At 42.2% G+C, this 272,993-nt stretch overlaps 17 protein-coding genes across 23 annotated transcripts in view; 7 read left to right on the forward strand and 10 right to left on the reverse strand.

Moving 5' to 3' along the window:
- Nucleotides 1-7,026: 7,026 nt before the first annotated feature.
- cldn26 (claudin 26) lies at nucleotides 7,027-7,724 on the reverse strand. The gene has a single exon (XM_030060748.1). The coding sequence runs from the start codon at nucleotides 7,681-7,683 to the stop codon at nucleotides 7,027-7,029; it is 657 nt and encodes a 218-aa protein (XP_029916608.1). The 5' UTR covers nucleotides 7,684-7,724.
- A 1,482-nt stretch (nucleotides 7,725-9,206) lies between these two features.
- Nucleotides 9,207-20,038, reverse strand: lztr1 (leucine zipper like post translational regulator 1). The gene is made up of 19 exons (XM_030060601.1): nucleotides 19,426-20,038; nucleotides 18,956-19,018; nucleotides 18,813-18,869; nucleotides 18,628-18,707; nucleotides 18,417-18,525; nucleotides 18,214-18,297; nucleotides 18,066-18,123; nucleotides 17,836-17,975; nucleotides 17,299-17,500; nucleotides 16,169-16,279; nucleotides 15,878-15,970; nucleotides 15,665-15,760; nucleotides 13,852-14,041; nucleotides 13,578-13,747; nucleotides 13,170-13,453; nucleotides 12,376-12,525; nucleotides 10,798-10,903; nucleotides 10,582-10,662; nucleotides 9,207-10,128 (listed from the first exon to the last, which is right to left on the reverse strand). The coding sequence occupies exons 1-19, from the start codon at nucleotides 19,575-19,577 to the stop codon at nucleotides 10,012-10,014; spliced, it is 2,343 nt and encodes a 780-aa protein (XP_029916461.1). The 5' UTR covers nucleotides 19,578-20,038; the 3' UTR covers nucleotides 9,207-10,011.
- Nucleotides 20,039-22,058: 2,020 nt separating this feature from the next.
- gal3st1a (galactose-3-O-sulfotransferase 1a) lies at nucleotides 22,059-28,137 on the reverse strand. The gene is made up of 3 exons (XM_030060432.1): nucleotides 28,069-28,137; nucleotides 24,027-24,177; nucleotides 22,059-23,529 (listed from the first exon to the last, which is right to left on the reverse strand). The coding sequence occupies exons 2-3, from the start codon at nucleotides 24,152-24,154 to the stop codon at nucleotides 22,374-22,376; spliced, it is 1,284 nt and encodes a 427-aa protein (XP_029916292.1). The 5' UTR covers nucleotides 24,155-24,177; nucleotides 28,069-28,137; the 3' UTR covers nucleotides 22,059-22,373.
- A 2,438-nt stretch (nucleotides 28,138-30,575) lies between these two features.
- Nucleotides 30,576-39,377, reverse strand: pes (pescadillo). Its single transcript, XM_030061016.1, has 15 exons — nucleotides 39,192-39,377; nucleotides 38,900-38,979; nucleotides 38,613-38,766; nucleotides 37,652-37,761; nucleotides 37,200-37,371; nucleotides 36,970-37,059; nucleotides 36,223-36,339; nucleotides 35,958-36,035; nucleotides 35,743-35,832; nucleotides 33,730-33,860; nucleotides 33,475-33,600; nucleotides 31,813-31,997; nucleotides 31,557-31,720; nucleotides 31,260-31,427; nucleotides 30,576-30,971 (listed from the first exon to the last, which is right to left on the reverse strand). The coding sequence occupies exons 1-15, from the start codon at nucleotides 39,213-39,215 to the stop codon at nucleotides 30,891-30,893; spliced, it is 1,770 nt and encodes a 589-aa protein (XP_029916876.1). The 5' UTR covers nucleotides 39,216-39,377; the 3' UTR covers nucleotides 30,576-30,890.
- Nucleotides 39,378-40,080: 703 nt separating this feature from the next.
- p2rx2 (purinergic receptor P2X, ligand-gated ion channel, 2) lies at nucleotides 40,081-44,151 on the forward strand. The gene is made up of 12 exons (XM_030060404.1): nucleotides 40,081-40,264; nucleotides 40,928-41,063; nucleotides 41,274-41,345; nucleotides 41,530-41,605; nucleotides 41,695-41,791; nucleotides 41,895-41,975; nucleotides 42,061-42,214; nucleotides 42,346-42,476; nucleotides 42,576-42,666; nucleotides 42,812-42,877; nucleotides 43,007-43,084; nucleotides 43,683-44,151. The coding sequence occupies exons 1-12, from the start codon at nucleotides 40,125-40,127 to the stop codon at nucleotides 43,779-43,781; spliced, it is 1,221 nt and encodes a 406-aa protein (XP_029916264.1). The 5' UTR covers nucleotides 40,081-40,124; the 3' UTR covers nucleotides 43,782-44,151.
- A 1,947-nt stretch (nucleotides 44,152-46,098) lies between these two features.
- On the reverse strand, nucleotides 46,099-65,265 carry pole (polymerase (DNA directed), epsilon). The gene is made up of 48 exons (XM_030061003.1): nucleotides 65,052-65,265; nucleotides 64,708-64,843; nucleotides 64,506-64,586; nucleotides 64,285-64,329; nucleotides 64,108-64,200; nucleotides 63,545-63,699; nucleotides 63,185-63,329; nucleotides 63,013-63,093; nucleotides 62,796-62,903; nucleotides 62,588-62,698; nucleotides 61,909-61,994; nucleotides 61,674-61,793; nucleotides 61,154-61,286; nucleotides 60,913-61,026; nucleotides 60,578-60,790; nucleotides 60,365-60,472; nucleotides 60,127-60,255; nucleotides 59,940-60,042; nucleotides 59,271-59,417; nucleotides 58,767-58,912; nucleotides 58,162-58,310; nucleotides 57,876-57,968; nucleotides 56,503-56,805; nucleotides 56,148-56,343; nucleotides 55,740-55,954; nucleotides 55,358-55,460; nucleotides 55,157-55,237; nucleotides 54,902-55,024; nucleotides 54,340-54,549; nucleotides 53,850-54,062; nucleotides 53,578-53,721; nucleotides 53,330-53,470; nucleotides 53,052-53,205; nucleotides 52,595-52,701; nucleotides 52,055-52,231; nucleotides 51,683-51,906; nucleotides 51,072-51,292; nucleotides 50,755-50,959; nucleotides 50,440-50,613; nucleotides 49,918-50,043; nucleotides 49,383-49,515; nucleotides 49,075-49,276; nucleotides 48,607-48,738; nucleotides 48,237-48,430; nucleotides 47,475-47,675; nucleotides 47,132-47,257; nucleotides 46,600-46,689; nucleotides 46,099-46,491 (listed from the first exon to the last, which is right to left on the reverse strand). The coding sequence occupies exons 1-48, from the start codon at nucleotides 65,114-65,116 to the stop codon at nucleotides 46,372-46,374; spliced, it is 6,876 nt and encodes a 2,291-aa protein (XP_029916863.1). The 5' UTR covers nucleotides 65,117-65,265; the 3' UTR covers nucleotides 46,099-46,371.
- A 1,091-nt stretch (nucleotides 65,266-66,356) lies between these two features.
- On the forward strand, nucleotides 66,357-93,476 carry acacb (acetyl-CoA carboxylase beta). Of its 3 annotated transcripts, XM_030059854.1 has the most exons (54): nucleotides 66,357-66,393; nucleotides 68,066-68,666; nucleotides 72,504-72,636; nucleotides 72,759-72,897; nucleotides 73,092-73,201; nucleotides 73,912-73,993; nucleotides 74,105-74,203; nucleotides 74,702-74,811; nucleotides 74,931-75,041; nucleotides 75,149-75,358; nucleotides 75,452-75,622; nucleotides 75,771-75,932; nucleotides 76,021-76,184; nucleotides 76,705-76,855; nucleotides 77,003-77,106; nucleotides 77,219-77,300; nucleotides 77,394-77,539; nucleotides 77,877-78,027; nucleotides 78,139-78,273; nucleotides 78,854-79,000; nucleotides 79,085-79,273; nucleotides 79,544-79,644; nucleotides 79,745-79,833; nucleotides 79,945-80,069; nucleotides 80,201-80,314; nucleotides 80,578-80,691; nucleotides 80,790-80,879; nucleotides 80,963-81,081; nucleotides 82,977-83,000; nucleotides 83,631-83,771; nucleotides 84,041-84,140; nucleotides 84,225-84,332; nucleotides 84,424-84,480; nucleotides 85,233-85,274; nucleotides 85,407-85,622; nucleotides 85,726-85,881; nucleotides 86,255-86,458; nucleotides 86,788-86,943; nucleotides 87,027-87,149; nucleotides 87,284-87,553; nucleotides 87,674-87,771; nucleotides 87,909-88,029; nucleotides 88,128-88,238; nucleotides 88,375-88,518; nucleotides 88,619-88,739; nucleotides 88,834-88,930; nucleotides 89,044-89,140; nucleotides 89,246-89,381; nucleotides 89,479-89,656; nucleotides 89,793-89,905; nucleotides 90,650-90,804; nucleotides 90,913-91,083; nucleotides 91,462-91,598; nucleotides 92,070-93,476. In XM_030059854.1, exons 2-54 carry the CDS (start codon nucleotides 68,086-68,088, stop codon nucleotides 92,194-92,196), a joined length of 7,332 nt encoding a protein of 2,443 aa, XP_029915714.1. In that variant the 5' UTR covers nucleotides 66,357-66,393; nucleotides 68,066-68,085; the 3' UTR covers nucleotides 92,197-93,476. The 3 variants fall into 3 exon arrangements, with proteins under 3 accessions (XP_029915714.1, XP_029915715.1, XP_029915716.1); XM_030059855.1 differs by lacking the exon at nucleotides 82,977-83,000; XM_030059856.1 differs by lacking the exons at nucleotides 66,357-66,393; nucleotides 68,066-68,666 and adding an exon at nucleotides 70,464-70,547.
- Nucleotides 93,477-94,404: 928 nt separating this feature from the next.
- Nucleotides 94,405-99,360, reverse strand: foxn4 (forkhead box N4). Its single transcript, XM_030060680.1, has 9 exons — nucleotides 99,266-99,360; nucleotides 96,617-96,783; nucleotides 96,266-96,378; nucleotides 96,062-96,172; nucleotides 95,817-95,944; nucleotides 95,601-95,697; nucleotides 95,303-95,510; nucleotides 94,791-95,183; nucleotides 94,405-94,655 (listed from the first exon to the last, which is right to left on the reverse strand). The coding sequence occupies exons 1-9, from the start codon at nucleotides 99,343-99,345 to the stop codon at nucleotides 94,405-94,407; spliced, it is 1,548 nt and encodes a 515-aa protein (XP_029916540.1). The 5' UTR covers nucleotides 99,346-99,360.
- Nucleotides 99,361-106,825: 7,465 nt separating this feature from the next.
- myo1ha (myosin IHa) lies at nucleotides 106,826-118,097 on the forward strand. The gene is made up of 32 exons (XM_030060103.1): nucleotides 106,826-106,851; nucleotides 109,343-109,496; nucleotides 109,590-109,705; nucleotides 109,892-110,090; nucleotides 110,187-110,267; nucleotides 110,952-111,131; nucleotides 111,217-111,315; nucleotides 111,416-111,529; nucleotides 111,615-111,686; nucleotides 111,815-111,934; nucleotides 112,030-112,097; nucleotides 112,377-112,482; nucleotides 112,637-112,717; nucleotides 112,838-112,929; nucleotides 113,848-113,942; nucleotides 114,060-114,106; nucleotides 114,330-114,410; nucleotides 114,698-114,803; nucleotides 114,905-115,022; nucleotides 115,138-115,251; nucleotides 115,341-115,417; nucleotides 115,499-115,567; nucleotides 115,671-115,755; nucleotides 115,859-116,021; nucleotides 116,113-116,196; nucleotides 116,306-116,399; nucleotides 116,477-116,532; nucleotides 116,611-116,746; nucleotides 116,841-116,911; nucleotides 117,552-117,649; nucleotides 117,749-117,848; nucleotides 117,968-118,097. The coding sequence occupies exons 1-32, from the start codon at nucleotides 106,826-106,828 to the stop codon at nucleotides 117,992-117,994; spliced, it is 3,129 nt and encodes a 1,042-aa protein (XP_029915963.1). The 3' UTR covers nucleotides 117,995-118,097.
- Nucleotides 118,098-118,513: 416 nt separating this feature from the next.
- On the reverse strand, nucleotides 118,514-122,876 carry kctd10 (potassium channel tetramerization domain containing 10). 2 transcript variants are annotated; one of them, XM_030060770.1, is made up of 7 exons: nucleotides 122,651-122,876; nucleotides 121,853-122,066; nucleotides 120,851-121,020; nucleotides 120,465-120,551; nucleotides 120,299-120,351; nucleotides 119,999-120,194; nucleotides 118,514-119,897 (listed from the first exon to the last, which is right to left on the reverse strand). In XM_030060770.1, exons 1-7 carry the CDS (start codon nucleotides 122,651-122,653, stop codon nucleotides 119,679-119,681), a joined length of 942 nt encoding a protein of 313 aa, XP_029916630.1. In that variant the 5' UTR covers nucleotides 122,654-122,876; the 3' UTR covers nucleotides 118,514-119,678. The 2 variants fall into 2 exon arrangements, with proteins under 2 accessions (XP_029916630.1, XP_029916631.1); XM_030060771.1 differs by lacking the exon at nucleotides 122,651-122,876 and adding an exon at nucleotides 122,194-122,212.
- Nucleotides 122,877-123,111: 235 nt separating this feature from the next.
- Nucleotides 123,112-133,021, forward strand: ube3b (ubiquitin protein ligase E3B). The gene is made up of 28 exons (XM_030060130.1): nucleotides 123,112-123,249; nucleotides 123,437-123,572; nucleotides 123,726-123,894; nucleotides 124,106-124,223; nucleotides 124,443-124,502; nucleotides 124,600-124,704; nucleotides 124,803-124,899; nucleotides 124,984-125,069; nucleotides 125,191-125,273; nucleotides 125,446-125,551; nucleotides 125,664-125,784; nucleotides 126,077-126,254; nucleotides 126,362-126,528; nucleotides 126,631-126,798; nucleotides 126,876-127,047; nucleotides 127,145-127,263; nucleotides 127,512-127,626; nucleotides 127,769-127,868; nucleotides 127,950-128,069; nucleotides 128,170-128,346; nucleotides 128,451-128,561; nucleotides 128,675-128,812; nucleotides 128,939-129,004; nucleotides 129,100-129,158; nucleotides 129,309-129,491; nucleotides 129,822-129,933; nucleotides 130,088-130,180; nucleotides 130,342-133,021. Exons 3-28 carry the CDS (start codon nucleotides 123,734-123,736, stop codon nucleotides 130,531-130,533), a joined length of 3,207 nt encoding a protein of 1,068 aa, XP_029915990.1. The 5' UTR covers nucleotides 123,112-123,249; nucleotides 123,437-123,572; nucleotides 123,726-123,733; the 3' UTR covers nucleotides 130,534-133,021.
- Nucleotides 133,022-133,855: 834 nt separating this feature from the next.
- Nucleotides 133,856-139,401, forward strand: aldh3b4 (aldehyde dehydrogenase 3 family, member B4). Of its 3 annotated transcripts, none has more exons than XM_030061198.1 (10): nucleotides 133,856-133,967; nucleotides 134,403-134,598; nucleotides 134,756-134,866; nucleotides 135,182-135,302; nucleotides 135,405-135,490; nucleotides 136,934-137,015; nucleotides 137,109-137,498; nucleotides 137,596-137,762; nucleotides 137,864-137,963; nucleotides 138,869-139,401. In XM_030061198.1, exons 1-10 carry the CDS (start codon nucleotides 133,915-133,917, stop codon nucleotides 139,066-139,068), a joined length of 1,506 nt encoding a protein of 501 aa, XP_029917058.1. In that variant the 5' UTR covers nucleotides 133,856-133,914; the 3' UTR covers nucleotides 139,069-139,401. The 3 variants fall into 3 exon arrangements, with proteins under 3 accessions (XP_029917058.1, XP_029917057.1, XP_029917059.1); XM_030061197.1 differs by lacking the exon at nucleotides 133,856-133,967 and adding an exon at nucleotides 134,235-134,316; XM_030061199.1 differs by lacking the exon at nucleotides 133,856-133,967 and having other exon boundaries at nucleotides 134,452-134,605.
- Nucleotides 139,402-139,417: 16 nt separating this feature from the next.
- mmab (metabolism of cobalamin associated B) lies at nucleotides 139,418-141,260 on the reverse strand. Its single transcript, XM_030061200.1, has 9 exons — nucleotides 141,101-141,260; nucleotides 140,799-140,857; nucleotides 140,608-140,701; nucleotides 140,469-140,526; nucleotides 140,304-140,376; nucleotides 140,120-140,217; nucleotides 139,964-140,028; nucleotides 139,806-139,865; nucleotides 139,418-139,719 (listed from the first exon to the last, which is right to left on the reverse strand). Exons 1-9 carry the CDS (start codon nucleotides 141,202-141,204, stop codon nucleotides 139,635-139,637), a joined length of 696 nt encoding a protein of 231 aa, XP_029917060.1. The 5' UTR covers nucleotides 141,205-141,260; the 3' UTR covers nucleotides 139,418-139,634.
- Nucleotides 141,261-141,382: 122 nt separating this feature from the next.
- mvk (mevalonate kinase) lies at nucleotides 141,383-153,205 on the forward strand. The gene is made up of 10 exons (XM_030060626.1): nucleotides 141,383-141,809; nucleotides 141,941-142,088; nucleotides 143,023-143,167; nucleotides 144,556-144,711; nucleotides 146,531-146,634; nucleotides 146,801-146,846; nucleotides 147,622-147,712; nucleotides 148,164-148,283; nucleotides 150,140-150,293; nucleotides 151,539-153,205. Exons 1-10 carry the CDS (start codon nucleotides 141,732-141,734, stop codon nucleotides 151,688-151,690), a joined length of 1,194 nt encoding a protein of 397 aa, XP_029916486.1. The 5' UTR covers nucleotides 141,383-141,731; the 3' UTR covers nucleotides 151,691-153,205.
- A 44,561-nt stretch (nucleotides 153,206-197,766) lies between these two features.
- fam222aa (family with sequence similarity 222 member Aa) lies at nucleotides 197,767-246,187 on the forward strand. Of its 2 annotated transcripts, none has more exons than XM_030060492.1 (3): nucleotides 197,767-198,701; nucleotides 223,071-223,213; nucleotides 244,089-246,187. In XM_030060492.1, the coding sequence occupies exons 2-3, from the start codon at nucleotides 223,117-223,119 to the stop codon at nucleotides 245,576-245,578; spliced, it is 1,587 nt and encodes a 528-aa protein (XP_029916352.1). In that variant the 5' UTR covers nucleotides 197,767-198,701; nucleotides 223,071-223,116; the 3' UTR covers nucleotides 245,579-246,187. The 2 variants fall into 2 exon arrangements, with proteins under 2 accessions (XP_029916352.1, XP_029916353.1); XM_030060493.1 differs by having other exon boundaries at nucleotides 197,767-198,080.
- Nucleotides 246,188-254,803: 8,616 nt separating this feature from the next.
- trpv4 (transient receptor potential cation channel, subfamily V, member 4) lies at nucleotides 254,804-269,911 on the reverse strand. The gene is made up of 17 exons (XM_030060136.1): nucleotides 269,884-269,911; nucleotides 267,968-268,049; nucleotides 266,409-266,857; nucleotides 265,177-265,352; nucleotides 263,828-263,980; nucleotides 262,278-262,418; nucleotides 260,444-260,742; nucleotides 260,111-260,290; nucleotides 259,860-260,018; nucleotides 259,262-259,354; nucleotides 259,058-259,131; nucleotides 258,512-258,677; nucleotides 258,346-258,412; nucleotides 257,950-258,254; nucleotides 256,691-256,818; nucleotides 256,484-256,605; nucleotides 254,804-256,365 (listed from the first exon to the last, which is right to left on the reverse strand). The coding sequence occupies exons 2-17, from the start codon at nucleotides 267,974-267,976 to the stop codon at nucleotides 256,265-256,267; spliced, it is 2,622 nt and encodes an 873-aa protein (XP_029915996.1). The 5' UTR covers nucleotides 267,977-268,049; nucleotides 269,884-269,911; the 3' UTR covers nucleotides 254,804-256,264.
- Nucleotides 269,912-271,013: 1,102 nt separating this feature from the next.
- Nucleotides 271,014-272,993, reverse strand: part of gltpa (glycolipid transfer protein a) — a 4,045-nt gene continuing 2,065 nt past the window's right edge. The window contains exons 3-6 of the mRNA XM_030060149.1: nucleotides 272,376-272,434; nucleotides 272,159-272,292; nucleotides 271,920-272,070; nucleotides 271,014-271,829 (exon numbers count right to left, since the gene is read on the reverse strand). Coding sequence (XP_029916009.1) covers nucleotides 271,647-271,829; nucleotides 271,920-272,070; nucleotides 272,159-272,292; nucleotides 272,376-272,434 — 527 coding nt within the window. The 3' untranslated portion in view covers nucleotides 271,014-271,646. The remainder of the gene's footprint in view (nucleotides 271,830-271,919; nucleotides 272,071-272,158; nucleotides 272,293-272,375; nucleotides 272,435-272,993) is intronic.

The raw sequence follows: 272,993 nt of genomic DNA on the forward strand, positions 1-272,993 counted from the left end.
ACATTGTTACCTTTGTTCATGCATATTGCATGGGAAACCGTTAAATATTAACAGCACTCAGACACCTATTAACTTTCTCGTCACACTGTGGTTTAAAGGGAAGCAGGGGCCCCTTGAGTTTCAAAATCCCCTTTGCTTTGTTGCCATGTTGCCCACACATTTCTGCCAGCACTCCTGGTATTTCACCCACACGTTGTTACTCACCACGCTGTGGTTGGTATGAATTTGAACAGACACAAGATGGCAGGTGTATCACTCAACGCAGCGCAATTCATCACCAAATTATCCATTGGAGGTACAACCAAAAAGGACTACTTGATATTCTGAGCACATCTTAATGTCCTTGAAGTTCAGAAAAAAGCGTGCACTGTTGAATGGAGCACTGCTTAGCAAAGTTCCAGAGAACAAATGAGAAATGGAAAGATCTCCTCCGACTGCCTACAGATCTTGTTTGGAGAGTCTGAAGCCAATATTGACTTGTTTTATCACCACTATGCATCAGTTTGATTTTATCCAAGCAGTTAGATATATTTAATTGGAAATGATGTAAAACCATTAAAAAAAATCAAAGCAAATGTTTTAGCGCTAATATCTTGTCAAACTTTAACAAGAGGCAAAGGCACTTTCTTGCTGAATATGGGTGTGTGTAATCCTACACTATTTGTCCTTATCTCCATGGAAACCATGTGTCTTCTCTAACACTCATTTTCCATCTATACCATCCAAGCATGGTCTTTGATGTAGTAATACAAAGCAACCATGTTTCACTGAGGATAGAAGGACACTAATCATTCTGTGATTTCTCTGTCTCACATATTGCCATTTTAATAATTTGGTACAAATGAAAATTTGATGAACAACACATTGGATCGTAAAAGGCTGCCATCCTACGGTTCTAGCAAGCCCAAGATATTTTGTGCAAAACTAAAGTAGGTTAAGCAGATTTGGTCCTCACAACATATGACGCAGATCCCAGTCGCTCACTGTTGGGCTTGTCCCCAAGCAGTGCTAATAATCCTTCCTGCAAACAAGCTGTCAGTTTCACTCACTTGTCCACAAATGTAATACCTGTTACTGGAATGTAGAGGGAATTAGCAAATTGCAGCTGGTAGTTGGTGGTGAGAGAGCCGATCTATAAGGCTGAAAAGCTGGAATGTCAAACACAGAGTGCCTGCAGTCTGACGGCCACATCCATCACTCAAAAGTGGACTCCTTTCACCAAACTGGTGCTCTCATTCCACAGCAGCAAATAGTGCTGTTATTGATCTACACAGATGGATACACCACACGAGGGCACTCGATCACTCATCAGAGAGGGCTGTCAGTCTTTATTTCCAAAGAGAACCCCTCCCGTTGCAGCAGGAGACCTTCGCTCCATATAGCAGGAGGACAGATAGTGGAATACAACAAAGCAAATGTCCCATGCTCTTTACAGCCAGCAGCGAACCTGCTCCTCACCAATAAACTTGTAATCACAACAAATCAGTGACATCAGCGACACGTGGCCAGAGGTACCGAGACACAGATGCTACAACATCACCACCATGTTGTGAAACAGTAGTCACCCAAATACATGCTGTTTACTACGTAGTAGCGTACAAGCTTACTAGGCTTCCTTATGAGCATGAGGGACTGGCGGCAGAGTCTAAATAAAAGATATGCTTCTTGTTTGGTGACAAGCTCCTTTACTGCTCAAGAAAATTTAATGGTGGTTTTGACTCTTATTGTAACACCTGCTTAGCAGGTATGTTAGCCTGTAGTTAACGATTAGGACTCTCTGTGATCCTCAGCTGATAAAGAGTACAAGCTCATGACAATCCACCTGCACTCTTACTATTTGACCGCACCTCCGTCTTGCACTCACAACTTGCAGGTGCTGCAGGTTTGTGAAATTCAAAGATAAGCCCAAGGCATCTTCCCCTGATTGCGTAAAAGTGAGCCACAGTGTTCTCTTACCAGGCAATTACCAGTTATTTATTATGTTTACTATCAGCTTAATGAAGTCCTTTAAAGTAAAATGTAGCTATAAAGTTTTATGTCAAAACTGCTGCGCCTGTCTGAACAATGACAGAGCACACAAGGAGCAAGTTCAGAGAGGCAGATTAAACAGAAGCTCTAATTCTTTGATGATACAAAGAAGCTTTTTTTAGATAATCTTTTTGGCATTTCTGCCTTTTTTATTTTCATAGTTCACAGTGGTGGGCTTGGCAGAGAAAATAGGGGATGACCGCTGACAAGTGTCCCGCAGGGCATTTTAACTGAGGACATATGAGTTACATGGTATGCATCTTTGCCAGCTGAGCCACCAGGATGCCCAAAAGTTGTAAAGAAGCTTTTGACTGACTTTTGTTTATTCCTGAGGCTACCAGTCTTACACGATAAAAGACTAAATACTGGATTATAGCTAATCAGATTCCCCATTAAGAAGCTCTAGTATGTGAGACAATCAGACATTGTGACCAAGCTCATTCACCTCTTGACCAAGCTTGCATGCACATATGTATATGTTTATATTTGTTTGCTTTGAGGTAGATGATGGCCATTCCTGTGTTAAAGGCAAGATCAAGAACAGAACTGACAACATGGTGAGCATATTTCAATTACTAAACAACTCTTACTGAAAACTGTAAAAGCTGGAGCGTGATGTCTGATGTCTGAAATATGTTTTCGCCATGATCAGGTTACAGAGGTCATGTAGTTTAGCTCGTTATGGAATTCAAAAGCTAACCATTAGTGGCTGGGTAATACATGAATGCCACGTGGCTCAAGAAAAAAAACATCATTATACCCTCATACAGCAGTGTTTACCATGTCACTCAAACTGGTTCATTAGGTACAAAAAACAGTTGTGTCTATAAAATCCTTCAAATTGAGACAAACTAATATGTCTTCTGTACAGGTAAAAAAAAAAAAAAAAAAATGGTTAGTGGCACCGTGGAGGCACTACAGACTCGAATCAGGTCATTTTGGAGCTGCTTTCAGCGATAACCTCTCCATGATGTCATGGAAAACCAGAATTGTGTTTTACAGAGGGGTGTACACTCCTACAGGGGAGCAGTGCTTCCATAGGCAAAAACAACTCTTGTATTGACCAGTTTCTCAGCATGCACACACACACACACACACACACACACACACACACACACAAGTTGGTGTCACAGCCAGTGGAAAAGAATAGAATGAGAGATATGCCGATATGCCAGATGACATTTTAGCTGTTTATTTTAGAGTATTGGTGATCCATTTGACAATCAATCCACACAATCAATCCTGTGAATGGGAGTTCTTTCTTTTCACTTGTGTATAGTTTAATGTCCATGATCTCCTATTCGCTGTATAGCAATGTTTTTTTTTTTTTTTTTTTTTTTTTTTTTTTGCTTTACTGTGTTTACAAATGAGGAAGGTAAGTAAGGGCTACACTGCACTACAGTACATTGTTCACTGGGGAACAGTGCTGAGATCTGCTCCAAGTAACTTCAATAGAACTACTGAATGGTGACCATAGTGCACCAATGCAGGCAAAAATCCACATAAAGAAAAAAAAAAAGTCTGCTTGTACACAGGGCATCACATATGGCCACCACATTAGTAGCTGATAAAACAGAGTCATAAATGCATAGCGCCTTGACTGTAAAAGGACTTAAAGAGCTTACCACAGCCAGTGTGCATGGAGCAGGTGCACTGAGTTCCTGTCAAACTCCCCGGTGCTCAGCTTACCCTGCGGAGCCCGGTAGCATACTAGCGCATGAATCCCCCAAGAATCCCGTCCCTCTGCGGGATTGGCTCTCTCTCCTCTGGAGTATTCCCAGTCTGTGTCTCCCGCTGCACCCTCCTCCACTCTCCTCCTCTCCCCTCTTGATGCAGCAGAGGCTCTGATGTGTGCGCTGCCCCTCGGAGAGCCCCCTCCAGCAGACAGAGCGGACTGGTCGTGGGAGTTGCTCCCTTTCACTGGACGAGCCTGCAAATGCAGCACCAGGGACCCTTGCCAGTTTCTCAGCTGTATGCAGTATTGATGGAGTTGCTGAGGGGATGCTAACACAGCATGAATTCTCACCGCTCTCTGCTCCCTTCCTCCCACCCCTCCTCTCTGTCTCTCCTTGTCTCTCTCCCACTCACAGACACCATCCACACACACTCTCCCTGCTCGAGGCTGCTTTCTGTTCAGATCCTTTCAGCCTCGCCTTCAGATGCCAAAGACCTGACTTGCCAGTTAAGCCTGATCAAAGACTTGCCACCCCCCCCACCCCCTACTGCACTGCCTGGACTGACTGCCCACTTATCAGACTGGCTGGTTATTGTACATACATTGTGCTGCGTGCACTACTGCAGGATTATATATCCTAAAAGCACATGAATATCCATGTACATGACACACGACATGCACTGGATCTGTACTGACCACCTGGGCCCCGAGAGACAGTCCACTGAAATGACAAACATTTAATCTCTTTCAGTGCACAGTTTGTCATGCTGCTTGTCATCTGTCAAAGTGAACACACACTGTACAAAACCTCACAGCTACACTTGTCAGTGTGCTGCAATTCTTTAATGAGGCATTGTACAGCACAGAAATACAGTAAAAAAAAAAAAAAAAAAAGAGGGCAGTTGTTGCAGCATAGCCAAATTTTCAGTCAGGGGGTGGGCTGTAGTAGGATACGCTCTTAAAAAGATACACTGCATTTTATTGAATTCAGCTCCCAACATATTGCTTTTGCTTATGTTGTCCTTATGATAGGAGGAGGAACTATGCACCATGCCTCCCATTTAACTGCTGTGACAAGGTCATTTACCTCCCAGTCTCCTTTCACAGTGATTGCTTTAATGGAAATGCTGACTGCATATGTCAATGTGTGTTTCATATGAATCAGAAACATTCATCACTCAGTGACACAAGACAATGATGTTGATGATGATGATGGTGGTGGTGGTGGTGGTGGTAGTGATGGTAATAATGAAGAGACCCATGGAAAATAAGTAGATGAATTTGATTGACGCACATTTTCCTATTCTTATCACAAATGCATTTATTTATTTATTAGTTCTGTAAAGTCTGAGGATCCTTAAAAAGCTGTCACTGACAGCTTTTACTTTTCTGAGGAAAACTAAAGACAAAAACAAACATTTTGAAATTTGGACTGGACTGTTTCATTTCTATTGAAATCAATCTGAAGTCTTTTTCAACATGATCCTCTGCTCTCTCTACCCTCTGCTGGCCACAAACAGGCATCTCTCTCTCTCTCTCTCTCTCTCCCTTTCTCTCTCTCTCTCTCTCTCTCCCCCTCCCTCTCTCTCTCTCTCTCTCCCCCTCCCTCTCTCTCTCTCTCTGTCTCTCTCTTTCTCTCTCTCTCTCTCTCTGTCTCTCTCTCTGTCTCTCTCTCTCTCACACACACACACACACACACACACACACCTGTGTGTGTGAGTGTGTGCAACTAATTGTGAGTAAGTGTGCTGACAGCTGACACGTGCACATGTGTCTGAGTGTGTCTGTGAATGTTTGTGTTCCTCTCTGTGTGTGTTAGGGCACATGTAAATATGCATGAGGGAGTGAGGCTGGGGGGTAACAGGGTGCACGCACATGCACGCTGTCGACACAACAGGATGACCGATCAGCGCTCTCCTCGGGCGTGGGGAGGGCCACCTTACATCACCGGCACATCACTCAGTTTAATTGAATTACACCAGTACTGTAATCTGCATGGGCCAGGGAGAGCTGCACCATCCAAAAACCCAGATTAACAGAGAGCAGTAAAGTGAATGAATCACTCATGGGCAGAAATATAAAATCATAACTTGCCAAAATATTAGTGTCAGCAGTGAGTGCGGTAGATTTAACCTCACTTATTCTGTAAATGGATGAAATCAAATGAAAGGTTGCATAACAGGAAAATAATGTATCTGAGGAACCTACATGCAGCTTGGTTTAATACAAAGTGATTTCATTAATGCTGGCAATTTACTTTTGCAAAACACATATCCAAATTAGTCTCGTCATTAGAAACAGCAGCAGTGTACCAAAGCCAAATTGTGCATTAAGGACTCTAGCAACTTAATGGTGCCAAGTCCCTCCCCAAAACGAAATTCAACACAGAAGACCTGCAGCATTGGAATGCAACTCTTATTAAACTGAGCTATTCACCTCAGTCCCGGCAGCGGGCTGAGAGACTCCAGGCAGAGCTGGCCTGGACACTATTTATCTTCTCAGTGCAGTTAATTTTGCACATTATCATTCAGGTTGGTCAAGGCTCCTCTAAGAGAGCTACATTATTGGGGCTGGAAAGTAGTTTTTCCCCCTCTCTTTTTTCTTTTCTTGAGTATTTTAATTTTGAGGAGTGGCTATATCATCAAGCAAATTTGCTTTTTTTTTTTTTTTTTTTTTTTTTTACACCACTTCCTAATTGCTGTGATGGAAAAAGTTTAGCATACACAACCCAGAACGATTTCTGAAAGTTTTCCATTTCAGTCCATCTAACTTCATGTGAAATGCATCTGAACAAGCATAACTAGACCACTGGCTTCTTTACATTAATGCATACCAAATAAAATACTTCTTGGTTCAGAAACATTAAAAATTAACCTCTACACTGCAGTACATACAAAAGATTTTTTAACAGTCTTACCAAATGAGTGGAGGACTTTTTTTTTTTTTTTTTTTTAAACTTATTCACCTGGTATTTTAACATTGAAGTAAAAGATCTATGTATTGGTAATTAGTTAAATAGCCTTCATATAATGATCTATTTATCCAGGACAATTAAGAATTTAAGTGACTTTTTGACATGTTTCTATTCTTGTGTACAGTTTGATAGATAGTGATGTCTTTCTTCCAACCAAAAATTACAGAAATGTGTTTCATAAAAAAAATCACTGAGAGATCAACAAAAGTCAACAAAAATAGCTTCTAAAATAACTAAAATCACTTCACAAGGTCATGCATTTAATTTTCTTTTGCCATTTTCATGTCATTCAAGTCAAGTACATAAAGGAGTAGAAAATTACTACTGACAGTACGAAACAGTAAGAAAGCTATAAAACCTCTGTCTTCAGATAATGCTTTGTCCTTTGCTTCAGCTGGGGGGTGTTTGGGAGGCTCGGTGGCCGCTGGTCATAGTCACCCATACACACAGCTATAAAGAAGAGGGTACCTCCAATGGCCAGGGCGAGACCTGCAAACCATCCGGAGAACATTGCCTCTCCAAACTCCCAGCGTGGCATCACATCGGGCACATTCTCGTCCCAGAACTCCACCACAGTTGTATAAGCTACAATAGAGACAGGAGCCAGAGTAGTGAGTGCAGACACCCAGGACAGCACCCCGCTGAGGATGAGGAGCCCTCTCTTCAGGCCCTGCTGCCCAGAGCACACCTCAACGCCCTCCAGCCCTGGGAAGGCAACCAGCACGGCCAGAGCACCGGTGCCTATAGACACCAACATGAGCACCCTGGAGATCTGCAAGTCCAGAGGCAGCGCCAGGATGGACTCGTAGGCCTTACACTGCACCCCGACCTCTTCAGTGAAAATACAGGTGTGCCACAGCCCAGAGTACCAGTTCTCCACTTCATTCAGTTCGGAGTTCATCGTCTTCCACAGTGGAAGGAAAGTGGTGATAAGAGAAGTGACCAGGCCGCCAAATGTCACAAAGAGAGCAGTTCTTTGCATCATTTTGGTTGTCAGAAAAACCATCTTCAGCGTCTCTTGTTGCCACTGACATACACTCCTCCTGTTTCTGCTGCTCTGCTCAGGTGTGCGAACAGTCTGAGAGAATGAGAGCAGCACTTTGCCCATCCCACCCACTGGACCGACCCAGTCAGCCCACCTGATCACGCTCCTTAATAAAATGCACCTGATAAGTGGGAGATAATCCAGGGCTGTGGCATTACAACAGACATACTGTTTTGTCTCAGTGATAAATATCATTGCAGTGAACAATGAACACTGTTTTTAGATGAAACCAGATATGTCCAGTGGGATTCTGGGCTGAGTGTGTGCACAAGTAGACTTAAATGAATGAAACATGAGCAAGCCGGGCATCTGGGAACACACAAAAAAGAAGAGGAGCAAGGAACAATCCCTAGGGTGGCCATAATGGACCATTAGTATGTGTCTCTTGAAGTCTGTTGCTATCTTTTGAAGTTCTAATTATTTCAACTGAAACATTTTACTGATGTCCGATGAGACTGGGGAGTTATTGTTGTCAAGGCGATCCAACTCTAAAGCAAGGGAAACACTTTGGACTTGCCAAGTGTCTCAAGTATCTAGGCTATGAATAGTACCTTGTGCTCATAGCAACACTAGTTACAAGGGACTCCTAAAGAGTCCAACACTCGGTGAACTCTGCTGAGTCTTTGGTGTAAATCTGGCAAGGGACAGGAAATCTAATCTTGCACCTCAGCAGTTAGTTCAGTTTCTTTCACTGAATCTCATGCGGTGGAATCAAACAATATTTCCATCTCATTCTCCCCATTTCCTTAAGTCACAATGACTGCAAACCAAGTTATTAGAGCTGGCATTACTTTTTGGTTACAGTTTCCAACAAAGTGTCCTATTAAATAAAATGGAATTAATCAGTTAAACTTGCCCAACGTAGCCTCTTTACTCCAAATCTAAAATTACACATTTAACATCTAGAATCACTACCTTGCAGGAGTTTACCCACTCATACCAAGGGGCATTGTCCGAGCTTATCAACCATAGATCTGTGGAAGCTGAAACCCCTGAAGGACACTGCTAATTTGATAAGGTAAAGGTCAAGGATTAACCTCCAATTTTCCTGGTGTATGGGTTACATAGGCTTCAGTCTATGCAATGCATTGATTTGTGCTGGTATCCAAAAGTCACAGTGAATATACTTTCACATTTAAAGATAAACTAAAAGAATATGACAGCTCTGCGCTCATCAGTTTTCATATATTAAAACAAATATCCTACAAGTCTCTTGCAGCTATGAAGCATCTGATCTTGTTTCCCAGCCAACAGAAACTGTGTGGCTGTGCATAAACTTGAATTACAACAGAAGTCAGAGCACCACAGTTGTACAGTTTAAGTCAGTGTCAGAGGCATATTCTGGCAGAAAGTGTTGGAGACTTTGACACAGAGAATGAGACCCATTGTGTTGATATCAAGTTAGTTCAGCCTCCACTGCTCCTACATTTCAGCTGAAGCACTACAGTGCACACCGGAGGAAGCGGCAGACACCCAGCTCATGAGTCATTTCATGAGGATATTTATTAAGGCCTTAAATACATGGAACCCATGTGGATAAACATTAAATAACAGCATATTGGTATCACGTACTACACACTGCTATATTGTACAGGTAAAGACAGCTCTTGTCTTTGTCAATTATTGTAGCTGGGGTTATTACCACAAATATAAAAGGTCTGTGTGCTAAAGTCAAACACATTAAAACAAAAATAACTTTGAGACAGATGCAACATACTATACATATCATATGCAGCTAATACAAATTCTTTTGCCTGCTGCTATGTTAACTGCTTTCAAACATTTTCAAAGGGGGGAGCATTAGTGAATACAGATGAGGATTTTAAAAAAAATCCATATAATGGTATGTTTCATGTTGTTACATTTAGATGACTATTTGCTCATGACAATTCTGAAAAAATGCTTGCAGAATAAAACCTAAATAATTCAAGTTTTGCTCTGATGATACAAAATGAATGGATGCTAATAAGTACATACCAAGGGTACTTTAATCACTGCTACAGTTGAACTGATGGGTTCAATAATCCCCAATTTGACTCCTAGTCAAGATGTGTAGCGTAATAGCACATCTGATTGCCTGAAGGTAGTTTATCATTTCACATCATACAAACAAGTACAATTTCATACTGTGTGGATAAGGGAAACTATTGGGAGCCAAGACATGCAAGGTCCAACATAAATAAAAGTACTGCATGTGGGGAGGAGGGAATGACTAGAAGTAGGGCGGAGGTGGAGAAAATATTCAGGGCTTCTCTGAGAGGAGAAAAGAGTGCAGCTCTCCGGGTCATCCTAAATGTCGGAGCCCATCTCAGCACACTGTTTGTCTGATATGTGTGTGGCTAGGGACTCGATGATGTCCAACAGCAGCAGCTGGCTGAGAGACCGCAGGTTGGGAAGCTTGGATACCTTTGGAAGGGGAGGAGAGCAAAAATGCAAAAAATGAACTGTAAAGAAAGACTCTGAATATGAAAGCAATGAGTGCTCAGGCAGAATAAAATGAGGGAATTGCTCATGCAGAATTAAATTATTGCAGGTTAACAGAAAGAAGCACAACTGAAACATTAATAACTGTACATCAACTCTAAAAATCAGGTGAAGTAGAGGCGAGACCGAAGTGTTTTCACTAGTTGTTTCAAAATAAAACAATACTCAAGTGGCACTATGACCCACAACATTGAGGGATAAGGTGCTTGTACAGCCGGTTTGGCTGTAAACAGTCTCTTCTCTACGTAGAAGCTGGAGGGTAGTCCACAAGGCCAATGGGGTCAGTCTCCCATAAAGAGGACAGGGCTAGGGGGTTAGCTCAGCTGCAGTGAGTGGGCAGCAAACCCCCAGGGCTCCGGATACTAGCCCACCCACCTTGATGAACTGGTGGACGATAATATGGAGGCAGTGCTTCTTCATGTCCAGCGCCTGGGTCTTGTCTGCCGCCTCCAGAATCTGCAGGGGGCAAAAAATGTTGAAGTACAACAAAGTGGAAAAATGACTGTGCATAAAAATTTTGTTGATGTATTTAAAAGGGACAGGAGAGCCAAATAGGTCACCGCTTTCCTGAGAATATAAAAGGCGAAGTACCTGCAAGACATTCTCCACAGTAACGTTCATCTCCAGATTCTGCTTGCAGTAGGCCTGCAGTCTGTTATTTGAAAAGCCATAGTAATATGGTGCAGCAAACAGATAACTGTTTATCAAGAGTCAAGGATATGACACAAGGTGCTTTGCTTGTTCACACTGCTAAAAAAAAAAATCTTCCTGATGTTCATCTGGGTGAAATGTATGATCACTGGACCATTGTCTTTTAAGCATTTGTGTGCATTTTAACTTTGGACTTATACTATATGTGACTTTGATTGTAATTATCTAACTTCAAATCTCATTTGCCTGTAACATTTATGCTCAACAGATACGTACTTGGTGATAAGTACTTCTGTGGTGTTACAGCTTGAATTCTAAATTGATTAAATTAGTATCTCCATCCTGATCTATGCAAACAAGAATATACACACACATACATCTACTTCCAGCTGCTGAGTCCAGGAAAGGATGATATGTAAGGTTGAGCAGAGCAACTCACACCACTGTATGCACTCCTGATGTATTCAACAGATTTAGATATAGAATATAAAAGTATGTTTAGAGCCATGACAGGTTCTTTGTCAAGCAATTTTGGGGAGAAACCCGACCTATTTCAACATAACCCTACCACTGATGTATGCACCCATGCAAGTGGATTTTTTTTTCTTTTATTAACAAGCTTTTACAAATAAAACAGTTTAGTGTTTTGAGTCAAGTATTCAGGGAACAGTCCAAGCTGTGTTAAGGTGCATCCAAACTACATTTCCAGTAGATGTTGCCAAAACTTGTTTGGACCCAAGCTGAGGCCAGTTCGACTGACTGGACATGATTTAGAAGAAAACCCACCGTACGCATGTCTATCTACATGAGGTCTTACAGTTGACAGTGCGTGTCAAAAGGCAGGCCAAAGCCCAGACATGAATCCCACTTGAAAATCTGTGGAATGACTTGTAGATGTCACAGACACGCTGACTGAGCCTGAGCAAATTTCAAATATAAATGTGCCATGCAGATAAAGATATCAAAGTACACTGAGGCTATAACTGCTACTAAAGATGTTTCTACTTAATATTCACACTGAACTGAACATGTCTTCAAATAAGGTAGTTCTGCATTTCATTTTCAATGATTTGCACAAGGTACTAACATCAGGTTTTCACTGTCATTATGGAGTATTTTATGTAGATTGCCAAAAAACAAAACAAAACATCTAATTTTATCCCTTTTGAATTCAGGCAACCCTAACCGTAATCTAAAGGTGTTTTTTTTTCTCCAAAGGAAATATTTGCATATCCAACTAACTGCGGTGCAGGTGGAGTGGAAAGTATCACTTCAGTCTTCAGAGAGTAAGATCCCGCACACTTCTCTTGCACATCAATTTACTGATCATACTGACTTTTTGGGCCCACTGGACCTTCGTCAAACATATTTATAAATATTATAAATAAATGCTCAGTGTGATCAATAAGTTGTGATGCTGTGCAAGAGAAGAGTGCAGGATCTTCCTTTCTCAAGACTGATCTGAAGACGGCAAAGTGGTTAAATGAAATGCAAATGTTTGGAGTCTGAGAAGGATACAGGGAGTCCTCTGGAGGCATGTTGACATCCCCGTAGTAGATGTAACGCAGCATGGACTCAAAGGCTTGCTTACTTGGAACCATCTCACCGATGGAGATGTTCACCTGACCGTCCTCAGGCATGAAGGAGCGGAACATCGCCTCAAAGTAACTGAGGAGCCAAAACATCACACATAACCAAACTGAAACAGACCAGTGAGTCTGAAAGTACAATGACTATTAAAAGATATTCACCCCACTTGACTTTTGCATATTTTTATGTGATATAGAGCACCCTCATTGGAAATTACCAGTCTAAAAATCTATGCAAAGTACTCTTTCTCCCCAAAATTAAGTGGAAATTCAAGAAATTTATGCGAAAGACAAAAAATAATCCAGTAATGGAACAATCAAATTGGTAAAAAAAAAAAAAAAAACTATTCATCTTGGATTAAAATGCCTTACTGACAGATAACAGCAAAGTAGTCAAATTTAATTCATTCCAAATGTCTCATTATCATCTAAAGATGAAGCGTGACTGATAGGTTATGAATCACAGCCAACGAGAATTTACCCCAACTGAGTCATTTTTCATAACAATATGTAATTGCTCCATGCACAGTGGTGCGTATGTACAAAGCTATTTTTCATTTTTGACAGAGAACAAAACTGCAGCACAAAATGTATTTTGAGCAGATTTTTCCATCATATAAAGTGTGGAAAAACTCAGGGGTTTGAACATTTTATACCAACTGCATGTCAATTAAGTGCACAAACCAAGACATAAACTTTGAAACTGCACTGCTGGGTCCCTACCTGGAGCGGGCTGCCAGTATGGCTTTATGCGCCGGCCGTGGGTGTCCATCCAACAGCAGGATGATGTCACAGAACTCCAAGCCGCCTCCCTCCAGGTAAGCCTTCATGTCCTGCACTAGTGAAGTTCCTATGTCCACAGGCTGGTCTGAGTACAGCCTGGGGGGAGGCTGCTGCTTACGCCGCACTATCTCCACAATCAGAGGGGTGGAAAGATGCTCAAACTCCTTGGTCATAATCACCTGGTTGAAATGTGACTCCTTCACGACAAAATTAAGGCAGTGCTCCTGAAGGAAGAGGAAAGTGTGTTGGCATGAGTGTCAGACCAAATGAAAGAGCTACATTCTCATGATTTCTCTCTCTCTCTCTCCCTCCTCAGCATCTTTGCTCTGAACCGTTACGTTGACATACCTTGAGCTGATCCAGTTGCAGCTTGTTGGCGTTTTCACACACACTCAGAACGTTTTGCAGGTCAACAGACGCCTCTATGTACTGCACACATAGCTGCTCCAGCCGTGAAAGCTTAAAACTAAGTGCGAGTTTGTATACGTCCATAATTAGAAGAACATCCTGGACGTGACCTGCGTGGATGGACAAGGAGAGGACATTAGTGATACACTTTCTCTCTCTCTCTCTCCCTCTCTTGGGGATTGATAAACAGGGTGAGCATGTGGAGAGAGCTGACCTCTGCGTGGGTACTGGATCTTGTCTGTGTAGAGGAACTGCATTAGCACTTCAAAGGGCTGAGCCTCTGCTTCCCTGATGGATACCTCTAGCAGAGGCTGTGTCCCCGATGGCCTGCTGCCTCCTGGGATATCCCTCGGGCCTCCAGTTACCCCCTCATCACTCTCCTCGCTGCTCTCCTGTTTACTCTTCTGCACACAGAGATGGGACACAGAGAGCACATTACCTAACACTTTCTGTATGAAGTTCCTCTGCAGCAGAGACTGCCCACTGCTACAACTGTTTTTATTATTTTCTGTATTGTTTTAATAGTAGTTAATGTTTCCTCACTTCAAAAGGATGTTGATTTTGCACCCTATCTATAAGCATGCTGCGATTCATAACAGTGTTCTTTGATTTTAATAAAAATATGCACCAAATATGCATAGAGGAGGCCACAACAGTTCCTCCAAGATTGCATTTTTCCTATGGTGCTTGATGCTTGGTTTGCTGCAGCTTTTTTGTAAAACAATTTGCTGTTTTTAGTGTTTTTTAAGAGTAGCAACTGACAAAAATGGAAAGCCTAAATAAAAAACTGAGTGAGTGATAAGTGCTTTTACCGGGTTTACTATTTCTTTTAATTTTGCTAGGACATGAATTTCCTGACTGGATTTGATTTTTTTCCACTGGAGTGTGCTAGCTGTAGCTACACAATATGATCATCAACGAGACCATATGACTGTAAGATTATTATGTTGTGCAAAATGATGTGATAGAACTTTTTTTGAAAAACACTGTTTTCTGTCACACACATACCACAACACATGTTTGTCAATTAGGTTTAAGGTTAAAATTTTGACCAGTGATTGTTTTTCCATCTGGCTTGACACTGGAAGACACTACAGGACAATTATGTTTTTTTGTCATTTGTGACAAGAACAATGCTGCTAATTTTTTTTTAAATTATATTTTCATCATTTATTTTTATTCACCTGAGGATTGTAACAGTTGTTCGTTTATATTTTGATCAAATGAAGAACTTGTTCCTGTAATTGTTTTGTAACAGGTAAATAATGAATGGCACAAATTAATACATTAGTTCATTATTACTTGAATAAGCACTAATACCAACCAATTTACTTAATTATATGCATGGCACTCATCAGGTCTGAAAAATTGTATTGTAACATGAGGTGAACTTCTTAAAAAGGATGTTAATAAAGATTTTTACTGCTTTAAAAAAACAATAATATATCTGTTGGTGTTGGATGGTGTTGTTAATCAATATCAGTGACTCGACAATTACTTTGCCAGGCTCTTACATTTCTTTGATATGAGTTGCTAAAACTGAGCAACTGGCATCACAAGGAGTTTCAGCACTTGAGGACAGGCACTTGAGGACTAGTGTTAGTACTAGTGCAGGCTTATCGTTCTTTGGATATTGCTGCAATTACTATTGATTACCACTAGAGGTCGCTATAGATCCTAGAAAGGTCGCTGTATTGGGGATTTATGTATGAACTGAGTGTCAAGTGTGGGTAAATTAACTTTTTTAAGAGGGGTTGCATCTATGCTGAGAAACTTCATTTTAATGGCATGAGTGTGTGTTAACTTTGCATTAAGGGAAATTAGTAACCTATTATATTTTGGTCCCACTTAAACTCTTTGATTTAGACATATTTAAAATCAATGGAAGGTGTCTGATATGTAATCTAATTATAGTTAGTTAACTAGCGCTGGGTGCAGAAAACTCACCCAGCGCCTGCTTGTTCTGCTTTAATCTTGTTGCATGTTGTCTCAAAGGAAATTAAAAGTGATTGCTGTGAGGCTCTGACCTGTCTCTGCCTATCCCGTGCCTGCAGGATTTTCTTCCGCAGCCACTGGCATCTTGCAGTCACTATGGCAATATGCCCCAAGACTCTCTCCTCCCTCTGTAAACAGCACGAGTCAGAGAGAAAGCAAAAATAACTTCAGGTGGATGGAATAACTATGTCACTTTGTCATTTTTCTCAGCAATGTAGAGCTTTGTCTCAGCCACGAGAACCAACCTCGCCCAGAATAAACTCCACATCACAGAACTGGCGGTTCTCCCACAGTTTGCCGTAGTCCTCATGGAGGGTACATTTTGGATAGCATGAGAACTGCAAGAAAAAGAAGTAAATATTTTAAACAATGCAATGCAGTTAGTATAACAACACTCCAGGGAAGTCTGATGGTTTGACTTTACTCAATCCACTATTTTTTTGTAGCAACACAAGTCTTAGCCATGATGTCGAGGTGGTGCAAAATATTTAAACCCAGTTCATGTATATTTCAACCCAAGACTGAAAGACGCTGACCTGGAATCTGTACATTTCCCCACTGCGCACATTGTTGTCCACTGTCCCTCCAAAGATGTACATGGCATCTTGAATCACAGCCGCCGCGTGGAAGAGTCTCCCACTGGGCATCTAAGGAGGCAAAAAACAAAGAGAAATCTAACAGGTCCTGGATACGTCTGAATCTGAATCTCAGATTTTAGGGGCGAGAACAGACACCTCCACCTTCAGAAGAGGACTGTGAAAACATCTCTCCAATGACAAACTTTCCACAGATACAAATTCATATAGCCAAGGTCAGATATTTTAGGGGATCGAACACGTGTGTGAAAGGAGGGAGAGTTTAACAACCTGTACTGATACATCCAGGATGGTGCAAGAGGTGCAGCTGTCAAGTACATGGATGAAGCTGTATCAGTATTAGTACTATAATGGCATATGCTTTAGCACAAGATAAAACCTGGAAAAATGTCTCCTGATGTGAGAATGCAAAATAAATACAAAATAAAAACAAAAATAAACTTTCTCTTCTAGCTTAGCCTATCAGCTGTTTAATTACTGTCAATTAATACTATTATTTTAATAATATAAAATGGTAATATTTATTAATATTAAGAAATCAATCAATAAGAACAATTGAACAATTGCTTCAAGTGCTGTTTTATAGTAGGCCAATACTAATGACTGCAAATCAAGTACAACTCAAAGTGTTTCTGAATAATTGATACAAAGTCACTTCCAGACAATTAGAGTGTTTCATCATTTGGCTGTTCGCGCTAACACTGAGTGTGACACCCCAGTTCCTTAGGCTCACAGTTATTCAACGAAGTCCATATGTTAATCACTACTTGTGTATATAAATTCTGACAAAACATGCCCAATATACAAGGACACTATAAAACACATTTTTGCTTTGTTTAAATCTTGATAGGAGTAGAGAGTAGTAATACTTCAAAATGCATAACTTGGACAATCTCAAACATCCTGCACACATGACTCCTGCCTGTAATTACAAAATACAAGTGACAATATAGAATATACAACTACCAGCTTCCAATTTAATAATCAAGACTGAACAGAACATATCTGTGATTTCATTCGACAGCTATCATCTACTGGCACTGTACTTTGTAAATCCATATAGAAAATACCTCACTGTCCAGGCTGGGCTGAATCACCTCCCACGTCTGAGAGTCAACATCATAGCAGTGCAGCTCATTGGGGAGCGTGTTGTCGGCAGCACCACCAAATACATACAGGTGGCGGTCGAAAGCGACCATGGTGTGGCCGTAGCGTCTTTGGGGAGGTGGTGGGGAGCCACGCAGCAAGTGTTCAGTGGGGATGCGTGTCCACCTGAGAGGATGCATAACCAGAAATGACTGCTGAGGTATAAAATTTGGCATTATCAGATGAGTGACAGGGGAAAGTATACGCCTGCTCTTGTATTATTCACATGTGAATGATACAATACAAGGGGTGTGTGTGAAATGCTACTTGATGAAGGTCCACCTTGGACCGATTGGACTATGAAACGTTGTTTTGTGTCATTTAATAATTGGGAGTGATAAACATGAGTTGTGAGCCTTTCCTTTATGACTGAAGTTCCTGTACCTTACAGTTTGACTTAACACCAAAAAAGGGTGGGGATGTGTGTGAAATCTATTTCATATTTTGAAACCATTACTCACATATGGCCCTTGAATTCAAACTGGAAAAGGTTGTTGGTGATCTTGGCTCCACTCTGACCAGAGAACACAAACATCTTGTCCCGGCATACAGCCACAGGGAAGTTGCAGCAAGATGGGGGAATCTCACCACTCTGATCAATCTGATGGACATGATAACAGACATGGAGGCATTAACATGACCTGGGTGGTGCTGTCAGTATCTATGTCTGTGCTCAGTATTTTATGCTGACCTCCTCCCAGCAGGCGTGCTCTCGGTCCTGCAGACTGATGGTCCACATGTCATTTAACCTGCATGTAAGAAAAACAACAAAACATCCATCAAAAACTATCATGTACACAAAACAACATATATTCTGCTTAACGTGGCATCACACTTACCTGGCATTCCCATCGTAGCCAGCAAATATCCATAGTTTATCATTGTAGACTGTGGCCCCATGTGCTGACCGGGCCACTGGCAAGCTGAAACAGAGGCAAAGCACTGACTAACAGTGGCTTAGCAGGGCAAAAAGATGACAAGCTACTGATTTTTAAAAATATAAAGAAACTATTCCGCAAAACATATGTGGTTCAAGCATTACCTGCCCTCTACCTTCCATTCTGTCCACTGTCCTGTCGCAAACTTGTACTCAAAAAGGTCATTTTTATTTTTCAGGTTAGAGTTGGAGTAGATATCTCCAGTGTAGCCCCCTGAAACATAAGTCCAATTTTATAACATCAGCATTAACTGAGACTGACAATGGATGGCATGTCATTATATAAGATAAGGATATATAATCTCAGAAAAGTCACCAAAAACAAACATGCTGCTGCCATAGACAACAGCTGAGTGATGATATCTGGGAGCAGGTGGGGTTCCAGTGGTGAAAGCTCTGCAAAACATAGCGTAAACCAACATCAAATCACTTTGCACATGATACTCTATTTATTTATATAGTCTCTATTTGTAAATGCACGGTGCAATGATGTAGTCTTACCGACACCATGAGCAGTCCTTGACATCGAAACGTAGCAGATCGTTCAGCATGTTCTTCCTGCACAGAGAGGATGGGTGACACAGAATATGAAAATTGTTTGTGGGCCATAATTACAAAAGAAATTACCGTCTAATATGACTTACCCATTGTCCCCCCCAAATACGTATATGGCATCTCTGTACGCCACAACAGTGTGCTTACTGCGCCTGCACAAAGCAAAAAGAGTTTGAGGGTGAATACTGAGCAGTGAACATTAATGCTGCACGACATGGACAAAATTTCACACCTCCATATTTATGATACATATCTCGATGGTGATACGATATACGATATAACTATGGGTTCACACTAACCCTAATCCTAACATCCTTTAAAAAGCAGGATAATAACACCAACTGGATTTAGTAAATGTAGTTATTTTATAGATCAGAACAGACAAATCACCGTCTTATGCTCCATATCGTTGCCTAGTGAGATACTTATATCATTATATTCATACCTAGATAACGATATGATAACGATATATCGTTCAGCCCTAGTGAAGGTATATAACCTTGCAGCAGTGTAAATCCATTGTGGTGAATTTGAGTGTATTTGGCTAGCAACAAGTTACCTTGCTCCAACAAACTCGTCACATGGAGGAAGCCTTCTCCAGCGATGGACTGTCTCAAATGGACCGAAATTGAGCGTCAAATACTCGACGCTGTCAGAGCAACTATGGTCAAAGTCGACACTCGGGGCCACTTTTGTAGATTTGCAGGACATCGTTGCTACCCAGGTTGATGACTCTCACGGCCAGTTCTCTGCAGGCACGTCCCCAGTAAACGCCATCGTCAGTGCCAGCCGTCCTCGGTGAAAGCTTCACTGGTCCGCTGCTGCTAGCTGTGCGGCTTGGGCATCACTACAGCCATCAAAACAAACTTATCTGCTTGCGAGGACTGAGGTAGCGATGCTAAAAACTAGCCGGCTAGCTAACACCAGCTAGCTCGGTGCTAACTACTGCTAAGCCTAAAAAAATCAATACAGGCACTAAAGAGGCAACGAATATACGACTAAATACACCTGCTCTCTCCTTTATGGTGCGTCAACAGCTTTCTATTTGATAGTTCAATAAAATAGCGGCCAAACGTTAGCTAAACACAAACATTACTGTGACTAAACATTACAAGCAAAACGACCTGTCATCTAGAGTACTGCAGTTGTCCACGCCCCTGCTGCATGCTAAACCCAGATTGGTGATTTAATTTGACTTCCTGTGCTGTAACTTTAAAAAGCCCGCAGTGTTGTCTTACAGGCGATAGGCGGCGCCGTGGGTGACTTTCTAAACAAACAGAGCCTGATTACCTGTTGAGTGTTATGATAAGGTAATTTCTCCCCACGGAGCTCCACCGACTACCACTACCGACTGCTACAATGCCAGCAGGTTATAATATAAATGTGTATATATTACATGACCTGGTGTGTGTGTCTGCCCTGCACAGGCTGCATGCCGTCTGTCAGACAGCGTTGAGGGCTACACATGCTGGACACTAATCTGCACCCCAAAGCCTACTGTTTCAAAATTAAATGCTTTGCATTTGCTGGTGGTAACACTGCTTTACTTAGTGCAATATTGGTGATTTAACTTTGGATAGTATTTCAATAGGAGCTATCTTGTCTGTTTAATTAAAGGTGTTTGGATTGTTATTCATCTACAGTAAACTATGAGCAATCCTCCTGCTTATTGTCCATCAACACAAAACAGGAGGGACAGACAGGAAGACAGGAAATTAAAAGAGGACACAGACAACTTAGAGTCAGAAAAAACACTTAATCAACAACATACAACATGACGTGTCATTTTCACTTTATTTTTAGGATGAAGATAAAATGATGATCATATATTGCTAAAAGGTCAAGAGGATGGTTATGGAGGACTGCATTGGCCATAATAAATGAATGAATAAAGAAGTCTATTGATAAACAGACAGTAAAAAAATAGTGAAGATAATGAATAAATCACAGCCATCCATTAAAGTTCTGTGGAATATCAATACAGTCAATGCAGTTACTTTCCGTCATCTTTTATTTTCTCATCTATTCGTTACCCAGTTTATGTCTCTGCAGGTCATTTCTCTGTCGTACAATGAGGCCTTGCGACAACAAAACATCTTTGGCTCACTGTGCAGCAGATTTCTGGCATCACTCAACTGCCAAGCAGATTGGCCAGACTGGTTGCTGGGATGATCAACGCTGTGATATCCAGAGAATTGAGAAATTTGTCTTCCACTGAAGAGGACAACACTTCCCCCAGTTAGGTCTGTGTAGAGCCAGTGAGCTTCTAGTGTGATTGTTCTACCAAAGTGTAACATAACATGTTACTATCATATTGTGCAGCAGCCAGAAATAAATAGTAAACAAGGACAATTTTTCTTTATTCACAGAGCTGTGATTTAAATCCAAATCATTCTTGCTTTTATTTTTTTTTTTTGACAGATTTCTGAGCATATCTCTAGATTTATTCAAGTATTCATTCATTCATTAATTCATTCATTCATTTTCCATTAACACTGTCAGAGTCACAGGAGGCTGGAGCCTATTCCAGCATGCACTGGACTGAGGGCAGCGAGTGAAACACCCTGAACGCATCACCAGTCCATTACCAGCCTGACATACACACAGGCACACTCACACTTGTGTTTACATTTACATATATGGACAAATTCTTTGAGTGACAGATCCACATGATTTGCATGTCTATGGACCGTGGGGTGAAACTGGAGCACCAAGAAAAAGAGAAGAGGATGTCAAACATGCAAACTCCACACAGAAAGGACCAGAAACAAGAGCCTTCTTGCTGTGAGGCAACTGTGGCAGCTGCAGACTGTGTCACCTTTTTGTACAGGACATGTTAATTGATTTTTTTTTTTAATCATTTTTTTAGAATTATAACCAATTCCGTCCCCCATAAATGGGAAAAGGGGTTACATTCACAATGTTCACATCCATTTTTAGTTCTAAAAGATTATCTTTTTGATAGTTTCTGGTCCCACAAAATGAAACTAACATTGGTAGATGAAGACTGCAAGATTTTTACAGGATTTAGCTCAAGATTTAGAAAATGCAACCTTTAAGGTGACTTTTGTGCTTAACTCCTATAAAAGAGCTATAAATACATCTTGCACTTAGTCATGCACCAAATAAAACAATTAAACTAACAACACATACAAGGATAAGAATATTTTAATGTTTGAAAATTGACTCACAAACATGCAGAACAACAGTAGGCCTAGCCTATGAACTGGTTCAGTATTTGTAGATTGTGAGGTGAACAGTATTTTTCTCAAGCACCCATCAGATACATTACAGCGCACAAGCATGTAAAATGCAAACAGGTCAATACTGATGAATTTAAACAAAATAAGACAGGTCACAGGATTGGAGATAAGACACAAACTAAAATACAAACAGACAACAAAAACCTTGCAAAACCCTCCAACTCTATTAAAGACACAGTCAAATGTTTCCACGGGTTACCCTCTCTATCAAAGCTGAATTGGCCCCTCTGTCTCTAGTGCCAGGTCACCAGTTAATGATATCTCTGATGTGGCCCCACAGCCTGGTGATCCACAGGTTGACCCCCAGCTCCGTCAGGTACTGAAGCTCTGGCATCAACATCTTACGGCACAATTTGCGGTGCGCCTTGTCTACATTCTTCTTCAGGTTATAGCCCATGATGGACTTCTCTCCGATGGGCTGCCAGGGCTGCATGGCTGTCTCCTGAATGTTGCCAGCCTCTACAGCATGTCCACCCTCAATGCAGATGGCTGCCATCTCTGCATTCCTCCGCTTGAGTTCTGCCACATCCTCCTCCATCTGCTTTCGACCATATGCATCCACTTTCTTCCAGAAGGTGTTGTTGAAATGTTGGTATAATTTCCAGTCAATTGCGTTCCACTCAAGGGCCTTGGCCCTTAGTTCAGGGGTCAGTTTAGATACAGTGGACCCCTTCCTGGCGTTGAGCTTAAAGAAGAGCAGGTCATCCATCTCCCAGCAGAGGGCATCCTTGAGCAGGATGAGTGATTCCTCAAAGTATTCCACCAACATGACCAGCTGAAAGCGGTCAGTGATGGATCTGATTCCCTCCTCTACCCGTGGGTCATCCAGCTCCAGAGTGTTGTCCTGTCCAAAGTCAAAGAACAGCAAATTCTTGAGGTAGAAACTGTTAAAGCCCTCTGGGTCAAAGTAGTAATGGGGATCACGGAGAAACTCAGTCAGCTTGTCCTCCCCCGGTATCTTCCAGGTAAGAGGTACGACACGGCCAAAGTAGTGGAAGGATGACTCAAAAAGCTCTGCAGGGTCTCGCAGAATAGTGATGTAGGAAGTGTCCATGGGAAGCAGCTTGGCCACCTCAGGTGGATTGAAGCGCATGTGATTACAAATGATATTGAAGCACATTCCAGGCTTGTAGTCTTTAACCTGGGAGCGCTGGAAAGGCGAGGGGTAGAAGAAGTCATTTCTACTGTCAGGGAAGGCAAATTTGAGGCGGTGTTTCTCTCCAAAACGGAAAAGGATGTTGATGAGTGTGCTGCTGGCTGTCTTGTGAGTCTTCATGAACATAACATCGACTTTAGGAGTGCAGACGCTCTTCTGGCCTCTGGTTTTCTGTGAGTTGTTTATGGCTGGTATGCTGTGGAACTGGGCTGGACGGTGGGCACAGGAGTAAGGCACTGGAACCCTAGAGAAAGAAAACATGGTCAAATTATAAAAGTCACCATAATGTAACCTCATCTATACATAAGATTTAACCAAGCAATCTGCTCACAGACACACTTCAACTGTGCTGACAATCCTGACAATGAACTGCTTCCTGCAATGCTGTTTGTTATTTGCTAGGTGTACCTTGTACCAACTGCTTTGCAACAGCACCTAAAATAAACTTCTATAACAATTTTTGTAATCCAGTGAAATCCCTTAATTGCAATGCCAGTCAAAATATTATCCACCAATTAATAAGCATATTTTGGAGTAATAATTGAAGACTTACTAGCTATGTTTGATTGTTTCTTTTGAAGTGAATAGTTTTAAGACCCCTGTTTATGTCAAATGTAAATTTTGTAAACTTCTCTGTCTTCCTTCCATGTTTAAGCACTGTTATTTATGCAATAAATAAACTAAAAATCAAGTTGTATTTAGTGTGAGATCAAATAAATTTCCAGGTGTGATGAATCTTACTCTGGCAGACTGAGGTGGACCTGTGGAGCTGAAAGGCAGTAAAGCAGGATCATACAGCTGGTGAGGAGGGTACCCAGGACCAAGCCTTTGCACATGGACCTCCATTGCCTCCCTTGCTTGACAATCATGGTCCAGGGGATTCAAGGATTACCTTAAAAAAACAAAAAACAAAAAAAAAAAACAGATCATCATCATGTAAATATTTTCATGTTGCCATCTGCCCTCAGGGGCGCCGCCAGTAAATCAGGAATCAGGAAACAAACTCCTGTTACTTGCATTTCTCCTAAGATCTTGGACAGTTTGGTCTAGATTGTGCACACAGTCTTGATGATATTGGATCAATAAACACTTTCTAAAACTACTTTGCAAAGTTTCAAACCCTGATGTGCTGGTAATGCACATTTTCTGCATCAAACTACAATTTTATAGCAGTACTGTGTACTACTATAAAATACAATTAATTTTGGTGCAAAATCTTGCATAAACATCTTACGATTCTGTTAAAGTCTGACTTATTTGTCTGAAAGACTTGGCTCTCTTGTTTCTTGATTTTGAAGATAAAAAAAAAAAAACTAAATTAAATATAAATTAAGATAAACTGACCAATATAATTGGAGTAACACAGGATTGAATTTTGTAGTACAGTGGGTTCCCTCTGTGATATTGCTCAATGATAATCCACTCTGGCAAATAGGGATAGAGCTTGAGATTTTTTTCAAGTGATGCTACTGTAGTGTCTCATGTGTCCAATTATTTTGGGAATGCAAACTAAAACTTTTCTCAAATGGTATCTCCAAAAACAGAAATTCTTGTCATGCTTCTAAAAATTGAAAAAATACTTCAATGCCTACACACCGTTGTCCTCAAATGGACTATAATTCAAGTCCAGAAGAATATTCAGTGATACAGAGTATAATCCCTACACATTTGATCATTTATGGTTCTGAGTAGCCAACCTACTGACAGAAGTTAAACTCATTTCATTTTGCCCACCTTGCCACTTCATAAACATTTTAAACACATGGTTTAGTTAAAATTGCATAGTGAGCTACAAAATAACATGCCTGCCACCTGAAATGGCCTACTCTGTGTCTCTCACCTGTGCCTTATATTAATTATGCATGCCTGTGGAAGGTGATCCTGTCCACTGCCTGCTTTCCCCCTGCAGCCTGTAATAAGATGACCCAGAGGCTGACTCAGCAAGATAAAGTAACAAAGTCACACTCACCACCTGTAGGCCGAAGCATGATCTGACTCAGAGTAGCCAAAATATAGCAGTAGTGACTTTGTGATACAATTTACTCAGTGCAAGACTGACCCTAGTGCAAGCTAGGCAGATTGACAGTGAAGTGAGTTGTCAGGTATGTGCAGACCACACAAATGCAAATGAATATGGTTGGGTGGACTTGACTACAGTCTAAAAGCTGAAAATGTGGCTCCAGGATGATCTCAATCTCATTCCCACCATCTCACCACTTCTCCTGAGTACAATAAATCCACTTACCACCAGGTTCATCACAAGAACAGTAATTATAATATGCTCATTTTTGCCAAGTACCCAGCCAGGACATTTGGATTTTAAGACAAAGGAGGGGAACTGAGCTTGTGGACCATTTTCACGCCAAAGAGAGAATACAGGCATTCATATAATCACGGTTATCACGGTTTAACAGTTTTTTTTTTTTTGCTAGCCAGGTTTGTTGTACATATTAATTTAAGGAAAAACACAGACCTGAAAGCAAAGCATGACGTTATTTGGCATCAGTAACCAACAAACACAGTAATGTAACACATAAAACATATATTATAAAACGTCATCCTTCGTTTTTTCTACCTTAGTTCAGATTACAAATAACTAGCTAGCGGCACTTTTCCCCGTCTCCTTGTTGCCTTGACAACACGCGTCCAGCGGTGTGCGCGTGTGTGAGTGTGAGTGCATGGAGGTGGTTTCTCCCCTGTCCCTTAAAGGCTAATTTGAGTATTTTACCTCTTTTTTCTGTTAGTAAAATTAACGTTACTTCAGAGCCAAGAGGACACAGGTCTCCAAGTGTAATTCCAACATATTTGACGGGGGGTCACTCCTCTAAGCCACTTTGACACAGAATTTAATAAATTCACAATGGAAGCCAATGAATGTATATTTTTATATAACGAAAAGATCCTGACCTTTTCAATGGACTGTCTATGGTAGCCTTATCTTTAACTGTAGAGTAATTTATTTTTAATGGTGTTTACAAATTCAATTAAATGACGCTCAGGGCATATACCTCGGCCAACACAATGCCATTATCAAGGATTATCAACTAAGTTCAACTGGTTGGACTTTTACCAAATGTCAACAGTGACTTCTGTGCCCTATTGGCAGCTTGTTTCACCATTCCTGGAATGGGACATGATATGAGCCTGTTCAAATTCGAGCCACTTTTTATGCATTTATCCAATTATCGTAACCACGTGGTCAGGCCTACTTGCTTGGTGGCCATATTGTACCAACTTTTGGAGGGGTATGTCTTCTGAACCAGTGCCCCTATGGTGTTTGATTGGGCAAGTAATGCTTTTCCTTTTTTGTGAGAAGGCACAAGATTACTGAGGCCACGCCCGTCGATATGCCCCCTTTGAAAATGTGGACAGATAGGCTTATTACACAATCTAAATTGGAGCCTAGGTTAATGTCATCTTTGTCATTGTATGAGCCCACCAGCTGAGCCAATATTCAACCCACTCACACACTCAACATAGCAAAATCACACCTCCATTAAATTACACACACACACACACACACACACACACACACACACAAAATGGACCTGTACAAATAACTGATATCTGACTGTGGACATTCCCAGTTTAACTTGATGTAGGTGATTTAAAGGTGAGCTATGTGACTTATCGGCAGGGAATTGCATAGCGTACTAGACCAACAGGATGCAGAAGCATGATAGGCACACACCATCTGCATAGCAACTGCGTGAACGCGGCGTGCAGTGTCCACAGAACCATAAATCGACCTTTAGGCCTAATGGGTGAGTGCAGCAGCCAATAGCAGGCTGTCATTCTGCACTAGACTGGGAATCTAGTCCACTCATAATAATGCCCAGTTGTACACACACCAGTAATCTATCTTCAGGAAATTTTCAAAATGATGTACTTGTGTTGAAATTTCTAGAATCTCCCAAATATATACTTTTAATAACTTTTAGGATAAGCTTGGCTCCTTCTAACTCCCTTCTATTATGAGCCTTGCTGTTGAAGTTCAGTCTTATCATCAGAGCATAACACAAACATCTCTCTCCAAACAGAGCTAAAAGAGCCATTTCTTTTCTTTGTCTGGGCACCATGAAGGGCTATTATGGAGGCATGTGAGGGAGCTTTTTCTCAGCCAGCAGAAGCCACTGTGCTGGGACACATTTCAGGACTAGCCTGGGGGGCAGGACGCTTTAGGGGAATGGTTTTGCCTGCAAATGCTCATCAGTGTGAATTCCCAGTGGCATTTATTTCTCCTTTGCCTCAGGGACCCAAGGGACAAATGATAGGGAATGAAGTTTATAAGGCTGTTTGCTTATCTGGAAACCTTACAATAAATTATAAAGTGTACTGTATACTGGTATAACTCTTAGATATAAAATAAACTCAGTGAATACTTCTGTATGCTGCAGTCTCAACACAATTACACTTAACTTGTAACTTATCACATTCTTGCAGAATGCTCTCATCCACTCTGGTCATGTACTCAAACAGTCATATGGTGTCATAACCTTTAATCATAAGATTAAAAATGTTGACCCAGAGCATTATATGGCTGCATACACCAAAGACACCAAAATGCACACTGTTTTCGGTGTTTTCCCTAAAGCTGCATTTGACCATATACCTGTGTTGGTAAGTAGAAGTAATAATAAACAAGACAACCAATATATTTTTTTAAAACAATTCTATGTTTCTTTTATGCATAGATCATCAATAATACTGTGGACAAACATTTTAAGATGTAAATTCAACTGATGCCAGTCAGAACATGTTTAAGAATTCAGTGATTCCTTACCCTCATGCATAAATCCAAGTGGAAACTATGGTAGGTGTTTCTCTACCAAGTGCATCGCTGTGAGTAAGCTGCAGTCCTCAGCCTTTCTGTGTGGTTCCAGATGTCTGACAGAAATTGCGCTCCCTCCTGAAGTTGCCCTTATGTCTGATCCTGACATACACATGCTGCTGTTAACACTGTACAGTCCAGCACTCTCCTTATCACATGTCCAGTGCCACAAAGCTAATGCATCTGGTGGCTGCTCTCCTCTTTCCCTCTCCCCCTCTATATGCACACCTGATGCCCCTGGCCTCCACCTCCTCCTCTTTCAATTTCAATTCCAAAACTGATCTTGCTGAATAAAGCACTACAGGGAGGCTCATCTAGCCATGTGTGACGTCAGGCTGACTGTCAGGGGAAATGCACTTGTCAGTTTGTGTAAAAGAAGGGAGGGAGGAAGGGAGGGAGGGGAGGGGAGGGAGAGGGGGAGGGAGAAGGGAGGCTGTAACGGCCCTATTCTGTGACTACATACAGAGGGCTATTGAGTGCAGACACTGGAGTCGGAGCTGCAAGCTGATAGGAGGGGTGGCAAATAGCATAAAAAGAACAAATGCAGAAAGCCCCAGAACAAAGGCCTCAATTGTACCACTTGATCAAGACTGCTCTTTCTCTGTATTGTTTAAAATGCTTATTTACCAAGCTGTGCCACTGTCTATGCATGGTTTTGGAGGAAGGTACAAAGGATAGCATATTAAATTTTGGACAACAGATAAAACAATTATCTAAACAAACTGAGCAACCCACATAACGTGGACAGCCCTGAGGCCATATAGCCTGTATGACTGAATGTTTTTTTCAGACAATTAGAGAAACAACCTTTTTCCTCATTAGCAATATTCATTCAGTTATTTGCAATAACTGAGATCTAGAACACGAAATTCTAACAGCTAGATTGTAAATATAATATAAAGTTTGTGAAATTGCACTAACATTTTTAATCTGTCTCTTGTGCCACGGGCAGTGATGTGGAATCAATAGAGAATGAAATAGACATTCAGTCAGGGAGTGATGAGTCCATTTGGCTCTGTGTGCCGGGATGTAGCAATATGTGTCCATAAAGCCTCACCCATTACAGTATGTGGGAGCCTTCTCTCGCGCTCCCTCCACACTGTGTCCCTTCAGCAGACAGGGCAGCATAGGGATCATGCTGCTCATCCCACCACTGTCGTGTCCAGCTACAACACTGACGCTTTTGTTGAGCAGGGTGTGCCCTTGCATGCATGCACCCAGAGTGCCAGGCTGAGACCCGGACTGGGCGGGCATGCGTGGAATGCAGATCAGCCGTAGGGGTGAGCGGGGAGAGGTAGAAGGGCAGGGGGGTCACTTAGTGAATGAAGAGATTCAAGAGCACAGGGCATGACTTGCCTGGCTCATGGCCCACTAATATCACAGCACCATCGCAGGGGCCAGAGGCTTATGCTCCTTCGTCATCAACACCCACTGGTAATGCATGGACCAATCACACCGACCCCCACCCGCTGACACCACAGTGACCTCAGCCTCTGTCCACTATAAGGATGCAGACTCCCAAGTCTTTTGGAGCATAATTGCACCCTTTGATTATTTTCTTTGATCCCACCACAGCTATAGGATGACACCCAAAGAGCTGCTCGTCTTCTCTTCAGAGAATCATATAGCTTCAGCCAAAAATTATTCAGACTTATGAAATCTTCCCGAATATGGCACCCAGTAGTAGTGTGGATACAGCAATTAATCAACACTTAATAGCTTCCAGAAACAGAAAGTAAACAAGCACATTTACTTAAATATTTAAGCTCAGTTTTGAAGTACTGGCAACTGAATATTTCCCTTTTCTGAGACTAACTGTATTACATTTCTGAGCAAAATATTGTCTTTTATTCCACTACATTTATCTGATAGCTTTAGTTACAAGTTACTTTGCAAGATTACGGTTTTACATATAGAAACTGCAATTATGGTGCACTGTTAACATTCACTTCTGCCAGTTTCATTGGTGGGTTCATTATTGCTGCGTGGTCAAGCTTTGTTCAGTAGGTTGTATTATTTGATGTAAGGCAGACACAAAACAAAGGTGTCTTAGGTTTAAATATTTCACTCAATGGAAGTGTGATGTAGCTTCCGAGAAGCACTGCAACCAGCAGATGCAGAATATGTATGCAACATTATACAGTATGAGAAAAGCTTGTTCTAACCTAACTAGGTTAAGCATTTAAGAGCTTAAAAGTATACAACTAGCAGTAAATAGAGCAGTTATTCCTACATTAAAATATCTCTTGCAGGTTAATGCATCAATAACGTAATATTCTGAAAGGGACCATTTTCACATTGACTTCTTTTACTTTTTAAATACATTTTACTGTTAACACTGCTGTACTCATACACAGGACTTTGGAGACTTGCTGCTTTTACCTAAAAGGTAAATGATTTGAACACTTTTCCCGTTACTGGAAACGGATGTTACAAAATCACCAATAATAAGACACACCTTGTGTTAAGCAAATGTTTTACTGTAAAACACAGATCATGGTTTAATGTACAGACTTAAAAGAGGAAATTTCTTGTGTTAGTGAACAATCGTAGAGTACATACACAGAACAGCAGACCATTTCTGAAACTACTGTCACATTTATATTACACATTTAATTTTCACTGTTCCATGCATGACCAAATACACCCATATCGTGCTGCACGGAGCTCAGCCAGAGCCCTATGATACAAGTTTCGTGACATATTAATCAGTCACGTATTCAGCCTCATCAAGTTACATACAAAAGGTCAGTCCATTACAAACAGCAGTATGATTATTGCTTCTTTGCCTTTTTCTTCTTCGCTACCTTCTCTGCATCATCATGAGCCTTTCTCTTGGCGGCGAGCTTGTTTGCCTGTGGGCGAGAAGAATGACCCGAGTTAATCAACAGTCAGGAGGGCAAAGACCTTGGCGGTGTTTAACGCCTGTCAGAGTGAGATCACCTCTCTTCTAAAAGGGGCAAGAAGGTCATCATTTGGCTGCAAGCTGTCTATACACCAGCTGTTCGATACTGTTAACCATTAAAGCCAAAGTGAGACTGCACATGCAGAAAACTGATAATGGTTCTGTATTTGCTTTCACTGTAAGATCCATATTCCTGAATCCTGTATTTATATTGTCTACATAACAAATTAGAACAAACCTCTCGAATTTTTCTCTTCTTCCCAAACATGATCTTGTCGTAAAGGTACTTTTCCTTCTTCTTCATCATCATGATGGCCAGACGTTTCTCCTCTGCTTTCTCCTCCTGCTCCAATCGTGCTGGGTTTTCTGCCTTCACTTTTCCAGGAGTGACTTTAACTGAAAGAGACTGTAAGCAAGAGACATTAACACAAAGGCTCAAGCACAGGGTTCACTTTATGTAAAACAGGTAATGACATGACGATGATGATGATGATGATGATGAAGAGGAAGAGGAATGGAATTCGATTCCCCTTACCTTGCCCTGGGATCGCTGCTTTTCCATCTTCTTCAAATTCATCTCCTCTGCCACATCCTCCTCCTCCTCATCTTCATCCTCCTCTGCATCTTCATCCTCATCCTCCTCCTCCTCCTCTCCTTCTCCTTCTTCTTCTTCCTCCTCCTCTTCTTCTTCCTCTTGTGCTATGATGCAAGTACACAAAATACATTAGCGTTATGTTCAAGGGTCTCTGGAGATATGAATACTGAGATGCTAAAGGTGGCTAGCTCTGTACCGGATTTTTCTCCGCGTTTCAAGGCCATGATCTTCAGTTTCTCTGGGGGAATGTAGTCTCCTTCCTTCTCCTCCACGAACGGAGACAGGTGGGGGGGCAGGGTCACTCCAAGGAAGTAGTCCTGCACAGGCAGGAGTATTTTGGCATTGACACAATCGTACACCCACTGGGGCTGGATGTAGTACCTGAAACAATAAAATAAGCTTAACACAGAATAAGGGTGAAAATAAACAGTTACGATAATTCCTAGGTCCTATTTTTAGACCTTGAAGCAGCTAAATTGATTGAATATGTAATTACTAGACTACCTAACACAGAGTTCAGGATCTTTTTCAACTGCAGGCATGAATATCTGAGGGGGTTAACAGGTCATGACTGAAGTACCATGACCACTGGAAAAGAGGGAGGGGGAGGAACAAAGAAAGAGGACAGGGTCTGTGAAACACCACGAGGAACAGGGATCCTTTGAGGCAAAAGAACAGGAAAAGGACTGTGAAAGGGAGCATTGTGGTGAATACGTAATGTAAAAGAAAAAAGTGGCATAATGAGTGGAAACTTCCGACACTGAGAATTCAGAAATACAAATCTCACTTAGGGCCCTATCTTGCGCCAGACTCGGATTTAGGATTTAGGAAGAGGCGTTCCCCCGTAAAAGTTGCTATCTTGTGCACCTCCCGCTATCCGCAAAACACCTCCGCTACCCGCTATATTATGCATAGGCGTGTTTTGGGTGTTACGCCAGTTAAACCAATCAGTGTGCCAGGTGCCATTGCCTTTAAGGGCAGGATGCGCTATCCTAAATCCTAAATCCTAAACCCGCGATGGAGAGAGGGAGGTACATTTTCTCAGGGCTTCTACTGAGGCTAAAGCAAGTTGGCTTTATATACATATTATATATTATATTATAGGCGAGTTAATTCGGGAGGTGGAGCCACATGTGTCCAAGTGGACGTGTCACAAGGTTGTACTGATTGAGTAAAATCCCCGGGCCACACCACACACACACAAGAGGCAGAGGTGGAACTATGTGTAAACTAATTTATTGACAAGGTAGATTGGGCAAATAAAATATTAAAAATAAAAATATAGCACAGCTGCTGGCTTATGATAAAACAATAAAACGTGCTGGCGTAAGTGTCCAATTAAAACAGTCTTTCCTCTAAACAGTCTATATGAGTAATATACTCAGTCCATTCCGGCGGCGTCCCGGTATCAGTCCGACCGTGTGCGTGGCGAGGCTCCGTCGGGGCGCGCACTGAAGCCGCCTGGGCGCGCTCTCCTAACAGCCCAAACTTTAGGGATAGCGGATAGCGGGTGGTCAGGACCACCTGCTATCCGCTATCCCTAAAGTGTGTGCGCAAGATAGCAACTTTAGGCATTGCGCATGAAACACGCCCACGGACACACCTCCAGGCGCAAATGACGGAGTCGGCATACCGGATAGCGGGTAGCGGGTGGCGCAAGATACCGTTTAGGGATAGCGGAAGTTCCTAAATCCGCAATTTGCGGGTAGCGGGTAGTGGCAGCGGGTAGCGGGTGGCACAAGATAGGGCCCTTAGTCTATAAACAGCTAAAGGCTTTAGATAGTTGAAAAGCAGAAAAAATGCCCAAAGCGGAAGAAAAACAAAGTACTACTTGAGCTCAATATGTTATTCCCCTTACCTGTTGATGTACTGCTTTTCAGCGTTGGGTCTGTCCACAATCTGATGAGTGATTGTCTCATCGGTCACATCAAATGTGCTACCAATGCAAACAGACTTGTCCCATGACACCTCAGCACCAAAACACCTGAAAGGCAGCACCAGTTACAGAATGGACTGTACAACGGTTGAACATCAGTTGAAGTTTGAGGTTTAAGAGGATGGTGTGTCTGCTGCTAATAATGATGGCAGGTTTGAGCTCTATTGTCCTGCATACCTGAGGATAAAAGCCAGTGACTCTCTGGGTACTTCTCTGTTGAGGAAGACCTTGAGCCCTTCAAAAAGCCTTTTCTGGGCCTCCAGCTCTTTCTGCTCCTTTTCTCTAGCCTCCATCTTCTCCATGTCCTCCTGAAGGAAAACATAAAAAGACCCAATGTGAAAGATACCACTTTAAGAAACACGAAACTGTGACTTTTGCTAAGCATTTCACTACTAATATATGTTAAAACTGGCTAATGTACAAGAGATTATTACGAAACACTACACAAAAACAAAAGCCTCTTTCCTGTAAGGCACACACCCAAAATCCTCCAGTAAAAAACACAACTAAATCATTGGCCAGATATCTAACAATTCTCAGGGAGTGTTGCGTGTACAGATCTCTAATAAAGGTCAGGTCAAAGGAATAATGAGTCTTTATAGCCTAAAAGATCACCAAATTACCGAAATATAATAATACAAATATATTAGCAATATTACGTTGAAACGTGTTGGTTTGATGCAGAAATAGTTTGGTCCCTCTTACCCTTACTGTTGCTTGATTCTTTATGCTCACCTGTTTTTTTTTTTTTTTTTTTTTTTTTTTTTAAATTTTATGCTCCAGGAGTAATCAGAGTTCCCTTGCAAAAGCCTCGTTACTCATTACCAATTCTAGCCTGCCTGCTTGGATCACTGTGTGGTAACTTGATGCACGAATGCATTGATGGTTAGTATCCAGTGGTAAGTTACTGGTAATCAATTTTTCAGGGAAAGCAGTAGTTATAATTCAGCCTGATTATATTTTAATCATTACTATAATTGGTAGTGATGGTACTAGCTGTATTAGTTGCCTGTAAAGGAAATATTTCTAGACCATAGGCCTAAAATAGTACATACTTCAGCAGCGTAGTCACTTTTTCGGTATATTAGGTGACCATATCAGAGACCCTGTCTCTGATATTTTTCTGTCACTGTTTTTTTTTCTTCTTTTTTTGAGGTAAGAAGGTCCCAACTAGGACTGAATGACACGGCAAAAAAAAAAAAAAAAAAAAAATCATCAGATATTAGAATTGCAATGTGACTCACAATTTAGTAGGAATGAGAATTTTTGGATCCTAATGTTAATTTGTACTGAAAAACCACTTCAAACAGCGATAGTGTGATTTTTGCTGGGGTCTGTATTAAACAAAGCATGTTTTCTTACATTTGGAGAGTATGATTTGTAGGGCATCTCTGCAGCACCACAATACTTCATTTCACATTTATCATTGTAGCTCTTGCAATTTGGATATTGCACTTAGCCATATTGCTATTTTCATAATATTTTGATTAATAGTTCACCCCTAGCCTCAGCGATTAGCTCAAGTGTTATGGTGGTCCTTGTTCAAAATGAAGTTGGGTTTCTGCACATCTTTTTTTTTTTTTTTTTTCACTAGTATTCTCCAGTGTTTGTAGTGACTTGCCTTAGTCAGCAATTAGAAATCAAGTGACTGTGAAATTTGCACTTTAGACACTTACCATATTCCTTCAATGTACCAACATCTACAATTTAAAATTATATTATTTTTTCCTTAATGGTCAAGTAATTATGGACAAAAACATTAAACATCAACAACTTTCTGAATATTTATTATTCTTTTTGTATTTAATCCTTATTGTCCCATAACTACAAGCAGCTGCAAGGAACTAGAATAAACAGGAAGGATTTTTTTATGAATAATAAAACAAAAATGAAATATTTATGACACAATCTGAACAATTCGCCGTAAACTTAATACAACCAGGGCACAACAAGCTTTCCAGGGTGACAAACACCTCAGCCTTAGCAACCAAACATGTAATCCCCAGTCTCACACCTCTAATGGCTCAAGCCCTCTGACAGAGATGTTTGACCTCTCAGCTCTGTCCTCTGAGACCAATTAGTTTATCAACCATTTTTTGATTGGTATTTGTTTTACCAAGATAGGTGGCGCTCATCATTTACTGTGACGTGGTCCTGAAAGACCGATGCAGTTACAAAATAGATGCTTACCCCTTCAACAGGGAACTGGTCCACCTCTGCCTCCTCCTCCTCTCCTGCAGAAACCACCCGGGCCAGACTGCCGCCAAGGGCCGACAGTTTCTGCACAACAACCCCAAGAGAGAGATCAGAAAAGAGAATCAGAGTTCATGTCCTCAGCATGAAGGCAGGCAGCCCTCAGACAGACATCTCATCCTGTGCTTTTGACTGGAAACATAGAGTCTCACCTCTGAGTAGCTTTCAGAGTTCATGGCATAGCCCTCCTCATCCTCTTCCTTCAGCTCTGCCTCAGCCTTGCCATCGAGCTGGAAATCAGAGGGGGATTAACTCAGCACAGAAACAACAGGAAACCAAATGGACAGACAGCTCTACAGCAGGCAGACTTGATGCTCATGTCAGATAAATACGGTGTGTAAACAATATGTAATTTAGATAATACAGTGAGCTAAGGAGGGCCCTGTAATATTTTCAGTGTCCCAGAGTTTAAGGTACCTTTGGGGGGTAAACCAGATTGAGGGAATGGTAGAGACGGAAGTTGACAAAGCCCAGGAGGGTGGTGTACAACTCTGTGAATGTCGCCATTACTCTGTAGTCCACATCTGTAGGGTGCTGGAAGAGCAAAACTTGAGTGAGTGATTTAGTCTTTCCAAAAGATAAAATAAAGAAAACACACATGCAGACATTTTTAGTCATTTGAAATCAACTGGGAATTGTAACCACTTAGCACAGTCAGTGAAACTGTCAGAACAACAATAACGGCTGGACTCTCCCTTCAGAAAACCTTGACATTACTAGTTCTGCAAACAGACCCGACTGATTGTCTCCAAAGTCATGGTACCACTGATAAAAAAACAAACAAACTGGTAACTCCAATAGAGTGAAAGCTTTGTAATCAATACTGAGTCTAAAATATATACTGTGCTACTGTATCCATGCTTTTACTGATAATCCCACTGAAAGAGATCATGGCAGCCGCTGTAACAGTGAATATGTTTTATTTGGAGGAGAAAATGCACAGCTCTAAAAGATGTGCACCAGAGTTAGCAAGAAGTTAATCTTCCTCTGGGACAATCAACCAGCACTGACTGGTTTGAAGTTTTCTTCATATGAAAACCAGCATAACATGTTACCTCTGCAATGGAACAAAATGCTGACAAATCTGTGTCAACTTTAAATCGTTAATGACAGCTTACATTTAGCACTGTTACCATCAACTGCACTGCATCATTCTGCACTTACATCATGGGCGAACTGGTAGGGCACCAGCCATGTGATGAGCTGTCCCATGACCTCAACTTGGTAATAGATTCCCTTGATGGAGAGGAAAACCTATGAGGGACAGAGAAGTATTAAGTGTATTTAACAACATCAGTGAACTGAAGACAGCCAAAATATCCTCACATGCCGTCTCCCTTCTCATTTCTGGGTCATATTTAGAAGTCAGCATCATGCTAACTGGCGCCTCGTACCTTTCTGAGCGCACGAGATGTGATTATATAGTTCATCCACTCTACAGTGAGGCGTCTGCAGAGCTGGATAGTCTGGACGTGGCACTTTCCTGTGCGGGCGAAGGTGGAGAAGAGGAAGCACATGCACAGAGCATCATCGATGTCACGGAGAGCGTCAATAAAGGTCGGGTACCTGCCACACAGAGGAGCACCAGTAAGACAATACAAGTGAAGTAGTTCACAGGAGTCTGACTCTCATCCAGAACGTGTTATGATAAACAGTGATTTAGTTTGAAGCTGCAACATGCAACTTCTCTGCCTCAGTCTTTGTTATTTTACAAAGGATTATTCATTTCCACAGTTTGATCTCCTGCTCATCTTTACCACTGCAGCTGGCTCAGGATGAGAACAAAGGAAATCAGCAAGGCTCAACAACGCCCTCCCTTGTTGACTAGTAAGCATAACAGTCTCACCTCTCTTTGATGATGTGATCCAATTTATAGGTCGGCTTGTTCTCCCTCAACCTCTCCACCGAGGTCCATTCAGATTTTCCATAGGCCTTCCTGAGCTTTCGTACAAATACCTGTTGAGATAAAACATTACAACAACAGAACAGTGTTACAAGCTGATTGACACCCCTATATATATTCACACAAGAAAATGCCACAAGAGTAACATTTTTTGTCAAGAATAATTGCTCTCTTTCTTTCGGTACCACTCTCTCTCCCTTCCCTGAGTGTTTTGAGTGACCTGTATGAGTGAGAGGGAGTGACTGTGTCCACCCGTCCCAGGCAGGTCCCTCTGCTCTCTGGTCTTTTGGTCACTGCACCTCTGTGTCTGATCATCATCTCTATGTCTTCTGCTGCTACTACTGCCTGCTCTTAATCTATATCTTCTCTGCGTATTTGTTGTTTATCTTTTATAATGCTTAATTATCTGGCTTACTTGATTAGAGTTAATCATTTGATATTAACTGATTACAGCTAATAATTGCCCACTTGGCTCCCACTACACTCCTGGTTTGTCTGGAAAGAGGCTTCCTTCTCTCTGTGGTCCTTCCATTTTCTTCTCTGACTGGCCTTTGGGGTTTTGTTGAAGTTTTTTCTTGCCCGCAATGACAGTTCAGGTCAGAGGGGGTGGTTTTGTTTTCTATAAACTGTAGGTTTATACAGCCCATCTGAGACTGTAACAGTGATTAATCTAAATAATCGAAATAAACTTTAACAGAAATCTTGATTAAAATAAAAATAAGTAATGTAAGACAAGAAAAATGATCACGATGTACTCTGATAAATTGAGAGATGGATTAAAAAAAAAACAAAAAAAAACACCACCACCAAATCAGAGTCAGCTGGGGCTACAACCACTGACCTGGTATGTGTCGATCACAACACATACTTTCCTGCACAACAGACCAAAACATGTGTCTAGTACCTTGTAGTCTCTGAACTTGCCAACGATGGGCTCGTGCAGCAGGAAGCGGATGTCCTTGAGCAGGTAGAAGGTCCTGGGCGCCGTGGAGCCCTTGTTCACCTTCTTCTTGTGCTTGGGCTCATGGGGGTAGATGCCTTTGAGGATGCACAGGCGTCTGAGGGTCACAAGAAACACAACAGACGGCTGTCAGTGCTGTATGCTGGCGGATATCGGAGCTGTGCCGTTCACTAGTGCAGGACCCAGACACTTGTGTGACAGGGGGTCGTGCTCTGGGTCGAGGGCCATACCTGAAATCCGGCAGACTCAGCTGTAACTTCTTCCGAGCCTTGTTTCTGGTGATGTAGTTGGTGGCGGAGCCCCTCTCGAACTGCAAAAACACAACAGTGGCTGCTAGTAAACACAAACAAAGATTTCTTCTTTATCTACATCGACCCAATACGCTCCCTTCAGCTCCCAACACCGCTGGTTAACAAAGACTCTTCTAATTCTGTAAAAGTCAGCTGAAGTTAGCTGCTCATGCTAGCTAACCGGCTAACGGAGCTCGCGAGCCGCTGACATCACGCGCAGGCGGACGCTTACCTTTTTCTTTTGAAGGCCTCCCATTTACAAAAAATATATGTTTATAAACCAGGTCGGAAATATCTCAGTTGCCTAGAAAGTAAGTGATGAAAGTGTAAACATGGAGCTCGCCACCATAACCCGCAGCCGATGCACGTGTAATTTGTCATGCGCAGATAGAACGTGCAGGCAACAGCCAGGACCCAGCAGTAGTCCCTTATTGCGCCTGAATACAATTCACTAAAGGGGGTTTATTGGAAAAAATGTGAAATAAAAACAACAAAAAAGTGTACATTAAACAGGAATTTCTGTTAGAATTATACAGATACAGATATATATATAGAGAGGTTAATAAAATAACCAATAGGGGGGAAAAAACGAAAAAATTAGACTTGCAATTTAAAAAATGTACATAAATACAAATAAATGGGAACTATTGAAAAAGTGAGTTATCAGTGCAAATTGTATATTCCTCTCTCTCTCTCTCTCTCTCTCTCTCTCTCTCTCTCTCTCTCTCTCTCTCAATCATTTTGACCTGTTATGTGTAGTCAGTGTGTACCACATCACATTTAGGTTGCAGATAATGTCTTTACAAATGCCACCAAAACAATGTTCCTGTGCAGTTGCTGTATTTTGAGAAAAAAAGTGTTTTGTCTATAGAGCCATATCATAATCAGACAATAGACAATATAGACAATATGGACAAACTATGAAATTAACAGGGTGATTTGACTCATCCAGCATGTGAGCCCCACCCCTTTCTCTGTCCCTTCAGACTCACATTCTTCATCACCAGGACGGGATGAGAGAGAGAGAGAGAGAGAGAGAGAGAGAGAGAGAGGGAAACTGAAAGCCAGATACAGAGTGATGTGGAGAGAGACTGGACGGGTCTCCGGGGCACAGATCATCTCAGGACAGGACACATGTAGAGCACAGGCACTTCTTAAATTCATAATGGGACTGCGTGAGTTCATAAAGGAATATTTTCTTGGTTTCTGGGATTATGAGACCCCAAAGGTAATGGTGGTTAAAAACAGAACTCTTGGAGTAATATATAGGGGGGTACAGTTTCTTGTGATCACCTATTTTATCTGGTAAGCTTTAGGTTTTTTTATATTCACATACATATTTACTAAAAACAAGCAATATAAGGCTTTGGGAACTTAACCTGTGCTATTAGAGGTGAAAATGAATGTAGTAAAAAATGTACATGTAAAAATCTAGTTTTCATACTTCTTTTATGGATTACAGTAAATTATTCAATATTTTGGTATGCAATTAAAATATTTTATTTATGATATGCCTTTGTGAGTTAAAAAAAAAAAAAAAAAAAGATCTTAATTCAACCATTCTGGGTACAAAAATGCACTGTGACTTCAAATCGTGAAATCCTGGAAATTGTGTGGTGAGGAAATGCCTCTTACTTGCAATTAACTCCCGGAAACAAATTAACAGCACGACTGATGGCAGCGTAGATGAGGCAGTGATGTAATAAGGCTGGTTTAGTCTCTCTGCCCTTTACTGGCTACGCATTTTCATCTAAACAGGACCATTTTCACTTTGTATTTTGTGAAGACTTTTGTATTTTTTATACTGAAATTGAATGTTTTGACATTTATGCTCGGAGTAGCTCATGTGGGCTTCTCCAACTTCAGTTTTCTTTGTTTCAGGTTGAACAAATCCGAGGAAATCTGCCCTCTCTAAAATAATGACACCAATCATGTGATGCCGTTAGTGTGTGTTTTATCTTCCTGAAGGTATGTGTTCATCAGTCAGAAAGCATACCAAGACAGTGAAACCCGTCCAGAGAGCTCAGTTTACACCAGGATGAAAGGCACAGCAGTTCTGGAGGACCATATCCTGGACACGGTGGAGTACGCTCGACCCCCAGAGGTGAATCAGCCAGGCCGGCATCACACTGTCTGCAGCACACACACACACACACACCTTGTCTGCAAAGGTAATGCCACAGTGGGACCAAACGCTTCCCTGATCTGCTGAGGAGAGGTTATCACATCTCTCTTGTTCCCTGCAAACACATTATTTTTGCACGCCAGAGTGAGGCCTAATACACAATATTCTTCTCTGACATTTCCTTTGCAGGGCGGTGATGTGATTAGCACAATACTGAGACGCGAAGTCACGTATGATCAGAGGCAAGGGACCTGTGCTGAGGTGAGAGCCCACAAGATTACAACAAACAGGACGATACCCCATGACTTAATCCTTCGTCCTTCTCACAACTGCAACATAACTGCTAATATACGGGAAAAGAAAATGCAATAACAACATATCAGTTACTTAGACAGTCAGCGCTCTCAGGAAATCAGATTCCCACTCCTGCCTTATTTTGTTTCAGCATTTCTCTGTCACCAACGCCAACTGCACGACCGACTCTGACTGCGTTGAAGGAGAGGTCAACTTTGAAAGCCATGGTACTGCTTTCATCCCTTACAAACACTGTCTTTATGTTTAGTTTTTTTCTTGTCACTCAGTGTTTCTGTGTTCAATGTGCTTTCTGCAGGCAGGAGGACTGGGCGCTGTGTGCCATACTACAACCACACCTTCAAAACCTGTGAGATCCAGACTTGGTGTCCCATTGAGGAGTATGCTGCAGTGCGGTGAGGCGGGTTATGAGTGTTTCTCATCAAAGCTGCTTGGTGTGTGTGATACTACGTTGTGCTTGAATGACTCTAAGGCACAACTGTGTGATATCTTCAACAGGGAGCCAGCATTAGCCGAGGCCATCAATTTCACAGTTTTCATCAGGAACTCGATCCACTTCCCCAAATTCAAAGTGCTCAGGTACAGTTGAGTATGTTGTACGTTGCAGCCATTCCCACCAGCCATTAGAGCTGCAGATGCAACTCCTGTTCTTTACGTCTTTCAGAGGAAATATCAAGGAAAGCCCAAACAGACGCAACAGGCAGAGGTATCTTAGTAAGTGTCATTATGATGAGGAGAAGGAGCCCTACTGCCCCATCTTCCGGCTGGGCTACATCGCAAACAAAGCGAGGGAGAAGTTCAGCGAGCTCTGCAGGACTGTGAGTACGCTGCCTGTGCCTGTTGTGCTCATGCTCGAGCGCAGAGGAACGCAGTGAGGTTTTGTTTTTGGGAGAGTTCAGATTTCAAAACCGTGTTGTATTGTTTGAGGTATCATTATTGTTTTTGTCAGGGAGGAGTGATTGGGGTCTTCATCAACTGGAAGTGTGATCTGGACTTGGATCCATCACACTGTAAGCCCACTTATTCCTTCCGACGTCTTGACCTTCGCAAGGATCTGCCCAGCTCTGGTTACTACTACAGGTGAGCTCCAACATCCAACCCAACGTCAAGCTTTTGTTCAGCATTTTAGGTTAAAGTTCTTTCTTTTTTCTTTGTTGTCCTTCTCTCTACAATGCACAGATTTGCAAAGTACTACAGCAAGGACGGAGTAGAGTCTCGGACGCTCATCAAGGCCTACGGCATCCGGCTGGACGTCATCGTTCATGGACATGTGAGTGGACAGGCCATCATCACTCAGTTTATTCAGCTGCTCAGATACTGAAAGTTCAGCTTAGTTTCAGACGCAGGAACTGTATCCCCTCTCTACATTCCATATATGTCTTCTGCATTCTCACTTGCACTTTATTTCTTTGCAGGCTGGTAAATTCAGTCCCATCCCAACCATCATCAGTACAGTTACTGCCATGACATCGGTTGGAATTGTGAGTTTATTGAGATTTTTTTTTAACCCCTTACCTGTCGTGTGACTTTCAAGTGACCAGACCATTATCATGCTTTGCACCACACATTTTGTCATTCTCTGCTTGTTTACTCTTTGTTTTGTGCTCTAGTGCTCCATCATCTGTGACTGGATCATGTTGACATTCATCGACAAGAATGAAGTCTACAGTGAGAGAAAGTTTGACGACGTGAGTAATAAGTATTATATCGCTTACATGTGTATCATTTGAATAAATATGGGCCCTCATGACTGTTTCAGTGTAACTACTGAAATGTTAGTAATTTCTAACAACAACATTACCATATTTTCAAAGGATAGCCCACTCACTTGTAGTGCTTTGCTCCTTTAGGCTTTGCATAAGAAGAGTAATTTAAAACAAACAATGGCGAGGTGACACAGGAGAGAAGTCTCCTTGGGATTTCAGCTTTAGTCCAGACATGTGGTTTCACAGGTTATAGACACATGATCTGCTAATTTTTGAGCCAAAGGTCAGGTGAAGACTTATAATTCCAATGTCACACAGAAATAAATGTTAAATCAAGATGGTATTTTGCAGCATTTTGCATCCACATGCCTCAAATCACTTCATAGGAACCAGTCTGCTGATTCGTTCCACAATCTGTTCTATTCTGCATTTTAATTCACTGCATCTGCATGACCTCTGTTTTTTTAAAAGGTAATGTTTTCATAAGTCGTTCAATCTAAGCTTATTCGGGGCATATTCTTAGAGAGAGATTTGTCATACTGTCTGCAAGTGATATTTGTTGACTGCACTGCCTCCACAGGTTAGTAAAGAGTCAACAGAGCCCATCTCCACGGAGTTCTGCATCATCGGCAGCTACGGCTCAAACCACTCGGACCTGTCGGAGGGTGTGCCACTGTGACGCACTCAAGCCCAGTTCCCACAATCCTCTCTGGCCAAGTGTGTGGACACTTCTCTAACAAATGAACTTGACAACAGCAACTCTGAGCAGTTCCTCGGGTGTCTGCAAAGACTCATTAACAGGCTGACCACTATACAGTTTGTGACCTGAAAGAGAGTCATCCAAACTTGGACGTCCCGCTGAACGACAGGTGGATCTCTAAAAGTCTTCGTCTTTGGACCAGTCAGTTTATAAACCAATTCAAACCGTGTCAATATCAGGACCTAAACTGTACTCCAGTGGATTAATTTATTTCTCTGTCAGTTGACATGATTTGAGAAGCCATTACTACCAACTCCTCTGAATGAATTGAAAAAAAAAAAAAAAAAAAGCAAAATACAATGTTCTCAAGTATAAAAATGATCTTGGACAAACAGATCCTCTGCACACTGATGCAGACTTTACTAAATCACTTTATAAAAATGATCTATTTCATACGATATCATGTCTGAGTGCATTGTTCTGACAAGAATCTCTGCCAAACACACAAGCTAGCCTGTGTCTACCTATGTATCAATGCCATTCATGCACAACATTAAAGTCCATTATCAACTTGAGCTCTAGTGTTTTTAATAGTCAAATAAATAATCAATTATAAGTTGACAAAATGTACAAAAAGTACTGTTTATCCACATGAAAAGACAGTGGAAAGAATAATTGCAGGTGTGTATAGACACACATTGACTTCTGTTGTTTTAATGGCATAATTACAGTTATATTATTATAACTGTATTCTATGTCGGAGTAATAAAAATATTTGACCGACCGCATTGTTATTCAGATGGTTCATCCTTCAACCTCAAGTGTTCAGTACTGTAATGATAATGTACAGGAAGCAAAAAGACAAAACAAAAAAAGGAAGAGGTCCATGAGGAGAGCAACACTTGGAGCAGTAATCAAATAACACTTATATTTCCCACAAAATGCTCTCTCTAACTAGATTGTGGGGAAGTGTGAATCCATATGGACTCCTGAGAATAATATAAATGTCAGTCTGAGGTCTAATGGATCATTATCCTCCCCAAAGATGGAGAAGCACATTGGACGGACATTTCACTGCAGACAACTGTTTAGATTTGTGAGGAAATGACAAGTATGATCACAATGAAATACAGTGTAGTTGCTTCTTGTTATTTGAATGCTATTGCATATCACTATGATGGAAAAGCCAAATTTTATCACCTTTGAGTAAAAATGTATAAAAGGGAAAATATAAGAACTTGTAGTCAGAGGTGCAGGGCACACTAAGTGCTTTTATTCCTTCATTTAAGACAGCCCATCTGTCAGCAAGGAGCTCTGAAGAGCCAATCTAATTGTGTCTGAGCTCAGAATGTGAAATACAATTACTTGTCTGGGAGATACCCATCAGCAGGCAAAACGAGCCATCTGTGGGACAATGAAGTTACCGTAATGGAGGCCCGTGGGTTGAGATATGCTTGATCCGGACTTACATGAACATGCGATCATCACTGACCACCTTCTTCACATTTGTGCCCAATAAAATAATTTACAACCAGTCAAAAACTCATTGATCCTTGATTCCTTTCTCACCTCTGAAGCCAAAGCTCAGACTACAGTTTCTAATGACTTGAAAGAGCAAGATGCTCAGCATTTGAAGACTTGAAGCGTCAGAGGTTTCACACACTGCCCCTGTCACATCCTTGCTATTTAATAGCAATTCTATTTAAGCTATTTTAAATTTAGTTTAATAATATGTTTATTCTATTTATATATGCATTATTTTAATGAATTTTATTGTGTGGCTCTAAGTATGGTTGTTTTTTTATGAGCTGCTGGACATTTAAATTTCCCTTTGGGGATGAATAAAGTTCCATCAATCTATGAATATTTCTTTTGCTCATCATGTCCTCACCAATACCAACAAAAGTGAATGTTTTAAAATATCAAAAAATGTCCCTTCAACTACTTTAAAAAATAAATACATAAATAAATAAATAATGAGACTATGTAACACAAGAATTCACAACTAAGTATTTGGGCAGCATCATTCATGCTTGGTCATGACGCTAACAGCACTTTGAGATAATAAATGGGGGTGTAGTCAGTGTAATGTAACTCACATGCTGTGAATAAGCGATGGTGACTCTTACCGATACATTAGCAGCCAGTTGAGGAGGAAACAATGTCAGTGTGCGACTGATGGTCTCATGTCTCGATGACACTCAGCAGTGAACTTCTGACATCATGCATGAATGAGTCTTAAGTACAGCACTGAGCGGATCTCACAGCAGAAAAAGAACATGAAAATCAGTTTATACGTTTAGAAAAATGTTTATTGACACAGTCAACAAAAACATGAAATTCATTCACATAATTATGACAAAACACAATCATGACTGGAAATGCATGTACAAACCCTCCATCTCTATTCTAACCCACAAAGCAATTTGTGCAATGGCTCAAAAATGTCCTAATCACACACCACCAGGCCTGATAATTTCAGAAGTGCTTCCTGTATTAAAAAAGAATTAGCAGTTGGCTCCAGCACAGCAGTTCAGGGAAATAATGATGTCTGTGGTGGATGTTACACTTAGTGAGAGTTTGAGCTGTGTGGACTCATAACCAGCAGCCAGTTGATCGTCTCCTCCAGGAAGCTCATGTTGTAGTGCGATGCGATGTTCCGAAACACTTGAATTTGATCGAAGAAGTTCTTCAAATGGGAGAAATAATGAAAAATACAGTGTCAAACAGTGTTTGAAAGATCATATAGGCTTATCAATTATGATAAATATGTAATATTGGACTTAAGAGTAGAAACCTTGGCTGGGAATGTGAGGTCAAAGTCTCCGGCACACTCGCAGTAGAGGGGCATGTTTGCCTCCTTCACCCCTTTACACTTAACACACACCTGAAAGGAGACATTTTTTGCACAGCTTTAGCTTAATACTGATCTCTGAAAACAACAGGCTCAATCTGATGGCTCATATTAAATTTCCATAAAGCCACTGCTATGCCTGTACACCTGAAAAAACAAAACAAAACAAAACAAAACAAAACAAAACAAAACAAAACAAAACAAAACAAAATAAAACAAAAAAACAACCTCTCTCAGAAAGTAAACATTCAGTGGTAACTTGTGTAAAAGCCATTAACACCATTAAGGATGTTTATCATCAGTGTAATAATGGCCATTTCACTGATGCAGATGATATTCAGCTGTGAGGGAGATGACATATCATTTATTGTAGTAAACAACTGGCTATTGGGTAACACTGCTATATTCAAGATTGTTATTTTTGTTGACATATATTATCTATTGCAGATCCATATGGGCATTTTTTTCCTCTCACCACGTCCTGCAGAGTGTAGCTCATCAGTTTCTTCTGCAGGGCTTCCACCAGAGCCATCTCAATAAAGTCCGTCTCATACTGGGCCTGGCAGTTGGAGCAAAACCACTGGGGCAGGACAGACCCATCCTGAAGGTAGGAAAACACTTTAAATACTGTGGAAACACACTTATCTGATTTAATCTAATTAATCTAATTTACAAATCACAGATTGCTGATGATGAAATAAACGAGATGAGTGGATAACAAAAGTATATAATTTAAATATAATTTCAAGTTAATTCCTTAGCTTCCAAAAACAGGACTGGGACATTATCACTATGCTTTGCGGGTGCTCAGCCCTTGCCTGTGCCATAGAGGGGTCCTTGCAGAGGTCAAGGTCGCGGCAGAAATTGCAGTGGTGGCAGATGACCTCTGGCAGGATGTAGGAGTTACAGGGGTCCCGGAACTGGGCCTCCTCTGAGAACTCCCCAACGTCCACAAGACGCAGCAGGTCCCGCTTCAGCTTGGTCACCTGGTTCACGATGTTGGCGTCCAGTGAGAGGACCTACAGAGCAAAAGTACAACTGTTGCAAATATACAAAAAAAACTTCCTTCATTTACCTTCATGACATCAGTTACCTATACAGTAATATTTTTAGATTATAAACCTAAAAAGGCACTTATATAAATACGACCAGCATAGTAAATTCTAGCACCATACTGTGTTATTGTGGCTCTGCCAAAAGAAACTATAGTCTTTCTGTAATAAAAGGCTTGATGTTCTCTTTTTTTGAGCTAATAAAGCCCTGACCATTATGGAAAGTTTTCTGAAATTTTCTAACCACCAATACTTGCTCAGATTAAGGCCTTAATGGCTGAAAAGTAAATTCATTTTTGTCTTTAGTGCCTCAAATTTCTTCTACAATTCTAAACTAAGCAGGATCCCCAAACTGTAGAGCACCAGAAGGACATTTTCTTACAAATGAGCAACACTCTGAGAATAACACACGTCTGATGATGACAGATTGGTTTCATTGAGTGAGCTGATCCACATTAAGACATACAATGTGGACTACAATTTGTAGTCTCAACATTATACCAACAACATTGTAGTCTTTTGATATACCTGGCAGACGTATTTGATGAACTCCAGAGCCGGGTTGTTGAGCGGCAGATGGGAACCAGGCAGGACAGGGAACATTTCTGAGGGCTGCGTCACACTCCTCGTACCGGTCACCTTCTTCTGGATTTTTTGAGTGATGGTGAAAAAGTTCTGCGTCAGCTCACTGGACACGTACTCCTGGGAGAAGGAGATCATCCCTGTGGGGCAAAGATTTAAAACATTACAATAACATCATGCCTGAGAGGAAAATCAACCAATCACAGGTCTGAATGTGATGGACACCAGCTGGAGTTGAATCTGAGAGTATCTTCAGTTTCTTACAAACACACCAATGTCTTTATTATTTGAACCAATCTCCCAAAAATGATCTTACCAGGAAGAGCACTCAAGTCCCCCACTGCCTGCTGGGATGCCTGGCTGCCTCCCCGCCTCTTGATAGGTGTTGCTCCAGGGGCATTACGTCTCAGCTCCTCCTTCATGCTGTGGTAGACTGCTGCAATGTAAGCTGAGGTTGAGGGAGAATGTGAGTGAGTTTAGCCAAGAGGAAAATATATTAAGGACTGAGGTGGCTGACGACACCAGACAAAGAAAAAAAAAAAAAAAAAAAAAAAAAAAAATCTGTTGTATTTGGATGATTTGACCCTAAATTATGAAAATGTGGTGTCAGAGAACTGAAAATCTTATGTCCAAAACCAAAGCCTATTACAGATGCAACAAATATTATTATAACAGTTTATTATAACAATTGCTATTATTATTATTGTTGTTATTGACAAAAGTAGCACATTTACATATGATATGTGCTTTACATGTACATGTAAAGCACAGTATTGTTATTTACCTGAGACAATCATGAGGAAATATTTCTGACAGGACGCCGTTTGAGGCAGATATTGCATAATGTTCCAGTTGCTCTCAATCAGCTCCTCCACCTCATCTGTCTTTCCGTCTTCATCATCTTCCTCACCGTCAACTTCCTCCTCATCCTCACTGCCATCTTCATCCCCCTCCTCTCCTCTGTTTTTCTTCCGTGTGTCTCTGTCCTAAAAAAAAACCCACAACCCACAGTGAAGGAAATGAGCTTCTATATTTCAGCTTCATATTAACTGATTAAAACGACTGGAAGGCAGGAAGGACAGTGTGACGCACTTCTCCATACAAGATGCTTGATGGCAGTTTGCCTTTTACACCCCCATAGTTGGCCGGGTCCATCCACAGCAGGAACTCCCAGCACCGGGAGAAGGAGATGGAGAGGGAATGGAAGATTTCTCGGGAGTGTATGCTGGAGGGAGACAGAGGAAAGATCACGTTACAGCGGAGGAGGTGCATTTCAGGTTTTGAGGACATTCAACTGCACCAACTCCTTTTTCCTCTCTTAAGGTAGAATGAGTTTGAATTTCCCTCAATTTTATTTATATTATTTGATTGTATTAGAGCTGTTTGCTAATGTGGCACAAGGGATAGTTAGAAACACAAGTAAATTGCCACTGAGATCAAAAACAAAAACACAGAGAGGGAGACAGCACATTTGGTTCCACAGTGGGGATCTTAAGTACAACATCTAACATCTAACCACATCTAACAAGAAATAACTTCTCCCTGGTTTTGGTAGGACTGATTACATCTCTTTAAAAGTTCTGAGATTCTGCACAGAGACATCAACTGCGATGGATAAATGTCCAACCTGTTAGTGATGTAATCGACGTAGCCGATGGCATCGTCTATCCTCCGTTTTTTGGTGCAAAGGATGATCCTGTTGAAGTTCCCGTACACCACAGTGGAGCCAAGACGTTTGAACTCTGCGACCAACCTGACACCAGGATCAGAGAATGAGTAATGGAAAAATCTGATGCTGTATGCAGTTTTAAATCAAACAAAACCTGGTTAGTAAGGAAAAAGAGGTCAGAATATCAAGATGAGTATCAGGATAACTTTCCCACCCTCCTGCCAAAATTTCCTGCAAGGACCAGGAAAGGATTACATTTTTCCATCTTATTATTGGAAATAATGTGTAACTGATATTTACCATAACATGGCAAGGGAAAGTGTTTATCAGAGCCCAAGAGGGCAGCAGATTACAGCTTTGAGGAATATCACTTATGCTGAAAAACATGCCCTGCCACTTCTGAGATGCAACAACCATTTCTTCCCTATTGAAAGATTTTATCTCTTATTAAACAACAACAACAACAAGGTTGATACTTACTGCAGGAAGACCTTCTTCATCATGTTGTGCAGGGTCCGGTGCAGTGCAGGGTCATAGAGCAGAGAGCTGGGGGAGCGGAGCCAGCGGTAGAAGTGCATCACCTGGTTGTCTGCGTACACATTATGGTACTGTGTGATCTCCCGGACCCAGCCCACAACCATGCTCTTCAAGATCCTGTGTGTACAACACAGAGTTAAACACCAAAGATAAAAACTCAGGCATCTAACATGTTGCATGTATGATGTTCAGGCAAAAAGCCAACAGAGGCTGTCACTCAGATGGACTTTATGTAGCCAGAGTACAAAACTAACACACCTGAAGGTGTTGGAGCAGAGGGCAGTCTCATCATAGCTGGCAAGTGCACTGGCTCCCTGGTTTCCTGACATCATGTCCTCCAACGAGACCTGCTGGATGACATCAAAGCTGACTCCCAGGCTGGCTCCTCCCTCCATGTCATTTACATGCTGCGACTGGAGGATGGTGTTCACTGCCAGACTCTGCAGGTCCAGCTCCACACACACTGAAAGAAACAGCACGATCCATAAAAACAGAGACACAGACGGAAACGTATATCTGTTAGATATCTATTTGTACACCGTAAGTCCTTGGTGTGTGTGTGTGTGTGTGTGTACCTGTGGAGTAGCACCCTTGGGCATTGATCTCCACGGACACCCTGTCATCACTTTCCATGACTAGACGGCTGTCATCAGCTTCCTTCCCCCCCAGGTCGGGCCTGGCTGTGGGGGAAAGCCACAGCAGGTGGTTGTGCTTCCGTAGGTGTCTTGCCAGGAATAAATCTGAGCCAAAGATCGACACGTCCTGAGGCAGATTCCCCACGGGCAAGTGGTAATATCTGAAAGCAAGGAGAGACTGAGCGGTGAGATGTTGGAGATAACAAGTTTGCAAAGTCATTTCAACACTGATAATAACAATTGCTACCTGAAAATAAACTTTCTTAAAAACTACAGCTACAAAGAGAGCATGTAAGTGTCTCTAGAGATTAATCACTTTAACAGTTGAGGAGCAACACAAGTCCGGATATAAACTGTGGAATAAAATCTGGTGTATGGCCTGAAAGTATACATCTAGCTGGCAAGTCCACTGTGCTCATGAATACACAACCTACTTTCAGAGGTTAAAGTAAAACAAACATATGGTGGGCCATCTTCCCTGTCTTCTATGCTTGAGCTCCCCTTGTACTGGGAATAGGGGATCCACAGAGCTAGCAGTATGCAGTTCCTACCTGGCCATGTCGAAAGCCTGTGACAGGCAGCTGTCCAGGTTGAGGTAGTGGCGGATCATGCGCCGGGCACCATGACGTTGCCAGTCAAGCACATTGTAACTGATCTCGTCCACCACGTGCACTGGAACGACTGGGAACTCCTCGAGCAATGGCATCCCGGCCGCCAGCCGCCGCAGCTCCCAGTTGGACTGAACAGCGATGAGGGTCGGCCCACGCCGCTCCTCCTACAGAAAAGTAAAGAACAGATGAAACATTAGAGTTCATCAAACAGCAATTTATTCATGTGAACACGGTTAACAACGCACACATACCATATTCGTTTCATGATAACAGACTGAAAGGTTGAGTTTAACGAGTACTGATGTAAGTTACCTTGTATGTCAGCAGTATGCGCTGCAGTGCACGGTGGATTGCCTTGATGTCATTTTCAGCCCTGACCTCAAAGTTGTGTTTCTCTGGAGGCAGGAGCTCTTCGGTAGTCTTCTCCAGGAGAGCTGTACGTTCTGCTGAATAGAGGCTACTGAGGTTGGGCATCTGGTTGCTTCGAACCTGAATTGATAAAGTAAAAACAGACATTATTTTCACATTATTAACCTGTCTGTCCTTCTAATGGGAGGCCTGGGTTCAAGCTCCAACACTGGCAAGCAAGCACCCTCATTTAGTGTGCAGAACAGGGTCTATTGTGACCATCACTGTGAAGGGGGCAAGTAAAAAAAACAAACAAACAAAAAAACTTCCTGTGGAGGATCAATAGTGTATCATAAAAAGTTCTTTAAATTGTATTCTGCAGACACTGGAGTATATTACTGCTAACATCTCAGTCCAAACACCTCAAGAGTCTCAGTTGACAAGATAAAAAAGTGAAAACCCCGACAAGATGGCAGTGGAAGAAATATAATTCACTGTTCTTACTGTGTCTAAGACAAAGACGCTAGCTTTGCGCTGTGAAGGGATGAACAGGCCAAACAGAGCTTTGTGCCCCTGGCTGTGGTGGTACAGGTAGATGTGGCGAACACTCCCTGAGGGACAAAGAAATAATAATATAGTGATGCAAAACCTTTACAGGATTATTTGTATGATATTTCTGCTTCAATAATACACAGGAGAGAGACAGAACAGGTGGGAGAGAAGGTACAAGATCTGAAAAAGCTCATGAGCAGTATTGGAACTCATGACAACACAACACTTTATATGTGCCTCAGCCTAATGAGCTACCAATATATTCCCTCAGTACATTCCACAATATAGACTAGAGGATCTGATCTACTGAGCAACTGAGCTGTTTGAGCAAATAGTTCTGTCAAAACATAGCTTGCATGTTATCAGCATGATCAATGTGAGAGCTATCGGTGCGAGAGACAGGATGTACCAGGTTCCAGGTAGCTGAACTGGGCCAGTGACCTCATCTCCAAATGCTCCAGGTCAAAGGTGTCTGCCTCCCTGCCGGCCAGGTCCCTCACGACGTGCTTGTTGACCATGCACATACAGCCGAGCTGCACCAGCGCCCGAAACAACAGGGGCACCTGCAAAAAACACATGAAGACTTCAGTATAATGCCACTGTAGAAAGGTTTTGCCAGTTTACAGCTGATTCACAGACACACAAAGAAAACACTGAGAATGAAGACACAAGGTCTACATGTCGTACCTGTGTTTCATAGACGCCCTCAATGTCCGGGGCAGACAGGTCAGCGTTGATCTCATTGATGTGCTCCTGGTACATGTCCTCTGGTACAGAGTACTCATACAGGTAGTACACCATGTTGGAGCGAGGCAGCAATCGGTTCACCTGAGACCAAAAGATTTGTTAAAATTTACTTGTTGCAATAACAATACATAATTATCAAGTAAGTTTAGTAAATGCAGATTTTTTAAAACTGCACCAGCTTTGTTTACCTTTTTGTATGCAACTCCCTCCTCCTGCTTGGGGACTTTCTGATTGACATAGAAAATGCGAGGGATGTTGAGCTTCATGCAGTGCAGATCATTTCCAATCACAGCCCACAACTTGTACAAACCAGGGTGACTGGTTTCGGCAATCTGGGGGAGCAGGAGCCAGAACATCCCGTTAGGTGAGACGAGTCATTATGGCATTAACAACACTGGTCAATTTACTTTGGATTTGGTCCAGTTTCAGGCGTGTGAGGGTTGGGAGGAGTTTGGTCCACCTGTACAATCTGCCAAGGCATGTCCAGGATGCTGCGTGCTGTTCTGCGGAGGAAGCTTCCCAGGCCGGTGGTGGGTCCATCTCTGATCACCCCTCCGCCCACAGGCTGGGCATCCCCATCCAGAAGTCTCCTCCTCTTCTTCCTCTCCTTCCTCTGCCTCAGCTGCAGCTCCCACTTCTTCTTATGGTAGCGCAGCCACACGAGACGCTCTTCCTGTGAGGAGATAACATGTGAGACCACAGCCGTTGAAATTTGGGACAATACAAATTATAAATTTTTTCATACTGTCAAAAACATTTATTCTAAGCATCCATGAAAATATCTACTTAATTGTAACCTCAGTTTTTTTTCTAATATTCATAATGTACATTATTAAACATTCTGAACTTGAGTGAAAAGACTACACATCTTCAGTACATTTCTGATGAAACACATCCTACGTTTACACAGAATGGCAGGTATTTATATTTATATAGATTGTAGCTCCTACCCGTGTTTTTCCCATGGGTGGTGGGGGTCCCAGGATCTCCCTCCAGGATTGGGTGAGCTCCAAGTCCTGAGACTCCACCTGGCTGTCCTCTCCATGGGACACCCGCTTACGCTTGGTGCTGATTGGGATGACCGGCTGCAGAGGTCTTGCTGGCATGCCAAAGTCCTCGATGTCCCTGGTTTGGCCTGCCTCAAGAGGCTGATGAGCCACCTGAGACACAAAAGAGCCTTTTTGAGCAGAGGTGGACAGCAGTTTGGGGTGGCAGGTTGCACAGACTGTTTGCCAACAAAGAGAAACTCGGTGTAAGCTCCTATGTTGGCAAGCATCTGTTGTGCATGTCTTTGAGCAGGGCAGATGCTTGTGCTATTCACATGTTAACCATATGCCTGGAAATCCAGCTCCCCACCCCTGCTATGCTTCAAATTTCAGATGATGTACAACTTTGTTGACAAGTGAAATGCACTCAATTGATCTGGCCACAATGATATCATCTGGACCGCACACACTCCATTTGGGTCTTTCCACATAAAAGATAAACCAGCCATTACTACAGCCAGCCTACCTGTCTCTTTCCCTCACTAGTGAACAGCTCACTGATTTTCTTCTGCTTGTAGATGTCATTTTTCTCCAGGAGTTTCTTGTGAAGCCAGTCAGGGTGCCTCACTCTGGGCACTGGGTTCTTCACCTGATGATCAACACAACAATCAAAATATTACATTTCCTTGCAAATAAACCAGCCTGTGCAAGAGAAATTAATGTTGTTGTTGTTTTTTTTTTTTTTTTTTTTGGGGGGGGGGGGGGGGGGGGGGGTTCTTACTTGTTGCAGAGCTGCAGGGATGGTGATGATTTTCTGAATGGCACTACCCAGCCTCTCGATGTAGTAGCTCCAGTCAAGGATCTGGCAAAACAATACCACAACTTTTAAAGTTACAATGAACACACTTTCAACAAAAAGCAACAAGTCTGCTACTCCTTAACTCTTGCATACACAGCGTCCATAAAAAGTCTCAAGACTTACAGTGCGAATGTCCAGGTCATTCAGGCTCGGCATCTTCAGCCACTTTCGAAGGAAATGCTTCTTCACACTGGATTCGGCTTGGAAGATGGCCAGGGGAATAGCCCTGACAGAGAGAAGCACAAGTCAATCATTGTCAGCCACCTTAACTATATGCATACAATAATACTGTGTAACCCAGTGCCTGCTTTCAGGTGCTGGATCATTCAGGCGCTAATCATTTGTTTCTTTCCATTCTCACTTTGTCTCCCTCCTCAAACCAATCACATTTAAAGCCTCAAGCCTGATTGCAGATGTTTTAACCTGTTGAGCTGGTACACAACTTGAAAAGCCCCTCTGACTGTCCCACAGTGCTCAATGTTTCTCCCTAAAACTGTTGCCCCACCTCTCTGTAACAGGAGAACCCTCAGGTTTGCGGGAGATGACATAGCGACAGCTCAGGCCGGCATCTTTCACCATTTGGTCTCCCAGGAACTCAGCCAGTCTTTTGGCTGTGCTGATGGAGGTGGACTTCTGCTCCCCGTAGTCCTCCAGCCTCCTGGACATTGAGCGGTTCTCTGAAATCAGCTCAAACAGCTCTGCATCTGGCATGTTGGCAGCCTGGACAACCACAAGTGAATTAATCATCTTTTTTTTTTGACATGGATACGGTCTGGAAGCAAAGCTCTGCCATAACTTGATTGACAAGAGAAAAATAGCTGATATATCCAAAATTTACTCCAAACTGCTGAATTAACAACCATTAACTATTATATAACTAACTTCTAACAGACTGCTGTTCTATTATTATTACCTTGCTGTAGAGCACATCCAGCCAGTAATCAGCCACTTTGGCCACAGAGGCGTAGACCTCCTCCAGAGTGGTACCTTTGAGGAAAGCTTCAAACACTGAGGACTGGAAGATCTTAATGAGCTGCAGCTCTCCTCTCCTCTTCACCTCAAAACCCTTCAGCTCAGCCAGCGAGCCGTCCTCATTAAACACAGCGTACCTAAACATAAGAGAGAAATCTAAAACTTTCACAAATTTCATTTCCTTCTTGCTAGACAGCCTATAAATCCTTCCAATGAAGAGTCAGGAGTCTGACATAACTTTTAATCACAGGGAAAACAAAAACAAAGTAACCACTATATTTTTACTACTGTCATACCTTTTCTTCAGCTTTTTCCCCTCCTCTTTGGAGGCAGGCAGGATCATTGCCAGGTAGGGCCCGTCCACCTCAAAGAAGATGCTGTTCTCTGACCTGGTCTGGTAAGTGAGGGAACTGGGGTCGACTAGCTCCTGATACTGGTCGTTGGTGAACCCCTCCTTCACCAGGATGTTCAGAATGGCCCCTGGGTACGAGATGGTCACCTTGGGCTTCTTCTCGTTGCTGGTCTTCACTACAAAGTTCTCAGGAAAGGTGTTGGGGAGGACACACCAGATACCGTCAGTGTCCAGCTCAAGGGGCCTCCTAAGGTGCAAAGAAGTGGAAGTGAATAAAGTATAACAGGTGCCAAAGCATGACAATATATTTCAATTTACACAGAACAGAATAGAACTTGCTCAGTAGGTGAAACCTCACTTGGCAATGTTGCGCAATACAGATTATGAATGTGGATTACTGATTATGATTACACCACATAATGGACAAAATGGATATAGAGGAGCTTTTAAAGACACCATAAGCAATAAGTGTTTATCTCAAGTTGAGGAAGCTGTTTGTAACTGAATTTAAAAAAATTCTTAATGATCTTCCTGATTGCTAATGGCTTATTATGTTTGCCAAAAGTCAAACTGAGACAACAACGGATGTGTTGCATTATCTATCATCCGCAGGGCTTTATGTTGTGGTCTGAGAGCATGTAGGTCTCCCAGCTGCCTTTGGGGTTCCTGCACAACTTACACAGTTTTACATCCTTAGCTAATACTCTTATGCAGAGCTATGTACACTGGGTAACCAAATATTTAGTATTCTGTATCCTGACAAATATCAACCAATATCATTCATTTTCCAAGCCACTTATTCTCATAAGGGTCGTATCAAAATGGGCAATATCATATTGAAAATTGCTGTAAATGTGTGAGATATTTTGTTTATGCTGTGGAAGTAACAGGCAGTTCTTTTGCCTGTTGTTAGATGAATGGCAATGGGTGTGTCCAACTTAAGGCTTGAGTGAACCAGCTGCAAAATGGGTGGTTCTCTTGATCACCTCTCCTTCTCACTGGCTGGTTTGCAATACCTTGTAGCACCTATATCCTTTGGACCAGAACCAAAGCTTTATGGCACTTGATGTCGTTGTTCTCTTCTAAATTGATTTTTGCTTGTGGTGTAGAAATATCTCATATGTGCGTTGCTATGGATCAAAGCATCTGCCAAACGTGAACTGTGACTGGATTCTAAATGAGCCTACCCTATCATAGGATGGGTGTCCTCAGAGACCATCTGCCCAACTGGATAAGCAGGGTTCAAGCCTTCAAGTGTTATTAAGTAATACAGGTCATTTCCCCAATTAATTATCCCATTATCATTGTAACACTCACCCTATTTGTTCAATGAGCTCTCTGGCTTGGGTGATAATGTTGGCCCCTGTGTGACACACAATGCCAGCCATCTCCATGGAGTACCAGCGCGCCCTGATGGAGATTCAAACAGACGAATGCACCACAAACCAGCACCAGCATTAGATTATGTTTGTCCCTCAGCAGAAACTGATTTCCCCTGTGGCAAAGGCTACGAGTATATACAGTGCAGGAGTGCAAGTTAGAGGATATTGGACAACAAGATGTAACGACCAAGGCTGAGACATAAACTGAGGTTGACTCCTACCCTTTTCTCATGACATAGCCATAGAAAGAGTTGAGAATACACTTGTGAGCCAGCTGAAGAGACTCGTAGAGGATCTCCATGTTCTTACAGCGCTTCACCTCAGCAGCATCTCCACTGTCCTGAGCTGCTGACAGCTTTTTCTTCCATACCTGGAACAAGGCAGCGTGAAAAACAATTAGTTTACAACAAATGACAAAGCCAAGAAAGGGGAGAATAGCTTCATAAGGCATCAGATCAGGAAAACAAAAAATCTGAGAAAAAGGTAAAAAAAAAAAAAGGTGCTATGTCCCATGATAAATGAATGGAATGGAACTTCTGTGTTCAAAAGACTGACAAAAAAACTCATATTTAACACTCCTATTTGACATCATGTAAAGGAGTGTAAGTAATTCTGTTATTTTTGTATTGGGGCTGCATTACTATGACACAAATAACAATCCCAATTATTTTGCCAAAAAATTGTGACACTGAATTATAATATTCTAATTGTGGGAACATAAACTTACCTGAAATCAATTGTGCAGCTGTGCACTGTAGGCATGACATAAGTGACTGCCATATCACAAGACTGAAAAACACAATATGGAAAGCTTTCCTGAGCTCACCTTGTGCAGCCCTTTGAATTCGTAACGCCGATCTCTGAAAGCTCTCACAGTATCGACATAAAAGGAGTTTTCCCTCTGACAGATGGTGGTGACTCTCTTCTCCAGCCTGGTGAGATGAGTCTTCTTATAGGCCTTCTTACAGTAGTCTGACAGAAAACACAAATCAAGCCACAGAGTAAGAGTGGGGGCTCCCAGACTTTTTCATGTCAAGGAACCCCAAATACATACGCATTAGATGGCAAAACCCTAAACCCTTTTGAAGGGTAGTCTCATTGTAAAGTGGTACGGGATATTTTAGTATAGAACTACATCACTGTCTACACTGTGTGTGAGTGCGAAACGGGGTCAGTACAACTAGGGCTGGGCGATATGGACAAATAGAAGGCTTGCAAAGCAGACTGTAGGACCAAAAGGAGCTTGTGGTATCCACATCAAGCCGGCCTGACATTGCTTTGGTCAGAGCATAAACGTTAATACAATAAACAGAATCTGAACGAAGCTTACCCGCCAAACGTTTCTTCTCATGTTTCGCCTGCTCTTCCCGGTTCAGAGTGTGGAAAGCCCGAGGTGGACCGTTGGGGAACAGTGGAGGGAATTTCTCTGACTCGAGTTGCTGCTGGATGCGGTGGAACTCACTGCGGCTGGCAGGCACTGCAGACAGGGGGGGCAACTTACTCCACTACATGTTGTAATCATAAATAAACAGCAACAGATCACTGCAATAATCAGTGTGTTAAAATGTTTAGCTCTGGGTCAAACAGACCGACGCCAGCCAGGTTGGAGACACATCGAAAGGACGTTTAAAGGAATTTAGATGCATCTTAATACACTGAGGACTATGAATTAATGAAAATGAGCTGATTACTTGCTCAAGAACCATTTTGATTTTTCAAGCTTATTTAATTTGTAAAAAATGCAAGTAAATAAAGTTTATTTATATACTTAAGCAGCTTTCTCAGACAGGGGTCACCAAGTGTTTCACAAAATGACAGCAGGTGAAATGTAAAAAAATAAAATTAAACATTGACTACTGAATATCTGGCATCGTGACGACCCTAAATATACACTGAAAAATACAGAAAAGGTCAAGGGAGTTGAATACTGAACCTAGAGGCACGGTAATTCAGTTCCTGATTATATTAAAGAGCTGCACAAACAAAGAGACCAACTTACTGATTTCTCCTCTCCACTCCCAGGTCATCCTCCTCTGGCAGGTGGCACCAGGCTTGTTGAAGTCACAGGCAGCACAAGTAGCCTCGTCAACCATAGCAGACGGCTGTAGAAAATGGAGGTACTGAGCTTATGTGCATTTATGTTTTTCATACAGTCTACATTGATGTTGCTTGTGCAGCTCCCTCACCTGCAGGCGATTGGTGAGGATGATATTGGGGTACATAGCCCCGACATCCAAATGGTAAATGAGGGGACACTCTATCCTGTTGGGAACCTCCTTCAGGGAGGTCAGCTTCTTTTTGATCTCATCACAGACCTGAGAAAAAGGATTAATAAGCAGGGCACAACATGCATTTTTTAACACATGAATAAATAGTTTTGCAAATGCTGGAGACACATCAGAAACACCATAAATTATGACTGACCTCGTTAAAGTTGGTGACTTGCTCTAGGGGGATTTTCTCCTCTTCCTCAATGGCGTGACGCATCGTTTTCTCAACTCTTTGAAGCAGGAAGTCGAATGCAGCTGGGTTCTGTCAACACGCCACACAACATCATTACCCCACATGGGTATGATAATCATACGAAAAGTAGTGAGATGAAGAATAAGCACTCAGTTGAAGTGGGATAGACCGTACCATTTTGAAACGACAGGGGATGTCACTGCGGAAAACTCCAGACTCCAGGGCCTCCACGTGGCCGCCCACGTAGGTCTCAGAGTCCAAGACGTGGCCGTCGTCTGTCAGCTTGTTGAAGACCTGTTCCTGCTTGTTGGGGAAAATGATGTTGGCATGGAAGGCCTGCACCATGAGCAAGGCTTCACAGAGCGTCCCAGAGCCCTTACGCAGAACCTGGGAACAGAGGCAGACATAAGCACATCACAAAACAAAATGGGGAGGGGGGGGGGGACTAAGAAAAACTAGTTGCATAAAAAGGGTTTGTCATCTGTAGCATTTTAGTCTAACAGACAAACCTCATCAGGCTCCATGGGGATGATGGTGCAGAGAGCAAAGATGAAGGGGTGAACATATTTCATGTAAAGGTAGTAGGTAGCCACAGCGTCAGACACAGAGTAGGTGGCTAAAGTCTGACAGAAGGGAGAAGAAAAAAAAAAAAGAAAGAAAAATCAGTCAACAAAATTGCAACAACTTCAATCCATTCACAAAACCACTATGTCCTGTGTGAGATGGGCTCATTAAAATCCTGGCTGGTACCTGTGGCTCCTCGGTGGCCATGCGGCACATCTCCTCAGGGTCCAGCTCCACGGGGTCATAGCTCAGCTTCGCCTTAGCTGCTGCCTTCAGATTATGGCTGCCCACTGGCAGGTAGCTGTCTCTCTTTACCCACCTGGCACAGAAAAGAGTCATAACATAATTACTTATTATATTATATTATTTATTATTTGCATCACAATACATCGGTCATGATAGGATTTGTATCATTACACAATTGATTGAAATTGTATCAGTATGACTCAGAAGATAACCTGCTACATGATGGCTGTGTAAATTAAAAAATAGAAAATATATCATTAAAAAAATGTGATAGACTGACAAAAAAAAAAAAAAAAATTCAAAATTCCAAATCCAATTTAAAAGAATTGACACATTTTTATGAAAAATTTTATCGGGATACTCAGATGCATCAATTCTTTTTTAGCACAGCTCCATAATGCTCCAATTTCTTTCTTTTTTTTTTTTTTGCTTTGTTTTCCAAAGACAGAAGTATGCAAACCTTAAGCAGTCCATGTGAATGGCCTGGCTGGCTTTGTACTCGCCCTGGCTATCCTTCTGAAAGCCGATCTCTCTGTGCATGTTCAGTCCATGGTGAGCAGCCCGAGTCTCAACAAAAGGCCTTCAAAGAACAGAAAACAACAGAGAGGTGGGGCGCTGAGAGGTTAACAGTGGAGGGTAAAAACAATAAATGCAATAATTTCAAAGAAAATGACAGCTGGGAAATATCAGCTCACCAGTCAAAGAAGTCCCCGTTGTAGGTTACAAAGATGTTTGGCTTGGTTTCTTGGACGTGATCAAACCACCTCTGAATGAGAGCCGCCTGCAGCCAAAGTCATGTTACCACATAGGATTACGATTATAGGCACACAGGATCTCCGTTACACTGTAACAAATACTCTTGAGTTCTTTCATCTTTATTTGCATTGTATAACTGTATCTACTACATCAGGTATGTTGGCTATAGTTGCAGGGATAACATAAATAAATCTTTTTTTTTTTAAACTTTTCACACTTTGTGATTTTAATCAAGATTGTTCTTGTTTTTCCACTGACTACTACTACTACTACTACTACTACTACTATTATTAACAAAATCTTGGTGGGCACAATCATGTGACTGATGATTTCCACGTGTTTCTGGGCTGCACGTTCTGTGTAGATGAGGGAATTGGGGCTTGTTTGATGTATTGCTCAACAGCTTTGTTTCCCCATATTGTATGTAGTCAAAATTTTGATTTTACAATTCAGCTGTTCTGTGTTTGCATCAATCTAAGACAATTAATCAATTTATTGCCCATCCCTAATTACAGTGTGCTGCAGACTTGAGATCAGGCTCAATAATTTGACTCATTAACTACAGGAGATCGACAATCTGCAGACGATGACCTCTGATCTTCATAATCCCTGACGTACCTCATCATCCTCATTGAAAACAGTGAAAGGTCCTTCATATTCTGGTTTGGGGGTGAACTCAAAATCCTCAATGTCCTCAGAGACAATCTCTCTGTTTGTGATTAGGAAGCCCTTTAAAAGAATAAAACAGTTAGTGGAGGTTACAAAGCAAGTCATTTTGACACATACAGAAGTGACAGAAAGTGAATGTAAAGGAAATAAAATGCACCTGTCCATCAATCATGTAGGAGATCATCATAATCTGATCCGTCTCAGCATCTGGGAATTTCAGCGGCAGTTTGGTGGTCTCTATGTCAAAAGCCAAAACAACTGGGTCCTAAAAAGCAGAGAAAGACTGTTTTTAGAAAGACTGCACACAGGATGAATGCTTACAGATTAATCCAAATACATAACACAGCTTATAAAAATTAAAAAAATCCTCATACTGGTCGCTCCACAAGATCATCTCTCCGTACAATCTCTGGTGGGTAAGCGCTGCCTCTGTATCGAATGTTGTACCAGTGGGCCTGAGAAATAAAGAGAATGAATAACAGAAAGTGAGTCTTCATACTTTAGCCGTTTCCTATGAAAATAATAATAAACCTCTACTATCTTTACCACGTGGATCTTGAGGTCGATGGACAGGCGGACATGGTAGGGCACATCATACTCTCTCATGTCCACTATGTTGTCTAACTGGTCGGATATTTTCTTGGACATGCCATCCTCATCTGCTGATGTTACGTTGCCACCTGACAAGGCACTGAAAAACAGACAGGGACATTAACAAGTCAACTAAAAAAAGTAAATTACATCAAAAAACTGGGATAGGCTAACTGAAATTAAATGACACATGAATGGCATTGGAGTCTATAAAAACCTCAGAAAAGAATAATAAAAATAATAACAGTATGTTTTAAGGTTTACACATAATATGCACATTATGAGCCTTGTTGCTCTCTAATTGACACAAAGTACCTTGATAACATTGAGGTGTACATGTCGTTGGACTGCTCCCGCTCTCTGTTCTTGCGCACTGCTGGAGAAATCTCACGCTTGACCTTAACCAGGTCATCCACCGTGTTGAAGGAAAGCTTGATGTAATTTCTCTTCAGTCCGACCAGGTGGTTAGCCTGCAGAGAACAGGCCAGAGCAGTTGACATGTTTGTGCAGCTGCAGCGCTCGGCATCAATAACACTTCACAGAGCTCAAACTTAATGATGTGGATCACAGCTGTGTGGCTGTTCAGTTAAAATCTTGTAACTCCACTGTTAAAAGTTTTCATTTTGGTTATATTTGTTATATAATATTCATTAATAATTAATTATTTCATGAGACATGAAACCATTCAAAACTGATAATTAAATCAAATATTAAATGCGTGCAGCTAAAAAAAATGATGATGTCTCTTTAAACTCATGGGACAGATGCTTTAAAGCTACAAGTTTTCTTTTGACAACAGCAATATATTGATGTTCATATCACTGACTATCAGTTTATTTCAACATTAAATTATTCATTCATTCATTATTCATTCCTACCAAGTCTAGGTCCTCTTTGGGGATCATTTCAAGCTTCGCCACCTTTCCTTGGAATTTCTTGGACAAGAATGAGATGACTTCCCTCTCACAGTTCTGGATGAAAAGAACATGTTTTCTTTAAGGAAATGTCTACACATCCCGAAACACCACATGAGCCAATTAATGTCTCTGACTTACCTTTTTTGTGGCTATATAAAAATATGGCTTGTATGGGAGGGCCACCTACAGACACAATAAGATGAGAAGGAATACATTAGAGCAATGAAGGAGGTGTTGGTTGCATTTTTATTATGCATGTTATTACATGGTATTTATTGTACACAGTATGGAGTTGAGGTAAAGTTGACAATACTTGCTCCACTCACAACACAGGGCCTTTTCACCAATGCACCCCTCACCTTAAATCTACTGCCATCCTCCTGAATGAAATAATAGTCTACAGCACTGATCATCCTCTTGTCATCGTCCAGGATCTCTGTCTGAAAGGAGCAGACGAGCAAAAGGTCGTGTCACATCACATCTGAGATTATGTCGTCCCAACACAAATGCAAATGCGAACGTTTAAACCAACAACAGTGGTTCACAGGAGTGTGTACCCACAGGGTGCATGTTCATCAGCCATCCTGTTTTCTCTCCTGGCTCCTTCATCCTGTCGAAGCCGAAGCGGCTGTCCATCTCGTCGGTGAACTGGCTGCGCTCCAGTCTCTTGAGGGCCGACAACGAGGAGCCATCGTCCCTGGGTGGCACACACACGGACCCGGCAACTGAGGTTAGCTAGGCGCCTGTCATCTGCCTCGGTTTCTGTCAACCGTGTCTCTACTACGACTACTGGTGTAGTTTGCATTGCATATTTGGAGTAAATAGTAACACGTAATGTTAAATGTTTATCATTTTAATCATAGCTACTCAGACAAAAACTTTCAGTGTTAGGCGAACCAACTTACTGATTGTCCTCTCCTCCAGCTTGTGTCCGGTCCGCTTTGTACCTTCCACTGTTTTGCAGAACCATCTCAGATGCTGGTCTGCGAGTTGTAACACGGTAAAATACTCTATTTTCTCCTTTTTAGATTTGCTACCAAAACTAGATTTGGCAAATAAACTGATTCAAAGGTTCATTAGCAGGCTAACTACGCCACATATTACAGCTTGTCATCAGTTGTGTTTTCTTATTTTGGCGCGTTCTTGTTGCCGCGAGAGCAGAGCTGCGAGCAGGAAGAACATAGATCTTTTACTGACAAGATGACTCTCTCAAACGGGAAAAAGAGCAGCGTGTGCTTTCAACTTGGTTCTTGCCCGCATCATAATAGCCCCGTTTGTGCCATGCATTGGCTCCATAATAATGCTGTTATCAAAGCAGTCTGGTGCTGGTACAGATCCAAGGCGAATAGTTTTACTATAAAATAAGTCGCACAGTCATTCTCCTTCCTTGCTTCATTGATTTAGGTCACGAAACATGAAAAGGGCTGCTATTGTAGAGTATGGGAGTTTTATTTATTACATCATGATGCCCAACTAGCAGCCAGCATGGGTTTACAAGACACAGACCATAATCTAATTTCAGACATGAAGCTCAGTCTGTCTCCTTTTCCAGGCATTAAATATAAAAGAGACAGAAATATTTGCTTCACAAAGGAAAAGGCACAATCAACTGGAAAGGGGACCATTTTCACCAGACCACAGTAACTCAAGATTTTTAAGTCACATAACCTCAAACAGTGGTAATATCAAATCCTCACATGGAGTGGGGGCCTCCTGCCTCTATCTCCTCTTGCTCACAGGATGTGAGATTTTCCACCCAGAACCTGGGACAGTTGCACATTCAAGTTTTTTGTCATATACAGAATTGTTTGCTTGTAAATTAGTGATGTCTAGTAACGTTTGCCCTGGACATGTCTCTATTGAGAACAAGACCGTGAAATTACCTGTCTAAATAGAAGTTAAATAAAATAAAAACTCATAAATGAATGAAACTGATGTTAACAAGCGGGACAAAATCTGTGCTTTTGTTATAATAACTCAGTCACTTTGACTGATGGAAGACTTTTTTTTACATGGCCTTCGTGAAAAATGTGGACTGTTCACTAAACCGTATTATTTATATCCAAATAGGATATTCTCATAACACCGACTTTTGTGAGGGGGGTGATTTGTCTGTTAAACATACGATCTTCGGAGTGGCTCTGCGTTAGTGGGAGGTGCTTTATCGTGGGAAAGACCTCCCACTCCTCCACATGTTTACGATACCAGCAGGGTGGGCGATGGACGGGTCTGCATGAGACACTGGTGGTAGGTCGCCTTGACATTTGTATCCCCACTTATCATCACTCCTACACCAATAAAATCCTCACCAGCCGTGCTGTTCAGATGGCGCACTTTGAGCCCGACAGATAAGCTGACACCCAAGCCCGTGGTTTAATTTTGAGCAATTTCGAGTGGTTTTATTTTAAAGTGAGCAGGAGGTTTGGTGGCTAGCTGGCTAGCTCTCACAAGAACAACAACAACAGCAGTGCCGTTACCTTTAAGGGGTGAGCGTAGGTGACATGTTTGCTAGTTGATGGTGCTAACTTTAATCAATAATGCATCTTAATTAAGATATTGGCAATAATCGCTATTATGCATGGACGTTTGTTGTGGCTGAAATAGGGTTTCACTTATTAATTAGGCCATGTTGGTCAAGATAGTAATGTGATTTGCCAAATACCAGCTTAGGGCTGACTTGACTTGATGTTGTTGCTTTGCCTCCTTTTCTTGTATCATATCTGGGTTGTTGATGGTTGCTAAATGTAACCTTTGGTCCGCAGATAATTTTGTTTTTGTGGGGAACAAGAACAGCTGCATTTATGTGTTGAGTCCGGCTAAGCATTTGATAAGCCACGTTAAATACTGGCATCGGTGACATTTTTATGCTTTTGAAATTAAACTGAGTGAAACTATTTCTATATTTGTAAAACTACCTTGAGGGCCATTGATTTTTAAACACACCATTTTCTCTTTTTTCCATTATTGAAGCCTTGTTCTGCTTTTGATATGTACTTTCAAATTTGTGCTTCATTTGAAAAGTGAGACTCTCTCCCCTCTTAGCTTCTCCAAGTCTCCCTGAAGGTCACATGGCTCCGGTGGACAAATGCCTCTTTGTTGATATTTGTGAATGTCTCCTTCTCTCTCCTTGTATAATAGTGCATGTATCATTTTTTGCGTCTGTGTTTAGCTGCCACCAAATGTTCAGTCTAACTGTTTAAGTGATTTGGATGCTTGTGCCTCCCCCTCCCGGTCCGTTCCTTCACCATTGACCTTTACCCCATATGGACAAGCACACTCGGCTCCCCCTTCAGCTGCCAGAGACAAGCTGTTTACTGGCCACTGGCCGGGAAATATGGCCTGCATGGTACACACTGCATAATGCTCTTAATGTATTGAAAAAGGTCATACTTTGAACAGTGCAAGAGTGGCCTTGGTTACAAATGTTTTAACATTTGGACAGAGTAAGATCTGAGTCAGTTTTCCATTACTGACATTTAATATTCAGCTTTCACAACAGGCATTCTGCTCCTTCCTCCTCATCACATAAACGTGTATCTGTATCGGTTTGGGCTTGTACAGAGGACACACTGTCTCTCTGCTTTTAAAATTGTGTCTAACCACAGATTTTGGCTCATATTACCCAGCATGCCCTGGTATGGGAGGGTTCCTGACCTCTGGTCACAGGTCAGGAGACCAAAATAGGAATTAGTGAGCAGAAAATCTGCATAGCCTGAAGATTTCTTCATTGCCTTAGCATTTATAGTGATGTAGAACCTAGGCTCAGTTTATTTGCACATTAGAGGAGTTTGATCAAATTACACCTTAAAAACAAACAAGCAAAAAACAGTAATTAATATTTCAAACCATATATTTTTTTTTTAAGTTCATGTCATCTGCTGTCTAATTGATCTGTAAATTGATCTCTGTGTTGTTGCAGTCTCGAGAGGATGTCTGTGAATGTTGCCACTTGTAGCTTTGGGATTAAGCCTTTGGGTATTGTTGCTACTGTGGAAGATTAATACCAAGACCTTAGCAATGCCCGAGAAAGGAGAGGAATCTCCAGTTGACTGTGGTTCCTGTGCAGCCCAGGAGGAGAGGCCCGCTACACGCACCTCTCCTCCTGACAAACATTCCATGGCAACAGTCCCTGCTACCTCCACACACCATGAGGAGAACAAACCTCAGGCCGGCACTGCCTCAGCTGCGTGTCTAGAAGTCAAAACAGTGGAGGCCAAACATCTGCAGGCCTCTTCTGAGGCGAACGCCGATCAACCATCATCATCATCATCGTCGTTGTCATCATCATCGTCCATCTCCCAGACAGCTTCCAAACCCACTGTGCCAAAGCTCAGCTCAGGCCCTGAGGCCCGGGAGCGCCTCAAGTTCATTCTGGGAGCATCAGAGGATAATTCTTCAGATGAGGAGCCTCTGGTGACCAAACCTCCCACTGGTGCATCTCAGCCACCAGCCTCCACCTCCTCCCTTTTCTCTCAGCAGGTGTCCTCTGCAGCACCGCGTTCCAGCTCGTCAGGCATGAAGTAAGCTCCAACTTTCTCTGATTTATATCTACAGTTACAGTCAGACATGTTGAGATTTTCATCACTCCCTTGTGAATATTGAAGCATTGTAAAATGTTGTTGCTCAGTAATGTGTTGCCAGAGATGGGTTGGCGAGGCAGCCATGTTGCCTTCCTACTTAGGGTGGGAATCACAAGAAGCCCCACAATATATTATCACGATACTTAAGTCACAATACAATAGTATTGCGATTTTAAACATTTTGTAATATGCTGAGTATTGTGATAACACGTCTTGTGCTGTGTTGTGATTTATTAGCTTTTTTAACTGCAAATCATGTCCCCAAGGGAAAACTTTGTCAACACCCATTTTATCTGATAAGGTAAAGTTTTCATTCCGCTCATCTCACTTCAAGCATTTTTATTGCCGCAAAATGGGATTGTCAAGGAGAGACTGACCAGCTGTATCATAAATGTTGCACCAATTCTTGGTGATACAATATCAATACTTAATGCAATATTTCCACACAAAATATCACGATACTATGCTTTATCGATTTTTTTTCCACGCCCCTTGTTCCTACATTCCCTGTCTCCACAAGCTGTGTGTGATCACCTGACCACGTCATGCTGACCACCGCTGTTATTGTCGCATGCCAAGAGCGCTGCTCTATTATTGGAATAAGTGCCTGTGCCTGTGACTTTGAAAGCTGTGGTGTGAGTCCAGGACACAAACAGTAAAACAAGTGTCAGACAAACAAAAATCCCTCTGTAGCCTTTTTCTTCTTTTAATTTTTTTCATAGTTTGGGGAAGTGGAGACGGAGTTATTTTTATACCCAGTAATGATAGGTGATATGACGGATGTTAAGAGTAGCTCTTGGCTGAACACAACTACGTGTCCAAGTTGACACAAGAGGTGTCGTTGGCCAGATTCACCCAAATGCATAAAGGGTCACGTACTGCACAGGAGCAGCGCATGTACAGTAGGAATCACCATGAAGGGGAGACAGGTAAGAGATTTTCCTCTGCTACAGCTTAGCTTCAGATGGATCTCCCCTCCCTGAGGTTCAACCAAGTACTTTTGATAACTGTATTATGAATAATGTCAAGGACCAGTAGCCGACCTCAGGACTAATGTTTAAATCTTTTTTCTAATGTGTTTCTCTAGTCACCCATGAAGGCCTCTGTCTCATTGTGGCCAAAACTTTGGCACCAGTTATCGTCGGGGTAGTAGTTATTCTTCTGGCAGATGAAGTAAAATGAAAACTTGGGTCATGGCGTTGGCCTGTTTGCCTGTGTTTGCTGTTCAGTCTCCTTCCTACAAAGTTGTGAATCATCTCATCTGCTTAACCATGACTGCAGAATCAGGATAAAAAGGGGTAATTAAGCTATTAAATACAAAAGTAGATGAATGAAGTGTACTGATATTTTATTATGGAAAAATCATCTATCACTGAGCATCAGATGGTCTCACCAAGTGTTCTGCAGTGTGCTCACAACACTTCTGACAGTGCTCACATAGAATATAAGTGTATATGAGAGAAAAAAAATATAATTAGGGTAGTGTAAAAAACACATTAAAAAAATACTGTACCGTGAAATTGGTCTCCTGGCTTGTTCTCAGTTCTTAGTGTTAGCATACTCACACATCAAACCATTTGAACCTGTACAGATGTTCTCGAAGGGTTGGCAATCACTGAGAGAGGTACTGTTTTGCACGGATATTTTGCTGCACATGTGGGAGGGGGACAAGGGAGGGAGGGCCCGAGAGGAAGGGCTTTGTGGATGACTCTGTTTTGGTTTTAGATCTCAAAATGCATTCATACGACTGAAACATGCATGATAAAATACAATGGAGGGAAACGGTGGTCAAAGTCTCAGCTGGTTTCAGTGTCTCAGAAGGTTAGTCCTGTGATAACCTTGTTACCTTTCTTTGTCATTTGAAGCTGTTTGTTTTGCGCATAGTTTCCGTGGGGTTTTTAGTCAGAGCAGCAGACGTAATGTAAATGGCTGTGCATGGTTATTTTGCAGTTAAATGAGAATAGCTCTGCAGTTTTTGCAGCCGCAGCTGTGATCAGGAAGGATAAGTAGTAAGAAACTATGTATAGTTACAGCGCGGCTGGCTATAGTTATGTAACTGTGCAGACCTTGTCTGAGCACGTGTAAGTTTGAGGAAATTAAAAAAAACTCTCCTACAATTTTCTCTCCTTAGAGGGCAGAAGACAGATGAACACGAACTTTGTGATCTTATCACAAAGAAACTGAGCCATTGACATGTCTGCCATTAATTAAACCCCTTAAAGCCTTTGCTTTTAAGTATTTTTAAACGCTTATGTTTTTTTATGTTCTTGAGGAGGGGCTGTTATCATGGTGTGTGGTTAAGTTGTGCCTTCTACTCAGTTTTGCTCTCTCATGCTGTAAGCGGAACCAATCAAAAGTACATGACAAGCTGGCAGAAGTTATCAAAAAAAGACTCAGCAATTGAGTGCAATCTGCAGCCACTGAATGAACTGTACAATCAGAGAGTTATGTCTAAAGTTCATATCAGCTCAGACGATATTGCCGTCCAGCATAACAATACAGCTCACTGATGCAACACAGGAGTTCTCTAAGTGATGGCTTAACACTCCTTGAATGTCTGCAAAGGTTCAAATGGTTTGATGTGTAAGTATGAAACAACTTTTGAATGAACTTGTTATGAGCCAAGCCATCATTTTAATGGTACAGTAATGGAAAATTGTGTTATAATGGTATTTATTAGACTTATAGCCTACTTCTTAAGAACTTTATTCTGGTGTTACAGTATATATTTAATGAGACCATATGAGGCGAGTCTCTGGCATGTTTTTCTGTCAACACAATGTTTTTTTTTTTTTTGTTTGTTTTTTTTGTTTTGTTTAACCTTGGACTTTTTATTTTAGGTGGGCATGGTTGCTGGTCTTAAAAGACTTGGTGTTTATTGACAGACTTTGGAAGCCATTGCAAAATATGAATTTGCTATTATTTAGTAAGAAGGACCATTTGATGAATATTGTGTGTCATCTATTGTTTTGCAGCCAGAATTTGGGAATCAAGTTCACAATAAACCCAAAAATGCTGCAGGCTTTAAAGAGTCCATCTGATGTGGCACAAAAAACCTTCAAAGTACAGTATTGTTGAAAGAAAAAAAATATATATATATATATTCACCAAAATTTCTAGGCTGAATATAGTTCAACCACGCTATGGGATCATTTCAGTCTTTACTGAAAACTGACATACTGTATAAATATAGCTATATTTTAATATGCTTTGGAGACTCTGGAATCAGTCCAGTAGACGTGTCTGCTGATAGCGCCCAGACAAGCCATCTGTATGAATGATTTTTTTTGCTGACAACATATTTTGCAGTACATGTCCTATAAAATAGTGATAGCCTTGGTCTAATGTTTGCAGGTAAGAAAATGTGGCACCGTCAGTCAGATTACACTGTTCGGTCACTATTTTTCTCAGAAGAACAGTGATTAGGTGCAATTTTGAAGATAAAGTCAGAGAAATGGGCTTGGTCCATTTAGGCTCAGCCGCTGCAGAGAACGACTGAACTTTGACTTGTCTTTTCGATTTTCCATGTTGTTGTTACCTCGTTGTGTAGCTGTTCACAGTCCTGGGTTTACACACTTCTGCAGCTGTTTACTACCTGGGTGGTAGAGGAGCACTGCAGCCTCTGTTGCTGTTTGCTGTAGAGGATGACATTTAACCTGCAGTTTGCTGAATGTTTGTTCTGATTTCATAAAGGCTATGTTATAGCGGATGTACGAAGTGGAATATACTCAGTGTGTTATGTTTTGCAGCAAATAACCCATGACTTTTCTACTCCAGGACTAGCATGTCTGGTCCTCACTTGGTGAAAAAAGGACGAGAACACAGAAAAATGGATCTGCAGAGGGACTTCACCGTGGCCTCTCCTGCTGAGTTTGTCACCCGCTTTGGTGGCAACCGGGTCATTGATAAAGTAAGAACGATACTTTATTCTCTCTTATCTGTGTAACGTCTTTTTGAGTGGTTAATGAACACTCTTATCCTGTCAGCTCTGCCTTTCTCGGACTAGTTAAGCTGTTTCTTCCTCTGTCGCAGGTGCTAATAGCTAACAACGGTATAGCTGCAGTCAAGTGTATGCGTTCCATCCGTCGCTGGTCCTATGAAATGTTTCGTAATGAGAGGACCATCCGTTTTGTCGTCATGGTAACCCCTGAAGACTTGAAAGCCAATGCAGGTCATTCTGAACGTGATATCAATCTTTTTTTTTTTTTTTTATTACTCTACAGTCATCTAGGTTATTATGGCAGAGAAACACTTTACACTGTGTGTGTTGAGTCAGCTGTGTGAAATCATGTTTTGCCAGGCTGCTACAGAAAACACTGATTCCAATCAAAATTGTCACTATGTCCTGCTCATTTTCTCCTACAGAGTACATCAAAATGGCAGACCATTATGTACCTGTGCCTGGTGGGCCTAACAATAACAACTATGCTAATGTAGAGCTGATAGTGGACATTGCCAAAAGAATCCCAGTGCAGGTACGCGTCACCATTTGTGTGCACTCACATATTTCACATATCATCATATCGTGGTTTCAAAGTGTAAGACTGTTTTAGTCTGAACGGCCTCTGAGTTAAAGGAGCAATTCACCCAAAATACCAAAAAAGAAGAAAAAAAAAAAACCCTGACCCTAATCCTAATCCCACCTAACTCTAGTGCAGTTTATAATACTAGAATAGTTTCTATGTGTTTTGACGAGGTTTCCGGTTTGCTGTGATGTGTCCTTTCTCTAAACACTCCACTACAATGGGCATTCATTTGTGGAGCTCAAACTGTCAAAAATTAACATGAAAAGTCAACAGCAGCAGCTCTTTCCTTAAGCAAGGCATGGATACCTGACATAATCCACTGTCTGCACGGCAAAGAGATTTGTAGGGAATTGGATCCTAACAAAGAGCACCGGCTAAATATATCTGTCTGCCCCCATAGAGTACAAATTAGAGGAGGATAGACACAGTTTGTGGGTGTTATTCATAAGTTGGGGGTAATAATGATAATAATAACAACAACAATAATAATAATACATTTTATTAAACCCAAGGTTAACTTACAAAACTGAACTATTAAAGTGCAGGGGGAAAATACTTTTTTGTATTTTGGGTGAACTGTTCCTTAAGTTTTATTTTTCCTTGTCCAACAGTCGATATAAACTGTAATTAAAAAGTGGTTTGTCCATCACTCTCAACAGGCTGTGTGGGCCGGCTGGGGCCATGCCTCAGAAAATCCCAAACTGCCTGAGCTGCTGAACAAGGCAGGAATATCATTCTTAGGTACAATCCAGTTTGAAACCATAGTGTGCTGTATTCGTATTTAATTGGTTTGGTCCGTTTGTAGCTGCATCAAATCATTTGGTGGGTTGACGATGGCTGTTCATGTCTCAGGGCCGTCGAGTAAGGCCATGTGGGCTCTCGGAGATAAGGTGGCTTCATCCATTGTGGCCCAGACTGCTGACATTCCCACACTGCCATGGAGCGGATCAGGTGATGCAGGGTCCCTGGCATTATCTCAGCTGTAGCATATTACCTGATACTGATTGCACTGTCAGCACTTGGAATTAAACAGACTCCCTGACACAGTATATTTTAATTCAAATAAGACCAAGGTGCTTCTGCCAAGTTTCATAGGAGAGGTGCAGAGGATAATGTATAGAGAAAAAAGCTCTTTACCTGAGCACTCCATATAGACTAACTGCAGTTCGATACTGGAGCACTCATATAAAGTCTGCACATTTATTGCAAGGCATTTCAGCTGACATTTTTCTCCTTTATTCAAGCCATTGTTCTGCAATAAATATGCAGACTTTAAATGAGTACCCCTGTTTCTTACTTCGGGTAGTCTATGTAAAATGCCATTGTAAAAAGCTTTTTTTTCTTATAATATGTTTTAAAGTTTAAAATCTGTAAAAAAAAAAAAAAAAAAAAAGATTTAGTGGTGTTTTCATGTTCACATGAAACATGTTGTTTGCTGTGGTGCTTCAGGTCTGAAGGTGGACTGGGGAGAGGAGGACCAAAGACTTGGCAATGTAATCAGTGTTCCTCCAGAGATCTACACACATGGCTGTGTTCGTGATGTAGATGATGGGCTCGCAGTAAGAATTATTCAGCAAAGTCTTCATAAAAAAATTCATACACCTGATTTCTCTTTTTTAAATGAATCCGTGGACAAACTTTCTTTGATTAAGTTGTCTTTTATGTGTCTCCATTAAAGGGGGCTGAGAGAATTGGTTATCCTGTTGTTATCAAGGCCTCTGAGGGTGGAGGTGGAAAGGGTATCCGGAAAGTAGAAAGTTCTGAGGACTTTCCAAACTTCTTTAGACAGGTTTGTTCATTTATATGTTGCAGTCTAATGTTGCATCTCGATTCTTTATATTTTTGTACAGATGATATAGAACTCTAATTTACTTAATTTACTTATTTGGAGTGTAGGTTCAGGCTGAGGTACCCGGCTCGCCCATCTTCATCATGCAGCTGGCCCAGCAGGCGAGGCACCTCGAGGTCCAGATTCTGGCTGACCAGTATGGCAACGCAATCTCACTATTTGGACGAGACTGCTCCATTCAGAGAAGGCATCAGAAGATTATAGAAGAGGCCCCGGCTACCATAGCAGCCCCCTCAACATTTGAGCAGATGGAACGGGTGAGTTACTTTACTGTGCGCATTACTTTGCTCACCTCAATTAGGTCATTAGTTCTGATCTGGACCTCATGTTCATATGTGTCTCTGATCCAGTACGCTGTGCGGCTGGCTAAGATGGTGGGCTATGTGAGCGCAGGAACTGTAGAGTACCTCTTTTCTGAGGATGGAAGCTTCCATTTTCTGGAGCTGAACCCGCGCTTGCAGGTGGAGCACCCCTGTACAGAGATGATCGGAGATGTCAACCTGCCTGCAGCACAGCTTCAGGTAAACTTCTGTCACTGGACACTCTGAACAATAATTACACATCAGAGGAAATCTCATCATTACAGTGACAACAAGTCAGTCTCATTAGTTGAGACTGTATACCAAGATCAAAGTCCACAATTTTAACTCACTGCTTCATCTCTGATAGATTGCAATGGGGATCCCCCTCCATAGAATTAAAGACATTCGCTTGTTATATGGAGAAACACCATGGGGCGACACCACCATTAACTTTGAAGCTCCAGATTGCATTCCCAGTCCAAGAGGGCATGTTATAGCTGCTCGGATCACAAGTGAGAACCCTGATGAGGTGGGAATCATTTCACGAATATTCAAGACTTGTCACTTCTTATATATGTTTTTATTTTGGACCACTGACTTGTCCTTGTCACTCACAGGGATTCAAGCCCAGTTCAGGCACTGTACAGGAACTGAACTTCCGCAGCAGTAAAAATGTCTGGGGTTACTTCAGTGTTGGGGCCACTGGTGGCCTGCATGAGTTTGCTGACTCCCAGTTTGGACACTGTTTTTCCTGGGGCGAGAACCGTGAAGAAGCTATTTCGTAAGTCTCCTCATGGCTCTGGATCTTTAGCAATTAAAGTCACTGTTGGGTGTCCTATCTTCCACGGTGTAACAGCCAATAACGCAATACCTGCCCATAATGTAGTAACTGCCCATAATGTAATAAAACTAAACAAAGCAGATAATGCAATTTCCAGCCAATGATGTAATAAAATCTCAGTAATGCAATAGCATTTATGTTGTCCCACATCAAATTGCAGTTGTTAAGAATTAGTCTCAGTGCACTCACAGGACATGCCATACTAAAAAAATACAAGACATCAATCAAAGGTAGTACAATCACATCCCTCACCTAATGTTCCACAACATATAATGAAAAAGATGCTAGTCAAGTTGCAGTGACTTTATTCCGTTTTTGGCAAAAATGCTATTCAAATGCTATGACTTGTTTTTCTAATACAAAGAATATAAATAAATATGGATAGTTTAAGGTCAACGTTTAAAACACCCTGAGATCTCATTTTGTGTTTGTTGGGTGTTTTATCTTCCTTGTGCATCAGGAACATGGTGGTGGCTATGAAGGAGCTGTCCATCAGAGGTGACTTCAGGACCACAGTTGAATATCTCATTAAGTTACTAGAGACAGAAAGTTTCCGAAACAATGACATCAACACCGGCTGGCTGGATCACCTCATTGCAGAGAAAGTGCAGGTAGGAGTGTGAGAGACAAATGGCCAGATGGAGAGACAAAGTTTGATAATAGTAGTTTGATAGTTAGATCCATCACTGAAGCTGTTGTGTGTGTGTGTATGTGTCATTGCTTTATTTGATCATTTGAGCCACATGCCCTCAATGTAGGCTGAAAGACCAGACACCATGCTGGGCATTGTCTGTGGGGCTTTACATGTTGCCGATGCCAGCTTCAGAAAGAGCATGTCTGACTTCCTACATTCACTGGAAAGGTCAGTAGTGCACAAGCTCTTATTACTGGTGTCCTGCTGTAACTGTTTGCCAGTGTTTATGTAGTGGATTGTAGTTTAAAAACAAAAAAAACCCTCTGCTTTAAATCTGTAGAGGCCAGGTCCTGCCAGCGGCCAGCCTCCTCAACTCTGTCAATGTGGACCTCATATATGAAGGAGTCAAATTCTGCCTCAAGGTATTTGCATCTTGCTCTGTGCTCCTTTGCTGTTTGACTTGACCTCTTACCTTTTTGCTAATCAATCATTAACACTCCGGCTTTTTCTGGCAGGTTGCTCGCCAGTCCCCAACAACTTATGTCATCATCATGAATGGCTCGGACATTGAGATTGATGTCCACAGGCTGAATGATGGTGGCCTCCTGCTGTCCTACGATGGCAGCAGCCACACCACCTACATGAAGGAGGAAGTGGACAGGCAAGACTTTGTGACTGTTTAGAATTTGGAAAGGGCTACACGATCATGATTTTTCATACCCACTTATTCCTGTTCATGTCTTGGGCTGAGGGTAGGGAAGCACCCTGGATAGGACGTCAGTTCAGGCTAAAGCAGAGACAAACACAATGATGCCTTGCCCTGCTGGTAGTTAACCTGACCTACATGTCTTTTGAATGGAGGAGGAAACCACAGAAACATGGGGAAAACAGGCACTCCATGCAGAAAGGACCAGGGCTGAGATTACAATAATCTTTTTGTCATCTCTTTTATGTCTTTTTATGTTTTTGTTTTTTTCTGATTAACTTTGACACTGCAGTTACCGCATCACTGTCGGGAACAAGACATGCGTGTTTGAGAAGGAGAAGGATCCCACAGTGTTGAGGTCGCCCTCTGCTGGTAAATTCTTGCAATATGTGGTTGATGATGGAGGCCATTTATCTGCAGGAGATTCCTATGCGGAGATTGAGGTGAGTGTTGCACTGATTTTTGGTGAAATGTGTGAAACTGCTATCACGTCCTGGGGGCATGTTGTGTGTTTACATGTTTTTGTCAACCTGCTGTTTGTGTTATGGATTCAGGTGATGAAGATGGTGATGGCTCTAACAGTACAGGAGTCTGGTTGTATTCACTTTGTAAAGAGGCCTGGAGCGGTTCTGGAGCCCGGCTGCATAGTGGCCCGTATGGAACTGGACGACCCCAGCAGTATCCATCCGGCAAGTTAATCCAAGTTTATCACAAGCTTCTTTACATACACAGATCACTTTATCATGCCTTGAAATTTGTACAAGACCAGGAGCTGCTCTTTTTTGGAAAGCAAACAGTTTTCATTATTAATTCCTTAGGACAAATCAGATTTGGCCGTTAAATACAATGTTTTAATTCATTCTTTGGCAAAAAGAAAATGCACAAAGTATTCTTTGGCAATTATAAAATGTACAATGTGCAAGTTTCAGTGTTGATAGACTGTGTCAATAATAATCAAAAGGTCATCGAATGAATTAAAGTGGAGTAGGGTGCATTTCCACTGTGCAGCTTTGTTGAAGTAACGATACAAAGTAATGAGACAGCACACAAATTAGTCTGGTTAAATGAAACTCTTGTAACTTACTACATTATTTACATTAAATTAGATTGCATTAGAAATTAAAAAGACTGCTTGCCTCAAAGAATCTCAGTCGACTGAGGGAGTTTCTGAAAAATAATTCAACATTTCGACTTTCTTTTTGTCCCACTTTATTCATTGCAGATAATAAAGAAAACTGCTTTTTTTCCCATGTTGATGTCCTGTCACAGGTGGAGCTTAACACAGCCTCTCTGCCACCCCAACAACCACTGCCCATTGTAGGAGAGAAGCTTCACCAGGTTTTCCACAGTGTGCTAGAGAACCTGATCAAAGTCATGGATGGATACTGCCTCGCAGAGCCCTACTTCAGCAGCAAGGTACAACGCGGGCCCTCCTCCGCTGCAGATTCTCTAATTGTCACTCTTTGTCTGTTAAGTGAGCATGTGTGTTCATCTGTGCAGGTGAAGCAGTGGGTTGCTACCCTGATGAAGACACTAAGGGACCCCTCCTTGCCGCTGTTGGAACTGCAGGAGATCATGACCAGTGTTGCAGGTCGCGTTCCCCCCGCTGTGGACAAAGCCATCCGTAAAATCATGGCCCAGTATGCGAGCAACATCACCTCTGTCCTCTGCCAGTTTCCCAGCCAAAGGGTGAGGAGTGCACAGCCATGAAATACTGGTTATAACTGCAGTGTTATGGCTGCAGTGCCAATGTAAAAGCCACTGTAGACGCTGAATATGTGTTGCATTGTGTTATAACCAGAAGTACTGAATTGCTCTAATTCATGAAGCTTCTTTATGCCCTGCGTTCATTATATCTGACTGAGATGTGTCAATGTGAATGTTATGAGTGTAGCTTTTTCCTGTGCTTGGTTGTTTTTTTTCCCTTAATGCATATATATTTCTGCTCCTTCATTCCAGATTGCCAACATCCTAGACAGCCACGCAGCCACTTTACAGAGGAAAGCTGATCGAGAGGTTTTCTTCATGAACACTCAGAGTATTGTACAGTTGGTGCAAAGGTCAGGGTTGTGTTTTTTTGCACAGTCAGATTACCCAGCAGCAGTACACAATATATATGAAATCGAGTGCTGTTGCATTAATTACTTCACTGTGGCTCAGGTACCGCAGTGGAATCCGTGGCTATATGAAGTCTGTGGTTCTGGATCTGCTGAGGCGCTACCTGCAAGTGGAGATGCAGTTTCAGCAAGGTGACCATAATGCTATTTCAGCTCCAACATACTCTTTATCAGGTATCAGGAAATAATTTGCGGTTTGTTGGACAATTGTTCATATAATTGTGCTGATTTTCTCACTCGCAGCTCACTATGACAAGTGTGTCATCAACCTGAGAGAGCACTACAAGCCTGACATGACTCCCGTTCTCGAGTACATCTTCTCTCATTCCCAGGTCTCCAAGAAGAACATCCTCGTCACGATGCTCATAGTAAGGCCTCCACCAGCCTCCACCAGCCTCCACCAGCCTCCACACTGACATACACACGTTAACATTTTTCTCTATGAGCTCACAGTGATTAACATCATGATACAGAGTGGGATGTCTTTTGCTTTGTGTAGGACCAACTTTGTGGAAGGGATCCCACGCTAGCAGACGAGCTGATGGCCATCCTGAATGAGCTCACGCAGCTTAGCAAGATGGAGAACTCAAAGGTGGCCCTGAGAGCCAGACAGGTAAGAGCTTCAGTCCAATCCAAGTCTCTCTATATTCCGATGGTCATGCTTAAACAGTCTGTTCAAATGGTCATCTAGTTAGAAAGATTTTGTATAATGTCATATTGATTTTATAGGCAGAAATCTTAAAATGACATAAGAGTGAGGTGATGCACTTTGTTTTTTAAGAGGGAATATATCATAGATAAACCGAGTAACTTGAGAAACATCATATTGGGTAGCATTTTTTAACAGAATATACAAAATGTTTGACTGTTTCACAGGTCTTGATAGCCTCACATTTACCATCCTATGAGCTGAGGCACAACCAGGTGGAGTCCATCTTCCTGTCAGCCATTGATATGTATGGCCATCAGTTTTGCCCAGAGAACCTGAAGGTTTGTCTTGTTTGTAGCCGTTTCATATGATAAACATGTTAAACATGATAAACAGCATGAACATAAAATTAATATCAACTCGTTTCCATTCTCCACAGAAACTCATCCTCTCTGAGACTTCCATTTTTGACGTCTTGCCCAATTTCTTCTACCACTCCAATCAAGTTGTGTGCATGGCTGCCTTGGAGGTAAGAGCAGTGAATACACACCTAGAAGGCGGTTTGTTTCCACTGGACCATCTGTTGATCACCACTTGTGTCTTCTGTTTCAGGTGTATGTACGCAGAGCCTACATTGCCTACGAGCTGAACAGCCTCCAGCATCACCAGCTGCAGGATGGGACATGTGCCGTCGACTTCCAGTTTATGTTGCCGTCTTCCCACCCGAACAGGTAACAAGTTCATGCTCACAAAACACCACAGGGAAGAATCCACAGCTACAGACGAATGACACATTCGTATTGTTCATTAAATACCATTTGACTGCGCGCATATCTCAATCATGCGCTGTACTTTAGTGTGCCTGAGTCATTTAGAAGACAACCTCTAGTGTTTGTGTGGGTTCTTTTATTTTCCTTATTTGAAGACATCACTGTGCTTGACGAACTTGAAAAATTCTTTAAATAAAGGGTCGCACTCAACTTGCTGTTTTTATTTTGTTCTCATGTTGATCACACAAAGTGCTTTGTGCTCCACAGCCTTCATCACTCAGGACGTTTGCATGCACACTCATTTCCGACTATTATTCCAAGTATGACAGTATTCCTCAGTTGATACGGCTCATGTAAACATCATATTCCTGATTCCTCTTTCTGAATGTCGCATTAAGTTGCGGGATATGCCAGAATTATTTTGGTTTTAGGAGCATTCTCTGGTCATGTACACAATGCATCTGGACTATGCATTTCAGTTGGAGTTTTCAATACAGTTTATAGCACACGGCCTCTTGGTGTTTTGCAGTTAGCTCTGCGTGTTGCAAACAAACCAACTAGCCAACAGTGTGTAAGACTGGGGTAGAGATGCGTTCACAAAAGAAAAGCCCACATTTCTGGTTGGAAGGAGAAACACACCTACTTTGAAAACATTATGAAAGAATTGGATATCAACTGGTTTTTGGATATGTGCAAATATCGCAACACCAACCTTTTCAGTAAGGTGACTGAATGTATGAAAGACGGAGGCTGCACGTGAACTAAAATATTAGTGGAATATTCATCTTCATTAGCCATGCAAACAGCTGAGGAGGCATATTGTCTTTTTTTGGAATGAGGACAAGCAAAAATAGTTTGTGCACGTAAACAGAGTCAGAGTGTACCAAATGAATGTGACGCACCTCCTCCTTAAATGAAGACTGAGGGAAAACATGTGAAAGCAATCAACAATCAGCTACATCAAAACTTCATCACACAAGTCATTCAGTTCAGAACATTTAAAATTTCATCGTTCACAAAATAAAACAAAGTGTAATTACGTTTTTTTCTCTACTTAGTTTGTTTTACTTTGTAATTGATAAAAAAAATTCAGCCTGACTGACTTGTGTGGTGAAGCTTTGATGTAGTTGATTGTTGATTGCTTTCACATGTTTTCACTCAATCTTCATTTAAGGAGGAGGTGCAGTGCAATTATTTGGTACATACTGATGAAGGCTGTAGAGCCGAAAACGCTTTTGTGTTGCCCATATGAGAACTAAATAAAAACAGTGCGACTCCATCAGAGTGACCCTTTATTTAAGTAGTTTCTTTCAATTGAGCATTAATCACTTGCACATTTTCCCCATTTTATACAAAACATACAGTAAAGAGAGTAATTCCCTCCCCAAAGACAGACACTGGAGACTGTGATGTCTGCTTGCTGCTGTGAAGTTTAACATGTTTACGGTGAAGTGCGCTTCCACTGATCCAGCAGCGTTTCATCAAACAACTCATCACACAGATTTAACATGGAAAAACGGTTCACTGTATGTCAGTTACACAGAAATCCAGGCCTTAAATCAGTAAAATAGAACACTCTTAAGGTTTCCTCTGGTCTCATCTGATTTGTTTACAACATCACCCTGACAAATGGCAACAAATCCCAATTATATCCAGTGTAGTTCCAGTGCAGAACAGTCTATAGCTGTGGCTGTTAACTGCTTATGGCTGAATGTGAATGCAGAATGATTTCCCCCACTGGACATTAATGTGAATGTGCAGAGCATCCTATATAGTGCTTTACTCTAATCACAATGCTAAGAGGTAGAGGTTGATCGTCCACTGCTAATATTCACCTGTCAATCATCTTATTTCAGAGGGAGCAGCCCTACTCTGAACAGGTAGAGTAAAGCTCCTCCCAGCGAGCCAGACCACCTGATCATCTGTATGTCTCACAGCAATGCATGCCGAATGCACTGTGTTGCTTTTTCCTGCCTTTCTCTGAAACCAGAAAAATTTGCTTAAGGACTCCTCTAACAAGTCCTTCCTAATTCACTTTCTACTGAGCTTTCCTACATATACATTTTTTGCCTTTCTAAACTTTTAAAGCAGTAAGGAGTGTTTGAGAGGCACATGTCTTATTAATGCCACGTTCCTCTCAAAATCCTAAAGCCTGACATTTTGTTGATTGCTGCCGACTGGGGAGCCTGTATTCTGATTTTGATCTTTGATTTGCAACTGTCAATCAAACAGTAACAACTGTTCATAATTTTTTAACAATTACTTGAAATCCCTATTTAATTGAATACACCAAATATGTATCTCCATAATCATAATTGGATGAGAGGTTGATAATATTTGGTTGTTTCGTTGTTAAATAAGTGAAAACAGGCATCATGATGCAGACTTTCTTTAATTGCTCCCTCTACATATTTGTAGTGATGGCTGCTCAGTGTTTTCCGCTAAAGCTGCAGTTTTCCTGATTCTGTCCACCTCGGACTGACCTGGTCTGTGTGTGTCCTTCCTGTCAGGGTTGCCGTCCCTATGAACAGCTCAGGACAGCTTGAAATGAGGCGGCAAAGCAGTGAGCTCTTCCTGGAGGGGGCGCTGTCACCACCTTGTCAGCGCATGGGTGCCATGGTGGCCTTTGAGTGTTTCGATGACTTCAAAAAGTAAGTCACAGTTTTGCTTTACTTTGAGAAATAGATAATTAGATTAAATCAGATGAGATTCCTTTTTTTAATGTATCCAGAAATGAAAGCACCACACTGTGCATTAAAATACATAAACTGAGCTGAGAAACATCTGATTTGCTCTTCATATTGATCAGTAATATCTGATATTGATGTTTAAATTTGAGACTGATATCAATTTATGCCCCATGATGTTTAAGTATTTCCCATAGTTAGGATATAACTTTGTGTCCTTGTTTTTCTTGCAGGAACTTTGATGAGGTCATCTCCAGCTTTGCAGATCCACTCCTGGAGAGCCCGCTGTTCTCAGAGGTCTGCTCCAGTCTCTACGATGAAGACAACTGCAAGGTGAGGGGCGCAGGTGTTTAAGGAAGATGGCTGTTTTTATTCCTGGGCTCTGGTTGATCATGATGTGTCTTCTGTCCTCTACAGAACATGAGGGAGAACCCAATCCACATCATTAATGTGTCCATAAAATCAGCAGACACAGAAGATGATGATGCTCTGGTCACAGCCTTCACTGCCTACGCCCAATCCAAGGTGAGCCTCTTAACTCTTTCAATTCAAATCTTCATATATTTTCATATGTTTTCTAATAAATTTACATAAAAACGTATAATTTTCTTTACAGAAAGCACTTCTCTTTGAGTACGGCATCAGGAGGATCACATTTTTGATAGCACAGAAGGTAATGCATAGAGGTTTTTTTTTTCTTTGCTGACCAAGCAAGTACAGTATTTTTTTATCAGGGCTGCTACTGTTCTTCATACATTCTCCACTAACTTCACATAAACTGTACAGAAATATGTAATACTATAGTTTTTATGAACTACTGGATCTTGTGTTTCTTTATACAACCATTTTTTGATGCCAGTTTCTGAACTACAGTGCCCAAAACAGGAATGGCCTTTGGAATTATGCCTCCTGTATCCAATACAACAAATTTTGTTGAAATGCACCTTAACCCTGACTGACAAGAATATGCTGAGTGTTATGCTGAAAAAATAATAACTGAGTCATTAATAAAAAAGCATATTAATGGTTTAACAGTATAGTAAATGAGTGTCCAATAATCCATTTCCATAGACGTCCATTGCATTGTATTTGCAACTCTTAATGATAGAAACTATTTAATGCTACATATTTTCAAATTTCAAAATTGTTCCTCTGCTAAAAACTACCAGGCAGGTAGGTTAAATGATTAGCATGAATAGCACAGTTTTAGCTGCAGTTGTAAATGTTAATATAGCTATCCTTTCTCAACTGTTTTGTTAATCATATTGACCAAATCCTTGTTTTGGCTGTAAGCTGGATCAACCACCACATAATGCAGTGATGAAAGATTTTTATTTATTTATTTATTTATTTATTACTAATAACTTCATACTATTAGTGCCTTACCATAGATACTCTAACTCTTGTACTGTTTCATTTCAACAGAGAGAATTCCCCAAGTTCTTCACTTTCAGAGCCAGAGACGGGGTAAGATATTTTCTCAGCAGAAGATAATGATAGTACTGATAGTCTTTTGCAGTTTGGTAATGAGTTTGGATGCCACAGTCTACTGGAGAGAGGGGAGATGAACTTTGGCTCTCTATCTGTAACTCTGCTCAGTTCCAGGAGGATCGTATTTACCGTAATCTGGAGCCAGCGTTGGCCTTCCAGCTGGAGCTCAACCGCATGAGAAACTTTGACCTGACAGCCGTCCCCTGTGCCAACCACAAGATGCACCTGTATCTGGGTGCCGCTCGTGTTCAGGAGGGTGCTGAAGTGACTGACTACCGCTTCTTCATCCGCGCTATCATCCGCCACTCAGATTTAATCACAAAGGTCAGAGGTGCTTCTGGAAGCCACAGCTAGTTATATATATATATATGTGTATTTTTAATCAAAGTATCAGCACCTGATTTAACCCTTTTTTATGCACAATCAGGAAGCCTCCTTTGAATACTTACAAAATGAGGGAGAGCGACTTCTGCTGGAAGCTATGGATGAGCTGGAGGTGGCTTTCAGCAACACCACTGTCCGCACAGACTGCAACCACATCTTCCTCAACTTTGTACCCACCGTCATTATGGACCCCTCCAAAGTCAGTGTCAGATAATATCTTTAACCATCGCATTGTGTTTGTTAGGGTCATGTACCGTTATGGGAGTGTTCATTAAATTTACTCCTTTTTCATCAAAATGCTATCATTTCATTGTTATTATTGCAATAGACAGTTTGTAATTTTTTCACCTCAGTGCTCTGTGGTCCTTAACCTTGGGAGCAGCTGATTCTGAGTCGTTTATGTTGTTCATTAGATTTTTACCCATTTGGTTCCAGGCCTTAGTTATGATTTTAATTTCAAATATTTCTCAAATATTTTTTCAGTACCTACCTACCTTATTAACTTGGAGATTGTATGTTTCCAAGGGTAACATCTCTTCTCTTGTATCCTTCTCTTCTCCTTGGTGCCTCAGATAGAGGAGTCTGTCCGCTCCATGGTGATGCGCTACGGCAGCCGTCTGTGGAAGCTGCGGGTCCTGCAGGCTGAGCTGAAGATCAACATACGTCTGACACCGACTGGGAATGCCATTCCAATCCGTCTTTTCCTCACCAATGAGTCTGGTTATTATTTGGACATCAGCATATATAAGGAGGTCACTGACCTGGTGTCTGGACAGGTACAGTGGACAGATTAAGCCAATAATACGCATTTTGTGAAATGGCAGACCAATACATTTTATGTAGTTTATACATTACAGTGGTCTTTTATTTAATGTATGGCTTTATTTTATGGCTGCAATTTGAATGTAGAACAGGATTTCCATATCATTTTCATGAAATTGAGCTAGTGTTCACTTACTAGTAAGATATGTGGAAAGGGCAGGAAGACTTATAATTGGAGAACTGCAGTCACACTCAGTGCTGCAACTGTGACTGGAATCCATTGTGCCATATGAATTTCATAGAAATGTGAATTACTAAACTGACCTCTTCTCTTCCTATGCAGATCATGTTCCAGTCATATGGAGACAAGCAGGGTCTCCTGCACGGTATGCTGATCAACACTCCCTATGTGACCAAAGACCTGCTGCAGGCCAAGCGTTTCCAGGCCCAGACTCTGGGCACCACATATGTCTATGACTTCCCTGAGATGTTTAGACAGGTAATGCTAACTCACTGGATACAACAGTGCACTTTGTTTGATGTTCTTCGAGTGGCTGACCCTTACTTAAATTCTTTTTGCAGGCGCTATTCAAGCTGTGGGGTCCAGGGGACAAATATCCTAAAGATGTGCTGATGTGTTCAGAGCTGGTTCTGGACTCACAAGGTCGACTGACGCAGTTGAACCGTCTACCTGGAGACAATGATGTAAGATGTTAACTGAAGACACTTTAAATAATATCACACTGTCAGTTCATTGGCTCTTTGTGTGATAATACTGACACCATCAGTTGTGTTTGACCCAAAGTGCTGCAACATCTTATATTCTCACTTTTCACTAGGTGGGAATGGTTGCATTCAGGATGAGGATGAAGACTCCAGAGTACCCCGAGGGTCGGGAGATCATTGTCATCTGTAACGACATCACCCACATGATTGGATCCTTTGGGCCTCAAGAGGATGAGCTGTTCCTTAAAGCGTCTGAGCTGGCTCGGGCTGAGGGCATTCCCCGCATTTACATTGCAGCCAACAGCGGAGCACGCATTGGCCTGGCTGAAGAGATCAGACACATGTTCCAGGTGGCCTGGATTGACCCCACTGACCCCTTCAAGGTACATATCTGCATTATTCACCGGAGGCAGTCTAGAAAGAGCTGGTGGAAAGATGCCATGTGTGAGGTAACTGCTTGTTTGACATTGGTTCTGATGAGCTGTTTCCATCTGTTCCTGAAGGGTTTCAAGTACCTTTACCTGACACCACAGGACTACAAACGTATCAGCTCCACCAACGCTGTGCACTGTCACCATGTAGAGGAAGGCGGAGAGTCCAGGTATCACAAATGGCATGTGTTTGTAGCAAAATCAGTCAGCTCATAGAAATATTTGTGACAACTTTGTGCACTGGTCCATGTGAGATAATAAAAATTTTAATTTTGTTGGTCTTCATCACTGTACCTTTCCCTTCCAGGTACATCATCACTGACATCATCGGCAAGGATGAAGGTCTCGGGGTTGAGAATTTGCGAGGTTCTGGCACCATCGCTGGAGAATCCTCTCAGGCCTATGAGGAGATTATTACCATCAGTATGGTGAGGTGGCAGCTCTTGCAGTCCGAGCAGTAAGAAACCATTGCTCCGTAGTTTCTCTGGGTGAATACTGTGTCTGAGCCACTTCATGCCCCTTGCAGGTGACATGCCGCGCCATTGGAATTGGAGCTTACCTGGTCCGTCTAGGACAGAGAGTTATCCAGGTGGAGAACTCGCACATCATCCTGACTGGAGCCGGTGCTCTCAACAAGGTTTGTGTGTCAAACTCCCATCACTGTTATCAAGACTTCAGTGTTTCAGATTAACTATTGTTGGCATTTCATAGCCAATTAAAAAAATGTACTAGAAATTATGACCTTGATCATTGAAGTTCCTGTTTTTCTGCAGGTTCTGGGTAGGGAGGTTTACACATCCAACAACCAGCTGGGAGGGATCCAGATCATGCACAATAATGGAGTCACACACACTACTGTGCCAGACGACTTTGAGGGTGTCTTCACCATCCTCCAGTGGCTCTCCTATATGCCAGAGGTTCTGTGTGAAGTTCCTATAGAGTGGTGTGTAATTCTGTGTACAGTAACTGTACCTGCCATTGAGATCTCAGGCTAAAGTTCAACTTCTCTCATTACAGAATAATCATTCCCCTGTGCCTGTGATAGCAACTAAGGACCCAGTAGACAGAGAGATAGATTTCACCCCCACAAAAGCTCCGTATGACCCCCGCTGGATGCTGGCTGGGAGGCCCCATCCCAGTGAGTGGCTTGGCATGACTTAAACTCCATTTTATTTCAGCTAGATAACAAAGTTTATTTCTTCATACTCGGTGTTCTTTCTTTCCATCCTCAGCTGTGAAGGGGGCCTGGCAGAGTGGATTCTTTGACCATGGCTCATTCATGGAGGTCATGGGCTCTTGGGCTCAGACGGTGGTCGTGGGCAGAGCTCGGTAAGTCCATTTTCATACAGTGTACACACTTGCAGAATATTACATAACCGTGTTTATCAATTAACATAACATATCGCTTTAATCACTTTATGAATGCTAATTTATTCATACAGATTAGGTGGAATTCCCCTTGGTGTGATTGCTGTGGAAACACGGACTGTGGAGCTCACCGTCCCAGCAGATCCGGCCAATTTGGATTCAGAATCTAGAGTGAGTAAACAACACCTCACTCGGTTTGTTATAAAATCTTCATTAGATAATGTGAGAAATGCTTTACACCCACTGCCTGTTTGTGTATGTGTGTGTTTGTCTCAGTTCATGCAGCAGGCCGGACAGGTGTGGTTCCCAGACTCAGCCTTCAAAACAGCTCAGGCCATTTGCGACTTCAACCGTGAGCGTCTGCCGCTCATGGTGTTTGCCAATTGGAGGGGCTTCTCTGGGGGAATGAAGGGTACAGGACCAACGCTGCAGAAGAGCATTCAGACAAACAGCATTTTTGTGTTACTCATCAGACTGTCGATGGTTTTAAAGCAACATTTCTCTCGCAGATATGTACGACCAGGTGCTGAAGTTTGGAGCCTACATTGTGGACGGCCTCCGTGAGTTCCACCAGCCGGTGTTAGTGTACATCCCGCCCCATGCTGAGCTGAGAGGTGGGTCCTGGGTGGTGATTGATCCCACCATCAACCCCCTGTGTATGGAGCTTTACGCTGACAGGGAGAGCAGGTACATTAAGTCGTCAGGATCCTCAATGCTTACCTAAATGAGAGCCCAGTTTGAGTTTGAGGAGTGTGTGCATAACCTATGTTTCTTTGTCTCCCTCTCTCTCTCTTCCTTTTCCTGCTGTGCTCTCTCTGTCCAGAGGGGGCGTCCTAGAGGCAGAAGGTACCGTGGAGATTAAATTCAGGAGGAAGGACCTGGTGAAGACCATGAAAAGGCTAGATTCAGTTTATGCCAGTCTGGTTGAGCAACTAGGTAAAGCCTCTTTCCCTGCTGAGTTTGTACCACTATCATTTAAAAATAATTTTATTCATTAGGATCTTAGAGTCTCAATGTCGCAATAATTTCAGGCAATAAAGACAGCACATTTTTGAATAGTCACACCACTCCTATGAAATAAAGCTGGCTTTCTCTCCCTAACTAATCTATGGGTTTACAGTTTTGACGGATATTCCTCTGTGTTATGTCTTGTCCCAGCAACCTGTTTTAACCCTTTGAAACCAGAGATTAATTTGATTTCTTTCAAAAACTTTGGGAAAAAGGCAATGAGCAACTTCACAAGGAATGACTGAAAATTAGCAATAAATAAATAAAGTTACAAGAAAAAGTTACAAAAAAGAAAGAAAAAACAAGAAAATTACCTGAAAGCTAGCAAAAAGAAAAAACAAAACAAAACAAGAAAATTACCTGAAAATTACCCCAAAAATAAATAATTTTTCCTGTAACATAATTTTAAATATATAATTCTAATAATTTCCTCAAGTTTCAAGTCTCTCTCGCTCTCTCTGTCTCTCTGTCTCTCTCTCTCTCTTTGCAATGTTGTAGGTAATTTCTTGTTAAGTTGTTTTTAAAAGAAATCAAGCCAATTTTCTCAGGTTTCACAGAGTTTAAATGTTTGTCAAAGGCGCCTGAAACACAAGAAATCTGATGTTGATCTGGGTTTCAGTGGGTTAACAAGAAATGCATAAAATTAATAATTATCTCTTCTGTTTTGCTCAGGTACCCCAGAGCTGTCAGACAAACAGCACAGAGAGCTGGAGTCCAAGCTGAGAGCTAGAGAGGAGTTCCTGTTGCCCATCTACCACCAGGTGGCAGTGCAGTTTGTGGATCTCCACGACACCCCTGGCAGGATGCAGGAGAAGGGCGTCATCACTGTGAGTGTGCCCCGCATGACCTCTCGCGTCTTTTCACTGGCATTTTCTATATGTCTTTAGATGCAGAGGAGATGCAAATGTTTAAATGTTTTTTTGTTTGTTTGGCAGGATATTTTGGATTGGAAGAACGTGAGGAGCTTCTTCTACTGGCGGCTGCGTCGCCTCCTGTTGGAACAGGTGGTGAAGTGTGAGATCCTGCAGGCCAACAAAGACCTCAGCGACGGACACATACAGTCCATGCTGCGGCGCTGGTTTGTGGAAACAGAGGGAACTGTCAAGGTGTGTGACAACTCAGTTTCCACTAATGACATGACATGTAAACATTGTATATAGATGTGTGTAAAGCAGGACCCCCCCAAAGTAGGGCATACAAGCCAAACACAAAATTTATTTTGGGATGTGTTAGGCTCTTGCAAAGTGTCATGTTATTCTATTTGGTAATCTTTTCTAGAATAAAAATTTTACCATCAATATTCCTAACACTGTAATTACACAGACCTGAGAAGCTAATGCTCACTGATTGTTTGCATAAACAAGTCCAGTTTCACTTTTTGGCCCTTAAAAACCACCACTCACGTTGTGTTTGGGAACTTCAGTGTCAAAAACATTTGGCATCAGGGATTTGAAGGCTCTTATGACTGTTTGTTTTTTCTCCAGGCCTACCTCTGGGACAATAACCAAGCTGTTGTGGAGTGGCTTGAGAAACATTTGTCCAAGGAGGACGGCACTCGATCAGCTATTCGCGAGAACATCAAGTACTTGAAAAGGGATTACACTTTGAAACATATTCGCAGGTACACATACACACACACAAACACACACACACAGATAAAATCTAATTCAGCAGTCAAAAGACTCCAGGTTTTGGTAAATGGCACAAAACTGGCATAATGAAATGGCATAAATCTTCAGAAAAATATTATGTACTTGACCAGAATACCAGAAACAACATTTGAAAGCCAGGAAAACTGAACTTTAATTAACTGGCCCCTTGGGGTCATATGAAAGATTCAAGACTAACTTTATTGTCATTGAGTCTGAGTTTTGAGTTCACAGCAGACAGGCCACACAAAGCGATAATATTTAGTGTTTAGTTCTTCACTTGCAAGATAACACAGTAAGAGTGACTGCTGATGGTCTGTATTGTATGTATATTTTTATAAGGAAAACTTAACGATTTCATGCAGCTGTGTCAATGTATTCACCACTGACTTGCTGCATGTTAGATTGTAGACTAATGTTATTGATTTGCTTGTGTGTCCCAGTCTGATACAGGCCAACCCTGATGTAGCCATGGACTGCATCATCCACATGAGCCAGAACATCACTCCCTCCCAGAGGGCCAAGATCTCCCATCTGCTTGCAACCATGGACAACACCAGCACTAGTTAAGCTTGTAAGGGTGTAATGATTGTATGCTATATAAAGCCATCTGATGATCTGTTGTGGGTTATTAGGTATCTGTTAAAGTGTGTGGGTGTAGAGGCACATGGGTACAAACTGTGTGATTGTAAACAAGTGAAGAGTACAAAGATAAAGCCAAAAAAAATCATGTCTGATTCTCAGGATAATAGTCAAGGCTATGCTTTCTAATAATGCAAGCACAAAAAAGACTGATAGCAATTACCACTTTACACTACATGCAGCTTTTTGTCTGTTTAGTCGTCTCCATCAATGGATATCTGTAGCAGTAGGAATAATGAAGTCTGTTATTTCACCGACTCAGTTTAACCGGTCCTGCTTTTTGGTCCAAACTATATCATTACCATGCACATTTCACTTGACTGTATTTGTACATATGGTGTGTCTCTCAGAAACTCTAGGTGCAGTGTTATATTTGCCTTATCAGTGCTTTATCCAGCCAGTTAATACTGAAGTAATATACTGCCAAAATTCATTAAGGGCATGACTTCACATTCAGGTGCTGGTTGTCATGTTCAGTTAACGGTGTCAAAAAGGATTCACGTTCACCTTTCAGTGTAGCCGACATACAAATGAACACGAACCAACGCTGAACAAGACAAAAACAAATGCAATTCATAAGTAATATTGCTGCATTGGAAAACGTCTTACTGGTAAAATTAATTTTCCGTTTTCATTTCTGTGTTGAATAAAAAAAAAAGAAGACATTTTTATCAGTATTGCGAGTGCAATTTAAGTGCAATTTAAGAGCCAGGTTAAGATTTTTCTGTTAACCAGTGTGTCCTGAGTGCTGCTTTTCATTTTTTCATTTCACTGTGGACAATGGACGTGGTAGTCCATCTTTTTTTCATTGTCAGTTAATTTAAAAGTGTTTGTGTTTGAATGTGTTTATGCTGAGGTCTTTTAATGTGTGTTAATACGTTGTTGTGAATGCTAGGAGATACTTTAATCCCATATATTTGAACACTCCTGTTGTTTTTCTTGTTGGTTTTTCTAATTGCAGTAATTACAAAACTCAGGTTTTACAAAGGCTAGACTTTGACCAGGGTAATTTGGCAAAGCTGAGAATGTAACCAAGTGATCCTCCAGGTGATGGCTTGTTCTGCCTTATGTCCGATCAAAATACCAGAAATGCTGTATGTTGCCATGACATTTCATTTGAATGTATGTAAAATCAATCCTGTGTACTGTACAATACTCCCACCAAGGGCTATTTGTTAATAAATGTGATCCATTTATTTTTGGCAAAAGAACCATATCTTTTATTTACCCAGTTTGACATTTATTATGGTCATATTATTGAATATACATCTGACATTCAGACATGTTAATCACTGTGTGGAAGTGTAACGTGTAGAGCTTGGATTAAACGGCTCACTGGAAGTGAAGTATTGGCACACACTGGCAATTTGGAACGAGTTGGTAAATGCAGTTCAAAGAAAGCTCTTCTGTGGTAATAGCATTTTCAAACATTCAAATATGTACAGCAAAAGATTGATAGAATCATCAGCTTCTCCAGCTGCCTTTTTTATATAAATATAAATAAAACATCACAGGAATTCTGTCTAGCACAATACAACAGACAACAGACAGGGAGCTACAGTAGGTAGGGCTTACAAATGCAAAGTGAACAGTAGAAAAGTTGGTGGATGCTAACTTGATCGTAATCCTCCACTTGGGGTATTTGTACATACACAGGTTTTGAGTCTTTGCTTAGCAAAGTCATACATAGTCTTACATATTTTTCTTCCAGTCACCTTTTTATCTCTAATTTCAGTCCTTAATAAGCTGCCAGTAGGTGTTTTCTTCCGCACCATGGGTATGGCTAAATGCAGGGCTTAAAGTTCCCAGACACAATGCATGATTTATGGCATACAGCCATTTTAGATTTACAGAACAGAACTCTTAATTGAATACAATATACACCTTTCCTTCAGGACAACTTTTCAGTCTCAACCTTTTCTTGCTTAAAACCCTGTAAATGATGTTCAAACATCCTTCTCCATTCAGTTCCCAGCTGACTCTTGCATGTGATTTGTACTTTTACTAGCAAAAAAGAAACCAGGACTCAGACTTTAGACTTCAGTTAGAATCCACAGATATCCACAGATAGTTGAATAATTCAAGTTGAATTGACTCTGTCCGTCACGGTTGAGGTCCTACTCGTTCCGCTGGTTTTTAAAGCAGGGCGATGGGCTTGCTGTTGGTTGGTGTGCCCATGTACTGCGAGGAGAGGGGATCCACAGAGGTGTACGAGGTGTAGAGGCCCGTCACCTGCACATCTGAGAGTGGCAGGCTAGCTCCACTAGAAGCTGGTGGGAGGTTGGCTGGTCCCAAGTCACAGTCTGATAGTCGAAGGGGAGAGTTACTGAAGGTACCCAGTGCATCCAAGTTAAAGCTGTCGTCTTTCATTTCCTCCCATAGGTTTCCTGAAAAGACAAAAAAGAAGTTAGTGGTCTAACTGACAGGAAATAATCAACAACGTCAGATTCACAAGTTCATTTAAGACTTTGTTATCTAATAAATGCGAAACAGGTGTAACATTGAAAAAACACTCCATTCACCTTGAAGGGCAAAGTCCATAATACTTGGGTCCAGTGCATCCACCTCTGTGTGTGTATCACCATGGAGACTGTAGAAATCGTGTGGCTGCTTGCTGGGCTGCTGGGTGAGGGGACTCTGGGAAAGGTCAGGCACTGTGTGGAGGGGAGGTGTCTGGGCTGGGGCGGGGGACATTGGAGCCAGACGGGCCTGGGCCTGGAGCTGCGCCTGAAGCTGGTGGTGCTGGTGCATGGGTAAGCACTGCAGGGACAGGGTGACGATAGGCTGGGGCTGCATCTGTGTCGGGACAGGCATGGGAAGGCCAGTTGGACAGCTGGACAGCCGTGTCATGCCGGGCTCCACAGCCTTGCGTCTGCAGTTCTCTGGACGGTCTGTGATCAGTTTGTCCAACTCATCTGCAGGGAACAGGACAGATTAAGACTCTAAGTGAAAAACAGTTTGCGGCTCTCCATTTCATTGTCCACTGATTGGGCACTGATTGGACCTTTAGCATGCAAGGAAATTCATTTCTGACCAGGGTTAGCCATGCTGCGGCGGATGGCTGGGAGGTCCTTGCGTTTCCATTTCTGCATCTCTTCCTCCATCTTGTCAATTTTGGCAGGGTTCAGTGCCCACAGACATCCCTTACGGGAGGAGCTGCTCATCTTGTTCTCCACTTTCTCAAAGCATTTGTTTAAGGACAGGTTGTGTCTGACTGAATTCTTCCATCCATCTGGTGCAGTCTACAGATATAGACAATAAGAGATACATTCAATTACATTCTTATCTATACACATTTTGTGTGTTACAGTAACAGAGGATTAATCTTTTACCTTGAAATAAGGAAAATGTTCCTTCATAAAGCTATAGATCTCGCTGACTGGGAGGCTGCCAGTTTTGCTGTTCTTCAGAGCCATGGCAATCAAACAGCTGAGTGAAATTTAACAGACAACGGACAGATTTGTTATTTATTGTTATTTGTTATTTATATTTACAGAACATTTAGAGTGTATTTCAACTTCATTTTAACCATATACGTGTGCACTCACCTATAGGAGTAGATGGGCTTGGGGAAAGACTTGGGCTGCAGGTCCTGGTTTTGCGGCGCCAGGCGAGGTTGTGTGAACAGGCTTTGGTTGTTGAAAGAGACGTTGCTATAAAGCCCAGCAGTTGAACACTTGGAGGAAGAAGAGAGAATTATTAGGAAAGTTACCAGCTGTCATTTCAACTGTTACATTTACAACTATTGTTACACCTATGTACTCGGATTAACAGATTAGGAAGTGTATGGTACCTGTTGTCCAGGTTGGGTTAGAGGGTACACTTGCTGGGGTGTGGGTTGGTACACTGAGGTAGGGCACTGATACCCCGGGGAGGGCAGCCCATTCATGGAGAATGGAGACATCTGTGGAATAGGCCCAGAGACATTCAGCATTAAATTCAATCTAGACTCATACAATATAAAAGTACTTCTTCTTACAAGACCGTTAAAACTCACACTTCCACTGTGGGTGTTGATGACGTTGATTCCCAGAGGACTGTGCTGCATGCTGCTCTGGAGATGAAGCATGGAGCCCTGCCCTCCTGTCATGGTCATGTTGTTCAGCTGAGCTGTAAGAAACAATGACAAGACTTTTCTTCCATGATATGTTTTTAGAAAAGGATAAAGTAAAAAAAAAAAAAAGCTATCCTGTATATTCATTTGCCTCTATCTTTCAGGGTTGTCGTGTGAAATTATCTGTTTTCTCTTACAGTGAAAAGGCCACAGCCAGGTGGCCTGAAATCCTCATTTATCCAATCAGAGAACCGGTGGGGTTTTTGAATGTTGCCCCATCCCCTGTCATCTCACCTGTCTGCTGCTCCAGCAGGCTGCCCTGGGAGGGCCCGTTACTGTGGCCTCGGCTATCAGCCATCTGCTGTAGTCGGGGCACATCTACAGAGGTGAGCCATGACAGAGACTGCAGGTCCCCTGGGAGGTCCTCCTCCCTCAGCTGGGAGGGGTCTGTGGTCAGAAGTCTGCAAGAGGGGGATGGGGGTGGTGGTGGGTGGGGGGGTTACTGCTGTCAGCTCAGACACGTAGACAAGAAGTGGAATTTAAATCTAAACACTTGACAGAACATATTGTCCTTCAAAGTCAAAACCACTGTAATGAGACTGAATCTAGGGAAATTGAGATGAAAGCTCCTCAGCACAGCCATGCATTAGCCATGCCATCCAGGATTTGCTATAAGAAGATTAACTACAAGTGTAATTTAGCAGTGACAGTTTTAATCAACAATGGGGGAGTTAAACAAGCTTTCCATTTAAGTAAATCATCTGTTGAGATTTAAAGAGGAAATTAACACTGAATTTTGTTACTGCCTTTTTTGATCTACTTCTTCACATTTTCATTGTTTGTGAAATAGTCACAATTACAAAATGGAAATGATCTCCAGTACAATCCATAAATTTAAAGATAATTTCCAATCAAGCTATTTCACACTCGTAATTCCTGCCCAATTCTGTGCTGTAAACTGGATTAAATGAAGGATTTCTGTTGAACCAGTGCAAGGGGAAGTGCCAATCAGCTTTCACTGATTACGTCTTTTATGCAGCGAACCTCGAAGGAAAAGAAAGAAAAGAGAGGAATCCTCTTGAATCCTCTCCAGTGTTCTCTGCACACACTTACTGTGGAAGGGTTTAGTAATTTGGGTCGCTATGACAACACATACTATTCAGTTACTGTGTGGGTCTCTGGACAGTGTTGGAGTGCCCCCCACACACCCCACCCCCTTACACACACACACAATCTCCAAATAAAAAAATCAACCCTTTGTCAGGTGACCACAGTCTCGCCTTAACCATTGGCTGAATCATAAGTAAACAACGCATGGGATCGTTTGAAACATGGGACAGCAGCACATGTTCCCTGCAACAGTTGGCCTTGTCTATTGAAAAATGATCACCTATTGTGTCCCAAACGACAAATCTGCCCAGTGGCACGTGGCTCCATTGTCTTCCCCAGACCCTTCCTTGATTGTCTCTACCGTTTTTTTCCCTCTTTACCCAGCCCTTGCATTAATCTGTTGGAATGACAGCCCTCACACAAGAGGGACAAATAGGATGCCATCTGCTTCCCTGTTCCTTGCAGCCTCTATCCTTACTCCCCCCACCGCCCCACCCCTGCACCCCCCCCCAGCCCTCCATCCCCCTAATGGGGAAATCAACGGAGCCTTAGGGCCAGAGGGGGTGCAAGTGTAGTTCGAGGTCAGGCCTCACTGCTTACTCAGCCTTCCCTCTGAATAAATGACATCATTGGAGCCAGAAATCAGCACACGTCCTCTAACACCTTGCATGCGCCAGTAAATGATTTTGAACGATCATCCTTTTGAAGCAGACAGGTGGCATTGTGACATTCAACACCATGCACCATATCACAATATTTCAGCTTGTCCTTTGAAGTTTTTTTCTTTTGCCTTAACAAGGATGACACCCTGACACTGACACTTTTTTTCTTCTTATCCCTCTTGCTGCAACAAAGCAAAGTGGGTTTTGTGTCGCGTCTGACTAAATGAACCAACACAGTGTTCAAGCCCTGGAAAATCTGATTGAGCTGTACAAAGTGCTGGAATGATACAAGTGCAGAGAGACTATTTTTTTGAGTTTTTATTATTTTGTTGTGAAATTTATATAAAAGGACAAAAATAGCTCTGTAAAAACACTTCCTGAATCTAATCCAATAAAATGTATTTTATTGGTTTAATTTCATTGATAACCAATAAAATTTATACTCCTAGTGTGTACTTTTGTACACAAGTCCACTCAAGGTTGCATATTATAATTGCATAGAAATGTCACACACACACACACACACACACACACACACAGCAATACCCACTTCTCCTGCGCTCTCAGTATCCACAGAGCAGAAATTGCTCACTGATGCAAAGCATGTTGAGCTAGTGTCCCCATCTATCATCCAGCAGTAACACAGGCTTTCCCAGAGGTTCAGCAAAACTACATATTGCGCCTCCTCCTCCTTCTCCCCTCTGCCTCCCTCCCTCTCTGCCTCCTTTTCTAATTGGGAGCCACTTCTCCATACTGGTGACCCAGAGCGCCCTGTCTCCCCCTGAGCCGGCAGGCCAAGAGGCTCAGGCTCTCCGTGTGCCGACAGCAGGAGTGTAAACAGAGCTGATGGTTTCTGACAGATCCATTCAGACCGAAAATCATTTATTCTTCAGGTTTTTTCTCTCTCCTTTTTCATGCAACCCCCCCATGCACAAAAAGAGCTGTCCATCTACCTTTAGATTAAACATTGTGGAGTTAGACAATTTGTTCCATGACACTTTGGGAAATACCTTTTAGGGTTTGATTAACATAAATATGCCTTTTTTCTGTCAAGGTGTCTCAGTTGTTTGGGCCTGAGAGTTTTTGAAGATACAAAAATGATCTGTGTTGTTTAGGCCCAGAAAACTGGTAATCTTTGTCCCCAAATAGTTAAATATTGGACAAATCTTACCTGTAGTCTTGGGGAGATGGATGATGTCCAGAATTTTCAATTATTCCTGACATCCTAGATGTAATTCCACCTTCTATCATTTCCTGGGATGTTTGATACCTCTGCAATGAAATAAATAAAGCTTACAAAGTCTATCCCACAATTTTGGTTATGCCTTCAGTGAGCCTTAAAACTGGAACAAACAAGCTGTATAGAAGTCCTTATAACAATATTGATAATAATATTTAAATTAAATTCTGGCCATATTAATTTAGCACATAAACTTAATGACATTAGTTATCAGCAATATATATGTTGCAGCAAAGTGCTGTGCATTGTCTAAATTTAATTTAAATTCAAGCCCAAATTTTAATACTGGTTTGAATAAAAATGAAAGCCAAGAATACCAAACATAATAATGCATTCATAATAATACAAAGGAGGTGAAAATCAAGTCAGTATCAGCATCCCTTTGTTATAAACTGTAGCCTATTTGACTGAATTCTTTCCTTCCAAATTAAGTCCATAAAAATGTATAGAATAATAAAATGTAGTTTACCCTGAATTTCTTCACTGGGCGTTAAATTCAAATAGTTACATAACAGTTTGATCACACACACTCATCTTACGTTTAAATGGCTTGTCAATAAGCCACAGACAAATTATGGATAAAGCCTAAAACCATTCAGCTTTGAACGGACTCATCCTATTTAACAGCCGTACAAACATCGCCATATGGAAAGAGAGAAATTAAAAAATTTCACCTGCTTTGGATGATACTGAAGAAATGTGTGAGCCGACCGTGTGCCCTTGTACTGTATTTGACTGTGCTGCACTTGATTCTCCCAAAACCGTTTTTAAATTTCCCTCTCTGGAGCTGTCCAGCGCTGTGTCATGCGCAGTGGAGACCTCAGCACAGCGCCCAGCCGCCTGAGGGGAAGGATCCCAAGAGTTTGACAGCTGCTGCCAATGCAATGCCTGTGACGGTCCCGGACAACATCCACACTTCCCACAACTGGTGTAGGAACAGGCCTACAGAAAGAGCAATGATGAGTCAGCTGGCAGTGCTCCTCCTTTTGTGTTCAAAGTCTTGGTGGTTAGTGCAAAGTGTGACTAAGGTCCAGTGCAACCACGAGTTACCAAAATACACACTTTGTTACAGCCAAAGTCAGGTCATTCTACTTTATCCATGCATTTAGTCCTCTTCTGAGTAGTGGAGGGATGAGGAACTGATATGCAAGCCTATTATGAGGTCCTGGTGCTCTTAGTGCGCCTGCGGGACACAGGTGCGCTTTTTGCGCCTCTGTGCCACTTCCAAAATAAAAATAAAAATAAAAATAAAAAAAATAATAATCACCAGTTTAAGTCCACCAGTTTAAGCGATCGCAGGCTATTGCTACTATTACAAAAATATGTCAAGTAAAAAAAATATCATAAAATATGCCTCAAAAATAACTCTGGAGCTAGTGGATTACAGGAAAAAAACAAAAACAAAGGCTAAAATCATAAAATATCCATTTTGCTCCACTGTGTTCTCCTCTGTGCTCCTGTGGTCGAGTCGTTACTTGTGGCATGTATGTGTGTGTGTGTGTGTGTGTGTGTGTGTGTGAATGTGAACTTTTTGGGGAAGTGCTTGTAGATAATTTGCTTCCCGCCGCTGTGGCCGCGTCCTGCTCCTCTCAGCAGTGGGAAAAAGAGCCGGGGAGGCGCGGAGGGACGGAGGGAGGGAGGGCCGGGGGCCGGGTGGGCTGCAGGAGGCGGCAGGCTCACACTTGACAACAGAGGAGGTCCACTTAAAAAAAAAAAAAAAAAAAAAAAAACAGAAGAAGAAAAAAAAAAAAAGGAACTGGTGGCAGCAGAAAACCAGAGCTCAGACTTGGGTGGTATCCCGGCTGTGAGTTACAGTAATGTCACTATCACTATTCAATATTTCGGATGCCAATAAATATGGGCAATTTAATTTATGAATTCAGCAATGGAGCTGCGAGCATACACTTCATCTAAATATCAAATTAAAGCATCCCCATCCCACCATCACCCCATACCCATTTTTTTTTCATCAGGTGTAGACCATTCAGGTGGCAAGAAAGTTTACTTCAGTGAAGGTGGTAGTCTACAACATTGCCAGTGTTTTTTGTTTGTTTGTTTGTTTCTATCGATTGAGTGACTTAGATAATTGAGTTAACTGGTGTGGACGCACTCGCCCATTGAAACGCCAAAGCAAGGAGTCGTGTAAAGGTCAGGGCGTGATAATAATGTGAGTTGCCAACTTATTATTATTATTATTTTAAATAACGAGTGCAACACTGTGGGGTTTCCCTCCATCACAATGACAGTGTGACAAGTCATCCACATGTGCAAGGCTACAGTAGGCACTCAGGAGCTTTTCAGGATGTACTGGAGCTTTCAAGGGGTCCTGCAGCAAACTGAGCAATAGTTAAATTACTTTAAATCTTAGTTCATTAAAAGGTCTCACTTAGGCTACATAGTACTTGTTCCAGTCATCACCCTTCCACAATTTTAAAACAAATAAATAACAAGAAAAATCTGCTCATATGGGGCTCTCTGGGATAAAGTCATGTCAAATGGGGTTGTCAGTGTGTGAGAAAACATTTAGAAACCCCTGCAGTAGTGGGGAAAAGTTTTATCTATGATTTGATTCCTTATAGGACAGGCTATGATACAAGCTGGGCTCACGTCTTGAATGTGACACCTACTAGAAATTAAACCTGCGACCGGAAATTAAAGAGAAATTCCTGAAAGTCTGCAGGGAGATGGCCTCTGACAACAGTACCAGCCCCATGGGACACTACAGATGGTAAATCGTCCTGTCACAATAGGCACAATCAATGATTACATGCATGAACGTAACGGACGAAAACAAGAGCATCCTCACAGAGCCGGGTCCTGGAGGTCCTAGAGCCCGTGGGGTTGTGCTCTGGAAAACCAGTGAGACCACACTGATCCGCCGGCGGCACTGTGAAACACCGAGTGTCAAGGCATGAAGGAGCTGCATTAATAATTCCCTAATGAGATGGAGAGAGAGAGAGAGAGAGAGAGAGAGAGAGAGAGAGAGAGAGAGAGAGAGAGAGAGATGATGATGATGATGATGATGGTGAAAAGCTGCTATAGCCTATATGTAAATAAAGAACATTATGATGATGATGATGATGATTACATAACTGGGCAAATAAATATAACAAATATATATAATAATTGGTCGACCATTGCATAATTGAAAAGTGACCTACAGTACCTGTATCCTTGTGTCTGCTCTGTAAATGTAAGTTGCTCTGAATAATACTAATATGAATACTAATGCTACTAATACCAATAACAATAATGATGAATCTTTAAAGATCTTTTCAAACAAGAATATTTTTTTAATTCAAAATGAAGGTGTCAAAGACATAATCTGGATGACAAAACAGTGCTAAAAGTTCAAACACAAAATAATATAATGACATGGTATAAAAGTAAAGCAATTCATTAGATAAGAGCATCTTTCATTTTCAGTGTAAAAGTCTAAAAAGATGTGTGTAAAATAAATGATGTAAAGGGTTAAGTGTAAAAAACTAGGGCTTCAGCCTACATCCTTTCTGTCAGCATAACTTGTTTTTGTCTGTTAATCTGTCAAATGTAATGATTTCTTATTATTCATCTATCTATTTACATGAGTATTTGATTTGTAGAAGTTGTAAATGACTGAAATAAACTAATCAATTATACCTGACCCACCGAAAGAGGGTCAATATAGTGATGATGATATTTTCAGGGTATTTATATTTTGCTGGGTGATGATTGGCTGGGTGGCTCTGTGTGTGTGCTATATTCAACAGGGACTCTCCTTTACCAGCAGTGCCAGCACTGTGGCCGGGCGGAGGAGGACTCCCCACAGTTTGGGAACAGAGAGTGACGACATTCCCTTCTCTCATGCCTGTTCAGGAGTAATGGGGAAACAATGGGATCACCGCCTGAGGGCTGGCCTATGTTTGTAGCCTCTGTTTTTGTCTTGCACCAAGTGTTTACTAAAAACACATCAGCCCATCTGAGAATGAGGTCAGCTCACCCCTCTAATCTCCTCTGCAGGGAAAAGACTCGGTGTCCCCCAGAACGACATGTCACCTAGAGCGACCCTCTGGCGGCACAGAGGAAGTTGCTGTCAGCCATGCTTAGCCAGGGCACACCATCAGTGTCCTGCCAGAGCCTTTGTTTTCCTCGTGAAGGTTTAACCTGATAGGAGCAGAGTGGCTGTCAAAGGTCAATCAGGCAGAGAATTGTTACAAGAGGTTTCTGTGATGTAACTGCAGTGTAGCTGTACCTGGTCAGAGGGAGGGCAGGGGGGAGAAATGAGGGATTAGCATGCTACAACAGTGATGCAATGATGCAACAACTTCAGTATGAAGTTTCTTGCACATTTATCTAATAACACTATCAGAACATTGTTATTTGGACTTGCAGAATCAAATCTTATATTCATTGATGCACTTACTTCACCTTCTAATGGTAACAGAATGGGTTTTGATACAGTTTATAATAGTATCAAAAGGCTGGGGACCCATATAGCATTCAAACTGCAGCCCATTTATCCAGCACTTCTCTGGTTGCGATATCAAATTATTATATTCAAAAATGCAGCAGTCGGGACAAGAAATGATATTAACATGAGTAAGCACATAGCAAGCTGCTGAAGTTTTCACAAACAGCTGTCTACTGAGCAGACATTGGAGAGTGAAAGAGGCTGAGTTGCAGAGAAAGAGGCTCTATCCATTAAAAAGCTATTGTATTGATAAAGCTGCAATGCTCCTGCAGATTCCATTACCTTCTTTGCTTTAAAATGGCTGGCTCTGAGGGACTGGATGTCATATATGAAGGTTGATTTTTTTTTTTTTTTGGTCATAATCCTATTGTGCTGCAGGATCACAGAAAAGCCCATCTTTAAAGTTTAGAGAGGTCAATGGTGTTGACCTTTGTGTGACCTGTGTCAAGACCGTAGCCTCTGTCCTTTAGCGATGTCAGACCTTTTCAGTGACCTAAAGGGTAAAGACGGAGCAAAAGTCCTCCCCTCTTTCACCACTGGTTCAGCTTAAAGGAGACTCCAGTCTAAGAAAGCTCTCGCTGACCTTTTATGTGGCACAGCAGGCGCAGGGTCTCCCCATCGGATAGCACCCAGACACCCTTAAGTCAGGATGTCTGAGGTTCTGTGCATTTAGCTTTAGCATTGACCTTTCCGAGCTTGTGCTGTGCAGTGTTATCTGTGCTGAGGGTAACTTTTGGTAACTTTCTATTCCTGGTATGAAGTTGGTCTTGAAGAATTATACAGAAAACTGGCAAATCGGATGAATTGCAATTTGGAATGGGATAGTTATATGGTACATTCTCAGCAAAAGGGAAACTGATTACAGGAATAAGATAAATAAAAATCAATGCCATATCTCTCCCTTGGTTGCTGCGAAAGATAGAAATAATGTCAAAGTAACGAAACAGTGTCCAGTGCTGGGTGTGAAGTAACCTCACTGACCCACTACTATAGAGGAGACTGAAATGATGACGAGGCCCAGCCTTCGTTACGCTACTCGGAAAAATTAGAATAATGGGCAATAAAAGAGAGAGGAATTCAAAGAAAGGGATGGGGAAGAAAGAAGGTCTTTGGCAAGAGAGGAATTGGATTGGAAGAGAGGCAGAGAGAGAGAAATAAAAGGAGAGAAACAGAGAAATGGAGGCAAAACAAGGAGAGGGAGAGAGAGAGAGAGAGAGAGAGAGAGAGAGAGAGAGAGAGAGAGAGAGAGAGAGAGAGGCAGTAATGGTGTGATGTGAGTGTTATCATCAGCTCTCATTCTCAGCATGGAATCTATAATGGGAAAATCAACCTCTCTGACTCCTGTGTAATTGGATTTGCCGGGTCTCGTGCTGAATCAGAGCCCAGTGGGTAGCACAAAGCTTGTTAAGATTGGACAAGCATTGCTGGGCTGCTGGGTTGGGGGAGAGGTGGGGCTGTGGCAGAGGTAGCCTTGACAGCTCTTCTGGAGTGAGGAGTGAATAATTCAAATGGTTTGAACACCGAACTGATTGTCCATTATGGCTAATTTACTGGAAGCATTCAATATTGCCATAAATTGAGTGAAACCTGATCTTTTCTCACATGTAGGTCACCAGGCCGGGGAAAATGGACACCTGTGTTTTCCGAGTGAGTGTGTGTTTTCTACAACTGGTTACCAGGTTACAGGGGAACACAGGTTACTGCTCCCACCCAGTCTTTTCCTTACAAGGTGCAGTCATCTAAAGGCACCACAGGCAGTTTTCTACATATAATTTAACTAATACACATGTACAATTCCAATGAAACAGTCATATCCAAGTGAGTTTGTGAGTGGTTAAGCATTGAGTAGACAGTATCAACTGGTTTTCAAGCTGCAGAAAGGAGAGCCACACACAGTCCTGTGCCTTTTTAACTTCATTTGTGCTACTATCGCCGACCCTTTTTGGATGTGCACCGTGTTTCATTTGCAAAGATTTCTAGGCGACACGCATTCAGTGATTTCACTTGGTTGATCATACATATTAACCAGCTACACTATGACGTACTTTGACTGACCTGAATTCCCAGTTATCTGATCAACCTTTACAAGCAAGCAAAGGCTTCAGAGATATTAGCATCAACCCAGTAGCCTTTTATAGAGGCATCAGCAGCTCAGAGCGCCATATGAAATAACCTGAAATGAATTATGAAATGACCTGACACTGTGACGTGGAGCAACAAAACAGTTGGTGATTTGCCAATAATGTATCTGTCTAATCAAAGATCAGTAACCAGACCTGGGATGTGCCAGAGAAGAGACAGAGGCTGGGGGCTTTTGGCTGTTGGTAGAGAGAGGGAGAGACAGAGAGAGAGAGAGAGAGAGAGGTAGAGGGATGGCTGGATTGGTGTGGATTGGATCTTGTTTCTGCCTTGTTATGTTACACTCAGGAGAGCAGTAGATACCCAGGTAAGCACTGAATAAGATCTCCCTGTCCCTCCACCTCCCACAGCATGAAAGATTAAGTACCTGGCCCACAGTGCTCTGAGCCTGGGTCAGGATGTGTGGAGGAGAACACAAGTACACAGGCCTCCAGCATCACCTGCACTTTCACTGCCGGACACCAGATCAATGAGCTAGTTTGCAAACCAGGGTGGAGGACAATCAATGCAATTTTTTATACAAACAGGACTTTTGCCAGCTAACTGTCAACTCTCCACCATTTACAGGTTCAGTGATTGTCTCCATGCAAGCAGACACGGGAGGACACTCAGTACTTGTCTAACTTCTCTGGAGAGAAGAAAACTTTTGCCAGTTTGGAGCCTGCAGTTTATGAGAGTCTTCACCTGACAACTGACTGAAACAACCTTCATCATGCAGGTTTGAGCCTGATCTGAATGTGTGTTGTTGTGTGTTTATCATGTTCACAGTGCTGTTGCATTTGAAAGGGTTCACTGCAGTTTAGATATCACTTTACTGTCAAAATAGTGTTTCAAAGAAGAATAGTGTTACATGGAAATACCCATCTTGAGGGCTCAGTGTGTGTCACTGTTCTGTGGGTGGTATGGAGGCCCAATCATTAGAGGCTAGGTAGAGAACTTATTACTAGGCTGGAGCCCCACTGTTCATTGCAGTAACATTAAAAGACCGTTGAGGCCAAGTGGCGATATTGCCAGCATGGGAGATAGTGTAAGACAGAATCCAGGAGTTCTGAAGCAGGAGATAAACTCTCCTTTTACGGGGATGGGGTGTTGCTGTGTCTTTGCAGTGGCATCCCCCTCCCTTGCTCTAACCTTACCTCTGTTCCCCCCAGAGATGAGGTCACTCAGTCTCAGGCGACACTGACACTCTAGACCAAGATGAGGGACCATCTCTTAATTAAAATACGATTGCGTGCGCTTTGAGCTAGCAAGACATTTCACCTGATCTGACAATGGCTCAGTGGGTTCATTACAAAATCATTCTTTCCGCTGCACTTCAGATTTGGACGTCTTGATTGTTTAATTAAAGAACCTAGTCAACTTGTCTTGTGCTAGATGGAGCCCTATGCCTGGGAAATGGGGAGATAAATCTTCCTATAGTCAGTTTATATGTACAAATTGCATGCTTCCACACACCCTTTCTCATCTTCCTGGATCTAGACCACCTATTTTTGATGTTTGTGGTGTGCAAGATAGTTTTCCACTGCACTTCTAGCACAATAGAAGCACCAGCCTTCTCAGAAATAATACCTGCTGGACACCGAAAGTGTACCAACGTGAAAAACAAAAAACAGAGTACAACAAATCCTTAGATTGTGCCACTCTGCTGGATCAAAACATAAAACATTTGCATCGCTATCACTAGTCTTTAATCCGTCTCTTGACGGGAGCTTATCTGTTCATGTTATTACTTGTAATACTGTATGGCAGATCCCTAAGTCACGCTGTCCCAGCATATTGTCTGCTTGCACTGCCTTGAGAGAAGTTTGTTCCCATGAAGAAAAGGGGTGTCACAGATACCCCACACCAGCACGACTACCATCACATTGCCAGATTGATTCTGACATCCCAAATAGGGTTCCTTCAATGATATTGTTCACCTGTCTCATTGGCTTAAAGTGGCGGGGGGGTGGCTATGGGAAGGGGGTCGGATGAGGGTTATTGGTGGGGACACAGGGTGAGAGGTATTGTTAAGGAGAGGGTGAGAGCATTGGGGGTGGGAGGGGTGACAGGTGGAAAAAAAAAAACTCTCATCCGACTAGCCTCTGCTATCCTTCCATGGGGCCCCGTGTGAGCAAAGTAATGAAGTCCAAATTACAGCACAGGATTGCTTAGAACAAGCCTCTATTGTTCACCCCCAGGGCACACTAAATGAGTGTCACAGCAAGCAGCAGGGCACAGACCGTTACTGCACTATTTAGTCTGTCCCGTTGTCTCAAGACGGCCCCGTTTCAGAGGTTCTCAGATCAGACAAATACTGCTCCCCTCCTCCCCCTCCTTTGCCCTCGCCCTTCCTCTGTACGACCCCCCCACCCCACCCGCCTCCTCTCCTCACCCCAAAATAGGCCAAATCTCCTCTATTGTGTTTCGACTGCCTAGTGTGAAATTCACTGTGACGTTAAATGTTTTCTAATGAATAATTACTGAATGGATATGCAGGGGGAATATGTGTAATGGATTGTAGACTGCATTTTAAAAACGTCTTTTTTGTCTCTGCTCCGTGGTATTTACAGGACAAAAACACTTGGCCTTTCTCAGAAGAAATGAGGGCCATGGGCAGGGGGAGGGAGGGGTGGAGGGGGGGCGAAGGGCTTTGTGTCAATTAGATCCAATGGATTATCTTTTTTAATGTTTTTACAGAGAGAGTTGAGAATCAAAGGACTTCTGCTTCCAAAGGAGAGAGAAAAAAATACAAAACCAACAAAAGCTGTGAAAACCTTTGGTCTAAGTGTTGGTGTCGAGAATGCAAAACAGATTGGTGGAATTTTTCCCACTATGCTTCTTAAATGTGCCGCTGTTTTGGGCTCCCCTATTCCATTTGCACAGTGTGTTGTGCTTGGTTGGTGTGTCAGCTCTAGTGAACTATGGGCTGCCAGCCAAGGTCCCTGTGTGCTCTGTAGCGATCATTAGCTTCTGTCTGTTCGTCTGCACAATCACAGAGCTTTCCTTCAAAGCCACATAAGACCTCTAGACCTTTTATTTCAATAGAACTAACAGGGACCATGTTTGTGCTTTTTCTGGTGGTTTTTCAGCTCGGTCCTCCCCCACAGAGCCATTTATTCATACATTCATTCATCCAACTGCACTTGTCAAAATACATGGCTGAGAATTTTGAATATCAACAAAAACAATTGTATCATGCAAATCATGATACAACTGTTCTTATAGCTTGTGCCACAGTTTGCTTCCACATAAATTAGTATTTATACTTATTCAAAAACTCTAATTTATGACTATGAAGTACTGAATCTGTAATATGCTTTAAGCATATAGAAATCTGCAGAATATGGTGTTTAAATGCAGGAATTCACCATCAAGATCTTAAAATCTGGTTAATGCAACTGCTTTAAGGCCTGGTATTTATATCCTTTAACACCCAGGATGTACCTTGTTGTCCAGGGTCAGCTGGACATGGAAGGGGCCCTGACGGCCAGGGACCGGGTTGGGATCCAGGACTTTGTCCTTCTGGATGAGACAACAGAGACGGCCTTCCTCAGCAACCTGAAGAAACGCTTCAGTGAAGACCTCATCTATGTGAGTCTGGCAGATGATTATTTAAATATTGTTGCCAAACAATGCAGGAGCATCTTCAAAAAATAATTTCTGTTGAACTATATGTACTTGCAGACGTATATTGGCACTCTGTTAGTGTCTGTCAATCCCTACAAAGAGCTGGATATCTATAACAAGAAACAAATGGATCTTTACATGGGTGTCAACTTCTTTGAGCTCCCACCACACATGTGAGTGTATATATGAGAAGAATGAATTTGTGTACATCCGTATGGGAGTGTGTGCATGTACATTTTATGTCTGTGTGTTTCACATGCAAGCTCGGCTGACTTACATGCCGAGGGCATCTTGATCGTAACTCATGTAACTCGTATTCCCCAGTCCAGCCGGGTAATGTTGTGACTACATCCTTACAGCTATGCCTTGGCAGACAATGCCTACCACACCATGCTTACAGAGTTCAACAATCACTTTATCCTCATCTCTGGTGAAAGTGGAGCAGGGAAGACGGAGGCCTCTAAGAAGATCCTTCAGTACTATGCTGTCAGCTGTCCAAGCACCACTCTCCTTGACACTGTCAGGGACAAAATGCTAATGTCCAATCCTGTCCTTGAGGTCTGAAAGTCACTTTTATACATCAATATAATAAAAATGAAAACATATCAAATCATCAGCCATCACTTTGTATGATATGTCTGTGTTTGTTCCCAGGCTTTCGGCAATGCCAAAACACTGAAGAATGACAACTCAAGTCGGTTTGGGAAGTATATGGACATTCAGTTTGACAGCCAGGTGAGGATCTGGGGCAAATTTCACCAAAGTTCTCATTAGAGCCTAAGGTGTTCCCTAAGAAAAAAATTACAAGGTTCTTCAGAAAGCCCTGAGGTGCTATCCCGTAATGTTTTCTTAAGATTAGTATGATTTCTTACTGAATTTCCTTAATTTCTAACTCTCAAACTTCTCAAATAGGGCCTACATGGCAAATGTGATGCAAACAAGCACCCATGTGGTTCCAACTAGAAGCTAGAAAAAGCTAGAAAAAGTATTTTTAGGGTGGCTTTACCTCTGTCTTTTATTGAATAAGTTTAAGTTGTTCTTTCCATAATATGTGAGGCATGTACCAAACAGAAATGGTGATAATCTAAGTGTAACAGTAAACTTCTATTTTTAAATAAAACACTACGTGGGCTTATAAATACTTTTTAAATGTACTCTTAATTGTTAGAAATCTGTGTTAAATAAATGAATTTGGAGCTTTACCTTTAAACTGCATTTGCATGTCTTAACATTTTTCTTGATACCAAAAAAAAAAAATACACTTACGGATTTTTTTCCTCCAAGAAGACTGCAACATGTCGAGCAGCTGTCTTTAGGTCCACAATATTTGTCCTGGATCCTTGCATCATCATAAGCAAGTCCTTTGAGACATGCTTATGATGAAGGGTTATGTAAATGAATGTAACTTGGTACCAACAGGGGGATGCAGTTGGAGGTCACATCCTGAACTACCTGCTAGAGAAGTCCAGGGTTGTCCATCAGAATCACGGGGAGAGGAACTTCCACATCTTCTACCAGCTGGTGCAGGGAGGCGAGGAAGACCTGCTGCACCAGCTGGGACTGGAGAGAGACTGCCAGCATTACAACTATCTAACGCAAGTATGTGTAAATGTGTGACTCAGTTATGGGTAAAGATAACAAGATCATGGCACTGCACTCTGACAATCTGTTACGATGTTTACAGGGAGAGTGTGCCATTGTGTCTTCCATCAATGACAAAAATGACTGGAAGACAGTGAAAAACGCCCTGAATGTCATTAACATTGATGAGACTGACATTAATGTGAGTTCAAGGCTATGGCTAATGCTGTTTGATTTAAGCTGATCACTCTTGTCCACTTGTTTTGCAATGCCTTACGTACATGCATATTCACTCTGTGCAGCACTTGTTTGAGATCATTGCAAGCGTTCTCCACTTGGGAAATTTTCACTTTGAGAGCAACAGCAAAGGCCAGGCCATCTTGAACAGCAACGCAGAGCTGCGCTGGTTCTCGAGTGTAAGAATATAGCCTAAAAATTCATCAGATAATCAACAACTCAAGTCAATGAGGACTACTAAGTTTAAATTATTTTTCTCCCCAGCTGCTGGGAGTTAATGCTGAAACCCTCCGGAAAGGATTAACCTTCAGATGGATTGAAGTCAAAAAAGATGAGGTGCAATCAATTAATCTTCAGAATTGTGTTTCTTTTTAAACTTTACTTCATGTTCAGCAGAAGTTTTATCTTTCATTGCCTGTCATGTTGTGTTTGAAATGTTGCTGTTGGTTTGTCTCCTTGTAAAGGTCCTGAGCCCCTTCACAACCGATCATGCCATCTATGCCAGAGATGCTTTGGCCAAAGCCGTTTATGGACGCACCTTCACCTGGCTGGTCAACAAGATCAATGAGTCTATGGAAAATACGGTGAGTGGAAGACTGCTCTGTCACTAACAAATTCCAGGCACTGAGTATGAATATATATGGGTTTTGTATTCTCTTATGAGATTATTTTTTGCCAGAACTCTACAAGGAAGACTGTTATAGGGCTTCTGGACATTTATGGCTTTGAGGTTTTCAATTTAAACAGGTAGGCACCACTCTTAGTCATTTCTTATTTTGGTGATGCTGTCACTTTTATTTTGTTTTGTTACCCTGATGAAGACTATTTAATTAGTATATAGCTTAATATAAGCTCCATCACCAACCGTTTAAGCAGTTCACTGCTGTTCCCTTTGTGCACCTTCAAGCACCTTTGGGAAGTTGTGGCAGCATTTGTTTTCTTTTTCTGTTCCTGACATTTATGAGATGGCCACACTGATGGCAGCATTCAAGCATGGCCAATTTGTGATCAGCTTTATCCTTTCAGTTTTGAGCAGTTCTGTATAAACTACTGCAACGAGAAGCTGCAGCAGCTTTTTATCCAGCTGACACTCAAGTCTGAGCAAGAGGAGTATGAAGCAGAGAATATTGAGGTAACCCAATATAATAACTAGTGAATGAATCAATGAATCAATCAATCGCTGTTCACATGACAGAGTGTATTTATACTGGTTAATGCTGAATAGAGATCTATTCACTCCAACTGCTGCATCCTATCATTTATTTTCCCTCCATTTATTCTACCAGTGGGAGCCGGTTCAGTTTTTCAACAACAAGATCATTTGTGACCTGGTTGAAGAGAGACACAGAGGCATCATATCAATACTGGTCTGTACTGAGGAAATTAAAATATGGCTTAAAACCAGGACAGATGTTCATGAGATAAAGTGTGTTACTCACGTAAAATATTATGTGAAGCTGTTGTTAGTGCTAACAATTAATCTGTAGGATGAGGAGTGCCTGAGGCCAGGAGACGCCACAGACCTCACCTTTCTGGAGAGGCTGGAGGAGAAGATGGGGAGCCACCCTCACTTTGTCACGTGAGTTGAATAACCTCAGAGCCTCAAAAATTGAGAAGAATTCAAAAGTAGGTTCATTAGCTCTAGAAGCTCTAGTGCTTTCTATCCATCACTAATCATGTCTGAAATATCACCAGTTTTCAGGGGTCCTGTGGCTCAGGGAATTTGTGAAAATTTTGAAAACTCCATTCCAGTTAGGGAAAGTCATGGAGTTGAATCTCTTGGGACAGAATAATGGAATATAAGTTTCAATGCAACAAACATCAGTAACTATTTATTCACCAAGCAGGATATATTTTCTACTGTGGTGAGGTTATGCTCACTTCCCCTGCAGAATAAAAAGAATAATACAATTTTATAAGATCATAAAGGCCACCTGTGCCGTTTCAAATGGGAAGGCACACCACTTTGTTTACCAATGTTACGGATGAGGCTGGAAAAAAGAAAAAAAAACAAAACAAAAAAAAAACGCCTCAGGTTCATGCTAAAATTAATAACTCATAGGATTAATGTAACACTTTTAAATGCCTTCTTGAATCAGATGTTTTGATGTCAAAAGTATACAACAGCGTAAACACTAGAGTGAAATGCTCTTATTTTTTTGGGTTATGATGGGGTAAAAGAGTTAAAAGAGTTAAAAGAGATTAAAAGAATATATCATTGAAATGTAACACTTTAGTCATGCAAAGTCATGGAAACAGCAGTGAATTTTAGATTTGACACAGATTGGGGACGCGGGTGTTGGCTATGCACATTCGGATATTGACCAGTCTCTTAAATTAAATACATAAAGCTGTGTTGAAGTGAACACTAAAGTGAAAATTCATTCATCAACATTGTGCTAACTGGTATCTTGTGAGTGAGTTGACAACAAGCTAATAGAGGGTAAGCTTACACTCCATCTTTAATGCCTCTCACCCTTCATCCCTCTGACTGCAGGCATAGACTGGCTGACAAAATGACACGAAAGACTCTGGAGAGAGGAGATTTCCGTCTCTTGCATTACGCCGGGGAGGTCACCTACTGTGTCGTGGGTAAAAAAAAAAAAAAAAAAAAAAAAAAAACACAGTCCTTAAACATCCAAGCCTATTTCATTTTCTGCTGACAAAAAGATGCATGCATCCTAAATCTCTTTTGTTGTAACATTTCAGGTTTCCTGGATAAAAACAATGATCTTTTGTACAGAAACATAAAAGATGTAAGTCTGCACGTCTCTTACGGTATTGTGTGAGACAAGGAATGGTGCTAGGGAGGGGACTGTTTTCAATTGGTCCCTTAATTATTAACTAACCTGTAGACTTACTGTAAATAATACAAGAGGGGAATGCAGTAAATTTGCCAAATGAGTCTCAAGTATTAACTTTATAGCCTGTTTGTGTGTGACAGTGTCTTAATCTGTGTGTTATCCCACCTTGTCATAGCTGATGCGCCAATCTAAAAATGCCATAGTCAGAGAGTGTTTCTCCTCCATGGATCCAGACAGCAGGCGACGACCAGAAACAGTGAGCCTTCACAACATTGTTTTTGTATCTTTCAGCGGTATCACTGACAAATCTGATGGTATATTAGCTGTTTGTGATATTAACAGCCAGTATAATGTCAAGAAATGTGAGCTGGTACTCTGACTTTGAGTCTAGAATCATTTTTCCTTGACATTATTTGAGTGGCCACTGAAGCATCACACATCGTTCTTGTCATTCACGTCAGAGGCAGTCTTGTCTCATTCACAAGATGTATGTATTTGACAGATGAGCTATTAGGGATTATGACCCTCAGACTGTGTGTGTAGGTGGCGACCCAGTTTAAGAGCAGCCTGCTGAAGCTGACAGAGATCCTGATGGCTAAAGAGGCCTGGTACGTCCGCTGCCTCAAATCCAACGAGTCCAAGCAGCCAGGTACTGGGATCAACAAGAAGGGCACACAGCGATGTTGTTAGCAGGGTGTGAATGAAAAACGAACAGATCTTTTTTTCTTTCTGTCTCTCTCTCTCTCTCAGGAAAATTTGATGAAGCGCTGATCAGGCACCAGGTGAAGTACTTGGGCTTAATGGAGCACCTGAGAGTCAGACGTGCTGGTTTTGCTTATCGACGCAGATATGACGTCTTCTTACAGAGGTATTAAGCTCAATGGAGGACTGTCTCTGTTCTTAAAAAAGAAAAATCTCAGTGGAGAAGCTCCTATCCAGACCATCTGAAACATGTTGAGCGGGTGGTTTGCTGCATCTTATAGATATAAACCCCTGTGTCCAGCCACCTGGCCCCACTGGAGAGGAGAACCTGCTGATGGAGTGGAGGTGCTGGTTCAACATCTGGGCTACTTGCCACATGAGTACAAAATGGGAAGGTGAGGGCAACTCTTCCTAGATTGTGGAAATTAGTGAATACGCTGTGTCCATAGTAGCTGATTAACATGTTTCTCCCCTGATGTTATAGAACCAAAATATTCATCCGTCATGCGAGGACACTTTTTGCCACGGAGGATGCTTTTGAGAGATGTAAACATGAACTGGGTGAGTGCACATCAGTTGCGAAACATTTTTCAAACATTAATATTTTCACAATCATTCATTCTCATCTCTCTGAAATTGTAGCAACAAGGCTCCAGGCCAAATACAAAGGATACAAGGCAAAGGGGGAATTTAAAAAACAAAAAGAAGCTGGTAAATGCCATCATGATGTATGATTAAAATGTATAATGCTTTTTTTTATTTTGAGAGTGAAGAAAGATGACATGCATCATATGCTATATTTGACACTCCTCAGCCACTAAGATTGAAACTTGCTGGCGAGGAGTGCAGGCAAGGAAGGAAAGAGAGAAGAGAGCCTGGGCTGTAAAAGTCATTAAGAAGTAGGAGGGTTGCTGAAAAACATACAATATCAAAATTATATAACCCTCACCTGTAGGGCACTGTTATGTTTTCACTAACACAATATCACACAACTTATTTCAGATTTATTAAAGGATACATGACCAGAGGAGAAGCAAAATCCACAGATAACTCTGAATACCTGGCCTTTGTGAGACAGAGTTACCTCAACAGGCTTAAAGACAAGCTGCCAAAAACAGTTCTGGATAAAACCACCTGGCTAACTCCACCGGCTGTAATGACCGAGGTAAAAAAAAAAAAAAAAGATTCATCAGCTTCATGGCAATTCAGCGATTCTTTTGACTCTGTGTTAACCTTGGATTTTCGCTCTCCTCCAGACATCAGAGCTGCTGCGTAAGATTCACAGTCGCCTCTTGGTAAGGAGGTATGTGAGAGGAATCACTCCCCAGAAAAAAGCACAGGTAACAGAATTATAGTCTCATGAGGCACATAATCTGAGCATGGGTTGTGTTGTTGTTTTGTTTGTTTGTTTGTTTGTTTTTTGACCAGCCAGATATTTCGTCTTTGCAGCTTCAACTGAAGGTTATCACCAGTAACATCTTCAAGGGCAAAAAGGACAGCTACCCACAGAGCATTGCTCAGCCCTTTGAGAAGACCAGAATCAGTGGGTATATCTGCAAACATTTACACCCGCTCCCATTTTCTCTTGAACAACCATCTGAACACTGTTTCATATTTTAGGTGATCAAGATATAAACGTCAAGGTCCTGCAGATGATTCGTAACGAGCAAATCAAGGTAATCCAGTGCCTAGATAAACCTAATAGGAAGTAGAACTGCATCAAATACAACCCACTGTCTTCTCCCTGTCTGCAGTACAGCGTCCCGGTGATTAAATATGACAGGAATGGTTTCAAGCCAAGGCCGCGACAGCTCATTCTCACCCAGACTGCTGCCTATGTCGTAGAGGAAGCCAAGATCAAACAAAGAGTGTTGTATACCTCTCTCAAAGGTCAGGGCAAGACAATGACTGTTTGTCTCAGCTGTCTTAAGGGATGTCTTTTTCATGTTATGCTAACAACATGTCCATTCTTGATTCATTTTAGGGATCTCAGTCAGTAACTTGTCTGATGGCATCATCGTGTTTCATATAACGTGTGAAGACCCTAAACAGAAGGTATCTAGATACTGGTCTCTCTATATAATATGCAGATGTTTCTTTGCTTGTCTCTTACTGTGGCCACAAATAGATAGATGTTTTGCAAGTATAAATGGACATAATTTGCCTTTGTTTTGGCGTTTACCTTTCGAAAAGAGCCAAAACTAGTTCTACTTCCTTCGTAAGTCTTTTGCTGAACAAAGGACATTTTCCTGCTTGGAAAACAAATCAGTGCTCAATGGTGACAAGTCATATTAACAGTAAATATTTCATAATCCCACGTGTTGCCAAGACTTTCCCTTGATTATCTGATCTTGTTTAAATTATGTATCTTTAATTGTCTTTTCATGTAATGCTCTGACTTGCACTTGCTTTTGTCTGTATGGTACTTTTACTTGAATTCTTTAAAAGAAAATTGGTAAACAAAATACTGCACAAATTTCTAAATTCATTTTTCCAAGTCAAAAGCAGTAGGGATTGCAAATGTTTTTAGTCAGGTCAGTGTTTCATTTGAACCCAGACTCTACTTGTGCCCACATGATCAGAAATCTCTTTTCAGCTAGAGGTCTCTTGAAAGCCTGATGCGAAAAAGCCCTGCTTTTAAAAATAGAAACAATTTCCATTTTTCTTGTTTTATTTTGCTTTGTTGTTGTTTCAGGGGGATCTTGTAATGCAGTGTGACCACTTGTTTGAGTTTTTGACCAAACTCAGTGCAATTGCTAACAAACAGAATGCCATCAAAGTGGTTCAGGGCAGGTGAGTCTGTAATCAAGGAGTCGACTGGTTAGAATAAACAACTGTCCCAGTGCACTGACACAAAATATCATTCATTTTTTCCCTTGCAATGATTCTCAGCATCAAGATTGAAATCCAGGCAGGGAAAGAGAGTGCCGTGGACTTCACCACTGGCCAGGAGCCCATGGTGTACAAGGGCAAGAACGGGCACCTCATGGTGGTGAGTGGTCCTGTTATGATGATTATTTTGCGCTCACTGATGTGATGTATGATGCTCTCATCTAGACGTCATGTGCAGGGCGAGGGAAATGTTGCATGAAACTGTCTTTGTCGCTGCAGGTGGCCACCCGGGCCAGAGCACGGTGATGTGTTTAGGACTGCAGCGTGGACACACAAGATGCCCCTGCATATTTCATCAAGGAAAGACCCCTTATGGGAGGATGGACATGCTTGCAAAAAGTACACCTGACTAGACACCCTGGCACCTTACGGGCACGTGATGGGCCTCTCATGTTCTACAGTTATGATTCAATGCAACCTGTTTAGCAGAAGTAATTTTGTGCCCATATCTATTGGTCAATCATTCAATTTCCACCTAAGAACACTAAATGTACAGAGGTTACAGGCTACGGGTCATCATTTTTGTCATTCACTGTTTGAGAAAGTATATCTATATGCTTATTCTGGTTAAGAGGCTGAATTGAATGTGGTAGTGACAGGTCTGCAAGTTGAAGCGTCAAATCTAATGTTTCAAGATATTCAACAAAATTGTTGCTCTGCAAACTCTGCGGGACTGATTTCACAACAATGAAGCCATATGTATTAAAAATTTTTGTATGTTTACTGCTAATGGGAATGTGCAAATTTAAACACCAAACACAAATGTACGTTTGTAGAAATTTATTTGTGATAAAGTATGTATAAATATAAACCATACATATGTTCACATCTGCACAACAGACCTACAGGTACTGTGATTGTTAAGAGACACATTTCAATTCGATTTAAACCTATTGTGTGCAAACAGTACATTCCTTGATGAATGCAATGATGAAGGACAGGTCTAATTTCTCTCCCTGTTAAAAGCTTGTACAAGACAGGGTCCCCTTCCTACCAGGGAGGTCTCTGGTTACAGTCATTCATTTCAACCTCAGCATCCATCATTTAATCACCTCAGTACATTTAACACCTCAGGTCACAGCTCAAGTTCCCTCCTTTTAAAATGATCACTTTTTTGTGGGATGGAGTGACACAGTATTGATCTTCTCATACACGGGTATGGTGGAGGCACTGCTCTGAAATGCTGCATCCACTCATGATATCTGGACTGTATCAAAATTATCAAAAGAAATTTAAAAAGGTTTAATTGCCAACACAGTAGCTGCAGGCTAGGTAACATCTAAGAATAAAATAGTGCCACCAAGCGGCCATTTCATGTACAACACCTGGTTCATTCACTGATGACCTACACAACAGACCCCTCAGAAACAAAATAAGGAGAAGCAAAAAATTTTTTACATCATTTTCAGCTGCTATATCATATAATTCTTGTTCTCCTGGCTGTAATGTAATAAGGACCACAAAAAACATTTTACAGTGACAATTCATCATTCAACCTTTATACCAACCTCTGTCATTCACAATGTGACACTCACACACATACTGTAGTGGAAAATGTGGTCACCTGCTGTGCCAAATAACAGCATCCATGGCCGTGGGCTTCTGCATACTAGCAGATAACAGTGATAGAAATTTTCATGACTAACATACATGGAACAAAACACTAGGGCCTGTCAGAGCACGCAAGCTAAGCTGACAAGCAGACAAACACACACAAACACACACACACACACAAAATCACTTCACCACTTCAAACTATTGTATGACACTCTCTTCTCAGCAGTAGACTTGTGTAGGAAAGCTGGTAAAAATAAGAGTGGAAGTGAAAGAGAGGCGCTGGGTGTTGTAAGGCACAAGCGTGGTGCAGTAACTGTCCAGGGTCAAAGACACAGGGCTGACGGGTCACGGGTAAAATGTGCGAGGAGGAAGGTCACTGGTGGTGGTGTGTACGGTCGTCAGGTCGTTTGATGTGGATCCTACGAACTCGTTCTATGCGCTCCCGCTCCTCATCCTCATCCAGATGGTGGGATCGCCCCGCTGCACCTCCTGTGGCCTCAAGCAGGGCATTGTCGGGACCCCTTCCATCCTGGGACTCATACAGGAGGATGTTGAGGGTCTCCTCATAGATTCGTGCCTCGGGAAACTCAACCTAGGGGAGAAGTAGAATGGTACAGAAAAGATTAGAGAAATATTTCATCGATATTTCCACTTTTGAAAAATGCTTACAAACTCAGGTCTGGTCATGTTTACCTTTGTCTGCTTCTTTTCGGTGGCATAAACAATAGAGGTGCAGCACACTTCAGCAATCTTGCGGCCTTGACCGTAGAATGACCAACAGCAGATCTCGTCCCCAATCACATCTTTGATGAAGAGCACACGGCCATTGAACCGCAGTGACAGCTTGTCAAACAGCTCAATGTTTTTCAACATGTTGTCGTCAGAATTGCTGAGGGGAAAATAGTAATAGGATGGTCACTTACTTTTACAGCTTTTATGATTTCATGTTGTTTACGGTTACACACTAGCTATAATCTTGTAAAAAAGCCTCACCTGGTGTATGAGTATTTGTTGTTGCTTCTGTTATACAGGAGTTTGACAGTAGGCTGTGGAGACAAACGATTTTATAGCCTGTGTTTTGAACAATGTGCACTGTCACTTTTCAGTAGACACTGGACACGGATATATGATACTTTTACAGCATGGAAAAAAGAGGTACCTTATTTGAGGTCGCAATAAGTCGCTGCTCTTCCTTAGATGATGTCACCAGAGGCACTTTACAAAATGGTTCAAAAGCGTCTTTGTTCTGCAAGATTAAGATTTTTTTTTTTTTTGTTAAAAAAGTAAAAGAAATACATCATTTAATCACCCCCAGTGCATTTAAGTTCTCAGGTTACAGCTCAAGTTTCCTCATTTTAAAAGTATATTTTTTCTAGAAATAAGGGACACTGTATTGATGATGGATCTTCTAAATCAGTTCTATTTGCATAAATGAACCATTCATAAAAGACTAATGATGCCACCTGGGGGAACAGAGTGCCAAAGGATGGTCAATGGTGTGCAAATGACTCTGGGAAAAGGGACAAGCGCCTGGTGAAAAGATACCTGCAAAGCAGCTGTACACTCGTCAGCCAGGCCTTGGACCAGGTAATACTTGGCCTCAGCGAGCAGTTCTTCAGTTTCTCGTCGGCTGTCGGGGAGTGGCACTGCCCCATCTCGAAGGTAGTTCAGAATTGTTCCAAAGTGTTTCCCACAGCGATCAATCAATATCCAGCCTATAGACAAGAATAATAATCAATCACACACAGCTCCAAGGCAAGCCACCCAAACATCCTCCCAGTTCTGTACACGTTTAATAGGGGTGGGGGAAAATTATTTACTTAAGTATTGCAATTAATATTATTATTATTATTTAGAAATATGTTTTTATTACTGAATCAATTTAAAGTGAAGGTACCAAGCATGTCATGCTAGGTTGTTGGCAAGGCGGCAAAATATTGCTCCAAAGTTAGGCTAAAGTTTGGCGAGGGGAAAAACTGGAATGGCCATTTTCAAAGGATTCCCTTGACCTCTGACCTCCAGATATCTGAATGAAAATGGGTTCTCTGGGCACCCACGGGTCTCTCCTTTGCAGACATGGCCACCTTATACTAGTTCCATGCAATTTGGGGCACAAACGCTGCAGGTTTTTGCAAGTGGTACAAATGTGTTCTTTTCACCCCTACTCTAAAATGGTGTATTTTGCATACTGGGGCCTAAACCAGAGTTGCGTAAATTTGGTTTGACTGGAAAACTGAGGATCTTGTGGATTCACTGAGCCCAATTTTATTCAGGTCAGTGCTACTTTTTACACTTTATTTTAGTGAGACCATTTTTTTTTTTTTTTTTATTGATATCACTGTATAAAATGAGCCATTATGACCTTTAGGATAAACACAACCTCATGAAACTTTACATCTACAAACTAGAGGATAATTCAAAAAACAAAAATTGCAATAAATCAGAATACTGAATCACAATACATATCGAATTGGCACCCAAGTATCATGATAGTATGGAGTGTGGAGATATCGCCCCAGCCCTAATGTATAACAGATGGGTACCTACCTTCACTGTCTGTGAGGACCTCCATCCTGCCACTGAACATGGCCTTGAGCATAGTGTCCTGTTTGGTCAGTGTCTGCATTGTGGTGTAGTACAGCGCCCCACCCACGTTCAACTTCACATACTTGGAGCTGGGGCTGGAGCCCTTGAATGAAGTGGTCCGGGTTGTAGCTGCCGGCACCGCCGAGCTCACAACACTCTCTCCTGACATCTCTTCCTGCGGCAGAGGAAGGCAGACGCACAAAGTGACGGCTGAATCAGTGCAGGCAAAGACAATGAACACCATTCACCTATGACCGAATGTCGCTGCTCCCATTTTTAAAAGCCCGGAAAAGTACACTCACGAAGGAGTCTCCTCTCTTCTTTCTTTTCCTTCCTTTCCTTCAAACGTGTACCAATCACTCCAGTCGGAGTTTCCTAATAAAGCGACGGGATGTCTAATTGACTTAACCTGGCTACATTCATTCTCTCCAGCCCTTCCCTGATGTTAACCATCACCAACTTATGCCTAACCCTAATCTTAACCCATCTCTAACCTTAACCAAAAAAAGCCAAAGTGACCACCTAAAAAGAACTAGGAAACCCAATTAAACCACTCCAATACGTGACCAATAGATTTTTGACAATGCTAACGCAGCTAACTAACGTTAACTAAAGTTACTTACGCTAACATGTACTAGCCTACTGAGCGTGGAAAGCAGACGACATCAAAACATCTTAGGGAACCGACAACTACACTTACTTTCTCCTCATGATACTAACTGTGTGTTACTATTTGGATAGTGTTGTGAAGATATTTACCATAGAACCCACGGCGGACTTCGGAATTTTAGCTTGCTAACGTTAAGTCAGCTAACACCCACTTCCTTCCTGGCCAAGGCTGCGCACTTAGAAAAATGACGTCACCTTTCCCGTGCGTCGTTTAAAGGGACAGTCAACTATATTTTGCTTCAGTGTTGCAGGGCGAATGGATTTAAACAGGCGATAGTATGAGATAAACCCCATAAAGCTTAACGCAAATGCCACACCCCGCTTCGCAATTTTCTAATAAACTGATTTCCAGCCACATGTCGCCGGCAGTCGCTTTAATTTTCATTTTTACACCCGCTCATTTCCGTCACTGAAGGAGTAACCGTGAAAATATTCCGCCTCCTCAGAAGTGCTCACCCGGTACTATTGTTGAAGATATTTTCAACCACCAGAGTAACAGCATTTTAATCGCTACAACATAAATACAAACATTTCAGCCAACCCATCGCATTTCGATGTAGATAATTAGGATTTCCCCGTGATTTATACACAGTGGAGACATACTACCCGGAGTCTTTTTTCTGCGACACGGGGGATTAATGGCTGCAGTCACTGCACGGATCCTCTGTTATTGTTTACATTTCGAAACGGTATGTTCCTTATGTTTTCGAGGTTGTCATTGATAAGTGACCCAACCTCAGCCGATAATGATCCTAACTGTTGACTGACTGGTGTGATGTTGTCCCCTCTGAAACGGTGTCAAGCTTACTTGTGACGAACTAGCCCTGTGTTGCTAGCTAACGCAGCTCCATCTTCACTGTCGCCCCGTTTCTCCAGAGATGACAAGTTAGTCCTCAGCTATCACTATGCTTTCCGCTTAACTTGGATGTCAAGGACACTCAGATGACTGGGGAGGTATAGCAGTCATTGAGCCATAAGGCCTGGATAGCTTCATAATTGGAAAGTACTGCAGGTGAGTTCATTTGTGTTGTCAGTTGTTATGGTGTTCAGATATTTCACCATGATCCGTCGGTGTGATGTTGTAAAACCAGCTGGTGCATCATTCATAACATAGCAGTTATCCACCGAAGCCTATGGTTTCTCTTCATGATTTCTCATCTTCCAGGGTGCACGATGTTTAGTGCAGCTCAAAGTTCAAAGTCAGAGTTCCTGGACAAAGCCAGGCAGGCGAGGGAGGAGAGGAAAGGACAAAAGGAGAAGGAGAGAGCAGCAATCCAGATCCAAGCTCTGGTCAGGAGGTTTCTCTGTCGCTGCAGACTCCAGAAGCAAATAAGGTGGTGGCCAGTGTTTTCAAAGTTATTTGTTCTTAAGTGAAATGGGTTATCAAGAATGAGAGCTTTGATTTCATTTTTTTGTTTGTTTTTTTTTTTTTTCCTGAACAGCATAAGCAATGAATGAAACAGTGGTTTGAAGGGTGAACTATTATTTGTCCATTGTGTGTTATCAGGAATTTTCTCTTAATCTTTCCTTTTTGTGTCTCACCAGGAAAGAGGTTGATGACTATTTTCAAGCCTCTGAAACTGGGACATCAAAAAGGAATGCACTGTCAATTTTCAAACTTGCTCGGAAATTATTGTTCATTTATTGCAAAGATGATAAATTGGTGAGTTATAAATTCTGCCATTTAGATTGACATTAAGTGAATGATTGATCACTAAAAGTAGTACATAAATAAATAGCATTAGTTCTATTCAACGGTAATAGTGTTGATGTAAACATAGCAATTTTAAATTATGTTGTATGTATGTTGTGTTATGTTGTATGAATGTATGTTATGCTGAGTTGTTTTAATCAAGTAAGACTTATTTTGCACACCACACAGAGGTTTGAGAAGCTTTGTCGCGCCATACTTGGCAGCATGGATGTTGAAAATGAACCTAAAGTGAGTATTATGAAGGTTTAACTGTTAACACACACAGCGCTTTTTTGGTGTGTGATTTTTGTCTCAGTGATTGTTGTCTTTCTCATTTGACTTTCAGGTCTGGTATGTATCCCTGGCTCTTTCCAAAGACCTCACCATTCCCTGGCTCAAACAGATTAAAGATGTTCTGTGGATTTCCTGTCAGCTGCTGAAAAACTTAAAGGTAAGTTTAGCTGTCAAGGAAGGTAGACGGTGCATCGTGTCAAGATTTCAGTCCAAGTAACGGTTCCTTTATGATGCTTTATGTCTTGTCACCTGCAGCCGGACATACTTCAGGATAGTAAATTGGTAACACTGTACCTTACCATGCTGGTGACTTTCACGGACACTTCAACTTGGAGGATAGTCCGAGGGAAAGGTAATTCTCAATCTGAATTGTGGTTGTTACTGTGCTTGTTGGAAAGAAAAAGAAAAACAAAACATTTTTCCTTCATCATTGTAGGAGAGGCTCTCAGACCAGCATTGACCAGGATTTGTGAGAATATCATGGGGCATCTCAACCAGAAGGGATTCTACTCTATACTACAGGTTCTGTATTACAACCCACTCTTTCTGAGCTCTGCTGATACCTGTATATGTTCTTGAATGCCTTCAGTGACATTCCACAGAAACTTCACATGACATGCCATCTTTGTTTTTCCTGTTATAGATCTTGCTGACCAATGGCTTGGCGCGCTCCAGACCTTCTCTGTCAAAGGGCACTTTAACAGCAATATTCACTTTGTCATTAAGGTGAGCTCTGAACTGAGGTGGGTGAAGGCTCTCTGATTGCCATTTGACAGAAGGATAAGCTGCTGTTCCAGCTCCAGTACTTCAGAGGAACTGTCGTGCTTCAGGAGATGCTCTGCTCTATCTGCTTTTCATTCACTGTCCTCCCTTTAAATAAGGCTTTTTTCCCCCCCAGGCCAGTCGTTGCTGCTCACTTCTCCGATAACCTACTGAGATCATTCCTCATTCACATCATGTCAGTTCCAGCAGTTGTATACCACCTCAGTGTGCTAACACCAGAGGTAAGTGCTCATTGATACATCAGATGTGTGCATGTAGCATGTAATATTTTGAATAATTAAACACCATAAAGTTTGCCAATTTTACATTTGAATATCTGCTCTGTTTCAATAGTGTATGGCCTCCATTCAGACTCATGACCTGCTGCGGAAGTTCATTCTTTTTCTTAGCCGTGAGGAGCAGTGTCTTGACATCTGTGTGTGTTTAGAGGGGAGCCACACACTCTGCTTACTGGGTATGGTGTTTTTTTTAAGTCTCTAGATAATGAATATGGCCTGCAGCAGAGATTTAGCAGTAATTTGTTTGCAGATCTTGTTCACATCTTTGGACAGTTCAAACACATTCATCATGTCTTCCTTTTAACTAAAAAGACGTTTTTTGTTTCTTTTAGTCAGACATAGGTTAAAGGTAAATAACATCCTTTAACCTATGTCTGACTAAAAGAAACAAATAATGTCACATCTTTGGACGTTGTGAACTGTTTAGTTGAGTTTGCGGTTTTGATTGTTATTCCCTTTTTGTGGTAGGCAACCTGATTCATCTGGGCTACCTTAATGACAAAGTCCTAGAAGAAGAGGCCAACCATTTTGTGAAGGACCTGACCGACATGCTGTCCTACTGCCAGAGATATGTGTCCCAAAAGAAATCCAACCTCACCCACTGGCACCCAGTCCTGGGCTGGTTCTCCCAAACTGTAGACTACGGGTCAGTGAAAGAGATGCTGTTTACTTGAATGGATTTGAAACTTAAATGTCACGCAAAATGTCACTCTTAATATCTCATCTGCTTCTTCTGTCTCTTGTTCTCTGTAGTTTGAATGAGTCCATGCCGCTGGTCACTAAACAGCTGCAGTACCTGTGGGGTGTTCCTGTCATTCGGACGCTCTTCAGTGATGTCCTCTCTAAAAAGTTGGAGAGCCAGGAGCCGACTCCTCCACCCCAGCAGCCTAGCACATCACAAAACAACATACCAGTTAAAAGTGAGTTGTAGATCAGTTCCTGTTATTCATGTCAGGAACTCTAATAGACACTTTAATTAGTAGATAAAATATTCAATAGTCAGAATTTGTCTCTTTTGACAGATCTCTTCAAGCGCGCGTTTCAGAAGTCTGCGTCTGTGCGCAACATCCTGAAGCCAGTAGGAGGGAAGCGGGTGGACTCAGCTGAAGTTCAGAAGGTCTGCAGCATCTGTGTGCTGTACCAGACTGCACTCTCCACACTGACGCAAATACGACTTCAGATACTCACTGGTGAGAGCCGCACTGTGACACTTTCATACTGGGAAATTCACCATGGAGTTCCTCTCTAAACTGTGCTATTTCTGCAGGTCTGACACACCTTGATGACCTGCTTCCCAAACTCTGGGCCTTCATCTGTGAGCTTGGTCCCCAGGGAGGCCTGAAACTTTTTATGGAGTGCCTGAATAATGACACAGAGGAGTCCAAGCAACTTCTGGCCATGCTCATGCTCTTCTGTGACTGCTCACGGCACCTCATCACGTAATTTTAATTTCTAGATATTGTGCCCATGGTGCACACTGTATACAGAGCAGCAAAACTTGCAAATTGTTCATGAAATGCTCTTTATGTGTTGCAGAATTCTGGATGACATTGAGGTCTATGAAGAGCAGACCTCTTTCAAGATAGAAGAACTCATCACCATCTCCTCATTTCTGAACACATTTGTGTACAAGATGATATGGGATGGCATCTTAGGTGAGTGGGTGACCACATTGAATCATGAGAATCATGACAGATGAGCAAAATAAATTATTCTCCTCAGCAAATGTAGCAATATATTCAATGAATTACAGGTTTTGGAGACACAATTAAAAATATATTCACACTGAAAAAATTATCTCTGTACATGGGAGCTGTTCTTTATTTATGTATTTTGCCCTACACCTGGTCACAGAAATTGGATATGTTTTATGTCATTTGGCTTGTTTTTATGTCGGTAACAGAAAATGCCAAGGGAGAGAAACTGGAGCTGTTTCACAGTGTTCATGGCTGGCTGATGGTGCTCTATGAGCGAGACTGCAGGCGAAGATTCTCCCCTGATGACCACTGGCTGCGCAAGTGAATAATTTCATTTGTAAAACATTGAATTATTGTAGATATGGGCAAAATGTGAAGCATATTGGCCTTCTGTCTGGGGAAACATGACTCTGTGATTAAATAAAAAAAGCTCACCTTCTCATCTTTGTGTAATTGCATTCAGGGACCTGAAGCCCAGCCTGTTGTTCCAAGAGCTGGAGAAAGGCAAGAAAAGAGCCCAGCTTTTACTGCAGTACATCCCTCATGTCATTCCACACAAAAATGTGAGTAAATGGCATCTTTTGATCGAAGTTATGGTGTCATTTTTATATTCAGCTTTCTAATTATTTTCCCTCCAATTTTAGAGGGTGCTGCTTTTCAGGAATATAGTAACAAAGGAAAAGGAGAGCTTAGGATTGGTGGAAACAAGCTCTGCTTCACCACATGTCACTCACATTACCATTCGCCGCTCACGGATGTTAGAGGTACATAAATGGCTGATCAGATGGATTACTTTGCATGATGCTGAAAGTATTATATCATCACAGTGATTCAGCAATAACACGTGCAATGCCCTCTCTTAAGGATGGATATGACCAGCTTCGCCGGTTGCCAGTAAATTCTATTAAAGGTGTCATCCGTGTGAAGTTTGTTAATGACCTGGGAGTGGATGAGGCAGGTATTGATCAGGATGGCGTCTTCAAAGAGTTTCTAGAGGAGATTATTAAGAAAGTCTTCAACCCTGCTCTCAACCTCTTCAAGGTAATTTAGGCAGATTGTGTTCCTTTTTGTTTAGATCACGGTTATACTGCTGACAAAGATCATGCTGTTTTTTTATCATCATGGTTTTTTTTATTTTCCTTTAGACTACAAGTGGAAATGAAAGGCTATATCCTTCCCCCACATCTTACATCCACGAGAACCATCTGCAGCTCTTTGAGTTTGTGGGAAAGATGCTCGGGAAAGCCATGTATGAGGTATGTTTGTGCCTTCACTTGTAGTACACACTGTAATACTGAACACAAGGCCTTCTAACATAATGAGTGTCTCTCTGTCTCTTACTTCTATGAATCCTCTTTTATGTATTTAGGGTATTGTTGTGGATGTCCCTTTCGCCTCCTTCTTCCTCAGTCAAGTCTTGGGTCACCACCACAGCACTTTCTACAGCTCCATAGATGAGCTGCCCTCACTGGACTCTGAGTTTTACAAGAATCTCACCTCCATCAAGGTTCAAAACTCTTTGACATCTCACTTTTGTTTTCTGCTTGCTGCTACCACTGTTTTTTATCTATGGCTCATTTTGTTCCAGTTGATTTGCTGATGTCTGAGGCTCATTTCATATTTCTTTTTTCAGCGCTATGATGGTGATGTAGGGGATCTAGGACTGACTTTGTCCTATGATGAGGATGTCATGGGGCAGGTAAGGATGGAGGCCATGTGTAAAATATGACGTAACTTATTTAAAAGTATGAAATCCTTCCTCAGTTTTAAGTTTCTCTGAATGTTGCCTTACAGCTGGTCTGTCATGAGTTGATTCCTGGAGGGAAGACCATGCCAGTCACTAATGAAAACAAGTGTGTAAATTCTTATGCAGTTTCTGAGAACATAGCATGCTCATACATTTTAACTGAGAAAGTTTGTTTTATACGATGGTGCATTTTCACCAAATCACCCTCTAACTCTGACTTCTCTCTCATTTTTCTTTCAATTAAATGGTCCAACAGGATCAGTTACATCCACCTCATGGCTCACTTCAGGATGCACACGCAGATTAAGGAGCAAACCACTGCGTTTATCCGGGGCTTCCGCAGCATCATCAACCCAGAATGGTTGCACATGTTTTCCACTCCTGAGGTTCAGCGCCTTGTGTCAGGGGACAATGCAGAGATTGATCTAGATGACCTCAAGTATGTGACATCTCACACATGTGGACCTTCTTTCATCATCTTATAAACCTAGCTTTCAGCATTCAACTTCCTGGCCAATCATCTGTGGGTTGGCTTGTCCATTTTACTGTGAACAGAAGGAAAAAAATTCACCCATAGTGGACAACTACAATAATTGTGCTAATTAAAACTGGGTTCCTTAAATAAGTGTTCACCAAGTATAGTCACATCTGTGCCTTTTTTAAATACACTTTTGGATTCAAGCAACTTTTTAAATTTTTATGCTTACGATGTATGAAGACAGATTTGATGAAGGTGCTCATGAACATTGCCTTCTTCTTTCTTTCCCAGGAAGCACACAGTGTACTATGGAGGTTTTCACAGCAGCCATCGGGTCATCATATGGCTGTGGGACATCCTGTCCAGTGACTTCAATGCTGAAGAGAGGGCTATGTTCCTCAAAGTAAGCTCTCTTAAATTTGTAACTATCGCTGTCACAAGATTATAACTTCTATCCATCAAGGATGTTTATCTACAAAGCTTTCTTTGGAGAATCTAGCGTTTACTTGAGTATATTAAAATGTCCCTTTAATCCTCTTGCTGGTGTGTCTTTACAGTTTGTTACCAGCTGCTCAAGGCCGCCTCTTCTAGGTTTCGCCTACCTCAAACCACCTTTTTCCATTCGTTGTGTGGAGGTCTCAGATGATCAGGTGAGAAATGAAGTGTGGAGGATATTGATGCTATCTACATGCTAGAGTTCACATCATCTCTGCATTTTATAGTTGTTCTCTTTCGCTTTGTGCTTATCTCCCTGAGTTATCTTTGTACTGATGGACTGGGTTCTTTTTGTAATGCTGTTTCTTCTGGCTAGGACACTGGAGACACCCTTGGCAGTGTCCTTAGGGGCTTTTTCACTATTCGCAAGAAGGAGCCTGGTGGACGTCTCCCCACTTCATCCACGTGCTTCAACCTGCTCAAACTGCCCAACTACAGCAAGAAGAGCATCTTGCGTGACAAGCTACGCTATGCGATCAGTATGAACACAGGATTTGAGCTCTCTTAACTCATTCTTTGGGACAGTGTGCATTGGACGGCTGTGTTAACAAGCCTGACCTATGTGAGCCAGTAGGCTCACTTGGGCTGGAGCCTACTACCACAGCAGTGGAGCATCGCCAAAACAAAAGGGCAATCATAATGGACCCACATACTTTCCTTATGTCTAATTAAAATCAGATTAGCTCTACTTCAACCCAGTCCCTCTGGAAGTCCAGACACTCTAATGGCTCCTCAGGCCAGTTGCTGCCTGTATTTTTTTTTTTTTTTTTGCTTTTTTGATCGGCCATAATATATCCTGTTAGGACAAGCAAAGACAAAGGGAATGCTGTTTTTGCAGCACAGTGATTTTTTTTTCAGCATTTTCCTTTGCCACTCCCAAAATTCAACATGTCAGGTATTTACCTTGATGAAATACCGAAATGTAATTGCTAGATCTCAATTTCTCAGGCTTAACAGAATCATTCTTGGATATAACACTCCCATTTCAAGTGAACTGGAAAGCAATATAGATGCAATGCAAGCCATTAGACACAGGGTTGACTCATTTGAGCAAAGCCAAGGGATGCATTGTTAATATACAAACAAGCTTGGACTCTGTTATCCAAGCAACTTTCAGCTGATATTGGATGAGTCTTAAAAGGCTTGCTGAACATAATGCATCTTTTATATATAGTAGACAAATCATTGTCTCATGTTCAACTTCCATGAAGGAAAAATGGCTCATAGGAAGTGGTCCTGTGTCCTACATGGATTAAGAGGATAAATCCTGGTGACCTCATTCCAGTTCTCTTCACTAAGACACTACAGTCACCTGACAGAGACTTTTGCCCTCTGGTTTTCTCTTCTCTACACAGAGATACTGTATATCTGAAAACTTCAGATCTGCCTCAGTTCTGGTGAAGCAGCGATGTGTTTCTTGACACAAAATGATTATTTGTCCATGCTGTTGTTTGTTTTTAGACCAAGATGTCCCTGCTGTAGCCTCTTTTATCTTTGAGAATGGAGCTGGATATTTTTTTGCAAATAATGAAACTGCACATAGTGATTACTGCATGCAGTTTTAGTATCTGCCCAGCACAGCAGACACAGCTTTTCCATATCACATGTCTGTGCTTGACATCCCACAAAAAACTGAACAGTAAAGTCAATCATTGATGTTAGTCTTTGTACTAATTACTGGTAAAACCTTTGAATAATGCTGAGTGCCTCGTGTATGCTCCCCCTTGCCATCACATGTCTGACTGTATTTCAAGTGTAACCAGTAACCACGTCTCTCGGAAACAAGCCATACATATGGGGGCAAGGTACTGAGACTGTTCTCTGCTCCTACTAAGAAGAAAGCTCCGAAACCCATCCACTGTCCTACCACTCCACCAACCAAGAAGGGTTTTAATAAGATGCTCTCTCATCTTTGTGAACTTTTTAAGCCATGTGGAAAAGAATTTGAGGTGAAAGCCTCTCAACATGATGTCATGGACTGGTTCAACCAAATCTGACAGCTTGATTTGATGTCCCCTTCAACGGAAATCTTGCACACAAAATTCTGCTCTGTTTGTGGGTATTGATAAAGGGAGATGAGGGTGAATGTACTTTATAGGCCTAAATGTTGCATTACACATGGTTTAATTAACTGGTGGAGTTAATGAAGAGACGTTTTAGTGAATTACCAGAGAAATGACTGCACCTTTGATAGAGTAGAGAGGTTTTAAACAAATAACTATTGCATATTTACTAAGTTTCTTATGCAAATATGTTGTCTGTGTGGTGAATGGCTATGGATGTTTTTGTCAGCAGGCGCCCCAGACTTTAGTTAACCACGTTGGTCATTTTTGCCATGTCTCTAACTAACAATATTATGGCCATTAACCAAGTATGATCATAATTAAAATGCAACCATTATGTATCCCTGGTTGTATTCCGTTTTGCCTCCAATCTTCTTATGAGGTGAAACCTGCAACTCATTTCCAAATGTGTGACAAATCAGTCTGGAGGAAGCCACTATAATGTCTTAGCTCCTCTTTCCTTGAATCTGTTGTTCAAGCAAGGCGTGGCAACACTGTGAAGATGGAGTTGCCCTCTGTGTGTTCAGTGTGCAAGAGAGATGAAAGATACCTCACAAGCTTTGTTTGTTGTGTCTGATGAGGTTGCTCATCAGTTTTAAATGATGTCAAGAAATCTTACCAACAGTGGGCTAGACTGTAAATGACGGACTGCTGATGCTGGCTTTGAATATCCATTCTTTTAGTAAATTAAAAAAAAAAAAAAGAAGAAAAAAAAAGGGTCCAGGAAATGTTTCCATGCTCCTATGAAAGTACTGTTTCCTTCTCTTTTTTAAAAGTGTCTTTGAAACGGGCTGCACTATGTGGAATAAGTTGTTGAAAAGCCGACTCCCGTGTAAAACTAGTCCATGTGTAAGATACTCTCTTCTGTAAGACAGTATTGTTCAATCATATACTCCATTATTATTATTATTATATAAATCATTTACTTAACAGTAATGAGTGTGGCTTTCAATTTCTCTTTCTTTACACTGCGTAGTCAACCAGTACTTAAGACTGAGACTCTCTCTATTTATTAATCTTTTTTTTTTTTTTTTTTTTTTACAGACCAGAGTTATTATAGTGTGTATTTTTAAATAATTTTTATTTGTATTTCATTTTTAATTTTTGTTTTTAATTAATAGTTTCAGTTAGTTTCCAGAGTGGGTTTGTTCATTTCAGTTTAGTTTTTCTTATTCAAAAATGTTCGTTTTAGTTAAGTTTTTATTAGTTTAGGTATCAGTTTTAGCTAGTTTTTATTATTCTAATATGTATGTCAGAATAGGTATTCCAGACCAAACACAAGACTTTGTGAAGGCAGCTGACTCAGTCATGTAGACCTGCCAGTCTCAAGAAACTTCAGCACCAACACCTCCCTGGACCAAACTGACAAAGATTAAAACTAAAGACATTTTTTGTATAGCTTTATTTTATTTTAGTTAGTTCTCAGTATTGGTACACAATATCAATTAAGTTTTTTTTTTTTTTTTTTTTTCTAAAACCTGGCTTTTATTTATTTAATTTCAGATAACAATAATGATTTTTCACTCCCAGTCTTAGAGTTTAATTCGGACTTTTAAAGCCGCTGAGATCAGAGATTAACAAGCAAACAGCAGACCGGCTCTGCCTGAAACATTAATACCAGGCTATTGCGATATGTTTTCTGGTTTTCCTGAGCAACGTGGCGGATTATTATGTAAATGCGCGCGACTAAAATCACATTTTTTTTTTTTTTTTTTTTATTGCGCGCGACCTCCAGCTGTTTGGCTCTTCCTGACAGGTGAAAGGTGAGGAGGATCTGCACGGCGCTTGGAAATACAGGACATTAATCTAAGTAGTCTAATCTCACCATGAGCAGTCCGCCGAGCCCTTCTACAACTCGCTGGATCAAGGCTCTGCGAAGGTAAATATGAAATTTGAATGAATATGGAAAACTAGGATATCTTAATGCGGGGCCTGGTCCAACTCTGTGCGGTGGTTTGACTGGCTGTTTTAATAACCTCCAGAATAGAAACCCCACATCAACTCTGATTTGATTTGCTCTGTGGATGTGCATCACCTGATTGGCTGCTGCTGTCAGGAATTTCACTATCCTCTCTGCTCGGCTTTTCTCAGTTGTGAAAAGGCTTAGCTGTGCACTAAGACTGTTTACAAAAGGCCAACACCATAGAAAGCTTGAGTAGAGTGAACATGAGTGGGAAGGTAAAGGCCTGTTATGTGTGCCAGAGGAATGGCCGGCTGACATGCAGAAGGTAGTGATGTGATATGATTTGGAGAGACTTGAGAGGCAGGCTATATGAATGCCCTGTGGTGAAGATCTGGTGGTGTTGTGTTGCAGGACCAGGCTGGGGGAGCCTTGTTTAAAGACATATCCTCTGGAATGTGTGGACCTGCTGAAAAGAGCCAAAGCTGCCTTCCAGACTGGATGCACCACCAAGGAAAGCTTCAGACTGGCTCAGCTGGAGGCTCTAGTGCGAATGCTGGGGGAACACGAGTGTGACTTCGTGGATGCTCTTGGACGGGACCTCCATAAGGTGTGGGGTAAAGTAACGGCACTGTGTGATCAGCATGCTGTAGTATTTCCTTGCTGTGCTCATGATAAAAGATGCTGAAATAAGCTTCTACACTGGTGACTGACACAAAGACATAATCTGATCCCAGCATTTACGTCTGCATTTGTCTTTTTACCAGCCTCGGTTTGAGACGGTTGTGTCGGAGCTCCTCCTGGTAAAGAACGAGGCGCTTCATGCTATCAACAGCCTCAAAAAGTGGATGCAGCCACAACGCGTGGAAAGGAATCTGGTGAGATGCTTGTGCTCAAACCTTTTTATTTATTTATTTATTTATTTATTTATTTATTTAAAGCAAGCATTTTCATGAGCATTATTTGGATTACTCATGGGTTAACCTATTGGAGAGAACATTTCATCTACAAAGCAATGCATTGTGCTTCGCCCACCAAATCAGCTTAAAACCCTCAGCCGCCTTTCCTTGTTTTCAGATTAAAGTGTTTTTTTTCTTTATTTAGTCCTCTTGCATACTGATGAAGTCAGCCCAGCTCGACTCATGAGTGTGTGCATGTGAACTAATGTGGAGCTTGTCCTGATTGCTGTGTAGTCCACCACGCTGGATGACTGCCTGGTGGTGAGCGAGCCGCTGGGCGTGGTGTTAATCATGGGGACCTGGTGCAGTCCTGTCCTGTTCTGTCTGGGGCCGCTGGTAGGGGCCATCGCAGCAGGTGCAGTAAAGACAGTCACTTGGATTGGAGCACTGCTTTTTCCCCTCATCCAGGCTCGCCCGTAATGTGACAACCACTGATACGCCGTGTCCGTCTCTGTAGGAAACTGTGCAGTCATCAGCCCCTCTGAGCACACGTCCCACACAGCAGAGCTCCTACATCGCCTCGTCCCCTCGTACCTGGACAGTGTGAGTGGTTACAAGATAACGGGGAAGATTTATTGCTCTGCTGAGTGGTGTTCACCTACCCAGGCCTTATTTGTCTTCAAGTCTCGCTAAGACAGATTTCATCTATCATTCTTTTTTATCACACTTGGCAAATAATTTGAATGGAAATGGAATAGCACAGGATTTCCACCCTGCTCATTAGGGGAAGACAGATGAGAATTGTCATTTTTTTGGGAGTTGCAGTCAGAACAATGCCAACTTTGGGTCATTACTGACTTACAGTTGTAGGCTCCAGCCAAGTAACTGCTGTGATAGGTTTCTAAGTCAGTAGAGGAGGGCCTTTTTTTCCAGAAATATTCACATGAGCAGGGCAAGATATGGTGAACCATCAAACATTTGTGCACAGCTGGTTTTACGGCAGTGTTTTTATGGCAGAGACTGGCATCGTTGACCTGCTTGTCTGCATCCAGCTAATAAAGTGCAGCCCTGTTCAAGAAGAGCAGGTGAACCAATAATCTCTTGACAGATGACTGAAAGTGAAATAAAGTCACAGGTGTCATAGGTGTCTTAAAGAGATTGATTCCCAACCCCCCTTTTTCCCATGTGGGGAATTCATTAGTGTATTAAGGCTGTTTAAGACATTGATCAACTAGATGAAGGAGCCACAGATTTTTAGAGAAAACTGATTCATCTGCTAGTTGATTTCTCCATCACCATGAAAGAATAAAACAATTTAAAATATGAAGATGTAGTTTACAATACCACAAGCTCACAGCACACAAAAGATTTCTGAATTCAACTTAACATTGCCATCCTAGACGGCTTGTTAAGTATAGCTTATGTAAACAGGACCACAAGAAATGATCGACTAAATAATAGAACTGATACCTGGTTGTTAGAGATAATTGGTATTGGCTGATGCAGAGTGCAGAGTGCAGATCTACTAAAGCAAACAGAGACAGTGCACAGTTTTTTATTTTCAAATATTTTTCTGCGTCCAAGTGAACAACATGTTCGTGTTAAATAAATCTCCATGGGGACCAAAAACAAACAGATGCGGCTGAGTCCTACTGTGTGCTTGTGTGTATCATTGTTTATTTATTTTTTATTTATTTATGTAAGTCAACAGATTTTCATTCTCTCTCAGAAACAAGGAGATGCTGCTATCAGCTGATAAATGCTGTTGTTAAAAGCGGAAAACCTTTATTTTTCATTCATAAGATGTTTTTTTTTTTTTTTTTTTTTTTTGCAAAGTTTATTTTTATAGATTACCTGTGGACATTTATTCCATTGATACATTTGTTAAAATTTAAAAATAAATGCTCTGCTGACAGATTGCAGATGTAATTGAGCAAACAGAGACAACACAGACAATAACACTGATGGACAGTGATATAAGCACACATAATACTGAAATTAAAGAAATTAATCATCTGATCTAAACAAACTCTTATCTTCTTCAAGGAATGCTTCCATGTGATTCTTGCAGGCACAAATGACTTGGCTGACATAGTGGAACTCAAGTTTGATCATGTCTTCTTTGTAGGTACAGATGAAATGCACTCAGTTTCAAAATCTTTTTTTTTTGTTGTTATGCTGAATCATTCTTGATGTGCTAAATGTGACTGTCTGTTCCCAGGAAACAGGGAAGAGGGAAGCAGAGTGGCTCAGGCAGCAGCTCGCACATTCACACCTGTCACCCTGATTTTGGGCGGCAAAAACCCATGTTATGTGGACCAGCAATGTGACATCACTGCCACGGCACAGCGAATCGCCTGGGCGCGTTTCCACAATGCTGGACAAAGTGTGGTGGCTCCTGACTACGTCTTGTGCCATGTGGATGTCAAAACACGGCTGGTCCGGGCCTTGAAGTGCTGCCTGATGCAGTTTTACGGTTCTGATCCACGAGAGTCCCGCAGTTTTGGCCGCATGGTCAATCTGGAGATCATCAACCGAACTCGAGACATGTTGTGGAGGTCTGGCAAGGTGGCTGTGGGCGGGCAGGTGATTGAAGCAGAGAAATATATTGGTAGGAGTCATCTACTTCAAATTATTCTTTTAAATGCACCCAACAGTAAAGTCCACAGCAGACTTGATGTTATTGCATGTTATTCTTCTATCCAAAGCCCCAACAATTCTGACAGAGGTGGTGGAAACAGACCCGATCATGCAGCATGATGTTTTTGGCCCGGTCCTTCCAGTTCTCACTGTAAACACTCTAGATGAGGCAATCACCTTCATCAATAAGCAAGAGAAACCTCTCTGTGTGTATGCTTATTCCAGCAACAGCAAGGTAAATGGTAGAAATTAATGTTACAGTCTCAGTATTCATGGCATTGGGCCCGGAGCAGCCAATACATTTGCATTAATGGATCCACATTCCCGACAACGCAGGTCATCTCAAGGCTAATGAGTGAGACCTCTAGTGGAAGCTTTTGCTCCAATGACAGCGTCCTGCAGAGTGTGATGGTGGGCCTGCCTTTTGGTGGAGTTGGTGAGTCAGTGGCAGATTGTAGTTTGGGGCATAGTGAGTGGTCGGATGATAATAATGCAATACAGCATATTGATAATGTCACTTGACCAATAATAGGTTTTTGTTTCATGTGTTTATTTATTTATAAGAACAACATACGTTGTGAAACCTGTGAGTGCTAAAATTTACAGAATGAGGACAACAAAACACTAAGATTTAGCTTGTTAGTGATCTAAAGACTGATGAAAGCTGTAAGCTGAAATATTTGATTTTGGAAATGCATTTTTAAAAAAAAAGAAAAAAAAGAAAAAATACTAGAGGACTTTTTACAGTGCATGTTGGTCTTACTTAAGTAACTACACATTGCCATGGACCCAAAAGTTATAAAATTTATACTTGGAGTACAGTACATTTTCTCAAGCTGTATGGCTACACCGTTAACCAAATAAATAAATACACGTAATACGAATATTGAAAGAACTATTACTGTTATATTTTACAAATATAATAAATTAAAATGCCTGACTAGAAGAGGCTTTTTATTTTACTTTTATTTTCAGCTTTTCAGTCTTTGTTTTCTCCACATAGCAAAAACTCCACAGGCATTTTTAAACCTGCACATGTAATCTTTCCCCTTATAGAAAACCTTTTGCCACTTTTATCAGAGCATTATAATTTAAGCTATCTCTGCATGGAAAGTTGCCAGGAGGTAGAGGAGATCAAAGGTGATGCAAATCATCCCCAACCAATCTTTCTTCAAGATCGTTGACATGCAAAATGAGGGAGCATGCCTAAAGCATAACCAGTGTTAGAGTCACTGGAAAGTAAAGGCCAGTGTCTCCTGATGTGTGTGGGTCCTTGTTTAGTTCAGGGAAAATGCTGCCAGCCAAAATCGATGCATCTCTTGATCACTTTTGACTTGACAGGTGCCAGTGGAATGGGTTCCTACCATGGGCGCTACAGCTTCGATGCCTTCTCTCACAGGAAATCGTGTCTGCTAAGAGGCACGCGGTTTGAGTGTGTCACCTACCTGCGTTACCCACCGTACGAAGACCGCAACCTGTCTCTCATGACCTGGGCCAGCACTCTGTCCCAGAAGAGCCAGGGCTGGTGCCAGATCCTGTGACTGTGTGAGACGGAGGTGACAGAACCAAAAAGAAAGCAGAACGCCTCCTAAGTCCTAAACAACCCTCACCTCTAAATGTGTTGTTAGTACAATAAAAATAAATGGCAATAAAATCTGTTGAGATTCAGCCGCATCTAACTTAGTGAAATCATTTCCCACTGTAATACTTTATTTTCAATGTGTGAGATGGCCATCATGCTATCAAGAATAAGGGTCATTCTCCAATATTTACAGCTTCCCTGGAGAAATATTTTCTGACTCTAAATACAAGTCAGTTGTATGTGAGCTGTAGTTGGTAAAGCAATAACAAAAATAAATGCATACAAAAATAAATGGCTGAATAGCACTGTTTTTGATGTATAAATGTATTTACTGAATGTTACACACACTGTAACCACATTATCACATTGTTCTCCGAGAGAACCTTCATGAATAATTAAAAAACATTTTCTATTTGGACCTGCAGAGTTATTGTTCTATATTTACAAAGCAAATGCAGCTTATAAATAATTTCCACATTAATAGACAGAGGTTCCTGTTTTCATCCTGGCACAATAGTCTGGTGGTTATTCAGGTCTTTTGTAGATTTTCTCTTCTTTGCCCTCTTTCATGGCTGCATATCTGGCCACAGTGAACAGGTAGTCGCTCAGTCTGAGTGAAAACATGACAATCAGATGTAGAATACTGAAATCACAACTTGTTCCTCTGATTCATTTTGAAAAATGCACCATACTGACCTGTTCAAATATTTGGCGACATCTGGATCTGCTTCTCCAGAGCGCACAATAGGAGCAACACTGAAACAAGTATGGAGACCAGTGAAACAAGATCAAATAGGTCATTTTGAAGCAAACCGCATGACGATGTTACAACAAGGGAACATGCTTACACTGACCTGCGCTCTGCTCTGCGACAAATTGTCCGAGCTGTATGCAAAGCAGCACTGCTCTTCCCTCCAGACTGTGGGACATAACACACAGGTGTTACCACACCATGGAAACCTGGGATCTCACTGCAACGCCATGTCTCATTCCTGTGTACATGAATTTACCGGTAATATGAAGTTAGTCAGTGGGGGGAGCTCCTCTGTGAATTTATCAATCCAGCTCTCCAGGTCTGCAACAGGCTGAGATGTAAATTTGGTCCTCTCTATGGGAAAAAAATAAGCAACAGATATTAGACCAAAGTGCGTTTATGCTGATATATTCTGAATCATTACACCAAAAAAACATTACTTCTGTGACTTTCTCTTGCAGATGACCGGGGGGTGGCAATGTTGGAGCCCACATCTTGTAAAACACATTGTATCTATGGAATGAAAAGTGGGAGTTTAATTTGGAACATGCACGTCATTGAATCAGCATTGAACGAGGCCAATAAATGCAAGCTGAGACTCAAACCTTGTCAAGCTGTTCGGTAAATGTGTGGCCTTTGTCGAGGCAGAACTCCCTTGCCAGGCTGTAACATAAAATTCAACAAGTTGAGCATGGCCAGGCAGACGACAACATTAAAATGAAAGTGGACTGTACCAGAAGATACCCTATAGCTGAGGACAGTTCATCTGTATTTCCTAATGCTTCAAAAATGTGATCTTCCTTTGGCCTCCTCTCTCCTGTGAATGTGCTTGAGAACCCTTTTAGGGAAAAGAAAAAAAAAATCAACTTCAGTTTCTCAAAAGACAACATGGTTTAACATGACTCCACTCTGATATCTACATGACAAACACCAACCTTTGTCTCCAGTTTTTGTATAAATTTTGGGGATTCTGCTGTCTCCCTCCGTGGCATAACTGTTAGGAGGAAAAAATAGTCTTAATGTCCAGGAAGAGCTGACAGATCAGAATACACTGATAATAGAAACACTGCTGAGGACTTTTTTTTTTTTTTATTATTCTTGCAGCCTCCCTTGTTATGTAGCATGCTGACCTGGAGCAGCAGTATGGTAAATGATGCAGCTAACACACAGTAGCTAATACCTGCATGCACTCAACAATGTGCTCTATAACTTGACACAGGACATGATGTACAGGTACCTTCTCTGTGAGCCAAATGTCGTCTTCGTCCATGGCCCGTACACACACCTGGCGGTCCTTACAAAACAACGCAGCTGACACACACTGACACAGAGCGAAGCCATGTTGGCTGTTCACGGTGAAATGTGTCCTCCCGTTGTTCCCGTAGTGTGATGGGCGGGTCGTTTGCATCGCACGACCAATGGCACCAGCATATTTATTCTGGTGGTGGGACAACGCGGGATGGTGATTGGATACAATTATAAATGATGCAGCCAACTCGAGCGCTCATTGGACAGCGGTGACGAAAACCACTGTCGTCCCTCCTCGTCCGTGTACTGCATTTTGACAAGTTCACGGTCAGCTGTGGGCTGCAGTCTGGGCTCATTTTCACTTGACTGTCACTCTATTTTCTCAGCATAAAGTGCGCTAACTAAAGCCCTTGTAATTTATTTTGCTGCCGTCTTTTTTTGAGAATAAGAGCTGTGGTGGAGAGGGACTGGGGGACAGCTTGCTCGCCGACCATTCAGAGGATTAACATTAGCTAGCTGACACAGTTAGTCACTTAAGTTGAAGTCGAACCACCGCCTGAAAGACTCAGCTCCGACTTAAGACACATTTGTCTGCTCTTGAAGCTTTATGTATTGTGAAGATGAATGTCCGGGAATGCATCGTGTCTGCCCCGGGGAAAGCCATCCTCCACGGGGAGCACGCAGTTGTGCATGGAAAGGTGGGTAACATCACACACAGCATTCATTTACTTCACGGTGTGAATGAGATGGGATGTCTTTGTTTTGATTGTATAACCAAGCTATGACAGTCCCTAATCACCCTGTGCTCTGTATGGTTGCTCCACACCAGGTGGCTCTCGCTGTGAGTTTGAACCTGAGAACATACTTGTGGTTGAAGGCCAGCGCTCCTGGGAAAGTTTGCATCAATCTTCCAAACATTGCCACCTTCATGTCCTGGGAGCTGTCTGACCTGAAGCTGCTCGCCCCTGAGTCCTGTGGTGAGGCATGATGTGGGCCTGCGAGCTGGAGGGGCCACTGTATTTATTTAACCGTGGCTCTGAAAAACAGAACGCTGCAGTGTTTAAAAGAAAACATGCATTTCAGCACAATTTCTGGTGTATCAGTTAAGTTCACTGCTTTCCCTTATGCCTATAATGTGTGATATCACCCTGCACCACTTGAAAAGGTGCCTGTGAGAGCAACCAATATATATTTATTAGGGGTGGGTCAAAATCTTGAAATATAATCACAATACTTCCTCTTGTGATACATCATCTGTACACTTGTGCCAAGTGTTGATATTTGAGATTTCAATATAACATGCACAGACGCACAGTTTGTTCCTATGAGGTGTATTTGTTCCCTGCCTTAAGGTATTTTAACACTGAAAAACATGACTGATTCCTGCACATTGGGAAAATTAATTTGCCTTTTCCAGGGTGATAATGTTACAGTATATTGCATATTGCAGAATCGTCTGTATCATGATATCATCGTTATTGTGGGTAAAATACTGTGATTGTATCGTATTACGAGTTACTCAGTGATTCCCAAGCCTAGTATTTATTTATTGATTGGTGTTATCGCTGTCATCATTTAAGTGGTAATGGTCACAAAAAAAGTTTCCACAGTTAGTCCTTCATTTATTGTCAGCAGAGCACCAGTAGTTATACATCACTGTTACCACACAGTCTTTGGTTTTTGGCTTCTTTAATTAAACAAATTAAACACTGATCTTGCTGACCTCGAGACCAAATTTATAGCATATAAAAAGTATTATTTTGGACAATACTCCTCTTAAATCAAATCCTCAGTTCTAAAAGAGTCAAAGAATTCACAGAAGTCAGTTTAGGCAGATCAAAGTCTGTGCAGTAATGATGCAAAACACTTATGTGATAATTGCTGCGTATTTTTTGAAATTAATTTTTATAGGTAAGAGGGATGAGTCAAAGCTCCTGGATGCTGAGCTGGTCAGAAGACTGCGTGAATTTATTGGTGTAACCAACGGAAACTTGGACACTCACAGCATGGCCACCTTAGCCTTCCTCTACATCTACCTCTCCCTGTTTGGATCAGGGTGAGCTGATACAGTTGATACAGCCGCTGACTGATATGTCACAGTTTTGTAACAATCCATGACTACGTGCTCTAATAATTGTTCCTCTTCTCCCACAATTCAGATATGATTAATCCTTTGCTCATTTTGTTTTTGTCAGTAAATGTGTTAACAAATATAGGATCATACAACAGGATATTTTAGCCCCATCCGTTCAACACATGACATCCGGGTTCAGAGCACACCATTCAATGTTAGATGCTGATTACAGCGATTAAACAGATGTGATTCAAAATCCTCGGTGGTTATAAAAAAATATCACCTCAAATCAAAGACAAGAAACAGACAAGTAAATAACAGAAAAGTCAAGATGACATGCAAAGAAACAATTGAATGGGACAATTGAATCTAAGTGATAAGAAATCACAACATGACAGGAAAGACGTTATACTTCATGTAATTACACATAAGCACACTATGTCACATCTACTGCCAGGGTACTGTAGTTCTGAACCTAACACGCCTTTTTATTTGAAGCTTGTAACGTTTGCAATATAGGAATTTAAAGTTGTCTTCTGTTGCACTCATTGTATATTACTCTGTACACCAGCATCAACTAAATGCCTAAAATGTAAATGTAGATGTTAGTGGCAGAAAATAATAATAATAATAATAATAATAATAATAATAATAATAATGAAAAAAAAAACACATACTGTAGGTGTGGTAGTTGTTTGTTGTCCAGAGTGTTGATTACACTCAGCTTCCTCATCTAGTTCTTCTATCTTTAGTATCAATATCATAGATCATGTCGTAGATTGGCTGATCTCCTTTAAAAAGCTTTTGGGAGAGGAAGCTCTCTCCTGCTTGAAATGAAGATGGTAAAAAGAGACAGAAAGACAGAGTGTTAGTTTTGGAGTCTCCAGCCTCTGGAGCAGGGAAGCTGCTCAGGAACAGTAGAGCTGCAGGTTGCGGGAGGTTTAATCGGGGCTGACACGGCGCTGGCGTGTCTCAGAGAGGTGATAGCTTCTGACAGGATGGTCACTAATGAGAGTCTGGCACTGGGCCACACTGCAACCTTTAACAAGTCTGGATGTGTTTTCCCTTGGGAGAAGAGCTGGACAATTAGTTTAGAGTATCTTCCTGTCTGCCCAAAAGCACCTTCCCTGACAGACTTTGACAGCAGGGCTGACACACACACACTCTCACACACTTTGCTCCTCCTTGTAGAATGGTGTGTGTTTACCAATTGGATTGTGATTACAGGGAAGAGGCTGCACTTCTTGATTTTTTTTAAGACACATAAAAGTTACTGTAAATGAGGAAAAATTCTAGTAATAACATTCATTCACTATAATTGTAATATTGCCATGTATATATACACAAGTTTTTTCTCTTGTTTTTTCCAGGGACTTACCTAGCTTGACGGTGACTGTGTGGTCTGAGTTGCCAACGGGGGCAGGGCTGGGGTCAAGTGCTGCCTTTTCTGTGTGCCTAGCAGCAGGTCTGCTCTCTGCAAGTGGAGCCATTTCCACTCCTCTCAGAGACTTTGATAACACCGCCAGGTAATGGCTTCACATTAAGAGCCTCTCTCTATCATGAGCTGTGTGTGCAGTTTGCCCAGACCACCGTCATGCATGGGGAGAATCACAAGGTCTAATTAATATGCTCATACATACATAGATAGAAAGATTATTATTTATCTCTGGAAATTTGTCCTTTGTTTCTCAGGGTTTCACAACATACAAACATAGAACACAGCATCGCACACAGTATAGACGTGCACGTGGTAAAATATACAAGCAAGTGTAAAGACATAGCACAGGGTGTCCCTCACACTCACAACATACACACTGAGATAATTCAGGTACACCTGATGTGAACATGCAGGAGTGCCATTAGATTAACATTCTTCAGACTAAGGATGAGGTTAACTGAGGAATTCAACAGAGAAAATGCATCAGGTTTAAAAGGAATCTTGAAAATGTTTTTCTTGTTGCCTGGGATACCCTGTAACGCCCTCCAGATGGAAGCTTTTCGGTAACACTTTACAATAAGAGTACAACAATTAACGTTAGATAACGTTAGTTAATGCCGCACTGGTTAATTAACTGTTAGCTAATGATTATTATGGTTAATGTTAATAATATGGTTAATGTTAATAATATCTACAATAACGCTTGAATAACATATAAATTAATACCTTAGCATGAACAGCATTAGTACATGATTCTTAGACACATTAGTTAACGGTTAATTAACTGTTACTTAATGTTTATTAACTGTTACTTAATGTTTATTATGCATTAACTAACGTTAATTGTTGTACTCTTATTGTAAAGTGTTACCAGCTTTTCAAATTCAGCAAAGAGGCCATGTGAGGGATCCTTCAAAATTTGCAGTACCTTATGCACATATATGTCAGATATCTGCCTTTGTCACTTACATATGATTTTTCCAGCCATCTTCAGAATCCACATACCTATTTCAAGGGCACAACACTAAAAAAACAAGGTTGATTTAATATTCTTATTAACTCACATGCATCCCAAAATATGAAGGCAGTCCATTTTTAAGGAGTATACTTATAATATAATTGATTTCAGAGGATCAAACAATTAAAGATGAAAGGGCACGATAAAAATATTTAGCCTCTCTTCCAACTTAACCTCATCATCAAACATATTCTCCACACATACAAAAAACAACTAAAAACAAATCTTTAAACAAAGATACAAAAATGTATAAATAATAAAAAACAAAAACATAAGCATAACATCAAAACAGAAGGTCCTTACAATCAGATCTGACAAGGGTAATCAGGCATAATGAAGCTACGGCATAAGACCTAAATGGAAATGAACTGCAGTCCGTGCTAGTCTGTAGTGACCTCTCTGAAGGGCCCGGGCCCCGTCATCTCCTTGTAGTCCAGAAAAGGTCCCACACATGAAAAAACTTAAACAGTTCATCCTTGAGCCAGAAGCTCATAGCCTCTAAAAGCGATAAGTTGCATAACACTCCGAATCCATGAAGGCGGTCTTGCTTTGAGAGTTATGCGAATAAATTATCGTTCAAGACTTAGCAGGCTCATGTATTGTTAAGGGAATGGTCGGGCTTTTATAGAATTTCAAATTAAAACATTGAATGACAACCAGCTACTTAATGAACTGAAGACACCAGCAAAATCATTTTGGAAGGTCAGTCACAGCAAAGAAGACATGAAAGTTAAGATATATTGATTGCACGTGGAATATTAAGCTGCTGTGTTGCTCTTGGATCTCTGTGTTTGGTCAAGAGCTGTTTAGGTAGTCAAGTTTGTTGTGGGTCAGAAAGGCACTGCAGGCCCATTGATAGGTAAAACTCATCATCTGCGTGTTCTTGCAGGTGGTGTCAGGAGGATATGGAGCTGATCAACAGTTGGGCTTTCCAAGGGGAGAAGATCATCCACGGTAATCCTTCAGGAGTTGACAATGCTGTAGGGACGTGGGGTAAGGCCTTAAATTATTCGCCATATGGCACAGCAGATATGACATTAAAGTGTCCTGTGTCAGCACTGACACGGTGCTTCAAGGCAGTCACCTGAGCATTGTAGTTTCATTGTTTGTTATCATCTGATGGTTTCCTCTTTCATGATGTTAATTTCTCTTCATGTAGGTGGCATACTGAGATTCTTGTCTGGGAAGATAATACCACTGAGCAGGTATTGTGCTGTTTTAGTGGCATATTTTAATTTCATTTCAATTAAAATGATAAACACACTGATAAATTTAAAAAAAAAAAATCACTTGGAGTAGTGATTTAGTCATGCATTTTTATTTTATTTCAGTCAACATGATGTACACACAAGTTTATATCACACATCTCATACACAAGGAAAATTGCTTTACTTAAGGAATGAAACACATTTAATAAGAAAAGATCAAAAACAATACAAATGGACACATAAAAGGTGAAACCTAAAGGTTTTAGCCTGGACAGAGTTAAGCATAAGTCTCGGCTCCTGTGGAAGATTGTTTCAATATGTGCAGCATAATAAGTGAATGCTGCTTCATCGTGCTTTGTTTTTACTCTGGGAACAGTCAGCAGACTGCTCCCAGATGATTCATATTGTAAAATTAAGTCAGTGGTGTATTTTTGCCCCTAAACCAATTATCGATTTACAGACAAGCAGCAGAATTTTGAAATCAGTTGTGTGACACGCTGGAAGCCACCGCAGAGATCTAAGAGTGGGTGTGATGTGTTCAGTGTGAGAGTAGAGTAGTCTAATCTGCTGGAGGTAGACTCATGGACAAGTTTAAGTCTCATTTGGACATGAATCCTCTAATTTTTACTATATTTTTGAGACGATAATGATACGGTTGTTAAAATTTAGATATGAAATCCATAATCACACCAAGATTTCTGCTGCACTCACTAATGACAGAGCACCTCAATAACACTGCACTATAAACTGTAATCTGTGTTTTTACTTCCAGGGTGCCACTGTTAAGAATCCTGCTCACTAACACCAAAGTACCACGCAGCACCAAGGTACTTGTTGCCAGGGTGAAGGACAAAATTAATAAGGTACTAAATGGTTACTTCCTCCCCCGTGTGTTACTTCCCGACACTGTAATTAATGTAATAGGCAGTGCTTTTGCATGGCACATACTCTAGGGCCCGGTGTTGAGTGCCTTCATAAAATATTGAAATTACACTCTTAGGCAGCACCCTGTGTGCTGTTGCCTTGGTGACACCAGCAGGTGTGCACATTTCTGCCTCAGACACAGATAGGCCTACGTGGTGTTGTGGCAGTGTTGTGATCAGGATTCAGCACAATTTAAGTCAACCCTGTGATTTTATATTACATTTGTTAGTCATTAGGCAACTGTTAACAATGTTCAGCGTACACATGTTGTCACTTGTTATTCAGCGCAAACAGTTTACTTGCAGTTTATTATGGAGCCGTTTTTCTGTGCAGGACTAAGCGGGCATTGTTGACTTGTTTCCCTTTTGTTTCCTGCTTTTCCATCTCTAGTTTCCCTCTATCATGACCCCTGTGCTCGATTCAGTCGATGCCATTTCCTGCACTTGCGAGAGAATCCTCGCGGAAATGACGAGTCAGCCCATCACAGGAGAGCACTACAATGCTCTCGAGGTATAAAACATGAATATATTGTGTAAAGCACTGTGCAGTATAAACAACGTGAAAACCTGGAAGGGAAAATGTTATCGTAATCATTTTGTGTTTTTTGTCTAAGTGAAGTGCATGTCTTGGATACAGAATACAAAAAGAAAAAAATTACTGAACCCTCAAAGTAGCTCCATGATTTAATCACCAGTGGTTCAACGGTACGATGTCTACATCACGGTATCTGGCAACAAACAATTGCATTGGTTTAATCAAATACCCTTTTAAACCAGTGCAGTTGTGTGTCGGTAGATACCCTGATGAAGGCAGTATATTTTGCCTCTTTCTAAGGCTGAATTAATTTTCCATTTTAATCTTGGTTTTATTGATCAATAAACCTAGATTAACTTGATTTCTGTTGCTCCATTTCTGTAAACTGAAAATGACATGTAAAGTAGGAATTAAATTTGAACATGCCTCTGAGGTGGTGGAAAGACAAAATGTCAACATATTTGAGATGGACAGAGCAAAATGAAAGACCAGTTTGCAGGAAAATGGGGGACAGCCAGGCTTATGGAACTAAATCTTTTGTCCAACTCTGTTAAAAGAGTTTTCTGAAAAACTGTAGCATGTTTGATGTGCCATTGCTGGTGAGTTGGCCAGAGAAGCTGTCAGCTTGGTTGAAATTGTTATGTGTACGATCCACGCATTACAACGTTACAAGGGCTGCTTTCTTATTCTTGCCAACTTAGTTTGTTTTCTGTTTATGTCATGTGTCTGTAAATGGTTTATGTTTCGTTAAATCTTTTGTTAAAACTCAATCACAAATTTGATTTACGTGTGAGGATCTGGGCTTGAATTTAAGTTGTGCAACTAGATTAATTTAGTCCTTATTTTTGAAGCCTAGTTTTAGGTCACTTCCACACCAGCTGTGTTTAGTCTGGTTGAATCGAACTGTGGTGCGTTGACCCCTGCGTTACTTTTTGTTTGGATCGTGAGAACATCCTAACCAAACCAAAATGAGTGAGGAGACACACAGCACACACTGGAACTGCATACTGTGCTGTTTTGGTGGCTAAAAGAGATTAACATAATGCTAATTATTATCTCTGCCAGGTAGCTTGGAGGAGATCATGTATTTGGTTGGATGTGCATGTGTGTGTCTGTCCGCGGCTAATCTTGCAAATTACCAGGTCTATCAGCTTAGCATCGGGAGTGTATGATGAGGAACCTCTCGTGACTGTGGTGATACATTGCGCTGTTCCTCTCGCTCTCTTCAAATGTCACTGGACCTATCAGCCAAATGTTTTTCTTTAATCTTATTGCAGCTGCGTTCGCTCCAGTTGGAGTCTATGAGTCTCTCTTGTTTTGCTTTGTCAATCTTGCAACTCTTTGATCTTCCTTTTAATGCACAGACAAATGGAAGATGACTCTGATAAATGTTAATGTCCACATCATTGTTCATACGTCCTCAGTTAGCACTCAGTGCTGGCTGCTGGTTTTCTGCTGCATTCAGGTGCTGTTGGAAAAAGTGGAAGAACAGGCTTTTGTTGTTTTGTTTGGTTATTTTTATTTAAAGGTGGCTAATATCTTGGCACATAAGAAAAGAACCATCTCTCATAATGCGCTTCCCTCTCTGACCTAAAATAAGCAAGTGTGTCATTTTAGTTCACATGCCTTGACCTGCTTTTATTTGAGCCATGTGACACTTAATTGAACCAAGTTAGAAAAGTAACAACATAACAAACAGTCTGGCCCTTGCAAACAGACTATTTTGAAAGTGACCTTATACTTCTTGTACCTGGAAACTACGCTATCCTCTTGACTGATTCCACACTTATAGTCACAGACAGAGAGTAAAGCTTGTTTCATGTCCCTTACAGGAGCTCATTGACATCAACCAGCACCATCTCAACGTGATGGGTGTGGGACACCCTACCCTGGACACACTGTGCCGTGTCACCCAGGCCAGAGGGCTCCACAGTAAGCTCACAGGTGCTGGAGGAGGCGGCTGTGGCATAACACTGCTAAGACCAGGTACTGCAGGCCCGTTCGTTTCTACTAACCTCCATTTTTCTTTTTTTCTTTTTTATCTCTAAACTGACAGTTTATCATCCTGCAGGTCCTATTAATGTGTTTTTTTAATGTTCAGACATGGGTTTCTATTTTCAAGGGGAAGTAGTTGATATGCTGTGAAGCCATCACCTCACCCCAAATCAAGATGATACACATCACTGAAAATATCTCTCATGTTGATGAGGCTTTTGTATCCTCGAAAGGATGCCTGATACTGAATTCAGTCTAATGAGGACAAGTGAGCCAAACTGTTGGCCTCCTGCTGACAACAAATGTTATATTTTCCTCAAATAGTCCCTTACTCCTCCTGTCTGATTTAAAAAAAAAAAAAAAGAAAAAAAAAAAGAAAACACTTGAGTGGCAGGACATGATGAGAAGCCGGCACAAGAAGGGTTCTTTGGTGCGAAGGAACTGTGCAATTGGCTATGAGGAAACTTTATCATCCTCTCTTTGACAAAACAAACAAGCAGAAACCTGTGAATTCAGTCTTTGTTTATGCCTGCAGCCCTTAGCACAATGAATTTTAATAAGTTTAAAATCCCCTAAATAGTTTTCCAAATGTTGTTGATTTGTTTTGTTAGCAAGTGTTTTCCATCTTTGTGAATTGCAGCTACTTTCAAAAAGATCCTCCCATGTCTGTATCCTAAAATGCTCTCAGAGTCTTTATACCAAAGCTCTTTGAGTTAAGGAAACAACCACAACTGAAGTGACTTGGCTGTTCCGTCGCCATTCGGCTAAAAGCTACTCATGCATTTGAAGGCATAAATTTTCAAGTATGATTTATGGTGCGCATTAGCATTGCTCTGCAGCTGCGTCCTCCCTGTCCAGCTGAAGTGTTAAGCCCTCTCTAGGTTTCAGAGCATTTCCTTTGCTCCGCACAGCTGGGAGCTACCAGACATTTAGACTCACATTCACTGCAGAGCCCTTGTTTCTCTATGGCTGATGCAAGAGATCAGGTTGTTTTTGATTGTTTTTCTGCAGCTGTGGCACCCCTGCCGTGCGCCCTTCTGCTGTTAGCTACAGGGACTTTACAGGTTCACTTCTCACATCCTCACACCTGACTCTCAAAGTACCTCAAATTCAATCTTAACATCTTAGAACAGATGTCCAATAAGGTCGTCATGGGTAAACTTTTTTTTTTTTTTTTTTTGCTTTAATTTGTAACTGTTTCCCAACTTGACTTGACATTACTTGTTTATTTTGTAGAAACGGATTCCTCCATTGTCCAGAGTACAATACAGGACTTGAAAGACTGCGGCTTTGACTGCTGGGAAACAAGTATTGGTGGCCCGGGCGTCCAGCAGCATTCCCCTGCCTCTGTTAAAGGGGAGATTCTGGAGATTTTTAGCCAGTACTGAGACCCGCTTGTGGCTGGACAAGGGAACAGACTGTCCAGTGTGGACCGCTGACAGTGTTGTCGCCTCAAGAACTGAGCTGTGCTCTGCTGCCACCGTGGCCAGAGTGCGTTATGTTGTGGCACTTTGTCCAAGCTTGCCAGTCAGATCATGCTGCATTTTTATGATGTAATAAAATTCTGTATGACTGCAGAACTCATACCCATGTTTACACAACTTCTGAGATTAGCCTAATTACAGACTTCTGTCACTAAAAAACAATCTAATATGAAGGAATTAACAATGTCTCTAAGAATTTACTGGTGTTTTGTTTTGTGACCTTCTCTTGCAGAGCATACTGGAATGAAACGGGTTATGTGTTTGGGTTGGACCACCTCTTGTAGTCATTGCTTTTTCCACATAGGATGCAGTTGTGTGTTTAGCGCTCTTTGGCCAGTAGATGGCATCAAAATTGCACAAATGCTTTTTTTAACAGGCTGGAAAGAAAACGGTTCTGACAAACTGATAAGAACTGTGAGCTCAGTTTATAGATTCTCTCAAACCTTTAAAGCAGTAGTGCCAGCCCGTCTTCATGGATTACATCATCATCAGTCACAGGCTTTTAATCACTAATTTCTGACCACTTTACATATAACACATGCACTGGTGTTACATGTAAAGTGGCGATGTTGTCAGATTTAATGCACAGAGAACAGGAATGGAGGAAAAAACTGTGTAATTGATGATTATGGGATTAGTCAACAAAACCCAATGGCAATTATTCATGTAAGTATTATGTATTTTTTTTTTAGTCTTGGACAATCTTACAGAGAGGCCAATGAAAATAGCAGTATTTATTTCCCTGAAACACAAATAACGTTGACAATATGTCTGAATAAGATGAGGCCAGGAAATGATCAGTCATGATCAATGTGGTATTATTCATATGCAATGTAAAACTTTCCTCTCATGAATCCACATCAGTACAGGCGTAGGCTGCTTTAACGCACAAGCAAACTGTGTGATGCTGCAATGCACTTTTGTAACAATTGAGTTTTAAAAAGTAAAACTGTGCTAAAAAATTCAATGATTTGAATTGTTTTATTCCAAATAAATTAAAAGTACATCCGTGTGGTTTTGTAAAATGTTCTAAAATGGTCTAATTACGGATGGGAAGAGGGGGACAGGAGGAGTGTGTGGCCTCTCCGGAGCCTCTGGATTACCGCCACTATAATATGGATCAACAACAAGCAGCGTCCTTCTGTGAGTCACACATTTGTGCTGACACACATGGACGCGCACAAGCTTTCCCAAATTCTTTTTTACCTAAGCATTTATCCCTCTCAGCACGACAGCATGTTTTGCAAAATTCTGCAGTTACAAATATGGATTCACTTAGAATATCCCTGATTTGGGAAAAGGTCATTGAGGGATTCATGAGTTTTGAATATCCATTTCATTTCCTATTTTTTAAATGTCATGAAGATTGAGTAGCACGAATCTGGCAGTATATGTGAATAAACGACATTTGTCACCTTCCCTCCTTTTCCGCCCGGCGCCCCCTCTGTCCTCCTGAATTGTGTCATCTTTATGTCAGGGCAGCCCCCTGTCAGTGCACCGCACAGTTGCCCCTAACCCCTGCTGGAATTTAATTACCACTGCGCTTTTCAATTGAAATGGCATTGACGAGGGGGGACAAGAGGGAGACAACAGAGCCTGTTTCATTTGAAGCCCCCTCTCTTTCTTTTCTCCTTCATTCTCTCTCACTCCTTTTACCCCTGCAAGGCACAGATGGTATTTTTTTTTTTTATCAATGTCAGCGCCTGCTTCGTTCTGCTCTGATGAATAGATTGTAAGGAGGCCCTGAGATTATTTGAGATAACAGAGGGAGTGAGGAAAGGGGGTCAAGGATGGAGAGTGAATGTCAGAATTGCAGAGATGAAATGAAAACAATATGCAAGCCTTCAAGAGTTGTCCCGGGGAGATGAACAATTCATTTCACTTTTAACATTTAAAGAGTTTTGTCTGAACAGATCAATGCGGGTGGATTAAGTATGTATATATTTAATTCATTTTGTATAAGCAGGAGAAATGAAATGTTTAATGCAAATTCGCTGAATGGTCATGATTACTGTGGCACACTCCCTCTGGTCTCTCAGTAGACTGGTGAAATGCTTGTCAAGAGTCATTAACTTCCAGAACAGAATTAGACCTGACTGACAAGATATCATGTTGCTGATGGCCACTGGTTTTATAACCGGGTTTTAGTGTAGGACTTCCTTCAGCGAGTATTCCCAGATTACATTTCCATTAGTTAGAGGCCTCCGGATCACAGTGGGCTGTTATTAAGGAAATGTATTTGTGTATATTTTGCATACATCATATATGATGACATCTGTGTCATGAAGGAAAGCGGAGATGGGCTCAGCAGGGAAAATCTGCGGCCCAGAGGCTATGACCATCCTCTCCCAGTCCATCCAGCCTTCATATAGACACGCTGACAGGGGCAGCATCAGCCCTCTCTCTGGACCCTCTCTCTGTCATGATGGGCTGGTTGGCCCTCCTGGGGGTGTGTACCCTTTTTGGTAAGGGAGGGGTGGTTGGCAGTGCCAGTAGCAGGGCTCTGTTGACCCCATTAAGGCAGCAGGTTATTGAGGACTGTCACAGAAACTCACCACTTTTAGTTTTTAGGGGAAGAAACACTGGGCTGTTCATTTGCTCTCAGTTCTTTGTCCAACATTGCATACTGTTTGGCTAATACAAAAGACTAGTTTTCCTATGCATATCCAGGAGTCAGTGCATTGTTGTGGGGGTGCATTTACCATACAATATTTTTATACAGTGTTGTAAAAAAAATACTTTTGCAATTATTTTGACAGATACAGCAATGCACAATTTTATTTGGAATGTTAAGTTTCATTTTCACGGAAAAAAACAATCTATAATAAAATAATTACTTGATTTTTCTGGAGTCTGTGACAAACATGTTTACGTCTGGTGAGTCTGATTTTTCGGCCACAGTGTCTCTGTAGTGCCGTGATTCTTCATTCATAATGGTATTTTGTCACATGGTTTACCTTTTTCAAAAGAGTTCAATAAAATTCCAATTAATTATTCAGCCCCACATGTTAGGGTGATTTAACAGACATGGATTTAGCCTAGCCCCAGACTGAAAAAATGTCTTTCAATCGAGGTTTCCATATGAAAGGACTGTTCAGCCAAGGATTAGGCTTAATTCATATTTGTGAAACTGGCCCATAGTGTATAGACCTTGTGGAGCTGTATTATTGTAAACACAAAGCTTTGGTACACATTACAAAGATCGTGTCACTCCAGCCCACATTCCATTTTCCATCATGGAATTGTATCATGTCATTGTATTGATCCTGTAATTGATTCTGTGAAGTGGAGGGCACCTGCAACACACTATGTCATCCCTTAGTGCCTGGAGCTCTCTTGTTTAATTGCAGGCTAAGGCCCTGGTTTTCTTGTTGCCTTTGAAAAGCCTCATTGATTTTTATACCACCCTTCATCCTTGCAGTGCTCCGTTTTAAGAGCAAATCCCTTGTGTCGAAGTTGCTCAGAATGTAAAAGTATGAAATCTGTCAGCGCTTTTCACAAGTCTTCCAGGTGCAATCCTAGACATGTTGACAGTGAAGTTTAAAAAATCAGACTTCTTCTTTTTTTTTTTTTTTTTTTTTTTTTTTTTTTAAGAATGAATCGGATGAAGAGAGGCTGTACTTTATTCACCATGTCTGGCTCTCAGACGGGAAGGTTCAAGGCCATTTAACAATAGGTTGCACTGCTCAGACTGACTCCATGAGGTCTCAAGTTCAGTCCATTGATGAGGTCCCTGCTTCTGTTGCTGAGGTTAAAAAAAAAGGTCCTGGTGATATACTGTATTGGGCATTGATCTGAGGATTACCAATGTGTTTGTATTTTTTTAAATGCTTTTTTTTGGTTAGGGGAGTAACACAGCTGTTTAATTGAACTGTCTTTTATGTATGTAGTTATAGCTCTTGTGCTGGAGATACATTATACTTGTATAATTCATTGCATTTAATAATCTGAAGCCGGTAATCCAAACATGAATGGTAATTTTTTTTTTTTTAGCCAGGCTTAAACTGCAGTTTAAAAACGGGAATAGAAATATATTCAGTACATTTGGGTCTATACAGAACAAAAATATCCTAAATGAAATTTGATTTGCATTAATTTGAGAACCCGCTTATCTAACATTCATACTTTGAACTCGCTTTGAATTAGAAATAGGTTCTCATCATTTCCCTGGGATAGCAGCCAATTCATTGGATTCAGGGCTTCTCAGAGGCTCGGAGAGGAGGATGATCTCAAAATGTTATCACATGACACCGTGTGATTGATGGACCATTAAAATGTCAGCCAGTTGTACTTAAAACCACAGCTTTTAGGTTGATAAATCATGGCACAAATGGATGCATAAAACTGTTAGAAACAAATATTCCCATCAAGGCTATCTGCAGTCAGTGTAATGGATGTTCTGTCTATCTACTTGCCTGTCTGTCTCTCTATCTGTCAGTCTGTCTGTCTCTGTGTTTCTTTCCTCACCTTTTCTGTCCCCCACTGTATTTCTAGACCACTGCACTCATGTAATTACAATGGGACAGGTAGGAGTGTTCATATTTCATCTGCTGCATTCACGATAACATCTAATAATCCGAAAGCGTTGCAAAATTGGTATCTCGTTGCTCATGCATTATGAATGAGTCACTGATTGCTTTTTCGCATAGATTAGCAATCATTTCACAGAAATCTTTCATATAAAAATGTGCCAGGAGGGTTCTGTCTCTCTTTTTCTGAAGAGTTGAGGTGACACATCCCGCCGCTTTTAAGATATGACAGATCAGGTGATACCACTTCTCCCCCTTGCCCCTCTGCTCCTTCTCTTGCTCTCTGATTTATTTCTCTATGCATATCATCATGGGTGGGATAAGTGTAATTTTCTGCCCACTTTGCAACTGATTGCTCACTTAGCGAATATATTCAGCATCTGCAATGTTATTGTGTTTGGAGCCAAGTGGCTAAGTACCACTGAGATTCTCTGGCATCAAAGTAAACATTTGCCGACTCTAGAAGTGCATAGAGAGAAGTAAATATTCCTTTTCAAAGCTCAGAGATTTTATGCTCTGCACATGGATTTCAGTGACCTCCAGTTGTCCCGGCCTGTTGCCACAGATTGGCATAAAGCATAAGGGGCTTGTATGGTCTAGTGGTTAGGAAAATAGACTGGTGACCAGGTCACAGTGTATAGTCCCAGGTGAGGCTTACATACTGCTTTTGTTTCCTGTCAGGCAAATGTCCTGTTTGACAGTCACATTGATCTACATTAACCAGTGAAATGTCAAGTTTAATTTATTTTGAGTCCTGACTGTGTAAAAGCTCTGAGAGAGCAGCATGTAGACTCGACATTGTAAAAGAGGAGAGCACCTTTCTATTACTGAGAAGATTTTCTTTGAAACTCGAGTTATGGACTCCAGCTTCAGTCATCACGGTAGCGATTCTTAACATAGTGCTGCCATTAGATAATAAATAAAAAGTGTAAACAGTGTGTGAGTGTGCCTGTGGTGTGCGCATGTGTGGATGCCTGCGTTGCGTCTCCCACTCTAACCCCTGGCCTTTGCCCCCTCCCCCAGATGGGCAGACTCTCAGCCAAGGCCCTGTGGAGGTTGGTGCCCTCTGCCTGACAGCCTGTCACTGTGCTATGGTGGTGATTTTTTTCTGCAGGAGATGGTGTCTGATTGGGAGCAGTGTGTGAATAGCCCTGTCACACTCGATAAGCCAGCAAGACGACCTGTGACGGGGACATATGGCATGTTTGACAGGGAGAGAGGGTGCGAATCGCACTGAATGATAAAATGGTGTTTTTCCCCCTTCGGCAATGTCATGCTTTCAGGCAAGCGTGTGGACCATCGCTCACTCAAGCGGCTGACTCCGGCCTCCTTGTGACATCTCCTTCAAGGTCCTGGGTTTCTCTGCCTCGCGCCTGGCCAATTCTGACACTGCAAGCCTGTGCTGCTCACAGCTGCTCTGTTAGCTTGTCGATGTGGGGAACATAATTGGATATCAGTTTAGTTTAGCGATGCAGACTGGGAAATTCATCTTAAGATCTTGTTCGTCAGAGCTCCTCTTAAAGCTCCCTGGGATTGCGGCCCTTCATCCTGTCTCTTCTCAGCCTGTCATGCGTGTCACAATGTTGATTAATACACATGCAGTCCCATCAGACGACTCTAATTGATGGGTTCAGCCTCCTCAGGACCCTGATTTACTTAAAGGACCGAGAAAAGAGAAAGGGAAAGAGACAAACAGGCTTGGATTTCAGCATGTTGGGGATATTATCAAGTTTAACTGCATGCCCCTCATCCTAACTGTCACCAGGGTCTTGACTTCTGGTGTTTCAGCTTCAACTCCTGTCCTGTCAAGTGTCACATAGTCTGTGTTTGTGGCCGTGACAGACAGCCCAGGTGTCACACTCAGGCTTCAGTGCACCATCAGGCACCTCTGCTATGGTCCCTAGTGGCTCACAGTCAGAGAGGCAGCACAGTCCAATAACCCCCCTCAAACCCACCATGCCTGGATCCCTTGGGACTATCCTGTTGAGTTTACTCTGTGTCCATTGGGCCAGAACTTAGAAACTCTGCCGGTGGTCGCATGGTCCTGCAGTCACTTTGAATATTAAAGGATAATTCTGGTATTTTTCAACCTCGTCCTATTTTTTCCACCTTTAGGGTTACAATGACTGATAGGGACAAACATTTTTGGAATTGGTCCAGTACTGAGCACAAAATGGTCTGCAATGTAATCAAATGGGGCAAGTTCGCCCATCAAATTACATCCATTACAAGTGATGGTTTTTGTCACTGACAGGCTCAGATTGCTACTACAAGTGTCTGACAACATTATGGAAAGGATCCCTACACAGACAGACATTTTTTTTAATGTCAAATAATATTACCTCCACTTTGTTGGCAAGTTGAAAAATACCGTAATTATCCTTTGATTGTAATAACCATTTACAGCAATGCTGATATCACCACTACAACTTCTGCGATTAATACCAGTTCTTCTACACTGCATTCCATAATGAGAGAACTTGTGATTGCAGTTAAAAGGTTTTTTGTTGCAAGGACAGAGCCTTGATAGATGGTACGCACTCTAGCAGGTGAGCCGCTAGGGTGGTCCAACATCAGCTGATCTTAGAGTGCAAGTTGGTTTGGACATCACAGAGATACAACCACGTTTTTATAAAGTTTATTCAGGATTTTTAGTACCATTTAGACCAGCAACATAATTGAAGAGGAAAAAAATATTTGCAACCAGAGTACTGAGCCTAGATGAGTAAATTTTTGCACCAGGACTGATGCGGTATCATGAGGTTTACTGTGACCCAACATAAATAAAGACACATTCTTTTTTGTTGCTTTTCATAGACTCAGGTTTTATTAAATTGCATTGAAGTGTGGAGACTTCAGACTCTGCTGACAAAAAATGTGGAGTATGCACGAAATTTGACGGTTGACTCTGCATGGTTCCCATCATCAAACTGAGGATGAGGACTCTTTTAGATTCAACTGACAGAAACAAACAGAAAAAACAACAAAACAGAATAAGCATGAAATTTGATGGTTGAGTTGGTATGGTTCCCATCAAACTCACTCACTCACTGGTTAATATTTTTGTTTATTCTACATTTTCTGCCAGTTGAGTGTTATAGGTCCTTACTTCAATCGACCATTAATTTGATTATTTAATCCAAAAGCTGCATTTTGCAAATTTTCAATTGTGAAATGGGTTTCCTGTCTGGGCACATATTAGAAGGAGTTGCATAATTCAACCATATTTAGGCCTACAGCTTTTGGGTATCCATAAACTATTTTGACATTTTTCTGTTTCTCAGAAGCACCTTGCATGCGCCTGAAAACTCTGCGTGACAGCTACTGTTCCACTGGACGCAGTGACAAGCTGAGCGGAGATAGGCCAGGACCTTCCCTCATTGACCTGGCATCACATTTTTTTGTTCTGGATTCCATCAATAAGGCTTGAGTGGCAGGCTCTCCTCTCCTGCAGGCGTCTATTGAACGCTAAAGCGGACTTGGCCTTGCAGCAAGTGATGACCTCAGTGTTGTGATCCTCCCGCTGTAGTGCCATTATGAAAGAAGGAGGGACTTTTTATCATCCGCTGCACATTATCAGTGTGCCCTGTCTGCCCATTCGTAAACTAATCAGTGGTTAGCTTCTTAGTTTTCAAAGAAATTTTAGTCATGTAGCCATTTGAAGGATTTTCTACGTTGTATTTCATATAGTTTCCTAGAAAATTATAGGTGCATCTCTGGCACCACAGCAGTATTCATAAATATGCATTGAGCTTCATTGAGCACTAGAAACACAAAAGTGGCCATTTTGCATGATTGCATTCATTTATAGGGGAATAATATGTGGGGAAAGCAATTTACAAGAATTGCCAAATAAATCAACTGATTAGTCAACAAAATGTATCAGGCAAGAAAGATTTTGGTTTGGGACACTGGTACATTCCTTATTATTTAGTTTTGATGCAATTAATATAAAATGCAGCTAAAGGGGGGCTTTGTGCCAGTGTGGAGGATTGCTTTAATGCAGATTTAGGGTTAACAGATTATATGCAAACCATACACATAGTAATGTGATTATAAAATGTTAAGTACATGGAATTAAAAATAAATAAATAAATAAATAAATCACAATACATTTGAAAGTAAGTCATTGCATGTTGGATACCTCAGAAACCTGAAAGCAAAAAAGGACGTTGATTGAGAGATTATGGTCACACATTATATTAAACATGTAAAAATAATGGCTGTTAATGGTTGTTTAAAAGCTGCAATTTGTAAACTTGAATACATTGTCCATTTAAATGTCAAATTCAATCTGTCCTTCAGTGTTCAGTGTTGGTTTTGTTCCACTGAATTTTGAGGATAAACTAATTAATTCAAAAGTAACAGAATATATACTGAATGTAATTAGACAACATTATGAGTTCAAGTAATGCAGGAGATAACACTTCTGATTATTATTTTAGGCAGGTATTGGTTCAACAGTAATGGACTACATTTTGTACTGTATCTTTCCCTAACCTTGCCTTTTACTACATGGAATGCAAACAGTGTGTTTTAGGATTTTTCCACTGGTTGTGTTGCGAGAAGAATAAAATCACAATCACAGAGGACACCCAGTAAAGTATTTAGCCCTCATCTTTAGTCATGAGGACATCAGCACTGATGAGCGTGGTCAGGGTCACAGCACTCACTCTCAAAAGGAGGACCAGCGCTTGTAATCACATAATATGTATGATCTCTCATTCAAGTGGAGCTGACATTCAGCAAATGCAAATGCATTTCATGCACTGTGCATCTGTGAGTTTTGCTCTCTGCGCACTTGATATGATATATGTTCCTTTTATGGAAGCCATGGCAAATGGGGGCCATTTTGTACAGGTTTGAAAAATGATTGAGGAAATATTGACAGTTTATTTTTAGCACAATGTGTGTACTGACATGCTGCAGTAGATGTTCAATTTACTTGTGTTCAAAAATTGAGCACAAGGGGATCACGTAGGAGCTGCAGCCCCTCTCTGTGCTGCCTTTCCCCCTCTGTAATTAAGAACAACATTTTGTGTTAGATTATAGGGGGACCCATCGTGCCATTGTACTGGTCTGCCTGATTAATAAGAGGCAGCTAATTTCAGTGGTGGAAGGCAGCGCTCCAAAATGGCTCCTAATTACACATTAGGAGTGTGAAAGGCCCCTGCCGCTTCGGCCCCAATCCTCCACTCCACCCTCAACCCCTCCCCAGCCGGGGTGCATGTGCTGGCCCACCAGCACATTAACGCCGCTCCCAGGAGTGGCTAATTCCAGCCAACCCATCGGCACAATCAGTGGCAGATGTCAGGAATCGAAGATGATGAATTATGAATATCCCGGAGATGTGGATAGGATACCAGCGTTACGGGAAAAAGATCCCTTTTTTCTGTGCCATTTTGGGCAGCCAAATAAGCCGACAGATTCAGGAGGAGTGTGGAGTGGTGGGGTGATTGATTTCTATTCGTCATTATAAATGGGGTCCGACTGAAATTGGATGTTTTAGTGAAGTCGTCAAGGACTTTATGAGTTGGAGGGGCTGTCTGGCAGTGTAGGGACTGTGGCTGACTGTGATAGCAGTAATGACTTCCTCTTCTCCCTCCCCTGGGTGGTCAACTCAAGGGCTCAGACAGCTGGGAATGATGTCCCGGAGAGGGCAACATGAACCTCTCACTGCACAGCATTTGCATGGCTACATGATTATAGCTGAAATGGAGGAGGTGGGGTGAGGGTTGGGGTGGGGGTGGAAGGTGGTGACAGTAACAGCTGCAGAGAAGGGGACAGGAAATTAGAGAGCAGTTGTTTTTGTTGCCATTGAACCTCAGCACAGCAGCCACATCCACGGAGGCACAATGGGAAAGTTTTGATGAAGAAGAAGAGTTACCTTGACACTGGTATGTAACGGAACTGGGTTTTATATAACTGCACTTTCATAACTTGCACTCTCTATAATGTAAGACTCAGTTTCACAGACTGAGGCAAATAGAGCTCAATTTCATGAGAGTGAATTATCGTCTACCTTAAGGTCAAATGCATTGCTTTTCAGCTTGCGGCAGGTGCAGATGCTTGAACTATGTCTGACCTTTAAAACATACCCTTTTGATATGGATGAAGGAGAGGCAATGGACACTATCTGCTGTGTCCAGGGACCTTGAGACACGATGATGGAATCAGACACCTTGTCAAAACAGATGTCCAACTGATGCTGTGGTCCATTGCTGGCTGACCATCCAGCCGACTGATGAGCTGGCTGCAGGTATGTGAATGTGCACCTGGCCATCCATAGGGGGTCACAACCGTGGTGCTGGGGAATAGAGAGGTGAAGTGGAAGACTGGGGCAGGTTGCCAGGCCAGACTTCACCTTGCCACCTCGAATGAGCCCACAGTATATTTCTGCAGCCTTCCTGCCATTCATCACCCAGCTATGACAGGCAAATTCATCTGAGCAGGAAAGAGGAGCTAATCCTCTATATCTGAGACAGTGATAGACTGGCTTCTCCACAGGACTGCTGCAGGACCGATGAAATTAGGCTAAAACTGCTGTGGGGGATCACAGGAAATTGGCCTTGCCAATCATATAGAGCAACCTACTGTTGCACCACAAGCCTCAAATTTAATGCCAATCTTGCATGCATCCATTCATTTACTTTGCCCTACTTTCATATAAGTGCAAATTTATCCATTTCAGACTTTGATTGCCCTCTCACTGCAGAGTTGTTCTTGCTGCAATGGATCTCCTTATCAGAATGCAGAAAATAGTTTGCATTCAAAATTTGGGGTATCAGCCGTAAACTTGTGGCCCTATGTCCACAATAGAGCCTAAAGTATATATTATTTCAGATATCTCCAACTTTCTTCTCTGTGGTTGTATTGATGTAATTTCAACCCATTTTCCTGATGAGTGCCTCAGCTCTGACGCCCACACAGCTTCTCATAATCGCAACGGTCAGCATATAAGTGGGCTCTCCACCAGCAACTCAGCAATATTGAAAAGTGAAAATCTATTCATCAACATGTTTTTCCGTTAACTACATCTGAATGCAGAGTGGAATCCCCAGTTGGGTTGAGTCATTACTTTCAGTAAAATAACTCCATTAAATAACAGTGAATACAAAGCTGTCCCCCTACACACAGCCTCTACTTTTCCCGGAGCCGCTGTCCCTCCCGCTGTCTTCCAGAGCTCTGGCTTCAGAAACACTAATACTGACTGCCAGTTCAGTTCTACATAGATTTGTGAGGAGACCAGAGGTGATCATTTCTTCCCTTTTTTCTCCCCTCAGGTGACACTCTGAAATATATTTTGTGTGCCCTTTCACTTCAGACGAGCTCTGTGTGGAGGAAGCCCAGAGGAGACTAATGAGAGAGCACAGGGGTATGGCTCCGTCTGCCTCCATGCCTCATTTTTCTTGATTTCAGCCTCTCCAGTGTCGGCATGGGCTCCTGCTGGTCAGGTGATGGCGGTGCCAGCTGGTGCATCCAGCTCGGACGGACAGCGATTCATTTCCCCCAGCCAGTGATTTATGGCACGGCAAAGCAGAGAGAAGCTGGTGTGCATGGCACCAGGCCGCCTGAGTTAGTGCACTGTCCGGCCCCGTCATGCTTTACCACACAGCGGGCTGGACTGCCTAATTTACGCTGGCAGACAGTCACATATATCACACCCCGTCTGGCCAATGAAGATTGGTGGTGTTTGAAAGGGTCTGTATACACAGTCGATTTTACCCATGTGTTCCTCCCTGCCCCGCATTGCACTGTGGTATATTGTTTTTCTTTCCCTCTCTTTCTTTGTCTGTTCGATCTTTCATGCTTCATTTCTGTACAGGACCTCTTTTTGTTCTTTCACGTCTCCATCTTTCTCTCTTTCTCTTTCTCTCTCTCTTGCCCCCTCTCTCAGTATGTGGATGTAATGTGAAGTGACTGTGTTAGAGGGAGGCCCTCTCTCCCTGGACTGACTCCTGAGGACTGTGCCCTTCTGTTCAGGGAAACTGGGGGAGGTCACAGTAGGTAGTTCCCCCGAGCCATGGCGTATTAATGCCTGGGCTGACCTCGGTGATAAGAAGGAAGCTTCAGGCACATGTTTGATTCATGAGTCCATCCTCAGTGGGCCCTGGGGGGCTTTTTCCACTGCTGTCCTTTTACTGGCGGGGTGGAGGGGTGCTGCAGGGGAGATCAGTCCTGTCTGTCAGAGTGAGGTTGGGGCACAGGGCTGGGAGTGGGCCAGAGCGCACAGATCGGCCCCTGTGTCGGACACATGCGATGACTTAATGGTGGGTGGTGATGCGACAGCAGAACGTTGAGGAATATTAGAACGGATATCGGCGATGGGGCCTGACATCATGAGCACCCTACCTGCCTGAAGGAGGCTACGTTCAGGAGTGGGAAGAGAGAGAGTTGAAGGGCACTTGGCAGTTCCACTTCATACAGTTTTTTTTAGTGTTTTACATTTTCTATCATGTTTGAGGACTGGCAAATAGGAGTTGGATGGCTGAGATGGGGTGGAAGATGGGGTTTTGGGGGAGTAAGCCGACACTGTTTCAGTTCCAGCACATATCTCCAAATTACATCCTCTGGAGTTTGGTTAGGGATTACTCCTGTCTAATCCTGACAAATGCTGCAGAGTGAGACACATCTCTGACAACAGAGCAACTGCACAGCCTGTGATGACCATGGTGATCGGTTTAAATAAGTGCACGGTACAGGACGTACTCTCATACACTCACAACATGGAAAACGCTACATGCCGTGATGAAAATTTCGATATCTTGAATCAAAAAATCATTGCCAAAGCATGAAGTACAATACATGTCACAAGACATTTCAGTCCATTACATTGTAAGGGTAACAAAATTAAATTTAGGGTCCAAACAAAAGTGTAGAACGTGAGTATTCAGGCCATGATTGCATGTCTTAGTAAGAAATGGTTTTCTAAAAGCCCAGATCTGGGTAATTACAGTGCAGAGAGAGAGAGAGAGAGAGAGAGAGAGAGAGAGAGAGCGAGAGAGAGAGAGAGAGAGACATCCTTGAACAACTGTGCCAGACACTTCAGCACTCCTAATGCCAGCTGTTTGAATATGGCTGTGTAATACATAATCCTGATTTGTGTTCCTTTCAGTCACCAAAAGATCTGTACATGCCTCAAAGAAACTTGTCAAGGCTTTTCAGTGCACATTGCGTACTTACAATCAAGTCGATGCTTGTCAACGCTATTGCTATCAAAATAGTCACAGAAGGGAGGGGCAATCCACATTTCACATATCCCATTGCTGTCACCTCCTTCTTCCCATCACTAATCTTTAAAAGCTATTTGCAGTTTTAATATAGATCTCAAATCCCTCTTCCCTTCCTCTCTCTCTCTCTCTTTACACACTCATTGTTCTTCTTTTGTGGTTTGCTGGAGAGCTGGGTTTGCTGGGTAGAGTGAGCCTTCTCATTCCTCCATGTGTTCCCATGGTCGTGCTTTTGTTTTTGCTAAGCTGGTGCCCCCGGATTAAAGGGAAAATAATCTTTCTTTCATTGTTGTTTTTGTTTTGAAAACCTGCTGAAAAGCGATCTGTTGATTTTTCTCTCATCTTTCACAGATTAAGTTTAAATTGAACGATGAAAGGAGAATTTGGTGGTAATGTCTGTTTATGTTTGTGCGTGCAAAGGCAGGGGTAATGTTGACATAATTTTAATTTGTGGTTTTTTTTTCGGCGTGATTTTTTTTTGTGTTGTTTTTTGAGCCCAGTTGTGGATCAAAGAAAGGGAAATAGCTCTACAACCTTTTCCAATTTTACAGTTTGTAATGCACATTTACTGTGAAATGTATGTTTAATTCATCCAGTCTCTGATTCATATCCACATGAATTATTGTCTGGCCCAGCAGCCAAGCTACCCATTTGTGTCAGATGGCAGACTAATGGTGATATTAATGAAGTCATTGCTTTAGTCAGAAAATCAATAGTCACTCGAAACAGTCAATGCAAGCGAGTGGGCTTGAATAGTGACCTAGTTCCCATGTAATGACAGATCCTAACCCATGCTGTATTGTTTGATGCTCACAACATCTGCTGTGCCATACAATCATATTTATGCAACAAAACACAGCGAAATACAATACACAGCACAGCAGAGTATATGAGGGGGAACTGGGGCAGCTGTAATTTCTTTGTTTATCTGTGGCAATACTCACTGCCGAGTGAAAATTTGAATTTGTTTATGCTTCACCCAAATAGCAATGCCACTATTATTCCACATCATTAGTTGTGAAAAGTAACCCTGCAAAATATCAACCCCAGTCTTCCTTTGGCCTCAGAGCGCAGGGGCCAAGTGGGGCCAGGAGGTTAACCTTGGTTTGGCATTACACAGCCTGTCTGTTATTGTTGGATCTTCTAAATTTATAAAAGAGCCAGCAGCGTCAGAGTTGGAGTGGGGCCACACAGAGGTCAGGAGGCCTCGGTGGTCAGCTGAGCAATGGGGAGAAGGTGAGGGGGACTGGAAATGAGCCCTTGGTCCCAGGCCACAGAGCCTCACTGAGCTCAGTCAAAACTCCTGACTGTGTTATTACAGCGTTCTGTCGTGCACTCTGAGATGAATAGGCTCTGCATTCACTCAAACAAAAAGCCTTGGCATGCATGCAGGAGCAGGAAGTGGGAATTCTAATACTGCTTTATCTTGGGCAGCAAAAGAAGACAATACAAGCTGTCCCCTCTGAACTGAGCGAGTCAACACTCAAATCCCTATCTTTTGCATAAAAATACTCCCTTCAGCTGCATTTATCCTCTCCAAGCCATTCTAGTGAAGTAATATGGCAATCACTTCTTAAGCCAATTTAACATGAAGGTGATTGTAATATAATATTAACCTCCAGTGCACATGACACACACTCATTCTAGCTGTGTTAGTTGTCTGCTTTAACTCCGACAGTTTCCAGTCACCAATTACTGATCTTTTGAGAAAAACATAAAACAAAAAACAAAACAAACAAACAAACAAACAAAAAACTGATTCAATTCAGGTGTCAATTTTGCTTTTTTTTTTTTTTCCCCACAAAAAAATTGCCTCAACAGTGCATGAGTGAGTGCATACCTTTCCTAAAATTAGCAAAAACATGTTACAGCATATATATTGCAACACTTAACTGAAATAATCACTTTACAATAAAAAAAAAAAAAAAACATTCAGTTTAAAATGTGAAGAACTTAATGATGCTAATTGTTTGTGCTCCGAGGGTCATAAATTGTGTTGGTGAAGGCTGTGAGAGTCAGCGTCTCCTCCGTGGTCTGCAGAGCAGATACATGTGGCTCCGTGTTACAGGAGACACCCTGGTCCTCAGGCAATGCTCAACGACCCCCCACCCCCCTCAGCAAAACTTCCACGTTTTAATCCAATACTGTGCACAGAGCTCAGGGAAATGATATTTAGGAGACAATGAGTGCCCTGCAGAGACAAAGAAGGGAGGGGGGATTAGAGTTTGTCTCTGGAGTGGCTTTGACTTCTCTACTGATGGAGAGTAATTAAAGCAGCCTACTGTGTTGTCGATGTAGCTAAAGGGGGATAATAATGAAACATCACAGCTCATAGAGCTCGGGCCTGCAGCACCTTACTTTAGCCTAAAGCCCTGATTAGGAGCATAGTCACCATGTAGATTGTTCTGACACATTATGCTTTGTATCCTAACACACACCAAAATACTTCTGCTTCTGTGATTCAATAAATTTATATGCATAAATTAGAGCCCAAATAATGCCTAATATACCTAACAAATCTACAGTAAATTACTTGGGAATGCACTGTAAGTAAATGCATGGAAATTGAACTTCCCTTTACTGTATTCTCATTAAATTTAATTTTTCCAGTGAAGATACAGTATTTGGGGCAGCATATCAAATGTGACCCATCCTATTTCAATTGAGATCAGTACTGAGACAAAGTAATTTTAAGGAAGGGTTTATGTTGCCGTTTCCTCACACACTAATTACACCCAACTGTGTAAAGTCTGTGACCCATCAACACTGCCAGACTCTTGTTATCTTCCTTGATCTTCCCCACTTTCCAAGATCTGACAAGCCCCAAATGGCACCTCTTGCATCCTGATCACTTCACACTGGGATTACCTTACCACTGAGGACAGGCACTGCTTTATTTTATTTATTTTTTTTTTAATATACAGCATGAAATACCTACATGTAACAGTCAGGCTCCAAGCTGTGGTATAAGCCCAAACCCTGTGCTCCCCTGTCCTGTTTCCTCAGGTTATGTAGGTTCATTATAACTGGTGACTTCCGAATTCCCACCGAACTATATGGGAAAATTTGCAACCAGCAGCTTGACTGCTAAAGTCACCAGTGGTGGGAGATCAGTATTTGACAGTTTTTGCTACACTAACCCAGGGCCTTGGCACTGAGTCAACCAGAGACTCATCATTTACTGTACACTGTTATTCAGACGTCAGACGCAAAAAATTTGGAAGGAACAGTCTGGTTGTACTAACCTTAACCCAAACATTACATTACATAAAGTAATTTAGACATATTTAAGAAAATGTTCACAAACATTAGATTTGAAAGATGTAAAATATGTATTAAAAAAAGTATAAAAAACACTGAGAAATTATGATCTGTATTTGTTTTGTTTATCTGTCTCTCTTTTTGATGCTGTCTTTCTTTGTTATGTCTTATTTTATTTATTCCTTAGTTTGTTTTGTTTCACTGCTTTTTGGGTAGAAGAAGGGTAATAATTACTGTATTAACAGTCAGGGGCGCCGTATATGAGGGAAAAGTTAGGACAATTCCAACGGCCCTTACCTGACAGGGGCCCCAAAAAATAGGCAAAAACTAATAAAAAATTATTAAACCATCATCGAGTAAATATACATATATATTTTTTTCATGGGGCCCAAAATTCCTGGCGGCACCCCTGTTAACAGTACTCCAGGCTTCAGCCTACACCTGAAGTCTTTTTCCCAGTCAGAGAAAATTGTGTCTTACTGTGTCTTTATTTTGATATAATCATTTCATATAATTTGTCCACTTTCAGAATTGTATGCCCAATTTGTTGTTATTGTGTATAATTGTGCATAATTGACCAGAAAACTAAATTATTTGTCCTAACACTAATAACTTATAATATAAAATGCACTTTACTGATCCCGGTGGGTGTATAGAGTCACTGCAACTATGAAAAACATGGTGTCAATACAGTAAATACACACACACACACACACACACACACACACACACACACACACACACACACACACACACACACACACACACACACACACACAAAGAACACATCAGAAAAAAGGCTTAGACTGAGGTCAAACTTTGTCTGTATTTGCATGGGCTGATTCTTTGTTAACTGTGAAACAACCACCAGCAGAAGCCAGGTACAGCTAATGCTATATGAATAAAAAAACAAACAAACAAAAAAAAAAAACACATGCAACCACGCTTATTTTCTACAGTAAATTGTAGTTAGATTGCCTTAAATTGATTGCAATCAGTCATTCACAAAGTCATTCTATATGATGATTTTGCCCAGCATTTGAATTTCTGTTATCCCCATGACTGACATTTATTCAGTATTGGTAGTGACTAAATTTAATTGTTTTCACCACTGTCACAGAAAGATAACACACCACTTTTACAGCTAATAATCTTATGAATATCATCTGAAAGGAATATCCATGTCAGCAGCTATAGATCAAAATATAAAGAAATCATCTGCAAAAAGTTTCCTTAGTGTTTTCTTCGATTATTTTTGATACTGATTCAATATCACATAAACGATAATGATGCAAAGCATGAAAACCAATGCATTTGCTTTTTAGAGAGAGCAGGAATTTGTTGTAACAGGGCTGTCCTTAATTAGCATGTTTATTTTTAAACAGTTTCCCATCTGTTCCATGACAATACTTTTTGATTTGTATCATTAATTCACATTAGCCTTTTGTCTTTTCTCCCTGCTGCATCCCTGCTTGTTTATCATTACAAAACTATTCTTTATGTATTCTTTATATATACAGTGCATCTGAGGAGTGGGAGACCTGTTTATCATTAATAGCTCATTGTTTCTTCAGTCTACAGTATATCAAACAACATTAGAAGATATATGCTTCTTAAAAGCCTCTGTATGAATGGCAGATAGATGGAGACTTGGCCAGACTTTGCTCACTCGCAGCTTTGGCAGTTTGGTCTCATATTTATTGGCACATGGTTTAAAGGTGGGAGAGGGGGGATGTAGATGGGAGACAATGGCAGGTTGCACACAGACTATTTCTGTCAAGATCAACAGTTGCCTTTTCATCATGAGAGTGGGTTTGGAGCCAGTTCAGAGCATAATAAAGCAGAGTTCACAGAGACAGGAAGAAACAGCTGGGATACAGCTCACTCTGCCCAGACACATGTGGATAATGGATCATTTTCATTCCAACTCCCATGTGTTTGCACAAGTTAGGGGGTATGGAGCATGGGTTGAGGAGTCAGTAGATGTTAAATTAAGCATGGAGTGAATACATAATGAGCTATTAAGGCAGGAAAAATGCCCTAAATACCATGGTATTTTGCACACAGATCCCAAACGGTCAGAGGACTGTGTCTCAAAGCCTCACGCCCTGTGGTGTGCATGGCAGGGGAGAGGATAGAGGAGGGATGGTTTTTGAGGAGGGTAATTCTGGGCTTTTTTGAATTTTGGATTTCAGCATTTAGGTCAAATTTTACCCCAGGTCTTCCAACCATCTGCTCCTGGGATACACGCCAAGACCACAGGGCAGGGTTCTGGTAGCACGGAGGAGGCCGGCACCATCTCAGGCTCTATAAAGAGGCATTATAGAGCTCAGCATATCCCTCAACCCCACTCTGACTTGCCCTCTCTCTACCTTGTGTTTCAGGTGTTTTCCCTTTTTAGCTGCATCCTCCAGGGAGCCAGCGTTAAAATGGATGATTGCCTGCGACCGTCGCATTAAAAGCATTAATCCCGCTCTTATCAAGCAGGGAATGATGAATTAGGAGCGTCAGCTCTGGGCTCACCTTTGTTGTCATTTGAACAGAATCAAAGCTTTAAATCACAGGGCTGCACCTGGTAATAGGAGGGGGGGATGGCATTCTAATACTGTGTGTGACAGAGCTGCACTGCTTCCAGCTGATTTAATAACTCCAGAAGGAGGGGGTGGCACTGGGCTAAATGAAAATTTGAGCAAGGTTTTAAAAAATATGATTGCTGGATGAAATGGTGGCTGCCCTCATTTCTCTCTGGTTAATACTCCTTTTCCTTGCTGTGTAATACAAGTCACCTGAGTTTTGGCTGTCACTCAATCATTGTCAGGCCAGTTTTGATAAGGTTTGTAATAATGCTGCTGCTGCTGTGCGTGTGTGTGTGTTCACAATACTTGCTTTCTCTTTTTACTGCTGGGACCAATGGGAATTCAAGTCCTCTTTGAAGGATCAGGCTGACTTGCTTATGTTTTTGACAAGTTTCCACTGGGGAGGGCCTTGTTATAATCAACGTTGATTTGTTTAGAGGTAGTGCATGCGTCAGTACAGGAGCATAGAACATGCTCTGCTCACAAGCTGCCAGCGGTAGGACATTCACTCCCAGTGGTGCCGGGCTGCTCCAGCACTGCCTGCAACTCACAACAACAGCATGGTATATTGCTTTTACATTAGACTAAAAGACTACTGATCTGATAAAAAAAAAGTCTATATTGTGTAGCTGTTACTAACTGCATTGTGAGTGGCAGTTTGATATAAACCTTTGCAATATTTTCAGATCATACTTCAGTGAAATAAGAGAACATAGAGGTTGAAGAGTATACATATCAAAACATGTTATGCCAAATCAAATTTTGCTCATTATGTATACATGCGTTAGCACATTTTAATGATATTAAATTGTTTATGGGAAACAGTGAAGCAACTAGCCTCTATTGTTTATGAAGTACAGCAGAGTATTCGTGATTTAAAAAAAAAATCACATGGAAATAAATGACCACTTTAATGAGAGAAGACAATGTAACTCCATTATTGAAATTATTTCACCACATTCATTTCTGTAAATTCCCAGATCAAAGCAGCTCATTACATTTTGTTAATTAGACCTAGATAAAGCGAGCCTTACTTCAAAATGCAGAAATATGAGAGAATATCGTTTATTGTTCATTTAAATATGAATTGGACCTCACTAGCCTAGTTTTCCATGGCATTTGAGACACCCAAAGGTGAATTTCCACTTTCTCAATTCCATTATCATTCCTGCGTCCTCTTCTTTTACTCTTTTTAAAATTTCTCTTTTCTCTGGCTCTCTGTCGTTTACTTTTCTGAACACCCACAAGGTCTATAAAGCACTCAGCCGGCTTGATCTATACCCTTAAAGTAAGATGGAGACCACTCTCCTTTGAGTCTGTAAATGCTGCAGAGAAATATGTGAAAAGACAGTCATGTTGCAGTGAATATTAATGGCTCTTTGAGTGCTTGCTCCCTGGTAAACAGGAGGATTGAGTTGACATGTAGCCAAAGACATAATTTAAATCTGGGGAGGTCACAGGAAACATTAGCAAATTATCTACCCAATGCCTTCCAAGATCTCCCGGCAGATAATGGAAAAGCCAATCTATTTGGCTGATCTGTATCTTATCGGAATAGGCTGAGAAAAGCTCACAGTAATTTCACTTGATATGATAGGAGATTTCCCTTCACTTTGAGATTAAGTTTGCCTCAGGGGTCTGTGCTATAATTGTAAGCATCTAACAAGGTGAAACATTTGTGGAATTCACAACTACATTTTTCATGAAACACAACAAAGAAAAGATGGCACTGTAAGTTGTGCATGCAGGGATAAAAAAGTGCATGTCCTGTGGCTGACATTCAGCTAAGCTGACATTATTAATATTACACTATGTTACCTACTAGAGGGTGTAATTGTTGCGCAAATATGTTTAATTTATTTGATTGCATTGTCTTGTAGCATTTAACTCTTAATTCTCGAATTGCGCATCCAAGTTCTGTAATTATGTATGTTCCTAATGCAATTATTACTGTCATTACAGTGTCATCATGGTAAATAACAGGGCCCAGTATGAAAGGCTTTAACAAGTCCTTAGTCATACTGATAAACATACAATTTCATTTTACTCAACATGAACTATGATCTCATATTAGCTACGTGTCTAATAGTGCTATGTAATTTAAAACATTAAGTTGGATGGATGGATCAGTAATTTGGTTATGATGAGATTCTTAGTGTAGCCAAAACATCATAACAGTCCATCTGAATTATGTTTTACTATACATCTGACAGGGCCATTATTGGTGATGTATGTTTACACTTCCTGTTGGTAAAACAGTTGTCTGTGACCTTAAAGACATGGAGACGAGCCATCAGTGAACTGGAAGCCATCTGTCGCACATCTGCAGGGGAGACAGGAGAGCTATCGACCTCCAGAGAGAGAGAGACAGGGAGAGAGACGGAGAGAGAGAGAGAGAGAGAGAGAGAGAGAGGGAGGGAGGGAACCTCACCCTAACCTTAGGTTCATTGTCCATCCAGTGAGATTCCATCAGACTGGTTCCTATCCAACACTGCCCTGCCCTCTTAGGCTTTGTTTTAGTTAAGTCCAGCTGAGCTACCTACAGACATGGTGGTCCGTCTTGATGAGAATGAGCTCTGACAGCTGTGGCTATAAAGTGGAAACAGATCTGTGGTCTTCTATACGGCCTCTGGAATTCCACAGCTCTCTGGGGCCAAATCAGCTGTCCTTTGGACCAATCGATCGAGGGCCATTGATTCCTCAGCCAATTTAATTTGCTTTCTGATGTCTGATTGGCAATGATTTACAGGGCCCTTTGTTTGCCATGGAGTCATTTGAAAAAATGCGCAGGGTTATGCTTTGATGAATGATCTTGGATTCGGGTCCTTTCATGTATGAACCTTAAAATTCCCCGGGTTATGACCCCACCCACAAAGAGACAAGTATGTTCTGCCCTCTGGTGATCGGTGGGACCTGGAGGAGCTTGTTTTCACCTTGCAGCAGTAAGTCTGGTAGCAGAGGTCAGTGGCGAGGGAGACACTCTGACCCAGAGACTGTCTGTCTGTCTGCCTGGATGCTGTGGAAAAGCCAGGAGTTTGTTGGTGGCCGGCTGACAATTACACAGAGCTGTCAACACTTATAAAAAGTAATTATGATCAGTCTTACATTTGTACAACTGCTTAACATTTGTTTGACATTTTTCTTCTTTCTTTCTTTTTTCAATTTTAGAGTGTTAAAGGAATACACCGTTTTGGAGTAAACCTAGTGTTTTGGACAAAACTCCCAGTGGTACGCTTCCTATGGGTAGCATTTCACGTTCGTTTAGCATAAAGACGTTTAGTCTAAGGGAGCCATTAAAAAAGAACAAAAACTTACATTAGCTATCATGTGTATTTGAAATACTGTCCTGGGATTTTTTTTTCAATTTCAAGATGTGTATTTCCAATACACATCATACATGGTGTAAATAAGACAGCTTCAGAGTTGCTGTAAGGTTTATTTTTTCACTTTGACAGAGCTAGGCTAATGACTGCTATAGACTTCCAGTCATTATGCTAAGCTAACACAAAATGCTACCAACAGCAACCAGACCACTGGATGTTCAGAGTTGAAAATGGTATCCAACAGCTTGTCTCAGTCTGGTTAAGTCTGAAAGAGCACATTTTGCCCAAAATGTCAGTAGTGCTTGTTTAAAACCAGTGCGTAATACCAGTGATGGAAAGAATAGGGGAGAGTGGGGTAATTTGTGCCAAGGGGCAAGTAGTGCCACCCCTGTTATCTAGAAAACCATAGAAGAAGTTGGTCATGTGACCACATATTTTTGAAGAGGCATCCATTTCACTCATCCTGCCAAGAAGGGAGACACATGGCTTGAGAGGTAAGCACATTTAAGTTCAAAAAACATTTTTTTGCCCTCCAAAGTAAAATTTCTATGATCAAGGTTTTTTGATTGCTGTGTTTGAACAATTATAGAAAACTTTGAAAACAGTTCACACAGGTTTTAGTACTTAAGTAAGCTACACCATGAGTCTATACAGTTAGCATGATGTTAGCTCAAAACAGCTGGGGGATGCATTTTTTTCAAAATGGTGGGCTTGGGGTAATTTGTGCCAAAGGGCCTGGGGTAAGTTGTGCAAGTGGCACAACTTGTGATTATATACTATATATTACTTTATTGTATTTTATTGTTATTGTACATTGTCTTCTTACCTTTGATCATTAAAACTATTCAGATTCAGATGAAGATGATTTGCAGGTGCTCATTTTGGAATTTTTATTTTGTTCTGGGTATGTGTTCATGTGGAGCTAGGCCTCGTTATAGAAAAGTGGCCTGTGATCTTGTTAAAATAATAAATAAATGTTAAATAAATAATTTTGTATTGAATTTGTTTTGCTTTTATATAGCATTATCATTTGTGAGATTAAAATGATCTGTTTTACTTCAATTATCAATGGCACAATTTACCCCAGTGTATTCTCTCTAATGGCACAATTTACCCCGCACCGGGGGCAAGTTGTGCCACAAAACCACTTTTTTTTTTTGAAAGCTGTATTTCTCAAACAGTTTATATAAGACCCAAAGTGATTGTTCCCAGGGATGCACAACATCCTAAACTATATGTGCATATTTTAGTTGGAGGCATTACTGTATTCCCCTTGCTTTAAAGGCACTTAAAGTAAAAATTGGCACTACTTACCCCACTCTCCCCTACCACAAATAGCTACTCAAGTAGAAGTACTTTGGTTTACTGTGACTTTGCTGATATTTTACTTAAGTAGAAGTAGGCCTACTAATCTAAGAAAAAGTAAAAACTAGCTCATATAAAATGTACTGAGAGTAAAAGTTGCTGAGTTACTTTTTGAAAACAGTAACTGTGTCAGTTGTGATCTTTTCCATCCAGTTCAAAGGAGGAGAGAACACGGTTCAAACGAGATTCTTTTAAAGGGGCATTCTGCAAAATTGTCAAGGGTTGATTGAAGTGAGAACCCTGTAGACTCAACTGACAAATGTGTAATAAGCACATAATTATGATGATTGAATCTAAATGGTTCTCATCATCAGGTCAGCTCACTGATATTATTTCTCTTTTTTTCTACATTTATTCCACACTTTTGCCACTTGAGTCTAAATGGACCCCGGTGCAGTTTTTCATCGTGCAGCTTGTATTGAAAATTCAGAAATGACAGAAAGTAGAACCTATAAAGTAGAGGCAGGTTCCTTCTCTCACCTTTGCTGACTGAGCATTTTATTGTGAAAGATAGATAGATAGATAGATAGATAGATAGATAGATAGATAGATAGATAGATAGATAGATAGATAGCTCTTTATTGTCATTGCACAATCATATACGGTATAATAATGCAACGAAATTAGGGCTCAGTACTTTCGGTGAAGGGGAGAATAGAAAGCATCGTGCAACATGCAAGTTCAATAGCCGAGTCCAGTAATAGATGGCTGCAGCCATGTCTCTGATATCAGAAAAATGCAGCAGTCACGGAAACACTTGTTGGATGCGATGTGCAGGCGCAGTTTGTCGATTTTGTTATGGACCTGGCGCTGGAAAATGCTGGGAGGCGGCGGCTTAAAGGGTTGTCTTTTCATCCGTGCTAGCGCAGGTTCCACAGCCTGTCATTGATTTGTTCTCTGTAATGGATCTGATTTAAAATGTAGTGAAGTACATTACTCAAACGAAAATGTACTTTGGTAAAAATTAGATTATGGACTGTAAAAAATACTCAAAAAAGTACAAGTACACAAAAAGCTACTCAATTACAGTAACATGAGTAAATGTAATTAGTTACCTCCACCTCTGGGCTAGTGTTACCCAGAGGTGGAAGTAAATAATTACAGGTGCAAGGTTTTCATTTCGATAAGGTATCACTGCAGAAATTTAATTTTCCATGGTGCCAAGTGCCATTGGAGTAAAAACACAGACTTATTTCAGCCAAATTAATAAATATAGTTTTTGTTACTGAGTAATAACATTGCAGTTCTGTGCTTGCAAATTCACTTTTTAGTCAAATTAGCCTTTGCCATTACTGTGAGTAGCACTAGCATTGTATTGATATTGTACTGATTATTGTGTCATAGAGGTTTCAACTATCATTATTTCAATCATAGTGGTGAATGCATGTTTAAAGCACAGTCGGACTAACTGCATATCTGCAGTGTCAAACGTGTGATTGACGCTCTGGACTCTGTAAGACAGGCCTAGTATTAGTGTGGGCACATTTGAACCTGGCTCCTTTGATTCTTTTAAATTATGAAAATTACAGTATAATTAAAGCGCATAGTTTTATTAGTCGTCTATTCAGGTCTATAGAGCGTTCCATAGCTTGAGATTTGAGCTTTAGCTAAAGGCTGTAGTGGCAGGGGTGTACATTCAGAAATACAGAATAGAGAGCAAGTCTGCCTGCCATCCTCTCCTCTGGCTCTAACCTCCTCCATGTGGTGCACAGAGTGTGCTGAGGTCACAGCTGCAGCATGTGGGGGGTATCAGGGCAGGCAGGGTGGAAACCTGGCCTGGGAGGAGAGGTGTTTTTGGAGGGAAGATTTAGAGACTCTCTCCTGCTGTCAGGATGGAGGGCAGGAAGTCGAAACTTGTACCGCAGCAGCCTCATAAGCAGAGGCCTGTGGGTAAATCGAGCTTCACAGTTGGAGCCCCCCCTGCCGTGCCCTCAGTGGCCCCTGCTGCAGGTTGCTGTGGTGTTTACAGCCCCATGATAACACATGGGAACGGCTTGCATGGAGAACAAAGTGCCGACATGATGACTAGAAGGCAGAAATTAGTATTGAACTCCTTTTCAACAACCATCCTGGCATAAAGCCTTTGGTAATGCAAGGACCTTTTGCAGGAATGTTTTTTGTTTTGTTTTTTTTCACTTGCTTTACAGTATTAAGAAAATTGTGTTTACATCTTACGCATCATTTAGTCATAATAGCAGTCACATACTTTAGCAATTTAGTAGCTCGTTATAAACCGAATAAGGATCCATGTGTTTTCGTGTAAGAATATACTCGTTGATTGTATCGCATGAAGAAATTACAGAAATTCTGTGAAATTTAAGACAATCAGAAAAGGTTATAAATTGTTCATGTGTTTGGTAACGATAACGCTGACACTATCTGTAAAAGCCGAGATGACAGTGCCTCAGCTATCAGCATGTAAGAGTCAGATTTCCATATGGACCCTCCTGATGGGAGTGCAGCTCCATGTGAAAGGAAAGGCACGTAACCTCTGGTGTGTAAATGTGAATGTTTGCCCCGAGTCATTTGCCTGCCAACAGACATGAAGACTCAGGGGAAATGAGGTGTGACACACGGGCCCACACACGCCAGGTTGAGGCAGTTGTTGCTTTGATGATTCTGTGAGCTAATGGGTCTCCAGGTGAAACGCAACCCCTTGTCCCTGACGTTGACTGTAAATATCCTAATGTTGTCCACACCACACAAGTAAGGGTTGGTGGTTTGACTTTCCCTCTATGACCTTTCATGTTATCCCGCCTTATGAGTTGCTCCTGATCTTACCAGTAACCTCCCTCATTTGCTGCATTACAAAGCGATGGCTCGGTAGATTATGCTTTGTTTGGCGTGCCTCGTTGCCTGAATTGAGCAATAAGAGGAGATCGGTTCTGGGTTATTTGGAGACGATGGGTAATTGATTATGATATTTGATCTTTGTCTGCAGCATTCCAGTAGATTACAAGCTCTGTTGGGCAACTGGCTTTGCGATAACCCCACACCTGGCCTGATGGTGAGATAGAAACAAAAGGAGCCTTGATCACCTCAAGATACCCCGGATCAACATAGTTAAAGCACAACAGTCGAACAGTTGAACAGCTGGGAAAAACAAACTTCTCAGGGATGAAAGGAGTCCGCGCTCATGAATTCCCCAAATCAAAGCCCACCTATGCTCCTTGGTATGTAAGATCATGTGAGGTGACAGTGATAATAAAACCAATTTGTTTTCAATCAGAAAGAACATCTTGTGCTGAGATTCCCCTGTGTTCTCAGAAACAGGCCTTGATTATTGTTCTGCCCTTGCCTTCAAAGTAAGCTTCAATAACACTGCCTCACTCGGGGGTGTCAAAAGTACAAGGCCTCTGAATACACATTGTCACATTCTCTATTTCTGTCAAATTATTCCTTTCTGTCTTTGCGCTTTGTTTGCCATCAAGAAAAAAAAAATCAGGCAGGGGTTCACGGGTTGTTTTCGAGCCTGTCTGTGTTTGTGTATGCATTCGTGTGTGACTGTGCTTGTGTTATGTATGTGTGTATTTATGTTTGCATTTGTGAAAGTGCATGCATTCCATGTGCACGTGTGCACTTAGGCACATAAGAAGCTGGTGATGGCTTGTGATGGCCCAACTGATTTCTGGGGAGGATAAAGCAAGCCAAGGCTGCTCTGAGACAGCAGGTGGAGTTTTCTGGCATAACCAGCCTCCATAGAGCCGCTTGGATTGAATATACTTTATAGTGGGGATGGATCGTTATGTCGACAGACTGTCAGTATCATCACCTTTAAAAAGCAATTTCTGTATCTGTCAGAAAAGTATTTGTACGGCCTATATCTTTCAGATTTTAAAATTTGGCAGTTTTGTGACTTTACTCTTTTTCTCTTCACAGTGTGTCATTAATGCAGCTGTCAAATTAGCAACAGAGCAAAACTAGCATGGTCTTTTGTTTACAAAACACTTCATTATCTTAAGACAGGCCCGTCTGGAGATCTTAACCTGTTTTGCACCTGCATTTGTATTCTGATTCTTACTTTAAAAAAAAAAAAAAAAAAAAACGGTTTTGGCTGTTGTGCATGAGAAGATATGAGATACTGGCAATGATCTCAAAAATGCTCCATGTTCCATCCACAATATATTGCATGTAAATTCTGGCAACCTGCGTGCATATGTATATACTATATATAACATGCACACGCACAGACAATCAGACAATTACATGAGCAGAAAACATTTTTGTTTGATAAAGGAGGGTTTTCTTTATCTTTATTTGATAAAGGATGAACCCTCAGGTCCTGCCTGGCTGCTGTGGAGTGGCTCCTAGTCTCCACCCTCGCTCCTGTCCTCTTTTCTCTTGTCCTCTCCTCTGCTGTGGGAGAGGCGGTGGTTGGGTGTCCTCTCACCTCTCTTCCCCAGAGGGCCCTCTCCCTTATTCAGTTCCCCCTTATCTGCCACATCAAAGGATCTCATTACGAGCTGTCACACCAACCCCACCCCCAGCCAACCTGTTCCTACCGTCACATTTAAATAGCGACGCATTGTATTCATAATAGGTAATGTCATGCAGCGTGGTCTCTGATGTCTCCCAGATCCCCTGTACCTTCCTCTTCTCCCTCTCTCTCTCCCTACTTCAACCCCATGTGCCCGACAGACGCCCCTCTATAAAATTCTCTTTTATTTATAGCTTGTTTGCTTTTTATTAGGCAGCTGTGTAGACCAAAGTCGCTCGTCTTGTTTGATGTGCACATCTCTCATCTGTGATTACGAACTGAATCTTAAAAAAAGGGGCAGGCTGTTAAATGAAACGACTGGAGTGGAGCCTCCTCAGTGAAGATGATTCTGCAAGCATTTTATTTGCATTCTCTCGGTCTACATGCTACAGTTTGCATCTTAGGCCCTCGCTGATTTTCCTGTTCTTACAAGACCCTAACACCTCCTCCGCAGACAGGGGGGCCTGTTTTGGCAAATCCACCTGGACCTTTCAGTATCCCCGGCCCCACCTGTTAGCTCAGGAGTCCCAGAGCTGCAGCCAAGGGCGTAATTAACGGGAGTGGGGTTCCACTCCTGCTGCTCGCCACCCTCATTTACCCACTTAATTTATTTACTAAACGGAGCAGTGCCACTGGCTCAGCTCTGCTTGTGTTCCTGGTAGCGCTCCTCACACTGGCAAGGCTGTTAAAGAATAGAGCGGTGCCTTCCATGTGTCGTAAATAATCTCTGTGGCAGACTTTACTGGGGCCACTGAGCACAGTCAGGGATGAATCTGATTGCAATAGTGGATGGGGAGCTTTCGTGAGCCGCATTTATCATGACCAATGTGAGGACAATAGTATCCGGTAGGAATGATGAATCTTAAATTTCACTTCCTCCCACTGCTCCTGTCCTGTGATATGTTATGTAGCTCGCTCGCTAGTTTGACAGATATCACTCATTCCCCACCTACAGACAGCCAATTAAATCAGTATGCAGTGTAACCTGGATGGTAAGCTTTCACTTGACTGACCCAGCTACAATATGGAGGTGTGTGTTGAAGTGTGTGACTGTGTAGGAGGCCGTCTATGTGTGTGTGTGTGTGTGTGCGTGTGCATGTGGAGGAGGGAGGGCGGGGAGGTATGCAGAGAGTTTAGGCAGAGAAAGCACAAATCCAAGGACAACTTCTCCATCTCTTCCAGACATTTATCTGACACTTGAGAGTAATAGATGAAGGTTGCAGCATTTTTGGAAGGGGATGCTAGAGTTTTATTTCACAGGATGTTTTGTTTTTCCCATGGAGGATTTATTTTGGCAGGGCTGTTACTCAGAAGCAGCTCTCTTTCCTCTCTATATCCATCTCCCTCCTCTCTTCATCTCCATCCTTTATTTCTCTCTGAGGCTGTATCTCTCCTCCCTCTTGCTCTTTTTTCCGAGCTTCCCTCTGTTTGATAAACTTTTCAGATTTTGTATAACAAAGCACACAAGAAACACCAGCAGCAAAAAAAGGGACAATCACATTGTCAAGGTGCTTTGAAGAGCAGAGCACTGCACCAGCAGATTAATGTCCTCATAAAGCGAGGGAGCTGATTTTGATGGAGGACTTTATAGATTTTTAGGTGGACTACCTCCTTTGGGTGATATTTCTTCTCTCTTTTGTTCTACATACTGTAGGTAAGAGAAAGACAAAGAGGTGTGTGTGTGGGGGGGCGTCTATATGAGAGAGAGTGAGAGCACTAGGTTGATCGTCAAAGTCATAATAACCATATCCACTACACAACTGGTCATGTATATAAAGCTCTATACATACTGTTTCAAATGTTAATTGTGACTGAGGAAGTGTATAGTGTATGTGGCCTTGTGCTAACACACACACACACACACACACACACACACACACACACACACACACACACACACACACAGACAGCCATACACAGTTTTCAGACAGCTGAAAGCTGCCAGTGATATTGCACCATTAAGAGGCAATTGTCCAAGAATGACTGGCCCTTACAAACAATGAATCAATAGTTACTATGGAAATGGAGTCAAAAAGAAAACAGCAGTGGCTATTGATGTGGGCAGGTAATGAAATGATAATACCTCACAGATGGAACGGTTGTCAAGGAGTCATTGACCTTGATTCCTCCCACAGTTCCTTTCTCCCCTCTGCTCCAGGTTGATAAGAGCCAACAAAAAAATGTGCAGGATCAAACAATCTCTTAGTTCAACACTTCTGGCTCTCTGCACATTTGTTATTGAATACCAAATCTGAAATAGTTTAGAATTTCACCCACATCATGCAAAGTGTATCTACGTCTGATGGTAACAAGTGAGGGCAGAGGCTGTGTACTCCTCTATCTCCAGAGAGTATCCTCTAAAATCTACTGCTGGGTAAAATCTACTGGTGCGCAACTGAGTGATAACTCAAGATAGTACTCTTTTTTTTTTCCAAAATCAAAAACAAACAGCAACCCCAACTGAACATTGACTGTATGTGATTGCATATTTGTCTGGAGGGCAATTGGAGAGTCTGTGGATAACAGAAGCCTTGGCTCTATATCTTCCCTTTTTTTCCAGAGACCTTTTGATCAAATTCAATTTGATGGCCCAAACAGCAGTAAAAAGAGAGCCTTGATGGAGGAGAGTTGAGCCTTAGCCACGCAAGCTAGGGTAAGGAGACCTCCCTCTGGGCCTGGCAGCCCAATCCAGCTTATTGATTTTCTGTCCTCTCCTTCAATATCTGGAATGCGCCATACCCAATAGATTATGACAAACGTGCCCACCAGAGACCACCGATCCTCTAATTGAACTTGATGGAGTACAGCTGAGGATCAAAGGTTGGGAAAATTCAGTGACATTGCAGGTTTGTCTACTCCTCTGAAAGACGCTCCCTCAAAGTCTATAAAACAGACAGAGGTCTTAGGGAAAAAAGGTATTATCTTCCTTCCATCCAAGCTTCTCTCATCTCTTCTTGTCTTCTCCATGGCCATGGACAGCTAGACTTTCACCGCACTGCTGAGCACAATGGAGTCAGTGCTTTACAATAACAACCTCCTGCCAAAAGCACAAAAAAACAAGGCAGAAGAAAAGCTCAGTGCTCTATTTTGATGAAAGTAACAAGCACAGCTTGTTGTAAATAGGCTTTCTGAAGCCTGAGGCAGCTTTTCTCCCCAGGGGACGTGCTTTCTGCATCTCTCCCAGGGTTGCTGTCGCCAAAAGGTTCTCTCTGTAAGGGAAAAAGGAGGCACAAACAAGAACTTGCTTCAGCTATTCTGACAAGAGGAGGAAATCATCCTTCAGTGGGGCACACTTGCTGGGATTTACCTTCCATTAAGATTGGGAATAAGATGCGTGGGTTACATGACATGGTTGTGTATGGACCTTTTTGTTAGCTGTATTGTTAGGATTACAGTCCAGGTGCACGCAGAGACACATTGTGAGCTGAGTGTGTCTAGGTGTTGAGCTACTGAGGAAAGAGGCAGCGCTCTGTCTGTGAGCTCTTCCTCCTGATCCCAGATAACTCGGATGTGTGCTTATTCAAATGAGATCTGCTCCGGGCACCCTCTTGCAAATCAGGTGCCATCCGCACTGGCATTGTCACACAAATTAGAAACGGCTGTTTTGGGCAGAGCAGAGGTGCAGAGTCTGTGGACGTAGTTAGCCCTGCGTCCTTTGATGTGGCGGCTGTCTCCACACCTCCACAGGAAGCTCAGCCACTGGACCTAGTCTCTCTCACCTCGTTCTCCCCGAGGAGGGAAAGAAGACGTAAAAGATGATTGTCTCCAGCCTGCCACCCACATTTGAGAGAGTAGTTTTTTCTTTTAATAAATCTCCTCAAACCTCTCTCTTCAGTTACCTTTCTCCCCAATGCCTATAAGCCCCTCTGATCCTTTCCAATAATAATGGCATTGCCAGCCAATCTCTCTGAAAATGGGTTCAGCGCATACCTAATCCCATTTAATTACTTAGACACACAGGGCTCAGGACACACTCCTCAGGCGGCAGCCCCCCCTCTGTAAGCATGCCCTGTTTGCACCCCCATCCACCTCTTCTCATGAATTATGGATCCCTGGCTGCAAGGCGAGGGGCGATCATTCCGCCTGCTCTGTCATAAGGCTCAGGGAGTGCCTTAGCTCAGTGTAAATATGGTGCCTGTCTGGGGTTGAGGTGCCCTATTGTGCGTGGTATTAAAAGCTCACCACTCTCCCTCTCAGTCCGTCCACCGCTGCAGTGCTCTCAGCAGGGGGGCAGGGGTAATCGCACAGGCCTTCCAGCACTCTGCTCAACTGCAGCCGGGCTCACGCTGACCAGCATTATGGCTGACAGTCATCGTACCTGAGAGGAGGGGAGAAATGAAAAGGAGATGGAAGTTGAAAGCAGGAAAAATGGGCTGAATCAGCCCAGTTTTACTGTTGATTTGTCAGCACAAATGCTATTTTACACAGTAAGAAAACATCAAAACTTTCAGCGTGATCAAATGTCAAAGTCCCCTTGACCCTGTGCTCTGGGTGACGGTAACAGTGAGATGACTTGAAACAGACATTCCTAGAATCACAGGGTTTTATTGGCCATTTCTGAGAAGGCCAGGCAGTTGCTTTTGACTGTTTTTAACACAGATTCCTGTCAGGGATATCTGTATGCTATCTGTATGCTCTCTGTTGCCGTTGATTCCTGTGGCTGCCATGGCATAGCAGCTGAGCAGAGGAGAGGAGTGCACTGGATAAATCATGTTGTCCACTCCTTATGAGCTTGGCTGAGTGGATCAGACCTCTTCTTTCCAGCTGCTATCAGATGCTTCAGCTACACATAAGTCTGGGCATGATATACCATTCTCTTGTTTCTCTACCTGCCTGGAAACCTAATGAGACGTTTATTGAGAAATCAAGGCCTACAAGAGTCTTCATCAGAGTTACAGACACAGCCGCAGAAACAGCAAAATAAAGCACAAGACGGCCACCTAAGGACTCTATAATTGGCAATGTCACAGTCCTCCCCTTGCCCTAGGAAAAGAAAAGAAAGATGATGTCTGTGTCAGCTCTGAGATGGTCCGATGCTGTCTGTCAGGGCCCTGAGCACATTTCCTTGAGCTTGATACAGACAGGGCTTGTCTCGCTGCCCTCAGCAGCAGACAGACGTCTCATCTTTATCTCTCCAGATTTCTACCTAATCTGTTTCTCTCCCCTTGGCCTCTCTTCATGAATCTGTCATAAATCATTTTTTGGATTCTGGCCCCGTTTGCACAGACGGTTTCATAAAGGGAGAGGAATGGGCATCAGATAGCCAGACTAAATAGCAATCAAATTACACGGGATATGAAATGCTGTAGTTTGGAATCCATTATACTACTCAATAAGAGTCTTCTCACTGTAATATGTCAGCTCTGGCCCTGGAGGGACAAAAGCACAGATGGTACTATATATGTGCAATATGCATATGACTGAACAGTCTAATAACTATGGTTGACAGCTGAGTGAACAATATAGAAGCTGAGTGCACACGAGCTTGTTCAAAATTCTAGGGTGCTTTGGTAACAACCTCGCCACATATACATCAAAATTAGCCTGATCACAGCTAATTTAGCATGTCATAAAAAGGAGCTCCAAAACACACTAAAACAGTTGAGGACCTTGAAATGCTTTCATCCCGCCCACACCAGGTGCTCTAATCTGCAGATGAGGGTTCACCTTGTGCTTAGCCTACTTTACTGGTTACATTGATTCCAGGGGTTAATTGCACTGTTTTTTTGGTCTTTTTTTCCTGCCCTCTTTTTTTTAAAGTTCACATGAAAACAACTAATTACATTCAATAACAAACTAAAGTGATGATCACACTAAATGGACTGCACCTATCTCTGCCTGCATCTGTTAAAACCACTGCCTTTTTTTAAAGGGCTCTTCATTTTGACAAGTATCATCGAAAAATTTCGTCGCCATGACAACGGCAGACTCATTACATTTAATCCACTAATTGCTAACTAGCTCCACAATTGGTTGTAATTGCTTTGGGGACACAGTTAACCCCTTGGTTGGTATGCAGAGCAAGGCTACCTCTCTCCCGCGTCGGACAAAGGCCAGAAAATAAAGATGGCACAATCGAACCAGCACTCTTATATTCAATCCCCTCCTAAAGACCAGCACTATGCACATCTCATCCTCGCCCTCCACGCATTCCTAAATCTCCCAGCACAATATTAATTAATGTGGATGGTTGCCATGGTGATTGATCACCATATTCTCTGTCAGCAGTATTTAGTGAAATGGGCCCTGATGTTTGTTTGTTAATGGAGCAGTAAACAATACTGCTGGAAGTCTTTTATTACCTCCTCAGCAGCTCTGCTAGCACCTGGGCCAATCTGCAGCAGACTGTTCACCAAACATCAAATCAAAAAGAAGAAATCTACTCTCCCCGATATGTTACAATTCTTCTTTTGGCTGTTCTGATTAGGGAGAAGCCGCACAGCAGTAATAACAGAAGAATCAGTCGTAAAGACATTTTTAGTGGTTACTAATTCTTGAGAAGAAGTCCCTGCACATTGGATCAATCCCCTGAAAAGATTTTTTAAAACATAACACTATTTGACATATAATGTTTCCACATCAGGTCTTGATCAGGCATGTAAGTGGACTGGTCCGTACACAGGCCTCCTTAGTGCTTAATAATAACACAAGGCTTGTTGTCAATACTGTGGCTGATACAGATTGCATTTGAAAAAAATCCATCTCGTATTTAATGATTTGAAAACACAAGTTACATTACAAAGGACATCAGAGTGCACTCAGTGTGCATGTTGGCCAGGCCACTGTGATCACAGCACAAACAAAGGATTGTTTTTCAAGATTGCCAATCTTTCTCTCATCTATTTCTTTAATGGTTTTGATGGTATCAGAGTCTTCATATGAATGGGAGCCGCTCATCCAAATAACTATGTGATGATGAAAACATATAGGGTGACCAATGTGAAAACTGCTCTCAGGCTTGTGAGTGTGTGTGTGTGTGTGTGTGTGTGTGTGTGTGTGTGTGTGACTGCATGTGTGCATTCACATGTCAGTGTTAGAGTATGTTTTAGTGTGTGTATGAGTCAGGGCACTGAACAAACCCAAACCCCTTTGAAGAGTGAAAGGCTCAAAGGATGGAGAGGCAATCCGAGAACTTCACAGGCGCAGGGGGGAAATTGCCTTGAACCTCGAGGTGTATGAAAGTGCAATTTGTGTCCCATCTGTTCTGCTTCCCTTCCATTAGGAGGAAGGGTGCTCTAAGGCCACCGAGGAGAAAATGCCCCTGTGAAGGTCTCTGCGTACACAGAGGCTCTCCTAGATTTAATTTGCCAGACTAGTCATTCTCTTTTCCCTCTGTATTATTTACAGCTTTGAATGTTATTACCTCAGTCCTCCTTTGTAATTTTCAAGATGAAAGAACAATGCTTTTTTGGTTTTGGAAAATTTGAAATGTTCCAGGAGGTAGCTTGGGTTCATGTGTCTCTGTGAACCAGTAAGCACTTGGACTGGGAGATTTCCCTCCTATATTGAGCACCTTTCTAGAAGAGATGAGAACAGTGGAGAGGAGAGAAAGACGTAGAATGAGAAAGCCCAGCAGCTCTATTGACAAGAGTCTCTCCACCACACTAAATCCTGTCTCTATCATAGGACTCTGCAAAGTGGCTGGATTGGCTTCCTTAACTTTTTGCCCTTTCTTCAGAGGGATTTGCATGACAGAAGCCAGGAGAGAAGTTTGTTGCCCAGGCAACGGATTGCCTCCATTTGCAGTTGGAGCAGAGGTGTTACTAGAGGAGTTGGAAACCATGGCATCAGAGATTAGATAGGCCCAAAGGGTACATGTTTGTCAGAAGTGAGGCAGGGGAGTGCATTGCCAGCACCATAAAGAGGTCTTTCACAGGAACTCTGATCTGCATTTTATAGAAAATTTGAAATATGAGCAGTGCATTAGGTCAACTGATGACCATTTTAGCTTGGGGAAATCAGTGCTCTATTCCTGTTTGTCTCATGTGATAAACAGACTCTTCTCACTTTAATTGGTGAATTTTTCTACTTCAGTCTGTTAATGTTTTTTTTTTTTTTTTTTTAATCTGTAACAGAATAATACAATTACGTTCCTTCATATTATACTATTTTGTGTTATACTCACCTTACAGCAGTAAATAATGTCTAAATCTAGAGCAGTCATAGAACTTTGCATGTTTCCATACAATACCAACGCAACTAAACTGAAAATAAAACGAATAAACTTTTTTGTTTTCTGTGAGATGTGGTGCCTTCAGAGGAGCCCATTTAAAAGTCAGGTAGTGGGCACAGATGCCACGACCCCTTTGCCGGGGATATTAGCGAATCATAATGGCACCTTTCGGTGAAACACTCGTCTCAACAAATTGATTTCCAGGTGTGAAACAGAGAGTTGCCCTCCCGAGACAACAACACCTAAAACCCTCTTCACACATATATGCTACTAATTCAGAGGAAGGGATAGAGAATGAAGGTGAAATAGAAATGGGGTTGCATGGTGAGGGAATATTAACAGAGTATAAGGGGTGAGGGGGTGCGTGCAGTTGGTGATTAGAAGCACGGTTTATATAGAGGAGAGTGCACACAGTCCCTATTGCCAGCTGTGAAACAAATGGCATCTAAATTGAATAATTCAGTCTGCAGGAGAAAGAAGTGGGATTTGCACACAAAGACTGACTGACAGATAGAGTGAGAGGAGAGGCAGCCAACCTTTAACAGAGCCGGAGAGAAAAGACAGTAAAATGGCAAGTTAGATTAATAGATTGGCAAGGTCTCACAGAAGATGGGATAATAATTCACCAGAAAAAGAAAGGCAGATTTTTTTGAGGTCAGAGTTGAGCAAGGAGGAATGATGAAGATGGGAATATGAATATTGAATAATGCAGTCAAGATCCTTTCTTGGAAAAAATAAAAGGATTAAGGGCAGTAGAAAGAGTCAAAGGTAGAAGCATTATGGAGGAAAATAGAAATGAGTCAGGTGGGTGTAGAGGAAAAAATCTGTGGAGGAACTCAAGCGTAGTGGAGACAGAACAGCTGGAGCATCATAAGGAGGGAGAAGTGTGCAGCCCGAGACTAAGGTCAAGGCATTATTACAATCTCAATCCAGCATCCAGCTAGAACGTTCACTTCCATCTCCATGCACCTCCGAGCCAGCAGCTGACATGCAGACACGACGCTGCAAGCGCACATGTAAATGAACACCTGGATTTTAGTTACTGAAAGCTTCTTTGGATTCAGTTTCTAACTGAGCAATTTTAACCGAATAACTAAAAATCACTCTGAAAGTCAATTATGTCTTCATGAAATGGGAAATGGACTATTTAACTGTACAGAGCTCCAACCTCTAAGTCCAACTAATTACATGCTGTTTATTACCTCCTCCAGCAGAGTTGGACGAGAGTTTTGTTTTCACCCTGTTTATCCGGTAGCAGAATATCTCACAAGGAATGAATAGATGTGGGGGAAAAAAAAAAAAAACTTTGTGGAAAGGTCGGTGGAGCAAGGACAAACTGATTAACTTTTCATACCAACTGACCAAGTGGGGCATGGTAGTGTGGTTGGCTTCTCACTAAAAGGCACATAACATCCAAACCAACAACTGTGTGCCCACCAGCAAGAAGAGGTAAATCCTCCATTATTGGCCCAGTCTAACAACACGAGGACACTGGAGAGCTCATTTCTGGGTCAGAAATTATTTGCTCTGCCAATTTTTTCCAAAACTCACTTACTGTGGTAGAAGGGCACCTGGCCACTGAACAAATGTGGTGCCGACTGGCCACCTGGTGTTCCAGTAATCGGTTAAAATGCTTTAAAGTAGCTAGAATTTGAACGGGTTGCTCTCATGTCCCATTTCAGGCACAGTCATGAAAATGTGTGTATCTCTTGATGTGAAACAAGTTGGTAATGGGGCATTATGGACATTAACTTTTGATGAAAATCTCACATGTGGAGCCATCTTCACTATTGCATAGCATTGGCGGAGGACATATATGCGCTCTGCTGAGTGCCGTCTAGTTTTAGTTGGTGTCTCCCCTGTGAGGTGATTGCATGTTTCTTTCTTGCTCTGGCTCTCTGGTTCTCTGCCCCCAGGTCCTTGGTTTTAGCTTTTTCTCTGATCTCATTTATACTTAGTGCTTTGAGCTAAGATGCCCTACCGGGATTGTTAACCAGCTTCTCGCACAGACTTCACCACAGTTTCTCATCCACGATCATGCCCAAACCATTTTATTTCTACCATGTATTTTCTGTCAGGTTATTTTTGACTGACAGCAGAGTGATCCTACTGTGGGCGTGGAACAGCCCCCCAAAACAGCAGATTTGCTTTGTGGAGAATATTTTTACTTTAACCAACAATAACAATTTGCATCTTATTTTCTATATTTTGCTCTAGCATTAGCGCTGTGCAATTGTCAGGGCAGCATGAAAAACAGCTGTAGTTAAAAAAAAAAAACCCAAATGCAGCATCATGGGAGAAAAACATCAACAATCTAGAAAGAACATAAGACTATCATTACTAATATCATCATTAACATTATTATCTGGTACCTAAAAAACATCCATTTAAAATATAAACTCATTGAAATTATATTAGCTCGCCATTCATTGTTTCGTTTGTATCTAGGACAATTTGTAAGGAGTTAAGTAATTGGACCAAGAATCCAATGAGACACTTTTAGCATGGTGATTGCTTCCAGGAGACAGGAGAGAGCTTGAGTGTTGTGGAGAGGTTGTCTCTAATGTGATTAGCTGTCTGTTTCAAATGAAACACAAGCCAATAATGAAACTAGGGACAAAGTATCCCATTGTCCTTAGCATCCCTACAGATATCCTCACTTCTCTGTTTCTTTCTTTACTTTGACAGCTTTTGTTCCGCCTATCATTTCCAGCCCTCGTCCTTTTAAGAGACAGACAGTAGAGAGGAGGTGAATCTGTGTGTGTGAGCGTGTGTGTGGGTGTGTGTATTTGTGTGTGTGTGCGTGTGCCTGTGTGTGTTTGGGGGTGCAGGGTGGGTAAAAGGAGGGAGCACTCAAATCCCAGTGGCTCTGGGGAGCTGTCAGAACTGATAGTGCTCTATCACTTGCGAACGGAGGTGCAAAATTGGGCAGAGCTGAGCACTGCGCAAAGCAGAGGATGATGGTCGCTCTGTCCATTGGAGCCTGACTGACTTAGATGGAGAGACAGAGAAAGTGTTCAACCAGCCGCCTCGCAACTTGAAATGAACAAGCCCAAGCAATTCTGAATACAACATGAGGATTTCAGAATAAAGTAATTGGCTATAGGAACAACAAAATCCTCTGAATCCTCTCATGTGAATTACGTTTTAATGCAACAACACTGCGACCAGCTGCCTAAAGTAACAGATAAATAATAATTCTATTAATATATTGTAAGTATTTTTACTGCAAAAGCTGTATCAATTGATCTTTAAAATAAGTAATCTGTCATTTTAATCAGCCTCTGTAAACATCCAAAGAATCTCCTCTAGTGGCCTACAGCTTACTGTGGCTTGTAATTAACAGAAATCATAAAGTCACTCTTTCACAATAGAAAATGAAGCAGTGATATATCCCAATACAATTACTGCACAATAATGCTGCTTGGTTGCCTTTTTGTCTGTGCAGTGCTTGCTGGGATAGTCTCCAGCCCCCCGTGACCCTGAATACAAATAAACAGGTATGAAAAATGGATGGATGGATGAATGGATAATACTGCTTTTCCATTTGCTTTTTGGGCTCGACAACAATATGTCTTGTGACGCTGGCTGCTGTGCTCCATCGTTGAACAGTGGAAAATGAGAACTGGACGGGAAAGTGAGTTGTGAAAGCCTGCGATTTTAATACCCGGCAAATAATATTGAGTCATTGGTATTGATCAACAACCCTATCAAACCCCAGCAGATAAATTCTGCCCATTTTATGTTATGGGGCAGTAAAACTCTTATTTATAGCATCTTTGATTTGCTTTGATATGTCATTATGAGGTGTTTTACATGTATGTTGTACGCTACTTCATCCTTTTGTGTGTCTCTGAGCTGCTCTCTCGGGTGCATTTCAAGAGAAACAGCTAAACTGAGACAAAGTGTTGGTGTTTCATTGTGCTGTAGTGGCCTGTCAGCTGTCACAGACACCAGGGCTGTAGCTGGTCTTGCTTTGTATGAAGAGAGGGGAGATGTAACATATAAAGCTCTCAAACAACAGGAAGGACGGCTGTGTTCTTGGCAGCCCTGCCCAAACCAGCTGCGGGGTTTAGGAGAAAAACAACAGAGTAACTAGACAAAGTGTGTCTGGTCACATCAGTCTATCACTTACATACCATGATGTAAAATATAATATACACTTGAATGTTTGCACTGTAGTCACTACCAAAGATAGACTTGTCACCCAACACTAGGAGACAGACAGTCTCCTCTCACTTACATGTGCACTTCCTCTTGTTAAATCAGATGTACAATATAGTTATAAAAAGTAAGTGCATATAGTACTTCTCTATACTGGTTATAAACTATTCATCCATAACAACATTTCTGTATAATTGTGACACACATGCATACATACTTTCCTCCAGTATTATACTCCTATTTAAAATGTTTTATTTTTTGTCCCCTTTCTTTTTTGTTTTTGAGTGATATATGTAAGTACTAGAAGCAACCAGATTCTATAATGTGAATCATGTGATCAGTAATGTGTACTTCATGTGCTGTGGGGCATTGATGTTTTATACTTTACAACTGTAAACACTTTTACTCAGTGGTAAATGCAGTTCCAGTTTAGTTCAAGTACCGTAAATATAAAAACATGTGGGCAAATGTGTGTTTTCTTTAGAAATATGCAATGGGAGCTGCTGCTAGTGAAGCTGCCAAAACACAAGAACAGATGATGAAAGGTTTTATTCTTTTCTTTTCCTTTTTCTTTTTCCTCTCCATTCCCTTTTCCTTCTTTCTTTCTTTCTTTCTTTTTTTTTTTTCTCACAGGACAGTGACAGCCATCAAGAGTCTTTGCTTCCAAGCATTCGTATTACAGGAACATTCTTGCTACTGCAAACAAATTTAAATTTGAACAAGGCAAGTTCAGGTATTCATGTTACCTCCTGTGTGACAGTCATCTGTTTTTACGAGTAGGAAGAGCTGCGATGACCTTTCACACCCCAGGTGAGAGGAGTCACACTGTGCCTGACCTCCCAACACCTCTTTGGTGTGCTTCTGTCTCAGAGTCACGTGCCTCTGTTTAGTGCAGACATGTAAAGACCTGACCACAAGACTAATAATCTCTGGTCAACCGTGTGTATCAAACAAACAAAAATACAGAAATGATAATTGCTGAATATAATTATTGTTTCATTTGCAGTTTAGTTCCTGTTTTTCACATGATTAAGCTTTACTTGGATGTCATTTTCTAATTTTTTGCTTATATTGTCTTGGTTTTAGTTATCTTTACATACTTTTGTTCCAGTGAATACTTTGGGTACAAACTAAATTCAGCCATACTGGTCTGTGAATAGCTTCCCGCCTCCTTGTCAAGGCCTGATACACTTCACAAAGTTAAAAAGATAAAAGAAAAGGATAAATAGCAGAACTATCAGAGAAACATTCAGAACAGACACAAAAGGCCAAGCACATTAGAAAAATGCAGGTTAAAAAAAAAAAAAAAAAAAAAAAAAAAAACCCTCACTCACCTCCAGAGGCCATATAGTTAATAGTCTTTAATCAATTTTGAAAAATAGCAATGGCCTCTACTAACCTAACACTGTGAGGATGGTTCTTAGACAGTTGTTGTAATATCAAAACCACAATCAATCACTGTTCAGTTTTAGCCCAGACTGTAGAGCACCCAAGAGCCCAGAAGGCCTAAGGGACCTACAGAGATGTTGTAAGGACGCAAAAGTTCAGGAGCAATATTTCTTGGGCTGGGTTTCTTTCCTGGCCTCTCCCCTACTAAATAACACTTGGCTGTCACTAGATCATCCCTTGAGAGACATCTGTTAGCCAACTGCTGAGACTAAAACTATTGCAAAAAAGAAAAGGCCAAAACAAAACAAACAAAAAAAAAACACTGATTTTGTCAAGCATTTGCAATAGCAAGATTTATGCCTACTCACATCATCATAGCCGATAGCCCTCCACTCTGCACCATAGGCCACTACACTCATTTAGCCTACTAAGTGCACTTTTAACATTTAAAGTAGAGGTCAGTAAATTGACATAAGATACGCGCACACCTGAATTCAAACACAATGCTGCTGAAGTCATCAATAGGACATAATAACCTTGTTATGTGTCTTGTTTTGAGCTGACGTTTTGGTTTCTGTTAGCTTTTTACGCCTGTTGCTCTTCTATAGTTAGTCCATGTTGATCTCGTCCTGCCTCAGTCAAAGACATTTAAAGCAACGGAGAGCTATGGAGACGCAACCAAATGTAGTGCCGGTGTCACCCTCGCAACATTATCCTCTCTTATCAAGTCTTTGGTCTTCCACCCTCTTCTGTTTGATACTTTATGCCCTTGCTCCCACTCCCGTCTACCCTTCCTCCCCTGCCGCCTCTCACTGCCCCCCATCTCATTCTCCACCTCGGTGTCCTCTAACCACTTGACACCTTTTCAGATTCATCCCCATCAGTTGGCAGACAGCGTGCGTTTCACCCAGAGGGCACGATGCAGCGATCCTCACGAATCAATGGCAGATAAATCAATGCTATCTCTTTTTTCCATGCCTCTGTTGCCATTGATTTTTTTTCTGTTACTTTGCTGTTTGTGGAGAGTTGAACTTCGCTCAATTAAACTGAGTTCACTTTGCCGTAGGAACAAATTGTAACAGTGCAAGGCTTTCAGCTCTGAGACAGGCACTAGTGTTGGCTGGAGATGAGACATGTGGAGCTTTATTTATGAGATGCGCCATTAAAACAGTAACTGCGGTAGCTTTAGCTGAGGCTGAACCTATATTTATTGGTAGTAGTAGCAGTTTAACCTTTTTTCAGATGAGGCATGCTAAACTCAAGATTTGTGTTGCTGTTGCTATCTTTTATTGGGAACGAGAGGTAATAACTAAGACAGAGACCAAGCAAATATCCTCTCATAATATTTACCAACATAGACACAGGCATGGTTAGCATGTGAATAACCCCTCGCTTTGCTTTGCTTTCCATATGGCGGTTTAGTGCAATGCTCATAGGTTTCTTGGCAGGGAAATATCTAATGTGATTTTGTATCCAATTTCCAGGCTCTAGATACAGATACACTGTCATCGGGGATGATTTCTGGGAAACGCATGGACTCAGACATATTATTTTGAAAACTACATTTAATATAGCCCACACAAAATTATCCTCTGTGATATTTCGCTAGTCTCCTGCATAAATAATTCATTGTTTTTATGTGCCCTCATGCTGCCTTGGGGATTGGAACAGCTGAGTGTTTTCACAACGTATTTGTGTCCAATCTTCTGCGTATTGGGCGTACTCTAATCAAACCACAGTAAACATGCCTTGAATGTTTGTTGAGTCATCTGCTTATCAGCTAATCAAATGGCTTATTTGCCCGCCTGCCTCCCTCGCTGGAGCACAACACAGCTCCGGTTGAGTATTTTTCAATTAATACTTCATCTGTTTGATTGACTATTCAGCCACACAGTGCAGGTGATATGATTGAACTCCACGGGCTATGGTGTACACTCTGTATCTATAGGTCCACTGCACCATTAAGGGAGACACGTGGAAAATAAAAAAATGGATTTAAAGGGAATAGGTAAGTCTGAAGCTCTGTTGTTCTTGAGTATTACAATTCTAACTTGTTCACTGTTTTTACGGAAGTTTCACACCACATAAAAGACTACATACCATTTCCCGAGAGGTGTTTCTGTGAAAGACTAGCATGAAAGTGCAAGTCATACAGAGAATTTCAAAGGCAGAAGCCAGGACAGCGACATGGAGCTGCCAGGGATTGGTGAGCAATCAGATAGGGCAGAATTGATGACCTGGCTCAGGATGGATTTCTTGGAGCGGGCTGCCAGACCGAGGTAATACTTTCAGGCTCTTATCAGCACTGGCATAAGCTGAGTGCTGCATCACCCACTTCCCAGCGTCAGCTTATTATGAGAGTCCATGATGTGTGATTGCTTGTACTGCCTTTGTGTGTTCCTGGGTCTGTGTGCACTGGACAGAGTTGACAAGAAGAAGAAGGCTAAGGTCCTCTGTCACTGTAAACCCTCCACTTCCCTACTGTTGTAATGACATTTTTGAAAAAAAAAAAAAAGTATTTTGCAGGGAGATTTCCTGTGACTCATAAGCTGTAGGTGTCAGTGATGGAAGTCTGCAAACTTGAGCAGACAGATAATGTCAATGGTCTACTTTTCAATATTGTCTCTTGCCGAAATATATTTAGGTTAAGTCAGTGTGCCTGCTGTGTGTGTGGGTGAAGCCAGTGAGCCTTTTTTCCCATTTGTGCACTTTCAGAAGGTTGATACAAGGAATTATTGTCTCTAATTTCTTATCAGGACCATAGCACCCTTCATTACAAAGGAATGTAGGCCTCTGCCAGTGAAAAGCTTTAAACTAAGGGATCAACAGATAAGCTTGAACCCAGACTACAGCCTCAGTGTTCCTCGCAGAGCAGCCAAACTGTTGATATTAAGGACTGAAGATGAACTGAATTAATCATTTCTAATGGAAATGTTTGGCCTTTAAGAGTCTCAAACCAATTAAGTTAAAACACATCTTGAAATCAACCATTCATGAACTCTAAAACAGATCTTTTATGCACCCTAATCATATCTAATTTTAATCCTTATCTAGCTGCATAAAAATGATAGTCATACTTTTTTTCGGTAGGATCGCTTTACAGAGCAGCATCCCTGGTGCTGGACGGGACTCTGTGTCTTGGACGGATATCTGGATGTCTGCAGGTTTGAACTCGGTCTCTTTAAGCTCTAGCCCACCCTGAGTGGAAAAAGACTGAGAAAACTAAAAGACTTACTGTAAAAGATAAAACAGTGATTAAAGATCTCAATCTGCATTACGCCACGGCAATTTATATCAGACGTTTTTTCCGCGAATAAACAACGTGGTTTCAGACGCTTGGACGCCGAGCATCTCTATGGTAACAGCCCTCAATTACCGATGATTGGCCAACCCGTGGGAATGTTTCTATTCCCTCAGTACAGTGATTGGTCGGTGGGCGGTCTGTGCAGCCTGACAGTCTGCAGCGTTCCGGGTTATTGTCAGTCTCGGCAGCTCGGCACAAGGGCAGGACCGCATCCCGGAGCTGCCTGAAGCAGCTAGCTGTTTATTCAGACTTTAATCATTCACTATTTGGTTAATACACCAAAAAAGAGGATCTCGCAGCGTTGTTACATGAGGTCATTCTACTGCCTCAACTGGGAACCTGAGTCTGAATCGGGAGGCAAGACGTCTGAAAGAGGCTGCCGACACCACCGGAGAAAGTGACGGACGGACGGAGCATAATCACTGGGATTTTACATCGCATCGCCCATCAATTTAGGATATTTCTGGCAGCTGCTTTTGCCCAGCCTTGATTTTCTTTTCAGGGTACGTCGACACATATTGCCTAGATAACACACTAACAACTGCATGATAAATTTCACACAATAAGGTCGTCTACACTGAACAGGCGGAACACTTTAAACCCATGCGTAACAGCGGTGGATTTTGGAATACTGCGTAGCAGTTCAACCATCCAGTCTTTCGATTGACAATTGCATTTTTAGAACAGCGCTATTTGGAGATATCTACAAGCGAAAAGAAGAAACAACCAGGACCTCATAGGCTACTTTGTTCCGGAGGCTAAACGTAGAAAAACCCGAAGCGCGCTTGGTGCGCAATTCATCCGAGGACGCTCCTAAAATTTGCCGACCGGCGCTTTTGCCTTCAACAAAAATTGGCAACCGAATCGAGAAAAGAGCAAAGCTTATTAACTTTGCATGCTAGAGGCTATATTGTGGAATCTAATTCACTGGGTTCACGGTATATTTGCATACCATCGAAAGAGGAGGACAAACTTAATCAACATTTGACATCGACAAAGCCGTTGCTGGATTTGGAGAGCGGAATGAAACCTTTTTAATTTGGACCACAGAAGTACGAGGCAGATTGCTCAGTGATTGCTACAATCTGCATGGAGTTCTAGTCTGCACTACGAAGCAATTTATGGTAAATACAGGCTATTCTATTCACAAAGTCTTTCTAATTGAGAATGGTTAGAGACACTCTTTGCAGCCATTCAATCATTGTCACAGCCTCGCTGCGTCCTTTTGGGATGGAAAATAGACGAGTAGCAGAAAATAATGAATGTTTGGAAATGCTCCCACTGCCAGGATGCTGCTGACATAACGCTCTCTGAGATTTAAACCCTTTGTTTCCATGCGTGACCCACAATAAAGGAAGTGTTGTAAAATCGACGTGTCAGAGAGCTACCCCCGAATGGCTTTAGGAACTGCTTTGATGTGTAATATTGGTCTTTTCAAGTATGGGTAGCAATTAAGTCTATTGTCGAGGGTATTGCACCGCAGGCACCACAGGCAAGAATATGTGGCACTAGAGGAGTTGCGGCTCAGAGCAAAAGGTGCGAAATTCTCATCTGTACGCCCCCGTGCGTCATAACGTGCGGGGAGGGTGAATAGTTTCTGCTGCAATTAGTGATTTTTCACCCTCGGGTGTTAATGGTACACTTTCTTTTTATAGGAGACACGTATATTGTGAGAGTTTTTTCTTCTTTTTAATCAAGGAACAATTTGTAGAGACGTGTGCGTAATACTTTAAAACTTCACTTTTTTTTTTCCTCAGTGGTGTGGTTTCAAGATGCTGTGTGGTGCATTGGTGTCTAGAGACAATTAGTCTTCGTGTTATGGAGTCTTCAAACGTGTTCGGCTCTGTAATCTAATCTTTGAATGCAGATTGTAAAGTCTGATTAGCCTATCTGGAATGGCACCCGGAAGATTGTTTGATTTGAATATGAATCCTGGGCAGCGGGATAATTGCAGGCAGACAAAGGTTGAGGTGTTTGGACTCCCGTGAACTTTGAGCCTTAAAGGTTGCTGAGGTGGCTTTGCAATATTTAGCCTCGTAGCTCTCACTGCACATAAATGAGCCTGCGCATTATGCTGACTGTGCATTGAAAAAGACAAAAAACTGCACAGTATGTGTTTTATCATTAGACGACAAAATGCATCTTCCTGGCTTGTTTTCAGTCATTCCCAGACAGCCGGCTCACTAAAAGTAATATGGGCCCCTACAGCAGGGCCAGTCGCCCCCATAGTCAGGGCACCTGCCATAGAGCCTTCCTGGCTGTATTGAATAAAACATCCAGTGATGTATGAGGCAGGGGCTGCACCCGAGGGGGCAGAACTGCCTCATTTACTTCCTCCACTCTGCGCCTATGACCTGCTGAGCAAATTGTGCTCATATTAGCTCTGCGGCTGCTCCTCACCTAAACAAATAGTCTTCCCAGCATAATGCTTGCTTTAACTCAACATGATGGTTGGACAAGGCAGGGGAGAATGGGATGGCAGAAAAGCCTTAATATGTAGGTCACTGAATTACCTTTTAGAGTTTGTAGGTCTTGTTTTGCCTCTTTATTTTCTGGTATACTCTGAGCTCTTTTTCTTCTGTGGCACATTAGTCTTCTGTAGGTTGAAGAATATGGCGCAGAGGTAAACCTAAATGCAATTTACTCAAATCATACTTGTTGATGAAATTATATCACACCCTTAAAACTGCTGCTGTGAAACCCTTAAAAAGCAAAACCTGATCTAGTCTAAATTTAAAGCCAGTATCCTTCTTTATGCTACCAACAGCTGTGTTAGTTGAGAGCATTCAGTTTTAAGCAATTGTTAAAAAAAAAAAAAAAAAAAAGTACCACACTATGACAGTCTGGCTTTTTTTTTTTTTTTTTTTTTTTTTTTTTTTTATCAATTTGCAACTAGAAAATTGTATATCAGTTTGATTGATTGATAGCATTTGGGTGAGCGCACTGTATTCCTTGCTTATTAAAGTGCCTGCCTGAAGTGAATAAGTGAGTTTCACTCATGAATATCGTTATAGTAGCTGAAGTTTAATTTCCTGCAGTGTGTATTAATCTTTTTTAATCCCTGCATGGTTTGATTGTCTCAACACCTACCTAGAGGCAGCAAAACTCATTTTGGCACTTAAGATTACAAAAATAGTAGATACAGAGGTGTGTGTGTGTGTGTGTGTGTGTGTGTGTGTGTGTGTGTGTGTGTGCATGTTTTGGGAGGGGGTTGTGTATGTTTATGTGTTTGCATGTTATTGAAAACCTACCCACCCGTGAAAAGGTTGTAGGCTAAGCATGTCCAGTCTTGTGCCAACTCCATTTCTGAATGTGCATGTTTTTTTTTTTCCTTTCCACAAATGGAATAAAATTACAATAACAGATTTGCTGTCCAGACGTCCCAATTATAGAATAATACAGATGTAAGTAGTCATTAAAAAATAACTTCTCTCCTGTCAAGGCCCAGAGGAAAGACAACTGTTCCCAGATAAACTGATATGGAAATATCCTCGGACACATGGGCTTTAAGGAACAAGGCGCATGAGCGTTTTCTTTCGAAAGCCATGTCAGCAGTAGCTCATTAGATACTTGATCAAAGTCTTTCATTTCCAGGGTAGTCGCTGCATACATCTATGCTGCATCCCTTGTTTTAACAGTTCTCATATGCTCACAAACAAAAGAGATGTACCCTTTTCACATTTTTTGTGCTGTACAATATTTAAGATAAGATAAACTTTATTGCTTCTGCAGCCAGATTTGCCTTGCACATCATGGCAGCGGTATTCAGGACACAGAAATAGAAGATGAAAATTGCAACATTAAACAAAAGCATCTTACTCAAACCATTGTGGGGGGGCACATCCTTCAGCCAGACCATATAAATTAATAGAGGTGAAAGCAAGATTGTGTGCCAGTGTAGCGGATGAGGTTGATGAGATTTGACATTAGAAGTACAGGCAGGGTAACCAGCATTGTTCCTGTTTGCTTATCTGGCTTTAGTGTTTGCATACTGGCTTCTTGCTAAGCTAATGGCACTAGACAGGACTACTCCATCCTTGATGTTGTTGCCTTGTTATGTTGTTGGCTAGCACAATACACCACACTGTACACTGTATCTTTTTTTAGACCTGAATGGTTGACCCTCAGTCTTTGGCTGTACTGAGAGTTAAGCAACCAGCTCTCCTTTTCTCTCTCTGGTCTGTCGATGTTCCCACACTGCCACAGTGCCAGGGTCAAATACTGAGACACTGAACAAAATTCATTGGTTTGGGGCCCCTCCTGGATGAAGGTGGGTTTTCAGGGCAAAACATTTTGTCAGCCACTAAATTCTGTAAAATTACTTTCCCAACATTGCTGGCCTTCTGCAAATGAATGAAATTGATCACTTTGGATCTAGTTTTATGAATTCCCAGTGCATATACATCTGCACATATACATTGTATCATTCGTTCATGAAGATAATCAGAAATTAATTCAAATTGTAATTCATTTAAATTGACCAAAATGTGGCAGTGATTGTCAGCAGGTGCCTTTCAAATATTTCTAAAGCATGTTGCTCTCTTCATGAACACGAGCTTGAACTTCAGATTCAGGCAGTCTTTTTGCTTGATTTAAAGAACATAAAACTGCGCTACAGTGATTGCATTCACGCATGCTTGCAGTGATACTGGTGACTTCTACTTTTGAACTAAATGGTGCTATATTACAGACATGTAATTACACTTCAGCATAATAATCTCCTCCCTGCTTGTAACCTGTTGTGAAGGTTTGGCTGACCGCTGCTCTGCTTTCCTGATCTGATCAGCTGTGATGGTAGACAGTGGAAGGTCTTCATCAAGGGTGTCTACAGCCACTGAGTGCATGAAGGACAGCGATGATCCTTCGAGCCTTCCCCCCTCATCCCTTCTCATCCCCTGTCAGGTGTAAACAGGCTCCAAGGTTAATGTATAGCTTTTATTTTGCAATGGTTAGGGCAGTCATCCATTATTTTTGTTTGAAAAATTCTGTGCTTTTTGTGAGATGTGAGATGTGGTAAACAGGAACTGTGTGTTTCATGCCTGGTTTATGAATATGCTGGTATGGATGGGAAAATCCTGGGTGCTGTGGATGCAGTACAGTTAATAGCTGGCTCTGTAACCCAGTCGGAAAAGTGAGGAAAGCCATGCTCCCTCCAAAGTGTTCTTGGGGGAAGAAGGAGAATAAAGCAAATCTGACAAGCTCTCCAACAGCGAATTTGCTCTCCTTAAAAACAATGCCGCTCTTGCCTTCCTCATGGTCACATTGATTTGTTCTGGGTGACAGTGCAGGCTGCTGTGAAATCACCCCAGCGCCATTGATCTCAAGGAGAGGAGGAGGAGAGGGAATGAGAGCTTGGCGACAGTGAGCAACATGGGAGAAAACCTCACCGTGCCCTCTTCAACCTTAGCCATAATAAAATGAAGGCCTTGGATGCTATCAGATCAGCTCGCCCTGTAGTTCTGCAGCCACTGTATCATAGTCTACTCAGCGCTTTGATTTGTTTTGGAGGCTTGTACATGCTGTTTGATTTGCTATTGTGCTTTGCCATGTTTCACATTATCTGCTGAACTCTTTATTGCCACTGTTTTCCATGCCAGAAGCAAGGCTGTTTTTATCTCATGCAGGCCTCTGATTAATCTCTCCCTCTATGCTGGTGTACTTTAATCTTGAATGGGAGATATCTGATTCTCCTCGGCTATTGAGGAAGATCAAACTTTAATGGAACAAGGAACTGCACATCATCCTAATCTCCATCTCCCTGCATTTTGGTTGACTGCTCTCCCTCGGGCTTTGTAGCTTTCTGCAATAGCAGGAAATACATCAGACAGATAAGATGTTTTCTCTTCATGCTTTGGTAATTTATTCCCTGTTGACAATAGCCACCACTTTACATCTCTGCTGTTTGATTACCTGGTTGAAGGAACAGCGAGTAAAAGCAGGGGAATTGATTGACACTTAACAAATGGCTATGCTGTATGACCTAAATGCGTGAAACATTTCCAGAAGCTTTAATTGGGTTTGCTTGGCAATTTTGTTCTTCCATGAGAAAAGTGCTAGCCTTCTCTCCATTTATTGACATTCTTGCAGGGCTATGTGTGACCTGCGTCATCTGTCTATAATAGCCCGGGGAGAGATAAGTCAGCTGTATGGATGTATCAAGGTTCAATTTGTTTGATTATGCTACAGTCAATTCAGGAATTAGCTATTGACTGCTGTTTTCTTCATTCTGTTCTGCCATATCACTGAAACGCTGTGCATTGTGCTGACCAGCATCTGGATTGTGACTGGCTAGATGCATATTGTTGCAAATGGATAACACTTATGGGGTGACACACCACCCACAGACAGTTTGTGGCTGTGACAAAAAGAGGCTATTACCCAATTGTAAGGCGGTTGCTGTAAGGTAATGAAATTTCCACTGACTGGAGAAAACAATGTTGTCTGGTCTGGACTGTAATTGCAGAAGCCACCTCACCATTTTCCTGAGTTCAGCGTGAATGCAACACGATTTAATAAAACTCTGGAGATTTTTATCGTTTATTGCCAGGCCTGGCAGCGGCAACAGGGAGAGGAAGCTGAGGCTTGCACAGATAAAACTCATTCAATTTACTTGTTGAATTTTAACCAAGCTGGAGACCATTTACAAGAGAGCAGGCATATGACCCATAGGGAGAAGTTTATGTTTGTATAAGGCATGAGCAGGTCAGCCATATTGCTAATATAAAGCCACTATTTCCTTAATCTGAGCAGAGGAGTAGCCCGGAATTTCCGTCATTTTCCCCTGTGTTATTACTTGTGTCAAGAAAGGGTTGGAAATCCGTATGATATTAGGCCCTCAGGCCATGGAGCTTTTGTGTGCCTGCCTCCACTCACATACAGAAACATAGGAACACTGACATGAGGACATGTATGGACACTCTCTCTCCCTCGATCTCTCTCTCTCTCTCTCTCTCTCTCTTTTACACACACACACACACACACACACACACACACACTCTTAGCCCTGTTTTATTACCTCCTGCCTGCTGCTGGAATTGCTTTCCTCCCTCGAGTGAGCCAGGCAAAGCCGGCTTTATTGTGTTAACCTATTTGTGTGTCAAGAGCGATTGCAGCGTTCTTTATCTCTGTTTGTATTCGGACGGGGAGACGGCAGAGAGCGAGTGGAGGAGGAAGGCAGGGAGGGGTGAAGGGGTTTGCACAGGAGCCAGGCGAGCCACCGGCGTTAGACGGATGGCCGGTCACCTCGCTCCACTCTCGAGGATAATGACTGGTTGCTTAGCAATATCCCACACCCACCCCCTCCCAGACTTGCATCCAGAGTAATCACTTTTCCCTCTAAAAGATGTCATATATAATTATAAGCCCACTGCCATCATTTGAAATCTGCCTAATGGGTCTTTTCATTTATTTAGCAGAGTGGGTTGATGGTGGGAGTGGATCTGGAATTTGAGATTTTGGTGCGGGGGTTTATGAACTCTTGGTTTTCATAGATTACAGAATTATGCATATGTGTTTTTGTGTGTTACTTGCATGCATGCACACGTGTTTTTTCAGTGTAGCTATGTGTTTGTATGTAGGGCCAAACTGCAAGCTGTTGCATATTCTCTGTGGCATGATCTGCTTTGTGGTGAGCAGTTGGTGGAGTTTGCCCAGGATTACAACTGGGCAGAAGCCATATTCCCTGCTAGATAGCTGGTGCTATACAACCTTTGACCCAGTGCTAGTGGCAATGTTGTATTCAAATAGATGCGAACACTCAAGCACACACACTCACATACACATTTTGATGAGTGACCAGAGGCGATGAGTGCTCCTTCTCGTGAGCTCTTAGTTTTATTAACATTTTTATTGAGTTGAACAAATTGCTGACCTTTTGTGGCATAATGAATTGCCTGGTCTGCTTAGGAAAAATGAGAGTTTTGGCAGAAGTGACTGGCACTAATCCAAGCTGTTTAACTCAAGATTTGCACCGTGTTTATTCAGCAGGTGACATTAGTTATCACAGATGTCTTTTCTAACATTTCAATGCGTCATGCGCTGCTTTTTCTGATCTCAGGTTTCAGTCACTGGGTCATACTTACATCTGTAGCCTGTCTGTAGTAGTTCCTGTTCTGGATCAGGTCCCTATAATGTTTGGTAACTGTGTTTTTAAATTGCAGGATGAAGGTATAATGTCTGAACATGACCCCAATTTAAACTGCCTTTCATCACCAGCAGCCATTGATGTTGGCCCAAAGTCCAGCGTCAGTTTAATGCCCAGGCAATTATCCTCTCTGCTTTTGAAAATAGATTTTTTTTCCTTCCCCCTTTTATGAAGAGGTAAAAAATTAATTGAAATTCCCTCTGAAGTTCAAGTTAAACTTTTACTTGTTTATGCTAATAAAAGCCTTGATTGCTCAAACAGACTGAATGCTCTGGGATCAAATTAAATGTTGAGGTTTGTGCCAGTGTTGCCAGTTGGTTTTGCATTACCCGGCTCACTTTTTAAACAATTACAAAAAATTGTTTTGTAGTTGAGCTTCTTTAAACAGTGTCACTCATGTCTGATATTTACCCATCTGTGTTCTGGGTGTATTTTCTGCTCAATGCCATCTTTCTTTATCCAGACTCATGCACCATTGCTAAACGTGACAGCTTTGCTCGTCCTGGGAACTTCATACAGACAAACTAAACATACAGCACTACCCACCCCCCCCCCCCCCCCCCCCCATCACTGTGGCATGCTTCTCTGGCTGCGTCTATAGGAACAGCTGTCCAGCTGTCACCACAGTCAGCCAGTCAGACGCTCTCCAAGGCAACATCTGTAGAGACTGAACGCACAAGGGCAGCCTGCCGTTCTCTACTCGTCCCCAAAGACCATGGAAGTGTGTCAGGCCTTTTGACTGCGCGTTGCCACTGACCACATCAACCGTATCACTGGGCTTGATTGAGTGTTATCGCCTCCTTTGCCACTCAAATAAGCACCATGTTTTTCGGCTGTTTTTTTTTTCTCTCTGCCACAAAGCGTACAGTGATCTGTTTCAGCACAAATGAGTGAAGAATGTGAAATTTCAGAATAGTGGAACAGCCCTTAAAATCCGAACCTGTGCCCGTGTAAAATCTGAAAGACACGCCACATATAGCATGCATTAACAGTCGTCATCTGCCTCTGCATGGCTATTGTGTGTGTGCGTGTGTGTGTGTGTGTGTGTGTGTGTAAACAAAATCCCAGCGAGCAAGGTGTAATGGCCTGGAACTGACGAGAACCCACTGGGAGAGTCTCTCCTTGATGTAGCCCCCCTCTCCCCTCCCACGTTCTCATCCTCCTGGCAGCAAAGCGACAGTGAGGCAAGTGTGGGGGGGGGGCACAGAGCCATGTGAGTGGGGAGATGAACAGAGCTCCAGTCCCCTCTGTCAGCCACAAACTAGGATCAGGGAGATCGCATGGGACTTTCTCCTGGGATGAGCAAAAGGGAAGAAGGGAGAAAGCAGCTGTTCAGTGTTTTTCGGTCTCTTCACCAGCTCACTTGTTTTTTTCCCCCTCGCTCATCTTCTCTCAGGCTGTCATTAGCTTCTGTCTTTTTTTTTTTTTTTTGGGTGCGGTGGTATATTTAAAAGAGGAAACACATCGAGTCTTGGCGTAGACGCCGATGAGATGAGTGTGAAAATTTGTACTTTGAAAATGTCATAATCGCTTCTGTGGCTGCTCTTGGATGTTTTTAGGAACTATTAAAGCACTTGATTTCTTCATCACTCCTCTTGATAGCTGAGGGCCTCTCAGGCATACTGTGCCTCTCCCCGCAGACAGCTGCAGACTCATACAGGCTCTGGGTAAAGTTTGACGGATCCTGTTTACTGGAGCCGAGAGAATGCCTGGGTATCTCAAATTAAGTGTCACTTAAGGCTTGTCTTTTAGTCAGATTTCCATTTTGTTCCCCATCTCTAGTGACAGCACTGTGCTGCCAATTGTAACAGGGATTGAGAGGAAGACATTTGGTGATTACACATTCTGTCATGATTGAGGGGTGAAGCCTGCATTTCGTGGCAAAACCAAATTCCATATGGCTGCAGTGAAATCTCTCCACCCATAGTGAGTTTACACTCAAACAGCCCTGGCCCAGATGACAGGGAAATCGCCTGCTCATGACTTATCGTTTTATCATTCAAATTTCCCCCATTGATGCTTACTGCTGTGATTGGCAGCTGGGTTTGAAAGCCAGAGCTATCTCAATTGAGCTGCGGCAGCCAGTTGGTAACCGTGACAATGGTCTCTCCTCTTTGCCGTGTTTTCACACTTTTTCTGCTGTCACAGAAACCTCACTGATTGCTTCTCTGCCAAGACAGCATCCTATTAATCTTTTAAATAAGGGCTGGAGCCCAGCAGTATTGTTTGCAGAAAACCGAGAGGACCCTGTGAGACCACACTGAAAAGGAAAAGGGGGCAACTGGGGCTGAATCAGTCTCATTGTGGCAGGAAAGCTGAGCCTCCTTAAAACCAACAATATTAGAAATCTAATAGCTGCTCTTGAGATAGATGGTGGTGAGGTCTGAATATAGCCCCAGCTCTCTGGCCCCACCTGATAACTCTGTGGGCTCTCCTGTCGCCTCCTGCTCTCAGCCTTGCTCTCCAGGTGCATTCTGTGCTTTCATCTGCATCGCGGCAGTCTGAATGAAAGCCTTTGTGTTTATGGCAATTTTCTTTGTGTATGCACTTATTGATCCCTTTCAGCAAGGTTGGAATCGAATTTATTTTTTCAATTCTGCGCCCAAACAGCATAAAAGCAGCATATTTTGAAATGGCAAATCATTGATGCATTGTGATGTGACCCAGGGAAAGAAGCATAACAGCTCAGCCCTTTTGTCATTCTGTACTTAGCTGATAATGTTTTTGAAGAAAACATGTCTCATAGTGAATGGCACACGAGTGTGTTTCTTATAACCAAGAGAAACCGTGAAAAACACCCGCCATTGTTTACCGGCGAATGAAAGACTTTCTCTCGAAAAAAATGGTTTCTGCAGTCTGATTTCATGGACTAGGTTTTTGTGCTTAATTAAGTGTGATTTGTGAACATTTCCCAAGTGGTGGGAAGTCGTTTTTTTGAGAGTCTGTACTTTCTTGTCAAGTGGTTGTTAATCCAAAATAAGGACTATGTTCTCGACACCTTCTGCTATGTAATGGATGCCTTCCTGTTCAAAATAGCCCCATAAACCAAACCATTCAAGGATGTGGAACATGTGGTAGAAACACTTCCTAGGAGTGGAGCAGTGTTGCTATGTCTGTGGCTAGGGTGTCAGTATTGTAAAAAGATGATTTAAGTTATGGGGTTATTGTTTGGCATCCTCGTGTGATTTTTTTTTTCCCCCCTCCGCCCCTGTTGAGGTGAGACGCTCCCCGGCCATGGAAACACAGTGAGGCAGGGCCAGCCCAGATGACCAGGCCGGACTAATTGACACCCAGTGCAGAGCCACATGATAGCCAGACTGCTGGTCAATGGAACTGGATCTACTTTCCCCCTACAGTCAGCCACAACTGCTGCGGGATCATCTGTGTAATCAGCCACTCATATACGTGTGTGCACATGTGTGTCTGCGTGTGCACCTGTGCATGTGTGTGCATGCATGAGAATATGAGCGTGTAGCTATTCATAGCCATTCATCCTCTGTGGCCTGGAGTTGCCCCTCCTCTTCAAAAACAGTGGAAATCAATCCATTAATAATGAAACACACCGGGAGTTCAGAACAATATAACCTCACTATTTATATAGGCTTCAGTCTGGCACTGTTCTGTAATCTCACATGATGCTGCTGAGAGAATATTTAGAATTTGAATTATAAGTAATCAGTGAAGTGTAGAATTTATTCCTTTAATTATGTCTAGAAAGAATTGTGCACCAGTTGTGTGGTAATATTGACACAGTTTAAGTTTATACACAACAGAAAAAAAATGCCCTTAAGGCACTGCAACTACTTTCCAGGAGTAAAGGTTCTCTTTCATCCTGTTTATATAGCCTCGCTGCAGTGCTTTTTATAAACGACAGTTATCTGTGCTTTAAGTGCAAATCCATCTCTTTGTGAGTAAGTGTGAGTAAGAGCGAGAGTAACAGTTGTACGTTTAGCTACAACTCTTTCTCCTGAACTTGCAAATGTGTGCATGCCGGGGAGTCTTTTTGTTCTTGTTTGCAGGTTAAGCGCAGACAATGTTGTCCCAGATTCTGTGTTCACACAAGCCCCCTCCACCTGAGCCTGATCCACAGCAACCAGTTCAAGCACTTCACACACAGCCACGAGTCTCCTCCCTTCCTCCCATCATCCAGAGAGATTCTCTCAGTTCCTTCAGTTTCAAAGCGCCCGCATAGCTTCAGTGTGTCGAAGCGTGCCCCTCCTCCCTGACCCCTCCTCTTGGAGACGGCACTCTTGACCTGCTGCCCCATTGTTTCCACCAGGGATGGATAGGGAGCCGCCTCTGCCGGCGCGATCCTTCACTCAATAGCTGCTCCATCTGTTGGCTGCATGACTCTGGGTTACAAGCGGGGATTTTGCTCCGTCTGTGCGGGGTGTGAAAGGAACCATCTCTGGAGGGAGGGCGGGGGGCTTCCTGAATAGGGTTTTAAAACTGCAGTAGTAGGGTGTTCTGATGCCCCTCACCCCCTCCCGTCTTCCCCCCCGTCATCGGCCCAACACAGCCTGCTGGGTGTGTGGAGGATGAGAGGCCTTCATTGTGCCTGTTCACAGGCCCCTAGGCGACAGGGTCACCTTGTCCCCAAACAAATGCTGCCCTCAGTGGGATTGTTGGCACTGCGTGTCGATTTGTCTGTGTGCACGCGCGTGCGCATGTTTTTGTATGTGTGTGTGTGCGCGTGCGTGTGTCTGTGTGTGTGTGTGTGTGTGTAAAGAGGGAGTGGGTATTTGAGTATAAGAATGCACCATCAGGAAGGGGGCAGAGGCCTTGGCTGTGAGGACATTTATCTAACATCTCTGCCTTTCACATCAAGCCCTATTCAGTGCAACCCGTCTGGATCAGGCTTTCAAAGGACATCGGAGATAGAGAAACACTCTAGACTGCTGCACAGGTCAAACTGCTCTCAGCGAGCGTTTAGACTAACAAAGGTGCTGATGTCACTTTCCGTTTCTCTTGTATCTTCTTCTGAGAAAAGAAAAAAACTTTTGAAATCATTGTCCTTGTTTTGTATTCTTTTTTTTTTTTTTTTTTTATCTTTCAGGAATTTGCCATCCCTCATCTTGAAATTCTGGTATAGCAGAGTTCTGGGCTTTTGAGGCTGGTCTGTTGTTTGGTCTGTTCTCTTTATCAGGGGATGTTTGTGAACAAAAACGAAAATCCTTGACTGTTTTGACAGCTGGTTCACCTTGAGTAATTAATGTTGAATTGACAGTCGGCCAGACCTTTGTGCTGAGGTCCTCCGTCTGTGTGGGAGTTGTTATTTGGCATTGTCCTCTTAAGTGAAAACAAACAGGATCCTGCGCTCTGATCCTTTTTTTTCTCCTGAATGAAATTCCTATCATCAAACAGTAGAACCTCTGCTTGGGATAATTATAATGTTTGTTGAATTGTATTTTTCTTTTTTAAACAGGTCAAAGTCGTTTTTTAGTAGCACGCATTATTCATGTCTAGGCTATTATAAGCCTTACTTTTCTCCCTGTGCCTCAACTGAATTTGACAGTGTAAGTAAGTCAGCTGCTATCTAATTCAGTTCTCTCTCTTTTGTTTGTATCTAATAGGGGTCCTCCTGGCCTATCTGCTCTTGCCAAGAGCTCTGTCCTGATGAGGCACAGCCAGGCGCTCTGAGCCCCCCATTTTCCTGCCTCTTTCCTTTATCACAGAGCCACAGTCGGCCACAGCCGCACCACTGGGGCAGAACCAGGGGCCCCATTCTCCCCTTGGCTGTCACAGGATGCCCCTAACACACCTTTACCTCCGTTAAGAAGATTTAACTAGAAGGGCCTGTTCCCCTTATGTCCTCAGCACATGTTTACTGTGTCTCACCTCCACCCTCCTCTTCAGGCTGAAAAAAGAGAAAGTGGGGAATGTTGAGCAGCAGCAGGCAGACAGGCAGGCGGTCGGTCCGGGAATGGAGCCCCCTCTCCAGACAAGAGGGCTGAGACAGAGTTTGAGGAGGGAGGGGGTTGTTGAGTGGAAGGAGTGGAGGTAGAAAAGTGCAGTGACAGCAGAATGAATAAATTGAAAAATTCTCTCGTTGTAAATTGTCTATCGCTTGTGACAAACGATCTGATAGGCGAGCGGCCCGGGTTTCCGACGCATTCGTCCCAATAGAGCTGTGAATAACTGGTCTATCTCCACACTGCTTAGCACTGGCCCCGCACTTAATAATTCATACAGTGTGAAATATTTTCCCCGGTTCAGATATGCCAAAGAGCTGCCGCCAGCAGGCGGGGGCGGTGAGGGGGTGTCCCTGCGGTGCTAATTTGGGGGATGGTGACGTGCATAGATTTCTAAAGGGGGCTCTAGTTTAGAGGAGATGCCTCAGACACATTTTTGCTCCTGTATCTTCTGTCTGGTGTTGGAAAGAGGTGAGCAGAGGATGCAGAGAGGGAGAGTGAGATACCGTGCACATGACATTTAACTCCTGGTTGATCTGCCTGAAACAGGGGACAGAGGGAGGAAATACATTTCCATTTAACCCGACTGAACACAGTTATCAGCGACTGTGGGGACAAAGAGAGGCCGTTAACCTCCTAAGTAGTTTTTGCTGTTTCGCTTGGTGGGTGTTTTGGTCTGAGTTGTCATCAGTGGCAGCAGGTGTCGTAGGACACCTGGTTTAGTCTCCTGTTTCCATCAGGTGCCTCCCCCTGCCCCCAGGCTCCTTCAGCAGCTCAGCAGCCAAAAGCAGCTCTCATGGTCCCTGACCTTATTGTCCCCTTCATTCAGAGTGCTGAGCTCACACCACCTTATTCTCTATGGCAATGAACCCAGAACTATAATGGCCTTGTTCGCGTGCGTCGCTGTGCGTGCGTGCGTGTGTGTGCAAATCTGTGGTTGTCTGTGATAGTGTCATTCTGTGTGTGTCGTTTTTGTACAGACGGTGCTGTGTGGTTTTGTCTGGCTCGTTCCGCAGCTCAGTCCTGTACAAACTGGGTTTTTATGGTTCGCATTCAGGCCCTGATACCAATTATGCAAACTATTAAAAATTTAAGGAGGACAGTCTTTTATAATTTAATCCTAAAGTAATAGATTCTATTAAAAATGCATGAGAGGAGCTTTATAGATGGAACTAGAATTAGTGTCTATCAAAGACTCCAGTCAAGGATGCAGGGGGAATGGGCAGCAGGAGTGGCGGTATCGCCTCATTATTCAAATAGGATATGATTACCATAGAGCAGGAGTCCCTCAGAGCAGACGCAGGCCCCACTGGCCGGTCTGATCGGGAAGTAGAGAATTCTAGTATGAGATCTTCAGAGGGAGCTCTCCCTTTTTCTGGCACGTTGACTTGAAATGAAACCGGGTTTTATGTTTCTTGTTTTAACCTCCGCAAATGGGATTTCAAGTGATGTGTGATTTGTTAAAGTTGAGGCATTCTATCGCTCAACATACTTTGCCTGCAGATTTCCTTTTGTCTTTTAAGTTCTTTGGTTTCTCCTCCCTGGTGTTTCACTGCAGATTGTTTAGTCTTGTCCTTGCTGAAAGCATGTAGAAGGTGTTCAAGCATGAAAACAGGAAGCCTGCAGTGCTGTAACTTAATGGCTCATGCAGCAAATGAGCAGCAGACCTTTTACTGGCCTCAGTGCTCCTTGGTTTACCCCACAGAGCTTCCTAGACAGGTGGAAAGAAGTGAAGGAGCGAATACGTGACTTTTAAACATTCAGCCATATTTACACTGATGTCACTTTTAAACTTTCCAGTCAGTTCTACTTTTTTGTGTTTGCCCACTTTGGCAGTGAGGTGATGTAAACAGTTTTTCTGCACCACAGCTTTTATGGACTTAGGGTAGCAATTGAATTTTTCTTTTTTGTTATTATGATGTGCATCAGTGATTACAGATACAGATCAGTACTGTGTAGTCATTCTGATGGCAACACAGCTCGTGAAAAGCCTCCATACCTATTAATGTGAGCAAAAATTGGATTGAAAAAGCCAATAAAAACTGAAACCCTCATGAAGCTTATATGGATTTTAAGTTCTGCCTCTGAGGTAAATTCCTTGCCTTTTTGATGTAATAGTTGCCTGTTTATGGAATAAATCCACTGGGCTTAATCGATCATCTCCGTGGAAAGGTCAAGAGGAGAGGCACCAGTGTTTGAAGTGCTTATCCTGTGGAGGAGTGCCAGAAATGTGACACCTCCATATAAGTGGGCGGCGGTGGGCAGATTAGTGACGGACAGGGTGGCCCAGGGGGATGATTTAGGGAGCCAATCCCTGTTTTCAACGGAAAAGCATATTAGTAGATTAAAAATAGAGAAATTTCCCCCAAAACAAGGGGGTCACAATGCGAGTTGGACCACGTGGAGAAAGGTGACTAAAAGTTTATTGGTTTTAACCTCCTGTCCATGCTTTATATTTAATGTTGTTTGAAGTTACCAGTAGGTTTCATCCCTCTGCAGTCTAATCTAATCTGTAGTGGGTGGTTATGGGCAGCATCTGTGCTTAGAGTTGAAATAGGGCTTTCTCTCTACCTAATCCTCTATCCAGGGATCACTCAGTAGGGTGAAGACAATTACCAGCCTGCTTTCTCATGCTAATGGAATCTCTAACTAGATCTTACAGAAAGAGGAAAAAATAGATGGAGGAAGAAGAGAAGCAGGGACAATGGCGCAGAAAGATGACCCAGCTAAAATGGGTTTTTAGATTACCATTTAATTATTGATAGAGACCCAGTTGTAAGGCCTAAGGTCAGGATTTGGAGAGCATTTTCTGAGAAAGGAGATAGATTATCAAGTTATTTTGGTGTGTATGTGTGTGTGTGTGTGTGTGTGCGTGCGACTGTGTGTGTGTATGAGTGTGAGCGAGTGTGTGTGTGTGTGTGTGTGTGTGTGTGTGTGTGTGTGTGTGTGTGTGTTGGGGTCAGGAAGTTGCTGCAAGAGGACTGATGTCACTGGCATATCAGAAGCTGTGTGCCAGAGAGTCTGCCTCTCACCTTTTTATCACCTGCTTCCAGCAAGGTGTCTGGAGTGGTTTTAAATTGCATTAATATGCAGGAATTTATAGATTGCCTCCCTTGGCATTTCTGCAGGGAGGGGAAGGGAGTATTACAGTCTCCATCTGCACTAATTACTGGGTCTTGGCAGTGTTACCTGTCTCTTGTGAAGGACAAACCTAGGCACCGAGCAGTAACACACAGAGCAGAAGGAGCTCATCTGCTGGAGAGATTTCAGCAAGAGAGATGTCTCCGGGGCATTTTTACTCTGATATTTTTGATGTGTTGGGAGCACTGACTACCATAAACTCTGCTACCAGCATCAATAAACTAAACGATTTTATCCGACTTCCTTCATCTCTCACTCAGAGAAAAGCTAAGAGGCTTGGCACCTGATGTCAGTGAGGTTTGAATGTTCACTCACACTGAAGCTGCTGAAGTGGCAGTCTGCGGGGTCACATAAACATCCAAAAATCAGCTTTAAAGTCCACATTACGGTGGTTTAGCATATATCTTCTTTCTTGGCCGGGTGTTAATCCTAGTGGAACCTTAACTTGGCCCAGCTTGTTCAGTCCAGCATCCTGTAAGATTTAGAGTCAGCATAAGAATAAATCTCAAGAGGTGCACACTGTCCTTGTTCATCTTCAGTCATTCTTCTGAAACCTGAAACAAGAAAGAGAGAGCAGTCGCTCGGACATGCACTGTAGCAGCGGTGCATGTTTCTAAATCGGACGTCCGACCAAATAAATCAAGGGAGGAACAAAATGTATCAAAAATCCTTGAGAAGGAAGAGATAATCAGTCTGCACATTCGCCGTTATCTTTGCGATGACCTCGCCTCTCAATTCCCTCCTCAGCTGGTCAAATGCACTGATAACAGCAGCCATTATCACGTTGCTTTTGTCATGGAAAGTGCCTGCCGTTTTAAATCATTACAACCTGGCCACTTTTTCACTTTCCCCAATCATTGTGCAGTGACACCGAGACCTTGCCAGTAAAAACAGGACATGCATAAGAGATCAACTCATTAACTCTTTCCTCTTTGCACATTCAGTAGTAGTCACTCAGATGCCATTTCACTCTGCCAGGCTTCTGCTTCACATCTGCACACAATAATTCCTCGGCGCAGGTCTCTCCGGTTCTCAGGTTTCCCTGTTTGTCGGTTTGTCGGTGTCAGAAAGACCTCCTTGGATCGCTGCTGCATGAACAGCTTGGTGGTGTTTGTGCCATCTGTGTCTTTAGCCAGCAGGTGATTACCTACCGGAGTCTCACCTCCCACTCTGTCCAATTGGATTCCCTCTGCTGGCATGGTCACGGCTAGCTTTGAAAGGAGCAGGACGACAACAGCTGGATAGCGGGCGTCACGAGGTAAAAAGGGAAGGCTTGCTGAGTCTCGGTGGTGAAAACTGCAGTCGCACAGAGAAAAATACGAGCTTCATCTCCAACTAGTCAGTGTTGTTTAGCTGTGAGCAGTTGTGTCGTCCTCTCTTTTATAGTCCTTAATATTCAACAGAGCAAAAATGGTTTTGTCACACTTCAAATATATCAAATGAGATCAGTGTCAACATTTTGACTGTGCACTGTTTGATTGCCTTGTGGGCTTCACAACACATTAATGTTATGCATGACTGAATATTGGATCTGTGACACCCTCCAGTGAAAGATGCTTGAGTTGTCCTTTGGACCATGGGAATTGGGGTCACCTTAGGCCCTGCAGAGACTGATGTTGAGAGTCAGGCTTGAGCTTCTGAGGAGAAGAAATCACATTGTTTGAATTTAATTATATTCCATTGATTTATTGAACACCCATTAATAAGCATACATCTTGCTCTCTCTCTCTCTTTCTTTCTCTCTCTCTCTCTCTTTTGGTGTTTCTCGTGCTCTGTTTCGTCATAAATTGACATAAGCCTTTCTTTGAAGTTCAGGAGCCAAGCTGACGAATGATGGCACAACAAACAATGAACAAAACAGTAAAAGACAATGAACGCTGTTTGAATATTCAAGTGAGCCACTATTGGATGGGTAGAGGAAAAAAGAGCCCTTGTGTTTATTGTTGTTGTGTTAAGCCATGAATGGACCTGTCTGTGACAACAAAGGATTGTGTCACATTGGGATAAGAAATTTTGCTTTATCAAGCTTTTCTCAAAAAAATGTAGACAATGCTTTACAAACAGTGAGTAATACTGAGAATTACAAAGAGTCAGGTTCACGGAGAGTATAAATCCTCAATCCAGCTCATTTTACAGATGTGGTGGCTGAAATTAGTATGGTGAATTTCTGATTATATTTGGAAGTCTAACTTAGAGGGATTTGTGGAGAATTCCCGCAACAAAAAAAAGAAAAAAAGAAAAGCAATGATTTTTAACATGCTTTGTAGTCAGTCTGTAAGTCTTTAAATGAATGAGAGAAATTTCCTTTCACAGTGATATAATTGTACTTATTTAATGCAGCCCAATTTTTCTCAACAGCTTGATGAAGCTATATTTTAAGATGTTGCTGCTTGTCTTGATATATTTTTTGTGAGTGAAAAATAACTGACTTTTGACTCAGATGGACATCTTTTGCAATGCATCTCCGTCTCTTATGCCAGCAGGAGGAAATATGCTCAGTGCCACAGGAAAGCCACATATTACTGTGCTCCACTGAGGCATAGATGGCAACTGCTGCTACCACCTAGCAAAACAATACAACAAAAGCTGAAGCAATAAGTGCAGAAAGAGGATGTGATTCCCCTGTGGTCTGTGTGACGATCTCAAGTCGTACTCTCATTGCTCAAAGCCCATCACTCGTCATCAGCAGGAGCACTGGGGCCCTGTGAGTGCTCCTCGTTTATTTACTCTCAATCATTCTCCGGACTTTGAATAGTCATCATCTCAGTATGTCTCATGCTCCCACCTAAATTGAGTTTGTTTTTGCAGATTGAAACTCAGACTTATACAAAATTGCATATTTGATGGACTTTTAGGGGCTTTTTGATAACATTTTCTCTATATCAAATGTGGCCGCTCTACAGCCATAACGGTTCACTGCCTGCTGTGCCCTTTATTTACCATTAATGAAACCTAGCCCAGCACGAAGATGCAGCAGTTGGCCGTGAAGTCAATTAGTCCTCATTGCTATTACAGGGTTGACATTAGTCTAGGCAGGCGTGTTTTGATTAGAGATGACAGACTACTCAGTGCTATTGGACTGCCAGACATTCCTCACCCTTCATCCCATGGGTGAAGCTATTGAAGCTGACTGGAATATGGAAACCTAACAGCTGAGTGTTTTTGCCAAGATGCCCTTCATCTGCGGAGAAAGCTCTTATGAATAAGACTGTAGTGAACATGCGAGGCTGCATACGCCTCAATAACGGCGACACACTGCACAGTAGACATAAAACTTGGCTGCCAATATGTTATTTCAACACTGTATATCATGGCAGTAATGCTTAAACTGTGGGCTTTTACACACAATGGCCTTTTGTTGTGCAGGTTATTTATTGTGCTGGTGTGAGGTTGTGCAGAGCTGTTGGGTGAGTGCGTCCAGGGGCTTGTATTGTTAGGGAATCAGTGGCTCTTGTTTGTGGAGCTGGGAGGGTTTGTTAACAATGCCTTTTTTATGTCCCAGAGTGCGTGCCTATCGGCAAATGTCCCCTCAGGATTTTTGTTTGTGTGTTGTTGTGTGTTGGTGTTTGTGGGAGCCTCTGTCGTTTTTGTGTGTGTCTGGATTGGATTAGGGCCTGTGTACATAACCCTCCCATTGTGTGCCCTGTCCTACAGTTGTTTATCATGCATACGTGTGTGGGGGTGTACATATGTGTATATATTCATATCTCTCTCTATATCTATATCTATATCTATCTATATATATATACTTACACACATGTATATATGTATATGTGTGTGTGTATATCGATGTAGCTCTCTCTATATATATATAGATAGATGAGTATATATCTATACAGATAAATACACACATGTTCAAATTATTTAGTGTGGATGTGTGGAAAATACCGAGCCCAAGGGGTTTACTGCCAGTTCTTCCTAATGGGGCCTTTCACTCTCCCTCCATTCATGTGACGGTATGGTGACGGAGAGGGGGGAGCTGGGGATTAAGGGGGTAGAGGCAGTGCCTTGTTAAAGAAAAAGAAAGGGTTTGAGTGTGTCGATTGGATTAACTTGTTTGGGCTTATTAAGAGGGGAGACACAGCAGCTTGTTAAAAGCGCTGCATGGGGCGTCCCACAGTGAGACGGCAGGGTCACCATTCAATTAGGTTGAAGCCCCGCCCCTGTTCATTGTGCAGGTTGTCTGCCAGGCTCCCAGACCTTGGCTGTTGGTGGTGGGGTGGGTGGGTGGAGGTGGGGGGCTTCACTGGAGACACTTTAACCAAGACAGTCAAGCTTCAACAGAGGCTTGATGGCGGGTCGACTCTGAAAACCTTCGAGGGACACTACTGGCCACCTCGCTCCTTTTCTTTCTCACACAAATGCCTGCACCTGAGCATGTGCTGTGCAAAACACACACACACTCACTCACCGTGTTTATTCACCCATGACCACCCCCTTACGCCCCACACTTGGCGGGATGCTTATCTGGGCAGACAGCTTTGGGTGCAGGGAGCCATCTCCTCTGATCTCCTCTGCAGTTTAAGAACCTTTTAACTAAGAAATACCCCTCTGCCAAGCCCACCGCCTCTTGATTCCAGCTTATTCCCTCATCTCCTGGGACTGATCTTCCGCCCCCATTGCAAACCCTGCAGCGGAGTTAGCAGAACAGGAAAAGAGCCGATAGACATCCTGGCTTTTGAGATATCCCCACACCGGTGTAATGGGAGACCTGTGTGAGTGGATTTGATGAGTGAGTGTGTGCAGGTGTTTTTTAGAGCAGCGTGTAGGGTTGGTGAGTGTGTATACATACTCACACACATCCTCCACCACCTTCACAGGGACTGACCTAGGCATGATCTCAGCAGGCAGGCTGTTTTTGGGCAGCTGGATGATGGGTCACTGAGGGTGCGCTGGGTTTTTAGCGGGGGGAGATAATTTCCTGCCACTGATAGACATCTGCCAAAGAGTACAAAAACCTGATTGGAAGAGAGGAGCGGAAAGGGGGAGGACATGACAAACAAGCAAAAGACTTGCTCCTTCTCCTTCTCTCTTAAAGGCAATAATAGGGGAAAATTGGTTCTTGAAATTGAATTGAAAAAAGTGGTCTCTTTCAGCAAAGTATAATGCCTCAGAATACATTTGGTGAGCAGCAAATGGAGAAAAATGGAGGGTAGTTACGCAATTGTCTTTCATTTTGGAGAGGGGACAACTGTGGAGGCATCCCCCATAAGACTAGTTTTTACTCTCTATCTGCACCATGTGTCCCTTTCCTCGCTCTCAACCACTATCTTTTAACAAATGGGTTGTGAGGGAGGGCTTGTTGTGAAATTAGTATCCTCACAGAGAGGACACAGAGAAAGGATTATGTGAATAGCCAGTAATGAGCTCAAAGTGCCAGTGTGTTTGGGCCAGGCCTGCCTGTGTGTGAGAGGAAATGGCACTGCAAGTGACCTTTTTTTTCTCAAGCACCTGGTGAGAAATAGAGTGCCCCTCTCTTTCCATCTGGGGTGTATGTGTGTGTCTATGTGTGTATGTGTGTGTGTGTGTGTGTGTTTGTGTGATTCCAAGTCGACGGTTTAACTTACTTATTTTTATTAAGAAGAGACATCTCTTTTAGACAGTCATAAATGGAATATTTTCACACTATCTATCTGATATGTCCTAAAATATTTTGTGCCGCTTGTAATATTTGGCTTAGAGTGTTTAAGTGCCTGATAGTAGCTGGTGGGTTTGTGGTTGGCCTAACCATTGTGTGAAAAATATAGAGACAATGCAGTAAAACTTGTTTTTTACCTTTTAAGTAACCTCTGAATGATTCAGGCTAGGAAAGCCATTCAGGCTTAATTATGGGCAGCAAGATCAATTTGTGCTGCACCCGTCTATTATGCCTCCTTAAGAAGTGGGGTCATCTCTGAGACAAGCTGTATGTTCTGAGTGTACACACAGAGAATAATATCTGTGAAAACCTAGGCAGTCACATCTTAATTTTAAATTAAATTGTAGTGTAATCATTTACCTTCATATTATTTTGTTTGTCATCAGAACTCCACTGAGGATTCGTGGGCTGTGTAGGGTGCAGAACATAAAAGCTAATGGCAAGGAATTAATCAACAACTGAGCCCTTTTTTCCCAAACAAGCAAAGACAAAGGAAAGCAAAGAAAAAACAAGAAAAAAAAACAAAGCATCATATCCTAGCAGAGCATCTTTGCTTAAAAGATGTTCAAAGTGAGATGATTTACCATGTTGTGAAAAGCAGGCAGTGAAGTTAATGGAGCTAATAGGACTAGCTACTTGAAAGGCTAATATTATGGACCTTTTACATTTTTAAAATTATTGTAATTGAAACACGTTCTTTTGTATGGGGTGTTTTTTTTTTTTTTTATCCTGTTAAATATTCCACAACTGTCAATCCCCTAAAACTGCATAGATAACAAAAATGTACCATGCAGCTTTAATTTTAAACTTATCTCCTTATTAAGCCTTTAATGTTTTCCACCTTGGTAATTTAAAGTATTGCTGGAACATTGTGTCATTTGTAATGGCTGGCCTGATTGAATGCTTTAATCAGTGGTTTACAATTTTGATTATTTCTCACTTGTAATCTATGTTTTGCTGTATTCCATCCTAAATGAGCGAGAATAGGAGCTGGGGCTTTATGGACTGCCAGTCATTTAACTCCTAATCATTGTAATTGCTTTCTTTCATATTAAAATGATAATCTATAAAACTAAGTAATGGACTGATGGCAGGTGGCTAAATGTTCATTTAGTGATTCACAGAGAAAATAAATAACAGGGGACAAGCCTCTGACAGGCGCATGAGAAATCATTTTTCAATAATCTGCCACGCATCATGGCAGGAGACGCTGGCGCTGACAGCATAGATGAAATATTCGCCTCTGTTCTTTGTTTTAATATGGGAGGAGACTGGCCCAGATGGAAATGATAGTGTTTCATATCAATGCATTCTGGACGGGAGACTCAGACTCACACAGAGTTAGGACCGAGGCAACAATGCTTTACACCGATGCTGCAGTGCTTTTTAGGTGAGAGTGGGCTTCTGATGCATTGTTATATACAGTACAGTAAGTGCATTTTATTCCTGGAAACCAAACAGTATCCGCTGAGCGAGGTAAGTGAACTACAGAGGAGTGAATCTCGATCCTTATCACATAAAAACACATTCTGTGGCTAAATGGTTTGCTTTAGCTGCTCTCATCTTGCCACGGCTGGTAATTCAACCAGAAGACTTTGTAATCAGTCATCATTGTGCTATGTGACACTGGTATGTTGCTGATGAATGGTGTCTTCTGTCACTCCCGGTGTAATTGAATTGGGACATGTGACTTTGGTTTAAAAGCATGATACTTGATAGACTACTGTAAGACAATGTTCTGGGGTCTAAGTGAGGAAGCTCAGGGTTTTATGCCTGTGTGTGTGTATATATAAATATAACTGAGTATAAATGAGCCCTGCGTCTCCATTTGGCTCCGATAGTCTTTTTCAGAGGAAACTAGCAGCAACTCCATCCCTGCTCCTGAGTGAAGGTGGCTGTGAGAGGAAAGGGGGAGGAAAGGGAGAGGGTGCAGAGCTGGAGATTTATGGGCTAGAGGGAGATTGATTAGTGCCGTCACTAGCCCTGATGTACGGTTGGCACTCTCCCCCTCCCAACCCATCAGCATTTGCTCACACACCGATGTGCATGCACACACACATACACACACTCACACATGCCATACGGTACAGCACACAGCTACACATACATCCAGACACCACTCAGTCCCCCAGGCCCTTCCTGACAGTCCCCCAGAGCTGTTGCATGTTAAGTTGTAGCAGACAGACTGCTGTTTTCTCAGCATTACCATTTTTTTGCTGTCCATAGATAACGCCATCAATCACCACATACACACTACCCTGGAAGGAATGCGCCTGAGTGTCAGTACTTTCTGTGTTTGTGTGTGGGGGTGTGTGTTTGTTTTTAGGATGGTCTCATAGACAGGAGATGGGGTTGAATGGCTGTGTGGATGTGCTGTTTGAAGCTGCAGAGTGAGTGGCCCGGACTGTGCTCTGAACCCATCTCCACTGTGCTGCCCCAGTGCAGGTGTGTGTTTATCATTCAGCACACAGAGCTGAGAGGCAGGCAGCTGTAGGCATGCTTCCCCAATTAAATCCTGGGTGAGAAGACTAGCTCATCCAGCCCAGAATCAGCCCCTGCCGGCTTACTGGACATGGCCATGGAGCTTTGACCTTGAATTATCCAACTTAACTCACATTCTCGTTCTTTCTTTCTCTCTCTCTCTCTCTTTCTCCTGCAGGTTGGCCGCAGCGCACCCCCAGCTGTAGTACTGTGCCCACCTCGCCATGCTGGCCTGTCTGCAGAGGAGGCAAAACCCTCCACCCCAGCACCCGGTGTGTGCCAGCAAGACCCTGGAGCCGCCACAAGCTCTTGGACGAAAATGTGAGTTAACAAAGTGATGGGGAGCGATGGGGTCAGGAGTTCAACTTGCTGAAACTTAAGGAATGAGAGAGGCTTGTGTTTGTTCGTTGTATTTAATCCATCAGTCATGGTGAATGATGGAAACGAATAGTTAACCCTGACTGTGAATAAGTAAAGGAAAATGGACTTTCCGGTTTCTGTTGTTTGTCACTGTGTTCCCTTGCTACTCTGAGGAATTCTAAACAGTTTCATTCGCTCTGCACTTAGACCTTGGATTGCCATGTTGTTTGGCTACTCATTGTGTAGGGGGCTGTTTAGCTGTGCTGATTGTGCAGTCGTGGCAACAGGGCTGAACAGACAGTGTTTAACGTGCCTCACTGGCCCTGGGTGACCCTGAGGGTCTGTAAACATTTACAGTGTCTGGCCCTGGCCACGCCGGCCGCCTGTAAAGCATGACAGCTGCTCTATTTGCTCCCAGAGCACAACCCTCTGTCCACTCACAAAATGGTGTAAAGGGACAGAGATGAGCCAGAGTTGAAAACTGTTACGGAGCTGGCAAAACTAGTTCTAACCAGTCTGGGATTAAAGAGAGCTGGAGTAGTCTGGCATCTTGAAGGTGAATTTCTCCCTTATTTCCTTGAAGCTTTTGGATTAGCCTTTAACAGGGAGAGTCTGTTTTCTGACGAGAGAGGTCTTTTCTCCTTATAGTACGCTTCAGGAGTCTTTAGTGCCCTTTTGTTTACATGGCAGGCCTACTAGCTACCTCAAGCCGATTAAAAGGAATGGCGGATGGAGCAGGAGAGCACTAACCTAGTAGTTTCTACCTCAGCTTAGAGAGGCTTAGTGAGGATAGCAGGCTCTGTGCTTCTTCATCAGTGGGACATTGTATCAGGTCTGTAACCAGCACAGTGAAAGGTGTTAAAGAGACTCTGATTGGCTCTGGGGGAGGAAATGAAGCACTGACTATAATCTTTCTTCTCATTACCTCACTGGCCAATTAGCTGCTTCTCAGCTCGACATCACACTCTCATAGACGGCCGCAGATGAAAGGAGAGTCACTAAAAGAGCAAGAGTTAAAGGACCATCTCAGTGGTTTCACATGTTTAGCTTCTTATCTGCAAAATGTTCAAACTTCACATTTCTGCTAATCATTTCCAAAAGCAAGTAGTCGTATTTTAGAATGCCAATATGATTTTTTTCCCTACCTTTGATCCACCCATTGATTTCCATTCATTTCACTATGATATGAAAATTAACTTTCACAGATGTCAAACTTTCTTCACACCAGTATTCCATCGCTGTAATAAAGTCTCTACATTAGTTTTCCTAATAGCAGCAGCACTGTTGTATTTTGATGACTTGAAATTGGACCGAGTGAAATGGTCCCTCCACCAGAAAATAGTCCCCAGGGAGACATTTGCTTTACATAGCCAATTATCAGTTCTGTGGTTTATGAATGGTGACAACTTTGTTAGCCACAGAAGCCCAACATTATTAGGTGGCTGTTTCAACCAAACATTCATGTTTGAAAATTGAGGGATTTTAATTTTATCTTGTGAAATCTTTGCAAAATGATTTGTTGCAGTGTAATATGTGGATAAATTATAGTAAATGGGCCAAACATTCAAAATCAGTGGTATGGTCCCTTAAGGATGCTACTATATCTACACCACAGGTGTCTGCGGTGCTGCTGTAGCTCACACTCATGCACTTCTCCAAAACCTCCAAAAAACTTCCCTCTGCTACTGTATCACAGCATTATAGAACCACGACTCACATACTGCATTATCTGTTACTTTTAAATGTTAAAGGTCACGCATTGAAATAAACTGTTGCGGATCACAAAAACTACAAACTCTCAGGACCGTCACCCACAACTCTGTCCTCATTGTACGACCAAGCTGTGCTTCGTAAAGCACACACACCTGTAACCACACTGTTACAGGTGTAAAGGGGGTGGAGATATTGGACTCTGATGTGTGACACTGTGCGTTTGTGTTTAATTCAGTCACTGCCTTAAATGGCTAGACTGGTGCAACAGGGTTGTCTGGAAGCTTGCAATATGTTAATTGCCTTACCTTGTAATGTAATGTCATGTGTTGCCTTGTGGTGTAGGATGTATGATGAGGTGCTGCATTATTGTGTTGTTGTGATGTGAACATTGGGAAATGAATTCCCCCTTGGAGGACAGTAAAAATAATAATAATAATAAAAAAAAAAACTCTGTATGGCCATTCAAAACTAGAGAAACTGTGATCAGTCTTCTTGGCCGTTTTGTAGTTCCTCTCATGTTTGTGGTTGATTTCTCCTCATTACGGAGTAGGCTGGAGAGAGAGAAGCTCACAAATGTGTTAAATTATAAAGAGATCCAGATGTCACTGAATTCATGGTGAGAAATATTTCAAAACATCAAGTGGACACCAACCAAATGTGCCTGACCGTGGACTCTCTTTTCAGAGAATGTCAACATGATTGCTTCCTGTTTTATCTGTGCTTTGCTAGCATGGAAGTAATGAAAATTTGACAGTGCCATCTACTGTGTCGGTGGTCTACGCACAGACCAGCCAATGCATAGCTATGGATGCTCGCAGTAGCACAGGTGACAGTAAAGCTGCAGTGACACTTCAGGCAGAACCAGGTTTCACTGGGTGCTAGCAGGACTTAAAGCAAGCTCCCTCTGTCTTCAGATCTGCTGTTGTTTTTGCTCGTCTGTGTGGATGCTTCATAAGACAGGAAGAGAGAGACAGGGAGACCGAGACAGACAGGGAGACAGAGAGAGAGGGAGGGAGGGAGGGAGAGCTCAGGGTGCATTTGGAAGGGGCAGCTCTACAGCTTAGTCGGGTCCAGCCAGGCTCGCTAATGAGGTTTCAGAGAGAGGTGAAGTGAAAGAGAGGACGGAGAGGAAGTGTGCGAAATAGAATTAGAGAAGGTAAAGATGGAGAGCAAGAGAGAAATGGAGGGAGTCCTCAATAGTCGTCTTAATCGATTCCCTCCTTCCAATTTCTACAGGATTAGCCCACTTCCTCTCAGGGTCCTTTATTGAGGAGCAGCCAGTGGGAGTCAGGACTCAAATCAATAGAGAAAAAGAACAGTCTCCAGTCTCCCCTTGCCCTCCCCCTTAGTGACCCCCTCCGTCTCTCTTTCGCTCTCTTTCTCCTGCTCTCTCCACCTGTTAAACCCTTTGATTGAAAGATTACCACAGTGGCTGACTTGAGGTTCATAATGAGTATGTTTGAACATAATAGCCTCCTTTCTGTCCTTGGGGTGGTGCAAGTGTTGGATTTCCATCACTGTGTAGCTCTTGGCCTCAATATGGCAATTGTTCGTCCAGGCCCAGGAGGGGTGTGGAAAGGCAGACGTTGCGTTTAGCTGCTGGACGTGGGCACACTCAGGTCATCATGCTGAGCAGGTCCCCATGATTGATCATTCATGGCCCAGTTTGTGCCAAGACAGAGGGGGATTGTGGGTAAGGTGACCTGGGCTCTCACTAGGAGGCTGACTACCCGAATATGCCGCTCAAAGAGACGGAGTGAGAGAGCGAGTGTGGAAGTGGGATTACCTGGCAGAGCAATAGAGGTGAGCTGTGTCATTTGCATCTGCTGTCCTTTACACAAAAGTAGTTTGTGGGGGGGGGGGGGGGGGGGGGGGGGGGGGGGGGGCAAGGCTGGGAAGTGGCAGAGTGGTGGGGATGAGAGGGTGAGGAGGGTATTAGAAAAAGCCCCTGCATGCAGATGCCGAGAGGCTGCACAGTTCATTGATGCGACTCCCATTAAAAATCCCTCATACCCTCAATAAAAAAGGACTTAACTGGCTCTACCATCAGCTGGAAGCGTTCAGATCGGCTCGCCAGACAATCAATTTCCCCCAAGCGCACAGAGCTTAGCGGGAGAAACGGGAGGCGGAGAGCGGGATGTTTCCATTATCACAGCCCGCTCTCTGTCTGGGCTGGGGGGTGGGGTGAGGCAGAGTGGGGTGTGTAGGGAAGAGAAGTGAGGGAGCTGCAGAGGGAGATGGGAAAAGACAGACAAGTGGAGAAGAGAGAGAGAGGGAGAAAGGGAGACAAAGAAGCTGGCTTTTCAAAAAGCCATTGACCGCCTGCCCTTAAAAATATCATATTGGATTAGCCTCACAGGGGCGGCCTTTTGATATTTTTTTCTTTGGCCGTGGAATTAAAAGGAGTGCAGAGCATTACTTGAATTATAAATCACAGGCACTTGCCTTCACTGCGCCCAAATTCTCTGCGTATGTGGCTGCACTCTCCAGCGCCAGCCCCTGTCATTTTTAATTAAATCCCCCCTTATGGGTGACATTTGTAGCTTGCCCCCTCCTTCGTCCTCCCCTCCACGTCTCTCTACCGCTGCCCTAGATGGAGACATGAAAGGCAGAGACGGCAGCGGAGCCAGGGCCTCTCATCGTGTAGTGCCCCAGAGAGAGGGCACCCATCCAGACAGATGAGAGAGAAAGGTCCTGCAGGGGGACAGGGGTGAATGGATGCCACTGACCCTGGCCACCCTCGGCTACCGCAACCTCCCTCTCCACCGGGCTCTCGCCTTGATCTCCTCCTCCAGTGTGGGGCTGAAGTTGCAGGGAGCAGGAATGAGTGAAACAGTGCTGCTCCTCGAGGGGAGAGGGAGGTGCGGCAGTGGAGAGTAACACTGAAATGGCTGGACAGGAGGCCCAGCAGCCCCCACTGCTGCACTACCACCTCCTCCCTGGTCCAGACAGCAATTACTCTGCCACATGTCAGCTAGAGAATAACAGGTCCAGAGCCCATCAATTGACTGGTGGAGTTATTTCTGTTTGCTTATTTCCAAAGTAATATATTTTCGGATTTCAGATAGTTTTTATTGTTTACTCATTACTTGCCTGTTACAAATGGGATAGGCCTGATATTCTGTAAGAATGGGAATGCCAGTGTCACAGTGGGCGTGCACGTTTGTGTTGCTCTTTATCCTGGCTCCATGTCAGTTTTGCCCTCATTAACCGCACATTTCAATGCCACTCCCATATTTGCCCTCAGATCGGATCACACTCTGGGCTCAATCTGGGTGTTCCCTCATGCCTCTAACCCCAGGAGGCACTGGCTCTAACACACACAGAAACACGGACACACACACACCGGGCACAGGCACAGCCGTAAGCCTCTGTGACACCGTCCAGCAGGCCTGAGGTGCCAATCAGGCAGGTGTAGATGAGAAGGTCCCAGAAGGCCCGATATCCCAGGTTCACGCTATGTCAGGCCAAGTTCTGCCCTCTTGCAGCCTGATCGACAGAGACAACCTGGCCTTGTCACACACAGCCTCAGGACATGACATGGGGTTCACCTGGGGATTGTAGTTTTCCTAATAGCCCTGCGCCTCTGCAGGCAGGGCTGCCGGAGCTATTAGTTTGCTTTGCTTTTAGGCGCCTCTCTCTTCCCTAAGCTGCACACAACCAGTGAGAGGGAATATGCTCATGCAGGTAATGACCTCTAGCTACTTCTCCTCCACTGTTGACTGAGCCAGTGCGAGACATAACAATGGAATTAGCCGTCCGTATCAAATTGCAGCACGGTGCTCCAAACGGCTGTTATGTGGAGAGAAAGGGGAGCGTTTTCTGTAGAATATTTAAATGTGGTCACAAGGAGCAGCAGAAATAACAACCTTTACCCTGATTGCCCCAGAGCCCTGGAGGGAGGGGGAATAAAGTGGAACTGGGAGAAAAAGGGAAGGGAGGGAGAGGGAAGTGTGTGTGTGTGTGTGTGTGTGTGTGAGGGGGGTGGATCTGCATGCACTTGACCTTTTCCCACTGATTAAACTACCTCGTTTCTAACTCCCATTTGGAATTCCACAGAGTGCCCACCGAGGCTGTCATTATTCCTCACTCTGTACAGGCGAAGCAGAGGTCATGGGGTATTTTTTGTGGTGAAAGGTGATTGACAGCTATCCGTGGCCGCCCTATGTCCTTTTGGACACCTACTGTACTTAAACACCCCTCATGTGAGCATCGCCTGGTTTTGTGTAGCCACATGAAATTTGTTGTTCACGCTGTTGTCACATCAGCATATTACAAAATACAGAGTATGTTAATAATAGCTTTTGTTTTTTATAGATTCAGCTATGGAACAGTGTTTTATTAGTCTTACCTCATATGTTTTACAGTCATAGCCTATTCTGTCATGCTGGTGTCTCAGCGCTGGCACATAGAGGATCATTTCCGGCTGGTGGCATCCCACAGAGTCATGCCTTCCCTCTGCCCTCTGCCTTCTGCTTTGAACATGGGGGGTGGAGCAATCTTATTGCCTTGGGAGGAGAGCTGTAGGAAGAGGGGCTCTGCTTTAGTTTTGGTCACAGTGGGACTTGGGTTGAAATACAGGTTCCTGCTTCCAAAGCCTCTGAGCTGGCATTTGGGCATCCCAGGTGCAAGGCAGCAACACCCTGTCTCCTCGGCTGCCAGAGAGAGGGGATGGGCTGGGGGAGATAGGTGGGGGAGGTGGGGGGTGGGGTGGCAGCAGGAACTGTCCACAGTCCCTTGCTGTCCCACAGGAAATGACACGCTGCCTGTGCCATGTCAACGCTGAGCCCACAGCGGGCTCACAGTGAGAAGTAACCAGAATGTGTTACGGTGTTGTTAAGAGTTGTCTCTTCATTAGAAATAAGAATAAACATGTATCAACAGGCAGGTTACAATGTTATCTATCTCTTGTAAGGGTGGAAAAAAAATCAAAGAATCGCAATTTTCATCTTCTACGATTCTAAATCGATTCACAAATTCCAAAAATGGATTCATTTGTTGTTTTTTCAGTCACCTCATGGCTTCACGTGTCTCATAGCTAAATACGCTACAGGCAGCTCTGCTGCTGCGAGCTCACAGTGCAGTCAGAGTGTGACAAGCCAACTCTGAACGGGTGAATGAAATAAGTCTGTACAACCTGCGCCCCTACAGTGTTGTTTGTAAAAAAGGCTTTTCTGTCGGAGGTCCAGAGTAAAATTGTCTTAGTGTTTGATATTTACTGGATATTCACAGACTAACCTGCTCAAAGATCCTGCAAAGCACTTAACTGATGAGTCAGACCCCCTTAAATCTGTAAAGTGTATATTCTGAAACAACTCCCTTATCTCATTTCTGTGTGTTTGCTGGGTGAAATGGTGCGAGAGGAGTTTGATCTGCTGTAGTAGCACAACTTGTGACAAGTGGAGCTGATGTTGCCGAAGTTGGTTTCACATTCACACCTTCTGTGTTGAGCTCAGGGAAAATACAGGAGATATTGACTGATAACTCCAAAAATAATGTAAACAGACTGATCAAACCAGGGATATATATGATAATTAATAACTGAATTGTGATTAATTGAAGAATCGTGATTAAATCAAATCATGAGATGACTGGTGATTCCCACCCCTAATCCCTTTGCCCTCTGCCACATCATTGAATACCATAGATGATTCAACATTTGCACTCAACAAAGGTTAGATATAGATAGACTATATCTTACTTATTCAGTTTACAGCTAAACATTAACTACTTAAGTAACTATTCTATCCCTGATCATGCAGCCCAAACTGCAAATTTCAGTCCATTTACATTAATATTTATACATTTTATTTAATGCCTACTTCACACATCTTATGCAATGTTTTGATGTTTGTTCATCTTATAGATGTACACAAAACTTGCTTTGGTTCTTAAGAGAACTTGAGATTTTTTGCTAATTTACTGTATCATAATTTTGTCTTTGCTGCCTCTGCTATTTTCATTGCTTTCCTTGGTTTTAGAGCGTATTGTGGTTAGGCTTGATTACTGTTAGGATCATTCCCATATTGATACTATTACTGATACTGCCAAAGCCAGTCCCAATTAATACCAAATAGATATTGATGCTTTTATTGATACCACTGATTTAAGTGTCAGGCAGATTCATAATTATATGCACCCGCTGTATGAGGTGCTGAACAGAGAAATGTTCACCATGATAACTGATAACAGTCACCTTTAACACCATTTCAGCCCCCTGGGATCATCTTTGATTTTTCACTGACTTTAAATGTGATCATAAGGAAGTGACGTTAATAGGTTTAGTACACGTGTGTTTTCCTATTTGTTTCCCAGCTCATTGTAAGCAGGTTTTGGGCTGTCAGCCATATGTCCCTGGAGGGTGATTGTTAAATGAGGCCATGGTCATCTCCTTGCAGTAGAAAATATTAACAGTGCCGTATGTATGGCTGGCATTGTACCGTAATATACCTGCAGGGGGTTGATAAGGCTTTTGATCAATACCAATGACTGAGCAATTTCTTGGCTGGTTACTGACAAATCTGGCCTTCAAAGTCCACTTTCCAGCCTATACTCTATTTTGGAGCAAAACTGTTTTCTATAGACTGTTACCGCCATCATTTTGCGTCCAAAAAAGGGACACATTTGATGTTGTAATCAGTTGCATTTAAATTATTGAGCAGTAATATTCTCAGCCTAAATGGGTAGGCTTATAGGTTATAGCATTTTAAAAAGTAACTGCTTACATACTGCCAGTAGTGGATACAACTCACTACCACAAGCAGGCAGTGGCTGTAGTTTGATCAGTGTATATAGATAGAAATTCAGACCGATTTTACAAAAACAGCCTCGGGGCATAAAGTCAACTTGCTGCTTTATTTGTCCAAGTACACAGAATTGGATTTGTTTATTTTTTTTTAATGCATGTTACCTTGACTCGATAAGCATGAGCTGGTACTTTGAGCCAACCCATCAGAAGCAGCAACTTTACTCAGGCAGTCAAAAACAAATTCCACTGCTACAAATTATCAGCAGGTTGGGGTTTGTAAGTGTTTCATGAGCTCGGTGGTATTGGTGCCCTTGCACTGAAGATCTTTTCTACATAAGCCGAGTCCAGCTGTATTTCTGCCTGCTTCAGTAAAGTTGCCCAGTTAGGAAGTGCCATTACAGTAGGAAAATGCCTGTTAAGGTATAAGAGAACATATTAAACTAAATTAGGAACTTAAGTTTGTTTGTGCAGAAGCTTACTGATGTTTTGGTTCCTACAAATAAGGAACTGGTGCCTAATTTGTCACCAGTTCTCGATACCCAACCCTTCTTGTGGTTTTTCAATCCACTCTAATAGTGCAGAGTGTTGGACTGTGAGAGCCAGTGCAAACTGACCACAGCACAATGTTTAAAACATTGCTCCTGTGGGACCTTTAGCAACAATTAGTGCGGTTGGCTCTCCTAGCTCCTCTGATGAGGTCCATCCTCACATTTGTTGGATGGATTTCCATCTTGGTGTGTTTTTTTGCTGACACCAGCTGCCAGTTCTGACTCACTGAACCCTTATTTCCACTGGACCTCTAAGTCTCTGAACAGATTTTCCAAATACAAAATGCAAACTGTCACTATTCAGACCTGGCGTGTGGAAGACCAAACCGATATCTTAACAAAACGTGAGGTGGCAAACAAAACTCGCTGGTTCTGGTCCATAGCTGACGTTTCATTAAGTCATTAAATCTCGTAAAATCATGTTTTCAATGTAGTGAAAAATATTTTATCTGACTCCTTATAGCTGATCAGGTGCTGTTACTCTGTCTCCTCTTCTCTCCTCTTCTCTCCTCTCCTCCCCTCCCCTCCGCTCTCTTCTCGTTGGCATGTGTACTGCAGCGGAGTGCCTTGTTGTCTGTGCAGTGTTAAATATTAATTGGGAATCAGTGGAGGACTTGTCTCCTAAATGATAGAACAGAAGGGCCCAGGCTTGCCTCAGGCAGCCTGCAGGCGCCTTTCTTCTTCCATTTACCTGCAGGCCTGCACACCAGCGTTTCCTCCAGTCTGACAGGCCTGCCCAGGCGCTCCCAGCCTCCCCTCTTCTCTCCCCTGCTCCCTCCCTACCTCTTTCTTTCTCCTCTGCTCACTGCTCCGCTTCCTCTCTTATCTCTGTATGCTCCTACAATCTCTACCTCTCGGGTCCTTTACTCAAAACCTATGCGTGTGTCTGTGTGTGTGCGTGTGTGTGTGTGTGTGTGTGTGTGTGTGTGTTGTTACTGTGTCTGAGTGTGTGCTGGAGTGTGAATGCCGCTGGCTCTTCGCTCTACATGCAGCCCTTTGAGGAAATAGTGTCACAGTGTGGCATATTCTCTTAAGTGAGTCAGGACAGGAAAGGCCTGACACAAATCTTTCAGGTCAGGGTTTCGGCTTGTTGTGTTTCGGTTGCCAGTGTGTTTTCTTGGCTCCGTGTTCAGCGTTGCTCTCCCTCTCATCACTGAATGGTTTAATCTCTCTGTTTCCTCCTCCTGAATTCTCCCCATAGCTGGCCTCCCAGTTTGTGTGTCTTCCTGGAGCGAGTCTCTCTTTGTTTCTCTCTATCATCCTTGTCATCTGGAGAGGTGTGTTGAGACAAAACAACCGGCTCAGCGCTGCTTGTTGGTACATCGGCGAGCTCTGACCTGTGGATTGCTCTTCTGGACCGCGCTGGGGGTTAATTAGGCTCCAAAGACTTTTGTTTTGGAAATCAAACCTGTCTGACTTAGTCTTGTGTTTAGACTGTGTCTCTTTGCACTGGAGCACGGCTTTTCACAAGGGCCAGTGAGGGTATATGGTGATGGGTTCAATGTAAAATTAAAAAAAAAAAAAAAAAAAAAAAAAAAAAACAGAGAAGGGGAAGAGGGCAGAGGAGAGGCAAGGATATAAATGGAGGAGGTTGGGGTTGACTTGGATGCCATAGGAATGAGTTCACAGGCTCATGAGCACAGGCCTAATCGCACATGACAATATCGGCTGGTGTGCCAGTCGCAACGCATAACCGCCCCACTGCTTGTGCTGACTCGGGGTATTTGCTGATAAAGCTCTGTTTTCTAGACCATGCTGTATGCACAATGAGGGTGGCCCAGGCAGGCCTGAGGGCTGGCTCATCACAGGCAGTCCGCAGGCTGGGGGCCATGTCCCCCCAGTCTATAAAGAACCATGCTCTGTGCTACCACAAGGCCCTTTGGCCAGACTTGATTATTAAACAGAGAACAGTTTTGTGATGAATATAGTCATTTTTTTTCCCATCGCTAATCTATTATGTTGCCCATCCAGCCCCATAAATTATTGCAAATGGAAAGAGCCTGGTGAAACTCATGCTTGAAATGAGGTCGTGGCTATGGGCTCTGCTCACAGTGTGAAATTTTCAGGGTTGTTATTTTTTCCATTGAAATACCATTTTTTGGCTGTCATGGGAACAAACATGCAGCCAGCTCTTTTTGTTTGACTGTTTTGTTTATGGAGCATTGTGTGTAGTGTGTGGGGTAAACATGTTGCCCCAGTTTCTGTGTTTGCTTGGTGCACGGGTGTCCCACAAAAGGCCTGACATGGCTGCTGCCGGCGTGCATTCCTTCATGGCTCAAAGTGGGCCTGGCTTAACTGCCCACTGCTGTTGTTCTTGCTAGCCAAGCAGGCGCTGTCAGCTATATCATCGGTTATTAACATATACCCACTGATCTGCTTTGAATCCATGGAGGTCTCTCTGCTTCTCCTCCATGCATGTTTCATGAGATGCACTGCAACATCACACTGAGTTAAATGACCAAGAGACAGAAATGTGTAAACACAATTGCGGCAACATGTATAAAGGTTGATATGCTGCCTGATGAAAATAATGATACATTATGTACTGTGCTGTTTTTTGTTTTTAGTTGTTTTTTTTTTTTTTTTTTTGCCATTACAAGTGCTACCTCTACCACTAATTCTGCTGCTGGTGCTGATAATAATGCTTTTAATGCCCCCAGAGAAGCAGCAGGTCTGCTGTGGTGGTGCCAGTGGTGTTAATGGGGCAGGAATGCAGGACGTGTGCTTTCCCACGCTGTTAGTTTTCTTCTGCTGGGCGCGTTTGAGACGAGGCTCTGGGCTGGCTAGGCTCGGCTAATGCAGCCAGAGTGCAGACAAATGGAAAGTGACACTTGTGTGTGTAGAATGGTATTTGTGGTGACGCTTTGACTACAGATAATAAAGTGTTCGCCCTGAGGTGATTTCGCCCGGCAAGCACCCCAGATGAAACTCACTTACTCGGAGAGGGAGACGGAAGAGACAAGAGAGGGGGATGAAGCGAGAGAAGAGCACAGTGGAAAGAAAGTGGAAATATAGAAAGGAGGTAAAGGGACAGAGGAGGGTGTAAGAGAAGCAAGATCAGGAGAGTCCTAAAGAGAAAATCAACTGAAGATCAATATAAGATTTTACAAGTTGGCTATTTTAATGCTTCTTGAATCAGAGGATGTGACCATTGTGCATTATAATGCATCAATATTCACAGCGACATTGCTTTTAGAAGTTGAATAACTGTTAGTATAGCAGATCTATTCTGCTGTTCCTTTTAAATGAGAGGGTGGAAAATTAAAACAACAATCAGTTGAACAATTCAGAGGTATGTGCCAGCGAAGAGGTATCAAGATCACGTATCCAAATCACAAAAATAGAATACAGTGTGAATCTACCTTTTATTTATGTACATAATTTCAATTTTTCCTGGTGCTTGGTATTCCGCTGTGACACATACAATAAAAACCTTTCTTACTTTTCAGGATTTTGACCATCAATGGTTAATGGTGTAGTAGCTGCTAAAGAAAAAGGATGTCAGGTTCAGCTGGAGGGCAGAATGTTTGGATCAGCTGTTGTGAGCAGGATCTGTGTGTGTGTGTGCGCGCGCGCATGTGTCTGCAAGTTCTGTCTGCCAGGCCATGTGTACAGAGGAGTCCTTCAGGATCAATCAATTCTCAGTAATTTCCCCTACAGCCCATAAAAGCCAGGTCTGTCTGGAAGGAGCATGAGGTTGCCACATCAAACCAGCTAATTAATTTTCATGGCTGATTCAGTAGCATCTGGCTTTAGAGATAAATTCTAACGAGAAAATGTAAACACGACAGTCGCCCAATTGTATAATATTTCTTTTTTTTCCCCCTTCTTTGGAGCAAACCTTTTATAATAGAAATTAATTAGCATTTTTGATTGCTTACATTGTCCACTATCATGTGGTAGACATGTATGTGAAGGTGCAGGAGAATTAAATCAAACTTTCAATAGCTAAACACTTTGTCCAGAAATAGAACACGAGTGGAAACTGATCTTGTTTTTTCTGCTCCATCTTAATCCTTATCTGTAACTGTGGACCTTATCTGTGTCTCAACATACTGTATTAACTGCACACATGGACTGTTTCACTGCAGGTTAGCTAAATGACCTCATGCTGCAGACTGTGTGAGGAGGAAGCCCAAATTAGGCTCTCAGCTTTGTATTTCTTCCATCTGCTTGTGCAGGAAATAGATTGATTAAATCTTAGATGAGATTGGCTTTAATGAAATAAAAGATTAGATTTGAGAGTCATGTCCAAGTTTTTTTTTCTTCTTTTTTTTTATCTCCTTTAATGACTAAATCCATTTTTGACATTTTGCCATGTCTGTGTGGCTGTGAAGGATCAGTGTGCAGATTGCTTTAACATTCTCATTATCCTCTTTGCTATTTGCGAAACATGTTGGTGGCTTAAAAGCCCAATATGGGATTGCAATATGGCGCCCCCTGTTGAAACTTTGTCGCCCAACTATTGGTATTATTTACACAGTAATTCATTTAATTAAATGCATTATTTTTCTTTTGAAATTTAGTGTCTGACTTGTGCTCAATATGAAGTGTTGAGCATGTAAGAGGTTTGTTTACAGTTGAAATATTAAGGTAAAGTACAGCTGTGTTTTGAGTAATGAGGGTTTAACAGTGTTAATCAAATTGCAGTCTGCAAGTCAGCCTCTTCAAAAATGGATGTGAACAGTTGACATGTATTTAGAGAAGACAGAGAATGGCTAGGTGAAGAGCACATTTCCATTGCCTTACAAATAGGCTTTTGTTTGATGATTATGATGACACAAGCAACAGTGAATTCAGATAGGCCTATCCTCTGAGAAATCATTGCGGTTTGATTTTTATCTTTGCAATTATAGATAGCATTGGCCTAACAAATAATTGCCTGTATTTTTTTCTGTGTTGCTCAGAAAATCAACCTTGAGATGAACTGAGGGAGATGAGTGTTCCTAAAAATGGCTTTTCTGATATCAAGCAAGCAGCAGGGTTCTCTTTTCCCCCACATGCACTTGAATTGATTAGTACTCTGGCTGAGGGCATATTCAACATGTCTGCCCCCTGCAAGGCTGCTCTACCCTGTTGATCACTGGCTCATACATGTGCTTCCTCTGCTCTCTCGCTCTCCTCAGGAAGCTCCTGTGGGGCACCGAGGCTTTGATTGACTGGCGGCCGAGTCCACAGGACACCTCTATTATTATCATCTCTACCTCAGCAGAGGGGCGGGGGGCAATGTCCAGGGGGTCTGGCCGACAGCCCCTGCTTTGTGTGCCCAATAGTCAATTAGAGGCAGTGCACCACCAGAGATGAGTGGGATGCAGGGTTAATTGCAGAGGACCAAACAGCTGGCTCTATCAGGGCCCATTGTGTTTGCAGCAGTTGTCACGGCAATTGAGGCCTGGCTGTAATCGCTGACTAATCAGCCCTGTGCCAGATGACACCTCCATTAGCACAAGGCAGGTATTGTTCAGGACGCGAAGCTGACTCTGGCTTCCCCCCGCCTGCCCGTCCTTTTACAGCCCTGCTTTTGTCCGGCATGCTAACGGAGGTGGGGAGAGGATGTCATAGACCCTGATCCTATCTGCAAAGAGCTAAACAATAGGCACAGGTCAAGGGTTCCTCCATGCAACGCCTTCAAATCTGCCCGTTCTATACTGCCATGCACTTGACAAGTCAAAGTTTTTCCACACTGAGGGATTTAGACGTGAACGATCTGAAGACTGTTTTAGTCATTAATAATTAATGTGAATAACTTCATAACAATGAGGCTGAAAGGGCAAAGCGTCCATCAGTGATGGATAGATTGAATATGCAACAAGATTGTGGAAAAAAACAGATGAACAATGCTTGGCCTAGAAACCCAGCGTTCTTAGCACCCTGTGGGTTGAAAGGACGCATGGTGGGTTCCAGGGTCTGCACAGCGGTTAATGTCCTCTGTGGGCCTGTTGACTGCTGGCAGCTCATGCACATTTAACAAGGACTGTCTCTGGGGGAAAGGCTCCCAGTGAACAAGGCTGATGTTGCACTGAAACTGACCTCCTGTTTTCTTTCAACTCTTTGGTAATCTCTGTTCCTTTTGTTCGCTCTGACCTCATCACAGACAGTTCTGTTTGTTTGGGCAAAGTTAATGTGTGTTATGCCCTCATTGGTCTGTGAAAACTGAATTGCAATTCAACCAAATGGTCTCTCCCTCTCTCTTTTAAACAATTACTCTGCTCACCACTGTAGATGATCAGAGAGGATCAAAGAATGCGGTACACTGGAATGTTTAAGATAACACTTTGGCTGATAGCTCAAACAAATTTATGAAACTATGAAATATAAGTTTCTTTTACATGAGAGTTTTTTTTGTGAAAAACAACTGTTTCAAAAGCATTTTCAGTCCACTATACAACTAGCTACTCCCACAAATTTCTCCTTCAAACATATGTAGCCTATTTAATTCATCAAAAGGAAAATTTTGCAAGAATGCATCATAACATAATTTATCTTCGCCCGATACTCATATTTACTTAAAAGAGCCTGAATGCACCATAATGTAACTCAATACAACCTCTAATGATAACGAGAAGCTGACAGCAGCTCAGTGAGCCCCAGGTCTCGGGAAATTGTGACTCCATTCAAACTCAGTCAGTTGTAGCTCAGCACCCTGTAGTGAAACACACTGGTTGTAGCCGCTATAGATGCACAGTTAAAATGTCATTTTCTAAGTGATAGGCATAATAATAAAAACAATAATAATTATTATCATCATTGTTTTTGTTGTTGTTGTTGTTATAAAATCCCTAAAAATCCCTTTTAGTCCTGGAGCTGTCCCACAGCAAATGTTTGTCCACCCCAAACACGTTTTTTTCATTGATGTGACACCATTAGTCTCGGACCCTGGGCAAAAATGGACAGATAAATATCAGCCACTGCCATTGGCAAATGTCATGTTACTGGCTTATAGGCCGATGGCAGTCAGCAAGGCCCATATTGGCTGAAACCGATATTCCACCAATAAATCGGTGCATCCCTAGTAAGCGTGGGTACAGGCTTTCAGCAGTGACTGAGAAAATGCTGAGGGATGTGTTTGAGTATTGGCTTCACTAATAAGAAGAAAATTCTCCAACCTGCTCATAATTTTAGAACACTTGGAGTGCTAATAAATGGGAGCAAGGGCATTTCAGGCAGTTCTCTCTGACTTTTTCCTCTGCTTATTCATTTAAACCTCTAATTAAAATGCAAAGCATTCTCATGGTCCTCTGGATTTGGTACTGCACTCTCACACTGCCTCTGACTCTCTATCTCCTCTCTCTTTTTCTCCACACCCTCTCCACCCCCCTCCTTCCACCTCACCTAACTCCCTGCTCTCATACTCGCTCTGTCTGCCTTTGCTTCTTGTGATCAACACAATTTGACCTCTCACTTGGAAGAAGTGCACAGAATTTAATGGATTTTTTACAGTCTAATCTAACCAGTTCCCTCTTTATTGCTGTTTTGTACCCAGTGGACCTCATCTTTACCAGGCCTCCTCCCCCACCTCTTCCACCCTCACACCAAGAAAATTAGTTCATCAGAATTCAAAATGTACTGCTGGCTAATTAAAGGAGTGTTAATTGAGTGTTCAGAATTGGGTACCCCCTTCCCCAAACACACACACAGATACACACACATAGGCACCCTTCCAAGCACACATGCGCGTGCACACACATACACAATCACAATGACGGCACAGGGTACACCAAGGACGTTGCGCTTGGGGAGTTTCATGCCAATCAAAAATGGAGAGAAAGGAGAGTGCCCATCCTCCAAGTGAAATGGGATTTCTAGATCATATCGTGGCCCTCTGCAGCTCAGTCCAGCTCTGTGCTGCTGTGTTATCCTATCCTAGCTTTACTATCTCTTTCTGACCGCTGGAGAGTGTAACGCTGCACAGATACCCTCTCTCACTATGTGCATCGTGCTAATGAGGGGTGGCATTTAGAGATGTGCTGCTCTGACACATGGGCATTGTGTGCCAGGCACTGGGTGATTAAGGACGAAGGTCAGCCCATTAATTGCCTCCCTGCCATCTCCGCTCCCTGGCGCGTGATCTCTCAGAACTAATGCATGTGTTTGCCTGAGCTTTTATCTCATCTCCTATGTAGTTCAGTCATATGCATTCTTGGTTTGTTTACATTCCTTTCATGTGGAAGTTAAGGTTTTCATTTATTATTGTAAAACCGTGTTACTCCTGGCCTCCCTGTGCATTTAAGCTGTTTCATGTGTGCACGTGAGTGCACATAGCCTCCTGCTCTCAGGAAGGGAAAAAGCATATTCTTCCATCCCCAGGGGAAATAATTAATCCTTACAAGGCTGTCGCATGTCGAAATGAAGCGCGTGTGAAGCATTTAGCCCAGGAGGCATTGCAGGCTGTCGCCCGCACAGGTACCTGTTGTTGTCCCTGCCCTACATTTCATGAGAGAGCACTGAGCAGAGGATAACAACATGCTCCACTGATGGCAAGTGAAACACACAACTGCAGTTGCATATCTGTGAATTTGTACATGCACATGTCAGTGCCTTTTTTGTTTTTAAGCATATGTTTGCATGCATGACCATGTCAGAGTGGATGTTTAGGTGCAGGAAACCACCCCACCCCCCCCCATCTTATGAGGAGGTGAGGGATCACACAGGAGGCAGTGCTGGCTGCCTTAGAGGGTGTTTATCAGCAAGCACCATCTGTATGCTGCTGCTCATAGCTGAGACTGCAGCCTGAACCAATAAGTCACACAGCACTAGCCTAAAAAGAGACTCTCTCCTTTAACCTCCATGTCCTAACTTATGGACTTACTGCACTGGGGGAGAGAGATGAGGAGACCCTGAGCATCAAACACACAGTAGTGTTTATTACAGTGTGTGTATGAGAGTGAAATTACGCCCCAGTTTGTGGTCATACTTACTGTAATCAACTTTGCTATAAAATATATACCGTGGAACTTTTTAAAGAGGAAGCCAGAATCAGAAGCATCCAGATGCTCATTTGCCTCCTCCTCCTCCTCTTCTTCCTTTATGCCTGTGGGTTCTAATAACCGGAAGCCTTTGTGGAGCTGAGATGGGTTTTGTAGGCCTGAAAGGCCTCTAATCCCTGTGGCCTGTGAAGTGTGAAACCCTTTGATGCCAGGTTGGTGTGCCAAAGGCTCTGCCTATTGACAAACAAGGGCCAAGCTGGGAAAAGACGGAGGGAGAGGGCTTTCTCCTCTGCAGAAGAAATCCAGGCTCAGGCGTGGAAAATATGGACTCAGTCAGTGAGAAGGAATAGAATTAGCCACCCTTTAATGAATTTCCTGGCTGTTTTTATAGTTTTTTTTTCTTCTCATGTGGCAGTAATTAGGTGGAATGATGGGCATATTGCAGCTGGGGGCTTGTAGGGGTGGCAGGGCACAGGCCCTTGATATGCCTGAAAGCCAAGTATCTTTCCTCATTTAGACCATGTGATGATCAAAGATGTTTTTTTGCCCTCATGTAAAGGAGATCAGAAAAAATGCTGCCATTCCATTTGCATGTGGACTAGCAATGTGCTTTGAAATGAGCATGTTTTTCTCTTCTGAGCAAATGAAATAAGTCTTCTGTCAGTTATCCACTGCAAGTCAGAACATCAAAGCAAATGGCACTGCTGTCACCAGGGAAGCAGAGCTTTGCCTGTGTAAGGTTGGTTAGATCTTAGATAGCCTGGCCTGGCACTCTCAGCCCTGCCCATTAGGATGGGCCAGGTTCATTCACTCTGATTAAAGCAAGTCTATTTTTACATAAAAGGGATTGGCAGTGTTTAATTATAATTTGAAATATAGTGTTTCTGATTTGGAGAGCATGTTGTGTGCAGGATAAACCAAATACACTGTGGTTGGAAAAGGTCTGGCAGTAAATTTGGCTTAGGAAATTCACAGACACGAATGTGGTCGCTCTCCGCTTTGCTTTTAAATTCCCAATTTATTTTTTTTATGATATGGATCTTGTAGATTTAATCATTTTCACAGTTGGAGACCCATAGGATTGTAGAAATGAACTCCCCATGCTATCTGTAATGGGAGCAAAGAAATGAGAATTGTGACTGCTTGGCTGTGGAGTCTCTTTAAAATGACTTTGCAATCGGAAAGGAAATGGAGTGAGCCCTAGTCACAGCCTGCACCCTGCAGACTCCTTAGGTCGTCAGGACATTTGCTGACAGCACAGTTATGGCAGTTAATTTTTGTGTGTTTTGTAAGCTTTTGCATAAAAATGTCATTTTTGAAGGGGTTGCAAGTCATTTGTGGCAGTTGATATATTGCTTGTAAATTGAGTTCTTTTCCCAACCCCCCACTTTTTTTGTTGCACTGAGCTAAGTAGCCATGAAATTGCCTGAATAATGTCGTTTAAATCCAATCTCGCCGCGGCCCCTCACCTCCATGCCCTACCCCCAAACAATGACACATGGTGGGCTTTTTAGAAATTGCCATTTTCCTGTTTGCCACCTCAATTCACAATGGCCAAGCCTTGGCTCATTGAACGAGGGCCATTGCTAGTCTGACTTTACTCTTGCGCTGTTGAATTGAATTTTGAAATTGGGGTGGTTTCATATAGCAAGCTCCCTGCAGGAGATACAATTTACATTTGAAACTACTTCTTGGCCAGGAATGGTTTGCAGTGGAGGCCTGTAGCTGCCTTTTGTTTGTGCTATCATGTATTACTCTGTACATATGTTGCTAAATCTTTTATTAATTCTGTATTAAAGAAAAACATGTAATAACAGTGTGCACTGTGCAGACATAAGCCCCCTTTTTGGTATTTGTTCTGTATATCCATCATTGGTTTGTTTCATAGCCACATAAGAAAAAAATGATACTGTGGGTTGGCATGTTTTAGAAGGGGGATTTGATATGCCCTATTCTGATAGTGATGTTTTGAGTCTGCTCCAGTGCTTGGCAGCATGTGGCATATCTGAACCAGGTCTTTTATATTTTTGACCAAGTTTGTTCATAATAGCACTGTAGCATTCTTGACTTGGCTCTGTTCTTTTATAGTTCACCTTAACCAGGCTAGTAATTCCCTATAGGTGGTTAATTGGGTTTTATGTGAGGGTCTCTCCACGCACTCTTGGATTGAATAAATGTGGAAATTCTGTGGCCAAGGGTAAGACCCAATAAGTGATACCACTTATAAATCTCAAATGTGCCACTGCAATTAAACAAGCTTTTATTCCCTCCCCTTCGTCCCTCCTTGCCTGGTATCCAAGGCTAACCCAATTCAATGCTAAAGAGAGTCCGAATTAATTTCACAACGCACTGATTTAACAGCGCCTAAGGTACCAGGCTTTGACAGAATGAGTTTTTAAAAAGATCCATTTGTCTAGGGATGATCTTCCACAGGAGGGTGTGAAAATGAGATGGAAAGAAAGCTGAAAAGGAGGAGGGGGGCGAAGGAACATAAATGAATGTCAGTCCTGATTTACAATTTGCACCTCTGTTTGGGTCATGACACTGGGTACAGCATATAGAGTGTTTACATCTTGTTTTATTCACATGCCGGTGTAGAATTGTATGTTCAGTTCTGAAGGATCTAGATCCAAAAATCGGGCTTTTTTAAAAAAAAAAAAAAAAAAAAAAAAGTCTGCTATAGAGGTAGTCACAGCAGTGCAGCATTTACTGTTGCAGCCGATTGAATGGTTATTAAGATTGATTGATCTGACTTTGTGGCTGCCAGGGCTGTCAGCCCCTTTTCTCTCTCTAGTAATAAAATCCCTGGTCTGGTCTATGTTCCTCTATACATGTACCCATCTATATTTTTATCTGTATCATTCATCTCACCCACACTGCTCTCTCCTGTTGTTTTGCAGGTGAGCTGGTGGTGCCCATGCATTCCCCCCGCTACCCCACTGTGGCAGAGCTTGATGCCTATGCTCAGAAGACAGCCAACAACCCTTTGTCCATCAAGATTTTCCCCACTAACATCAGGGTTCCCCAGCACAAGCACCTTAACCGGACTGTGAATGGATATGACACCACAGGCCAGCGCTATAGCCCCTACCCACACCTCCACACTGGGGGCTACCAGGGCCTGCTAGCCATTGTCAAGGCCTCGTCTTCTTCTTCATCATCATCATCATCCTCCACCTTTGTCCCCTCAAAAGGTGTGCTTAAGAATTCCGAAGGCAGACGGACTAAGCTCTCCCCAGCCCACATAGCTGTAGCCCCATATCCACCTCCTAGTAGTAGCACTTTAGCCAATGGCCACGGCCAAATGGTATACCACACCGGGCCCTCAAAGCCTCCTGAAGGCCCTGGACTGTCGGTGCCCCCTAATGTCACTGTAGCTGGCTCAGTGATTCCTGTCACGGGGGGCAGAGGCCTTGCCCTGCCCGCACAGTCCAACCTCCCCTCCATCCAGAGCATCATTTACCAGATCAACCAGCATTGCCAGGCCCAAGCTCTACAGCAGGTTTGCCAAGGCGCTGCTGCCGCACCATCGAATCCCAGCCCCTCCAAGCAGGGCACAACTGTCATGGGGGTCTCGTCTAGCTCCTCAGGAGGAGGCTACGTGGTCGGAATGGGTCCCCAGGCTAACGTGGTTTATACAGGGGCAGGGCTGCCGGCTCAGACCGCTGAAGCAGTGAAGACTGGAGTATACCCAGACAGTATGGACTACATCCTTTGGCAGAAACAACAACAACAACAACAGCAGCAGCAGCAACAGCAACAACAACAGGCTGTGCTCCGCATGTATAGCGGAGGCAGCGGAGGAGGGGGAGCTATCAGCAAGTCCCCTGAAACCTGTGTTCCAGGGGGAGGGATTATGGCTGCCCAAGTCTCCTCCTCTTCCTCGAGACCTTACCACCTGACAGCGAGTGCCAGTGGAGGAGGTGGCCTGGACAAAGTTAGCTCTTCCCCTTTGAACTGTGTGGGTATGCATGGAAATTTCTCAGTGGGTCAGTACTTTGCCCCACCTTGGAACAGTGTCCTGGTGACCCCTGACAGTGACTGCTACAACCCCCAGGAGCTTCTGGGGACCTCCACAGGAGGGCCGGCCACAGGGCACAGAGAGATGGGATATCCCCACCACCATCACCATTACCACCATCACCACCATCATCATCACCACCACCCGGCTATAGACAGCGGGGGAGGCCTGTGCTGCAGCCTGCCCAGCAAGAGCCTGTGCAACACCTCTGTGCTGAGCAGCAGCTTGCAGTCTCTGGAGTACCTGATCAACGACATCCACCCTCCCTGCATCAAGGAGCAGATGCTGGGCAAAGGCTATGAGACTGTGTCTGTGCCACGTCTGTTAGACCACCAGCATGCACACATTCGCCTCCCCGTTTACAGATAGAGGGGAAAGAAGAGCAGGAAAAGAATAAATAAATGTGGAATTGTGAACAAAATCAAAGTTAAAGAACAGAGGTGTTTCTTGGGTACAGATTTGTTGAGATTGGCACTGCTTTAACTAGTGTGAGAGCTGTGAGGGGAGCACTGTTCATGCTGTGTGAACCTAGGTTCGGAGGTTTCGAGGCAGGCTGTGGGAATCCCAGAGCTGAAAGGTGGGAGTGATAACCAGTGGGAGAGAAAAGGGATTTCAAGATTCTCCAGATGTTCCATTGTGTGGTTTGCCAATAGGAATTTTGGATTGATTTTATTTTTCTTCTGTTTTTGTTGTTTTACTTGCCTGAACTTTTTTGATGAGAATCATAGCTTGACATGAAGTGCATACGCCACCTGTATTCCCCTTCCAAATACTAAAGATGAAGCTACTGTGTAGGTTGTCACTGAAAAGGTCTCTAAGGGCCAAAGTTTAGGGCTGCTCTCAAAATCCAAACCTCTGTAACAGTACACAACAAACAGAAATACACAGATGGAATAAAAATATACACCTACATACAGACACATATACATAAACACACACACACACACACACACACACACACACACACACACACACACACACACACACACACACACACACACACACACACACACACACACGTAAACACATACAAATGTACTGGTACATGAGTAAATGAAAATTATAGGCAGTACTTGGGTGTTATGTACAAGGATCATAATGTTGAATAAAAAGGATAGTACAATATTAGTTATTACTGCTGTTATAATTGATACATAAATTGCACTGCTTGGAATCTTGTTAACTTTGAAGTTTGGAATTGGGTAGTTTGGATATGATATATTTAAGAAACTTGAAAAACTTGAACCTATTTTTTGTTGTTTTATATATTTGTAGGTATATTATATGCATTGGCTGCTATGGGGAAAAGTGTCTCAAATGCTTTTTTTTATTTCTCCATTTTTGTTTTTATGATTTTAATTATTCCTCCTCAAGCTGATGTGCAGTTTCTTATGTCCTGGTGTAAGGCATAGTCGCTGCTTTGGTTCTGTAAGAACCTGGTTGGAGAGTTCTCTTTCCTAACCAACACTGGAATCTACAGTAAATCTTGAAACACTTATTTAAAAGAAAATGTTGCAAAAAAAACAAAACAAAACAAAAAAAAAAAACAAGAAAAGAAATGTTACAATGAAGAATGTGATTGGGAGGTTATCTACATAACCTTATGTGTATGTCTGTGTGTGTATGTGGCTGCACATGAGTGCATGCGCGCGTGTGTGTGCATTTTAGTTTGTGTTTTTCAAAATCCTCAGACTTTTAAAGTGTGTCATTACAAGATTTATACCACCGAGACTGAAAAAAAACTGATTCACCAGTCCCATAAACATCATATCTGACTAATGTACAGGAAATCCTGTCTTGAAACCCGAAACGTAGACTCGATTTGCTCTGTTTTATTGGAGGCTTTAGATGTTCTCCCGAGCTAGAGTAGAGATCTAGTTCTCAAATGGCTCCCTTATAACTGTGGTTACAGTGCTGTATCCCCTTCTACTGTCAAGCGATAACATGATGACAGCAAGAGGTGGGAACAAATGGAAGTCCTGCTATGGGTGTCCTATGTACCCCTAATCTTACAAACAAAAACAAATTGAAAACAATCATGCCCTGTCTTCTCACGTCAGCTGAGAGGAGATGAGGTTCACTGCTTTTCCTTGTCCATTTCTGCCCATGGTTAAGATACATTTAGCCCGGGCCAGTTTTAACTTGATGATTCAGAGCAGTGAAATATTTATTATGACTGTGAGATTCCCTTGAATGTACTGCACTTAAATTACTGCAATGTTTAATGCCTTGTGGGACTCAAGTGAAAGAGAAAAATTGGATCAGTGCAGCAGTCCTCTGGTCTTAAATTAGCATTTCTTTTGTCAGTCAAATTTCAATAGTAAATTGAATTTATTAACAGGAGAAAGAGCCGGAGCTTTGTTGTGGGGAAATACTGGCATCAGTCTAGATTTATGAAGTGCAATTATTATGACTGTATTAACATTTTTCTCTGAGCTTACACCAAAAAAATGTAAACTACAGTTGTGAATACATTCCCAATGTACCACATCCCTAATCCCTATCCCTTTTTTGTTTTGAGGTGTAAAATAAATTTCTTTAAGAATATATTTGGAAGCCACATCTTGGCTTTGAAGTCTGTCATTATTTTTAATGCATCCTCTAGAAATCATTGGGAAATCAGGCCCTTTTTTCCAGTAGCTCCATAAGATCTAGAGTAGGGCATGTTAGAAGGACGTGTATGACAATAAAATCTCTGCCATCAAGGAAACCTTATACCTGAAATGTGTACACCTGGGCCATCTAAAGAAAGCAAACATACAGCCTAGTTGAAGAGGAAATCTTTATTTACTCTTAGTTACCTATATCCTCAATGTTAGATGTGACCCCACAACTGTAATCCTATTTGTTTTTTATACACAATGGGAAGTGAAAAGCAGGAAAAATTGTTTATTTGATTATTTGCACTCCCTAAACAACCCTGCTTTCCTTTGAGATAACCCTAGCTTAATCTTAAACTATGAGCCTTAAATTTGTGAGCTAATGGTGTTTGCGGACATGCTACTGTCTTTGAAGGCTGACAAAGACTTCAGTCAAGAATACCAAGCCCCTCTGTTTAAATTTGCACAGTAAGCCTCTTTAACATTCCAGTAAAAAATTTTCATGTTGTTTCAACAGCTTAATACCCCAGCCACAGTTCTGATTCCAGCATATTTTCTGTCTTGTAGAAATATTTTGACAGATTTACAGATACATCCAGTCTCTAAATCCCCTCCGTTTGGCTTCTGCATCGAAGCATTAAACCCTGTCACATGATGTTGAAGTGAAGAGGAGACACTTGAGGCAGTGGAGTTTCTGGTGTCTGGCCTTTCCCACCAGTGGAGGTCTCAGGCACCAGGCCCCTCCGCTAATGGGAATATTGGGTGACGCCTGACTGCTGGACACAGCCAGTGGAGAGTATTCAGTCGCTCAAAGGGTTGAAATCTACCCCTTTTCAAATAGCAAGGGATTTCCTATTAGGTACTGAGAGGAATCTGGCAATTTTGAAAATAGCTTCCCTTAAGAAATGTGGAAAAAGACAATACAGGATGAAGTCTCATTTTTCTTTTCTTTTCTTTTTTTCTTTTTCTGTTTTTTTTTTTTTTGTCTCTTGCCTTTTTTGTAGGAATGTTAAAATAATTTTCCATGCAGTTATGTTAAATGAAGGGTGGCATTTAGGTGCTATTAGCTTTACTTTTTCACATTTTACACTGTACCGGCTCCAAACCGCCTGTCTGTCTGGTCCTTTACACACATTAATAAGCTCCTACTGACGGGACGCATCCTGCCCCCTATAACTCTGGTCCATTCTACAATTCCCGATTTAGACAATGGACGCTCAGCCAGTCTTAGGATAATAGAATTAAATTTCGAATAGATTTGTGCCTGAGCCGATCCATGCAAGGCTCACTCAGCTGCAGAGGCAGAGTGGCATATGGCATGTCATTATCTAAGCCCACCCTCCCCCTGTCCAGGGCCAACAGGGTTCAGCAGCGCTTAAACAAACTGAAGGTTAGGACTGGCTGGTGTTGAAGGGGAGGATAGAGGGGTTTGTAGGGGGGTTGCTAAATCACAGCCTCCACAGCGTCTCAGAGGGCCTCAGCACCATACCATGGCGCCTGGGCTCTGAGGCCTGCTTTAAAAGCTGGGCTGTGTTTGATCGAGGGGATTTGTTTTCTGTTGGATTATGCATGGTTGCGCCCTGCCTGGCTGAGGGGCCCTGTGCAATGTGACAGATCTCAAAAAAAAAAAAAAAAAAAAAGGGAGAAAGATACAGGGAGGGATTTTGGGGTCAGAGAAGCCTCGAAGCATCAGTAATCAGGATAATTGCCATGTTCCTGGTGCTGGTTTCAGCCTCCCCTCTTTGGCTCTGTGGCCTCATATTCACATTCACATTCTGAGGCTCTGAAGATATCATCTTCTTTCTCATTAAACAACTTATGGGAGACCCCATTGTGCCTCACTTCAGTAAACAGCACTAAGCGACTTCTCCATTTGTAATTAATCTTTTACCACTTTGTACCAATATTTTGAGTTGTTCTGGCCAAGAAGGGTTATATTACACCATGCAAATATTCCATAAATGAGGACATTCAGATCTATGACACATCTGTGGCTAAAGACTATCGACTGTTAACACATTAGCCCCTCCGTCGTAAAGACTCTTCAAGGGCAACCAGACACTCACACGAGGAAGGTCTAAGGGCAAACTGGAAAGGAATCGACTTATACTGGTTGTAAAGATCCCCAAGTAAATCCCAATAAGTCCACGAGGACCTTCACTAGACCTTTACCCAGTTCAAAGGTCTAGTCCCATATTACGCACCTTAAATAGCTGCTGCGAAGGAGGGAGAAGGAAAAGAGCGTTAAAAAGCAGAGTTACTTCTTTCACTCTTAAAACAAAGGGATAGGAGGGAAGACAGGGTGAGGAAAAATAAAGGCAGCTGCTCTCTCTGTAGAGTCTTGGCGCTGCTTCTCTGACCTACAGATGACAGGGGGGTGCTGTCCCCTCCGCACCGCTTCGCTCAACCTCAGTCATGTCCCCTGGCTGCCCTTGGGCCCCTGGGGCTCTCATCTCAGCTCCCAACATCCCCCCTTAACATCCACTGCATGATGGAGAAGATAAAGTCATAAGGGTATCCCTCTCCATTTGGCTGCTACCTAGCAAGAAAATACTTTAATCAATATTTGAGATGATCCTGAAGAGGCTTGTATCGTTGACCCACCAGCCTTATAGCTGTATTGCACAATATCATTAAAGGATTTGCTGTGTTTTGCCGCAAAGTAAGAGCACACTGCTATCTCTTTGGTGGTACGGTATATAACTGGATGGGTTGCATGTCGAGTACCGTATGATTTGAATTTTCTTTTTTCGCATTATTAAAATACAACACAATGTAAACGTCAGCACACATCAAAAAGTATATATCAGGTTCGGCTTAGGATCTTTTCCCAAAGGCACAGTCCCAGAGCCCCTTTCGCTCTTATGGCATTATATTTCTACAGCGTCACAACTATGTATGTTCGGCTGAAAAAAAGCTTATGGCCTCCAAATGTTCATCTATTTTACATGGTGGGTATATTGCTGTATCCAATCTAAACACTAAAGTCTGGGGATTTTGCTCTTTTTGTTCCTGTTTCCTTTACTGTTTGTGTGGCTCTCAGAATGTTCCTGTGGACAAACAGGGCTGTTTCCCGAATGATCTCAAATGCACCAACGCTGCCAAAGTCTGAGGGTGCCGCAACCTTGAGAAAATAATATATATGGAAATGGGAAATCTATAAAGCATCTCTCTTATTGTTCTCCCTACAGTGTTGTATTTATGTTTGAAAATTATTTTGTCTCCTCAGGATGAAAAAATGTAAAGAATACGTTGCTTTTTTGGAAATGATGATAGTATATGAATCTTAGATTTCGAAATAAGAAGTCTGAATATAAAAAAAAGCTGTAAAATCCTTTAGTCGTGGGGTTTTCAACTTTTGAATGTGCCTACAGCCAAGCATCCCAGTGATTGCTTACTTTCTATCCCTCTCCAGTTCTACAATCTCCCCCTAATCTCCCCACAACCACCATCTCCAATTTGCTGAAACTGCCACTGCCCCCCCTCCCACCCACCCACCCACCCATCCCCCTGCCCAACTACCATAGTAGATATTTTGTCTGTTCCCTGCTTTTTGTCAATCTCAGGACTGAAATTTCTTTATTTTAATGTAGATGGTTGGTTTTAATTTGACCTCTCCTCTCTTATGTAATATTGTTTGACATAAGTAAATAAAGCGGATGACTTCTATGCCTGTTCGACTGTACGTTGCTATACTCACCCACAGGCCACCCTTCTTTCTTTCTCTCCCTCTCTCTCTCTCTTCCTCTTGCTTGCTGTTCTTACATGAAAACACCTTCTTAAACTCTTTTCATAAGACTCTGAACCAGGCCTTACTGTAATGAAGGTAAGCATATTAGTCTTAGGGTTCAGAGGCCCACGAGACTCATTGCACATCATGGCCATATGCTTGCCTTTACAATCCTGTTTTTCACTTGACCTTTTTCACCTTTGTTGCAAAGGGGAAAAAATGTGGCATCACCAATACACCACAAGTTGTGAAGGAGATAGCTTTGCACTATCATTTGAAAACGACCGTTTGTTTGCTCAACATGAAGAATTTTCAATGGAACGAAATCAAAAGATAGGAAAGTTTCGTTCCCTTTGAAAAGGCACAGCGGGAAGAGCACCCTGTGGACTGTGTGAATGATATTTTTCCATGATGAGGATTTGGGGAAACTCCTCATAATGCATCCATGGGAACTTTTAAAGATGGGATTAGATACAGAGAGAATGAGATAAGGCAAGCTTTGGATTAACTCTCTTCACACCCAATTTACCAAGGTGGCCAAGTGGAGGTGTCCTATGAAGCCTGGAGACTTAAGCCATGCTCAAAGAGAAATGAGGAGTCAGATTTCCCAAAATGATGATTTACGCATTTTTAACCCTGGTTTGTTAGATGTAAAAACAGAGCCGCTGAGCCCTCTCTGTCTCTCACTGCTGCTCACTGCCCCACTGCACCTTGTCCCCCAGTGCACAAATATTACACACAGTTGCCAGTGCAATGTAGCCAAGCACTTACAAGCACATTGGGCAGACTTGCTGAATGGCAAGACATTGCCACAGAATAGGACCACGACATGCACCCAATGTAAATGTTTAATGACAGTGGTACCATCAAAAACTCAATATTGAGGCCCTTTCCTCCCTTCTTGCCTCACTCCCAACCTCTCCACCCACCTAAAACATCTGATGAGCCAGCCGCCTCCACCAGAGCGTGTGGAACTGGGAGACTGCACACTGATTTCATACGCACTCGCTCAGACAGAAAAAGGGCTCCGTGGAGCAGAAATGCTTCTCTTATTAGCAAAACTCATTCACCTGCACGCCACATTGAGTCCCTGGCAATTTCACAATAAATCATGAGAGATGCCTCTGGAAGCCGGGCAGCAGGCTGATGCTCTGTCGTGGCCCTGTCCTCGCCTGTCAGTTTAGACACTCTGAATCATTTCAGGTTCAGCTACCTCGTTTCATCTTAGATGAACTGAAAGGTCATCTCACAAGCCTCGTAACCAATATGTCCCTGCCTGTACCCTCCTCTACCAGTGCTCCCAACGGTTGTTCATTTCATTTAGAAATGTCACACCTTGGTGCAATATTTCACTGGTGGTCGTGAAATGAATTTCAAGGAATTATTTCAAGGAAGAAATAATTAGCAGTGACTCTGGAGGATGCATCAGCCTTTGAGAGATGGCAAGTAGAGACAAAACTGCTGTAGCATTTGCCTGTTAGGGTTCTTCTTAATTTCAGTATTTGTTTGAGCAATGGCTCAGTGATGACACAGAAGACAGAATTTTCCAATCCACTTCTGTTGCAATTTTAGTTAGTGAAACCATCAGTGTGTGTAGATATTGTGTGTTAAATCTGAGAGTGCGGTTGAAGTGCAACCAATATGCTGAGCTTTTTCATTTGCAGAGGCATACTGCTGCTGGACCACAGGTAGGCACGATGAGCATTGTACCAAAGCCATCAGACACTCCGGGTTATTGTTGAGTGAATAAAAAATGAGTTGGCCCAAGTCCAACCCAATGTCCACCTGGGACTCATCAGGCTAAACACCTTAAGCTTAACTGGCTGGACAATAGCTGAACAATTTGTGCTGCTAATGTTTAATGTAGTTAGATTATGTAAGACCTTGGGCAAAAAAACTTTCCCATATGTGCGGTTGCCAAATGATAGCCCTTAAAACATGATCCTACTTGGCTGTCATTTGGTTTGTTGAAACACATCCATCAGAAACACACACATGCTGCAAGCAAGAGAGCCGTTTTGTTAACAGCTCACACTTCCTGTGCAAGTGTGCGGTTCCAGAGTTGCTGACAGTGACACTCGCAGGCCCGAGCCCTGCCCTACTTAAGAGGCTGCAGGGAGGAGGGCAGGCCAAGTTGTCAGCAGCGCTAGGTGCTCACTGCTTAGATAAACCTGGAGGATTAGTGGCCCAGTTAAAGTTAGGGCAAAGAGGATTAGCCTCTTCTCTGAGGTGGCGAGAGATTCCCTGTGTCCTTCAGCGCTGCTGGCCTCTGAGAGAGGAGGAGGAGGAGGAGGAGGAGGAGGAGGAGGGAAGATGAGAGTGAGAGGGTGGATGGGTGAGAGGTGAGGGGTGAGGCCCCGGTCATCATGAGTGAGAATCAGAGCTGTAGGATTTTTAAGAGGAAAAATAAAGGTGAGGAGTAATGATGGAAGGTGAAAGGCAGTCAAATGCTGTTAAGTGTTTCATAAATTGATGCCAGCTTGTGGTTTCATTAAGAAAGCAATAGCCCATAATTACCGGCCAGGTGTTACTGTTAGGTCAGTGAGACCTGCAGACAAAAAATATTGCCTGTTTGTATTGCATTTTAAAAACATATGTCATATCACAGTGTTAAAAATGAGCTCTGACAATGCCATATTTGCGACTTACAACCAAAGCAGTGACTGTGCTGTACAGTAACTGCAGGAATAGACTCGACTCAGACCATCTATCTTCCTCTCTCTCATTTGGCTCCTACAGGAGAGCAGCTGAGGAATTTAGACCTCTGCAGCCATCAGCAGGCCAGCAGAGGTATTGCAAATGGTAATTTGTAGATAGAGAGAGAATTTAATTCAAAGTACACTAACAAATGCAAAGCCACATACGGATATTTGTACTGACGTGGTTAAATTAATTTTTATCTTGTGTTTTAGAACACAGCTTGAAAACAGAATACGTTGTTCAAACTAACAGAAAATTTCATTTTAATCAAAAATCTGAAATTTAGGCTTTTGCTCAGCCCACTTTCTTACTATCATTTTACTTTTGCTCTCAAAATCATATCTATAAATATTCATTTAAAATTTTTTATGTTATGTGTTATATGTTGATTATGTCATGGGTGTTGTTGGATTAGCATCAAACTCATGGTAAAACATTATTCATAGGATCTTTAAAAACAGAGGACATACCATCTGCACAAACACCGAAGGAAAGAGTACTACCTTCTTTTTAAAACAAATTCATTGTTTATTGTACTTTGCAACAATATACTCCATACAATGTAAAAATGCATAGACATGACACTTGAAAAAAAAAAAAAGCTATGTAACTGCAGTGAACAATTACCTATGACCTTCAATAGCGTTAAATAGATGAAAATGAATTGTATGGCCTATCCGCTCTTCATCCAACTATGTCATCCAGTCCAATAACACACATACATCCATACGTACAGTAGATGCGCATAAACAAGAAGCTGTATAGGGCAAGGAGCCAAATGCAATGAAAACACTGCAGCAAATAGGGGGAAGTACATAATAGCAAGGCCTGAGAGTTGATTATGCAAATACCCCAGCTGCAAAGGAACAATAACACTGGAAATTCAAAGACAAACCATAACATGGATGGCTATTGTCTCGCATTTGCATATTTGCTTGACAACTATAACCTGCTCATCATGCCCATCTTGTTCATAACAATGTCCTTGTATTCATATAATAATGCACACATCAGAAATTGGCATAGTGCATTGTTTCAGTTCAAATGAAAGCCGTGCTGCCTGCACTGGCAGCTAAGCCCGTTCCCAGGACTTTCATAGCCATGAAACAATTTCAAGACTTAAATATGGAAAATGAAGAAAAAAGTACATTGCCTAAAATAAATGTGTCCTGTTCCTTCAGACTGAATTCCCATAGTCTAAATTATGAATTCCCATAGTTACATTATGGGAATTATTCAAATCAGCAGAATATTCAAATCAGCATGTACAGTACAATAGACTCAAAACTTAATGAACACAAATATAGGGACCTCTGAAATAATAAAAATGAAACCAAAAAGCGAGCAAATATAAGCTGAACTATGACTCAACCTATAAATATATAAAAATATTCATGGCAATGCTTTCTTGAAGAAATGCTTCCCCATTGTGATTACATCTGCAGTTGCCATTTTTTAACCTAAGCTTTTGTTTACACTGCTAATGCAATGATAATTATGCTTATGTTAGAGCACCCTTGATTGTGCTTTCTGTAATTCTATATTAAGACTGGCAATGCTTTTGCTGAGATATTTTGACCCTCTTAAATCCCTGAGTGATTAGCTGCTGATATCTGAAATGCAGAGGTATAATGCTTTCATATTAAGATCCCTCTACACTCCATGACTGACTCTTAAAAACAAATTAACAGTTGAGTTAAAGCTCAATTTGTCATTAACCTTTCTTTTATTCTTCATTCTCTGTTTTCCCTCTAAATATTTTAATATCTGCTTACAATCTTAGACTGCAGGATTTTTCAGTAAGTCACAGATCCAGTGTGTTCTCTCTTTGTGCTCTCAATCTTTACGCTATTATACTGTTTTCCTACAATATTTACTTTACTTCTTCTGGACAAAAAGCAAATGAGCTCTGTGCAAACTGGCACGCTTGATGGCCAAATTGTCCCCAGTAGTGCGACCTCGCTTGGCTCTGGTGGCTCTCTGCTGTCTCCTCCAAGAAGGGCAGCGCTAGGCCTCTGCATACAGTCAGTGCCTGGGTGTCAGAGGCTCCATCTCTACCACCAGATCACGAGGCCGTGGTCCTCTACTCAGCTCCACCACACGTGGGACGACTGTGGACCAACGATCTGGAATGGGGGTGAAAAGAATAATTCCTTAAACGGTTTCTGTCGTCTCCAAATGTGTGTGTATCTGTGGGCCACATGAACATATGCTTGACAGCAGTGAAGACTGTGAGACTCTCACCCCTCCTCAGGCCTCTGACAGTCTGTTGCACCCCGTTGACTTGGCACGTCTCATTCTTGCCAGGATCCTCGTTGATTATCCCCAGGTTCTGATTCCAGTGGCACCAGTTGACCTCATCCACCCTGAAATAACACAACACCAGGGGATTGATAGTTGTCCTTGCATACCATTGTTGCTACTGACTGTGATGATGACAGCGCAACGTACCTGAAGCACCAGCGTCGGTCGGGTGTGCCATCCCAGTTCTTCCCCACAGTCACCATCTCCCCGACTCGAAAAGACTTGCGAAGGCAGACTGGGAAGGAGCGCTCAATGTCCAGGATGGTCGTTGCCCACTTTAATTAAATGACAATCAGACATGACAAACAAGTTTAAAGGACCATAACGGCTGTATTATTTAACAGTCATGATCATATCACAAATACTGCATGTGTAAAGAATATACATTTGTAGCTTCTAAAGCAAGGCTGTCTTACCCCAGTTCACTCCCATTCATCTTCAAACAATGTGAAAAAACTGCTCATTGAAAACTGAAAGTTGTAATGCATATGTAATTCCATCTTCTGAATACTTGGGAGGGTAATTTCACTAAAATTACTGAAATTTGCACACTTGAAAATAACTATCTCGCAAGCATTTAAATTCAGCTGAACTGCTCTCTGCAGCTTTGTTGTGAGCGGTTGTGATGGACAGCCAGAGGTCAGAGGTCAGAGATTGACTGAAAGTTGCACCAGGAAAAAAGGAAACATGTTTACATGTAAACTAAAAACAGGGGGAGCACTTGTCATTTAGCCCAGCATATCCCTAAACCAAGCAGCTTAATCTGCCAGAGCACATGGAAGTTAACACGGGGACCCAAAAATGTCTTTGACCCTGGAAAGCGGAACACATTTGCTATTCACTTTGAGTGATTAAAACAGTAATTTTAGCGAGTGCACCTGCTGACTAGGTATACACAAGATGGAATAAGAGGTGGAAAAAAACATTTGCATTTACTCATGTTACTGTAATTAAGTAGCTTTTTGTATACTTGTACTTTTTTGAGTATTTTTTAAAGTCAGTAATTTTACTGACTGTAAAAGTACAAATGATCAGTGACTGATTGTGGAACCTTTCACAATGAACGGGTGGGAGGATTCTGCTTCTACTTTGTAAGTGCAATTTTGATCATTTTCAACTTTCTAAGAAGAGGTGCACTATGAAAAATTGAAGAAGGTTGATGAATTCAAGGACCATTAAGACTCAACTGGCAAAAATGTGGAATAAATGTAGGAAAAAATGGAGGAATAATACCAGTAAGTCGGCCTGACAATGAGAGCCATGTATTTAGAGTACCGGATAATATTTTGTGCTGTGCTCTCTGTGTATAGGGTTGAGTAGTGAGGACTGAGCTGCATAAGTGAGTGCACACATAGCCTCTCAAAATTCGATGGGATATGTTAAAAAAAAAGGTACCCCATACTCACCTGAAGCTTCCATATCTTCTTGCTCTCCTTCGACACCTGTCCCACCGTCTCCCCCATCAGCGCGATCAACATGTTGAGCAGCAGCACAAATGTGAGGATGATGTAGGTGACCAGCAGGATGAGGAAAACTGCAGGGTACTGGGCACTGTGGATCATGTCCAGCTCTCCCATCCCAATGGTCAGCTTGAACAGGTCCAGTAGGAAGGCACTAAAGGTGTCAGGCTCCCTGCACTGGGGGTATGTGGGGCAGCCGCCTTCACACACTGTACCAGGTTCTGGACACACTGTCAGCAGGGACACCAGCGCTGGGAGATGAAAACACAGGATGATGGGTTATGCATGTATAGCTAAATCATGCTGAAATACATCTGGAAAGTACGGCGACCACAGCCCTACCTGATGCGTATCCAATCATGAAGAGCACATACACCAGCAGAAATCTGAAAAGGTCTTTGAAAAGAATCTGGAAACGAAAAAAAAAAAAAAAATAGTGGTGATATAGTGGTAACGCTGGTAAATGTATGGCAATGTCATTGTCTATTTCTTTGCTCTGTTTTCTAACCTTCTGTATCATGATGCTGTAGGTGCCAGTGAGCTTCAGGCCCCTGGTGAAGTAAAGTGTATTCATCCACCCCAGGACAAGAGCAAACACCATCACAGACACATAGGCCTCGATGCCAGACAGGTAGAGAGCAGCTGTGACTATTATGAGCACAGAGTAGATGAAGCTAGAAAAGAGAGAAAGCTGCTTAGTTAAGAAAATAGCTTTAATGCCTGTCGATGATACTGAGGGAATTGCAGGAGAGCAGGAGGGTGTGATATTGCCATTTGGCACTTTGGCGTGGCATTTTAACACCACGTAGGCATCACAGACACAGCACTAATGATTTAAATAAACATGGTTCAGAGAGGTGCTCCACATCCCCTGCTCTTTGTTTGGATCATGGGTTTAATTAAAGATGTAAACTATAAAACATGCCAGGGAGGAGGTTGTGGAATTAATTAGACGACTCAATTAAGAGGAAGCAAAATTTGCCTCGGGTACATGTCAGCGAGAGCAGCAGCAGAGGTGAGGAGGGGTGTGCGAGAATTGGAGATGGAGACTTACTAGAGCAGTTGAAAGGAACCATCAATAAATAAAGAGTTCACCCCGGGGCACTTCTTCAGGAAAAGGTCCTTAATCTACAAAGAGCAGGAGCAACATTTCCATAATGGCAACACTGTCACACTTATTCTGATGCAAGAGATTGGGAGACGGCAGTGAACAACCACTGATCAAACCATAATGAGACTGCACAGCCTATTCACTCACATTGGTGAGGAAGAAGAAAATCCCCGATGCCAAGGTGACAATCTCTCCCGCCATACGCAGGTAGTCTGTGGATGTGGTGTAGGTGTATGGGGGCTGGAAAGAAGACAATTAAAAGTTAAAACTTTAGTGGCGACATGCCATTTCATTGTATTGTATTCCATTTTGTCATGGTATGGTCCATTCAGTTTAACAGCTTAGCAACTTATATAGTGCAATATATAATCACTCACATGCAAAATACAAATTTGCTGCACTGGTATGAGATACTACATCATTTCATATGCATATGAAGGTATCAATTGTTTTGCACATGCAGTGTATAAATACCCAAGAATGTTCACATTACCTGTTATTCAAATGAAAGAGGAAGGGTTATGGAGAAGTAAATATTTATTTTGCTTCAATTTATGCATAAAATATAGACTTAGCAAAGACGCTTTATAATTTATTCTAATAAAGGAATACCATTTCCCTGCATGCCCCATCAGCTTCCATCAACCTCCTGCTGATACTGTATTAACACTATACATGCTGCAGTACAGTACACAGTGTCTTCATGTGGAGTCTTGCATTACATTTTCAGTGGTGGTGTGCCCACCTTTACCTGTACTGGGTGGTTGTAGGCCACTAGTGTAAAGATGATCATGGTGATGAGGTAGGACACCACGCTGATGTAAAAGGTGACAGCGGCGAACTTCTGCCATTTAGCCCTCAGCAGCTCATTGATGGGCTCCACAGCCAGCATCTCATGGCGATTCTGACAACAGAAACAGAAAGATTACATGGTAAAAAGGTGTAAAAACAGAAATTGTCATTGTTGCACACACTAACTTGCTCTCTGTGATTCACCTCATTGCGACTGTTGTAGACCAGGATTTCCAGCACCGACACTTCCTCTCCGCAGGTGTCCAGGGAGGACAGATCATAGAGGGAGGAGTACACTGGACCATAAGCCCAGTCCTTAAACTTACGAGACAGGTGACGGGCTTCCTCATCCTTGATCTCACGTCTGATAATGTGCTGAAAAACCTGGAGGTATATGGGAAATATATTGGCCTTTCACCTGGACACAGTAATATGGCATGAAGAAACCTGACGATGCACACCTCTGTTCCTGTATTGATGTAAGTTTCTATGATTGTCATTGTGCTTGACACAGTGATGTATCATCTTCATCCCTACCCCAATCTTGCCCAGCTTGGCAGCCATCATGAGAGGTGACATGCCATCATTGTTGAACACTGTCTCCAGACTGTAGTCTGGGTAGAGCTTGGCACTCTTGATCAGCAGCAAGTCGTACATCTTTGTGAGGAAGCGGGTGTTGTCCCGGGTGTTGTCTGCGATGTGCACTAAGGCGTGCAGCACCGTGTTTCCACGGGAATCCTGACGCCGCAGGTCAGCCTTCTTGTGTGGATTCTCAGTCAGGTAGTGCACCATATCAGGCTGGTTAGTGCATGCAGCCAGGGAGAGAGGCAGCTCACCTGGACACGCAGATAGGAAGCACTCAATTTATACCAAATTCACAGTAGATTCAAAGAAATGTGTTTCAGATTAAAATTAAATCAACAAGAGGGTTAATTAGGAACTATAGCAGGCTTCAATATGTTTCTGCAAAGCATACTAAACATGGATCAAAGATTTGACTTAAATCCCTGCTATGAAAAGAGCACAATTAGCAGTTGTTTTAGGGAGGGGCGCAATGGGGCCAGAGTGCCAAAAGCAGCTGCTGAAAATGAGCCGTTGCCATGGGTGACAGATTACTTTGTCACCTCACATAGAAACGCTTCTCTTCATGGATTTGCACGGGTGCATGCAGAGTGTTAGCGTGAGTCTAAATCCCATTAGCCATCAGCCCTGCCAGGTTCCTGTTCACCTCACTGCAAAGCTCCGCAGCAAATTACTCACACTGTGCCCGGACACGCTGGGATTTGGGAATGACAACCGTGCTAAGTGCAAATGGAAATCATCTCGTCTGTGATAAGTGTGGAATATAACGCATGAATGTAATCAAATAATAACAATTCTCAAAATTGGGTTTGGTGAGAAAAAAGTAGAGCCAATAACATTCTATACCTACGCTTTTTGTCTCTACTTTTCTATTTATTCATTTATTTATTTATTTATTCGGAGAGCATTAATTCAAATCCAGTGTATCGGCTGTAATTACCACCAGAAGGTTAAAAGGTCATACAGCTATTACACAAAACGAATAAACAATTTAAATATAATAACTGAAAAATGGAAAGTGTTGATGGAGGTGAGGGTTAGCTTAACTGTCCCGCCAGCAGAGGGCAGTGTGGAGTTAGAGTCAAAGGCTGTCAGACAGTGAGGTCAGTGAACGTAAAGCTCTGTCCGATCCAAGGGGGGAGGATGTTTGCTTTTCTTAAACTGGAGACCAGAACACAGACACCTTTCACTAAAACTTCCAGATGCACCTCTCGGACATGTGACATCATGTTTTTCTCTTCTTGTGTTTTTGGAGCAACGCCGATTGTGGTTTGCCATGTGTTACTTCAAAAAAAAAAAAAAAAAAAAAAAAAAACTTCTGGGTGTGAGGTGGAGTTCACCATTGGACCTTTGCAGTATCCTGACTACATTCGGGGTGGGGACTCATGTCACTTCATTTCACCATGGCAACAGAACTTCCTTTGCCAGGAAAATACAGCATACATTAACTATTTCATCTTAGCAGCTGCTGTAAAACACTTTCATGCCCCAAAACTTTCTAATGACACTCTTACACCATAAAAGATGTAGGGTAACCACATAGAAGTAAGAATGAAGCTCTGAGCCGACAGGGACACCAGAAAAGCAACCAAAGCAGAGAGAGAAACCACAATCACATTACATCATTACAAAGTTGCGAGGCGGAGAAGAGTTTTCCAGAGCTCTACCTCTGTCGGCAGTGTTTTATCACCTACAGTTAGGGCACAAGGTTTGCTAAAAATAGTCAAGCACAGGCACAATGAACTTTATTGTTGGCAAACTAGATTTATGTGCCTCCGGAAGCCATTACCAAAGTAGAAGTAGCCCCCCTCATCTTTGGGCTGGAAGAAGCGTCCCCTTGCCTGGGCATGAACATCAGCCCCCTTCTCCACCAGCAGCTCCACGTACTGCTTACAGCGTCGCTCTATAGCAATGTGGAGCGCCGTCTGGCCTGCCAGCACAACAACACACACACAGTCAGTACATAAATACACAAAAGTGGTCCGTCAGTTCTTCACAATCAAAGAGATCTATGCTACCTTCCATTCTGTATCGGGTGCTTCCTTCCATTAAAATAAATATCAGTTGAGAAGAAATCTATAATTTGGGTTTGTCAAGAGGAAGAGGATTACGGGTTTACACAGTGTTTACAGGCATACTGTAATCAAAAAGAGCACAGGCACACTAGAAAGAAAAACATTTTTCATTGTTATCCTTTTGATACAATTTTTAAAAAAGTGTGTTTACTTTTCTGAATAAAAACAACAAAAATCATTGGTGAGTCTGGCCATTACTCTGCAGGATTTTGTCTTCGTGGAAACTGATGTCTGATTAAATGATTGAGGGTTGAAGTCTTATTGAAACTGTAACTCAAAGCCATGAAGGTTACAATTAGGTGCAGTTTGTGTTTCTGGGCCAAAGTACACCAAACAATGGCCAAAACATATTGTTGTTAGATAAAAAGCACTTCCAGAGTGACTACAATGCAGTTTTGAAAAATACTAAGAGTGGGGATGAATGAGTGGCAGGTAAATGGCCAATTCAGGCAAAAACGGAGGACAGACCAACACTGTGTTTGGAGTTACAAGGTTTTTGTGTGACAATGGGGAGAAGGTGTTATCTCACAATTATTAGCTGTAGGACAAAAGTCAAACAAAGGAGGCCTGGATCTTCTCATTCATGGAGCTGTAAATAGTCAGGGCACACATACATCCATCTACCCTGTTAGCTCCATGTTAACTAAAGGGGCCAGAGTCTGGCAAGCACATAGTTGCCACTGGTGTCTCAATAAACACAGCACGTCGGCTTCAACTGTGCAAAAAAATATTCTTCTTCTTAACAAGTCATTTAGTCTCATGTTCAATGCTAAAATCATGGTTTTCTTAAAATGACTGAAAAAAAATCTGCCAGTTGGAGTTGGATGAGATGGATAATCAGACTTGATTCTGATGCAGTTTCATTTTTTCTGGGAACAAACATGTTGAAACAAGGCAGAATTAGGCAGATCAGCCGTTTGGTGTTAAGAAAATCATGCTTCATTCAAAAAAAATTCTGGAGATAAATTAACATTGGAAACAAGTGGGATTATTTGATCCCACTTGCAGATTTTTTCATTTTTTTTTAAGAAAAACTTTTTTTTTTTTTTTTAAGATTGTAACACTGAATGTGAACCTAAATGAGTTGTTAAGATGAAGGTGTTTTTTTGTTTGTTTGTTTCTTTGTTTGTTTTGCCCTGAACACAGTGTGAGAAATACCACCAGTTTGACTTTACTATCTTGTAGAAAATTGTACAAAATGTTGAAAAAAAAAAACCCTACTTTTTTTCTAACTTCCAGATGAGCTTTATGTATCTGTCCGTACCTCTGTAGTAGACATCTCTGAAGGGGGTATTGATGAACTCTCTGAGGTTTCCTGTCTGCTCTGCTATGTTGACCAGCAGTGGGATGGTGTCGTTCTGACCGCTGTAAAGGTTCAACAGGGCTTTAGGCAGACATGTCTTACCCGTGGATGGCTCTGGTAGAAAAATGAAATAAAAATGACGAGTGTGTCTTGGATTTAGGGAAAGGGTTTGTGTGAAGCATCACATGGAATGGTATGTGGAAATGGGTTTGTATTGACCTTTGAGGAATGAGTGAATAAAGAGTAGAGGGAATTTGTTGCAAGCAAATAATTACTTAGGGTTCATGGAGACAAACATAAAAGAGCATAGTGTAGTATTTAAACTCTTTTACAATTCTCTGTTTAGTCTGAATTGTGAAATAGCCACTCTGATGGCTTGAGTCTTGGTCACCAACAGTGGAGCCACACCCTGGAGTGTGGTGTTACTACTGACCACCACGAACTGGCCTGGACGTGATTGACTGCTTTCACCTACACCTCTAGACTTCATCTGTAATTCCCTGAAGAAGCACCTGAAGAAATACACTGGTTTCAATAATAAAGGGTGCTCCTTTAAGTTTTGCGAGTGTTGCTGGAATCCTTTTGTTCCGGCTTGCCCTCCATTTTGCAAGGAGGTGAAGTGGTATCAGCTCATCTGCTCAACAACAAACTGTAAATCCAAGCTTCACTATTTACATCCTCACAGTTTTGTTAAACAGTCAGTCAGTCCCTGTCCAAGTGCTCTCTCTTGAAGAAACAACAGTTTGCTGTGATTTCTCTCTGCTCCCTGTTATAAACCCCGCAACATTTCTTAGACATCCACACACAGACAGGAAACAGACCCTGGGCCCGCCTCTGACAGGACAAAAGCTATGACCTCACCGCAGCTTCCCCCCCTCACATCCCCTGAGCCAACAAGAGCAGAGGGAGGAGTGGGGGGATACTTAAAGGTCAAAGGTAAAACAGTCAGTAGATACAGCAGTTTCTATTTTTGAGGAAACAGCAGGGTCTGGATTTATTAAGCAGGAGTTCTACAAAAAAAAAAAAAAAAAAAAAAATGAAGAATTGCATGAAAAATTGTGAGAAATGTATGAGATTTTTACAGGCAATTTACAGGCATAAGGGTATTTGTGTATCATAAGCTGTGATTTTCATTTACTTCTTCAAAGTGCCCCTCCTTTCCTTCATGATAAGCCAAAAGCATATCCTTTTGTTCCCTATGCTTCCCTTGTAGTTCTTATCTTTTCAGTGTTTGGCTGTGAGCAATGACTGCCAAAAATACATTACAGATATGTGGCATAAATGACCAATTTCTATATTTACAGTCTCACCTCTGAACTCCTCATCTGTCAGCCTCTTCTGGTGACTTTGTAAGTACTCCAGCAGGCCCTCGAGAGCCTCTGGGTCTGCACGTGACACACAGTCGAAGAGGACAGAGCGGTTGAACACTTTCAGCACCTTTGGCGGGTCGGAGCCTGGATCTTCATCGCAGGATGTCTCCGCCTTACTAATCAGACACAGAAACATGATATATCACACATTTGCTATATAATGCAAACAAATGTGATCTATGAATACCTATTACAGTTAAGTATAGGCCTGGGCGATATATCAGTATTATAGTGATAACTTGAGTCATTGTAAAGGTCAACCTCAATTGATTTTCAAGTATAAATAAAGGCTGAATGAATGAATGAATACCACACCGTCACATGAGACTAGATATCATGCGGGATTTGGGATCATCATATCGTGACATGGCATAACTGTTGTCTTTTCTTGGTTTTAAAGGCTGCATTACAGTAAAGGGATGCGATTTTTTAACACATTTCACTGTTCAAGATGTTCTATGATCTAATGATTGTTTATCAAAAATCCAGCGTTGAAATATCTCATGAAAGTGCCAATAGTCCTTCCTACAACATGGTCAAGTGTTCAGCCAAAGATATTGTGATGTTTTATTTTGTCTGTATTGCCCAGCCCTACTTCAATAACATCCAGAGAAGACCACATTAACTAAGAACTGGATCCCACTACAGAGTCGAGTGGGTGTGCTGCAGACAAACCACCTAAAAGAGAAGTGATGACCCACACCCTTGGCCTGAGTGCAGAAATAAATAGAGTTCTCTGTATGAGGGACACAGGTAGAGCCGCCAGGAACAGGCAGCAGCCTAAATATTACCTCAACGGCTATGGAGGAGTCAACAACACGCTCTCTGTTATATCAATGAATGGACTGAATGAGCGACTGCTTGGCCTAAGGTATGTATGTGTGTATATGTGTGTGTGTGTGTGTGTGTGTGTGCATACTTCCACATGGGACACGGCACACCTCTGTCTACACAGCAGCAGTTACAGGAGGCTTTTGTTTTTATGAGCAGGTTTTTCCAAGGCAACCTTTTTGTCCCTGACTGAATTCCAACCCATGTTCCCTACTGTTAAGCAGGCCTCTTCACCAAGAAGCTTTAGGGAGCCCATGGCTACTAAATCCTGGACACACACACATCAATTGATACCACACTGACTGGCTGTGCTGTTCATACACAGTGAGGCTGCCTCTCACCCTCTCGGGAGCTTTTTCCTGCGTCGTTTCTGGTTGTTATTGTGCCTGTAGGTACCGTAGTCAAAGAGTGAGTCCATGGGTGCTTTCTTGGGCCCTGGCGCCACGGGAGACTCATAAATGGTCGACTCCAGCAGGTCCATGGGGTTGGAGATGCCCTTCTTGAACGCGCCCTGGAACTTCATCCGCAGGTTCTGCCTGGCGTCCCCGGGCTGGCCGGGCTGGACCAGCCCCTGGGTTGGATCAGGACCTGATGGGTCCTGTGCTGACGGGGAGCCGTCCTCGCTCTCAAACAGGTCGGAGAACTCCGACAGAGAGAACACGCCGTCATTCTCAAGCTGAGCGGCGCCACCATCTCCTGAGTCGACAGCTCTGCTAGAAACTGAGGGAAGCGTGTCTGCCTTGGTCAAAGCCACCTGGCATCTTCTCAGAAGAGTGGCAGCAGAACGACCCTGGAAAACACCACAACAAAAAATACTGAACAGGCGTGTAATGATTCATTTACTGCATCGCTGCACTGAATATAAATTCAGCTGACTCCAATGAATCAATCTGCTAAAAGGCATAAAGAGCATAAATGGCTCTGACTTAAGCCTGAATCAATACGAAATGCTTTGAACTGTTTGTTTCATAATGCTTAAGAATAATATTAATTAGAAGAAGAATATTAATAATAATAATCATGATGATGATAATGATAACAATACTACTACTACTACTACTACTACAACTACTACTACTACTACTACTATTACTACTACTACTACTACTACTACTACTACTAATAATAATAATAATAATGCTGTAGTGATCTAACACAATACTATAAATTCCAACTTTTTGTACTAAAGCTTTTTATAGGATAATTGATATTGGATATAATGTATATAATAGATATAGAATTTGGGATAAAAGTACTGATTTGTTTTCTCAAATCAGTTTACAAACATGAATCAAACTGAATCATTCCTCAAAAAATGATTGTTCTTAAATCAAATCATCAACATCAATCAAACTGAATCAATATTACGCCAAAGCTTCACACTCTCAATATTGAATGAACCTCAAGTCCTTTGGGTAACTGGTGAAGTCTTGGCAAACTAAGCAAAAAAGAGCAACATGATCAAGTTTGATCAAACATCACTAATAGTTTTGAAAATAATGACTGATTTGACTTATTATGTACTCCATAACTCTGAAACAGTCAACAACATGAGCTGTCCTGAGGATCTCCATCAGCATTTCAGCATCTCTGATCTCAAGTGGATTGCATGCAGGAAAAATTACTTTAAGGGGACTAAAAAAACTGAAAAAATTGGCAATTTTTTTTTTGTAAAGTATAGGTGTTATGTGTATGATTTTAAAAATTTAAATGCAGAAATTAATACGCAGCAGTAACTGCAGGTTCACAGATGATCAACAAACTTAAACTATTCCACCAAAGTGAAACATTGCTTTAAGACTGAAGTGATATAAATAGTCCATCTAATTTCCCTCTGGGGTTTGAAGCAGTTTTTTTTTTTTTTTTTTAAATAGAAGCCTGACAGTTAACCCCTCTGTACCTCATTCATCCCTTATATCACACTGACGTGCCAAATTCCTCTTCAGGGGAAACTGGAAATGATGCTGAAGCATGTGGGCGTCCTATGGGAAGAAAAAGCAGTTACTATGACACAGAAACTTTCTCTCTCGCACACACACATACACACACATACAGACAAAAAAGTGTGGGTCCTGAACAAGAAAAAAAAAAAAAAAAACTCTGTCCTTTGGGGGGGCGTTGGGAGCTCTGGAAACTTAAGCAAAGGACTGATGCCAAAACCAATAAGACTGCTGTGGGTCTTCCCACTCATCAGACAGGACGCCTTGTCTTCTGTAGCAGGGCAGACTCAAAAGCAAAACCACTGCCCTCCATGCACAGTAGAGCTTAAAACTAACTGATACCCAGTATAACATCTCCTACTTCTCTCATTTCCCCTTTTCTTTGTACCCTTCCCTACACACTGAGGCTTGGCAATATATCAGTATTATATCGATATTGCAATTCAAGACTAGATATCATCTGAGATTTTAGATATCATAATATTGTGATATAGTAGCGTTAAGTCTTTCCCTGATTTTAAAGTCTGCATTACAGTAAGGGGATGCAGTTTTCTGAACTTAATAGGCTGTTTTAGCTGTGTTGCTTGGTCATCATATCCAAATGACTAATGATTTTTAATCAAAAATCTTGTATGTAAACCAGGAGTCATCTCTACAATATCATCTCAGGAATGTTGTGATATTTGCTTTTGTCCACACACCCACTGGTGCAACAGGATGTCAAGCAGAGGGAAATCCAGTGAAACAACTAACTGTACAGCATGCAGCGCTGAATGTATTTGAAGAAGCATAGCCGTTTGGGATGTTGTGTTTCCTGGAAGTTACTCATGAAACTGGCATTGCAGTCAAGCCAGACTGGGCTGTAAAGGAGCAACACAAACAGTGGAGGTGGGGTCCAGCTAAGGGGGAGAACATGACTCACAACCATCTTTCACACATGGGATTATCATACCTTTACACTCCACTGGACAATTGATAGAAAAGGGGCACTGGGACAAAGAGAGGCTTCCTTTGATAAACTATTATAAGAGACCAAGAACAAATGAGTGAGTCATTTAGTGGGGCGTGTGTATGGGGGGGGGGGCACAGGGGACCCGCATTTAATCACTGCGCATAAACACATTAGAGTGACAGAACAGGATAATAGACCATGAAGAATCTAAAAAAACACATCCTTACTGAGTTCACTAATCATCCAGTCATTATGTCAGAGAGTAAACTGGTGAATGTTACTGAGTGTGACTGAAGCTCACATCCTCTCAGAGACAAGCTGTGGGACTTCCCCTTGTTGTCAAGCTGGATGTGATGTTATCCAGACCGGCCCGGGACAGGCGGGAACACAAGGCTGATGGAGAGCCAGAAATAAGACCTAATGGTTTACAGCTAAATTACAGATTCAGCCTCTTTCAAACAGGAATCACCACTGGAATCACCACTGGAATTTATAGTTGGATTATGAAACGACTGTACATTTTGTCCAAGCGTTGGCTGAACATCCACAGGCTTAGTGATAGAGATCCATCCCATTTAGCAAAACGTACAGCACTATTAACTAAATGTAATAGTATTAAATGGCGCTAAGGTATTAAATGATACAGGATAAAGTCTGAAAAATGCATCAAGTGTGTCTGCAACACCGGTGAAGGTATGATCTGTTATAGACACTGCAATAAAGAGGGGAAAGTGGGGAATTAATAAGTTATTTGGTTGTATTATTTTTGCATGCCCTTCATAAATGCCTGAGTGAGTCACTATCTTATTAACCGGTCTTCATTTCTAATTACCTCTGACACCAAAGTCAGCCAAAATCATTTCTTATGGCACAGATGGGTGAGGAGGCAGCTGGAGGAAAACATGGGCTGGCGCTGTCTCTTACCTTGACGTAATCAGCGGGTCTTCTCTCTCCAAATCTTCAACTTCAACTTCAAATGAAAAAATTAGGAACTGGGTGATGAAGATATTAATAATGATGATGCCGTTTCTCGAGAGGAAACTTTGTCCTGTTGTCAAGTTGCTCCGCTGGATCTTCAGGTATAAAAAGCCTTCATCCAGATGACTTCAGCCGCTCTCACCAAAACTTCTCTTCTGCCTCATTGCCTAGTCAGACAACGGGCGCTTTTACCAAAAAAAAAAAAAAACTGGGTGGGACTGGGACTTCTCCAGACTCCAGTATATGCACACACCTCTTCATTCACATCCAGGCAGGACGTAATTTGGCCGGCCGCATTATTCTGTGACAGCGCGGTAATCAAACGCATGAGTAGCCTCTGTCAGATACAATTGTAATTTGGCCACAATAAAGTCCCTCGAGTATCAAATTTCATTTAATTGACCTATCAACCAAAAGTTGAAAAATGGCTCCCCCTAGTGGATATGTTGGCGCACGTGTCTGTCTCTACGTGTCAGTGTTCACTAAAAAAAAAAAATGGACAGAGGTGGAAAGTAAGCTTTTGCTCAGGTGCTGCTGCTGAATATCAATTTTTGAGGCACTTTGTGAGACTGTACTCATACAGCTTATACAGCACTATATTTCAACAGTCATTTAATGTGTATACTTACTAGTTATGTTTCAGAATAAGCTTTTACATGCAAAATATGATACACTCATAACGTATGGTGCATTTTATGGTGGCATATTAGACATAAAACGTTAAAATAGCTCATAAAATAAACACTTGGTAAAAAAAAAAAAAAGGATCAATAATTCAATATTGCTTGTATTGTTCATGCTAAAAAAAAATGCTATACCTTCACTGAGGAAAGATTTTAAATGCAGGACTTTTACTTTTGCTGTAGTATTTTTCCAGTAAAAGCCTTAAGATGGGAAATGAGAAAAACAAGGGAGGAAAGAAAGAAAACAGAGCCTTATGAAATAAAATACTATATTATACTTACTATACTTACTATACTTAAAATACTAATACGTGAGCACGTTTTTAGTTAGTTACAGCATGTAGTGTTGCATCTTTTAAAACAGGTAAACAAGTAAACTGTTATTCATTTTTTAATGAAAATTCTGGTTTACACAAGTTGAAAATAAAAGCTCAGTTATTTTGAACTGTACACACTAACACTGCAACATAACTCCATCCACAAGAGACAATCAGAGAAAGCAATGGCCATCAGTGTAACCACTATCTGGAGTATCGCAGTTAACATCTACTAGCATCTGAAATGCTCTGTCTACAAAAAAAAAACCTTATTGACGGCTAAGTAACAGTGCAACACTTTGGATGTCCTTCATATGACAGTCAGATTTTAAGGAAATACACATTCAGTGTTGAGTAAGCACCTGAGAGGAAAGTGGACTGAAAATCACTTGCTGGTGATGTGTCATTGCTTTGGAAATAAAATAAAATAAAAAGAATTTAAAAAATCAATAACAAAGACATATAGTAATAAAATCTGCAGCTGCTTTAGGAAACCTGCCCCAGAATCAAGTGATAGAGTGAGGGAAAAGCAAGCAAAGGCACACAGATGAGTAACAGCACACATAATGTGTAAAAACAGTGGGTCATGAACACACCCCTCCGCAATGAACTGACATGTGACCTGATGGCGACCACGTCAGAGTCTGACTGCATGTGCATGACCTTGTAAACGAAGAGCGTCAGCGGAGCAACAAGGAGCCTCCCGTCGTCACACGGTGTAGTCGAGATCAGCGTTCGCCTTGTTGTACATCTCGTAAACAGCATCAACAGTAGCTGAGAAGTTGATTAGGAATTTTCGGACTTTCTCCAAGCATTCCTCTTCCTTGACTTCCCGACCCTTAGAGAGGGCCTTCAGGAAATCTGACCTGTAAGGAGCAGCGAAAAGAGCTGCCTAAAAGGACAAATTAAAAAAAAGTACATTAAAGACAACGTCATATATCTCTTTGACAAAGACACGATGCCTGAGGGACTCTGACCTCACCTTGAAGAGCTTTTGTACCAGCCAGCCATGATACCTCCTCAGGGCTATTTCATAGGCTTTGGTGGCATTGACCCGGATGAGGTTCGGGTTATTTTCATCCTTCTCCCCATCCACCAGACTCTGAAGTAACACTTGGATAAATCGTAGACCCCTGGTAAATGAATATGAATAAATTGCTGCCCTCACTGCGCAAATGAAGACACACACCATAACAGTCGGCAAGCTCAAAGTTCTCTGACCTTTTTAGCCACATGAGTGCCAAGGTGGCTCCGACTTTGGGCCACTCTGCTCCATACATCTCCTTCTCCGCCTCCAGAATCTGCTGGAGCGTCTTGAACCGAGCTGGGTTGCTGTCATAAACGGCCCGGATTTTCTGGCAGTAAGAACAAAACATTTTAATGTATTCACAAGGACTTACAGAGTACTTCAGTCACATGAAAAGGTAGCTGTACTTACTGTTATGTTCCCAGATATGTCAGCCTTGATCGGAGCAAACACTGTAGAGCCGAGGCAGTCTGAAGAGAAACATTTAAACACAATGTTAAGCTGTGAGGTGAATAGCCCACATACCTAAACTAACAGCACAAAACTATTCATGTGAGAGTGTCAGGATTCTTTAGAGCTGTGTAAAGCTCTTTCTCATGCCGACCTCAAAACCTCTGTTAATGAGCCTGGAAGCCAGGAATCTAACTATACCAGTAGCGAGGAAAGCGGAGAAGCTTTTTAATGCATGGTTGGTTTAATTATTTATTTTTTATAATATCAGAAAAAAACACATTGGGATCACTTGGCTAACTTAACAGTCTACAAACCCACTAAATAATTAAACTGGCCAGTGACCCTGACAGATTTTTGTGAAAGCATCCATGCAACACATTAAATTTTCAGCACCTTGAACGCAACAAAATGCAAACCAAACCAAATAACCAAGTACAATATTGATAAATGAGCTATTACATCCAAAAAAAATGTGTCTTCTACCATGTTACTATGAACATTTATATGTGTGCTATACTCTAATTTGGGGTTGCATCCCACTGTAACACTAGAAGGTGAAGCAAATCCACCTGGATT

Source organism: Myripristis murdjan, chromosome 9, assembly GCF_902150065.1.
Source record: "Myripristis murdjan chromosome 9, fMyrMur1.1, whole genome shotgun sequence".
In the NCBI taxonomy this organism is placed as follows: Eukaryota; Metazoa; Chordata; class Actinopteri; order Holocentriformes; family Holocentridae; genus Myripristis; species Myripristis murdjan.

Bases quoted from the DNA above. Each gene is read 5' to 3' on its own strand.
- cldn26 (XM_030060748.1), bottom strand. From the start codon at position 7,683: ATGGTTTTTCTGACAACCAAAATGATGCAAAGAACTGCTCTCTTTGTG.
- lztr1 (XM_030060601.1), bottom strand. From the start codon at position 19,577: ATGTCCTGCAAATCTACAAAAGTGGCCCCGAGTGTCGACTTTGACCAT. The intron at 18,708-18,812 runs GTAAGACTACAT...TATGTTTTGCAG, and splicing joins AAGGACTGCTCATGGTGTCG to AGCTTTCACCACTGGAACCC. The intron at 10,663-10,797 runs GTACTTCGCCTT...TGCCCCCTGCAG, and splicing joins CTGTGGAGAATGTCTTGCAG to ATTCTGGAGGCGGCAGACAA.
- gal3st1a (XM_030060432.1), bottom strand. From the start codon at position 24,154: ATGATTGTCAAGCAAGGGAGGCAATGGAGGTCCATGTGCAAAGGCTTG. The intron at 23,530-24,026 runs GTAAGATTCATC...TTCTTTCTCTAG, and splicing joins GTCCACCTCAGTCTGCCAGA to GGTTCCAGTGCCTTACTCCT.
- pes (XM_030061016.1), bottom strand. From the start codon at position 39,215: ATGGGAGGCCTTCAAAAGAAAAAG. The intron at 38,980-39,191 runs GTAAGCGTCCGC...GTGTTTTTGCAG, and splicing joins GAGGCCTTCAAAAGAAAAAG to TTCGAGAGGGGCTCCGCCAC. The intron at 33,861-35,742 runs GTAAGCATCTAT...GTTTTCCTTCAG, and splicing joins ACCAGTTCCCTGTTGAAGGG to GAGGACATGGAGAAGATGGA.
- p2rx2 (XM_030060404.1), top strand. From the start codon at position 40,125: ATGGGACTGCGTGAGTTCATAAAGGAATATTTTCTTGGTTTCTGGGAT. The intron at 41,064-41,273 runs GTGAATCAGCCA...TTTCCTTTGCAG, and splicing joins AGTACGCTCGACCCCCAGAG to GGCGGTGATGTGATTAGCAC. The intron at 41,346-41,529 runs GTGAGAGCCCAC...ATTTTGTTTCAG, and splicing joins GGCAAGGGACCTGTGCTGAG to CATTTCTCTGTCACCAACGC.
- pole (XM_030061003.1), bottom strand. From the start codon at position 65,116: ATGGTTCTGCAAAACAGTGGAAGGTACAAAGCGGACCGGACACAAGCT. The intron at 60,043-60,126 runs GTGAGGGAGCTG...CATTTTCTACAG, and splicing joins TCCTCACCAATCGCCTGCAG to CCGTCTGCTATGGTTGACGA. The intron at 50,960-51,071 runs GTACACACACAC...TGTTTCTTTCAG, and splicing joins CCAAGGGTGCTACTCCACAG to TGTGTGTGGAGCTGGACCTG.
- acacb (XM_030059854.1), top strand. From the start codon at position 68,086: ATGTTGCCACTTGTAGCTTTGGGATTAAGCCTTTGGGTATTGTTGCTA. The intron at 88,740-88,833 runs GTGAGTGGCTTG...TTCCATCCTCAG, and splicing joins GGCTGGGAGGCCCCATCCCA to CTGTGAAGGGGGCCTGGCAG. The intron at 89,906-90,649 runs GTAAAGCCTCTT...TGTTTTGCTCAG, and splicing joins CAGTCTGGTTGAGCAACTAG to GTACCCCAGAGCTGTCAGAC.
- foxn4 (XM_030060680.1), bottom strand. From the start codon at position 99,345: ATGATAGAAGGTGGAATTACATCTAGGATGTCAGGAATAATTGAAAAT. The intron at 96,784-99,265 runs GTAAGATTTGTC...CCCCTCTTGCAG, and splicing joins CCATCTCCCCAAGACTACAG to ACTTCTGACCACAGACCCCT. The intron at 96,173-96,265 runs GTGAGTTTTAAC...CCTATTCCACAG, and splicing joins TCAACACCCACAGTGGAAGT to ATGTCTCCATTCTCCATGAA.
- myo1ha (XM_030060103.1), top strand. From the start codon at position 106,826: ATGGAGGCCCAATCATTAGAGGCTAG. The intron at 111,316-111,415 runs GTGAGTTCAAGG...CACTCTGTGCAG, and splicing joins TTGATGAGACTGACATTAAT to CACTTGTTTGAGATCATTGC. The intron at 115,418-115,498 runs GTGAGTGCACAT...CTGAAATTGTAG, and splicing joins GAGATGTAAACATGAACTGG to CAACAAGGCTCCAGGCCAAA.
- kctd10 (XM_030060770.1), bottom strand. The intron at 120,195-120,298 runs GTGAGGCTTTTT...TTTTCCCCTCAG, and splicing joins AACAAATACTCATACACCAG to CAATTCTGACGACAACATGT. The intron at 119,898-119,998 runs GTAAACATGACC...CTTCTCCCCTAG, and splicing joins CCGAAAAGAAGCAGACAAAG to GTTGAGTTTCCCGAGGCACG.
- ube3b (XM_030060130.1), top strand. From the start codon at position 123,734: ATGTTTAGTGCAGCTCAAAGTTCAAAGTCAGAGTTCCTGGACAAAGCC. The intron at 125,274-125,445 runs GTGAGCTCTGAA...TTTCCCCCCCAG, and splicing joins ATATTCACTTTGTCATTAAG to GCCAGTCGTTGCTGCTCACT. The intron at 126,799-126,875 runs GTGAGAGCCGCA...CTATTTCTGCAG, and splicing joins ACGACTTCAGATACTCACTG to GTCTGACACACCTTGATGAC.
- aldh3b4 (XM_030061197.1), top strand. From the start codon at position 134,255: ATGAGTGGGAAGGTAAAGGCCTGTTATGTGTGCCAGAGGAATGGCCGG. The intron at 137,016-137,108 runs GTACAGATGAAA...GTCTGTTCCCAG, and splicing joins TGATCATGTCTTCTTTGTAG to GAAACAGGGAAGAGGGAAGC. The intron at 137,499-137,595 runs GTAGGAGTCATC...TTCTATCCAAAG, and splicing joins TGAAGCAGAGAAATATATTG to CCCCAACAATTCTGACAGAG.
- mmab (XM_030061200.1), bottom strand. From the start codon at position 141,204: ATGGCTTCGCTCTGTGTCAGTGTGTGTCAGCTGCGTTGTTTTGTAAGG. The intron at 140,702-140,798 runs GTTGGTGTTTGT...TTTCCCTAAAAG, and splicing joins TACAAAAACTGGAGACAAAG to GGTTCTCAAGCACATTCACA. The intron at 140,029-140,119 runs GTAAATTCATGT...TATGTCCCACAG, and splicing joins TGACTAACTTCATATTACCG to TCTGGAGGGAAGAGCAGTGC.
- mvk (XM_030060626.1), top strand. From the start codon at position 141,732: ATGAATGTCCGGGAATGCATCGTGTCTGCCCCGGGGAAAGCCATCCTC. The intron at 143,168-144,555 runs GTGAGCTGATAC...TGTTTTTTCCAG, and splicing joins CTCTCCCTGTTTGGATCAGG to GGACTTACCTAGCTTGACGG. The intron at 150,294-151,538 runs GTACTGCAGGCC...TTTATTTTGTAG, and splicing joins CATAACACTGCTAAGACCAG to AAACGGATTCCTCCATTGTC.
- fam222aa (XM_030060492.1), top strand. From the start codon at position 223,117: ATGCTGGCCTGTCTGCAGAGGAGGCAAAACCCTCCACCCCAGCACCCG. The intron at 223,214-244,088 runs GTGAGTTAACAA...GTTGTTTTGCAG, and splicing joins ACAAGCTCTTGGACGAAAAT to GTGAGCTGGTGGTGCCCATG.
- trpv4 (XM_030060136.1), bottom strand. The intron at 263,981-265,176 runs GTGAGACTGTAA...TTTTTCTACCAG, and splicing joins GACAGATGAGGAGTTCAGAG to AGCCATCCACGGGTAAGACA. The intron at 258,413-258,511 runs GTTAGAAAACAG...TTTCGTTTCCAG, and splicing joins ACAGCATCATGATACAGAAG to ATTCTTTTCAAAGACCTTTT.